Source organism: Macaca fascicularis, chromosome 19 (assembly GCF_037993035.2).
Source record: "Macaca fascicularis isolate 582-1 chromosome 19, T2T-MFA8v1.1".
Taxonomy (NCBI): domain Eukaryota; kingdom Metazoa; phylum Chordata; class Mammalia; order Primates; family Cercopithecidae; genus Macaca; species Macaca fascicularis.
Genome location: NC_088393.1, coordinates 44,420,901 through 44,706,844, shown reverse-complemented (window position 1 = coordinate 44,706,844; position 285,944 = coordinate 44,420,901). Strand labels below are relative to the sequence as shown.

Sequence of the window (285,944 nt, the reverse complement as noted above, 5' to 3'; positions counted from 1 at the left end):
CCAATGGTTTAAATATAGAATAGAAAATCATTTATGTGGAATATCTTGGACCAGATCCCTCTGGCTGTAATTATATATTTAGATTCTAGGCATTCTACCTTCAGAACATCGTAATGATAGTGAAAGAGGTATGATTCTGGCCCAGTATCATCCCAATTGATGCTGATTGTCTTTTCTTCTTTAGCTTTCTATGTATTAAGAATGGAATAAATTTTGTGGATGTAAAAGTATAACCCAACACCTTAAAATTACCTTCTCAAAATTAATAAAGACAGAGTTCTTATAAATGATTACATCAGTTGGACTTCAGTGATTTCACTGCGGTCATCCATTGTGAACTGTATTTGCTGCTATAATTGGGAAGCTATGATGTTCAGTGTATTACATCATTATATTCCATTTCTGAAATGGAATATGAAACTTGATAGCATTTGAAACCATTTCCCAGGAAACGCTAGTGCTTGATGGCATTTAAAAAAAAAAATCTTTCTGTGGTTAAATGAGCATATTAAAGTATTGCATATTAAAATTAATAATTGTTTTAGAAAATAAAACTATAAGCTTCTCCAAATGAAGTAATGAGAGTTTAATTGATTTTCTTTAACTTAATATATCTGAAGCACCTTTTACCGTGTAACTTTCACTCTCAATGCCTGTGAGTATGTTTGGGATACGAACCCATTTTAACAGATAACTTCTGTAACTGAAACAGGTGACGGCAAAGGTGGAAAGTTCAGACCTCATGCCAGGTGGTTAGTTGTGTTGGAAGGTGGATGTGAGGTATGTTTCCCTGGATGTGGCATCATGTTCTAAAGTCACCTTTTTGAATATTGAACTGTTGCTTTTCTGCAGAAATAAAATTTCTGAATCAACACTATACTGCAATGAAAATGAACAATCTATGACTACGTACAACAATACAGATAAATCTCAAAAGTATAATGCTGGGCAAAAGAAGCCAGACATAAAAGAGGACATACTATACGATTATATAGAACACAAAAATTGAGAACTTTTTAATGTAGTTAGAAGTCAGGATACCGGTGGGGGTTGAGGGGGTAGGTAGGGGTACATAGCAGGAGGGATAGTGATGGAAAGAGCAATGGGGGGTTTCTGTAGATGCTAGTAATGTTTTGTTGCTTGGTTTGGGTGCTGATTACTCTGATGTATTCAGTTTGTGAAAATTCATTGAGTTGTACATTTGTATACTTTTCTGTACATTTATTATAGTTCAATTAAAAGTTTTTTTAACTTAACAAAAATAAAAACTATGAGTTCATATTGATACTTTCAGTTCAAATGTAATACCACATTATTTTTAACTTTAATTTTCTTCTTGCATTTTCTGCTTTTCCCCGAAAGTCTTGTTGGATTTTAACAATGAGCTAAGTACGTGCTGTGATTTATAAGCAGTATAAAATACTTACAACAGAATATGAGCATTACCACCAAAAATAAATGCTGAATGAAGTTGAAGATTTCTTGGCATCACTCTCTGTCCTTCAGATCATTCACTAACAATGTAGAGTGAAAATGCTTACTTCTAACCAACGTAATTTGCAGCTAGATTCATTTGTTTCTATTTTCAGTGTTCAAGGACTGCCATTTTTCTGATTTAATTTTACTTTTAAAGACTATAACATTTTCATGATTTTAAAGTTAAAAACATATAACAAAATGCGTTCAGAGAAATTTTGCATCAGTTTGTGTCCCATACAATCTGTTACATCAATTCCCTCTTAAAAAACCATTTTATTATTCTTTGGTCTAACTTTCCAGTGGTTCTTGAGAAGGATTTAAGTGCTCTGATGATTGCTGTGTAACAAGCCACCCAAAACTTCGTGCCATATGACAACCATGTGATTATGCTCATAGGTTTTGTGGATCAAAAATCCAGACAGAACACAGCAGGGATGGTTTTTCTGTGCTTCGTGATGTCTGGAGTCTCAGCTGGGGTTATTTGAACGACTAGTCCAGGTAGGGCTGGAATATCCACTTCCAGGCTGCTTCTCTCTCATGCTTGAAATTTGGACTTGGAGGACTTGAATACCAATCTAAGCTAGAACTGTCAGCAGGAGCACCTACATGGTCACGGATTTTTCACAGAATGTTTGTTTATTTCAAGATGAACATCCCAAGAGGGAACATTCTAAGAGAACCAGGTGGAAGCTGGCCTTTTCTGACCTAGCTTTGGAAGTATTACAACATCACTTCTGCATTTTAATGGTTACTAGTGAGACTTAAATCCAGCCCAAATTCAAAGGAAGGGGAATTTGAGTTCACCTCTTGAAGGGAAAGTGCTAAGAACATACTGTGGAAGACCATGTGGGATGGGAAATATTGTTGCATCTATCTTTGAAAAATACAGTCTGCCACATTTTGCCTCCTGGCCACCATTTGCCTCCTGGCCACCATTCACATCCTGCCCTATGAAAATACCCTCATGCACTTCCTTCAGGCTTCCAGAGTCTCATTACAGCATCAATTTGAAGTCTAGGACCTTATATAAATCAAATCGAACTAGATAAAATGTGTGTGTGTGTGTATATATATATACACACACATATATATATACATGGAATACTACACAGCTATAAAAAAAATCATCATCCTTTGCAGCAACATGGATGGAGCTGGAGGCCATTATTCTAAGCAAGTTAAAACAGGAACAGAAAATCAAAACCAGCATGTTCTTACTTGTAAGTGGGAGCTAAACACTGAGTACACATGGACACAAGGCAGGGAACAACAGATACCAGGGACTACTTGAGGGTAGAGGATGGGAGGGTGAGAGTCAAAAAACTACCTCTTGGGTACTACACTTACTACCTGGGTGATGAAATAATCTGCACCAAACCCCCGCAACACACAATTTACCCACGTAACACACCTGCACATGTACCCCCTGCACCTAAAATTAAATTTGGAAAGAAAAAAATCAAGTGCAGGTGTGGATAAGCCTCCTTCAATACAGTTCCTGGGGCCGGGCGCGGTGGCTCAAGCCTGTAATCCCAGCACTTTGGGAGGCCGAGACGGGCGGATCACGAGGTCAGGAGATCGAGACCATGCTGGTTAACACGGTGAAACCCCGTCTCTACTAAAAAATACAAAAAAATAGCCGGGTGAGGTGGCGGGCGCCTGTAGTCCCAGCTACTCGGGAGGCTGAGGCAGGAGAATGGCGTGAACCTGGGAGGCGGAGCTTGCAGTGAGCTGGGATCCGGCCACTGCACTCCAGCCTGGGTGACAGCGCGAGACTCCGTCTCAAAAAAAAAAAAAAAAAAAAAATACAGTTCCTGGGATACACTCCTTGAGTATGAGCCCTCTCAGTCCACAATATTGAGAACTAACTTCAATCTACAGTTCCCTGACACACCCACATCAAGCGGTGGAACAGGTATAGAAAAGCATTCAGATTCAAAAAGTTGCTGGGTAAAACTGTTGAAGGAAATTGTTAATCCATAGCAATTCTGAATTCTGGCTGGGCACAGGATAACCAGCTCCTTGATTAGAGTTCCCTGGAAATGATTTTCTATGGCTCTTGCCCTGCCATCTGATCTTTTGGTTCCGCTTTCTGAGTCATGCTGAGTTTTTCTTTTTTTCTTCATAAAAAGTAGCCCATGTTTGTGACTGAGTACTAGTCTCATACTTTTTTCTTGCAGATATTTGCGAATCCAAAGATCCTTCTTCACTTTGTGCTGTTTCTGCCCCTGTAAGCTCAAGCTTGTAGTGCATCAAGTACTACAATTCTGTGGAAAATTCTGTGTATTCTGTGAATTTTATTAGGGTTCATTAAATGAAACAAAAGACACACCACAGGCTCTTCTCTTTATTGTGCTCGTTAAGAGGCCACTGTGGAAAAATGACAGATTCTTTTATTTATTTATTTATTTATTTATTTGGAGACAGAGTCTCGCTCTGTGGCCCAGGCTGGAGTGCAGTGACGCGATCTCGGCTCACTGCAAGCTCCACCTCCCGGGTTCACGCCATTCTCCTGCCTCAGCCTCCCAAGTAGCTGGGACTACAGGCGCCCGCCACCACACCTGGCTATTTTTTTTGTATTTTTAGTAGAGATGGGGTTTCACCATGTTGGCCAGGATGGTCTCGATTTCCTGACCTCGTGATCCACTCACTTCGGCCTCCCAAAGTGGTGGGATTACAGGCGTGAGCCACCGCGCCCGGATCTCCTGACCTCGTGATCTGCCCACCTCGGCCTTCCAAAGTGCTGGGATTACAGGTGTGAGCCACTGCCCCCGGCCCAAAAACGACAGATTCTTAGAAGCCCTGCTGTTTCACAGAAAGAATAAACGTTGGCTTCATCTTTTCCCTAAGGCTACATTTTCATGACAGCACCATAGATGTGTTTTTCCCCCCACTCGGGCCCTTTATAACTTTGAGAACACTCCCAATTGCTGAGAGAGAGGTATTAAAGTTCTCAACTATAATGAGTTTCCTGTTTCTCCTTCCCCTTCTGATAGCTTTTCCTTCATGTATTTTGAAACTTTGATATATGAGGCATAGCATTTAGGATTATTATGTTTTCTTGGTGAATTGATCTTTTTATAATTTTGGTTTTGTGTGTGTGTGTGTGTGTGTTTTTGAGGGCTCACTGCAATCTCTGCTGTCTGTGTTCAAGCAATTCTCCTGCCTCAGCCTCCCGAGTAGCTGGGATTATAGGTGTGTGCTACCACGCCCGGCTAATTTTTGTATTTTTAGTAGAGAGAGGGTTTTGCCATGTTGGCCAGGCTGGTCTCAAACTCCTGACCTCAGGTGATCGTCCACCTCAGTCTCCCAAAGTGCTGAGATTACAGGCATGAGCGACTGCACCAGGCTCTTTTTATAGTTTTATATAAGTTTATTATCTCTGTTCTGATTTTCTTTGAAACTGGCATTTTCTGATATTAGTAATGCCACTCAGCTTTCTTTTGGTTAGTATTTACATGGTGTATCTTTTTTCCTATTCTCTTTTAAGTTACCTATATCATTATATTTGAAATTAATTTATTTTAATTTTTAATTTTAATTTTTAGAGACCAGGCCTCAGTGTGTGGCACAGGCTGCAGTTCAGTGGCATGATCCTAGCTCACTGCAGCCTTGAGCGCTAATGGGGGCTCAAGTAGTCCTTCCATCTCAGCCTACTGCATAGCCAGGACTACTCACATGTGCCACCACATCCAGCTAATTACTTTGTGTTTTGTAGAGATGGAGTCTTGCTATGTTGCCCAGGCTGGTCTTGAACTCTTCCCATCTTGGCCGTTCAAAGTGCTGGGAATACAGGTGTGAGCTGCTGTCCCTGGCCAAGATCTTTTAAAATTGTGTCTATTTGGAGATCTCTGAGCTTCCTGAATCTGCATGTTCAAATCTCTCTTGCTAGACTTGGATGTTTTCATCTATTATTTAATTAAATAGGTTTTCCAACCCTTTTGTTTTCTCTTCACCTCCTGGAATATCTAAAATTCTAATACTTGTTCTTGTGATGGTGTCCCAATATGTCATGTAGGTTTTCTTCATTTTCAAATATTTTTTTTTCATCTGACAGGGTTCTTTCAAAAGACTTGTCTTCAAGTTCTGAGATTCTTTTTTCTGCTTGATCTAGTGTATTGCTGAAGCTTTTGAATCTATTTTATATTTTATTCAGTGAATTCTTCAGCTCCAGAATTTCTGCTTTTTAAAATTATATCTATTTGAAAATGTCTCATTAATATCCTGAATTTTTTTTCTGATTCCTTTGTTTTGTTTTTCATTATTATCTTATTTAAAATCAATATTTTTGGTTGGGTAGAGTGGCTTCTTTAAAATCAATATTTTTGGTTGGGTAGAGTGACTCACACCTGTAATCCCAGTACTTTGGGAGGCTGAGGGGAGAGAATCACTTGAGCCCAGGAATTCAAGACTGGCCTGGGGAACATAAGGATAACCTCATCTCTAATTAAAAAAAAAAAGTGGAATGTGGTGACGTGTGCCTGTAGTCGTAGCTATTCTGGAGGCTGAGGTGGGAGGACCACTTGAGGCTGGGAGTTCAAAGCTGCACTGAGCCATGATCACACCACTGCCTTCCAGCCTGGGTGACAGAATGAGACCCCATCTCAAAATAAATACATAAAAGTAAGATAAATATTTTGAATTATTTTTTCAGATGTTATAAATTTCTTTTTGATTGGGATCTTTGTTGGAGGATTAATGTGTTCCTTTGGTTATGTCATATTTCCTTGCTTTTTCATGTTTCTTGTGTTCTTACATTGAGATCTTCACATCTGGTGTAATAATCGCTTCTTCCAATGTTTTGAATTTGCTTTCATAGGGGAAGAATTTTTCTTGAAGATGTGTCTGTGGTGTTGGTTGGATGGGCACTTTGGCTTTGATTCTAGGTGCATGAAGTAGTGTAGTCTTTGGATGATTGCTTCAACTGCAAACAGCGTCAATGGTTTCTGTGATTTCCTCAGTGGCTCAGGGTGCTGTTGTCAGTGTAGGCTGTGGTGAAGTTTTACTTGGCACTGGGTTGCCAGCCACATGGACCAGTCTCCAGGCCCCAGTGTTGGCAGCAGTGGGCTAAGCATGCCTGTCTTTTGGTCCCAGGGTAGCATATGCTGGCAGTGGTGTTAGAGGGTCCAGGCAGATTGGTTCTTTTATTATTTAGACGAGATATCATTCTGACTCAAGCTGGAGTAGAGTGGTGCAATCACGGCTCACTGCAGCCTCAACTTCCCGGGCTCAAATAGTCCTCTCACCTCAGCCTCCTGAATAGCCATCACTACAGGCATGAGCCATCACACCCCGCTAATTAAAAATTATTTTTGTACAGATGGGGTCTTGCTGTGTTGCCTATGCTGGTCTTGAACTCCCGGGCTTAAGTGCTCCTCTCACCTCAGTCTTCCAAAGTGTTGGGATTATAGGCATTAGCCACTGTGGCCAATTCTTGGGCCTTCAGGTGGCTCGCTTGAGTTCCAAGAGTGGCAGCAATGGACTGGGTGGTTAGGTGGGTCCTTAACCTCCTGTGCAGCTGAATTGTGTGGCCTATGCCAGTAGCAGTGGTGGGACAACCTTCTGGAACCCATGCAGTCCATGCTGGTGTTGGTAGTGGCTACAATGGGCTGGGCAGACAAGTCCCCAGGTCTGCAGGTGGTGTGTGCAGGTGGATGCCAGCTGTGGTGGTAGTGGTAGTGGTAGGTTGTATGGGCCTGACCTCAGACCCTGGGAGGAGTGCTCAGGTGCCAACGGTTGTGGACTAGGCTGGGCGATCCCCAGACCCCTGGATGGCATTCTCAGGCCAGGGACTGTCCTTGAGCCATCTGGTGGTGCTTGCAGGTGCTGACTGTGGTAGGCAGGGATGGGGTTATCCCCAGGCCACCAGTGGAATGCACGGAGGGGCAGGGGGAGTAGCAGCTGTGCTACAACCATGCTACTGGGGACGTCACAGTTGCTTTCAAGTGGCAGCAGCCATAGGCAGCTGGGGGAAATGTGTTTTGCTCACCTCTTGGTCCTGCAGAAGCCTACAGTGGTGGCCAGTGCAGGCAGTGGATTTGTCCTTAGCACTTATGAAAATGTGCAGCCACCACTCTGCTTGTGGGAAGTGGGGTCACTGCCAGTGGCTCCTGCCTCATCCCTGCTGGGGCAGCTGTGGGTGGCAAATGCAATGGGGCTCCAGGGATGTGGAGATGCAGGGCCTGTGGGGCCCCAGGGCAGGATGCATTCTGGTGGGGATTGGGCTCGCAAAATGGTGCCATGCAGCAGCTGCTTCGGACTCGAGGGTTTGTAGGACCCAGCATGCACTCCCTCTCTGGAGCGATGCCCTTGTGCAGTCTTCAGGCAGGCACCTGTGTTAGTCTCAGGGCTCATGAGGGTAGAGTGGGTCTCCCTTGGGAAGATTAGCCATTGATGTGGACCACTGGGGGTCTCTCACTTACCCTTTCCCTGCATTAGGGAGCCTCTCCAGGCTCCCGGACTATCCTGGCTAAGCAGACTGCCTCTCCTTTCAGTTTTTCCCATCACTTCTCTGTTGCATTCCAGTGTTCTCCCTCAGATTTTCTATTTGAAATGTGATTATCTATATGCTAATTTGGTTCCTTTCTGTGGAAGAGGCTAGTACTACATGGATCTAGTCAGCCACCTTGAAGCCCTTCAAAAGTAGATTACTCTGGCCGAGTGTGATGGCTCATGCCTGTAATCCCAGCACTTTGAGAGGCTGAGGCTGGAGGATCACCTGAGGTCAGGAGTTTGAGACCAGCCTGGCCAACATGGCAAAACCCTGTCTACAAAAAATACAAAAATTAGCCGGGCGTGGTGGCGGGTTCCAGTAATCCCAGCTACTTGGGAGGCTGAGGCAGGAGAATCGCTTGAATCTGGGAGGCAGAGGTTGCAGTGAGTGGAGATCATACCACTACACTCCAGCCTGGAAGACAGAGTCTTGCTCTGTCTCAGAAAAAATAAAAATAAAAAGATTAATCTGGGCTGGGTGTGGTGGCTTATGCCTGTAATCCCAGCACTTTGGGAAGCCGAGGCAGGTGGATCACCTGAGGTCACAAGTTTGAGACCAGCCTGGCCAACATGGTGAAACCCTGACTCCACTAAAAAATACAAAAATTAGCTGGGTATGGTGGCACAGGCCTGTAATCCCAGCTACTCGGGAGGCTGAGGCAGGAGAATCACTTGAATGCAGGAGGCAGAGGTTTCAGTGAGCCAAGATTGCACCACTGCACTCCAGCCTGGGAAACAGAGTGAGACTCTGTCTCCAAAAAAAAAAAAAAAAAAAGTAGATAACCCTGGATTCTAAATTTTTCAAGAGTTGATTCTGTAAGTTTTTGCTTATTCATTGCTTTTGTGAAGGGATGAGTTGTTGGTTTCCTCCTCTGCCATTTTCTTATTTATAGTGTTTTGGGGTGGATCACTTGTATCAATTTTTTTAGCAGTTGCTCTAGCCAAGCTTATCTTGACTTGCAGCCCGTGGGCCTCATGCAGCCCAGCAAGGCTTTGAATGCGGTCCAAGACAAATTTGTGAACTTTCTTAAAACATTATGAGATTTTTTGTGTGTGATTTTTTTTTTTAAGCTCATCAGCTATTGTTACTGTTAGCATATTTTATGTGTGGCCCAAGACAATTCTTCCAGTGTGGTCCGGGGTGCCAAAAGATTGGACACTTTTGCTAGGCATTACATTATATATACATAACTTACAAAGTCTACTGGTTTGACATTTTTCCAGTTTGAATTAGGTGTAGAAACCTTCTTCCCTTACCAATCCCAAATTATAATCAAGTTAAATATTTCTTTTATATACATTGAAAACCACCTGAGACTGATAGACGATTTTTGCTTTAGTTGTCAAACATAATTCAGGAAACTCAAGGAAATTACTTATAATTTTGCTGTGTTTCTTTCTTCTACCTTCCTAATTTTCCAAGATTCCTTGTTTAATATTTAATTTCTGTTCTCAGATTTTCTTTAGCCTTTTCTTTTTTCTTTTTCTTCTTCTTTTTTTTTAAATACAGAGTCTCTGTCTGTCACCCAGGCTGGAGTGCAGTGGCACGATCTCGGCTCACTGCAATCTCCACCTCTGGGGTTCAAGCGATTCTCCTGCCTCAGCCCTCCCGAGTAGCTGGGACTACAGGTGTGTACCACCATGCCCAGCTAATTTTTGTATTTTTAGTAGAGATGGGGATTTCGCCATGTTGGCCAGGCTGGTCTCGAACTCCTGACCACAAGTGATCGGCCTGCCTTGGCCTCCCAAAGTGCTGGGATTATAGGCGTGAACCACCCCGGGCCCAGCTTAGCCTTTCCTTTAGGGTAGTTCTGGCAACAAATTCTCCTAGCTTTGTTTCCTCTGAGAATGTTCTTGATTTCTTCTTTCCTGAACATTATTTTCATTAGGTATGAAAGTCCAGGTTCTCCATTTAGTTGGCATTGACACCATATAGAAGGGGCTCATTACTGCCTGATGAAGATGAAAGACCCTGGTTTCACACTGGGCTTTTTCCAAGACTACTTGGTCAGGAAGTTTGGGTACCTTGTTAACAGCCTGTAAAGGTAAAAGTCTAGACTCTCCACTTGGCCTTTGGTGTTAAGGGTGGTGGGGGGGCCACAGATTTTTCTGTGGCATTTGGCCAGGGTAAAGGGGTTATTTAAAAGTTCCCTGTCTTGGTTGGGCGCGGTGGCTTATGCCTATAATCCCGGCACTTTGGGAGGCTAAGGTGGGCAGATCACTGGAGGCCAGGAGTTTGAGACCAGCCTGGCCAACATGGCAAAACCCCATCTCTGCTAAAAATACAAAAATTAGCCGGGCATGGTGATGCACGCCTGTTATCCCAGCTACTCGGGAGGCTGAGGCAGGAGAATTGCTTGAGCCCAGGAGGCAGAGTTTGTAGTGAGCTGAGATCATATGACTGTACTCCAGCCTGGGCAACAGAGGGAGACTCTGTCTCAAAAAATAAAATAAAAATAAAAATAAAATAAAATAATAGTTTCCTGTCTTGCTAGACTCCCTTTCCTCTTTCCATAGCTATAGAGAGTAGGCTTTTCTGTAGAAAATTTTTTTCCATCTCTGAATATTGTCATTTTAGGGTTGCCAGCTTCTTTAGCTCCAAGTCTGGGATATAAATAAAGTCCATGGAACTCACGACTATGTCATTTCTTGGGTCCTGTGGTCCCTAGCCAGTCTGCTCTCTTCTCTTCACCTTTCAGAGTCATCTTGTGTTTGTTTTATATCTAATGTTCAGAGTTTTGAGCTGTACTTAGTGGGAGGAACAGGGAAAAGGACATCTCTTCCATTTTCCCAGAAATGGAAGTCCCTCTGTTAAAGATTTTATTTCCACAAGGACATTTAAGTAATTTTTGTAATCTCTAGTTGATTTTGTTATATAGATTTGCTATTTCCCATCATATCATTTTGAGGATGCTGTTCATACTTACTCTTAATATTCGTACTTAAACAAAACTCCCGTTTCGTTTATTCTACTACTGCCTTTGTAGTATTTCCCATTGGATCAGCACTGTTTCTCTATTATATGGGAGTCAGCTTTTTTTGGAAATGTCTGGTAATTCTGATGTGTGTTTAGCTTCACAGTGGAGAGTACTTTGGATGTAGTCTGCTTCGGTGCGGGAATAGGATGTGCTACTCTGATGTGCATTCTGACTTGTTTTTAGAGAGACAGAGGAGTGGCAGCGTTTTTTGTGCTGCAGCATGCCTGGCCCGCTAGCCCCAGGCATCGGGATGCTCCTATTTCCCCTAGGACAATACCAGTCACTGGCCTCACCTCCTCCTCCTGGAAGGAGAGAATAGTGCTGCTAACTGGGTTAAGGCAAGGTGATGTGCCAGGTTAAATTACTTTACTTCCCCAAGCAACCAATCTCACTACTGTCACCATCCCCACTCTCGTCCCTTGTGACAAACCCTAGGCCCAGCCCCACCTTATTACATCACATTCACCTTTTAAAGTAGTGCACACTCTTGTGTTTTGTTTTCTGGTTCCCTTAGATGATCTAATACCAGTGCTTCCTCTATTTCAGGTGTTCTCCATTGTTCCTGATTCACCAAAAGTTGTTTATATTTTCAGGAGCTGTTTATATGTGTGTGTGTGTGTGGTATATGCATGTGTACGTAATAGTCCCACTACCATTTATAAAAATTTAGGGCCAACTGCAGTGGCTCACACCTGTAATCCCAGCACTTTGGGAGGCCAAGGCGGGTGGATCACGAGTTCAGGAGTTCAAGACCAGCCTGGCCAACATGGTGAAACGCCATCTCTACTAAAAACACAAAAATTAGTATGGATCACAAGTTCAGGAGTTCAAGACCAGCCTGGCCAACATGGTGAAACACCGTCTCTACTAAAAATACAAAAATTAGCCCGGCATGGTGGCAGGCACCTGTAATCCCAGCTACTAGGAGGATGAGGCAGGAGAATCGCTTGAAACCAGAAGGCAGAGGTTGCAGTGAGCCAAGATCGCACCAATGCACTCCAGCCTGGGTGAAAGAGCGAAACGCCATCTCAAAAAAAAAAGAAAAATTAAATGAAAACATTATTAAAATGCCTTTCCCTGACAGTTGTTTTCAGGAAATTCTTGTAAACATTAAATTCAAATAAGTCTTTGTGTCTGGTTTGTGTATATGCATGTGTGTATATATATATATACCATATCCCATCAAATATAAAATGCTTTGATGCTGGCACAAGGCTTATCTTACTAAAAATATCAATGCACGTTTTCTTTCTTTTTTTTTTGAGAGCGAGTCTCCCGCTGTCGCCCAAGCTGGAGTGCAGTGGCGTGATCTCAGCTCACTGCAACCTCCACCTCCCTGGTTCAAGCGATTCTCCTGTCTCGCCCTGCCGAAGTAGCTGAGACTACAGGCATGTGCCACCACACCTGGCTGATTTTTTTTTATTTTTAGTAGAGACGGGGTTTCACCACGTTAGCCAGTGTGGTCTCAATCTACTGAACTTGTGATCTGCCCGCCTCAGCCTCCCAAAGTGCTGGGATTATAGGCGTGAGCCACTGCGCCTGGCCAATGAACGTTTTCACAAGACATTGTATTAGTCCATTTTTACACTGCTATAAAGAACTACTTGAGACTGGATAATTATAAAGGAAAGAGGTTTAATTGACCCACAGTTCTACATTGCTGGGGAGGCCTCAGGAAACTTACAATCATAGCGGAAGGTGAAGGGGAAGCAAGGCATGTCTTACATGGTGGTAGGAGTTGGGGGGGTGGTGGTGAACTGCCAAACACTTTTAAACCATCAGATCTCCTGAGAACTTACTCACTATCATGAGAACAGCATGGGGGAACCACCCCCATGATCCAATCACCTCCCACAGGGTCCCTCCCCCAACACGTGGGAATTATAATTCAAGATGAGATTTGGGTGGTGCTTTTTAGCATTGATGAAATCAGGAGATATCAGTGATAGTAAGGCTAACATATATATATAAAAGCCACACACACACACATATATATATATATATATATATATATATATATATATATGAGATAACGAATCGATGAGAATAGAACTGGAGCAATTCTCTTTTTCCATAATTTAAGCTGCATATGTATAGAACCAGAATATTCCAGTGTCTGCACATTTCATATATATTTACTGAAAAATTATATAATTTTGCTGACATTTTATTTAGCATTTTGATTTTTCTCTTTAATTAGAACACATTTAAATTTTGGTTTTTAGTAACTATTCTCTCTAGTTTTATTGTTTGGATTATGTCAGCTATGTATCATGAGCCGGGAAAATTCTGGTAAGAATTTTATGCTTGAATTTTTTATCAAACTAAAACAGATTGTGCTAGCAGACTGTTGTTCTAGCTTGTTCTATAGCTTAAGCTGAATTTAAGTTTTCCATTTATTTACTAGTTCACTCAAGCATGATTATGTTGTATGAATTTTGGTGAAGTACATTTTCTAGAAAATACTTCATTAGCTCTGGAATTTTATATACATTGAAATGATAGTACTTTCTTATAATTTAAAAAGATGACATCAATTATCTCTGGTAATGTCCTTTTTAAATTCACGATGCTTTTAACTGTGTCATTTTTTTTTTTTTACTGGATTTGGAAAAATTGAATAAATCCATAATCTGCTTATTCTTATTACTTAATTTCTAATTTTAATTGCATTAATTAGTTCCTTCTTTTAGCATCTGCTTTATTTGGTACCTCTTTTTGTTTCTTGAGTTGAATACTTATTTTTTTCTCGAGTTTTATCAAGTGCCTACTATGCAAAAGGCATCACAGTAGTGTTGAGGATACAGAGAACAAAATGTTCTATCCCCAAATCGTCGTTTTCTGTATGCATTAAGGGATGTTAATTTACCACTGTGTAGAGCCTTGGCCACATCCTACAGATTTCAATATGCAGGCATTTCAATATCATTGTTTTCTGTTAAATCAATATTTAACTTTTGATTTCCAGTTTAATCCATGACTTGTATTATACATGTAGATGATTGTAAATTTGCAAAAGGAGGTGCAAATTATCACCCAATTACTTACTAATTGCAAAGAAAATAACATACCTTTACAATGGAGAGATCTGGCAGTCACTACCTTAACCAGTGGTCAAATGTAGCATCACAAATAAAAGAACAACCTGCCATTATATGCCTCCTGTGTGTACAGAACGTATTACATACCTAGGAAGTGTTCTTCCTAAAAATGTTTGACCAGAAGCAAATCAAGCTGCTATTTAAGTTTCAGTTTGGAGACAGAGGAAAAAGAGGAACAACATTATGCAGAAATAAAATAGACAAACCCAGAATCCAGGATATTCTAAGACAACTGTGAGGGACTCTTCTAAAAGCCAATAAAATGAAATAAAGATGAGGGGCTGTTCAGTTTAAAGTGACAGAACAGGCTGGGCACAGTGGCTCACACAAGTAATCCCAGCACTTTGGGAGGTCAAGGTGGGTGGATCATGAGGTCAAGAGATCGAGACCATCCTGGCCAACATGGTGAAACCCCGTCTCTACTAAAAATACAAAAATTAGCTGGATGTGGTGGTGTGCACCTGTAGTCTCAGCTACTTTGGAGGCTGAGGCAAGGTAATTGCTTGAACCCAGGAGGTGGAGGTTGCAGTGTGCCGAGGTCACGCCACTGCATTCCAGCCTGGCGACAGAGCAAGAGTCCGAAAGTCCCTCTCAAAAAAAAAAAAAAACAAAGTGACAGAACCACCAAAATGTTACAATGTGTGATCCTGAGAGTAAATCCTTGTTAAATATCCATGAAATATATTCTTGGAACAATTATGGAAATTTGAACATGGAATGGATATTATAAGATTCCATGGAATTGTTAATTTTTAGGGTGTGATTTGACTACTTTGGTTATATGCATTAACATTACTTTTAGGAGATACAAACTGATTTAGGGGCAAAATGATATGATGTTTGTAACTCTCAAATGGTATAGCAAAAAAATTTGATTTTATATAAAAACAAAGCAAAGTATACATTTTCAAATCTAGGTGGAGGGTAAAATGGGTGTTCATTATAGAATGCATTCTATGTTTCTGTGTCTCAGGGCATTTTCATAATAAAATTAGGAAAAAATTTCTAAATACACAGCTTTCTTTTTTCGATTTTTTTTTTTTTTTTTTTTTGAGACAAAGTCTCACTCTTGTCCCACAGGCTGGAGTGCAATGGCGCGATCTCAGCTCACTGCAACCTCCACCTCCCGGATTCAAGTGATTCTCTTAGCTCAGCCTCCTGAGTAGCTGGGATTACAGGTGCCTGCCACCATGCCTGGCTAATTTTTGTATTTTTAGTAGAGATGGGGTTTCTGTATGTTGGCCAGGCTGGTCTCGAACTCCTGACCTCAGGTAATCTGCCCACCTCAGCCTCCTAAAGTGCTGGGATTACAGGCGTGAGCCACGGTGCCCGGCCAGACAGCTTTCTTTTTTCCATCCATTTAATTTCTATATTATTGTGGGTAAATCCCCTCACACCTCTCTCTGATGCTTCAACAGCTATATTCTAAGGTTCTCCCACTCACTACATCCTTAGGGTTTCTCTTCATCTTTAATTTTCTGGTAGAACTTAAGCAATGAGGTCTGAATTCAGATGTTTACATTTTCTTTATATTCTAATGGAGTGCCTTCATTATTCTGGGCTGCATAACTAAACACCATAGACTCAGTGGCTTATAAACAACTGAAATTTATTTCTCACAGTTTTGGAGGCTGCAAGTCCAAGGTCAGGGTGCCAGCATGCTTGGGTTCTGGGAAAGGCCCTCCCTCTTTGGCACTGTAGACTGCTGACTTCCTGCTGTATCCTCATGCGGTTGAAAGAGCTAGCTGGCTCTTTGGCTTCCTCTAATAAAGGCAGCGATCCCATTCATGAAGGCTCCACCCTCATGACCTGATTTCCTCCTAAAGGCCCTACCTTCAAATACCATCACCTTGGGATTCATGTTTCAACATAGGAATTGTTACGGGAACACAAACATTCAGCTCATAACACAGATTTTATCAAAGAAGTCCTTCATGAAATATACGTGATGAGTGACTTTTCCAAATTTATCATCTCCACTGTGTCTTCCTGTTAAGAAATCCACTAACAATAATGTTGATGATAATAAAAACAGTAATATCCAATGTTAATCCAAAGCAGTATGGGCCAGATAGTTGTTGCTGTATTATACATGTTGGAAACAATTAACCACACTTTTAGGTGTGTTTCATTTTACAGCTGAGGTACCAAGAAGCAAATATTTTGTCTAATATCACACAGATAGTAGAGTAGTGGAAAGGCAATGATGATAAGTATATGCTGTTGCTAGAACACTTTTCCACAATTGTTACATTAACAGCTTTATTTTCTAGTGTGAATTTTCCTAAATTTAATGAGAACTAAGAGATATTTAAGACTCATACATTTATTAAGTTAATATGTCTAAAAAAAGATCAACACATTGACAGAACTTCTTTCTGGCCATAAATATTTTGATATTCTATAAATAGAGCATGACATGGAAACCCTTTCTTATATTAAATTACATTATGAGTTTTCTGATGTTGATAAAGATGTGAATATTGTCTAAAGGCCTTTCTACATACCTTACACTCATAGGGTTTCTCACCAGTGTGAATTCTCTGATGTTCAGTAAGGTGTGAATTAAGTCTAAAGGCCTTCCCACATTGTTTACACTCATAGGGTTTCTCACCAGTATGAATTCTTTGATGTATTCTAAGGTCTACACTACGACTAAAGGCCTTCCCACATTCTTTACATTTGTATGGTTTTACACCCGTATGAATTTTCTGATGTTCAGTGAACTGCCCACGCCGACTAAAGGACTTCCCACATTCTTTACAGTCATAGGGTTTTAAACCAGAATGAATTTTCAGATGTTCTTTAAGATTCCCTCTACGAATAAAGGCCTTTCCACATTCTTTACATTTATAGGGCTTTTCACCAGTGTGAATTCTCTGGTGTTCAGTAAGGTAGAAACCAAATCTAAAGGTCTTCCCACATCGTACACATTTGTAGGGCTTCACATCAGTATGAATTTTCTTATGCAGACTAATTTGAGAGCGCACTCTAAACGTCTTCCCACATTCCTTACATTCATAGGGCTTCACACCAGTATGAAGTCTCTGATGTTCAGTAAGGACTGAACGAAGCATAAAGGCTTTCCCGCATTCCTTACATTCATACGGTTTCTCTCCAGTATGAATTCTAGAATGTACTCTGAGGTCACCACTATAACTAAAAGCCTTCTCACACACCTTACATTCAAAAGGTTTTATACCAGTATGAATTGTTTTATGCCGATTAAGCGGTCCACGCATATTAAATGATTTCCCACACTCCTTACATTCATAAGGTTTCTTACCTGCATGAGTTCTTCTGTGTTCAGTAAGGTAAAAACTAAGTCCAAAGGTCTTTCCACATTCCTTACATTCGTAGGGTTTTACACCAGTATGAATTTTCTGATGACGGGTAAGTTGTCCACCTACACTAAAAGCTTTCCCACACTCCTTACATTCATAGGGTTTCTTACCTGTATGAATTCTCTCGTGTTCTTTAAGGTAGAAAACAAGTTGAAAAACTTTTCCACATTCTTTACATTCATAAGATTTCTCACCAGTATGAATTCTTTTATGTTGAGTAAGTTCTAATCTACTAAAAAAGCCCTTATCACATTTCTTACACATATAGGGTTTTTTACCAGTGTGAATTTTCTGATGTCGATTAAGTTGTGAGTAAAGAAGAAAGTTCTTCCCACATTCTTGACATTCATAGGGTTTCTCACCAGTATGAAATCTCTGATGCAGAGTAAGTTGATAGCTATGACTAAAAACTTTCCCACATTTCTCACATTTACAGGATTTTTCACCAGTATGAATTTTCTGATGGAGAGTAAGCTGGCAGACATTATTCAAGGTACTCCCACGTTCTTTACAATCACGTTTCACATCAGAATCTGTTTTCCCATGTTGAACCAAGTTTGAGTCACAACTTTTCTCACTATTATGAATTCTCTGATTCAGAGTAAAAGAGGGATGTTTTCTACCAGTTGACATTTTTTTAGAGACGATTTTCTTTTGACTGATAGATCTTTCTTCAAGTCCCTGCTGACCCTCAAACTCACTTTTGCTCTGCCACTCATTTCTCAAAATGGATCCTTTCAGACGAAGAGTTTTACTTTTTTCTATTATACTCCCTTTGGATAAACTGATTTCATGAATGTCCTTTTCTGAAGGTAATTTCTTGGTCTTATGCCTGGATAACAAACCTGAAAGAAAACATAAAAGCAAACAAAAATTATTTTCCTGTAGCCAGCATAACATAAAGTTTACATTTTCAAAATTGGAAACAAAGTGAAAACAGTTCTTACTGGAAGTCAATGGCTTAAAGAATATTTCAATAAAGTTATGTAATTTGAAATTAGGCAACATGAGCTTCGAAAATGAGAGATTATAGCCGGGCGCGGTGGCTCATGCCTGTAATCCCAGCACTTTGGAAGGCCGAGGCAGGTGGATCATCTGAGGTCAGGAGTTCAAGACTAGCCTGCCCAACACGGTGAAACCCCATCTCCACTAAAAAAATACAAAATTAGCCAATCGTTGTGGCAGGCGCCTGTAATCCCAGCTACTCAGGAGGCTGAGGCAGGAGAATTACTTGAACCCAGGAGGCGGAGGTTGCAGTAAGCTGAGATCACGCCATTGCACTCCAGCCTGGGCTAGAAGAGCTAAACTCCATCTCAAAAAAAAAAAAAAAAAAAAATAGAGATTATATAAGATTGTGGTGATATGGCAAATAGTTTATTTACATCAGTGGTTCTAAAATTTTATTGTGGATGAGAATCATCTGGGAATTTATCATAAATACTGCTATTTACTTACCACACAATTGAACCAAATCTATAGGAGTAATTTGGTATCTGAATTTTTAATAACTCCACTAGATGATTCTGATATAGATCAAAGTTTGAGAATCTCCACTTAACAATTTTAACAGTTTTTCTTTACTCTTAGAATAAAATCCAAACATGTTACCATATAATATAATACGGTCTTTGGTTACCTAAAGCCCTCTTTCAAAGACATTGTCCTCCTTACCCCCTCTTATTATGACATTTGCTTCTATTCAGCTCCTCGATTGTGTCATAGCATTTCCCATTTCATATAGTTTTCTATGGGATTTTTCATCTCCTAAAAATAATCTGTGCTGGGCTCTGTGAAAGGCCAACTCCTTCTCATTCTTAATGGTTGGTTAAATGTCTCTTACACAGAAAGGCTTGCCCTACTGACTGTAAGGCAGTCTATGTCCTTTATTCTCAATTCCAGCATCATGTTTCATTTCTTCATTTCACAATTTTCAAATGCATATCCACTGATTTTTCTTTTTGCTCTTTTGTTGATTTTCTGATCCCGAAACCTTCCCAAAGGAAGATGTAATCCTTATTTCATTCAACAGTGAATAACTACCCACTAGCATATAGCAGGCATTAAACAATTGACTGTACAATAAATTAATCATTGTCTTAAAGGAAATTATGATGATGAATGACAGATAAGCCACGTATAGGACAACTGAATATCAGGACAATCACTTAATTTTTATATTTTTGTTAACAATTACAAACTAGCTCTAATCTCTCTCACCTTATTACAGTGATTAAATGCACTCTTTCCTAGCTTACTTCCTTTACAGATCAGAACAAAAGTAACTCCAAGGTAGCTCAACCAAATGTATAAAATGAAAAGGTCCTTGTTTTGCCTACTTATCCTTTAAATGGCTATCCAATTAAACAGAGATGTTTCCAACCCTGTTGTTCACTGCCTCCTGTGCAAAGAGATGTGTGTTTACACAGCTGAGTTTTACTGTTATTCAGCCACCTACTGGATGCTCACTCTACTCTTTTTTTCTTTTCTTTTTTTTTTTTTTTTTTGAGATGGAGTCTCACTCTGTCACCCAGGATGGAGTGCAATGGCACGATCTCGGCTCACTGCAACCTCTGCCTCCCAGGTTTAGGTGATTCTCCTGCCTCAGCCTCCTGAGTATCTGGGATTACAGGTGCATGCTGCCAAACTCAGCTAATTTTTGTATTTTTAGTAGAGACGGGGTTTCACTATGTTGGCCAGGTTGGTCTCAACCTCCTGACCCCAGGTGATCCACCTGCCTCAGACTCCCAAAGAGCTGGGATTCCAGGCATGAGCCACCGCGCCCGGCCACTCTACTTTTTTTTTTTTTTCCCCGAGACAGAGTCTTACACTGTCACCCGGGCTGGAGTGCAGTGGCACCATGTCGGCTCACTGCAACCTCTGCCTCCCAGGTTCAAGTGATTCTCTTTGCCTCAGCCTCCCAAGTAGCTGGGATTACAGGCACCCACCACCACGCCCGGCTAATTTTTTGGTATTTTTAGTAGAGAAGGGGTTTCATTATATTGGCCAGGCTGGTCTCGAACCCCTGACCTTGTGATCCGCCCACCTCGGCCTCCCAAAGTGCTGGGATTACAGGCATTAGCCACCACGCCTGGCCCACTGTACTTTATAACCTTTCTCAGAGGATATCTCTTCTGTTCCCTTACATCTAAAACCAACCATTTCTATACTTAATAGAGAAGTATTTAAATGATTTTTTTAGATATTGTAACAGGTATGTGCCATGTTGAATGGTTTCTGGAAAAAATGAACAAAGAAACTCAACAATTTTAGGGAGAACACAGTAACTGAATAGTGTGAGGCGATGGCTGGGAGACTAGAAGTGTCAAGGAGTCTTATTAACACAGATAAGTTAAATGAAAGCTGGAGGGTGGCAATCTAAATAAGACAAGAGCCTAAAAAATCTAAATACCGCCAGGTGCGGTGGCTCACGCTTGTAATCCCAGTACTTTGGGAGGCCAAGGTGGGTGGATCACCTGAGGTTAGGAGTATTTTCTCTTCAAGTAGATAGATCATAACCTGCTGGGGTTTTATTAGAGCCTAATGACATAGAGGAAAGAAAATACCCAGCTCAGCCCTCTAAGCCATCCCGTCACACCTAGCGATGGGGAAAAAACTGGAAGCACTGGTTAAGTTCCGTCAAGTGGCACAGGTGCACCAAAAGACTGAGACCTAATTCTGGGACTAGGGAACACTCCTCTCCCCTTACACCTTATCACTACATTCCTAAAGGCCTATTTACTATGTTTCCCTTTACCCAGTACATCATGTTTACCTTCCAACAAAAAATTAGAAGGAAAACTAAAAGGCAAGAAACAGTTTGATGAGACTAAACAAGCATCAGAATTAGAGTCAGATATGGCAGGAATGCTGGAATTACCAGACCAGGAATTTTAAAAGACTATAAGAAATGTGTTAAGGGCTTTAATAGAAAAAATAGACAACATCCAGATGGATAATGAAAACAGAGAGATGAATATTCTAAGAAAGAATAAAAAATGCTAAAGATCAAAAACACTGTAATAGAAATGAAGAATGCCTTTGATGTGCTTATCAGTAAACTGGACACAGCTGAGGAATCTCTGCACTTGAGGCTGTGACAAGAGAAACTTCCAACACTGAAAAGAAAGAGAAAAAATACTAAAAGAAACAGAACAGATATCCAAGAACTCTGGGGTTAAGTATAAAAGGTGTAAATACACATGATGAAAATACCAGAAGGAGGAAAAAGAGAGAAAGGAAAATAAGCAATAAATGAAGCAACAGTGAATGAGAATTTCCCCAAATTAATGTCAGACACCAAACCAGAGATGAGGAATCTCAGAGAACTGCAAATTAAAACGAAGAGATACTACCTCACACCTGTTAGAATGGCCAAAATCTAAAACACTGGCAACACCAAATGCTGACAAGGATGTGGAGCAACAGGAACTCTCATTCATTGCTGGGGGAATGCAAAAATATTATAGCCACTTTGAAGAACATTCTGGCAGTTTCCTACAAAACTAAACATATTCTTATCATACTACTCAGAAATCATATTCCTTGGTGTTTACCCAAATAAAATGAAAGCTTATGTTCATACAAAAACCTGCACACAAATGCATATAGCAGCTTTATTCAAAACTTCCAATACTTAAAAAACAACCAAGATGTCCTTTAGTAGGTGAATGGATAACATGTGGTACATCCAGAAAATGGACTATTATTCAGTGCTAAAAGAATAAGCCATCACAAAAAGATGTTGAGGAAACTTAAATGCATATTACTAATTGAAAGACACCAATCTTAGAAGGCTACATACTATATGATTCCAACTACATGATAGTCTGAAAAAGGCAAAACTATAGAGACAGTAAAAGGCTCTGTGGTTTCTAAGGGTTAGGGTGGAATGAGGGATGACTAGGCCAAACAAATTTTAGAGCAGTGAAACTACTCTGTATGATACTACAGTTGTGGATACATGTCATTATATATTTTTCAAAGTTAACAGAATTTACAACACCAAGAGTGAACCTTAATACAGACTGTGAACTTTGGGTGATAATGATGTGTCAATGTAGGTTTATCAACTGTAACAAATGTACCACTGTAATATGGAATGTTGGTAGTTGGGGAGGGTGTGTATGTTTGAGGACAGAAAGTATATAGAAACTCTGTACTTTCTGTGAAATCTTCCTATAAACCTAAAACTGATTTTAAAAATAAAGTTTGTTAATTAATAGAAAGTTACTCCAGAAACTAGTAAAATATTGCAAAATATATATCTAGATCTAAACTAATAAAATACTGCAAAATATATATCTGACAAAGAGGTTGATTATAAGATATATAAAGAACTCTTACAAATCAAGAAGATAAACAAAATGGATAATACCAATGGGAATTTTTGTGTCCGTGTATGAGAAAAAGAGTTCTTAGATACAAAAGCACAATTCATAAAAGAAAAAATAGATACATTTGGCTTCATCAAAATGAAAAATGTTTGTACTGCAAAAGATAAGATTAAGAAAATGAAAAGATATGCCATCGCAGTCTAGGAGAAAATATTTGCAGATCATATATGTAAATAAAATGCTTCTGGCCGGGCGCGGTGGCTCAAGCCTGTAATCCCAGCACTTTGGGAGGCCGAGACGGGCGGATCACGAGGTCAGGAGATCAAGACCATCCTGGCTAACACGGTGAAACCCCGTCTCTACTAAAAAATACAAAAAACTAGGCAGGCGAGGTGGTGGGCACCTGTAGTCCCAGCTACTCGGGAGGCTGAGGCAGGAGAATGGTGTAAACCTGGGAGGCGGAGCTTGCAGTGAGCTGAGATCCGGCCACTGCACTCCAGCCTGGGTGACAGAGCAAGACTCCGTCTCAAAAAAAAAAAAAAATAAAATAAAATAAAATAAAATGCTTCTATTCAGAATATATTTTTACAACTCTTGCAACTCAATAATAACACAAACAACCCAATATTAAGAATGGGCAAAACACTGAACAGCCTTTCCACCAAAGAAGCTATGCCAGTAGCTAATAAGCAATTGCTCAACGTCAACCACAATTAGATACCACTACACACACACTGGAATGGCTGTTCTCAAAAAGACAGGTAATAGCACGTGTTGGTGAGAAGACAGAGAAACTGAAACCCTCATGCCTTGTTATTGGGAAGGTACAGCGATATAGGTAGTTTAGAACACATTTTGGCAGTTTCTTATAAAGTTAAAGTTATATTCATCATATAACCCAGCAGTTCCATGCCTATGAATCCAACTAAGATGAATTGAGACATATGTCCACACAATGATATGTATGCCCACGTTTATAGTAGCATTGTTGACAACAGTCCCAAACTATAAACAATCCAAAAGTCCATCACTGGTAAATAGATAAGTAAAATATGGTATATCCCTACAAAAGAACATATTTGGCAATAAAAAAGAATATATTACTAATACATGCTGCTTCATAAATGGACCTCCAGAACATTATGCTAAGTTAAGCCAGATTCAAAAGACTGTACATTGCATGATCCCATTTATATGAAATGTTCAGAAAAGGTAAATCGACAAACATGGAAGGTAGGTCAGGAGATGCCTAAAGCTGGAGGTAGAAGAAGGGATTAACTGCAAGGGGGCATAAGGAAACATTTGGGGGTGATGGAAATATTCTAAAACTGGATTGCCATGATGGCTGCCTAACTATAAATTGACTAAAAGTCACCAAGTGTGCACTTACAGTGAGTACATTTTATGTTATGTAAATTATACCTCAATAAAATTGCTAAAAAATTTAATGGATAAAAATTCTAAACAGACACTTTTTACTAAAGGAAATAAGGGAATGGCAAATAAACGAAAATATATTCAACATTAGTCATTAGTTAAATGCAAATTAAAATCACAATGAGATACACCTACATATCCACTAAAATGACTAAGATTAAAATGACAATACCACAGGCTGGCAAGAATGTGGAGCTATTGGACATCTACTGGGAATGCCAAAAAATATAGCCACGTTGGACAGTTTCTTTCTTTCTTTTTTTTTTGAGACAGAGTTTCGCTCTTGTTGCCCAGGCTGGAGTGCAGTGGCACGATCTTGGCTCACTGCAACCTCTGCCTTCCAGTTTCAAGCGATTCTCCTACCTCAGCCTCCTGGGTAGCTGGGATTACAGGCATGCGCCACCACGCCCAGCTAATTTTTGTATTTTTAGTAGAGATGGTTTCACCATGTTGGCCAGGCTGGTCTCGAACTCCTGACCTCGTGATCCACCCGCTTTGGCCTCCCAAAGTGCTGGGATTATAGGCGTGAGCCACCACACCCAGCCCAGTTTTTTTTTTAGATAAAGTTTTTACAGGTGTGTACCACCATCCTAGCTAATTTTTGTATTTTTAGTAGAGACAGGTTTGCCATGTTGCCCAGGCTGGTCTTGAACTCCTGGGCTCAAGCGATCCGCCTGCCTTAGCCTCCCAAAAAAGTGCTGGGATTACAGGCATGAGCCACTGTGCCCGGCCCAGTTTCTTATATATACTTATATAATCCATGAATCCCACCCTCAGGTGTTTAACCCAAAGTAACAAAGCATACATTTGAAGACTTGTAAATAAGCACTCATAATAAACAATTTAGATGTTCATAAACTGTTAACAAGTAGATATGAAATACTATTCAGCAAGAAAAAGGAATTAACTACTGAGACTTCTAACTACTTGGATGAATCTCATAAATATCAGAAGTGGAAGAAGTATGACACAAAATACTGCATACTCTGATTTATTTGATATGAAATTGTAGAAAAGACACAATTAGGGAAAGAAGGCAACTTAGTTGCCTGTCACGGGCTGTGCTGAAAATGGAGGAAGGGTACTGACTGTAAAGAAACATAATAGAAAGTGTTGACATGGTGGACATATTCTAGATCTTGACTGAAGTGGTGATGATTTTACAAGATTCATGCGTTTGTCCAAAATAACTAAATTAAACAGATACAATTAATGAATGAATGTATATAAATCATATCTCAATAAAGCTGATTTGAAAAAAAATAGTAAGGCTATTTTCCAAAGCTCTATGTAATGCTCTAAACAAAATAACCTGTATATTCCAGAATAAAAAATTTTAAGGAAACTATTAATTTCCTGTATTGACCACAGAAGAAATAAAAAGCCTAAGCAAATGAAATTCCATTGTGAAACACCTATCCTTGCAATTTCATAGACGTCTATAAAAGTTTTATAGAACAAATAATTTTAAAGTTAGTTTAGCTACTCAAGAAAAGAGCAAAAAGAAAAGTTATCTTATCCTTTATATAAAATCATGATAAGCAAAACAAGCAGAATTAAGAATTTTAGAGGTAAACATTTTTAAGGAAGAATGAAAAACTATCATGATTTGCAAATGATCTGATTATATACAACCCAAGAATTTCAACTAAAAAAACTGCAAAGAAAATACAAATCAGAATTTGGCTTGATATAGAAGAATCAATACACTGTATAGAACTTAATAGCCTTTTCTTCATATTTTAAAAAATACATTATTTTTTACATTGATAGATAAAATTATATGTATTTACTCTGTACAACATATTTTGAAGAATATATACATTGTGAAATGACTAAATCTGGTATACAGTAAATAATAAATGCTGTTATTATTATTAACTCCTGATTAATAGAAAATAAAAAGTGAATGAACTAGTGAGATGCAGGTAAACTGAACACCAGTATTCAAAATATATTTACATCTTTCACTTCAAACATAACTCTCCCTTCCCTCCTGCCAATTCTTAGCTGATGATCTCCCTTATTCTTCTAATAAAAATGAGGCATTGAAAAGAAATACATAATACCACATCAACCCACCTATATCCACTGTCGTATCTATAGTTCTCTAAATTTTTCTTGTGCACTGGATCCTACCTCTTTGTCCTCCAATTTCCATAATTATCCTTCCCTCTACTATAATTTTACCCCTTTCTATAGAATCATTTTCATCTTAAAAATCTCACATCTTGAAATAGATTCCTGGCCAGGCGCGGTGGCTCACGCCTGTAATGCCAGCACTTTGGGAGGCCAAGATGGGTGGATCACCTGAGGTCAGGAGTTCAAGACCACCCTAGCCAACATGGTGAGACCCCATTTCTACTAAAAATACAAAAATTAGCCAGGTGTGGTGGCAGGCGCCTGTAATACCAGCTACTCAGGAGGCTGAGGCAGGGGAATTGCTTGAACCCGGGGGGTGGAGGTTGCAGTGAGCCGAGATCGTGCCACTGCACTGCAGCCTGAGCGATAAGAGCAAAATTCCATCTCAAAAAAAAAAAAAAAAAAAAAAAACGACTCCTTACATCCCGTATCCTCTTCTAGCTACTAACCCCTTATCTAGTTCCCTCCTAACAGAATTCCCATTGGAAAAATTTTCTATCTCACTATCATCACTACCTCACCTCCCATTTTATTTCAGTCACATCTGGCAGGCTTTTTCACCTCCAGCTCCACTGAAACCTTGTCTGCTTAACACAAGGTCACCACCAGCTTCTTTCCTGCCATGTCCTACAGGCAATTTACAGTTCAGTGGACCTCACAGATAACTATTCCCTTCCACTTGAAACATTTTCTTCATTTGACTTTTTTGGTACCACTCTCCAGGCCTACTTGTTCTCAATCTGCTTGCTGCCTCCTCTTCCTTCTCTAAATAGAGTGCCCCAGGCCTCAGTCTTTTTCTTATCTGGCTCCCTTCATTCTGTCAAACTCATTCGCTAAAGGCAGGGAATCAGCAAACTGTCTGTAAAGGACCAGACAGTCGATATCTTATGCATTGCGAGCCATATGACTTCTGTCTCAACTACTCAACTCTGCCATAGACAATACATTAAATAATTAAGTGTGGCTACGTTTCAATAAAACTTTATTTACAAAAATAGGTAGTAGGTCAGATCAGCCCTAAGTGATCTCATTCAGTCAGTTCATTGGCTGGACACCCAAGTTAATATAACTTGTCCTACCATCTCTCTGACTGTTCAACATCTCAATTTTGATGACAAGTAGGCATTTTAAATATATATACCTAAATCAGGACTCTATTTCCCTCTTCCAAGCTATCTTTCCCATATGTCCATCTCAGCAAATTATATACACTTAGCTGCTGGTTCACCTATGATTTCTTGTTCACTCATACCCCATGGCATGTCTGTTAGCTCTACTTTCAAATTATAAGATGAATACAGCATCTTCTTACCACCCCTCACCACTACCATCCCAATCCAAGCTACTATCACTGCTAATCTAGACTTCTGAAATAGCCTGATAACTGATCTTTCTATTTCCAATCTTGCCCCTGTTTAGTATGTTCTTCACAGAGCATCTACAGCGATCATTTAAAAACATATTTTTGATTATGGCTTTCAATCACTCTTGGAAAAGAAAAATCCAAATTTCTTACTATGATAAACATAGTAAGATAGATAGATATGATAAGACCTGACCCCTGCTCAGCTCTAAATTCATATTTAGTTACTCTTCCCCACTCTGAATCTGCTCTGAGCTGCTTCAAGTTCTTCAAACACACAAAACTCACTTCTCCACTGTGCTTGGAATTATTTTCTTCCAGATTTTCACATAGCCTAAGCCTATACTGCACATCTCTGCACATATATTCACTCTTCGAAGAGCCTTCCCTGGGCAACCCACCTAAATTAAACCTGCCCAAACTCTATCTCCTTACCCTTCATAGGTTCCTTTCATAGCATGCATCATTATTTAATGTTATATATTCATTTGTTTACAGTTTACTATGTATCTCCCCTACTACAATGTTAATTCCATTAGTATAAGGAGGTTTTGGCCTTATTCACCAAGGTACTGATATATGCTGAATATGTGAAAGACTGAACTTTTAGACATTAGAAACAAGCACACATATCAATGGAGAAAAGATAGGAAGCAACTGATTGCACTGGGAAAGCGCATTCTCTTTACTGAAATGGAGAGTAATATGGGTGGAAACAAAAACAGACAGGTGGTAAGCAGGAGCCAAGATGAGGTTCTTTTGATAGTTCATGCTAAGATGATCTGTTTTCTTCACTGTCTTAGGCCTTTTCTCCAAAGGCCTGAGGCCTCTGAGAGGAACTACCTGCACAGCATGCAAAGCCTATGTATGCTCCCTCACCAGCTGGCCGCGACTGGCAATGAGGGCTTCCATCTGCCTGATGAACTCTCAACTCACCTGGGTACTGTCTTCCTGTCACATCCCTCACCGCCACGCAGGGCTCTTTCCCTTGCTCCAATAAGGTAATCACATCTGGCTTTGAGCCAGAATATCCTGCTTCCAAGAAAGAAATACAAGAATATATAGAAGTAAAACATTGCACATTCAGAAACATTTTGAGACTTGGTTAAATTCATATGGATCAATGTGATTTCGATAAAGACTTCAGAAAAAACTGACAGGATTAAAGAATATTCAACTTAGTGTAACCTCAGGATCCCAGAGAATAAAGAAACTTGATGGGCAGGGGAATTAAAATTCATCCAGGAGAATTTTAATTCATTTTAGAATTAAAACTCATACAGACTGGGTCTATTGAGAGGCAGTAGTTATTGAGGGCACAGACTCTGAAGCCAGACTACGTGGGTCCAAATTCTACTCTGCTACCTATTGACTAATGATTGTAAACAAACTGGTTAAATTCTTTGGGCCTCAGTTTTTTCATCTGTAAAATGAAAATAAAAGTAGTACCTTTTATTTTCTTTTTTTCTTTTGTATCTCATAGCTAATACTTAGAATGGTGCCTGGTATTCAGTAAGCACTCTATTAGCTATTATTATTTTTGTTGTTGTTAATTTACTTAGAGCAAAACAAGAAGCTTCCTAAGATATTTCTAGGTTCTTGCTAAGATATTCATTTAAAGTTAGATGCTAAGTTAGTAAATTTTATTTTACTCTAACTAATTTCAACTTTTATTTTAGATACAGGGCCAAATGTGCAGGTTTGTTACCTGGGGATATTGTGTGATGCTGAGGTTTGAGGTACATTTGATCCCACCACCCAGGTACTGAGCATAATGTCCAATAGGTAAAACTTTCAATCACAAATCAGTAAGAGAAAATGTTTGTTTTAGGAAGTAGAATGCATTCACTTTAAGTCAATTTTATTGGTCTGAACCATGGCATGTAAATTGTAGACCCTGGGTGGGGCTGTTATCCTCGCAGGCATGTTACTAAATAACAGAGCATCCATAGCAATTCTGAACTCAAATGCAATGTGAAACCTGATTTCATTGACATTGGCTTTGGAGTAAATGCCCCAAAATTCAAATCCAGTCTCTTAACTATTAAGGGAGAAGCAACTACAGGAATGGATTAAGGAACATTTCATGAGGCTCAGTGAGGTATGGTGAAAATGAAAGCATTTAGTGCAAGTGCCATTCACAAACCATCAAAGTTCAGTCCAGTCCTTGAGGAAGAGAGAAGAAATTCAGCTAGTTTCTTAATAATGACTCCTAAATTTGTGGAAGAGAAAGCTACTATTTCAGAAAACGGAGTCTACATTATTTGACATAGGTGACCTTACCCAGTGAGACCAAGTTACTATAATTCTCCAACATCACATCTCTGTACAATTTCCTCTGAGTAGTGTCCAGGCACTCCCATTCCTTCTGAGAGAAGTCTATAGCCACATCCCTGAACGTCACCAATGCCTGAAACCATAAACCAACATATTACTGGTGAAATTACACAACAAGTCTTTTAAAAAGAAGCAAAGGAGATAAAAGGTTTCATTGCAGCAGGGGGTACCATACTAAACTCTAGGCTGGGGCTGAAAGCTTATGATAAAGAGAGAAGAAAGGAACCAGGTGTTCTAAAGCAGAGTCACCTCATTTTCTTGAAGAATCCAGCCAATGTATACAAAATTTCCTGTATATTACGGGGTTCTTTACTCAAAACATTCCTGGGAACAAATAAATGTTTCCCAATTCAATTAAACAGTGGATACAAGCAAATAAACTATATTTCTACCTCAAAAATTCTCAATAAATTATTAATAATAAATCCTTTAAGAAAACCACTTAATAAATAACTTAAAGAAAAAAGAATCCTATATCTTCTTTTTCCTTTAAGTTTATCTATCTATCGATCAATCAATTGATCAATCGATATGGGGATCTCGCTGTATTGCCCAGGATGGAGTACAGTGGTGAACGCAGAAGTTCAAGGCCATAGTACCTCACTGCAAATCTGGGAGAATACAATTATCTAATATTTATGTATCTGGATGATTTTCTTATAAGTACTACACACCTTCTTTGTTCTTGAGATTAAGAATACTGATGTAATGAACCAGAATCATCCTGATGTCAAGACTAGCACATTTCGTTTAACCACAAAATGCATCTTACTATGGGTTTTCACCTCAGAGATTCTCAGGAAAGATCCCGTGACCTCTCTATAAGCAGGCCCCAACCACATACTGAAACTGAGGCCAATCAATATTAAACTGCGTTTTATCTACAGACACAGGATCTGTGGAAAACTGCAGTGCTTTCCTACGTGTAGTCAAATGAGTCCATTCTTGGTTTCATTACACCTCAGATCCGACAAAGGATGGTAAAGTACCTCCATCTAGGAACTTCATGTCTGTCCATCCCTGCTCTAGACAGAGACTGAGTACCCTGAATGATCTGGTCAATGTGCACATGGATACTGGTTAGAAAAGAGAGGGGGCATAAGGGAGGAGCTTGGGCATGTGGGGATTAAGAAAAAATTGTGTTAGGAAGTGTCAGCATAAAGAGCGAAAATGTTCACATGATCTTGAAAAACAAAAGAATCTAAAGAAAGAAAGAGAAACTGTAACTTACATGGGCCATGGTTTTAGACTCACAAGAACTGCTCAGTCTTCCACAGGATTATTCTGCTGGGGAAGCAAAGTTCGGAGAAGCCTGAATTAGAGAAGAAAAAAAAGAGTCAATGAGACTAGGTTTGCCTCAGAGGTAACAACATGATATAAATTAATAATCTTTTATTTTCCATTGTTGCTTCTAAACACCTCCCCTACACTTCCCTCACCTCCCTCCAACACACTCTTACCACACCAAGGGAACCTGGCTTACGAGGATGGACACAGTGCAGAGGTTCTCCTGCGTTAGAACACACAACAAATATTTCAGCAGGAGAGTTGTGGGCCAATCCCCACTATGAGGATACTGATCTAGACCCAAGGCTGGGATGTTCAGAACTGCCCAGAGTAGATTCTCTTCCCTCGATTCTCACCATCTAAAGGGGACAGACCACATTGTCCAAAGCAGACTGCCTTCATGGCCTTAGGAGCTTCCTGGCTTCCTCAGACTTAAAGACGAAAGATAGAACAGACTAGGAGTTTGCAACCTGTGGCCCATGGGCCAGATCTGGTCCGCCCACATGTTTTTGTAAATAAAGTTGGAATAGAACACAGCTGTGCTCATTTGTTTACTTCTGACTATGGCTACTTTCAGAAAGCTACAGTAGCCAAGTTGAGTAGTTGCAATGGAGACTGTATGGGCCACACAGCCTAAAATACTTCCTATTTGACCCTCTATAAAAACCATTTGCTGGCCGGGCATGGTGGCTCACATCTATAATCCCAGCACTTTGGGAGGCTGAGGCGGGCGGATCACCTGAGGTCGGGAGTTCAAGACCAGCCTGACCAACATGGAGAAACCCTGTCTCTACTAAAAATACAAAATTAGCTGGGTGTGGTGGTACACACCTGTAATCCCAGCTACTCAGGAGGCTGAGGCAGGAGAATCGCTTGAATCTGGGAGGCGGAGGCTGCGGTGAGCTGAGATCGTCCCATTGTACTCCAGCCTGCGCAACAAGAGCGAGACTCCGTCTAAAAAAAAAAAAAATAGTTGCTGATTCCTGGCATAGACAATCCATGATGGCCTTTATCATTGCAAAATTATACTTGCACACTGGGATCCCTTTTCCTAGCCTGAACTAGAACTCCCACAATCCTCAGCGCTCACCACTACCCATTTCCTTCAATCAGAAGAGTCCCCAGGGTCCCTGAAGGACATCATTCACCCTCCCTTCTCCCTCAGTACTCAGAGGGAGAAGTAAGTTTATGGCCCTGGAAGCAATTTAAAAAATCAACTTTTATGTGATGCATACCTTATATATAGATATTTAATCCTTAGAACATCTCTACAGTGTCATTATTATCTCCACTTCAACATCAGAAAAACAGAAACCTAAATCCACTGTTAATAAACAAGACATCTGAGTTCTGAATCCACAATTCTCCAACTACAAAGCCAGTTTTTTTTTCAACTGTGCTCTTGTCACTGATACCCAGATTTTCTTATTATGCCTAACAAAACCTGAGCGTGAATAATGACTCGGGTTTAATGACTAAAAGCTATTAAATGCTGCTACTCATTAAGATAGTATACGTTAGAGTGGCAAATAGCATTTTATATTTACAACACGGGAACATTGAAAAGACTGATAATAACATGTTGAACTGGAGTAAAATAGATGCCCTCACACCATGTTATATACTGGTGCCACCTTAAAGAGGGTAAATTACAAATTTATATTAGCAGAATTTAATAATGTGAGCCAGATGTTTCAGTAATCTCACTCCTATGACCCTGTCTAAGGAAAATAATTATATATGTTCACTAGGATATATGCAGACAGGTGCAGATAGACTAATTTTAAAATGGAAAAAGCTAGATACAAACATAAATTAGACTTCAATAAAGAACAGGTTAAATAAATTCTAGGGTATCCATATAATAGAAAATAAAGTAGCCATCAGAAATAATATAGATTGGGAGTCTGCAAACTTTTCCTGCAAAGAACCACATCATAAATATTTCAGGCTTTGTGGGCCACCTGGAGGATCCCTTGAACCCAGGAGTTCGAGATTGCAGTGAGCTATAACGGCACCACTGCACTCCAGCCTGGGTGAGACAGTGAGACCCTGTCTCTTTAAAACAAATACAGTATCTGCAAAGTGCAATAAAATGACGCACAATAAAATGATGTATGCCTACATTATCATTAATGTTGACACGAATATCTTCAAACAAGAGGGAAGAAAGTACATTTGTCTATAAAAGGGCAACACAACAGATCCTTGTGGTGAAGGAAATGATCTGTCTTGACTATCAATGTCAACATCCTGGTTGTCATATTATACTACAGTCCTGCAAGATGTTATCATTGGAGAAGACTAGGTTGAAGATAACACACAATGTCTCTATTATTTCTTACAACCTCATATGAATCTGCAATCATCTCAAATTGAAAAAATAATTTAAAGAAATTTTAAGAATTTCATTTTCAAATATTTGCTAGATGAATTAAGTTTTTACCCCCTTCAAATCCTGAAGGCAAATTAATGCTCCAGGTTGTACTGTTCAATAGGAAGACTGCTAGCCATATATAGCTGTTTACATTTAGATTTATTAAAATTGAACACAATTTTACAAATTCGTTCTTCAGTCAAACCAGCCATATTTCAAGTTCTCAGTAGCCATATGTAGCTAGTGGCTACTGTATTGGAGAGCACAGATATACAAAATGGAACCCAGTTTTGCAGAAATTTCTGTTAAAAAGCATTGTTCCAAAGTGTTACACGACTGATACCCTCACTTTGCAGGTGAGAAAACTGAAGCCAGGAGATATCTGTATAACACAGCGCTGCTCATTGTCACAATATTATGCTCACACACTTCTTCCCCCGCATCCACTGCCACAAGTGAATTCTCAGTGAATCATTCACTAAATTTATGTAATTTCATAGGAATGTATTTTAAATTCATGACCATGCAAAGAAAAATCAATTTCTTACAGGATATAAGATACTCAGTCGCAGGCTGAATCTGATTAAACAGACATCACCCTCAAAGCTATAATCAAACCATTCCCAAGACCCTTCCGCACACAATTCGAACGCGCCAATAATAGCCTCTCCACAGTCTCAAGCATAATCTGACGCACATCACACAGGCATGGCCACTATCCAGTCTGCCTCCACAGAGGACACTCGGACACGGACACGCGAGCGCACAGACACAGACACACACACACGGCCTTGAAGAATGCGTCACACTTCCGAACCCCGGTGAGCAGCAACCCGGTATCGTGGCCACTGCGTCACGGCCAGAGCTGTCAGAGAGAAATCCAGACCTTACCTGACAGCCTTTTGCAGCTCTTCTAGCCCGGGACGACATTCACCTGAAGGCACCACGGCAAGATTCAACCTCTTTGTGTGAGATTCTCTGGAATTTCTGGGGCGTTACTTGAGTATAATGGAATAGGGTAGGCTCAGACCATAGTAGGGTAAGTCCCACAGTTCGAGCAAGGGAGCCTCAGTGATCGCTGTGTTCTGGAGCGCTGGACCTGATCTTAGCCGCTGGGCCTGCGCAGAGACGACCCGGCCGGTTTCCAGTTGTAGACTACGTTTCCCGAAGGCCCCTGCGTCGCTGCGCCCCGTCGTACACCTACGCTGTTACGTCTTGACGCACGGAGCCTGTCTGCGTCGGCCAGGTGAGTGGGCGGCCTCACCGGGAACCGCTCGCTGATTTTGGTTTGGCGCATTGAAAAAGAAGCTCTTGTATGGTGCTGGGAATACCGGGGTCCTGGCTTGGGCTCGGTGCTGACAGGAAAGGGACGGTGCTCTAGGCTGATTACTTATGGAAGTCGGCCTTGCGGATGCGGAGAGGTGTCGGCACCGTCACTTTGGTTCTGGGAGCGGCGGGGGCGTGGTGCTGCTAGTTGTGTTCCTTCGCTTCGAATTTATGAGTGTGCGCCTGGAGCCCCTGTCCGGGAATAAAATCGGCACCATCACTTTGGGATAGGGAGCCTAGAGAGAGAGGCGGTTGTTACTAGTAGTCTTCCTCCGCCCTGGACGTGTGCGTGTGCGTGTGCGCTTGTGCGGCCGCGGGGTGGGCTCTCCTGCCGCCTGGTAATGCTCCCAGCCCTTGGCCCTCCCGTGCCGCAGTACTCCTCGTGTGACACGGACAGCGTTACGCCAGCTGAGAATCGTGCGGTTACAGCTGCTGTAGTTCCTTTGCGGAGTAAGAGGCTCTTTTTGAAGTTTCCCTGATGGTGAGGCTTTACTCCGGAAGTGTCTTAGGAAGAAGACCACTGTTAAAGATGTCCCATTCTAGCTTGAGAGCCCTGTGGGGAAGACTAATCCTTTTCTAGAGGTTAGTGTGATCCTAAATTGTTTTGTCTGCTCCGAGAGCTCTGATGTTCTATGATTCTTTTTTCTTTTCTCTGTTCTGTGTTTTCGAAGAGAGGCACCCAGAGGAAAAGAGTATCGCACTTCTGAAAGTCTTGTGTGAAGTTCCTATTTTCTTTCTAACCTCAAATTTCTTCCTTTCCGAAACGTTTTCTACTTCCAGCAACATCTTCCTAAGGAAGAACCAGCCATTCTAGTGACTGGTCCTTAGGCACCCCATAAATGATGCTCCGGGGATGGGATCATCAGCTTAGCTCTACTCCCCAGCCACACTACACTTCCCCTTTCCACCCAGTGATACAACACTCCTTTCTGGTCTAAGGTTTTTTTGTTTTGTTTTTGAGACGGAGTCTCGCTGTGTCGCCCAGGCTGGAGTGCAGTGGCGCGGTCTCGGCTCACTGCAAGCTCCGCCTCCCGGGTTCACACCATTCTCCTGCCCCAGCCTCCCAAGTAGCTGGGACTACAGGCGCCCGCCACCTCGCCCAGATAATTTTTTTTTTTTTTTTTTTGAGAGCCCAGGCTGGAGTGCAGTGGCCGGATCTCAGCTCACTGCAAGCTCCGCCTCCCGGGTTCCCGCCATTCTCCTGCCTCAGCCTCCCGAGTAGCTGGAACTACTGGCGCCCGCCACCTCGCCCGGCTAGTTTTTTTGTATTTTTTAGTAGAGACGGGGTTTCACCGTGTTAGCCAGGATGGTCTCGATCTCCTGACCTCGTGATCCACCCGTCTCGGCCTCCCAAAGTGCTGGGATTACAGGCTTGAGCCACCGCCCTGGCCATTTTTTTGTATTTTTAGTAGAGACGGGGTTTCACCGTGTTAGCCAGGATGGTCTCGATCTCCTGACCTCGTGATCCGCCCACCTCGGCCTCCCAAAGTGCTGGGATTACAGGCGTGAGCCACTGCGCCCGGCCTGGTCTAAGGTTTTGATGAAAAATAACTGTACTTTCTGGAGGGAAATTTGAAGACTTTTACAATTTTAACTTTATTGTGGATGTTTTCAAGCAGGATAGAGAATAATACAAACCCCAACATGTTCAACACCTAGCTGTAATTAAAAACATTTGTAAATACCTTTGTATCAGTCCTTCCCCCTTTTTTCCTGTAGTATTTCAAAATCATATTTTATCCTCCTATAAGCATATATGACCAAAAAGACGTTATATTTTAAAATAACTACGATGCTGTTATACCAACATAAAAAAAAAAACTAACAATAAGTTTAAAACAATAAGTTTGTTTCTTATGTTGGTGTAACAGCGTGGTGGTGATTTCATAATATGGTATACCGCCATATTTAAATTTTCCCAATTATTTCGAACACATATTTTTACAATAGGTGTGTTCAAATCTGGATCCAGAGAGAGTCCACACATTGCATTTGGTGGCCAAACCTCTTAAACTTATTTAATCCATGACAGTTTCCCTCCTGTGTTTTGTTTTGGTTTGTTTTAATTGGTGCTGTTGATTTGTAGAAAAACTAGATCATCTGCCCCGTAGAATATTTTGTATACTGCTTTTAGCTAATTGCTTCTTTGTACTGTCATATAATTTGTTTTCCGTTCCTTCATATTTCTGTAAACAGGCAGTTAGATCCAGAGGCTTGATTGGATTCGGATCAGGTTTTCCATAAATCACGTTTAATTCATAGTTGATGTTATTTCCTATGACATCACATCATGAGGCCCTTACAGTCTGGTGTCCTACTTTCAGTGATGTCATATTGATGTGTTTAAATGCTGCCCATGTAATCCTTTCCTTTTTTTTTACCTAAAGCATGCATTCTCAGGCCGGGCGCGGTGGCTCAAGCCTGTAATCCCAGCACTTTGGGAGGCCGAGGCGGGCGGATCACGAGGTCAGGAGATCGAGACCATCCTGGCTAACACGGTGAAACCCCGTCTCTACTAAAAAATACAAAAAACTAGCCGGGCGAGGTGGCAGGCGCCTGTAGTCCCAGCTACTCGGGTGGCTGAGGCGGGAGAATGGCGTAAACCCGGAGGCGGAGCTTGCAGTGAGCTGAGACCCGGCCACTGCACTCCAGCCTGGAGGACAGAGGGAGACTTCGTCTCAAAAAAAAAAAAAAAAAAAAAAAAAAAAGCATGCACTCTCAATGAGGGTGGAGGATATCACCTTCCAAGGGGGTGAAACTTGGTTTTTGAGAAATAAGACGACAAGAACTCTTAAGTATTACAATGATCTGTGGTCCTTTAAAGGGCCACAGTACATAAAGATGTATACAGTATATCTATGGTAATAAAATCTCATGAGAGTGGTGGCTTTTAGAGAAAAGTATCAAAAAGGCTCCTAGGGATATGACCATGAAAAATTTTAGAAGGGTTAAGCAGCACTGACCTAAAGGTTATAACGCCCAGGTACAATTGATACCAAGATCCATTCTTTTTTTTTTCCTAACTGTCGCCCAGGCTGGAGTGCAGTGGTACGATCTCGGCTCACTGCAGTCTCCACCTCCTGGGTTCAAACGCTTCTTCTGCCTCAGCCTCCTGAGTAGCTGGGATTACAGGCGTGTGCCACCACAGCTGGCTAATTTTTGTATTTTTAGTAGAGACAGGGTTTCACCATGTTGCCCAGGCTAGTCTTGAACTCCTGGCCTCAAGTGATCCACCCACCTCAGCTTCCCAAAGTGCTGGGATTACAGGTATGAGGCACCATGCCTGGCCTATTATTTCATTAACGGTTATATATGGTGATTTAAAAAAATTCTTTCAATTTCTTCTGTATTCATTAGTTATAGTTCTTCTATATATAAGAATTTTTCTTCGTCAAGTATTTGGTTATCTTAAAATACAGTCCATAGCCAGGCGCAGTGGCTCACGCCTGTAATCCCAACACTTTGGGAGGCTGAGGCAAGCGAATCATCTGAGGTGGGGAGTTCGAGGCCAGCGTGACCAACATGGAGAAACCCCATCTCTACTAAAAATACAAAATGAGCCGGGCATCGTGGCGCATGTCTGTAGTCCTAGCTACTCGGGAGGCTGAGGCAGGAGAATCACTTGAACCCGGGAGGCGGAGGTTGCAGTGAGCCGAGATGGTGTCATTGCACTCCAGCCTGGGCAACAAGAGTGAGACTCCATCTCTAAATAAACAAATAAATAAATAAATAAAGTTCATATGGAAAGGCAGAATAATTGATTTGATTCTTTCCCTTTATGTATTTTCAGAGAAATGAGTTGGTGCCCTTCAACCATCTAAGGAGTCCCAAAAGTGAGTGAGTTTGTTTTGAATACCGTATGTTTCAAACTGTTGTGATCATTATTCTGTTTTATATCAAACTGCTCTTTTTTAAGCCAGTGGTGGTCTTTTCCAGGCAGTTCTGTATCTTTCTGTCATGATTCTAGTAGAGTTGATAGCTGATTTGCTTTCTGGCAGAACAAATGATCCCAAGATCACCTTCTACATTTCCTGTGCCAGGCCTGAAATGAGCCATTTCTCTTAAGGAGTTCTGATTCCTCTTGTGGTATATAGTGTACAGTGACCACTGTCTGGGCATTAGAGTTTCTCATTGCCATAGGGCCGTCATTTAATCTAGGTCATTTCAGGGAACAAAGCTAATAACTTGTTTTTAAAGTGTAAATCATGAATCATGAATTTATAATAATAGTTCAGACAAATTACAGAGTATTTTCTTGTTTGATTTTTATACTTGTATCTCTGTTTTATGCTAACAATCTTAGTTGCTGAAACATTAATATAATTTATGTTCTTTATTCTAAAATATAATTGTTTGAAAACAACAGAACTGTCACTACTGTTAAGATAGAGAATGCATTTTAGATTTCTTTTGGTGTTTTTTTTTTTTTTTGCTATATTTAAGTTTCATGGATTACATTTGGTTATGCCTCTTTAGTCTTTTAATTAAAAATTAGAAATTTTTATTTTGATATAATATTACACTTACAGAGAAGTTGCAAAAATAGTAGAAAAAACTCTCCTATGCCCTTACATATTTATCAGTTTTTTAACATTTTGCTTTTTTGTTTGCTAATTCTCTCTACATATATACTTCTGAACTACTTGATAGTAGTTTTCAGACATCATTTTCCTTTATCTATAATTAGTGTATTTTCTGAGCACGGGGACTATAACTACAGTTCATTTATTAAAACAAAGAAGTGTAGCAGAGTTAAGTGATAACTATCTAATCCAGAGTTCATAGAAGAATTTCACCAATTGTTACGATTTTGTCCTTATAGCCTTTTTTTTTTGAAACAGAGTCGCACTCTGTCAAGGCTGGAGTGCAGTGTGGGGAGATCTTGGCTCACTGCAAGCTCCGCCTCCTGGGTTCTCGCCATTCTCCTGCCTCAGCCTCCCAAGTAGCTGGGACTGCAGGCACTTGCCACCATGCCCGGCTAATTTTTTGTTTTGTTTTTTTTTTTTGAGTAGAGACAGGGTTTCACTGTGTTAGCCAGGATGGTCTTGATCTCCTGACCTCGTGATCCGCTCGCCTTGTCCTCCCAAAGTGCTGGGATTACAGGCATGAGTCACTGCGCTCAGCCCCTTATAGCCTTTTTTGCCCCTTATCTGGTGTCCAATTCAAAATCATATCTAGGATCAAACATTTCATTTAATTAAAACATCTCTTTAGTCTCTTTTAATCGGAAACAGTTCCTGGACTTTTCTTTGATCCTTTGTGATCCTGACTTTTTTGAAAAGCACAGGCCAGTTACTTTGTAGATTGTTCTTCAGTTTGTATGTGTTTGATATTTCCTCATGATTCAATTCAAGTGTGCTTTTTTTTTTTGTTTTTTTTTTTGTTTTTTTTTTTTGAGACGGAGTCTCGCTCTGTCGCCCAGGCTGGAGTGCAGTGGCGCGATCTCGGCTCACTGCAAGCTCCGCCTCCCGGGTTCACGCCATTCTCCTGCCTCAGCCTCCCGAGTAGCTGGGACTACAGGCGCCCACAACCGCGCCCGGCTAATTTTTTGTATTTTTAGTAGAGACGGGGTTTCACCGTGGTCTCGATCTCCTGACCTTGTGATCCGCCCGCCTCGGCCTCCCAAAGTGCTGGGATTACAGGCGTGAGCCACCGCGCCCGGCCTCAAGTGTGCTTTTTTTAAAATTTTGAGACGGAGTCTCGCTCTGTTGCCCAGGCTGGAGGGCAGTGGCGTGATCTTGGCTCACTGTAACCTCCGACTCCCAGGTTCAAGCAATTCTTTGCCTCAGCCTCCCAAGTAGCTGGAATTACAGGTGCCCGCCACCACACCCAGCTAATTTTTGCATTTTTTTTTTTTTTGCAGGAATACTGCTTCAGTTTATTGGCCAGCACCTTCAGTTAGTTGCTTTTTGTGTTATGTCCAGATCTGATAGGTGTATCTTCAAGGAATTTAGTCCAATAGGATCTTAATGATATTGGATTCAGAAGTCTTCTCAATTTAGTTTCAATTTGAATTTCTCTTATTTAAATGAGGATGAACATATTTTAAATGTTGAATGGCCATTGACTTTTCTTTTTTTATGAATTATCTGTTGCCTGTTTTAAATAATGATTTTTTATTTTTCTCTTGTTTTCTCTTGTTTTTTAAAATACAGCTCTTTGGATTTTAGGACACTGTGTTTTTGATTTAAGTTGTGCATATTTTCTCCCATTTTGTAATTTGTCTGTGTTTGTATTCCTTTAGGCAATTTTTAAATATAGTAATATTTATTCATATGATTGTGAGACACAGAATTTTCCCCTCTTAACTGTGTCCGCAGTTAAGAAGGACACAGTCTATTTTTCCTTCTAGCATTTTTTTGATTTTTTTTTTTTTTTTTTTTTTTTTTGAGATGGGGTTTTGCTCTTGTCGCCCAGGCTGGAGTGCAGTAGCATGATCTCGGCTCACTGCAACCTCCACCTAGTGGGTTCAAACGATTCTCTTGCCTTAGCCTCCCAAGTAGCTGGGACTACAAGCACCTGCCACCACACCCAGCTAATTTTTGTATTTTTAGTAGAGACAGGGTTTTACCACGTTGGCCAGGCTGGCCGCGAACTGCTGACCTCAGGTGATCCACCTGCCTCAGCCTCCCAAAGTGCTGGGATTACAGGCATGAGCTACCACTCCCTGCCAATTTCATATTTTAATATTTAGATATCTTATATATTTGGAGTTAATTTTGGTATGTGGTATAAAATGAGGTTCCAATATTACCTTTCTCCAATAATATTTACTGAATAATCCACCTTTCCCCAGAGATCAGGGATTCTATTCTGTTACATTAATCTTTTCTTTCCATTCATATGCAGTATCCAACTTTTTAAAAATAAAATTTCAACTTTTATTTTAGATTCAGGGGGTACATGTGCAGGTTTGTTGTATGGTGTATTGTGTGATGCTGAGGTTTGGGGTATGATCCAGTCACCCGGTTAGTAAGCAGGATACCTGATAGGTAGGTAGGTTTCATCGTTTGCCGTCCTCTTCCTCTCCCTGCTCTAGTAGTTGCCAGTGTCAGTGTTCTCATCTTTATGTTCATGTGTACCCAGTGCTTAGCTTCCAGTTATACAGGATAACATGTGGTATTTGGTTTTGCTTCTGTGTTAATTCATTTAGGATAATGGCCTCTAGCCACATCTATGTTGCTGCAGAGGACATGATTTTGTTCTTTTTTTACAGTATCCAACATTTTAATGATAGGAGTGGTATTCTGAAATCTCTGCTGTCTTTATTATCAGGCATTTTCTTCCAATTCTTGCTTTTTAATATTCTTGCTTGTTGAATTTAAATTGAATATATCTGCTTTCATACTTGTATTTTTATTGGGGTCATAGTTAATTTGTATATCATGTATCAAATATCCTATTAACTTGCAGAGATTAACATCTTTATATCATTTTATATATATAATTTTAACCCATGGGATTTTTTTTTTTTTTTTTTTTTTTTTTGAGATGGAGTCTCATTCTGTCACCCAGGCTGGATTGCAGTGGTGTGATCTTGGCTCACTGCAACCTCCACCTCCTGGGTACAAGTGATTCTCCTGCTTTAGCCTCCCAAGTAGCTGGGACTACAGGCGTGCACCACCATGCCCGGCTAATTTTTGTATTTTTAGTAGCCATGTTGGCCAGGCTGGTCTCGAACTCCTGACCTCAAGTGATCCGCCTGCCTCGGCCTCCCTGGGATTACAGGCATGAGCCACCACACGCAGCCAACCCATGTATCCTTAATGAAGATGATATTGCCTCAACGGAGTTGAAAATTGGTTAGTGGGGGGCACAAAATCTTAGATAGTACAGTGGCTTTTGGCGCTTCAAAGCTCAACTATACCAAACAAAATCTTACTTAAATTATTTACCTGCTCTCTTACCGGGTTTTCTTGGTATCACACGAGCAACACTGATGTTAAGTTCATGGATTATACATGTACGCAAGATCAGTGCTACCAAAAAAAAAAAAAAAAGGATCAGTGCTACAAAACTATGGCAGGTAGATGGCTGTAGTTGGAGAATGCTCAATCTTGAAGTCATATTGCACAAGGCGGCGTGCTGCGCCCACATTGGCTGTCATGTGAATGTTGTTCATATTTGACCCTCAGTGCTTTTGTGTGTGCCATGGCTTGGAGAATTAGATTACAGTTAAAATAGTTTGTTTTGTTATTCGACAAAAGTTATTCAACCTGTGAAATAAACAAATCCAGACTTAGGTAAGGAATGACTATTTATTCATAGAAACATTGCAGTAAGGGAAGAGGTGTTGTAATTGGAAGAACACTACAACCGTAAGATCTGCAAGCATAGCAAAGGTCAGGCATAAAGGAATTTTCTTTTATAGGGAAGAGTAAACAGGCAAAAAAGAACTAGCTTCAGGGGAGTGGGATGAGACTGTTTTGGATCTGTTGACTCTGATGTGTCTGTCAAAATGTCTGTGAGTCTAGCTGATGTTCATGATGTCTGAAAGGAGGCCACATTTTGGTCTCTGAAGCGCCTTCCTAAGATTGGGAGCAAAGCACCTCACTTTGGGTCCAGGGGGATGGTGGGGGGCTCCCTGGGCATGCCCCTGTTCTACTGTGGAGGTGAAGATGCCATGGGAAAGTAACAGCACCTAGGGTCCTGTTCAACATGGACATTAAGGAAAGGTCTGGCCTGAACCCCTTCTGCAGTAGCTGGCTTCCACTGGGTTTGTGGAAGGACTGAGATTTTTTTCCAAATTCCCAAAAGAGGAGAAGTAAAGGTAGTTCTAAGTAGTTTTATTTTGTGGGCTGTGAGCCAACTCAATCTTGTGGCTTTTTTTCCTTCTCCAGCACTGGCTTCTCTGGACTTTGCACACCTCCAGGAAAGGAACCCAGAAAATCGATCAGTTCTGACAGTTCTAAAAAACCATGCCCCACGTGAGTTGCTGTTTCTTTCCTTCTTGAAGTACAATCATTTTGTTGTGTAATGTGAACACCAGATTTATTTATCCCAGAATTTCCTGCCTTGTTTGGTCCCTTAAGGGAACTGCTGCCAAAGTCTCCCATTCTAGTGAGTCATAGTAGCAAAGAGCCCAATTCTTCTCAGTGCTTTTCCCCTCTCGAAACAGTTTTTAGATGTTCATTCGGCAGATAATTCTGCATTGTCCACAGGCATAGTCTTCTTCCCAGAGCCCTGAGGGAACAGAAATACCTCCTTTTAAGAATGGTACACGTTAGTACCACGGTTTGGTGAGGTAGAGATGAGTGTTTGAATGTGACACATGACAAAGTTTGGTCTTCTCTACAAACTTGCGTTTTCCACTTGAAAGTGACAGCATTTTTTTGTTGGATGTTCCTAGTCTCAGTGTGTGGCAAGATTTTCCGTGAAACTTTGAGGATTGAATGGGAACAGGGTCCTGTGAAGGAAGGGCTCTTGTTCCTGATATAGTTTCCTGTTGCTGCTGTTACTAATAACCACCATACTTAGTGGCTTAAATCAGTATAATTATGATTTATACTTCTGCTGGTCAGAAGTCTGAAATCAGTCTGAAAGGGCTAATATCATAGTATTAGCAGAGCCATGTTCCTTCTGGAGGTTCTAGAAGACTGGAGAATCTGTTTCCTTGTCTTTTTCTGGTTCTAAAGGCGGTCCACGGTCCCTGGGGTGTGGCTTCCATCTGTTTTCAAAGCCAGCAATCACATTTCGACCTTTGCTTTCATCATCACATTTCCTTCTTTTACTCACCTGCCTCCCTCTATCACTTATAAATACATTGGGCCCAACCAGATAATCCAGGATAACCCCCTCTCAAGATCCTTAATTTAATTGCACTTCTAAAGTCCCCTTTGCCATGTAAGGTAAGGTATACATAGGTTTTGTAACCAAATTCAGGTCCAGACTACTTGCCACTTGAAAGCTCAAGAGATGAGCATTGGTGAAAGGAAGGTTAGCTTTATTCAGGAAGCCAGCAACCCAGGGGAGGCAGTGAACTAGTGTTCAAAGACCACTGAGTTCTGTCTCCATATCAGGGGATTTTAAGGGAAATTAGGAAAAATGATGATCAAAACATTCTTGTGAAATGTGCAGTCTCAGGTCATTGCTTTCTTGGTCATTGCTTTCTTGATCAGTGTTTTGTGGCCTTCTGTAGGTGCCGTCAGCCTATTCTTATCAGGCCGGTCAGCCCATTCCCAGAGTTGTTAGCCTGCGTATTTTAATTCTCTTATCTCTGTTGAAGGTCCTGTTTTCCTGAGACTGTTCTTACTGAATAATCTACAAAGTCAAGCAAAGTAATAATTATATTTAAGCAAGCAAGCTTTTCTTTAACATTGAGTCAGTACTGTTACTGTTTCAGGGATTAGGTTGTGGACATGTTTGGGGGGCCTTTATTCTGCCTTCCACAACCCTCTTGCCCAGGAACCAATGAGAGAGGATGATCATAGTCAAGTTCACCTTGGGATTTCCTGGAATGTACCGGTTCAGAGTGATGGCTCTGTGTGCCTGGACTGGCAGCCAGTACCTTGCTGTAGCCCAGGAACAGGGAAAATAGGAGCAAATAAAACATGCCAGACGCATACTCTCAAGAATTATAGATTCTAAGAGCTCAAAGACGTTAGAGAATTTGTCTAATTCAAATACTCCCAAATAAGCAGATCATTTTGTACATAAAATGGAAATATCGTATGTCCATTCTATTCTGTGATGTAATAACTTGATGAATCTGAGTCTTCAAAAAATTCTTAGGTTATATTCAAATTTTATTTTCTAACCTAGGGATTTGGTAAACATTGGAAAAAATTCGTCCTTTTAAAAGTCTTTAAAGGCAGAAGGGAGAGCAAGAACTTGTATTGATTGAGAGTATATTAGTTATTGAGGATTTGAAAGCCTAATCTGCTGTGCAGTTAAAATCTGCTGTGAAATAAATGCATGCAGTATTTTATTTAATCAAGAAACTGCATACATCTGGACATCTGGCGTTTTAAATTCTCAGACCTTTCTGGATAATGGAATTGTTCTGTTGTACAAAGGAAGTTTTATCTGTGGCAATAGGAATGATAGAGAATCATGTTAATACTATGGTTTAGGCAACCAATTTCCTGTTGAAAACAACACAAAAAAATAACACAAAAGTGTTACTTGCTTCCTTCAATTACCTCCTCCATTTTCTTCTCATTTCACTTCAGAATCATTGCTGTATTTTCACAAGTAATGGATTTGTTGTTTCAGTTGTTGGTGACTTTCAGGGATGTGGCCATTGACTTCTCTCAGGAGGAATGGGAATGCCTGGACCCTGCTCAGAGGGACTTGTACAGGGATGTGATGTTGGAGAACTACAGCAACCTGATCTCATTGGGTAAGATCATCCTACATAATATTCAGAATTTGTTCCCCATAATTTCTGCCTCATTCATTGTGAATTTCTGATCTCCATTCCCTGAGGAAAGGCTTACATTTGAGTAGAAGGAGAAATGGACAGCTCCACTGTGTACCTTTTATCTCTTATCCTTTAGACTGTCACATTTTTATGTCTCTTCCTGTCAGTGTCTCCCTTCTTTGATGGCCAGTGGACTAGATTTGAATCTGGGAATCCCCTAGCAAGACCATGTACCACTTCCCTTCTTTTAAGCTGGATGTGCAGTCCCTAAGCCAAATGTATTTTCCTTACTAGAGCAAGGAAAGGAGCCCTGGATGCTGATGAGAACCATGACAAGAAGACAGAGCTCAGGTGAATAAGGGCTGGTCAGTGTCAGCTATTGCTAATAATACAGCTGATCTGTAGGTGGCAGCACTTTGACATGTCTGCATGAAGCTCTCTTCAAAGGCCTGTGGAAAGAAGGCTCGAGACATAGGGAGAGCAGGAAGGTTATGTCTGTGAGTTCCCAGTGGAACCTCCCTCCCAACTCCCATTTGCCACTCTTCTGTTTTACATTCCATTTTTGTTTTAATAAGGGAGCTACCTTTGGTCTGGTCTCTTTTGGGGACAATGCTTTTATCTGTTTTTCCAATTATGTTTTTTCCCAGTTGCTCTTTTATAGTTAAACTTGGATAAGTATCTCTAGCGAGTACATACCTGCTGAGACTTTGCTATGTTCATAGGTTAGGATGACCAGGAATGATAGCTCTGGGGAGGTAACATTTGAATTGAGACCTGAATAAAGTTGGCTATAAATCAGGGAAATGTGTGTTCAGGCAGAGGGAAGAGAAGATCCTGAGAGAAACTGAGCTTCACTTGTTTGAGAATCAGCAAGAAGGCCAGTGTGGCTACTGAAAGTGGAAATTCAAGGTGAGGTCAGATAAATAGGCAGAGATCAAATCATGTAGGACCTTGTTGGTTGTTGCAAGCGGTGAGATTTTATTCTAAGTGCGATCAGGAGCCCCTGGCTGATTTTTTGCAGATAAGTAAAGGATCTTTGTTTAAAGGTCACTCTGAGTGCTATGTGGACAGTGAGGATAAGAATGAAAGCAGGAAGACTAATGAGAGGACTACTTCAGAAGTTCACACTAGAGATAACAGTGACTTGGAATTGGGTTTAATATGTGGAGGTGATGAAAACAGGTAATATTTTGAAGGTAGATTTAATACCTTCATAATGGAGTTGTTTTGAAGATTGGCAATAGAGGCCTCAGGGTTTGGAAGGCTGGAGAAGGAAGTCAAGAGTTATGTATTTGATATGCTCATTAGATATCCATGTGGTAAAGTTAGATAAGCATTTGGAAGCCTGTGGGTGGAGGGGATAGTCAGGACTGAAGAGATAAATACAGGATTAATCTCTGTACTGAGGAACTGAATGAGATTATGGAGCGAATTGGTTTAGCTGGAAGGCAAGGTACAGTTCAAGGACTGAACCATGGGGTGTTCCAACATTCAGTCAGGAACAATCTAGCAAAGGAAATTGAGGACTAACCCGAGTAACCTGTGACCTAGGAAGAAGGAATGCAGTGTATTGGAAGCCAGCTGACAAAAGGATGAAGCAGTTAACTCAGAGAGATAATGCTAAGAGTTCAAGTAAGAGGAAGGCTGAAAACTGGCTATTGGATTTGGCAAGGTGAAGGGTGTTGGTGACCCTGACAAGGTGGGTTTGGAAATGAGAGGAACAAAAACCTCATTGGAGAGTATTTAAGAGAGTGAGAAAGAAGTAAGTCAACAATAAAAACTAGAGTGGGACAGTGAATTAACTCACCAGGCACTGTTGAAGGCCCATTTGAGGAGCCCTCAAAGTTACAAATAGAGTTTACAAATATTTTAGAAGGTTTTAAGAACACTGTAATAATTAGGGGAAAGAAATGTGATTACAGTTTGTATATGCAGTATTAGTTCAACTACATAAAAATCCATGGAACAAATTTAGGAAGGAAATATGGCAAAATGTTAATTGTGGTGGTAGGAGAGAAAGAAAAGCAAAAGGTATAGACAGGAAGCGTGCATACCTCTTGAGAAGTGTTACCACTCTCCTGTCCACTGCAGCTCCTGTCCACTGCAGGGTGAACCACAGAATCAGGAGAGCTTTTTGTTTTGTTTTGTTTTGTTTTCAAAGGAGAATCTTTAAAATGGTGGTAGGCTGGGCATGATGGCTCAAGCCTGTAATCCCAGCACTTTGGGAGGCTGAGGTGGGTGAATTGCTTGAGCCCAGGAGTTCGGGACCAGCCTGGGCAACACAGCAAAACCCCATCTCTACTTAAAATAAAAATTAGCAGGGTATTATGGCATATGCCTGTGGTCCTAGCTACTTTGGAGACTGAGGTGGGAGGATCATTTGAGCCCTGAGGTCGAGGTTGCAGTGAACCATGATCACGCCACTGCATTTCAGCCTGGGCAACAGCAAGACCACGTCAAAAAAAAAAGAGAAAGAAAAGGAAAGGAAAAGGGAAAGGGAAAGGAAAGGAGAGAAAGGGAAAGAAAGAAAGAGAGAGAGAGGAAGGAAGGAAAGAAAGGAAGGAAAGGAAAGGAAGAAAGCTGGAGGGGTGGTATAAAGGTAAATGATCTGGTAACTTAAGTGGTGGTGGTCAAAAAGGACGGTTGCTTGAAATTGTGCTTTAAGAGGTGTTATTGGTAATAACATCCTTTGACATTATGTATTATGTTAGTACAAGTTGTGCTAATCATTGTTGAAAAGAGACTATTATGGATTTGGCAATTGGGGGTAGAAAACATGATGTTTGGGAATGAAATGTTTAGAATATAAATAAATGGTCCTAATGTTGTAGGAATAGTGAAAGATGTAAATAAATTTAGCTTGCCTTTTTCCCAAGGGGGTCTCATGTTTTAAGCCTTCAGTGTTCTTTGGTGATGGATTTTAAGAATAGGCATATTTCAAAAATTTTAATTGAAGTAAACAGTGCTAGAATTACTGAAAAAAGTTATGTGGATGTTTTTAGTTTTGGTATTTAAACATAAATGCTGATCACTTTTCCAAGTGTTATGGTAAAACTAATTCAAGTGTAATAGGCGTCTTAGTTCATATTGTGTTACTATCAAGGATACCCTAGGCTGGGTAATTTATAAAGACCAGAGGTTTATTTGGCTCGTGGTTCTGCAGGTTGTACAAGAAGCATGGCACCTCTTGTCTGTTTGGCTTCTGGTGAGGACCTCAGGCCACTTCCATTCATGATGGAAGGTGAAGGGGAGCCAGTGTGTGCAGAGATCACATGGTGAGAGAGGGGAAAGGTGACAGGCTTTTTTTTTTTTTAAACAGCTCTCTTGAGAACTAGTAGAGCGAGGGCTCAGTCATCCTTGAGGGAGGGCATTAATCTGTTCTCTGGGGACCAGCCCCCATGACCCAAGCACCTCCCACTAAACCCCATCTCCCAGGACGCCATACTGGGAACTAAATTTCAAGATGAGATTTGGTGGGTATAAACCACATCCAAACCATAGCAGATGATATTTCATGTTGTATATCCATCAATATAGTTAGAGTATTGTCATGGCATGTCTGATAAATCAAATGTTGTGGAAAGAAAGTCAGGCTAACACCTACAGATACAAAATGGATTTTGGCTGAGGTTGAGTGTATAACCTGAAAATATGGGAATCAGTGAATAAATCCTGTAATGGTGAAGACTGCACCTATCGATAGAACATGTTAGAAATGTGCTACAGCATACTATGTATCATGAGGATTGATGTCTGCTGATGAGTTTGAACAGTTCCTGTTAGGCCTCCAACTGTCAGCAGAAAAATAAAGCCTAAACCTCATAATATAGCTGGAGATCATTTAATATTACCTCCCTGTGGGGTTGCTAGTCAGTTAAATACTTTAACTCCTGTCGGAATAGCAATAATTATAGTAGCTAGTGTGAAATACATTCTGGTATCAATGTCTGTTCCTGCTGTAAATATATTGTAGTCTCATACGATAAAGCTTATGAGCTAAATTGATATTATGGGTCATATTTTTTTTTTTTTTTTTTTTGAGATGGAGTCTCGCTCTGTCACCCAGGCTGGAGTGCAGTGGCCAGATCTCAGCTCACTGCAAGCTCCGCCTCCCGGGTTTACGCCATTCTCCTGCCTCAGCTTCCCGAGTAGCTGGGACTACAGGCGCCCGCCACCTCGCCCGGCTAGTTTTTTGTATTTTTTAGTAGAGACGGGGTTTCACCGGGTTAGCCAGGATGGTCTCGATCTCCTGACCTCGTGATCCGCCCGTCTCGGCCTCCCAAAGTGCTGGGATTACAGGCTTGAGCCACCGCGCCCAGCCATGGGTCATATTATTTCTATATAATCAAATGGTTCTTTTTTTTCCAGAATAATAGGTAACAATATGTGAGATTATTCCAAAACCTGTAAAATAAGAATGTACACTTTTGGATAGACAAAAATATCAGAATAAATGTTGGTCTAAAAGTGGATCTCCTCCTCCAGCTAGATCAAAAAAAGTGTATTAAGGTTATGGTCTGTCAGCAGTATGGTGATGCTGGTTGCTAGTACTGGGAGAGAGAGTAATAAAAGCACAGCTGCAATTAATAGTGGTGTCTGGTATTAGATATGGCTGGTGGCTTTATATTTATAATTGTAATAAAATCAGTAGCTCTTAAAATTAGTGAAACACCTGCAAAATGTAATGAGAAAATGGTAAGATCTGCAGAGGCTTCTGCATGTACTAGATCAGACCATCTTGAGTTATTTTATATGGTGAAAGGTAGGGGTCCAGTTTCGTTCTTCTGCACATGGCTAGCCAGTTATCCCAGCACCATTTATTGAGTAGGGAATCCTTTCCCCATTGGTTAAGGCTCACCTGTTTTCCGGTGTCACAGTACTGCTGCTTCCTGTAGAAGGGGCCTCCTCCACAGGGCCTGTGTGATTGGGTGTTGCGCTGGTGTCAGCTGGTTGGGTTGGTCTGACCTCAGGCCCTGGGGGAAACGGTCAGATGCCAGCAGAGTTGGAATGGGGCAAGTAGTTCCCCAGTTACCAGGCCCCTAGCTGGCCCACTGGACAGCCTGTGAGACCTGAAGGGGCTGGACTGCAGTCGTGCTAGCCCAGAGTTCAGGTGCTGGCTTTGATGCAGGTAGGCGGGACAGGTTGGTTTCCAGGTCACTGGTCAAACTCTCATGCAGGGTCCTACAGAACGCTTAGGTGGTGGGAGCCCAAGGGAATATCAAGGTATGTGGGGTTTGGATTTTCAGAAGGGCTCTGGGCTGCAGGTGAAATGTCCAGGTGGGGGCAGGGCGGCTGTGCTGTGGGCCTTTCACTGAAGAGGGCAGGACTCCTGCAATAGAGACTGGCAGCTGCCGGGCACGTGGCGCGCTTGCATTTCCCTCCCTTCCAAACAATGCCGAACTTCACTGTTGAGGGCATGCAGAGGTGCGAGGTGTTATCTGTTACCTCTGGGAGTTTTGCCCCAGAGGAACACAGAACCGCAGACCACCGCAGAGTTTAGGCGGAGGTGCCGTTGCTGCAGAGGTGCGGTTGCTGCGCTGGAAGACGGAGCTGGTGAGCCTTAACCGCCTCAGAGGAGGTAGGGCAGGGGTTGCATGGTCTGCTATCTGGGAGGTTCCTGGGGAAATGCGGAGCCTGCCTGCAGAGTTCTTGTGGAGAGGGTCGCTATGCTGCAGAGCTCAGGCGGGAGCAGGGTGGAGCCGAGCCTTGCCTGGCGAGGAGGGACTGGGCAGTCTGACCGCCCCTCAGCACTGTGACTGCAGCTTCCGCTGGGGTTATGGCAGCTGGCACCGAGCTGCCCAGGGATCTGGGGCTTGTGGTGCTCCACATGGGCTTGAGCAGTGCCTCTGCAAAAACTCTCGGTGGCTTTCTGTGTTGGTCTCGTGGCCCAGGGGTGGGAGTTGGCAGGTCCTCCTGTGCCCAGGATTGCAAAGGGCCACGTAGGAAGTGTGGTTCCCCCAGGGACACTCACTCTCCCACCGTTTAACCATGTTAGGGAGCTTCACCCACTCCATGCCAGTCCCAGGAAGGTGGCTGCCTGGCTTCTCTCTTCTCTGTTCTCTGGGAGTCCCCTGGCGTCTGTGGTAAATCCTGACATGGTCTTTTAGACCAGCGCTACCCCAACCTTTTTGGCACCAGGGACCGGTTTCATGGGACACAGTATTACCGGCCGGGGGACGCGGGGCGAGAGGGGAAGGGCAGACTGGTTTTGGGATGAAACTGTTCTACCTCAAATCATCAGGCATTAGATTCTCATAAGGAGCCCGCAACCTAGATCCGTCCTATGCACAGTTTACTACAGGGTTCGAGCTCCCGTGAGAATCTCAAGCTGCCGCTGATCGGACCGCTGATCTGAGCTCAGGTGGTGATGCTCACCCACTGCTCACCTCCTGCCGTGCAGCTCGGTTCCTCAGAGGCTGCCAAACAATACGGGTCTGTGGCCCGGGGTTGGGGATCCGTGTCTTAGATGATCCACTTAAAGAGACAGTATTTACTTGCGACTTTGTTTCCTCTCCCTGAGAGTGGTGCATACTAGCTGCTTCTAGTCAGCCATCTTGAGTGCCCCCCTAGAGTTACATTTAAATTTACATTAAGGTTAAAATTTGAGTAAATTTAAAGTTGAACTGAAATTCTGTTCTGAATAGCCAGCTATCACCAGGTTTTCATCTCTACTCATGGATCTTCTCGCTATTTTGCTGCATATGAGTCAGTCTGTGGGTAGCTTGTCTAGTTTTGGGTTTTTTAGCTAAAGTTCTCTTTGTAAAATTGTTGTTCATTCGTTACATAAAAGGTATAAAGGATTAGTTTTGCTTTTTTCGTCCTTAAAATTATTCTTTAATCTTTGCAATATGGTACTTTTTCTGTAGCACCTGAAGAAATTCCTTTCTCCTATACCTTATGTTGTGAGTAAATGTTTTGGTCTAAATAAATATAATTGTTAGCTTCTGTTGATTTGGGGGTAGGTCTGGTTCAAAGTGGTCAAATCAATATGAAATCTTCCAGATGTAGGCTGAGTTTAATAAACACTTTGGTTTATTAAAGCATATAGTATGTTTACTTTGTTATGACTCACCTCCTCATATATAAATTTATATTAATTATAAATTTGGATATATTGAAATATTTGAGGAGGGTGATGGATGGGTGTGTGCGTGCTTCATGGCCCTATTCAATTAAGCTCTCTGGTCTTAATTTACTATGAAATTTTCCTTTCGCCTCAAATTTCATAAAGTTTGTTGTGGGTGGAATGTTCTTTAATTAGAAAATATAGCCCATTTCTTTGTGTCTTATAAGCTGCACCATGACCTAATGTTTTCATGTAAATACTTGGGTTTAATACCTTTTAAGGTTTTGCAGAAGATGACAGTGTATAGGCTGAATTAGCAAGACATAGTGAGGTTTATTGGGGTTTACTGATTACAAAAAAGGGATATAAGCACTGCCAAGTCCTTTGTGTTTTAAGCTGTTGCTGGTAGTACTCTGGTGAATAACTTTGTTAATTTAATTAAGTTTATGGCTATGCATAGTAGGATATTTCTTCTCAGTTTGGGTCTTAGCTATCATGTATTCAGAATATATTAAATCACTTTCATTGTTTATTTTTATATTAGCTGTAGCTTTTTATGACCTAGTTAAGGTATAACTTTGTTTATAATCTTAAACATGTTTTATGCTGAGTTTTATTAATTTGGGTTAGTCATATGACTGCAAGCATGAAATTTTACCAACCCTAAGGAAAATTAATATAACTTAGTCAACCTTTGGTTAACTGCTTAATTTTTATCATTGCTGTTTTCTGTGGCTGTATTGGTAGAGTAAGGTTTTATGAGCTGCTAATTAGTGTGCCTGAGGCCTGCTCTTTTTGGTTTTTGTTGATCTAGAGGACATTCTCACTAGAATGCAGATAGTTGCAAGAGTTACTAAAAATGAAGAGGTCAGGACTAAACCTATTTGTTTATAGAATTATATGAACTCATTTAGGCATTGTCAGTGCCTTGCGTTGCGAATTAAGCTACATTAGCTTATATGTAGGAAATTCCCTCTCAAGAAGAAATGGCCAAGTTTAAGTGCTGTGTCAGTATTGGTGGATGTTTTAGTAAATTTAGTAAAAAAACAAACTTTTAACCCAGAAAACCTAATTTTTAATTTACTTTTTGGATTTTGATAAATTCTTTAGGAGTTGGGCTAAAACTTAGTTCTAGATGAACTGTGTGTGTATGTATGTGTGTGTGTATGTGTATGTGTGTGTGTGTGTGTATGTATGCCTTACCTGTAGTTAATAAATATAAGATTTCCTGTTTTGAGGTTTGGCAAGAATAAAAGCCTTATATCCACAAGTAGTACAATAGCTTGAGATTGTGGAGTTAATTAACGTGAAATCGTGTGTACATGTTTGTGTCATGTTTTTTACTATGTCCACTGAACATGGAGTAATTAAACTTTATGGTTTCACTGTAGAGAAAGACTATTCAATTTCAGCTCAGCTACAGTTTGCTTTATTGTATCAAGTCCATGACAGCCATGTTGGATCGTAACATTCCCTAAATTAAAAAATACCAAGTGTGTGACACCACCACAGTGATGTGTGATCATGGACTGGTTAGCCATTAGTCCATCAAGATGTCTTATTAAAGAGGAATGAATGGGCAATCTTAAGTCCGTGACCGTGAAGTAAGAACCAGATGGCAGGCGTAGTTTCATCCAAGTTTCATGGGCCCAGAACGAGAAGTGGGACACGTCTCAAGCAAGTTGCTGGTTTCTTTTTTTTTTTTTTTTTTTTGAGACGGAGTCTCACGCTGTTGCCCAGGCTGGAGTGCAGTGGCGCGATCTCGGCTCACTGCAAGCTCCGCCTCCTGGGTTCACGCCATTCTCCTGCCTCAGCCTCCTGAGTAGCTAGGACTACAGGCGCCCGCCACCGCGCCCGGCTAATTTTTTGTATTTTTAGTAGAGACGGGGTTTCACTGTGGTCTCGATCTCCTGACCTTGTGATCCGCCCGCCTCGGCCTCCCAAAGTGCTGGGATTACAGGCTTGAGCCACCGCGCCCGGCCTACAAGTTGCTGGTTTCTTGAAGCTTGGTACTAAAGAAATCCTGTTGGCGGTAATAAGCTTGTTGTCAAGGATTGATTTGTCTGAATGTACTGTGAATAATCAATAATTTCATGTCTTGTGTAAAATAAAGGATTTAATATATCGAACAGTATTTGTATTGGTAAATCTGACATATGTGGGTATGCCATTCAATGTGTTAAGCACTGTTTGTAATTTCATGTATATGCTTATATGCATGGGGAGTGGATCTTAATGTGTGATTACACATGCATATACAATGTATAATCAAGCATAATAGTACTAGTACATTATTAGGAAAAGCACATAATGCATCCATAGTTAGGTTTTATGTTTATTTTCTCAGTACTGACATAGCATTTAACAGTAATTTTTCTCAAGTAGAAGAGTCAGGTTACAGTTTAAGTGGAATTTCAGCTTTAGAACCCTGAGACTTGAGGTTCTAGTTTTGTTATTTGAGGTGTTGTATTGTTAGGTTTGTTAATAGAGTAATTTATAATTATGTGAATAATGGGTTATGATGAAGTGGAGGTGATTTTTGATTTGAAAATTTAAAGGATTGGGTAATTTTTGAGGGTGAAGAGTTTGGACTTCTTCAGGAAATTTCTATAGGTATAACAGTATTATATAGTTATGAAGGCTGATTCATGGTTGTGGTCAGTTGATCTTTATTTGTTGGTATCTTTATTGTTCCTGAGATTACTCTGGGAAATTAGATAGCTAGGAGTGTAGCCAATAAAAGTGAGATAAGGAAGGAGAAGAAAATAATTAGGAGATGGTTATTGAAACTATCATTTAGAAGTGAGAAATGATTTTTAGAGTGACTTTTTCTAGTCAAATCTAGTAAAACTGGTGCTATGTTTTGGTTTGTTGAAAGGTTTAGGTATGGTGATAAACCGTGAACAACTGTTGGGAAGGAACCTAGAAGGTTGGAAAATTTGTATATGTATGAGGATTCAAATTTAAGATTTTATGTTATTAGTTGAGTTCTAATGTTATAATGAAACTTAAGGTAGTTAAAGCATGAGCTAAGAGTTTTAGGTAGAATGGCATAGTCATCTGAGGAATAGTTACGGGAATAATATTTTTGGAGATAAAAAAAATTCAGTGGGCCGGGCACGGTGGCTCACTCCTGTAATCCCAGCACTTTGGGAGGCCAAGGCAGGTGGATCACGAGTTCAGGAGATCGAGACCATACTGGCTAACATGGTGAAACCCTGTCTGTACTAAAAAAATTACAAAAAATTAGCCGGGCATGGTGGCGGGCGCCTATAGTCCCAGCTACTCGGGAGGCTGAGGCAGGAGAATGGCGTGAACGTGGGAGGTGGAGTTGGCAGTGAGCTGAGATAGCGCCACTGCACCCCAGCCGGGGTGACAGAGTGAGACTCTGTCTCAAAATAAATAAATAAATAAATTAGTGAAAATAATACTGATTGCAAGACATTTAATTGAACTAGCTAGGAGGGGGATTGTTTTTGTTGATTTGACTTAAAGTTGAAAAGCAGAGTTGTCCCAGGATTGTAAAGAAAATAATTTGAGTACTATAGACAGCTCTTAGGGAGATGACAATAAGCATGATTTAAAGGGCTCAGGTGTTGGCATACTGTGTTTGCTGTTTTAATAATTAAATCTTTGGAGCAGAAGCCTTTAAGGAAGGGCATACCTATTAAGTGTAGGCTTCTGAAAATGAGTAAGGACATGGTAAAGAGTATAGTTTTAAATAGGCCCCCTAGTTTTCTAGAATATTTTTCATCATTCAGGGTATGAATAATGGATCCAGAGCATAGAAAAAGTATGTTTCAGGAATACATGCATACAGATGTGAAGAAATGCTAAATGTGGTTGATTAATGCCACTAGTGACAATTAGGAGACCTAGGTTTGAGGTAGAAAAGGCAAATGATTTTTTTAAGTCTTATTTTGTGTTACGGCACAGATTGCTGTGAATGAAGTGGTAATACCACCTAAGCAGTTTTGTTATTTTCTTTTTTCTTTTTCTTTTTTTGAAACAGGATCTCATTCTGTTGCCCAGACTGGAGTGCAGTGGCAAAATCACGGCTCACTGCAGCCTCACGCTTTTGGGCTCAAGTGATCCTCCTACCTTAGCATCCTGAGTAGCTGGGACCACAGGTGTGCACCACCATGCATGGCTGATTTTATTTTATTTTATTTTATTTCTGTAGACACAAGGTCTGTGTCTACTGTGTTGCCCAGGCTGGTCTTGAACTCCTGGGTCCAAGCGATCCTCCTGACTCAGCCTCCCAAAGTCCTAGCATTACATTTGTGAACCACTGCACCCCACTGTGTTTTCTTTTCTATTAGTAAAGTGTATTAATAAGAAAATTCTTGTTACAACTATTGTGCTTGAATGAAGTAAGGCTAAAACTGGTGTCGAGCCCTCTGTCACTGATGGTAGTTATGGGTGAAAACCAAATTGGGCAGATTTACCAGTTGCTGCTGCCAGGAGAAGCCTAATTAATGAGAGAGTGTCAGGATTGGGGTTGAGTATGGACATTTTTTGGAATTCTTATGTGTTTGAGTGTAACAATCATGATGCTGATAATAGGAATCCAATATCTCCAATACTTGTATATAAAATTGCCTGGAGGCTGCTCTATTTGTGTCTGTTAGGCCATATCATCATCTAGTAAGTAAAAATGATATGATTTCTATTGTTTTTCATCCAATAAAGAGTTGGAAGAAAAAAAAAAGAGTTGGAAGAGGTTGGTGGCATTAGCTACTATTAGTATGGTTGTGAGGAATATAAGTATGGACTTAGGTAATTGATTAATATTTTGATCTGAAAGTATATATCACATTGAAGATTCTGTAATCAATCATGTGATGAAAGAAGTTACTGGTACAAATATTAGTCTAACTTGAAGCTGAATGTCAGTTTTAAAGTTTGAATAGTCATTCAATGTCAGTTTGAAATAATTATTTCTTGCCCTGAATGAATAAATATTGGGGTTGGAAATAGGCTGGTGGCAAATGAGTATTTTTTTTTAAATAGTTATAGTAATTGGTAAACATAAGTTGGTAAGTAAAATTATGATAGAAGAGAAGAAATTTATTTTATTCAAAGTTGCACCAATTTTTGGCTCCTAAGGTCAATAGATTACTTCTAACTTTTAAAAGTTCAGAAAGCCACATGGTTATATATGGAGGCATGAGTTAGCAGTTCTTGCATACTTTCTTAGTAAATCATCAGTTCCCCCTTATCTGCAGGGTATACATTCCAAGGCTCCCCCAGTGGATGCCTGAAACGAGAGCTAGTACTGAGCCATACATATAATGTGTTTTTTGAATCTGATAAAGGAGATAGCTACTGGGTGGTGACTAATAGGCAGATCCTTTTTGGATAATGGCAAAATTAGACAATATGCTCATCAAAGGGATGATTCATGTCTTGAGCAAGATGGAGTAGGATGGTGTGAGATTTCATCATGCTATTCAGAATGGCACAGTTTAAAACTTATGAATTGTTTATTTCTGGTATTTTCCATTTAATATTTTGGACCTCAGTTAACTATGAGTATCTGAAACCACACAAAGTAAAACCTTTGGAACTACTGTAAAGAGTTTTAAGTTTCTATATAAGATTCACAACTGAACATTTTATTTAAACTATATTTACAATATATGGGTCCTGGAATAATTTTGGAGTTAAGTGACAGGAGTAATAGAGGTAGAAGATGTATAAATATGAAAGTATTTTCTCATGTGAATAATGGTTTGATGTTATCAATGTGATATGTGAATTTTTCTCATTGTAATGTGATTGATAGAGGGACTATATGGCCATAATTAGTACATTAGTCCTATTTGGATAATGGCAAATTAGATCATAAAAATACTGATATAATTCCAAATAATTCTCCATTCAGGTTAATAGTTGCTAGTAAGGCTGTCAACTGCTAACTCAGGCCTCCATATAGAACAATGTGGCTTTCTGAACTTTTAAAGGTTAGAAGTAATCTGTTGGCCTTAGGAGCCAAAAAGTTGTTGCAAAAGGCTAGGTCAGTTAGGCTAGCCCATACTTATCATGTTTCTGTTAAAGGAAATAATGTCTGTAGTCTGCGAGCTAATAGTACAGATGCTTCTCAACATACGTTGGGGTTACTTCTGGATAATGTCAAAAATATTATAAGTCATTCTGTGTAACCCCGTTGGTAAGTCAAGAAGCATAATGAATGTGTATTGCTTTCTTACCATGGTAAATTTGAAAAATCGTAAGTCTAAGTATCATAAGTTGGGGAACCTTGTGTCTGGTTTGGCTATGGATTTGTTCATTGTTTGAATTTGGTTTTTGTTTGTTTGTTTTGAGATGAAGTCTCGCTCACCCAGGCTGGAGTGCAGTGGTGTGATCTCAGCTCTCTGCAACCTCCACTTTCTGAGTTCAAGCAATTCTTTTGCCTCAGCCTCCCAAGTAGCTGGGATTACAGGCACCTGCCACCATCCCCAGCTAATTTTTGTATTTTTAGCAGAGACGGAGTTTCACCATGTTGGCCAGGCTGGTCTCAAACCCCTGACCTGAGGTGATCCGCCCACCTCAGTCTCCCAAAGTGCTGGGATTACAGGCATGAGCCACCGTGCCAGAATCATAGTTTGAATTTGTAAGGCAAAATCATTTTGATGTTGTGTGGTCATGGGCAGTTATTAGGGCTGTGGCTCCTATAAAACTTCATGGCATTTGGATGAGAAACGCTATAATTAGTAATGCTGTATGAGCTACAGATGAATACTCAATGATTTTAAGTCTGTTTAGTATGAACAAATAGAATTTGTTATAATTATTCCTCACAGTGATATTAGAAATGGATAGGCTATATACTTTTAGATTTTAAATTAGGGTAATTTGTATTAGGCCACAGCCTATTAATTTTAGTAATGTGGCTACAAGAACTGTGGGTGCAGCATTCGGGGCTTCTACATATGCTTTTGGTAATCAAAGATGGAGGATATAAAGGGGTGAGTTTTTTTGGTTTTTTCTTTTTTTACTATGAATGCTATAATGCCTTCTATTTATACGAGACTATTCAGGAGTTTGGTAGTATTTGAATTCAATAGCAGGTTGATTGAATATTTAAATATTCATTAAAATATTTAATGAATCCATGGTGTTTTAGATATAGATTAATTCTATAAGTAGGGGTAAAGAGCCAATCAGTGTATAAAACAGGAAATGAAAGTCCTGTGTTTAATCATTCTGTTTGGCTTTCTCATTGGGTAATAACAATTAGAGTTTGAATTAGAGTTGCTTCAAGGAGACTATAGAATACAATTAGTTCTATGATGGTAAATGTCATGATTAGGAATATTTGTAGAAAAATTAACATTGAATTTTTTTTTGTATATCTGATTCCTTGGTGAGTTGGTGTTGACTTGCTATAATTATGTCTATCTTGGGAGAGGTTAGGTGAAGCAAGGCGGAGGGAAAGACATGAAGGAAAACATTGTTTCTGGCCAAGTAGCATGCTCAAAGTTTCAATAGGATCAAGAAGGTGAAGAAAATAATCAGAGTGGGGGCAGAAGTTGTAGAGGATTTTGTAGAAAGTACACGATGAATTCCAAAAGGCATAGTTTGGAGTGAAGTAGGACATGGATGGGATAAGTGAAGTAGGACATGGATGACCAAGGACCCAGGAAGCCAAGGCTTTTAAGAGTATTGAGATAAGTCAGAGATATCAGGCATTACAGGATTGGCCTCTAGTGGTCTTTTAGGGGAAGGTGGATGGTTATTCCTTTTATAAGTTAAGGATAGTAGGGCTATGACACTAAGAGCTTATGGAAATTGAGATCTCCATGGAGAAGCCAGCCTTAATAGCAGGATGTGGAGGTCTTACCAGCACCCAGAGCTGTGGAGGCTTTGCTTGTAAACTGCAGTGGGTGGAGTGGCTGTCTTAACAGAAGAGAGATTACTGGAACAGCATTGCTAGGAGCCTGGGATTGGGGACAGCTTCTCAGGAAGTGCAATGGTACATGAAGTTTCAGGTGAGCCCTGAAAGAATGAAAAGCAGGTAAGGAGACTGAGGGTGGAGAGAAGAGGGAAGAGCATTCCTAGCAGAAGTAACAGTGTACTGAAGACCATAGGAGGATGGAGCTTGGTGTATATGAGGTATTGAGAGAAGGCCTTCGCAGCTGGAGTCTAGTGAGGCAGAGGTGCCACAAGGGAGTTGGAGAGGCTGACAGGAGCCAGGCCAGGCAGAACCTGCTAGAGGTTGTGAATACGACCTAGAAGGTTATAAGCAGCACTTGTTGTTGTTTTTAATAAAACAGGAGATAAAATAACAAAATATGAATATATAATATAGCAAAGAGAATTTTATGACATCCTTGTTTTATGTTTGTGTGTGTACTCAGTCATAATATGTATTTCTTACTATGAGGTTGCAGTCAAAAGAAATTTGAAAAATACTGCAGAAGAGTTCAGATTTTATCCCCCAAATTTTTGCAGGCTGTTGAAGAATCTTAAGATGGTGACATAATGTGATTTTCATATTTACTATTCCATTCTGCTGCCAGATGGAGATTAGAACAAAGGATCTTGTAACATTACTGAGTAGGTTTTTGTTGTGGTTCAGGATGCTTTGGGGCCAGGCGCAGTGGCTCATACCTGTAATCCCAGCACTTTGGGAGGCCGAGGCAGGTGGATCACTTGAGACCAGGAATTTGAGACCAGCCTGGCCAATATAGTGAAGGCCCATCTCTACTAAAAATACAAAAATGAGCCAGGCATGGTGGTGCACACCTGTAATCCCAGCTACTCAGGAGGCTGAGGCAGAATTGCTTGAATCTGGAGGCGGAGGTTGCAGTGAGCTGAGATGGCGCCACTGCACTCCAGCCTGAATGATAGAGCGAGACTCTGTCTCGAAAAAAAAAAAAAAAAAAAAGATGCTTTGGGCTTCCTGAGTGTCAGCAGTGGTGTTGGTGATAAGGTAACAGATTCAACAGCTACTTAGGAGATACATTCAGTAGGACTTGATAGGGGCTAGAATAAAAGAAACTTCCTAAAATGAGGACTCCTTTTCAGACTCCATTTTGTTGTCTTCACTCATCACCCATTTTGCAGTTTTCCCTTTTTCCACCATATAGTTTTTCATTACTGACAATAAAAAGAGCTGCTAAATGTTAATTGAATACATTTTTATGTACTCCTCATTCTGGGTACAGTTCTGAGACTTTCGTATTCTAATCTTAACTTTTTCTTTATTTCTCTAGATTTCTGTGTAGCACCTTCCTGTGTTCTCATAGTACCTCCTACCCCAGAATCATATTAGATTTATATTTCTTCCCATTTTTATTAGGGCACCAGCACATAGGTAGCTGTTTTGGGTCCCAACTGAATTTATTTGATTCCTTATAGTGTTCGCTTAATCACCATAAGCCCATTGATTTATTTCAAAGTGTTTTATAAACCATATTGTTCTTCTATGAAAGAAACAAAATAAAAGCAGGGTCTTTTTCCATGATATGTTGCTGACATGAATTGGTGTTAAACTGAGCTGTGCTGTGCATATGGCAGGTGGGCGGGGGGTAGTTGCTTTTGTTTCTACAATTTCTTTTTGCTTTTCAGCAAAAGTGTGTTTTCTCAAGTTTCAGAGGCTTATTTCTAAAAGACTGTTTAAATTTGAACTTACTGATGTGTATTTATTTTTCTTCCCATTACCACCAGTCTCTGTTATTCTACAACCTATATACACAGTGGTCAGAGACCCTGTGCCTGCTGATCCAGTTACATCAGATAGGTTTCTCTGCATTTGAAAAGTACACTTGTTTCCCAACTTCTTTGTTCAGAATGATATAACACCTTTATTGTGTAAACTTTTCACTATTTACAGGACATTTTGAGGTACTTCTTTGGGAAATATAAGAACATTTGGCCTTAAGTAAGACATGGAAAGAAAGATGTGAAAAACTATTAAAGAAATAAAACATTGTATGTATACTGTGTTCTGGGGACTAGCTATATAATAAAACATTCATTTTCCCTCTACACATGTAGAGCTTGAGGAGTAGAAAGATCAACATAAATAAATGAAATTTTAGAATTGCAAAAATTCAAACAAGAATTAGGAATAAATTACAGGTATAGAAAATACATGGCATGGACCTAACTAAAGTGATCCAGGACAGTCTTTCTCAGCAGCTGACATTTAAGCTAGGACATTTCACACACAAAGGAGGTGGCCACTTTGACAGCATTCTTGGCAGATGGAACAGCATATGGAAAATCTAAAATGGGAAAGAATTTGACATGTTCTTGGAGCTTAAATCAGGCCAATAAGATTAGAACACTGTTCCTGAAGATAGCAGTGGCTCAAAATGAGGCTTAAAAGGTAATTTTGAAGAAGTTGGAGAAATTTAAGAAAGAATTGGATCATAAAAGGGGCTTATAGGCCATGAATAGTAATTTGGATTTTGTTCCAAGTACAAGGGTAAACCACTGAAAGATTATTAGCTCTATTCTCAAACTTTGTGTTGTATGAGAAGCATCTAAGGAGATTTATGAATAAAGGAACATTTACATTTTAAAAATTATTGACAAATATTGAATGCCAACAAATGTGTAAGTAATGATGTTAGGCACTAGAGATAAAGCAGTATATGAAATGAAGTCCCTGCTTTGATTAAGCATGGGACAGACAGACAGTAGTCAAACTTTAGAAATGGTACGTCCATTAGTGAAAAATGCAATATAGGTAAAATTGTGTGTTGGATATTTTGATAATGTGACAGCTGAGCAGAAAACTGAAATGAGGGAGCAAGCCATGCGTGTATCTAGAGGAAGGGCATTCTAAAAACAAAACTGTACACGGAGAGGCATATGCTTGACATTTTTTAACACCAAGGAAGCCATTATGACCAGAGCCAAATGAATAATTAGCGGAGTGGTAGGTGATGATATCAGAAAAGTGGCCAAGGGGGGAGATGACATAAGAGTGGTGGCCATGGGCAAGTTCGTGTAGGGTCTTGTGAGCCATATTAAGGACTTTGGATTTTATCCTGAGATGGCACACTATTAATGGGGAAGATTTTTAGCAGGGGAATCATAATATAAACCACATTTTGAAAGAATTCCTCTGGCTGCTGTATGAAGAATAGATCATAGAAGCAAGGATGAAAGCAGAGGAACCAGCTAAGAGGTTATGACAATGAGAGATGGGTGACTTGGCCTAGGATGGTGGTAGTGGAGGTGGTCAGATTCTTAATTTTGACAGGAGAGCTGATAGGATTTGTTGACAGATTGTATGTCCAGCTAGACATCTGTTTTCAAGAGGGTGTTTTTATTACTATTTTATAAGCCCCCTGGGTGTTTCTAAGCCACTCCAAAGTTTGAGAACCACTGACTTAACCTATTTTTCTAATTGCCTTCTTTCCTATAAGCTCTCCTTTTTCTTTATTCTCTCCTTGTGCCTTTAAAGAAAAATGGCACAAAATATTTCTGTACTGTTTAAGCCATTCTATTCTTATGAGAATTATTTTCATCTATCATTTTTACTATAGAATTTTTATTTCTCCTTGTAAACAAAAGCAGGAATTTGTTTTCTTGTTATTCTACAGACTTGGAATCTAGTCGTGCAACCAAAGAGTTATCTCCAGAAAAGGAAATTTATGAAATGGAATCACTCCAGTGGGAGAATATGGGGAAACTTATCAACCATCACCTTCAGTACAATGGTCTTGGAGACAATATGGAGTGCAAAGGCAACTTAGAGGGTCAAGAAGCAAGTCAGGAAGGGCTTTACATGTGTGTCAAAATTACCTGTGAAGAAAGGGCCACTGAAAGCCATTCAACCTCTTCTACTTTTCATCGGATAATTCCTACCAAGGAAAAATTGTACAAATGTAAGGAATGTAGACAAGGTTTCAGCTACCTGTCATGCCTTATTCAACATGAGAAAAATCATAATATAGAAAAATGCTCTGAAGTTAAGAAACATAGGAACACCTTTAGCAAAAAGCCAAACTATATGCAACATCAGAGAATTCAGACTGGTGAGAAACCTTATGAGTGTATGGAATGTGGAAAGGCCTTTAGTCGTAGTTCTGATCTCATTCAACATCAGAAAATTCATACTAATGAAAAACCTTATCAGTGTAACGCATGTGGGAAAGCTTTTATTCGTGGTTCACAGCTCACTGAACATCAGAGAGTTCATACAGGAGAGAAACCATATGAATGTAAGAAATGTGGAAAAGCCTTTAGTTATTGTTCACAATACACTCTTCATCAGAGAATTCATAGTGGTGAGAAACCCTATGAATGTAAGGATTGTGGGAAGGCCTTTATTCTTGGCTCTCAACTTACTTACCATCAGAGAATTCATAGTGGGGAGAAACCTTATGAGTGTAAGGAATGTGGAAAGGCCTTTATTCTTGGTTCACACCTTACATATCATCAGAGAGTTCATACTGGTGAAAAGCCTTACATATGTAAAGAATGTGGGAAAGCCTTTTTATGTGCCTCCCAACTGAATGAACATCAGAGAATTCATACAGGTGAGAAACCCTATGAATGTAAAGAATGTGGGAAGGCCTTTTTTCGTGGCTCACAACTTACTTACCACCTGAGAGTTCATTCAGGTGAGAGACCCTATAAATGCAAAGAATGTGGGAAAGCCTTTATTTCTAATTCGAATCTTACTCAACATCAAAGAATTCATACCGGAGAGAAGCCCTACAAATGTAAGGAATGTGGAAAGGCCTTTATTTGTGGCAAACAACTTAGTGAACATCAGAGAATTCATACAGGTGAGAAACCCTTTGAATGTAAGGAATGTGGAAAGGCCTTTATTCGTGTTGCCTATCTTACTCAACATGAGAAAATTCATGGTGAGAAACACTATGAATGTAAGGAATGTGGGAAGACTTTTGTTCGTGCTACACAACTTACATATCATCAAAGAATTCATACAGGTGAAAAGCCCTACAAATGTAAGGAATGTGACAAGGCCTTTATATATGGCTCACAACTCAGTGAACATCAGAGAATTCATAGAGGTGAAAAACCTTATGAATGTAAACAATGTGGGAAGGCTTTTATTCGTGGCTCACACCTTACTGAACATCTGAGAACTCATACTGGAGAGAAACCCTATGAATGTAAGGAATGTGGGAAGGGCTTTAGTCGTGGCTCAGAACTTACTCTGCATCAAAGGATCCATACTGGTGAGAAACCCTATACATGTGGCCAGTGTGATAAAGAGTTTAGACGTCCTTCACAACTTACTCAACATATAAGGCTTCATAATTGAGAAAGCCTTGAATGTGATTAAATATAAGAAAATCTTCATCATCTATTTCATATCTATACTGAATGTGGGACATCCTTTTGCTTCTGCTCAGAATCTACTCATTCTTAGAAGGCCTGTATTAACATGGATGCAGAATAATTTTAGAAACCCCTTATAAATAATTAACATCTCTATAAACCCTAGAATTTAATGCTGAATTATATCCTTTATTAAGCATCATCTCCATTTCACCATATCCTAACTGAAATCAGATATATTTGTGTGTTTTTTTCTATTTGTAAAATACTGTAATTGTATTACAATGACTAAATTATAATTAAATACATATAATTCCCTTTGGATGGTATCTGATGTTTATTTTTTAAATGATTGCCATTATCATCATTACATAGTGTTAGAGAACTCAAATGGTGGGAATAGTTTATGATTACAATTAAAAGATGCAACCATTCTCTTATCATGTATCCCTTTTAGAACAACAGATACTTTATTTTAGAACAAAACCTTTTGAGTATAGTAAAGGTATGAAGAACTTCAGAGCATATCAGTTTTGCAGCATCAGATAATGCCAAAAAGAAACTTGCAGAAATTGCTTTAGGGCTGCTGTTTTTATGTATTTGCCTTAAATGGAAATATAAACAAAATTTACCGACTACAGTTTTTCCTCATTTGAATCTCACCCATTTCTGATATACTGAATGGTAAATTTTTAGAGACCCAGATCTCAGAGCCTACATTCCATTTTTTTAGCTTTTTGGTTTTTTTTTTTTTTTTTTTTTTTGAGACAGGGTCTTGCTGTTCTTGTTCGGGCTGGAGTACAGTGGCACAATCACTGCTCACTGCAGCCTTGACTTCCTAGCTCAAGCAATCCTCCAACCTCAACCTGCCAAGTAGCTGTCACTATAGCTGTTTATCACCATGCCTGGCTCGGTTAAAAAAAATTTTTTTTAGAGATGGGGTCTCACTATGTTGCCTCATCTGGTCTTAAACTCCTAGGCTCAAGCAGTCTACCTACCTCAGCCTCGTGAAGTGTTGGGATTACAGATGTGAGCCATTATTTTATTTTTTATTTGTATTATTTTTATTTGGCCCCATTATTGTAAATAGGAAAAATAGTATGTTTTCAGTTCATTAAAAAATTCTAACCAATTTCAATTTGAATTCAACTTTTTTTTTTTTTTTTTTTTTTTTTTTTTTTTTTTTTTGAGACAGAGTCTTGCTTAGTCGCCCAGGCTGGAGTGCAGTGGCGCGATCTCGGCTCACTGCAAGCTCTGCCTCCCGGGTTTACGCCATTCTCCTGCCTCAGCCTCCCGAGTAGCTGGGACTACAGGCGCCCGCCGCCTCGCCCGGCTAATTTTTTGCATTTTTAGTAGAGACGGGGTTTCACAGTGTTAGCCAGGATGGTCTCGATCTCCTGACCTTGTGATCCGCCCGCCTCGGCCTCCCAAAGTGCTGGGATTACAGGCGTGAGCCACCGCGCCCGGCCTGAATTCAACTTAAACCACCTAAATGACTTCTATCAGGGATTTCTGAATAATGTAAAACACTCAAAAGCCAGTTAACAGTTAATTACCAGATATGTTTGTGCATGCAGTGATTTTGAAAACTATTAACGTATGAATTATGCTTTCTTTCTATGCTTTAAGGAACAGATACTATAGTGACAATAAATGTAATATATTAGTATATAATGGACACAAATGACAGATAACAGCTTTAAATAATTTGAACTTATTAATTAGAATGTTGTTGAATGAGGACTGATGGTCAGAAATTAATGATGGTCAGAAGAGGTTAATGGTGTTCAGTGAGTGAAGGTGAGTGAGAATAATATATTGGAGCAGCAATCAATGCCTACAGTTCTGTGATTCCAAGCATCTGGTGCACAGTATTCTCAGAACTCAAGACCTCAAAATTGAGTTACTGTGTACAAAGCTGTTCATAGAAAAACAAATGTTCCCAAGAAATACTTACCTTTTCTATATGCAGTGTTATCTGTTGTCTTCTAATACATTATCTTTTTTTATTTGTTTCAAACAAAAAAACGGAGTTTCACTCATGTTGCCCAGGCTGGAGTGCAGTGGTGCAATCTCGGCTCACCGCAATCTCCACCCCGCCAGGTTCAAGGAGTTCTCTGGCCTCAGCCTCCCAAGTAGCTGGGATTACAGGTGTGCCACCACACCTGGCTATTGTATTTTTAGTAGAGACAGGGTTTCTCCATGTTGGTCAGGCTGCTCTCAAACTCCTGATCTCAGGTGATCTGTCCGCCTCAGCCTCCCAAAGTGCAGGGATTATAATAGGCATGAGCCACTGCACCCGGCCTACATTATTTTTAATAAACACTGCAGCCCACTGAATTGTCATCACTCTGGAAACCACTGATTGTATATAGTGTATGATTATAATCTAAATGTTAATTCACTGTTTTAAAAACTGTCAAAAAAAAATTGGTAACTGAGAATCATTAGAACTCTGAATAATCTGTGTAACCACCATGATGCCACAACACTCATGCATTCTTCATCTCTAAAGTACATTTTGCTCAGACTGGATAAGTTATCCCCTCATTGCTCAGTCATTAACAATTGAGAGATTAACATAATTGCAAAATTATAAATTTAAAGGAAAAGTTAAATGTCAGTAGACTGTTAGGTGCCCTTCTACAATGAAACATACTTGTATATTAACTGCCATTTGCAGAGAATATCTTGAGCCAGACTTTTCAAAAATATGTTCAAGAAATAATTCCCAGGCCGGGCGCGGTGGCTCACGCCTGTAATCCCAGCACTTTGGGAGGCCGAGGCGGGCGGATCACAAGGTCAGGAGATCGAGACCACGGTGAAACCCCGTCTCTACTAAAAATACAAAAAATTAGCCGGGCGCGGTGGCGGGCGACTGTAGTCCCAGCTACTCAGTAGGCTGAGGCAGGAGAATGGCGTGAACCCAGGAGGCGGAGCTTGCAGTGAGCCGAGATCGCGCCACTGCACTCCAGCCTGGGTGACAGAGTGAGACTCTTGTCTCAAAAAAAAAAAAAAAGAAAGAAATAATTCCCAAAATACATAGAGAGGGTTCTACCTCATTGCGTATGATACAGTGCATAACCAAATTTCCTTACTGGCATTGTGAATTCCACTTTGAACAAACCAAATTAAAAGGTTGAGAAGACCTGCAGTAAAGAAAATACTATCTTTTGTTTAACCCATTGTTTCCCAGTCCTGACCATTAATCCTTTCTCTTCTGTATGCTTATTAATATCTTTGGCTTGTGAACACACTTTGAGAATTCCTTTTTAACCATAAAGAATGATGGTAAGGGGGAATTTTAGGCATTATGTCAGTTATTTAAATTTGATGGATGATATAGTGCTTTTCTGTTCTTCAATCATGGACTATGTGTTAGAGAGGAGCAGTTTCTGTAGCTCAGGTTTTTACAGTCCTCTACACTCCATCATTGTCCAGATCAATTTTATAAGGGTTTTGTCTTTTTTTGTTTAGAGGTGGGCTCTCTGTCACCCAGGCTGGAGTGCAGTGGCATGGCTCATTGCAGCATCAAGCTCCTGGGCTCAAGTGATCCTCCTGCTTCAGCCTTCCAAGTAGCTGGGACTACAGGTTTGCACCACCATACCTGGCTAATTTAAATTTTCTCTCTCTCTCTCTCTCTTTTTTTTTTTTTTTTTTTTGTAGAGACAAGGTCTTGTTTTGTTGCCCAGGCTGGTCTCAAATCCTGGGCTTCAAATGATCCTCCTGCCTTGGCCTCCTAAAGTACTGTAATTACAGACATGAGCCCCCATACCTGACCAAGGCTTTTTCTGTTGTTACAAGATTGTTTAAAAGGAGAAACTTGAATAACTGTTAACTCTTTCAGCACTTATGTTTATTTCATAAATCATGTTTTCAGACAAATTTTTCTCAAAATGGTTGGGAGCAGGTAGGAATGTACACTAATCAGAGAATTACTAAGACAGACAAAAGTAGTTGCAGCACTGCTTTAGTTGCTCCTTTGAGATCTGTTACCATCGTAACTGTTTAACATGAAACTTTACTTTCTTTACATCAATGTTTTTCTTTAAAAAAATAATTACATTCACGCCTGTAATCCCAGTACTTTGGGAGGCTGAGGCTGGCGGATCATGAGGTCAGGAGTTCAAGACCAGCCTGGCCAATATGGTGAAACCCCGTCTCTGCTAAAATTACAAAATTAGCCAAGTGTGGTGGTGGCATGCCTGCAATCTCAGCTACTCAGAAGGCTGAGGCAGGAGCATTGCTTGAACCCAGGAGGGAGAGGTTGCAGTAAGCCAAATCGCGCCATTGCACGCCAGCCTGGGCAACAGAACAAGACTCCATCTTAAAAAAATATCATTACATTTATCTTACAAAGTTACATATGAAGTTTATCCTATACCAAGGAAATAGTGTAAAATTTATTTTTATTTATATTTTTATTTTTTGATTTTGAGACAGAGCCTCACTCTGTCACCCAGGCTGGAGTGCAGTGGCACAATCTCAGCTCACTGCAATCTCTGCCTCCTGGGTTCAAGCAATTCTCCTGCCTAAGCCTCCTGAGTAGCTGGTATTCAGGTGCCTGCCACCATGCCCGGCTAATTTTTGTATTTTTCGGTAGAGACGAGGTTTTGTCATGTTGGCCAGGCTGGTCTCAAACTCCTGGCCTCAAGTGATCCACTCGCCTTAGCCTCCCAAAGTGCAGGGATTACAGGTGTGAGTCATCACGCCCAGCTAAAATTTTTTTTAAAAACCACCTTCATTGTATTGCACTCATCTGTTAAAACTTTAGTGTTTATTTTTTGATGTTTTCTTCTGTGCTCAAGTATGGGCCTCATTTCAGTCTGGTAACAGTATACTATAATAGGATAACTGCAAATATATCTGTCACTTTAATTTGTTTTAACTTTAGAAAATTTTAAATATAGGCAAAAATAAAATAGTACCATGTACCCATAACCTCTTTAATAATCACACTATTTTTTGCCTTTCTTGTTTTATCTCCCAATAAGTTTTCACTGGGATATATTAAAGACAACCAGTATGCTATATACTGGTTATATTTTCAGTATATATCTTGAACAGAGAAGTCAACCTTTCACAATAATAGTTGGTTTGAGTCCAGATATAAATAAGGTCTGTACATTACATTTTATTGGTATTTGTCTTGTGCACCTTGCTTTTCTTTTTCAAAATGTCTGCAGAATTACATGTAGCAACCTAGTAACAGCAATGCCATGAAAACTCTATCCATTCCCCGTAAGCTGAGTATTCAGGTTGAGTTTTCTGTTTCTGCAAACTAGTGCAATAATACCTTTATATGCTTATTCTTGGATTTTGTTTATATAGAATATATTACAACTGATTATACTGCCAAGTAAAAAGTATGTGTGCATTTTAAATTTTAATAGATTATGCCCAATTACTTTTGAAAATGTCAGTTTACATTCTCACCAGTAATGTGTGAGAGTTTCTTTCCAGTGACATCACCAGTGTCAAATAACATGAGCTTCTGTTGGAGCCATGATGGAATAATTGGTTTGTATAAGGACTGTGATCCCTGACAGAAGAGAATCATGTGGGCCAGGCGTGGTGGCTCATGCCTGTGTTCCCAGCATTTTGGGAGGCCAAGGCAATCACTGGAGCATGGAAGTTTGAGACCAGCCTTGGCAACTCATAGTGAAAACCCATTTCTACAAACAATACAAAAATTAGCCAGGTGTGGTGATGCATGCCTGTATTCTCAGCGACGTGGGAGACTGAGGTGGGAGAATCACCTGAGCTTAGGGAGGTGAAGGTTGCAGTGAGCTGTGATCATGCCACTGCATTACAGCCTGGGTGACAGAATGAAACTCTCTCTATATATAAAAGTGAAGTTGTGCAATAGTCACACAAACTTTCTACTTGGAGACACATTCTGGATAATGAGAAAGCTGATCCCAAACAACGTGAAGTTCTTACTGTGTTGAGAAGATAACAGAGAGACTATGCTAGCTGGTACAGGGCAGAGTTCCGCAGAGGAAGGAGATAAACAGAAAAGATTTTCAGAAATGTGCACAGGGATTTTTTCTGGCGTCTTTTGAAAATATTAAATAGTACATGTGTAGAGTGCAGTTCCTCCACCTGACTGGGCACTAAGTGCAGTCAGGGAGCTGCAAGTTGGAAACTGCCCACAGTTCACATGTGGCCAAGAAAGGTTCTAATTCTGACCAGTGATCACCCACACTATTCAGTGGAAATCCCAGAAAGGTCACACATTAGGAGCAGAGCTAAACTATCTCTGAAGTAAAGACTTCAGCTCTTCTGTAAACTGCTTTTTAAAGAATTCAGAAGGATCAAGCCACTTCACAAGTATTTGCCTACAGATGAAGTTCAACATTGTTAGAAAAGTGTAATAATATCTACCACTTAACTGTAAATTTTACAATGCCCCGTGTCTATATAAAGAAGCGGGAAAATGTGACCCAAATAGGAAAAAATGTCAGCCCAGATGCAAGTGGCAGGGGAGATGGTATTAGCATAACAATATTAAAGAAACTGCAGCATCCTGAAGGTTTTTTTTTTTTAAGCATGTACACAGTGAGAGAAATGGAAGAGAAAATAACAAAGTGAGACTTCTGGAAAAGAAAAATATCTGAAGAGAAAATTTATTGGAGATTAAACACCAATTTTTGGGAGAAAAAAATCAGTGAATTTGAGAACATACCAGGAAAAATGAAGCACAGAGGGAAAAACACTGTAAGAGAGTCTCAGTGATCTGTGGGAAAATATAAAGCAGTTTAAGATATATGTAAATGTGAGTCTTAGAAGTGGGGAGAAGGCAGAAAAAATATGAAAAAACAATGGTTGAAAATACTCCAAATTTCTTGGAACCTATCACCCATAGATCTAAGAAGCTCAAAGAATTCAAGGCTAAACACAACACAAATTGCTGAAAACTAGTGGTAAAGGAAAATCTTGAGAACAGCCTGATGGAAAAAAGATACATACATGGGGACAAAAGTAACAAGATTCATAAACTTCTTGTGAGAATCTATGCAAGCTAGCAGAGAAAGGAATAGAGGGGAAACTCTGGTATTTCTGCACTTGGTAATAATATGAAAAAAGTGAAAACTTTTGTAAACAAGTGAAAGCTAAAGCCTCAGGGAAAAAAGAAATTGTGTTATTTGCAGCAACATGGGCACAGCTGGAGGCCATTAAGTGAATTTATGCAGTATCAGAAACCCAAATACTGTATGTTCTCACTTACAAGTAGAAGCTAAACACTGAGTACACATGGACACAAAGATTGGAACAATAAACACCAGGGCCTGCTTGAGAGTGGAGGGCAGCAGGAATGTGAGGGTCAAAAAACTGTCAGCTACTATGCTCACTACCTGGGTGGCAAAATCGTTTGTACACCAAACCCCAGGGATATGCATTTTGCCAGTGTAACAAACCTGTATGTGTACTCCCCAAGCCTAAAATAATAGTTTCAAATGAAAAAAGAAATGAACTGTGAGAGAATTCATCACCAACAGATGCAGATGGAAACATGTTTTCATACGTAGGAATGGAAATTAACAGAAAAGTTAAATATGGGTAAATATTGTTTTCCTCATATTCTCTTGAAAAAGTAATTGAGTTTTTAATGCAAAAGAAATAATGTATTATAGGGATGGTAATATTTGTGGCAATTAAAATATGAAAACGGCTCAAAAGGTGAGAAGGTGGAATGGAAGTATTATTTGTGTAAGACCCCAACAAAATATACGATACGATATAATACATAAAACTAGACATTGAAAGTTAAAGATGAATGTTGAAAGGCTCTATAAAAAAAGCATGCAAAATTCTAAAAAGTGCTGTAATCAATGAGCCAGTAGAAGTAAAATAGAATATAATTTTTAAAACTACAAAAATAGGCAGAAAATTAGAAAAAGAATGAAGGATAGATAAACAGAATAAAGAGCAAGTTGATTATTACAAACCCAAATATATCAATAATTACAAACAATGGTAATGGTCTAAATACTTCAGTAAAAAACACAGAAGAAAGCCGGGCGCAGTGGCTCATGCCTGTAATCTCACCAGCACTTTGGGAGGCCAAGGTGGGCGGATCACCTGAAGTCAGGGGTTTGAGACCAGCCTGGCCAACATGGTGAAACCCCATCTCTACTAAAAATACAAAAATTAGCCAGGCGTGGTGGCGGGTGCCTGTAATCCCAGCTACCTGGGAGGCCGAGGCAGGAGAATCGCTTGAACCCGGGAAGCAGAGGTTGCAGTGAGCTGAGATCATGCCACTCCACTCCAGCCTGGGTGACAAGGGCAAGACTCTGTCTCAAAAAAAAAAAAGATGTTAGGTTATGTAAAAAAAGATTAAAATATGAAGACTCAGGTTAAAAAGTCAAAAGTATATACCAACTCAAATAGGTTAAAAGTTAAACAAAAACAAAAACAACCATGCAAACACTAATTATACCAAAATGGCTATGTGAATATAAAACAAATTGCCTTTTGTTTTTTTCCAGAGTCTTACCCTGTCGCCCAGGCTGGAGTGCAGTGGCGCCATCTTGGCTCACTGCAACCTCCACCTCTCGAGTTCAAGCGATTGTCCTAGGACTACAGACGATGCACGCCACCATACCCGGTTAATTTTGTATTTTGGGTAGAGATCGGGTTTCACCATATTGGCCAGACTCATCTCAAACTCCTGACGCCAAGTGATCCGACCAATTCAGCTTCCCAAAGTGCTAGGATTACAGGTGTGACCCACCGCACCCAGCCCTCACAACAAATTGTCTTTGAAACAAGGAATATTACCAGGGATTTTCTTCTAAAAAAGGCATATTTTACAATACTATAGAAGCGTATTGACAAGAAGACAAAGCAATCATACAAGTATTTGTGCCTAGTACCAGAACTAAACAATAAAAACTGCTAGAAATAAAAATAAATGGACAAACTCAAAATTATATTTTGAGATTTTAATACTATTCTCTCATTAATTTTTAAAAGTATAGAGAAAATCTGTAAATATATAAGATACTTGAACGGTGCTAATAACCAGCTTGTTGTAATTGATATTTATAGACAGTCCACCTAAGAGCAGCAGAAAGCAGTGTTTTCACTTATACAAAGAACATTTAGCAAGCTTGTTTATATTGTGAGCCATAAATTGTCAATATATTGAAAAGGATTGAAATCAGAAAATCTGTTTTCTAACCACAGTAGAATTAAGCCAGAAATTAATGTCAAAATTCAAAAATGTTTGCAAATTAAGCAACACACATTTAAGTAAACTATGGGACAAGTAAAAAAATACCTACTTGCAGTCAAAAATAAAAACAGCATATAAAATTTTGTGGAATGCAACTAAAGCAGCACTTTGAGGGAAACGTATGTTTTTAAATACATACCAATGATTTAAGTTCCTCCTTAAACAAAACAGGTGAGACTCAAAAAAGGAATTAAGCTTACAGCTGAAATCAATGACCCCCAAGAAAGCGAAAAACAAGGAAAGCACACCTGGAACCAACAAGAGGGCGCGTAAGAAAGTAGGCGGACTACAGAGAAACCGCGCTCCACTGCACGAGACACATTCCTTTCACCAGACACCACACACACTCACACAGAAAAACACACACAGAGACATGCAGCACTTGCGCAGAAACACACACAGCCAGGCAGCTCCTCCCAGGAGAGAGCAGCCCCAGGACACACAGGCAGGTGATACCTTGAAATCCCAGGTGGGACAGCATTCAAGGAGACGCGCCCCCAACACTGTCTGGGCAGGCCTGATGCATCGGGGAGATCCGATAGGGATCACGCGGTGCATCCTTGAAGCTCTGCTGGAGGTTTCTTTAGCCTGGTTTGGCTCTGCCGGACTCCTAGGACCGGGGGACCAAGGCGACGATCCCCCGGAGAGGAGGGGCCACAGCCCAGCGCCAACTTACTGCCACGGAGGGGTCCTGCTCCGCCAAGCTGCTGCGACCCGTCCCCAGGCAACGGTGGCGGTCACTGTGACGAAAGCACCGGCTCGGCGATCGCGCCTGGTGACGCGCCCATGGCGCATGCGCATTCGCGTGCCCGGCTGGCGCTGCAGCAGCGTCAGGGCTCTCTGGCTGCAGCCCTATAGGAAAATGATGGAGGCCGTGCAGGCGGCGGCCGGAGGAAGGAGTCTGAGTGAGACCAGCAGCGCAGGACCCCGACAATCCTGACCTCAGTGCCTACTTGAGCCCACTTTGTGTTCGGGTCTGGGTGGAGGAGGAGGCACTACAGACCGTGAGGTGGGCACTCAGGACTGCTCTCTAATTTGATTCCGGATTGGACGGTGTGGGCAGGAATCGGGTCCCATGGGGCTGGGGATCCAATCTGGTGAGGAGTGGAGGGGTCACTGGGGCAGCAAAACATATCTGAGACCCCAGTGGAGGGTGTGAGTAGGACATTCCCCCACCCCATGAGCTGACTGCCCCACTTCGACCTGGGCCTCTCAGGGCCCTGTCCTGGTCTCCAAGCCCAGGGCCTCCTGCTTCTCAGCACTGCTGTGGAGAAAAGGCGGAAACAAGAACAAAGGCAAGCCCAATGTGGAGCAGAGGTGGCAACACCTGAAACTGGCATCCCATGGGGGCAGATAAGGTGGAGAGAGTGTCTCAGAGGCCTTTTGGGGTGAATTCAAGCCTGAAAGGGATGTCCAGGCATGCAGCCGAGGACCACTGAGGATCGCCCAAGAAAGCGAAGCACAAACAAAGCACACCTGGAACCACAGGAGGGCCTATGCCAGAGTCCAAGCCTCGTCCAGGGATTCCTGCCAGAGGAGCCAAGAGGATCCTGCAAACTGCAAACCACCCCAACTCCCACACCGGGATCACAACCCACCACCGGGCCTGCACCCAGCAAACCCCCAGTCCCTTTTGCTCCGTGAAATCCGTGGCAACCAAAAGGTGCAGTGCTGAGAGGCAGTCCCAGCCAGGAACAGAGCAATGGAAGACCCCTCAACAATGAGAAAACACCAGCAGATGAGATGAAACATAGCCTTGATTGGAAGGCAAAGACCAGCTACGGCTGGCTACCTCTCATCCTATGTGAATCATGCAGCCAACTGATGCAACAGGGAGACCAAGAGTTTCCTTGTTGGCGGAAGCTACAGGCACCCACGGTTCCACGAGCGTCACAGCTATCCAGTCATTAAGAAATGCGAGTGTTGAGAAGGAAACACTCATCACGTACATCCCCGCCAAGGCGGTCCTGGACGAACTGGGAAACGTTTGCTGTGGAGGACATTCTGGAGGACTGTGAGCCAGACCAAGGAAAACCTGGGCCCACGAGCATCAGGGAAGGCAAGAAAAGAGGGAGGACAGAGTAGAGGCCGCAGCCCAGGCAGGATCAATCCATCCCACTCCCTTGTGGCTCGGGGAACCAGGGTCCAACAGGGGACCTGGCAAGAAAGGCCACAGTTTGCGGTCTAAAGGGTCTCTGAAATTCGTGTCTTCTGTCGCCAGCACAGCGCCATAGTGTGGACAAGGTTGTACACTGAAGAGGAAAAGGGGATGGTGTTGGAAGCAGTTTCTTTGACATCTTTCTGCACCTGTTCTGTAGGTGAAGGTGCCAGACCCCCTCCACAGCTCAGCGGATTGTATCCTCACCCCCATCTGACCTTTTTTCTGCACACATGCTTTAATCCAGAATGAAATCCGAAGAGGATGAAGGAGTGCCCGCCTCACGTCCTGAAGCTCCGGTTCCGCCAGTCACCGAATTAGAAGCGGGCTCAAGGGGGGGTCCTGAGGACAGGACGGCTAGGGTCCGTTCAGCCTTGGGTGCACCACAGGACCATGGACCCCCGGAGGAATTTGTTCTTGGGTGTGGTGTGCCCGTCTTCTTTCTGGAAGAGTGGCCCCCTTGGGGTGGGGAGGTGATTTGGACGCCTGCGGGTCTCAGCCAGCACCCCCACTTCACCGAGGCTTTAGGAACCAAGAGCAAAACAAAGAACGCTTGGCCCCGCAACCCAAGCCCGGCCAAAGAGAGGGGCGCATCAGAGAGTAGGCGCACTACAGAGAAACCGCGCTCCACTGCTCGAGCCACATTCCTTTCACGGGACACCACACACACTCACACGCAAACACACACACACACACACACGCACACAGACATCCAACACTCGCGCAGAAACACACACAGCCAAGCAGCTCCTGAGGCTGCGGGGTTCTGCTCCCTGCCAGGAAGCCCTTCCGGGAAGAGAACAGCCCTGGGAAACACAGGCCGTACCTCGAAATCCCCGCGGGACAGCTGTCAAGGAGACACACCCCCACACCATCTAGTCATGCCCGACGCATCCTGGGGATCCTTAGGGATCACGTGGTGCCTCCTTGAATCTCCGCTTGAGGTTTCTTCAGCCAGGTTCGGCCCTGCCCGACTACTAGGATCGCGGGGACCATGGCGACTATCCGGCGGAGAGCGGACGCACTGCCACAGACGGCTTCTGCCCCGCAAGCCGCTGGGGCCAGTCCCCCGGCAACGGCGGCGGTCACTGTGACGTGAGCTCCCCCCGGCCCCCGCCTCAGCGCTGGCGCCTGGAGATCGCGCCTGGCGCATGCGCTTTCGCGTTCCAGCTTTGTGGGCCGCCATTGTCAGGCCTCGCAGGCTGCAGCCCAATAGGAAGACAGTGGAGGCCGTGCAGGCGGCGGTTCGGGGAAGGAGACTGCATGCGACAAGCGGCGCAGGATCCTGACTGCCTGACTGTCCTGACCTCAGTGCCTCCTTGAGCCGACCTCGTGTTCGGGTCCGGGTGTAGGACGAGGTGCTTCAGACCGTGAGGCGGGCACTCGGGACTGCTCTTCTGATTTGGTTCCGGATTGGAGGGTGTAGGCCAGAATCGGGTCCCGCGGGGCTGGGGATCCGGTCTGGTGAGGTGTGGAGGGGTCGCTGGTGCCCAGAAACATACCGGATACCCTCGCGGCGGGGGGTGGTTCCAGCAGAACATTCCCCGGCTCCATGAGCTGACTGCCTCCCTTCGATCTGGGCCTCCCAGGGCTCAGGATTTCCTGCGTCTCCAGCTCAGGGGCTCCTGCTTCTCAGCACTGCTGTCTGGAAAAGGCGGGAACGAGGACTAACGCAAGCCCCGTGTGGGGCAGAGATGGCAACGCCTGGAACGAGCTTTTCATGGGGCAGATAACGTGGATAGAGGGTTCCAACTACATCTCCCTTTATTCTACCCCATACTACTAAACCCCACCAGCTATTTGCCTACAAATTGAGTGTATCAGTCAGGACATTAGGACATCAAGATAAAGGACTAGAGTTTGGTAATCAACTACTGGCTTCTCCAGCAGCTCAGAATGTGGCCTGTATACATCACTTAATTCATTCAAGAAATGCGGACTGAGTTCCTACTGTGTGCTGGACACTTTCCTAGAAGTGGGGCACACTGCAGTGTGTGGGACAAAGGCTGGGCCGCTTATAGCTTACGTTCTAGTTGAAGAGAGAGTCAATCAACAACAACATTCTACCTTCAGACATTGGTAAATGCTCCAATGAAAAGACAAGGAAAATGAAAAGGTAAGAAAAGGGATGGAGAGAGATGGGATGAGGGGTGCCTGGGCAAACAACGCAATGATCTGGGGAAAGAGTATGACAATCATGAGGCTGCATGTTTTCCAGTTTCTGCTGCTGAAAAACAGCATCAACACTTCACATCTTTACTTTTCTGTTACATACATACTATTTTTTAAATAAAAAATAGTACTAGTTAACTGTGAAAATTTCAATTAATAGGGCAGATTAAACAAATCCTTTACATTTAAACAAATATTTTATGGTTTTCTTTAATCCTCTGATACATTGTTTCAACTGAAAAAAAAAAAACCTTCTTTATTTGATATTTAAACTCTTTAGTCTATATTAATGTATATTCTTAAGATACACAAATTTAAGACTTTTTTTCGAGACAGGGTCCCATTCTGTCACACAGGCTGGAGTGCTGTGGCTCACTGCAGCCTCCACCTCTCCAGGCCCAGATAATCATCCTGCCCCAGACTCCCCAGTAGTTGGGACCACAGGTGTACATCACCACATCCAGGTAATTTTTTTGTCTTTTTTTGTTGGGATGGGGTTTTGCCATGTTGCCCAGGCTGGTCTCCAACTCCTGGGCTCAAGTGATCTGCCTGCCTTGGTGTCTTAAAGTGTTGGGATTGCAGGCGTGAACCACCACATCCAGCCTAATTTAATATTTTTAAAAAGCAGAATGTAAACATGGTCATGCATTGTGTAATGATGTGGATACTTTCTGAGTAATGCATGGTTAGGTGACTTCATCATTATGTGAACATTAGAGAGTGTACATACGCAAACCTAGGTGATGTAGCCTGGCACACACCTATGCTATATGGTACAGCCTATCACTTCCAGGCTACAAATCCAAGTTGCCTGGATACCGTAGGTGATTCTACTCAATGGTATTCATGTATCTAAATATGTCTAAACATAGAAAGGGTACAGTAAAAATATGGTATAAAAGATAAAAAATGGTATACCTGCATCTGGCACTTACCATGAATGGAGCTTGCAAGACTGGAAGCTATTCCGGGTGAGTCAGCGAGTGAATGTGAAGGCTAGTACAGTACTGTATACTACTGTAGACTTTATATGTACTGTATGCTTAGGCTACACTAAATTTATTTGAATTTTTTCTTTGGTAATAAATTAACCTTAGCTTACTATAACTTCTTTACTTTATAAACCTTTTTAATTTTTAAAAATGTTTTGACTCTCTTGTAAGAAATTACCTTCAAACACATTGTATAGCTGTACACAAATATTTTCTTTATATCATTATTCTATAATCTTCTACTTAAAATAATTTTTTTTAATTTTTAAAAATTTTTATTTTATTTTATTTTGAGACAGTCTTGCTCTCTCGCCCAGGCTGGAGTGCAGTGGTGTGATCTCAACTCACTGCAACCTCCGCTTCCTGGGTTCAAGCAATTCTCTTTCCTCAGCCTCCAGAAATTTTCTATTTCTTAAAAACTTTTTTGTTAAAAACAAAGACACAAACACATTGGCATAGGTACACGCAGTGCCAGGATCACCAAAATGTCATTAGGCCGTAGAAATTTTTCACCTCCGTAAGAGTTGGAAGAAAAAATAATAATAATACAATTTTATAAAAAGAAAATTTTCAGCTCTGCTATAATCTTATGGGACAACTACTGTATATGTGGTCCCTCACTGACCAAAACATCATTATGTGGCATATGATTATAACAAATGATGGATGGCGAGGTGGTGAAGAAACTGGAACCCTTGTGCATTGCTGGTTGGAATATAAAAAGGTACAGCCACTGTAAAAACAACAACAACAACAACAACAACAAAAAAAAACACAAAACAGTTTGGTTATTTCTTAATAAGTTAATCATAGAATTACCATATAACTCAGCAATTTCACTTCTAGGTATACACCCAAAATAACTGAATAAGGTGTTTAAACATAAACTTGTACAAGAATGTTCATAGCAGTACATTTCACAATACCCAAAAGGTGGCAACAACTCAAATGTCCACCAACTGATGGTATTACCCATGCAGTGGAATATTATTCAGCCATAAAAAGGAATGAAGTACTGAGGCATGCTACAACATGAAGGAACTTTGAGGACATTATGTTAATATGCTATATACTGTGTAATTCTATTTATAGGAAATATGCAGAATAGGCAAATCATTAGAGACTAGAGACAGTAAGCAGATTAGTGGATGCCAGGAGTTTGGGGAAGGGGTGGGAAGAATGGGAAGTGACTGCTTAATGGATACATGGTTTCTTTTTGGGGTGATGAAAATTTTCTGGAACTAGATTGTAGTGATGCTTGCACAGCATTGTAAATGTACTACATGTCACTGAATTACACACTTTAAAGTGGTTTAAATGGTAAATTTTATATTTGTGTATTTTACCATGATAAAAAAAGTCACCTATCACCAACACTTTAGATCCCTTATTGACTCCTTAGACTTCCCACATCCCATGTCCCAGAGACTGCCACTCTCCCAAATTCCAAGACCTCGGATACCTGACCCGCTGGGACACCCATACCAATCATAGCATTCTCTGGACTCCTGAATCATTGAAAACCAAGTATCTGCATCCAGTCATTCATTGGACTTCTTTATCACTACATCCCAGAACTGATTCTCCTCCCCCAACTCCTAAACCCGATTCCTGCCACCCACTTCCCGTTTTCAGTCAATTGCATCCAATTTCTAAACCCCATCTCTCCACAAGACCACACATTGCCATGGTTTCCTCAAAGGACATCTCTCCTGTGGCTGCAGGGCCGCTGCTACAAACCCTCTCCACCCCGCCCCAAGGCTGCCACACACGCTTAGGTGCGGCTTTCTGCTGTGTAGCCAAATGCCCAGGGCGCCCCATTAGAACATGAGATGCTGAGTAATTAATTGCATCTATGCGGTGAAACCAGGTAGCTGCACCCATTTAGCTGTTTCTCCCTGGGGACGACAATTTTCAAAGATGTGTCCTACAGTACCCACAAACTATCTTTTTCTGACTCCGAGGTTTTGGTTGTTCTAGATAGGGATTACACAGTTTACACTGACCTGCTACCATCCTTTCTGTGGGAACCCCACTCTGAGGCTGTCACTTCTGCAGGAAATCGCTGTCGGCATCTCCTCTCGATCAATACAGTGCTAGTTCTAAGAAAGACATTAGGCCGGGCACGGTGGCTCACGCCTATAATTCCAGCACTTTGGGAGGCCGAGGCAGGTGAATTGCTTGACGTCAGGAGTTCAAGACCAGCCTGACCAACATGGTGAAACCCTGTATCTACTAAGAATACAAAAATTAGCTGGGTGTGGTGGCTCATGCCTGTAATCCCAGCACTTTGGGAGGCCGGGGCAGGAGAATCGCTGAAACCCAGGAGGTGGAGGTTGCAGTGAGCTGAGATCGTGCCACTGCACTCCAGCCTGGGCTGGAGTGAGTGAGACTCTGTCTCAAAAAAAGAAAAGAAAGACAGTAGTGGTCTGCAACCTGCTGTCACTGGTGAATGGTAGGGTATACTGGGCGCCACTATTTTGGAGAAGGTGCTGAACAGCTTAGATTCCACTGCTGGGTGGAGGAACCCAGAAAGGCCATGGCAGAGGGGACTCCTTCCTTCCCATAAGCGCGAATGGCACTGGCCCTGCTGTGTGCCGGTCTGAGAAGAGATAGCTTGGACAAAGACTTGGGAAGGGCAGAGTGACAGGGAAGAAGCCACAGCTAAAGGGAGTGTGAATCCAATGGCACTTTCAAAATTCCTGACCCACAGACAGCGTGTGAGACGTTTATTGTCGTTTTAGGTCACTAAGTTTGGGGGACAATTTGTTATTCAACAAGAATACACCTTCCTTTCTGGTCTCCAACACTCCAGACACATTCCCTTAGGATGTTTGCATTTTTGCATTTCCTGTTCCCTCTGCCTAGAATACAATTTTCTAGACAGTTGCATTATTACATCTCTCATTTCCGTTAGGTCTTTATGCAGAGATCATTTTGAGGGCTTTCCTGGTTACTGCATATAAAATTTAACTCCCCTCCTATTTCATTTTGCTTCCTGACAATTATCAACATTTCTCTTTCTGTTTACCGCTTTATCCCCAGATCCTAGAACGGTGTCATAGTAGGCACGCAGTGTATTCTGTTTAGTGGAGAACTTCCAGCAAGCATATCTAGAATCTGTGCACTCATGGTGCCCAGCAGCAAGTATGTGGCTTACTTAAATTACTATTCCAACACAGTTGCCATCCTCACTCCTCCCTACTTTTTTTTTTTTTTTTTTTTTTTTTTTTGAGACGGAGTCTGGCTCTGTCGCCCAGGCTGGCGTGCAGTGGTCGGATCTCAGCTCACTGCAAGCTCCGCCTCCCGGGTTTACACCATTCTCCTGCCTCAGCCCCCCGAGTAGCTGGGACTACAGGCACCCGCCACCTCGCCGGGCTAGTTTTTTGTATTTTTTTAGTAGAGACGGGGTTTCACCGTGTTAGCCAGGATGGTCTTGATCTCCTGACTCGTGATCCGCCCGTCTCGGCCTCCCAAAGTGCTGGGATTACAGGCTTGAGCCACCGCGCCCGGCCTCCTCCCTACTTTCAAATAAGTGTTTCCCTGATGGGGTGGGTGGACTCCAAGATGGCCCCCAATGATCTCTGCTGCCTGGTCGTCTGGAGAGGGAAATTACTCTCATGTGTAATTCCTTCTCTTTGAGTATGGCTGGGACCTATGACTTGTTTCTAATAGAATGCAGCAAAGGTGACAAGACTTCATTTCCATAGCCCTAACTCAACCTTAGACCAAGCCAGGGTGCCGTCTTGTCAGAAAATGGAAACGTTTTCAAGGCTTCATTTGGTTTGAAATGTTTTCCCCCTTTATTTTATGTTTTTCAAATTACAAAAGCAATATATGTGAACAAGACAATGCAAAGGTATTTAGACAACTTATTACCCTTCTCCACCAAGGTAACCAATGAATGTTAACACCTTCGTGTGTATTTTTCTACATGTTTCTATGTTCATATAAACATCCACATGCATATATACACACACAGGAGTTTTCACTTTTTTAAAAAATAGAATTGTATACATTATTATGAAAATTTCCCTTTTCACTTAACAATATATACCATGAACATCCCCACAAATTAGCAAAATTCTAGCTCCCCCATCCCCAGCCAAATTTACTAACTCACACATTTGTGGTATCACAAACAATTTTTCTTTTTTGGTTTTCCTTTTCCCTACACCCCTGACTCCCCCATATCCTACCTGCATTACCCACCTCCCTCCAAGTCAATGCATACTCTTCTACACTTTTCTTCATGCACATAAAATCAAATAAACATATATAGATACCGCTTATTGCTGATAAACACCTAGAGACATTTTGTTAATGATTTACAAAAATGGAGTCATATTTAACACACTTAATATCTACCTTGCATTTTTCACTCAGGAGAACATTGTGGAATTCCACTCAAGTCCACTAGCATAGTTTTAATTTGTGGCTATATTAACATTCTATGGAATGGATATACTATAGTTCTTTCCTTTCTCCAATTTCCCAATTGATGGGTATTTACTTTGATTCTAGTGTTTGCTTTGGTTTTGGGTGTTTATTTTGCCATTAGAAACAACTTTACAATAAACGTCCATGTTCACATATTCATCTGTCTTTTATGTATTGGGGCTTTTATTTCTAAGGGAAGATTCCCCAAAGTGACATAAGTATTTTAATAATATTTAATAATATTAACAGATTTCTTTTTTTTGTTTGTTTGTTTTTGAGATGGAATCGTGTTCTGTTGCCCAGGTTGGAGTGCAATGGCACAATCTCGGCTCACTGCAACCTCTGCCTCCCGGGTTCAAGTGATTCTCCTGCCTCAGCCTCCCGAGTAGCTGGGATCACAGGCGCCTGCCATCATGCCCAGCTAATTTTTGTATTTTTAGTAGAGAAGGGTTTTCACCATGCTGGCCAGGCTGTTATTGAACTCCTAACCTCAGGCAATCTGCCTGCCTCGGCCTCTCAAAGTGCTAGGATTACAGGCTTGAGCCACCACGCCCAGCCTAAATATTACCAGATTTCTTTCCAAAAGAGTAACTTGCATTGTTTTTCAAAATTTATTTCTCCACCAGCAGTGTATAACATCTTTTGTTCTGATAGCTAAAAATGCTGTCACATAGTGTTATTTGATTTTAACTTTAAATCTGCATCCCCCAATGACTACTGAGGATAAACATTTTTGGACAGGTCCATCGGCCACTTAGATTTGCTCTTCTCACAATTGTTGCCTCATATTCTTTGCCACGTTTTGCTATTGGGATTTTCCCTGTCCATTTGGTGACTGCCTTCTCTCTGATCAGCTCTACAAATATTTCTCCACAATCTATTATCTCTTGAGTTTGTTGATGGCATCTTTTGTCACCCAAAAGATTGTATCTTTTACGTAGTCAAATGTTTATTTCCTTTTTTCTTTTGCTTTTTTTCTTTTTTTTTGAGATGGAGTCTTGCTCTGTTGCCCAGGCTGGAGTGCAGTGGCACAATCTTAGCTCACTTCAACCCCTGCCTTCTGGGTTCAAGTGATTCTCCTGCCTCAGCCTCCCACGTAGCTGGGACTACAGGCATGTGCCACCACACCCAGATAATTTTTGTATTTTTAGTGGAGATGGGGGTTTCACCATGTTCACAAGACTAGTCTTGAACTCCTAACCTCAGGTGATCCGCCTGCCTCAGCCTCCCAAAGTGTTGGGATTACAGGCATAAGCCACCACGCTCAGCCTTCTAATGCTTATTTCTAAATAGCTTCTGAGTGTCCTGTGTTGGTAATCTCTCCCAACTCCTAGATTGTACATGTAGGTTCTTTTGATTTTAAGAATTCTGTTGCTTTAAAATGTTATGTCTTAAATCCACCCAGAATTTATTTTTGTGCTGTTAATCCAAATTTTCTTCCTTTAATATTAAAAGGTTCTTGTTCCAGAATTCTTTTTAAGTAAACTACTCTTTTCCCCTATGGTTTGAGATTCTACCTTTTTCACATATGAGAAAGTTCATATATATCAAAGTCTATTTCTGAATTTTCTACTGTGTTCTAATGATGTATTTACCTGTTCCTTTGCCAATACAATATTAATTTCATTAGAATGACTTCCTGTTGTCTTCTGGTATCTAGCATGGCATTTAAAATTTTTTAAATTATTATGGATATATAATTGTTATATATATTTATTGGGTACATGAGATGTTTTGATACATGGTATGACTTTTTTCCTATTTTTTTCTCAATGATTCTCAAAAAAAAATCATTGAGATTTAGTCTAATTCCAAAAAAAGTACATATAAATTATTACGTGTTTCTTGTCAGTATGGAGAAAGGCTCTTGATTTTGGTATCCTGCCTTCTTAAAAAGTTAGCTCAAAAAATAATTAGAGTCTTTTCATTTATTGGTGTACAACCATATCACCAGTAAAAATGGTTAGTTTTACCTTCTGCTGTTTATACCAATTCATTTCTTTTTATTGCCTTCACTGGAATCTCTAAGACAATGTTGAATTCCTGATTTTTAAAGATGGCTTTGGCATAATACATGCTTTGGGGTTTGGGTGAATTTTTTTTTTTTTTTTTAAGAAAAACCTCTTTAAGTGGTTACCATCTATTACATATTGACACATTCCATGAAATGCCTTCTCAGTATCTGTTGAAAGTTCGTATGATTCTTCTTCTTTAAGTTGTTAATTTGATTGATGTGTTTCCTATTCCTGAACTGGCTTGACATTCTTGGGATGACTCTTACTATGTCATTCTTTGGGTATATGGCTGAATTCTATTTGCCAGTATTTTAATTATAATTTTTGTTTCTATATTCATGAGTAAGACTGGTCTGAAGTTTTCTTTTTTCTTTTTTTTTTTTTTTTTGACAGAGTTTTGCTCTTGTTGCCCAGGCTGGATGGCACGATTTTGGCTCACTGCAACCTCTGCCTCCTGGGTTCAAGCGATTCTCCTGCCTCAGCCTCCCAAGTAGCTGGGACTACAGGCGTGTGACACCACACCTGGCTAATTGTTGTATTTTTAGTAGAGACGGGGTTTCACCATCTTGGCCAGGCTGGTCTTGAACTCCTGACCTCACGATCCACCTGCCTCAGCCTCCCAAAGTGCTGGGGTTACAGGCATGAGCCACTGCACCTGGCAGAAGTTTTCTTTTTTTCAACTATCTGTATTTGATTTTGGTGTTAAAACTTATTCTGACTTAATAAAATAAATGAGGAGTATAGTTTATGGATTATATTATATCCATATAATAAATAACATTGGTATTACTCTTTCTTTAAAAGATAGATAGAACTAAGCATGAACTCTTCTGAGCCTGGAGCATTTTCCCATTATAGATCTTTAATAGCTTTTTTTGAGTTTTTCAATGGTAATTATTCTACCAAATTTTCTACTTCTTATTGCAGTTTTCATAATTTAAAGTTTATTAGAAAAGCATCCGCCTCCTCTGTTTAAAAAATATGTTGATTAGAATTGTATGAGTTATCTTTTTATCACTTAAAAAGTCATATTGATATCTGTGGTTATGTCTCCTTTCTCATTCTGGATCAGGCAGTCTTACATGGAGGCAAATCTTGAAAAATGTAGATTCCACATGGCCATTTATTTTCTTACATGGATGACATGGAAGCAGTCTTCTTTCCAAACATTGAAATAATGAAGACCTTGGGATTTAGTGTCCAGGACACTTGCAAGGAAATATAAATGAAAAAAAAAAGAATATTCTTGAATTAATTTGCAGAAGAATAGAGAGAAAAGAAATTCTCCTTCAGTGGTCTATGCATGAAACATTTCTGAGTTATACAAACTGCATATAGAATAGTGTTATCTATGCTACTAATTTGCTACAAGACAAGACATTTTAAGCAAGACTAAGAAAATATGAACAGTGTACTGTATACCAGGGTGACACTACATTTTGTCAAATAGTTTACAGTGTTTCATTTACCCAATATCAGGTTCTTAAACTGTTCCTTAGCTTGCATTTTTAACATAAATAACTACATTTTGGTAAAGTTTTTGGCCAAATTATCAAAATACATTTAAAAACACTGCAGAGGACAATAACAACCTCTATAGCCATTTACGTGTATTACAAAAAGTGGAAAAATGTAGCTGGTATAATAAAGTTCTTTTAAAGATAGTGGGCCATGTCGTTGTTGTTATTTTTTTTTTTGTATTGTTAAGACATTAAAAGACAATGATATTTAAAGTGGAAAAGTTTTCTGAATGGCATTCTATATATTGTGTGACATGTGTCTGCTATTCAGATTTTATGTTAATTTCACATTTACAACTCCAAAATACAAATAGTGCTGATTGTATGGCTCACTGTGGAATATACCAGAGTATGCCTTTAAGACTCTTCAGAGATATTTTGTTTTCTGTTGTTATTCCATTTAATACATTTTTAAACATTTACATGCCAGGGTGACCATGCTTATGTTTTATAAAGTATTTTCCAGAAAAGTTTGTATCACAATTACATCATGATTTCCATTATGATAAAACACTGTCAGTTGGGTGTGGTGGCTCACATCTGTAAGCCCAGCACTTTGGAAGGCCGAGGCAGGCGGATCACGAGGTCAGGAGTTTGAGACCAGCCTGGCCAACATGGTGAAACCCCATCTCTACTAAAAATACAAAAATCAGCCAGGTGTGGTGGCAGGTGCCTGTAATCCCAGCTACTTGGGAGACTGAGGCAGGAGAATTGCTTGAACCTGGGAGGCGGAGGTTGCAGTGAGCCGAGATAGTGCCATTGCACTCCAGCCTGGGAAACAGAGAGAGAATCCAACTCAAAAAAAAAAAAAAAGCAAACACACATATACACTGTCCAAATTCATTAAAATGAATTCATTAAGATTTCTCCTAAGGATAGATTCCCTACATACCATGAAACCAGATATTTTGCTCAAGTATTTCCCACAATTATTAAGTTTTCATTCCTGTAGGCATTCTTCCGAGCATGAATTTTCTGATGTCTGCTGAGGTTTGGCTTCTGGTAGAAAGCTTTCCCACATTCATTGCACCCATAGGGCTTCTCTCCTGTGTGAGTTCTCCAATGTTTATTGAGGCAGGACTTCTGGCTGAAGGATTTTCCACATTCTCTGCAACGATAGGGTCTTTCTCCCGTGTGCATTTTTCGATGTACATTGAGGTATGACTTCTCACCAAACGATTTCCCGCATTCACTGCAGACAAAGGGTCTCTCTCCTGTATGTGTTCTCTGATGTTCTGTGCGGTGTGACTTCTGGGTAAAGGCTTTCCCACAAAAGAAACATTCAAAGGGTCTTACCCCAGTGTGAATTCTCTGGTGTTTGATGAGGGTTGACTTATGTGAAAAGGCTTTCCCACAGTCAGTGCAGCCATAAGGCTTCTCCCCAGTGTGACTTCTCTGATGCCTAATGAATTCAGACTTGTAGCAGAAGGCTTTCCCACACTCACTACAGACGTGGGGTTTTTCTGTAGGTGGAACCCTCTTCCGTTTGTACACGAGAGAATCACTTACTGCTGGTTTATACGTAAGTGCCGGGTTCTGGGTGAAAGCTTTCTCACAGTGACTGCAACCCCAGGGCTTTTCTCCATTCGGTCGTCTACCATGGTGTATACGCTGAAGCAATTTCTCATAACCATAACACTCATCTTGCTTTTTTGCACAGTTTCTCTTAAAACCAATCAAGTCTAAATTATGGTTCAAATTCTTTCCACAAGGGTTCCAGTTGTTAGGGCTCTGGATTGAAGAAAAAAGGTCAGTGCTCAGAAGTGATATTTTCCCAAACTTACTATATTCACGGCTTTTTTCCTTGGGCAGTGTTTTCTTGCTTATGGCTGCGCCTTGCCTCAAAAGCATGTCTTGCCGTCTTTTCCTCTGGATATTAACTTGCCAGATGTCTTCTGGAGAAAGTACAGTGAATCATCCTTATGAAACTTCATACTACTTGAGAAATGCTCTCAAAATTTAAAGAGTGCACAGCACACAAATAGAGAACGTGAACCATAACCCAAAGCACAAATGCAGGGAAGAGTGTTCTATGAGGAAAGAGGATTCTGAACACTGGCACAAATGCAATACAATGTACCATAGAGTATAGAGACCAATAATTTCAAAGAAAACAGGATATTACAGAGCAGAGGGTGGCAAACTTATTCTTAAGGGGTCAGAAAGTAAAGGCTTTGTGGGCCATATGGTCTCCGTCGCAATGACTCAACTCTCCCACCATACCGTGAAAATATAGATGATACGTAAACATAAGAATGTGGCTGTGTTCTAACAAAACTTTATTCACAAAGCAGGTGGCCAATCAGCAGGCCATAGTTTGCTGATCGCTGTTATAGAAGAAAGAAGGTGAACTGTTATACAGTACCTTGCTGTCCGGCATGTGGGTTTTCAAGTGGCAATTTTGGCCTTACTTGGAGCTTGTTAGATGTGTAGAATCTGAGGCCCCACCCCAGACCTACTTAATCAGAATCTGCATTTTAACAAGATGCCCGGGTGATTCCAAACACCTTGGAGTTTAACAAGCACTGGTATAGCGGTCATCCAAGGGTGTATCATATTGGGCTAGTTAGTTACAATATAAATGGCAAAGCACTCTAAGGCGAACCAGATTAAAAAATAAAGTCAACAAAGCTAACTAAAACTTAAGCAAGAGTTCTTAACTTGGTAGGCAGAAATCAGCGGTCTTGTGAACTTTGATAGAAATTACATTTTTGTTTTCACTGAGTTCCAACTACAGTTGAACAATTCCTTTGACTATGAATGTAAGCAACAAAACACAGTAGTATCAGCACTTCCTGTGACTTGATACTAGTTTGTGAATATTGTTATTTTCAGGTCACATTATTATATTTATAATCATCTCTTCTTTGAGATCATGATAGTTATTAGACCTGATGTTAGGTCTCATTAAGGTATAAATAAAAAAGTACATGTACTATTATATTGCACATTTTGAAAACATTTTGAAGCCGGGCATGGTGGCTCACGCCTGTAATCCCAGCACTTTGGGAGGCCAAGGCAGGTGGATCATCTGAGGTCAGGAGTCAGAGAACAGCCTGACCAACATGGTGAAACCCAGTCTCTACTAAAAATACAAAATAAGCTGAGTGTAGTGGCACATGCCTATAGTCCCATCTACCCAGGAGGCTGAGGCAGGAGAATCGCTTGAACCCAGGAGGTGGAGGCTGCAGTGAGCTGAGATCACACCATCACACTCCGGCCTGGGTAACAGAGCGAAACTCCATCTAAAAAGAAAAAAGAAAATATTTTGATAACTATTTTCTATAATCTTATGAATTTTATTGTATTTTTATACATAAAAGTGAGGTCTACAGCCTTCAAAAGAATGCCTAAGAAGTCCATGGCACAAAAATAATTAGTAACCCCTCACTTAAAGATATTCAGTCATGAGATAATCTAGGTCTGATTTTAGGAGATATCAGTGGAAAATTAAAAGTGGGACCAGGCGCGATGGCTCACGCCAGTAATCCCAGCACTTTGGGAGGCTAAGGTGGGTGGATCATGAAGTCAGGAGATCAAGACCAGCCTGGCCAAGATGGTGAAACCCCATCTCTACTAAAAATACAAAAATTAGCCAGGCGTGGTGGCATGTGCCTGTAATCCCAGCTACTGGGGAGGCTGAGGGAGAACTGCTTAAACCCAGGAGGCGGAGGTTGCAGTTAGCTGAGATGGCGCCACTGCACTCCAGCCTGGGCGACAGAACGAAATTTCATCTGCAAAAAAAAAAAAAAGTGGAGAAGGACTGGGCATGGTGGCTCATGCCAGTATTTCCAGCACTTTGGGAGGCTGAAGCAGGTGAACTGCTTGAGCCCAAGAGTTTGAGACCAGCCTCAGCGGCATTGCAAAACCTCTTCTCTACAAAAAAATATGAAAACTAGCCAGGTGTGGTAGCGCGAATGTAATCCCAGTTATTCGAGAGGTTAAGAGGTGGAAGGATCGCTTGAGCCCAGGAGGTCGAGGCTGCAGTGAGCCATGATCATGCCACTGCACTCCAGCCTGGGTGACAGAGTGAGACCCTGTCTCAAAAAGAAAAAAAAAAAAAAAAGGCAGTGAGGAAGATTTAAAGCCATTTCTCAGAAGAAAAAAAAAATCAACAAAACCACACATATGAATGGAACAGTTAGAGTGAGTGGTAAAGGCAGAAGATTCAAAATGACCACAAGGTAGCAAAGCTCTGAAATAAAAAGCAAGATGAAGTGGTGTGTGTGTGTGCGTGTGTGTGTGTGAGGGTGAGTGTGTGGCAGGGGTACCAAGGACAAATGAAGATGATTTTCGTTTTTGACACACAAAGAACAGGGGAAGTGCACACCTGTAGTGTAGTCCACAGACTGGTTAAATGCGGGGCTGGGCAGAGCAAGGGGGAGAAAGGGGCCAACACGGCAAAGAGGCTAGTTGTGAGAATCATGTACTCTCAGAATTCTGGGTGAGTTCTTTGAGAGGGTTACACCACTGGAAAGAGAACCAAGTTATGGAAAACAGAAAATGCAATCGTTCCTTGGAAGGAAAATGCTGGGTTTGAGCCAGGGAAATAGATAATAACAGAGCAGTTGGAAAAACAGAGGCTGACTAGATACATTCTTGTGGAATTTGCAGTTATGAAATTTTCAGAAGAGGAGAAGAAAAGAAAAGCAGGGCAACTGATAACCAGGATACCACAGTCTCAGGACGGCTGAAGAGCACACTTTAATGGAGAAACACACACCAGAGAGCGCCAGAAGCAGAAGTTCCGAGGCATCCCTAAGAGTGGGCCATCTATCAACCCTCAGGGTACCATGGGCATTGCTGGAATGTCTCAGAGCTGAAGGGAGAGGGGCAGTGAGTCTGAGTGTTAATCAGCAGTGGTTAAGATGGGCCCAGCTCAGGCATTTCCTTCACACCTCCCCACCCCAACATGGAATTCACCGCTTCCTCTTCTCTGATCCCACAGTCATCTGTCTATGGGAGTGATTTAAATTTGAGTGCAGAAATTAGGGAAAGCAGGTAGCTCTGAAGCATTTCATCTGGGAAGTGTCAGAACGCAGAATAGGAAGCAGGAACAGGAGAATCATAGAAGCTTTTATTTGTAAGAATACCTGCATGTGAAAGATTCTGGAGAAAGAGAGATGGACCGAGCACATAAGGACAGAGGTGCAATCAAGTAGAGCTGAGAAAAACATTCAGATTCAGGTGTTGGGGTTGCATGGAGGTTAAAGAGGCATTAACGTGGCTGAAGTTCTCGGAGGAACGTCAAGGCTTTTAAGAGAAGAACGCTGAACAAAATTCCAAAGGTGCCAGCCTCCTTCAGTACCCCTTTTGCTAGATTTATTACACTTACCCCAACAGTGGCAGCCCGGGCATGCTGCCTCACCAATCCATGGTGCTTCTTCCTGCTCCAGCCTGAGGATCACATCTGGTTTGGTGCCTTCATAACCTGTTCCAGGGAAATGATCCAGGCCTTGGACTGAGCTCCTTGGTCTTCAGGGCCTCTCAGGCAGCTTTAAAGGCTGCACAACAGATGTTATACTTGGGAGGGGACTAAACACACACCTTGTCCAGAACCAAATGGAATTAGTAATCCAGTAATCCATTAGTAATTCCAGTAATCCACGGAAACTCAAGCCATACCCACTGAGGCAGCAGCACAGGGTAAGAATGCATTCTGTGCCTCCAGAACACTGAGGTTTAAATCCTGACTCTGTTATCTACTAGCTGGGTGACTCTGGGCAAGTTACTTCACCTTTCTGTACCTCAATTTCCTGTAAAAAAGTGGTACTAATAGTAACTACCTCATAAGGCTTTTATGAGGATGAAATGAGTTAATATTTTTAAAGTGGCTAAAACAGTTTCTGGCACATAGAAAGTGCTAGATAATTATTAAATAAATAATTATTTAATTATTTAATAATTCAGAGGTTCTAGGTACTTCAGTTGCTTTTTTTTTTTTTTTTTTGAGACAGAATTTCACTCTTGTTGCCCAGGCTGGAAGGCAATGGTGTGATCTCAGCTCACTGCAACCTCCGCCTCCCAGGTTCAAACGATTCTCCTGCCTCAGTCTCCCAAGTAGCTGGGATTACAGGCACCTGCTTCCACACCCAGCTAATTTTTGTATTTTTAGTAGAGACAGGGTTCACCATGTTGGCCAGGCTGGTTTCAAACTCCTGACATCAGGTGATCCCCCTGCCTTGGCCTCCCAAAGTACTCCAGTTGCTTTTAGCAACTGAGAAAGGAAAGGTGGTCATTTGAACATAATCTGCATTGTATGGTGAAGGTGTTCTTACCCACTGAGACGAGGTTGCTATAGGTTTCCAGCATCACATCCCGGTACAGGGCCCTTTGAGCAGGACTCAGCCTGTGCCACTCCTCTTGGGTGAAGCCCACAACTACATCTTTGAATGACACAGGTGTCTGTTGAAACAAAAATGACATTGAGTCATGTAGAAAAAAATGTTTGTGCATGGCCAGGCATGGTGGCTCATGCCTGTAATCCCAGCACTTTGGGAGGCCAAGGCAGGAGGATCAGGAGTTCAAGACCAGCCTGACAAACATGGTGAAACCCCGTCTATACTGAAAATACAAAAATTAGCCAGGCATGGTGATGCACACTTGTAATCCCAGCTACTTGGGAGGCTAAGGTGGGAGAATCACTTGAACCTAAGAGGCGGAGGTTGCAGTGAGCCGAGATCGCACCACTGTACTCTAGCTTGGGCTATAGAGCAAGACTCCATCTCAAAAAAGAAAAGAAAAAGAAAAAAAGTTTGTGCAAGAGATGGTGCTGATTTCCATAATGTTTATAAGTTAGAGCTTATTATCTATCTGGAAGGTCTTTTATATTCTTGGCTTTGTGTTATATATGGTGGGGAAAACGAAAATCACATTGGAAGCTATCTACTGTTGCCATTCATACTTTGAGTCAACAAAAATTGAAGACCCACTGTGTGTTGCTGGGATCACAATCATAGATGGGTCCTGACCTCAAGAAGCTCACTGTCTGGCACAGAGAGAGCAACATGTAAAGCCATCAGGGTAAAAGTGTCACAAGAGCTGTGATGGCAGGACATCTAGGCTATGGCATACAGAGAAGCGAATGGTCTGTTAAATTTTTTAGGGTCCGGTTAGGCTTCAGAGCCCAGGGATATGGAAAGCTGAGTCTCCCCAGGAAGACGGAAAACTGCATTCTATGCAGGGGAGCAGTGGGAACAAAGACTGGGGGGCAAAACGGCGATTTTAGGGGTGGCAAGTTACCTTGTAACAAGAGAAAAGCATGTAGAGGTCGGCCAGCAATGAAATGATGCGCTTTAGGGCCGGGCGTGGTGGCTTACCCCTGTAATCCCAGCACTTTAGGAGGCTGAGGTGGGTGGATCACCTGAGGTCAGGTGTTCAAGACAAGCCTGGCCAACATGGTGAAACCCCATCTCTACTAAAAATAGAAAAATTAGCCGGACATGGTGGCGGGTGCCTGTAGTCTCAGCTACTCAGGAGGCTAAGGCAGGAGAATCGCTAGAACCCGGGAAGCAGAGGTTGCAGTGAGCTGAGATTGTGCCATTGCACTCCAGCCTGGAGGCCAGGCCGAGACTCCGACTCAAAAAAAAAAAAAGAAAGAAATGATGGACTTTAGGACAATGGAAACCCTATCCAAGAAGAAGTGTACGCAGAAAGCATATTCTAGAAGGCATGAGGTGAGCTTCTTGCATTCTATGTGAAGTGGTATAATGATAACTCTAAATAAACTGTGAAAAGTTAAAGACATATATTGTATCCCTAGAGTAACCACTAAATCATAATGAGAGGTGTACCTGATATAAATAAACAGAATTCTGAAAACTGTTCCATTCATCCACAATAGCACAACAAAAGAGAGGAAAGAAGAAATAGAGGAACAAAAGAGTAGATGGGATAAATAGAAAACAGACACGAAAATGACAGATATAAATCCTACTATACCAATAATGTAATTTAATAAACATTAAATGTAATATAATTTAATATAAGACTGAACACTCCAGACCAGGCACGGTGGCTCATGACTGTAATCCAAGCACTTCAGGAGGCTGAGGCAGGAGAATCGCTTGAAGCTGGGAGGCAGAAGATTCAGTGAGCCCAGAAAGTGCCACTGCACTCTACCCTGGGTAATAAAATGAGACTCTGTCTCAAAAAAAAAAAAAAAAAAAAAAAAAGACTAAACACTCCAAAAAGGCAGAGATTGTCAGACTGAATAAAAAAAAAAATGCTGCCTACAAGAGATGCACTTTCAATGTAAACTCACAGGCAGTTTTAAAGCCAATGGATGGAAAGAGAAGTGTGGTGGGTGACCTGGAGGGAAGTGAGAGGAAAGACCCTATAGTAACCTGTGTGAAAGGTGATGTTCACAAGCAGGACAGTAACCATTAGAGAAAGATAGAACGCTGTAAAGAAGAGCAGACCCCATTCTGCATGGGGTGATTATTTCACGTTGCATGATGCCTGTACCAACACATGTTGCCATAAATACACACACCTACTATGTAGCCACAAAAATTTTTTAAAAATTAAAACAACAAAACAAAAAAAGGAGAGCAAAAAAAGGAGAGGTGGCGGGCGCCTGTAGTCCCAGCTGCTCAGGAGGCTGAGGCAGGAGAGTGGCGTGAATCCGGGAGGCAGAGCTTGCAGTGAGCCGAGATCACGCCACTGCACTCTAGCCTAGGTGACAGAGCGAGACTCCGTCTCAAAAAAAAAAAAAAAAAGAAAAAAAGAACTGATAGCCCTGGAGATCCCGGCATAAGTTGTGAAGGAGCAGGACAGTCACTGAGGGAGACCCATGGGTACCAGCCTAGGAAGGTCCTGGTGATCCTGTCTTTAAGTGACTGTGTATTAAAGAATTTGACCTTGCCAAAACAGAGGTGTGGCCTTTGCCCTCAGCTGCTGGGAAGTAATCTCTATACTCTTGGAATGTCCTCAGAGTGTCCTTGTTTACCTAGTGGCCTTGGGCCACACTAGATAGTCTAATGATGTGGTTTATAATGAGGGCTTTGGGTCACAGGCATCAGATCAATCTCTTGAAAGGGCTGCAAACTGAGGTCAGCAGTGGGAACAGTCAAGCCTTTCTACATGATCAACCACCAATAAAAAGTGGACACCAGGGCTTAGGTGCACTTTCCTTGTTGGCAAGGCTCCATGTGTATTGGCAAACGTTACTGCTGGGAGGATTTAGCACTGTTTTGGACTCCCTTAGGAAAAGACAGAAGTTCTATATGTGGAACTCTCCTAAACTCTGCTTCATGGGCCTCTTCACTTGGTTGATTTTACTTACGTACTTAATTAATTAATTTTGAGACGGAGTCTTGCTGTGTTGCCCAGGCTGGAGTGCAGTGGTACAATCTCGGCTCACTACAACCTCCATCTCCTGGGCTCAAGAGATTCTCCTGCCTCAGCCTCCCGAGTAGCTGGAAATACAGGCATGCGCCACCATGCCCAGCTAATTTTTGTATTTTTTTTAGTAGAGACAGGGTTTCACCGTGTTGGCCAGGCTGGTCTCAAACTCCTGACCTCAGGTGATCCAACTGCCTTGGCCTCCCAAAGTGCTGGGATTACAGGTGTGAGCTACCGCTAGCGGCCAGCTTAAAATCTTTCTGAGAATTATCCTTGGACAAAGGGTACTGTGCCATCCAAGGATATCTACCCTCCTTGAGGCAGCCTACAATCAATGATTAGTTGATTTCAGAATATAAAAGCCTCCTTGCCTCCATTCACAACAATGCTGAAGGCCATCCCAGCTCCAGAGTATAAGATTCCCTGAGGCCTCTGTTCAACAACTCCCTCAGCCCAATCCAGCTTCCCTCACTGCCTTACAGGGGTTCTAAGAGCCTGCCTAATAAACCTCCGGTGAGAAAAATCTCCATCTATGAGTCAGCTTCCCTGAGAACCCAGCCTGTATGTACAAACTGTACATACTTACAATGCATACTTTTTTTTTATCTAGGACAGTTTCCCCAGGAAGGAAAATTGGATTACTTAATGTGATACTCACCTGGTACTCGATCATTTTCTGCTGTTCTTGGAAAAAGATCTGACACCTGTAGACATGTGGGGGGAAGAAGATGGAGAAAGAGAACAGAGTGTAAGGGACTAGGCCTGTCTTAGAAATTGCAAATTTCCTTTGTAAATCTTGTACAAAAATCCATGCTTTTAGCTGGGTGTGGTGGCTCACACCTTATTTGAGGCCAGGAGCTAGAGACCAGCCTGGACAATATGGCAAAATGCTATCTCTACAAAAAAAGAGAAAAAATTAGCCAGGCATGGTGTTGCACACCTGTAGTCCCAGCTATCCAGGAGGCTGAGGTGGGGGATCACTTGAGCCTAGGAGGTCAAAGCTGCAGTGAGCCATGATCCTACTACTGCAATCTGGCCTGGGTAACAGAGTAAGACCCTGTCTCAAAAATTAAATAATAAATAAACAAATAAATATCCTTTATCTCTTACTTGTTTCAAATACTTTGAAATATTGTACAGGTCATAAAGCGTAGACCATAAAGCATGGTTGCCATAGTATCTAAATGCCCCACTCCCCAAGACATTTAATGATTATAAAAGGAAAAGAAGTAACTTTTTCTTGGAAAAACTTGGCAGTATCGCTTAGTCAAGTGATCAGTTAACATGACCAGTAATGAAATATAAGACATCATGTGCCTTCTGATATAATGCACTGTGAAGGGTACAACATCCCTTCTGTGGTATTCACACCCCAAATGCATACCTGAACCTAATCAATGAAGAGAGACATCAGACAAAACCATACTGAGTTACAATATAAAAAATAACCTACCTATACTCTTCAAAAATGTCGACTTCATGGAATATGAAGACCAAGAAACTGCTCCTGATTAAAGGAGACTAAAGGGATGTGTCACCTGAAGGCAGCATATGATCCTGGATTGGATCCTGGGATGGAAAAAGAAAAGTTGCTATAGGGCCAGGCACAGTGGCTCACGCCTGTAATCCCAGCACTTTGGGAGGCCGAGGTGCGTGGATCGCCTGAGGTCAGGAGTTTGAGACCAGCCTGGCCAAGGTGGTGAAACCCTGTCTCTACTAAAACTACACATATTAGCCAGGCATGGTGGCAGGCGCCTCTAATCCCAGCTACTCAGGAGCCTGAGGCAGGAGAATCATTTGAACCCAGAAGGCAGAGGTTGCAGTGAGCTGAGATCACGCCATTGCACTCCAGCCTGGGTGACAAGAGTGAGACTTGGTCTCAAAAAAAAAAAAAAAGAAAGAAAAGTTGCTATAAAGTGACAGTTGACATCTGGTTGTAGACTGGATTAGTCTAGTCTATATTCTGTATTAGTCTAGTTATCATGATTATTAAATCATTATAACACTGACTTAGTAATCAGTGTTAATTGCCTGGTTCTGAAAACTATCAGTTATATAAGAAAATGTTCTCATTCTTAGGAAATATACCCTGAAGTACTTATGGGTAAAGGAGCATCATATCCGCAAGTTAGTCTTAAGTAGTTAAAGAAAAGAAATAATAAGAATGATATATTTATGATATAACATAATCATCTATATACATATATATTTGTATATAGAAAGACAGCACATGTAAACATGGCTTTATATAGATGAACCTAGGTAAGGAATACATAGGAGACTACAGTAATATTCTTGCTTTTTTTTGGAAAAAAATTTCCAAATAAAATGTTTAGTTAAAAACAAAAGGCTGGGTGCGGTGGCTTACCCCTGTAATCCCAGCACTTTGGGAGGCTGAGGCAGGTGGATAACCTGAGGTCGGGAGTTTCAGACAAGCATGACCAACATAGTGAAACCCCATCTCTACTAAAAGTACAAAATTAGCCGAGTGTGGTGATGTGTGCCTATAATCCCAGCCACTCGGGAGGCTGAGGCAGGAGAATCCCTTGAACCCAGGAGGCGGAGGCTGCAGTGAGCTGCGATCGCACCATTGCACTCCAGCCTGGGCAACAAGAGTGAAACTCCATCTCAAAAAAAAAAAAAACTGGTCATGCACGGTGATTCAAGCCCGTAATCCCAGCACTTTGGGAGGCCGAGGTGGGCGGATCGCTTGAGGTCAGGAGTTCGAGAACAACCTGGTCAACATGGTGAAACTCTGTCTCTACTAAAAATACAAAAATTAACCGGGCATGGTGGTGCATGTCTGTAATTCAGAGATTGTGCCATTGTACTCCAGCCTGGGTGACAAGAGTGAAACTCCATCTCAAAAAAAAAAAACAAAACAAAATTATATACAGTAGGCCCATAAATTCTGCCACCACCACCGTTCTGAGAATCCAGGGCCTTTTCTGCCTCTGAGTCAGGATGGAATGAACTCATCACATTCCAAGAGGCCAGGTGAGGTACCAAAAATGACAGGAGAGCAAGTCTAGAAAGGTCCAGCAAGAATAAAGGAGCAGATGGGCCATACCCCATACCACAAGATAGCAGAATGCACTGGGCTAGATGGATGTCCCCTTCTCCTGAAAGAACGTACCTATCGCACCTGCAGCGAGACTCTGGCCTCTCTACCTCTCCCTTCACTCTGTCTCCCTGGATCTTGGGCTGACCCTCCTCCCTTCATGTAGCCATGGAGAGTCCCTGAAAAGAGTAACGTCTTCAGGTTGGTCAGCTTCTGGCTCAAGGATGAAGCTATTTCCTTTTATGTGGGAGTCTTTGCTCTGACAAGAGGTATGGGGTCTCAGTGATTCCTTCAGAAGGGAATTTTCATCCCAAGTTCCCTTCTCCTGGACAGAGGGTCTTTAACCTGGCCTGCCTAGGCGCTCACAGCTCCGTCTCTCAACAGTAACTCACACTCAGCTGCAGGGCCTTCTGTAGATGTTGTAACCAAGGTCCTGTGGCTCTAAGGGCTGGCAGGAGCTAGAGAACCCTAATGTCCAGCAAGGTGGCAGGATCCAAAGGTCTGCAGGGCACCCAGAGAACCTGAAGATAAGCAGATCCCATGGTGAGAGTCATCCACTCATCCCTCCCCAAACACTGCCTGGGGCCTCAGGGGGAAAAGCCTGCAGAGGCTGTGCAGGAGACATAGCTGAGTGATGGCTCTGCTCTGGGACTGCAGCACGGGAAAATGCCACAAAGACCCTTGTGTCTGAGCCACTCCCTGAGCCAAGGAATGACTCAGATACAAGTTTGAAGCCAAGCACTTCCTCTGACTAACTGAGAGAATCTGGGCTAGACACTTTACCTCTCTAGGCCTGTTTCCTCATCTGTGAAAACAGAAAGAGGCTGTCAAACAGACTTGAAAACCAGAAAACCTCGGTTCAAATGCAGGCGCTGCCATTTACTGATGTGTGATGTTGAGTGAGTTACTTAGTCTCTCTGTGTCTCAATATCCCCATCATTTATTTATTATTTTACCCTCCTTTGATTTTTAATGGAGAAAGACATTTTCCCCATCTATTTATTGGTCATTTGCATTTCTTTTGTAAACAATCTGTTTATGCACTTATGATTTTCCTGAGTTATTTGCAAAAATTAATTTATAAGTGCTCTTTATATATTGAGGCTATTAATCCTTTGTCATATTTGTTATAAACATGTTTTTATAGATAACATTTGTCCTTATTTGTCATTTGTCCTTAAACTTGGGTTTATTAGTTTCCAAATACCAAACAAGTTTTATTGGTTATTTTTAATAGTCAACTTGTTGATTGTTTTCCCCTTATAGTTTCTGCTTCTGGTAGTATTTTCGGTAAAAGTCTTTTCCACAAGATTATTAAAATGGTCTTTTTGGCTTACAAGATTGGTAAAGGGCCGGGCGCGGTGGCTCAAGCCTGTAATCCCAGCACTTTGGGAGGCCGAGACGGGCGGATCACGAGGTCAGGAGATGGAGACCATCCTGGCTAACTGGTGAAACCCCGTCTCTACTAAAAAATACAAAAAACTAGCCGGGCGAGGTGGCGGGCGCCTGTAGTCCCAGCTACTCGGGAGGCTGAGGCAGGAGAATGGCGTGAACCCGGGAGGCGGAGCTTGCAATGAGCTGAGATCTGGCCATTGCACTCCAGCCTGGGTGACAGAGCAAGACTCCGTCTCAAAAAAAAAAAAAAAAAAGATTGGTAAAGATGGAAATCATATCTCTTACACTGCTGGTAGGACGGTAGGATATTACAGCTTTCTGAAGGGAATTTATATCAGAATTTTTTTTTTTTTTCTCTGTCGCCCAGGCTGGAGTGCAGTGGTGAGATCTGGGATCACTGCAAGCTCCACCTTCTGGGTTCACACCATTCTCCTGCCTCAGCGTCCCCAGTAGCTGGGACTACAGGTGCCCGCCACCACGCCTGGCTAATTTTTTTGTATTTTTAGTAGAGACGGGGTTTCACCACGTTAGTCAGGATGGTCTCAATCTCCTGACCTCGTGATCTACCCACCTTGGCCTCCCAAAGTGCTGGGATTACAGGCGTGAGCCACCACGCCCGGCCCTATCAGAATTTTTAGAGTGCACACTCATTAAACCACTCTTCAACATCCAATAATGTGTCTCTAGGAACTAATTCGTCTCACTAAAAGAAAAGATAAAGGTACAAGGATGTTCATCTCACCTTTGCTTACAAAAGTAAAACAACTGGAAGCAATCAAAATGTACCAACAATAATTTATTTATTTTTTCATTTATCTATTTCTTTATTTGAGATAGCCTGGAGTACAGTGGCATGATCATGGCTTGCTGCAGCCTCAAACTCCTGGGCTTAGGTGATCCTCCCACCTCAGCATCCAAGTAGGAGGGACTATAGATGTGCACCAGCGCACCTGGCTAATTTTTTTTTTTTTTTCTTTTGTAGAGACAGCGTTTCGCCATGTTTCCCAGGCTGGTCTTGGACTCCTGGACTCAAGCAATCCACCCACCCTGGCCTCCCAAAGTGCTGGGATTATAGGTGTGAGCCTATAATCCTACACCCAGCCTGTCCCAGCAATTAAAAGATTGGCGGGCTGATATTGGTGAGCCACAGAATGGAACACAACGCAGGCATTAGTAATAGTAGTGGAGGCCGGGCGCGGTGGCTCACGCCTTGTAATCCCAGCACTTTGGGAGGCCAAGGCAGGCAGATCAACTGAGGTCAGGAATTCGAGACTAGCCTGGCCAACATAGCAAAACCCCATCTCTACTAAAAACAGAAAAAATTAGCTGGGCGTGGTGGGAGGCGCCTGTAATCCCAGCTACACGGGAGGCTGAGACGGAGAATCAGTTGAACCCAGGAGGCAGAGGTTGCAGTGAGCCGAGATTGCACCACTGCACTTCAGCCTGGGTGACAGAGTGACACTCCACCTCAGGAAAAAAAAAAAAAAAAAAAAAGAAATAGTAATGGAGTGGTGTACTCTGACTTGGAACTACATTTGTGATGTATTTTGAAGCAGGAAATACAAGTCATAACATACGATGTGAAGCATAATTCTATTTTTTTAATTATGTAAGTCCAAATCTATGAAAATATTAACAGTTGCTTTCTCTGAGTTGGGGATTGAAAGGAATTTACATTGCATTTTTGAAGTGTTCATTTTCTAACTTTTCCAATAGCCTCATAATTATATATTTATTTAGATAATAGCAATAATAACAATAACAAAATTTACAATAATGACCAATCAAAACAAGCATGGTCTTACATAGGAAGAACAAATAAAACTATGACACATCATAGAAACTGACAGAAATAGAAAAGAAAAAAAAAAAGCCTAGCTTGTATTTATTGAGCCCTGATCTCAACTTAGGCACTGTGCAGGTTATTTCCTCAAATTGACTCATTTATTCCTCACACTGCCCTCTAAACCGAGTCCTACTCCGTTTCTAGATAAAGACATAGTACCTGAGAGAGCTGAAGAACTAGCACACAGCAGCACTGAGATATACACCCGACTAGCCTGGCTGTGGTGCTTCGGTTTATAACTTCTTAGTCTTGCTGCCTCTCAGAGACAGATTTGCCTTCTAAAAGAGCAATGCAACATTTGATGTGCTTTTTTTTTTTTTTTTTCTAGACAGAGTTTCTCTCTTGTTGCCCACACTGGAGTGTAGTGGTGCGATCTCAGCCCACTGCAGCCTCCACCTCCTGCGTTCAAGGGATTCTCCTGCCTCAGCCTCCCAAGTAGCTGGGATTACTAAAATCACCTCCAGCTGTAGATACAGACTAAAATATTAAGGCAGGAAACAGTAACTGGATACATATGGTAAAACTATTATGAATGTTTTCTTCAATTTCCTTCAACAACAAGGAAAAATTAGTAATTTTCCTTTTTTATTTAAAAACGGATTTTTTCCTACTGGGGATGCCCATCTGAACACGGAGCCAAGTGTGGCAGACAAAAGCAGTGCCACCTATCCTGATTAATAAGGAAATGTGAAAAAGTTCCCTTCCTCCCTCAGCCCCAATTCCTCCCTAAAACTGAGCAACTATGGAGAGAATCCGCGTGAAGATGAAATCAATCATTATCTTTCTTGGTAAAGAGTTAATCTCAGGCAGGGCACAGTGGCTCATGCCTGTAATCCCAGCATATTGGGAGGCCGAGGTGGGCAGATTGCATGAGGCCAGGAGTTCAAGACCAACCTGGCCAACATGGTAAAACCCCATCTCTACTAAAAATACAAAAATGAGCTGGGTATGGTGGTGGGCGCCTGTAATCCCAGCTACACAGGAGGCTGAGGAAGGAAAATTGCTTGGACCTGGGAAGGAGAGGTTATAGTGAGCTGAGATCGCACCACTGTACTCCAATGTGGGTGACAGAGCAAGAATCCAAATTAAAGAAAAAAAAAAAAAGAGTCAATCTTGGAAAGCAGTATTGCCCTGCAGTCAGTCACTCTTCTAACAGCATGGCAGCCATCTGATGGGCACTATCTCAGCATTGTGACATGATTGTGACTTACACACCCTTATCATCAGTCCCTAACATTTGAACTCAAAAGTCATATTTTGCCATATAGATACCATCATCTAGATGCTCTCAGTCACAAACTTAAAACTAGATCATAGGCCGGGCACAGTGGCTCACGCCTGTAATCCCAGCACTTGGGAGGCCGGGGTGGGTGGATCACCTGAGGTCAGGAGTTTAAGACCAGCCTGACCAACGTGGTGAAAACCCATCTCTACTAAAAATGTAAAAATTAGCCGGGCGTGGTGGCATATGCCTCTAGTCCCAGCTACTCGGGAGGCTGAGGCAAGAGAATCACCTGAACGCGGGAGGCAGAGGTTGCAGTGAGCCAAGATCGCGCCATTGTACTCCAGCCTGGAGAAAAAGTGGGAAACTCTTGTCTCTAAAAAAAAAAATTTTTTTTAAACTAGATCATAGGTCTCTCATTGCCACCCATTGTGGTTTCACAAAAGCGAACTCAGTATCTTCTCCCTCAACTTATTCTTCCTCTTAGGTTGTAGCCTCTGTCTCCTGAAGCTGTATGTTTGAAAGCTTTGTTTAGCACATTACCTCTTATTACTTATTTTTCATAAATGTCCTAGATATTCTCAAATGTTTCATCTTCAACATAAACTGTAGAATTATTCTGTTATAATTTGGGGCAAAGAGATCCCTTCTTAAGATTTTGCTTAACATTTCACTGAATTTGTCCATTCATGTAAGAAAATACTGACAATTCTGAAAATTGTTGAGCCTTCCAATCCAAGAACAAGGCTTCAATATTTACTCAAGACTTTCTATATATCTCAAAATGTAATGTTTTATGCTTTCACATAGGTACTCCAATTTTCTTTTCATATCTGTTACTGGATAGTCGACTGTGTTTTCAGCAACCTCCACATCCCAAGTACAAATGATTATCCTGCCTCAGCCTCCTGAGTAGCTGGGACTACAGGCTCTCGTCACCATACCAGGCTAATTTTTGTATTTTTAGTAGAGATGGGGTTTCACTCTGTTGGCCAGGCTGGTCTCGAGCTCCTGATCCACCCGCTTCAGCCTCCCAAAGTGCTGGGATTACAGGCATGAGCCACCACACCCAGCCTTCAGTTTAGAATTTTGTCCTGGTGTTTGTGTGGTTTCAGAATTTCAAACAAAATTTCCTCATGGTATGAATGCCTTGGCTTCACATGTATATGATTCAAATGGAATCCTGTCAAATTCAATGAATATGAGTCAATCAAGTGGACTCATAGGGGATATATGAAATTCAGTTCAAATTCAAAAGCAGACAAAAGTAATCCACTATATTAAACCCTAGTTACCCCTGGGGTGGCAGTAGGTATTGACCAGTAAGGACACCTTCAAGGTGTTAGAAGCGATGAATATCTTGATCTAGGCTGTGGTTACAGGATTCTGTAATATAAAAATTCATTGAGTTGTACCTTAAAGATAAGCCCACTTGACTACATGTGTATTATGCCTCAATTTTTTTAAAGAATTCTTTTTTTTTGAAACAGGGTCTCACTCTGTCACCCAGGCTAGGGTGCAGTGGCACGATCATAGCTCACTGCAACCTTGAACTCCTGAGCTCAAGGAATTCTTTCACCTCAGCCTCTCCAGTAGCTAGGATCACAGGTGTGAGCCACCATACCCAGCTAATTTTTTTTTTTTTTGAGACAGAGTTTCACTCTTCTTGCCCAGGCTGGAGTGCAGTGGTGCAATCTCGGTTCACTATAAACTCTGCCTCCTGGGTTTAACTAATTCTCCTGCCTCAGCCTCCCAAGTAGCTGGGATTACAGGTACCCACCACCAAGCCCAGCTAATTTTTTTTTTTTTTTTTTTTTTGTATTTTTAGTAGAGACGGAGTTTCACCATGTTGGTCAGGCTGGTCTTGAACTCCTGACCTGAGGTGATCCACTCGCCTTGGCCTCCCAAAGTGCTGGGATTACAGGCGTGAGCCAACATGCCCAGACTACCCAGCTAATTTTTAAATTTTGTGTAATGATGGAGTTTCGCTATGTTGCGCAGGCTGGTCTCAAGCTTCTGGCCTCAAACAATCGTCCTACCTCAGCCTACCAAAGCACTGAGATTACGGACATAAGCCACTGTGCCTGGCCAAAAAGGGAATATTTAATGACCTGGAGAAATGTCTGTTATATAAATGAAATTATCTCCATTCAAACTTAGAAATTTTGTTCAAACACAGGCTGGGCACAGTGGCTCACTACTAAAAAATACAAATTAAAAATACACCTCTACTAAAAATACAAATTAGCTGGGCATGGTGGTGCGTGCCTGTAATTCCAGCTACTTGAGAGGCTGAGGCAGGAGAACCGCTTGAACCCGGGAGGTGGAGGTTGTGGTGAGCCGAGATCACCCCATTGCGCTCCAGCCTGGGCAACAAGAGTGAAACTCCGTCTCCAAAAAAAAAAAAAAAAAAGAAAGAAATTTTGTTCAAACACAGCCACATCTTGCCTCTCCCCATGGTGCTCCTCCCCTCAATGAATATCCCATTACATTAGGGATCAAAAACAGACAAAACTAATCTGTAAGGTTAGAAGCTAGGAGAATGGTTCCCTCTGGCAGAGTAGTAACTGGGAGGGGCATCATGAGGGCATGGTGCTAGAATGTTGTTTTCTGATCTGAGTGCAATACCCAGGGGTATTCCCTTGTGACAATTCATTGAGCTGCATATTTATATACATTTTTGCATATATCTTATATCACAATAAAAGGTTTATGTAAAACTTTTTTTTTTAAATTATTTGCTCTGAAACCTGGCACTGAGCACAGTATGGGTAGTGAAGGGAATCAACGTGGAGGAAAAAATACCCAAACTCCTTTCCCTGGCTTATTACTTCACCCATGCTAAGCAGCTATCTGTGTTTGATTCTGTGCAAATGAAAAATAGGGACTATCTGCTTTTAAAACTAAAACATGACCTATGTGGGTTCTGAAAGATGTTACCTGCCTTAGCATCCAGCTGCCTTTATTTCTTAAGATGCTACAGGCATTGTGCTTTTTCTGAAGGTTACATAAAGATCAAATGTAATAATTTTTTAAAGTTAAAATATTGTTTTGGCATTGTACCTTTTCATTAGAGTAATGGTCAAAATCTTATTTTCTGACTCAGAAACTGAAAGTCAAATACTGCATGTTCTCACTTATAAGATAATAATGTGTACATATGGGCCGGGCGCAGTGGCTCAAGCCTGTAATCCCAGCACTTTGGGAGGCCGAGACGGGCGGATCACGAGGTCAGGAGATCGAGACCATCCTGGCTAACACGGTGAAACCCTGTCTCTACTAAAAAATACAAAAAACTAGCTGGGGAGGTGGCGGGCGCCTGTAGTCCCAGCTACTTGGGAGGCTGAGGCAGGAGAATGGCGTAAACCCGGGAGGCGGAGCTTGCAGTGAGCTGAGATCCGGCCACTGCACTCCAGCCTGGGCGACAGAGCGAGACTCCGTCTCAAAAAAAAAAAATCATGTGTACATATGGACATAGAAAGCAGAATAATAGACATGAGTGACTCTGAATGGAGGGAGGCTAGGAAGCGGGTAGGGAATGAGAAATTACCAGATAGGTTCAATGTACATTATTCAAGTGATAGTTACACTAAAAGCCCAGGCTTCCCCACTATGAAATATATCCATGTAATCCCAGCACTTTGGGAGGCCGAGACGGGTGGATCACGAGGTCAGGAGATCGAGACCATCTTGGCTAACACAGTGAAACCCCGTCTCTACTAAAAAATACAAAAAACTAGCTGGGCGAGGTGGCGGGCGCCTGTAGTCCCAGGTACTCGGGAGGCTGAGGCAGGAGAATGGCGTGAACCCAGGAGGTGGAGCTTGCAGTGAGCTGAGATCCGGCCACTGCACTCTAGCCTAGGCAAGAGAGCCAGACTCCGCCTCAAAAAAAAAAAAAAAAAAAAAAGAAATATATCCATGTAACAAAACTGCACTTATATCCCCTACATCTATTATTTTAAATCTTATTTCCATTTTATTTGCAATCCCATCTCAGCCATTTTAATAACTATTAGTTCAATTTCAGTTTCAGTGATGAACAGTTTCTAAAAGTAGCTTTAAATTTTGTTTTGTGGTTGTTGTGGCTTTATCTGTCTCGAATTTTTTCTGCCAGGACTTTATAAGGAACTGATTAGTGAAGGTTAAATGTGGCTATGCGTAAAATATATAGGACAAGGCAAAAAGACTCTCAGAATACAATAAATTCCAAATCTAGTTTCTCTTCCTTTGATAATTTATTTTTAAGCTGAGCCTAGATGAAAGTATTTTCTAAACACTCTCAGTTTGCTCTTTCAGCCAAATCTTTTACATTATCATTTTATTTTATTTTGTTTATTTGTATTTATTTATTTATTTTGAGACAGAGTCTCATTCTGTCATCCAGGCTGGAGTGCAGTGGTACAATCTCGGTTCACTGCAATCTCCACCTCCAGGGTTCAAATGATTCTCCTGCCTCAGCCTCCAGAGTAGCTGGGACCTCAGGCGCCCGCCACCACGCCCAGCTAATTTTTGTGTTTTTAGTAGAGGCAGGGTTTCACCATGTTGACCAGGCTGGTAACTCCTGACTTCAAATGATCCACCCACCTTGGCCTCCCACAGTGCTGGGATTACAGGCATGAGCCACTGCACCCAGCCTATATTATCATTTTAGATACTTACTCAGTAAATTTGTTTTCTAACCACGGGCAAGGTCACATCCATCCCCGCTGTCACAGAGTCGGAATGGATTTCCAGAAACCAGGCTCACTCTTGGGATGCTGTCACAGATGCGTATGTCATTACTTTTACCAGAAAGAACCTTAAAGGAAACAGGAAAAAATATGCATTAGATCACTAACAAGAACAATAGAAGCCACATCTTTAATAACATGGTACTTCAGATAAGTTTAGCACGCGATCCTTTCAAATTATTTTCATTATTGTGGAGAACAATAAAAAGGGTGTGGGTTCAGAAAAGAGTTTTGAGATGGGCCTTGGTGGAGAGGAACTGGCTGCTATTCAGCTAGGGAGTGTCATTTGAGTGAAATGTGTTCCCACAGATTGAGGCTTTCAGCCTCAAATCTGTGATTTTCCCATCCCCAATCTCCACATTTCAGGACCCTCAACACCAACCCTTATAAGCCTCCTAATCAGACACACATAGTGTCCCCAGTCACCGGCCTCCAATCTCCAACCCTCAGAGGTTTTCATAGTCACTGATATTCCCGTATGTTTAAATCTGACCAGGAGAGACTACTGGTCAGTAACTACAAAGCACACTGATCCGATCTGATTGCCAGTGAATTTACACCGCCCCCAATCGTGAACCCACACTGTTCGCCAATGATATCCCAACGACTGAGGATTAATTGTTGATTCTCACAGTCCCACCCCCACCCACAAGTGACAGTCCGAATAACTGAGCCTCATTGAGGCGTACCTTTAAGATAAGCACACTTGACTCTATTCTCCATTCCCTGATCTACAAAAGTCCAATCGTTATTACTCTCCGATCCTCCACCGATGATATGAAGTAAGTCTCAATCACCGATGGCCCAAAACATTTCTCCAAATATTCATCACCACTGACCCCCCTCATAACTGAACCCCAAAGTTTCCACAATCACCAATTCCGGTACCCAAACTATTACTGCCCACAGAACTTAGAACCTCCGATCACTCATCCTCTCGGGCTCAGATCATTAACCTTAAAGCTCTCTAAACCAGTGTCTGAAAAATCCCAATTGACCCCAGACCCATGAAGACCACTATAACTGACCCCATGCACCCTGAAAATCAAGACATTTCACAGAACTCGCATTTATTGATTCCCACACACTCCCAATCCATCTTCTTCAGAGACTGTGCCATTGACTCCCGCCAACCTCTGCCTGCCACCACTGAGGCTCCGCGAGGCTCAGACGTCCAATCTCTTAACCCTTCAGTCCCCTTGTCGTTGACCCTCACGGGCACCCATAACTGACCCAGTCGGCCACCGTAGTCGGCAGCTCACTATCCTTCACCAGTCCCCAGGTTTGACCGTTTCTCAAACCGACCCTTCCCATTTATGCTGCATCCGCGCCCAGAATCTGAAATTGATCGTCCTGCCACACAGCCTTATCGCGGTATAAGGTCGTCCCATCCTGAATGGCCGGTGCGCAGACTCAATTGCGACTTTGAGGCTGTCAGCGGCCACCCGGCAACGTTCCAGAGAACAGGATTCTGGGTTTCTCAAAGCTGTAATGGGAGGTATGATGGCGACGCCCGCCTGACTCCTACCGGGGGCGGCCATGTTTAAAGCTGTGCCGTACAACGGATGGTTACGCCCTTTCTTTGCCCGACCAAAAGATAAGGCTATTTTAGGGAGAAGCAAGTGTCCCTGGATCCCTAAACAGAGATGTCGTCTCTGCTCTTAACTCAGCATCCCAGATGCCAAAACCTCCTGTGACTAACATGGGGGCGCCCAGACATCAATGCTGAGCTTTCTTTGTTTCCAGCAGCCTGATAAGATGGCCGCGAACATTTTTACCGCTTCTTACGTGCAATGGGTGCAGCCTCTCCTAGGAGGAGTTCCCCTATGGCAATGTGAAACTTTTTCTGAGCTAGCTCTGGGAGTTACAGAGCAACGAAGAGACTCGCTCTTCTTTTAGGGAGACAGAGACAGCCTAAGGAGGGGGCGTGACTTCGCGGAAAGGGCGGAGCCGCAAGGAAAGGGCGGGGCTGCCGCAGCGGGAAGAGATCTGAGTTCTTAGCGCATAATGGAAAGGAAATGTTGAAAGCAAGATTTTTACCTAAGGAGGCTTGCCCGATAAGCCGACCTGAGGGAAGAATATGAGTGCAAGAAGTTTATTTGGTAGGTAGGGGATGGAGAAGTGAGACGGGAGCGATGGGAACGACTATAGAGTGCGTCGGTGAGCCGGGTAGCTCTATGATCAATGAGGGCTCTGTCAGCTTGGGAACTCTGGGGGATTGTGTAGAAACAACTTCCAAGTTGTCACAACCCCCAGGCCGATGAAACTGACATATGTCTACACCATCTCTCTTCCCCATTGTTTTAGAGCCACTCCAGAGGTGTTAAAGCTCCAGCACTTCCAGCCTGCCTCATGGGAAGGTCTTAGGCTGAGTCTATAGGTGCCTGCAGTAAGAAGCCAGCGGTCTGCATATGATTGCCCGGGGGTAGTGGCTGGGTACCAACAGCATTCACTACAGGCCTGCCTTGGATACCGCCTAACGCAGTGCTCTGCATATCAAAGGTATTGGAACTTCTCTAGAAAAGATTGCCTTGTCTTATGAAAATTGCTTTTTAAAAAAATCCTAATTCCAACTGGTTATCCTAGCAACTGATACAATAACTGACCTCCAAAATGTTTCCCAATGATTCCTACCTCCTACTATTCACACTCTTATGTAGTTCCCTCCCACATTGTACCAGGGTTGGACTGTGAGACTAATAGAATATAGTACCAGTGATAGATGTCACTGCTGAGATTAAATATAATAATAAAAGGCACATTGACTTCTGTCTTAAAGGCTGCTGCCCCCACTTTGAGAGAAGTTAGTTGCCATGTCATGAGGATACCGAGACAGCCTATGGAGAGGCCCATGTAGCAAGGAACTAAGCCCTCCACTCAATAGCCTGGGAGGAGCTGGGGCCTTCCTATAACCAAGTGGGTCACCCTTGGAAGCACATCTCCCAGCCCCAGTCAAACCTTGAGATGACTGCAGCCCCTGCCAATTATTTGACTGCAACTGCATGAGAGACTCAGTCACAAGCACTCAGCTATAGCAGCTCCTGTATTCCTGACCCTCAGAAAGTATGTGAGATACTAAATTCTTGTTGTTTTAAGCTTCTGAGTTTAGGGTAATTTGCTATGCGTCAACAGATAATTTCAATGCTGTGTTAAATGCTACAGTTGACATTTCTTATTCTTTCTTTTTTTTTTCTTGAGACGGAGTTTCACTCTTGTTGCCCAGGCTGGAGTGCATTGGTGCAATTTCGGCTCACCGCAACCTCTGCCTCCTGGGTTCAAGCGATTCTCCTGCCTCAGACTCCTGAGTAGCTGGGATTACAGGTATGCGCCACCACGCCTGGCTAATTTTGTTATTTTTAGTAGAGATGGGGTTTCTGAATTCTTTAAGTACAGTTTCTAAACTTGTGAGATAATTCTGTCAGAGGGAGATTATTACCAGTTTCCTCTTTTTCCTTGTGATGGAAAAATTAAAAGCCTATGGCACTGCTAGATTTTTTAAATTTAACAAAGATGTCAAGAGTCCTTGCTTCATTTGATTTAATATTAATATAAGTGGTTTATATGACAACACTTTGAAGTGACTATAGTAATTAATTTAAAATCACCATTTAGGATGCGCATGGTGGCTCACACCTGTAATTCCAGCACTTTGAGTGTTGTAACCAAGTGAGTTGTAGAGAAACGCCACACTCTGAGACTAATTCAGGAGTCCTTTTATTGCCAGCGACCGAAACATGGCTAGAGCTCAAAATTCTCTCGGTCCCGAAGAAGGGGCTAGATTTCTTTTTATACCATGGTCTAAATAGGGGAGGGGGAGTATACCTGAAGCAATTTTTACAGAAGCAGAACAAGCAAACAAATTTAAAAAGATTAACTGCTTACAGTTACAGAAAAGTAAACAGTTCCAGGTGCAGGGGCTCAAACTATCACAAAGAGATAATGCAGAGGCTTTGGGTACCATCCCCCAAGCGCGTCCCCAGGAACTGCTGGTTCAGCTTGTCTCAATATCTCATCAGTAAGCACATTCCTGGATGAGCTTGGAGTCAGCTTGCACTAGTTATGTCCTTAAGGGTTGGGGGGATAAGGGGGATGCAAGTGAAGAAACAAAAATGGGGTCTGTCCAGCTCTCTCGGCTAAGAGAGACAATCAGGTTAAAACAAGGTAGAGTATCACATTCCCCACTCATGTTTTGGGGAATCAAATCATTGATTCCTCGGTTATAACAAGGGGGTTATATTGGGTCCTAAGATACATAAGTTTCACAGAAGCTATGCGCTGCTTTATAAAGTTAAGAAACCAATTTAATATACAAGACCCGAAAACTAAACCTAACAAGAGGAGGAGAAGGGATCCTGCCAATCCAGTAATTAGAGGATTCAGCTATGGATTCCAGTTAAACATGTTTTGGTACCAGGGGTGTTATTTTCCTGTTCTTGCTGGCGTCTGTCTAGATTTTTTCAAAATCTTTGGAGAGGATCCTTTATGACTCCAGACTGATTGGCATAGAAACGACAGCTCTCTCCTAGAGCTGCACATAACCCTTTTTGGGAGAGAAATAGCAGATCCAGGCCTCGGCGGTTTTGAAGGACTACTTCCGCTAGAGACTCTACCTGGGAATGCGGCATATTTATGGCTGATTGGAAATTGCTTAAATCAGCATCTACTTGTTGAGACAGGGACATTAGTCCAGCTTCTCTCTGAACCAGGGCAGCCATGCCAATGGCTGCTGATCCAGCTATGCTAAGGCTGGCCAGAAGGGGTACAAGGAGTGGGGCAGCTCGGCGAAACCTGGAATGTAATTCAGGGGGAGCGATGAGAAGTTGCCCTTCTGGCCCGCTGTACACACAGACCTAGGGGAGCACATGAACCAACACGCACAGGAGAGGCCCAGGTTCAGTCCCATTGATGCAGCGAGTGAGGCCTGAAGTATGGGCCAACCAGGTATTGTTAGGTGTCTGGTAGGAGACTGAGGTGTTTAAGGAAGTAAGTAGAGATTGATTACAGGTGGCCTGAAAGGGAGAAGCAGACAAGTTATACCTGGTGCTAATTAGACAGGAGGCGTTTCCTGACACGTATCCTAGTGTAAGGGCATAGGGGCGTGTACGACAAGGAAGAGAGTCAATTTTAGCCTGGCTTCTACTCCTAAACCAACATAATATGGGGGTTTTGCTTTTAGGCACAACCAACAATCTTGGGCTAGTTTAGGCTGGGTGAGATTAAGGAGGTAACGTACCCCGTCCAGAATGGACATTAGGCTGGGCTAGAGATGTGGTCATGGTAGCTGAGATTTAGGAACCTGGAGAGGCGGCGGGATGGTTAAATCGACCCTGTCTGGGTGTCTTTGGAACACAGGGTCACCTAAATCAGTTAAAGGACCAATTTGCTTAGGAGGGCTCCATGGGACCAGGATTTTTTTCTGGATGGTGAACATAGTTCCAACATCAAATCCCGAGATATAAAGCCTTAATCCCCATGACATGCCATAATACCATTGAGCTGAACCAGGGTTACGGACAGTTATAGTAAGAGGGTTACAATTTTCTATAATACACAGTCTAGGATGGGAAATGCGAGTTATGGAGAGGGTTGAGAACCGGGTTGATCCTCCAGGCTAAGTGGCTAGGGTTACACACAACCAGTGAGGGCAGAAAAACTGGTAAGAATCTCAACAACTAGAGTCAGGGTGATTTCCAGGACAGAGGTAAAAGTCAGCATTCTGGAGTCCTTTTTCTGCACCTTCAGAGCTTCCACATCCAGTCCGGCTTCCTGTGTGTCTGAACCCTGCAGCAAGGTCGATGTTCCCCACTCCCGTGACCGGCAGGTGGTGGTGTTCTTCCTGGGTACTGGCAGGCTCTGGGAACAAAGCACATAAATCGACTGCAAAAGAGACTTCCTTGGAGGTTCCTGCCTTCCAAGTGGTGTTTGCAAACATACGTCCTGTTGTGAAAGAAGTGAGAAAAGAGTAGAGGAGGCAGAAGGCATAATAGGCAGAAACAAACAAAAGAGGTAAATAAAGAGAATTAATCTGATGGCTTCCCTCGACTTAGGTGCAGTTTTAAGGGGCCTGGCCCAGGCTTGGGGACCCATGTTTCTTGCTGGGCTTTGTTGGCTTTTTTCATGCGAGAGTGATGAATCCAAGCAGAAATCCCATCCACTTTCAGAGCTGTTGGCGTGGTGAGGATGACAGTATGAGGTCCTTTCCAGGCAGGAGTGAGTCCTCCTTTCTGCAGCCTTTTAACATACACCAGGTCACCCGGCTGGAAAGAGTGGCAGGGCCCCATCTGGTCAGGAACTGGATTGGGGTGTGCTCCCTGGACAAGCAGCTAGATGATGTCCTGTACCTGTTGGAGAGACTGCAGGTACTGTAACAAATTAGCTTGTGAGATTTCTGCTAAATGGGTATCTCTTAGCTTAGGCAAGACAGGTGGAGCCCTTCCATACATGATTTCAAAAGGTAAAAACCCAGCCCGGTAAGCGGTGCATCTTACTCTAAGAAGGGCTAAAGGAAGGAACTTTACCCAATCCTCACCAGTCTCTAGGATTAATTTTGTAAGAGTACTTTTTAGGGTGCGGTTCATGCGTTCTACCTGTCCAGAGCTCTGAGGTCGATAGGCACGATGGAGTTTCCACTGAATGTTTAATGCCTTGCTGACCGACTGAGCTATGGACGAGGTGAGGGCTGGTCCATTATCAGACCCTATGGCAACAGGCAACCTGTGTCGAGGGATGATTTCATTTAGTAAAAGCTTATCTACCATGGTGGCAATTTCGTTTCTGGTGGCAAATGCCTCAGTCCATCCGGAAAAGGTGTCTACTAGCACCAGGAGGTATTTATACCCTGGTTTTTCTTCTGCAAAGTCAATTTCCCACTTTTCTCCTGGCGAGCCTCCCCGGAGGCGGTGGCCTGAGCTGGGCTTGGGACCTTGTTTGGCGTTTACCTGAGCACAAGCTGTGCACAGGAGAGCTGCTTGGTTAGTGAAGTCCTGAAGGTGAGGGATCTTGAAATGGCTCCTTAGAAGCTGGGCCAGTTTTACTCCGCCCAAATGGGTGGTAGAATGCAGACGATTGATTAAAGTTTCCTGAGGGCTCAGGGCATGAAAATTCTGGAATCAGGAAGAATCCACCAACGTTCTTGATTTTCACTGGCTTGAAGATCTGAATCTTGTATTTCTTCTTCTGGGGAGTATTCTGGGTGGTCTGGTAAGTCAGACTGCAGAAAGGACACAGCGGGCAGTAGGGTCAAAGGCGAGACTGGGAGCTGAGCTGCCCCTCGAGCTGCAGAGTCGGCTCTTTGGTTACCACGGGCAACGGCCATGTCTTCTCATTGATGTCCTTTGTAGTGAATTACAGCCACCTGCTGAGGAAGCCAAACAGAGATGCACCACGACGCCCGGCTAATTTTTGTATTTTTAGTAGAGATGGGGTTTTACCATATTAGCCAGGCTGTTCTCAAACTCCTGACCTCAAGTGATTCGCCTGCCTCAGCCTCCCAAAATGCTGGGATTACAGGCGTAAGCCACTGCGCCTGGCTGGGGCTATTGACTTCAAAGATAATTTAGGGGGTGAGGAAAATGTTCTATGTATTGTTTTAGGTGGTGGTTTCATGGGCCTATGTAATTGTCAAGACTCATCAAAGTGAACACTTATTTGTGTTATTATATGTAAATTATACCTTCATTTTTAAAAGAAAAAGCATACTGTTGAGAGTATTGAGTAGTGATGTGGGCCAGGGAACAGAGAGGGAGTAGAAAAGAAGTAACCGAACTTTATCATAGTCTGCAGAAAGATAGGACCCTGCCAAGGTCATCATCAGCATTTACGGCCTATGACAGGGCGATTCCTCTAGGCAGAGGAATTCGAGAAAGGAGCCTCTAGGCAGACTTAGCTCCAAGGCTCTGGGCTAACCCAACCTGCACTGACCATCAGTGCTCACTTGTTCCAGTGAGCTTATGCCTATAGGTCCAAGCCTTGAACTACATGTGGTGGCCCTGGACACTGTCATCATTTAAAAGGATACAGGCCCCAAATTTGGCCTAAAAGGAGGCACAGCGCTTCCTTGCTCTGGAGCAGAAAGGACCTTACCTGGGCCTGAGTGTTGTTTGTTTGTTGTAGGGGAAAGAAAGAGAGATCAGACTGTTACTGTGTTTATGTAGAAAAAGGAAGACATAAGAAACTTCATTTTGATCTGTAGTAAGAAAAATTCTTCTGCCTTGAGATGCTGTTAATCTGTAACCCTAGCCCCAACCCTGTGCTTGTAGAAACATGTGCTGTATTGACTCAAGGTTTAATGGATTTAGGCCTGTGCAGGATGTGCTTTGTGAAAAATGTGTTTGCAGGCAGTATGTTTGGTAAAAGTCATTGCCATTCTCCAGTCTCGAGTACCCAGGGACACAATGCACTGCGGAAGGCCACAGGGACCTCTGCCCAAGAAAGCCTGGGTGTTGTCCAAGGTTTCTCTCCACTGAGACAGTCTGAGATATGGCCTCGTGGGAAGGGAAAGACCTGACCGTCCCCCAGCCCAACACCTGTAAAGGGTCTATGCTGAGGAGGATTAGTGAAAGAGGAAGTCCTCTTTGCAGTTGAGATAAGAGGAAGGCATCTGTCTCCTGCTCATCCCTAGGAATGGAATGTCTTGGTATAAAACCCGATCGTACATTCTATTTACCGAGATAGGAGAAACCGCCTTGTGGCTGGAGGTGAGACGTGCTGGCGGCAATACTGCTCTTTACTGCACTGAGATGTTTGTGTAAAGTTAAACATAAATCTGGCCTATGTGCACATCGAGGCACAGCACCTTTCCTTAAACTTATTTATGACACACAGTCCTTTGCTCATATGTTTTCCTGCTGACCCTCTCCTTACCATTACCCTATAGTCCTGCCACATCCCCCTGAGATAGTAGAGATAGTGATCAATAAATACGGAGGGAACTCAGAGACTGGGGACGGTGCGGGTCCTCTGTATGCTGAGTGCCGGTCCCCTGGGCCCACTTTTCTTTCTCTATACTTTGTCTCTGTGTCTTTTTTTCTTTTTTCTTTTTTCTTTTTTTTTTTTTTGAGAAGGAGGAGTTTCACTCTTATCTCCCAGGCTTGAGTGCAATGGTGTAATCTCGGCTCACGACAACCTCTGCCTCCCGAGTTCAAGTGATTCTCCTGCCTCGGCCTCCCAAGTAGCTGGGATTACAAGCATGTGCCACCACGCCCATCTAATTTTGTATTTTTTAGTAGAGACAGGGTTTCGCCATGTTGGTCAGGCTGGTAAACTCCCAACCTCAGGTGATCTACCTGCCTTGGCCTCCCAAAGTGTTGGGATTACAGATGTGAGCCACCGCGCCTGGCGTCTCTGTGTCTTATTTCTTTTCTCAGTCTCTTGTCTCCATCTTGTGAGAAATACCCACAGGTGTGGAGGGGCAGGCCCCCTTCAGTTTGTTGTTTTTTTATTTTTATTTTTATTTTTTGGTGTTTTGTCTGGTTTAGTTTGACTTTTTGGGTTTTTTTTTTTTTTTAGAGACAGGATCTCACTCTGTTGTCCAGGCTAGAGTGCAGTGGCACCATCATGGCTCACGGCAACCTTGAACTCCTGGCCTCAAGTGATTCCCCTGCCTCAGCCTCCCAAGTAGCTGGAACTACTGGCACACACCACCATGCCCAGCTAATTTATTTTTATTTTTTTGTAGAGATGGGGTCTTGCCATCTTTCCCAGGCTGTGGCCTGAGTGTTAATAGAGATGTAGCTTGGCATGAGTGTAGGGTGCTCTGGATCTGGGTGGGATGTGGCCATCTCTGGATCAAGTTGATCATGGGAGTAGCCTGGGATGAGGAGAGGCCACAGCCCATCCTGTCCTGAGAGTATGTGGAGGCGGGGAGAGCACAGGGGCAAGGGTGAAACAAGTATCAAAGTATAATTTTCAAAAACTTGTAATTTTTAACTCTTTTACAGATATTCAAAGATTCATATCACTTATTAGCAAGGGAATTGGAAATTGATTTCCAAGTGAACAGGTATATACATTTTTTTCAGTGAAAAATAATAGAATATTTGAATAAGATTGCAAAGTTAGATATAAAAACTATTTAATATCACTACAGGGCAATAAAACCATACCTTTAAGGTTATTTCTTCTGCACAGAATCAATTTGTAGCTATACCAGATGAATATATGAAAATGCATCAATTGTCTGCAAGTTAACATCTATTTTTACACGACCTACATCCTAATCAATAACAGAGTCAATCAAATAAAGGTTCATTACACCAGAGCAATGAATTCTCAACCCGGGGCAGTTTTAAGCCCCAGGGGACATTTGGCAATGCCTGAAGATGATTTTGGTTGTCACAATGGTGGGGGTAGGATACTACTGGCATCTAGTAGAAAGAGGCCAAGAATGCTTCCAGTCACTCTGTGATGTAGAGAAGAATCCTCTGTAACAAAGGATTATCTGGCCCAAAATGTGAATGGTGCTGACTGTGGGAAAACCAGTCCCTAGAACAGTTTGTTAGACTGTGTTGTAGTATGACTTTGCAAGGATACACGGGATAACAAAATAATATATTTTCCTTATTTCCTAGTGTCATGTGGTGCAAGGTTAAAGATAACCAGGGGCACACATGCTTGTATCTTGCCACAATGTCAGCCTTTTATTGATGCTAGTTCAATCACAGCAACGTGAGCTACGTGGAGTTCCCAAGGAGGCATTCTCCTTAGTACTTCCCCTTCACTCCGGAGGCAGAGCAGCGGCACACAGGTTCAAGATACTCCAGAAGTCAGTCAATATTGCAAAGCATATATAATAGTGTACCTTTTTTTTGGTGGGGGGACAGAGTCTCACTCTGTTGTCCAAACTGAAGTGCAGTGGCGTGATCTCAGCTCACCACAACCTCTGCCTCCCGGGTTCAAGTGATTCTGCTGCCTCAGCCTCCCGAGTAGGTGGGACTACAGGTATGCACCACCATGCCCAGCTAATTTTTTTCTATTTTTAGTAGAGACAGGGTTTCACTGTGTTGGCCAGGCTGGTCTCGAACTCCTGACCTCGTGATCCACCTGCCTTAGCCTCCCTAAGTGCTGGGATTACAGGTGTGAGCCACCACACCCAGCCAATAGTGTACTTAATATATAAACGTTCTTGGTCAGACATTCTACAACAAACAAAGGAATATTTAATATCAAGAGGAAAAAGAGATAGGAGAAAGGGTTAAGGAACCAGTCCATGGGCAAAGACAAAAGAGGTCCTAGTCTGGACTTAGGCAGTCCATCAGTCTTGCAAGAAAGAATTTTTGATGTGGCACAGCCTTCCACAACAGATGCCAAGTTCTTATCACAAGTAACTGCAAGATAGTGTCAGTTAAGATGGCCTTTTCATGCTGCTGAAGGCCTAATCTTTATTGTCACAGAGTCCTCTGGAGAGAACTGATGGTGGAAGAATGTGCTTGTTCATGTGCTTAACTGGTTGGATGCAGTCTTTATTCTTTTTTAATTAAGCAAAATATCTTGTTGGCAAAGTGTTCTATGAAAAATGAAATGGAGCCGGGCGCGGTGGCTCAAGCCTGTAATCCCAGCACTTTGGGAGGCCGAGACGGGCGGATCACGAGGTCAGGAGATCGAGACCATCCTGGCTAACACGGTGAAACCCCGTCTCTACTAAAAAATACAAAAAACTAGCTGGGCGAGGTGGCTGGCGCCTGTAGTCCCAGCTACTCGGGAGGCTGAGGCAGGAGAATAGCGTAAACCCGGGAGGCGGAGCTTGCAGTGAGCTGAGATTCGGCCACTGCACTCCAGTCTGGGCGACAGAGCGAGACTCCGTCTCAAAAAAAAAAAAAAAAAAAGAAAAATGAAATGGAGTCTTTTTCTAAGATGGAGTTAGGTATGTCAAAGGTGCTCTATACACCTAGTTTCTGATAACTTATTATTTTTTTTTTGAGACGGAGTCTCACTCTGTTGTCCAGGCTGGAGTGCAGTGGTGCGATTTTGGCTCACTGCAGCCTCTGCCTTCCAGCTTCAAGTGATTCTCCTGCCTTAGCCTCCTGAGTAGCTGGGACTACAGGCGCACACCACCATGCCTGGCTAATTTTTGTATTTTTAGTAGAGACGGGATTTCACCATGTCGGCCAGGCTGGTTTCGAACTCCTGACCTCAGGTGATCTGCCCTCCTCAGTCTGCCAAAGTGCTGGGATTACAGGCGTGAGCCACCACGCCCAGCCTGGTTGTTCTCAATTCTAACTACATCTTAAAATCACCCAAAGAGATTTTTAAAATCCCAATTCTTGGGCTCCACCTCCAGAAGTTCTGGTTTGATTTTCCTGGGGTAAAGCCCTGTTTTTCTTTTTTTCCTTTTTATATTTCACCAGGTATGGGAAGCTGTGGATTCATAACCTGAGTAAATTAAGGAATTTCACATTATGAACTCAATTTGAGATGGGCTGGACTGGTGATACCTGGAAGGGGTAAATGACAATCCACTCTGGAGGCACCTTATGCCTTAGGGAGCATCCACAAATCATTTTTCAGGAACAGTGACCAGCAAGTTGTCACAGATATCCAGCATGCAAGGGGACAGAACCACATGAATAAGATCAAATAGAAACAACAGATAGTATAAGCAGATTCATCTAAACTGAGTAGCTTTGAACTAGGGATGTTGCTTTGGTTTGGGTTCAAGGCCCCCATTCAACATCTCTTAGCCCACAATGGTGAGTCTTCAAGACATATGAATATACATTACAGTGACAGCTAGCCCTTGGTATCTGCTGGCACGTAGATACCATTGCACCACTAATTTCCCATAGAACCTACCCCTCCTCCAAAGTCTTTATAGGAGCTGTAGTAGTTGCCTCTGTTTAGATCATGGGTTTTATTTCCCACTCTGTCCTCTATATGTGGTGCTAGATATTATTTCTTTTTTTTTTTTTTTTTTTTTTTTTTGAGACGGAGCCTCGCTCTGTCGCCCAAGCTGGAGTGCAGTGGTGCAATCTTGGCTTACTGCAAGCTCCGCCTCCTGGGCTCACACCATTCTCCCACCTCAGCCTCTTGAGTAGCTGGGACCACGGGCGCCCACCACCACGCCCGGCTAATTTTTGAAAACATTTTTAGTAGAGACGGGGTTTCACTGTGTTAGCCAGGATGGTCTCGATCTCCTGAACTCGTGATTCACCCACCTCAGCCTCCCAAAGTGCTGGGATTACAGGCGTGAGCCACTGCGCCAAGCCAATATTGTTTATTTCTAATCAGCACTAATTTCTACCTCTTTTTGTGCTCTTACCTTTGTTTCAGGGGCTGGAAACCTAACAATTTCACTTCCTAGACTACTTGCTAAAAGTCACCTAAACAGTCAAAAAAAAAAAAAAAAAAAAAAAGACACTGGGCTATAGCTCAGATTACACAAGTATCTCTAGCTAAAGGATATGAATGAGTGAATGAGGCAAAATAGGGAAGAGAAGAAGGGCTTTAATTTTTTTTTTTTTTTTTTTTTTTTTTGAGACAGAGTCTGGCTCTGTTGCCGAAGCTGGAGAGCAGTGGCGTGATTTCGGCTCACTGCTGCCTCTGCCTCCTGGGTCCGGGTTCAAGCAATTCTCCTGCCTCAGCCTCCCGAGTAGCTGGGATTACAGGCACACACCACCATGCCCAGCTAATTTTTGTATTTTTAGTAGAGACGGGGTTTCACCATGTTGGCCAGGCTGGTCTTGAACTCCTGACCTTGTGATCCACCCACCTCGACCTCCCAAAGTGCTGGGATTACAGGCATGAGCCGCTACGTCTGGCAGGGCTTTAATTTTTATCTACTGCTTTAACTTTCACTTCAGTGTGTTGGAGTGTGGTGGACAAGCACTCTCCCTCACTCTGCCATCCTGTTTCTTGTTGATATTTTCAACCATTCAGGTATGGATGTCTGAGGCCTCTCTTTGACAGTGATAGACAATTTCCTTGATATTCTTAATTGCTTATTTTTCCATTGACTTATAAATGAGAAAAATATAAAAATGTGAAGCTATCAACAAATTCTGCTGGATATTGATTATAATCACAGTGACTAAGTTAGGCATACATTTAAAAATCCAGAGTCTCTGTGTATTTGTTTCTGTATGCTGCCTATGTATCTGAAGTAAATTTGTCTCCACCGCCTGCTTCTACTTGTAACAGCCTCATGCCACTTGCCTTCCTGTTTCCTTTCACAGTATATTTTATAAAATAATAACTTTTACTAAATACTACTGTAAATTTAACATGTATTATGACAAATGCATGTAACAGTTCCAAAATAAAGATTTACCTCCCTTTAACATCTGAGAAAACTGAGTTCAGAAAGAATAGTAATTGGCCCAGAAAAATTCTGGACACTCAGATGGTACACAAAGGGAAATTAACAAATCATGGTGCATATACAATGGGGTCCTAAAAACAATAAGAATGATGATGGGAAAATTAGGCTTATAAAATCCTTAGCATAAAACGTCATTCTCAAACCAGTCACACATGGAAAGATAGTCTTAAAATTGTTAACAATGGTTGCCTCTGGAAATAGACCATAAATAAGCTTCTTTCTGAAGAAAATGGTGAATACAGGAATACCAGTGGCACGCCTGGGGAACAGTAAGAAAGTAACTGACAGGGCACAGTGGTTCACACCTGTAATCCCAGCACTTTGGGAGGTCGAGGCAGGCAGATCACCTGAGGTCAGGAGTTCAAGAGCAGCCTGGCCAACATAGCGAAACCCCATCTCTACTAAAAATACAAAAATTAGCTGGGCGTGGTGGTGCGTGCCTGTAATCCCAGCTATTTGGGAGGCTGAGGCAGGAGAATCGCTTGAACCTGGGAGACGGAGGTTGCAGTGAGCCAAGACCATGCCACGGCACTACAGCCTGGGCGACAGAGTGAGCCTCCATCTCAAAAAAGAAAAAAAAAAAAAAAAAAACCTGATAAAAGCAAACATCATTTAAATGTTCTTTATTTTTTTTGCATTACGAAATAGTTTAAATATACAGAAAGACACAGAGAGTAAGAACCGACTCATATACTCACAGTCAGCTTTATCAAATTTTAAGAATTGGCTATACAGTATTTGCTTATTTTTAAAATAAATAAATAATGAAAGATATTTTCATTTGCATCCTTTCCCCAATCTCATTTGTCTTTCTCCCTGCAGGTCATCACTGTTCTGAATCTGATGATTATTTTATTAATTCTTTTAGATTATTTTCATATAGTATTTAGCCATGAAAAATATACATAACACTAATTTGCATGTTTTGAAATTGTACATGTTATACTGTATTATACAAAATACTCTGTAGTTCAATTTCATTAATACTATTTTTGAGATTTACCCATGTTAACAGAAATATCTCTATCCATTTTAGTTTGCATTCTATCTTGTGTTTAACCTAATGGTTAGATTGCTTTCAACTTTTCATTCTCACAAACAGTGCTGCAATGGACCATCATATATATCTCCTTGAAACACGAGGAGAGACTATGTAGAGGTTTAAACGTGGAATTGCTGGGTCAAAGGTTATTCACATCTTCAACTTTACTAGACATTGCCAAATTGTGCTAAATACAACTACTTCCAATAGCACCGTATGAGTGTTCCTATTGCTCCACATCTTTCCAGTAACTGCCACTGTAATGCTTTTGCCAATGTGATGATTTTGAAATAGTTCATTGTGATTTTATTTTGCATTTCCCTTACTACTAGTGAATCCCCTTACTACTAGTAATACCCCCAAATCCAGTCTTTCTCTACTGGTATGAACCATCACCATACGCAGTTTCTACAAATAGAGTCGATAATTTTCTTGCTGCTCTTAAGAATTTATACCTCATAGATAAATTTCAGAACAAACTTGTGAAGCTAAAGGGCAAAAAAAAAAAAAAAAAATACACTGAAACATTTTGGCTGGAATTGCAGTGAATTTTTAATTAGGAAGAATTGCCAACTTTATCTCTGTAGTCTAGGCTATATAATGTTCCTTGATTTATTTTCTTGTTACTCTTCAGTTTTCTGGGTTTAGAAAATCTACTGTTTTATATTTAAGTATTAATTTACATATCTCCACCTCTGGAATTTTACTATGTGAGAATATGGCCTTTGTATTGCTGTCATTTCCTCATACCTAAAACAGTGTATCACAAATAGTAATTACTCAATATTAACAGAATGAATGCCTATATTAATATTTGTATATCTGTCTGTTGTTTTCTTCCCTTAATCCCCTTTTGATTTCAATTTTGCAACCACTGGATAAAAAATTTAAAAACTTTACATTTTTCTATAGTATGGAACCCTTTACATGCCTTCTAAATTACCAGAATTCAACCATACAATTACCTGGGTATGGTGCTTTTTTCTCTTTTTTGAGATGGAGTCCCGCTCTGTTGCCCAGGTTCAGGGGCAGTAGCACGATCTCGGCTCACTGCAACCTTTGTCTCCTGGGTTCAAGCAATTCTCTTGCCTCAGCCTCCTTAGTGGCTGGGATTACAGGTGTGTGCCACCACACTTGGCTGATTTTTGTATTTTTAGTAGAGACAGGGTTTCACCATGTTAGGCAGGATGGTCTCCAACTCCCGACCTCATGATCCACCCACCTCAGCCTCCTAAAGTGCTGGGATTACAGATGTGAGTCACTGCGCCCGGCAAGGGTGTGGTGCCTATTTAAGTGGACCACGTGAATTTCTATGTTTATTGATTTTTTTTTTTTTTTTTGTTAATTGTAACCATTTCTATTCCTTCCTTGATCTAAATATAGGTTCTGCATTCTTCCCAGTGAATTCTATTTTTCTTAATTGGCTTATCCAATTCATTATCTTTAGAAACTTCCTAAGACTGGCTATCAGTGTTGTAGTTCCACTACCTAAGTTTATATCCACTACTAAGCTACAGTACAAAGACTGCCATTTATGTTCTAAAATTTTTAGATTTTCCAAATTCCGAACTGGGGTTTTGCAGGAATGCTTTACTTTGTCCAATAAGGAATCCTGTTTTGATTGTGAGGAGTAAATGATATATGTAGAGTATGTAAGTTAATATATGTAGAGTATGTAAGACAGTGCCTGATGTGTAGTGGGCACTCAGTATATGTTAGCTATTATCCTTTATTGAATATCTGCTATATTTGACAGACTATATGAAATACTTTACATGCAAATTTCTCATTTAATATGCACCAGTCTACAACAGACACTATTTCACTTAATACTAACAACATTTCTACAGTACAGTATCCTGTATTATTCCTATTTTAAGATTTAAAGAAAACCCTGAGGTTTAGATAAGCAAATTGCTCAAAGTCACACAATGCCATAGTAGTGTTGGAGCTATGATTTTCCAGAATCTAAGCTCTTCGTCCTGGGAAGTGCCTAGTGCCCAAAGAAGAAGACTGGAATAAAATAAGGCTGAATGGTGTGTAAGAACCAAATAACAAAAAGCCTCGCAGACAATTTTAAAGGCTGTGAATATTAGTCTAAGAACAATAACAAGCAAAAAAAAAAAAAAAGTTTTAACTGGAGATAGTAATATGTGTTTTCTTTTCTGGTTTTTTTTTTTGAGATGGAGTTTGCTCTTGTTGCCCAGGTTGGAGTGCAATGGTGCCATCTCAGCTCACTGCAACCTCTGCCTCCCGGGTTCAAGTGAAGCTCCTGCCTCAGCCTCCAGAGTAGCTGGGATTACAAGTGTGCACCACCATGCCTGGCTAATTTTGTATTTTTAGTACAGATGGGCTTTCGCCATGTTAGTCTCAAACTCCTGACCTCGGGTGATCCGCCCACCTCGGCCTCCCAAAGTGTTGAGATTACAGGTGTGAGCCACCGTGCCCAGCCCATATGTTGTTTCTTATACTTTGAAAAGAACAGTTAAAGGCTGGGCGTGGTGGCTTATGCCTGTAATCCAGGCACTTTGGGAGGCCGAGACAGACAGATCGCTTGAGATCAGGAGTTCAAGACCAGCCTGGCCAACATGGCAAAACCCCATCTCTACTAAAAAATACAAAAATTAGCCAGGCATGGTGGTGCATGTCTGTAGTCCCAGCTACTGGGGAGGCTGAGGCACAAGAATTGCTTGAACCCTGGAGGTGGAGGCTGGGAGTCAGAGGTTGCAGTGAGCTGAGATCATCCCACTGCACTCCAGCCTGGGCAATAGAGCAAGACATTGTCTCAAAAATAAAAAAAAAAGTTTTAAAAAGAAAGAAAAAAAGATCAGTTTGAGTGCATTGTGGGAAATGGACTTAAAGGTAGCAAAAATAAATACAGGAAGACCTGTTTGAAAGCTATATTAGTAATCAGAGTAAGATGAATCGGACCAAGGTGACAACATTAAAGATAAAAAAGAGTACAAATTCTAGAAACATTTAGGACTCAGGATCTATAGGACTTGGTGATTGACTGGGTTGGGTGGTGACAGTGACTCCCCAATGTGAATTCTCTGGTGATGAGCAAGGTGTGCATGCTGCCTGAAGGTTTTTTTGCATTCCTTACATTCATAGGGTCTCTCTCCAGTATGAATTCTCTGATGTTGGGCAAGGGATCCACAGTAACTAAAAGCCTTTCCACAAACAGTACATTCGTAAGGTTTCTCTCCAGTATGAACTCGCTGATGTTGAGTAAGGGACGAGTCATTGCTAAAAGCCTTCCCACATTCGATACATTCATAGGGTTTCTCTCCAGTATGAACTCTTTGATGCTGAGCAAGGTAGGCAATCTGGCTGAATGCTTTTCTACATTCCTGACACTTATAAGGCTTTTCTCCAGTATGAATTCTCTGATGTTGAGCAAGGTGTGAATTCTGGCTGAAGGCCTTCCCACATTCCTTACATTCATAGGGTCTCTCTCCAGTATGTATTCTCTGATGTACTGTAAGGTATGCACGAAGGCTAAATGCTTTCCCACAGACGTTACATTCATAGGGTTTCTCTCCTGTATGAACTCTCTGGTGTTGAGCAATGGATGATCTGTTGCTAAAAGCTTTCCCACATTCGATACATTCGTAGGGTTTCTCTCCTGTATGAACTCTCTGGTGTTGAGCAAGGTAGGCAAACTGACTGAAGGCTTTTCGACATACCTTACATTCATAAGGTTTTTCTCCAGTATGAACTCGCAGATGTTGAACTAGATGTGCATTCTGACTGAAGGCTTTCCTACATTCCTTACATTCATAGGGTTTTTCTCCAGTGTGAATCCTCTGATGCTGAACAAGATTTGATCTCTGGCTGAAGGCTTTTCCACACTCTATACATTTATAGGGTTTCTCTCCAGTATGAATTCTTTGATGAAGAGTAAGGGATGAACTCTGGCTGAAGACTTTTTCGCAGTCATTACATTTCAAAAGTTTCTTCTCTGCACAGACACTCTTGGGCTTAATAGCCATTAAATTTTTTTTAAAGCTTCTCTTTTGTGTGTCATGTTTATGTACTTTCTCCTCTTTGGGGATTATCCTTTGTGTACAAAGCAGTGGGTTCTGATGAAAACTTCCCCAAGATTTATATTCTTGTTCTCTTTCATCAACAAGGGGTTCTTCATGAGTGATTATCTCTTCCTTGAAACACGCCTTCTGATTCCCTGGTTGCCTTTCAAAATAGCCCTCACATTTCCACTCTTCTTTCAAACTGGAGTATTCAAGGTTATAGCTTGTAAGTGTTTCTATTATCTTCTGGGATTGATGTTCTTCATAAAAGTCCTGCTTTGGGGTTAATTCTTCAGTCTCACATATAGGCTCCCAGCCTGAAAAGTAATAATAAGAAAAAATGTCTCCTCTTTGAGTATCAGAAAGTATATTTAAGAAAGTACATCTGTAAAGTAAAATATGTGAATTAAATAGCAAAACCCACAGGAACATTGGCTTTTGCAGTTCTGAAGTATACAAGAAGAGAAACTGAAAACAGGTCATACAGAAACCTAAGAAGAAATAATTAGAGTTATAAAAGAAAAATCAGTAAATCTCAGGGCAGGAAGAAATTAGAGATGTGGTCAGAGCTGGTTACAATTTTATGCCTGTGTTAATAAAATAGACACTGAAATAGTCTCCACTCTTTTAGCTGCTTCATTCAAGAACATTCATTGAACAAATATTTACCTTTTGCCAGATACTATTCTGATGCTTTTAATATCACAAAACAAAGATCATTACCTTCAAGGATGTTATTTTCTTAGAAGAGACAGAAAATAAGTGATAAATAAGTAAATTTCATTTTATGTTAGAAGATACTAAGTGCTTCAGAGGAAGAAAATCAGGGTAGGGGATGTCATGGGTACTGATGAAATTAGAGCTAGGAATCATTAATAAGTTAACATTTAAGCAAAGATTTGAAGAAAGTGAAGAAGTCAGTCATTCAAGTCTCTGGGGAAAAAGCATTCAGGGAAGAGGTAGCAGCTGGTTCAAAGGCCCAAAAGTAGAAGCATGTCTACTATGTCTGGGGAATATTAAGAAGGCCAGTGTGGCTATAGAGTGAGTAGCAGGATATAAAGTCAGCAGGTAAAAGGTAATGAGATTATTTAAGCTTCACAGGCCTTCGAAGGGAATTTGGCTTTTACTCTGAGAGGGAGAGTGTATTAGTTTGTTTTCACGTTGTTATAAAGACACTACCTGAGACTGGGTAATTTATAAACAAAAGAGGGTTAATCGACTCACAGTTCTGCATGGCTGAGAAGGCCTCGGGAAACTTACAATCATGGCAGAAGGTGAAGGGGAAGCAGGCACCTTCTTTACAAGGTGGCAGGAGAGAAGGAGAGAGAGAGAGAGGGAGAGGGAGAAAGAGAGAGAGGGAGAGGGGGAGAGAGAGAGAGACAGAGAGAGAGACAGAGAGAGCGAGCAGGAGAAACTGCCACTTTGAAACCATCAGGTCTCATGAGAACTTCCTCACTAGCATGAGAACAGCATGGGGTAAACTGCCCCCATCCAATCACTTCCCACCATGTCCCTTCCTCAACACATGGGGATTACAATTCAGGATGAGATTTGGATGGGGACACAGAGTCAAACCGTAACACATGGTAATATAGTTCCATCCAAATCTCATGTTGAAATGTAATCCTCAGTGTTGGAGGTGGGGCCTGGTGGGAGGTGACTGGATCATGGGGGTGGAGTCCTCATGAATGGTTTAGTATCATCCTGTTGGTACGGTCATGATAGTGAGGGAATTCTCATGAGATCTGGTCCTTTAAAAGTGTGTGGCACCTCCCCCCTCTCTCATACGCTCCTGGCTTTTGCCAAGTGATGTGCCTGCTCTCTGTTCACCTTCTGCCATAATTGGAAGCTTCCTGAGACCTCCTCGGAGGAAGATGCCACTATGCTTCCTGTACAGCCTACAGAACTGACAGCTAATTAAACCTCTTTACATAGAAATTACCCAGTCTCAGGTATTATATTTCTTTATAGCAGTGCAAGAACGGCCTAACACAGATGGAGACCCACTGAAATGGTTTGAGTAGAGCAGTAACAGCTGGTTGCTATTCCATGAAGTCAACACAAAATGTGGTATATACATACAATAGATTATTCAGCCTTAAACGAGGAGGAAATTCTGACATATGCTATAATACAGATATAATTTGAGGACATTACAGTAAGTGAAATAAGCCAGTCACAAAAGGACCAATATTGTATGATTCCACTTATATGAGGTACCTAAAGTAGTCCGGCAATATAGCAGACTAGTTTTATAATGACAAATCTTCCTGGTACAAAAAAGCTTATGATTTTGTAGAAATAGAAAAACTTTCTTTGAGCTGCATTACCAAGCTGGCAGGAAACTAAGGTAAACTCTCAAAGATCAAACAGACTCTAGAAGGCACTTTCAAGTAAGTAAGGTGGAACTGAAGCTGGGAGCATCAATTTATCCCTGGTGAGTTTGGTCTTAGGCGCATCTAACTGGAGTTTTAGGAAAAACAAACACAGAGAATGGGAAAGTGACAATATGTGAAGAGATAATAGCTGATAATTACCCAGAGTCCATTAATGGTCAGATAAAAAAAATCACAATAAATCCCAAGTATAGCAGCTGAAATTGACATCTAGATACATCACATTGAAAATGTAGAATAACCAGGGCAAGAAGAAAGTTCTTGAAAGTTGCAAGGAAGAATATATTAAGAAAACTGACTTTTCAAAAGCAAGAACACAAGCCAGAAAAGCATGGAATGGTATCTTTAAAGCACTCATAAAAATAATCTGTTGCCGGGCACAGTGGCTCACGTGTGTAATCCCAGCACTTTGGGAGGCTGAGGTGGGTGGATCACCAGGTCAGGAGTTTGAAACCATCCTGGCCAACATAGTGAAACCCCCATCTCTACTAAAAATACAAAAAATTAGATGGGCATGGTGGCGCGCGCCTGTAATCCCAGCTACTCGGGAGGCTGAGGCAGGAGAATTGCCTGAACCCGGTATGGGGAGGTTGCGGTAAGCCGAGATCATGCCACTGCACTCCAGCCCAGGCGACAGTGCAAGACTCCATCTCAAAAAAATTAAAAAATCTGTCAATCTATGACTGACAAGGAAAGGTTCTTGTATATATGACAGCAAAACTAACATATAAATGAACAAAACAATAACAACAATATAAGTTTATATGAATAGTATATCTCTAAAATATTTATAAGGAAACTACTTCAGGAAAAAGTTCTGGGATAGAATGGTGAACAAGGAAAATGACAAACGTGAAATTTTTTTTTTTTTTTTTTTGAGACAGAACCTTGCTTTGTCACCCAGATTGTAGTGCAGTGCCACGTTCTCAGCTCACTGCAGCCTTGAACTCCTGGGCTCAAGCAATCCTCCCACCTCAGCCTCCCAAGTAACTGGAACTACAGGCACACACCCCCATACCCAGCTAATTTGTGCATTTTGTAGAGACGGGGTTCTACCATGTTGCCCAGGCTGGTCTCAAACTCCTGGACTCAAGTGATCCACCTGCCTTGGCCTCCCAAAGTGCTGGGATTACAGCCATAAGCCACCGCACCTAGCCAAAAGTGGATAAATCTAAACAACACTAAATGTAATAATGGTCTATTATATAACTTCATAAAGCAAAATAATAGTTTATGGCATTGAAGAAAAACAAGGAATAACTGAAATGAGGGTAAGTTAAGACAGTCTAAGGTTCTTGTATTTTTTTTTTTTTGAGATGGAGTTTTGCTCTTGTTGCCCAGGCTGGAGTGCAGTGGCGCCATCTCAGCTCACTGCAACCTCCGCCTCCTGGGTTCAAGTGAATCTCCTGCCTCAGCCTCCGGAGTAGCTGGAACTGCAGGCGCACGCCACCATACCCAGCTAATTTTTGTATTTTTAGTAGAGATGGGGTTTCACCATGTCGGCCACGCTGGTCTCGATTTCTTGACCTCGTGATCCGCCCACCTCAGCCTCCCAAAGTGTTGGGATTACAGGCGTGAGCCACCACACCCAGCCATAAATGTTAGATTTTCTAAGGTAACCAGTACAGAATAGAAATAGATAGTATATCATTCAAATTAGGAGATGGAGAAAAACCAAGAAACAAGAAAAATTTGAAAAGGTACAATTTCTAAAAGAAAGTGAGACAGTGGAAAATAAATCCAAGTCTATTAACAGTACCAAAACATTTAATAAACCACCATCATTTGGTTAAAAGATAAAGGTTATCAGACTGGATTTAAAAAAATGTTTATCCAAATACTGCTTATCAGAGAAACACATGGCAAGGTCAGAGAATAAAGGAGTAGAAAAAAACTACATCAAGTAAATATTAACAAAAGGCAAATAAAGCTATAACAATATTAAGTGAACTTTTTTGCTTAATCAGATAATCACGAGATTTAAAGAGAGTAACAATAACATAAGAAAAAATTCACTAGAAAAAGAAAACATTCTAAAAACATATGACCAAATAAAATACCTTCAAAATACAAAAAATCTGCTGTTACAATTATGAGAAAAAAATTTATGTATTTACCACCAGAGTAGAAGTTTCTTTAACATGTCTCCCAGTAACTGATTGCTCAAAGACATTTTTTTAAAATCCATAAGGACACAGATTTGACCAGCACAGTTAATGAGCTTAATCTAATGAGCATATATCAAACACTGTATTCAATAACCAGAAAATACATATTATATTCAAGGACACATAGAATATTCACCAAAACTAGCCCTAAGAAATAAAGCAAGTCTCAAAATACTTTCAAAAAATGTATATTAAAGAGATCCCATTCTCTAACCATCATGCAATTAAACAAGTACCAAACAAAAGCCTTCAATTTCAGACTTATTTTTAATAATCAGAATTATTATTTCTAAATAATTCTATTTCTAAATTATTTCTAAATAATTCATGGATCAAGAGATCATTGAGAACTAGAAAAATAATGGACAACTTCATCTAATAAGTTTGGAAACTTACATCAAAACTAAAAATATTTAGAAAAAAATACCCTAATTGACTCCAGGAGAAATAGAAAATCTAGAATTTTAGAACATATCAAATTGAATGATTAGTTTAAATTCTTTTAACAATAAAAATTCCAGGCCAAGATGAACAAAGTTCTACCAAACATTCAAAAAACAAATAATTTTTATTTTTCACAAATGTTTCTAAAGAGGAAAAAGAGAATTTACGAGAATAATCAACCTTGATTCTAAAATCCGACAAGAAGGGAAAACTGAAGGCCAAATTCACTAATAAATACAGATGCAAAACACCCAAACAAAACATTGGCAAATAGCAACTAGCAAAAAATGGAAAAGATAAAAAGATGAGTTTATCTTGGGAATGCAATGTTGGTTTAACATTTGAAAATGTCTGTAAATTACCACATTAAGAGGTGAAAAACTAAAACCTGGTAAGAGGTAAAATCACCTACAGATGGAGAAAAACATTTGGTAAAACTCAAAAGCTTTCCACAATGAAACTCTAGCAAACAGGAATGAAAGGGTATGTACCAAAAACTTTTAAAAATCACAATTATCAAAAAACAAAATATTAAAGTATTCTTATTAAGACCAGAAGTGGACAAGAATGCCTGTTATCACTACTTCGATTCATATTATACTGAAGATAAAACAAAGGCAACAGAAAAAGAAATTAAGTTATAAGAATTAAAAATGAAAGCCGGGCACGGTGGCTCAAGCCTGTAATCCCAGCACTTTGGGAGGCTGAGACGGGCGGATCACAAGGTCAGGAGATCGAGACCATCCTGGCTAACACGGTGAAACCCCGTCTCTACTAAAAAATACAAAAAACTAGCCGGGCGAGGTGGCGGGCACCTGTGGTCCCAGCTACTCCGGAGGCTGAGGCAGGAGAATGGCGTAAACCCGGGAGGCGGAGCTTGCAGTGAGCTGAGATCCGGCCACTGCACTCCAGCCTGGGCGACAGAGCCAGACTCAGTCTCAAAAAAAAAAAAAAAAAAAAAAGAATTAAAAATGAAGAAATTGTCATTATTCACAAACATGTCTACTCATACATAAAATCCAAACATATCTAAAAATATTAGTATTAACAGGAGAGATTGGCAAGGTTGCTGGATATAAGATCAATGTATATAAAGTTAACTTCATTTCTATATATGTGCAACAAACAGAAAATATAGGTAACATTTAACACAGCAACGAAACTAGTATGTTTAATGTTTACAATTAATCTAACAGAAGATGTGCATAGCCTTTTTTGGAGAAAATTATAAAACATTGAAAAAAGCAAAAAAACCTAAATAAATGGAGAGCTATACCATGTTAATGAATTTTTTAAATTTCCAGAATTGATTACAGAATAAAATTTGAATCAAAACTTAAAATTGGAATCAAAACTTAACAGCATTGTGTTGTTTTCTGATCAAAATTTACAAGTTGACCCTAAATTTTATATTGATGGCCAAAAGGCAAACAAGAAATTCTAAAGAATTTAAACAAGCTGTAGAGATGTTCCCTAGCAGATAAGTATCCTTCTAATAAACTATTGTTATTAAGATAGTGTGATACTGGTATAAAGAAAAAGAGATCAATGAAATTGAATAAAGTTTAAAGTCACAACCATAAAAAGACTAAAACTTGATATATTAAGAAGTAACATTCAGGAACACAGGCAGAGGGAGCATTTATTTAAAAAATATCTGGGACATTTGGTTTTCCATAAGATACAGAAACTAAATTCTTATTTAAAATAATCCTCAAAAATAAGTTCCAATTGGATTATGGACCTAGATATAAAAGGACAATCTTTAAAAGACTATTTTCGGATATCTATATGAACTCAGAACATAGAAAGTTTCTTAAAGTATCAAAAACATAAGCTACAGGCTGGGTGCGGTGGCTCACGTCTGTAATCCCAGCACTCTGGAAGGCTGCGGCAGGTGGATCACCTGAGATCAGGAGTTTGAGACCAGCCTGGGCAACATGGTGAAAATCCGTCTCTACTAAAAATACAAAAAATTAGCCAGGCGTGGTGGTGGGTGCCTGTAGTTCTAGTTACTGGGAGGCTGAGGCAGGAGAATCACTTGAACCCAGGAGACAGAGGTTGCAGTAAGCCGAGATTGTGCCACTGCACTCCGGCCTGGGCGAGAGAGAGAAACTCTGTCTCAAAAAAAAAAAAAAAAAAAAAAAAAGCTACAAATACACATACACACACACACATACACACAAACACACACAGGACAACTTCCCCCAAAATGAGCACCTTAGGAGAAACGACACATGCAAACTCTTTTTCCTCTTCTCTCGTACCACAAAAATAAACACAGAAGGCTTCTGTGACTGAATGTGAGGATTTCTCTCCACCAACAAGCAAGCAATGAAATCTGCAGTGGGTGTCCTCTACCTCAGCTCTATCTACCTGGAGATAGCATCAGATGTGTCCCCAAGACTGCCTACACTTCTGATGCTCTGTAGAGCTCAAAAATTTGTAAGATGCTGGGCACAGTGGCTCATGCCTATAATCCCAGCACTTTGGAAGGCCGAGGCAGGCAGATCACGTGAGGTCAGGAGTTTGAGACCAGCCTAACACGGAGAAACCCTGTCTCTATTAAAAATACAAAAATAGCTGGGCATGGTGGTGTGTGCCTGTAATCCCAGCTCCTTGGGAGGCTGAGGCAGGAGAATCACTTGAACCTGGGAGGCAGAGGTTGTGGTGAGCCGAGATCACACCACTGCACTCCAGCTTGGGTGACAGAGTGAGACTCCATCTCAAAAAAAAAAAAAAGTTTATAAGACTAGTAAAAGATTTTTTAAAGACTGAGAGGCTTATGAAACTGAGAGGGAATGGGACTTACTAGAAAGGAGATAGGAAAGTGAGAGAAGTGAAATAATTAAAAATAAGAAATGTGGGAGAACATCCTAAATGGCCCCAAATTTTTATAAAGACCTAGAACATCTGAGAAGAATTTGGAAGCCTGAAGAGTGAAGAGGTGATACCTTTGAGTCAAGCTGAGCTGTCACGTGCAAAGATTTTTGCCAATTTCCTCTTCACTAACCTGAGCACAAGCCTTTTGTCAGCTCTCTCTTCACCATCCAGGGTGCTTTTCCTTGTTCCAACAATAATATCACACTTGGTTTGGAAAAGCAAAGTCCTGCAATATATGAAAAAAAAGTAGAATTTGGTCATGCTGTGGATATTCCAGCTCACATTCAATCCTTAGATCATCGGGGAAAAGGGAGTTTACAGTAAGCAAAAAAGAGAAATGTGTAAAGGACATGTATTAGAAGGATAAGGAAGATGAAGCTTCAGGCATAGGCCAAGAATATGTTCACTGCCAAATCCACAAACACTAACCCATTCGTTTGGCATCGGCAGCAGACATTCAGCCAAACTTTGCAGATGTTATCCAAAAATTCACAATAGTGGTAGCAAAGAGCCCCTTTTGAGCAGAAGCTGAATTTTGCAAGAAGATATCCTTACCCAGTGATACTAAGATCCTGTAGTTCTCCAGCATCACATTACTATACAGGTGTCTTTGAGAAGAATCCAGACAATCCCATTCTTCTTGGGAGAAGTCTACAGCCACATCTCTGAAGGTCACCAACTCCTGAAATGAAATAAATGAAAGAACCTTATCTCTTACCGTATTCACCTCATTTCCTCTGCCCTAGGCACACTGGGCCCTCTCTGATATTACATTCTCAAATATGTAACCATGTTACCATATTTGTACTCAGGGCCTTTGTATGTCTCAGATTATTCCAGTATAAAATAGTAATGCTTCAACCCCAATTCCCTAACCCTCCACAGCACTTAATTATTTTAATCATTGCCCGTTCTTCACCCTCCTCAACTAAAATTTAAGCTCCATGAGGGCAGATTATGTTTTGGCTTTGGTCACTGCTTTATCCCCAGGTACAGAATAGAATCTGGCACACCTGAAGTATTCAAATATTGACTAAGTTGAATTAATCAATGAGTGGCTTGAAGAAAATTTCAAGAAGCTAGAAAGGGATCAAAAATAATCCCAGAAAGTGTTCGCTGTATCTCTGACGACTGTACCAAACCAAGCAGAGCAGAGCATCAACTCCATTAAAATTCAAATACTTTAATGCAGAGTTCTCAAAATTTTGTGTAAAGAAATGGGTGTTCTACTCATAATATTGCTTCCGCCTATAGGGGTTAGAGAAAGTTCTTTAAAACTTGACACTGAGCTGGGCTCATGCCTGTAATCCCAGCACTTTGGGAGGGCGAGGTGGGTGGATCACCTGAGGTCAGGAGTTCGCGACCAGCCTGGCCAATATGGTGAAATGCTGTCTCTACTAAAAATACAAAAATTAGCCAGGCGTGGTGGTGCGTGCCTGTAGTCCCAGCTACTCCGGAGGCTGAGGCAGGAGAATCGCTTGAACCCAGGAGGCGGAGGTTGCAGTGAGCCGAGATTGTGCCACTGCACTCCAACCTGGGCAACAGGGCGAGACTCCATCTAAAACAAAACAAAACAAAACGTGCTGCTGTGATGCTGTTGGATTCCAGATTTCTATAATGTGACCACTTGCTGATGAAACAAACATTCATTATATGTGTATGTATTAATTTTTTACAAAATTAAAAGATGTGAACCTGGCAATGCAACTTTTTGCATTTGACACAATTTTGTTACAGTTAAAGAAACCGTCTCTAGGCTGGGTGAGGTGGCTCACACCTGTAATCCCAGCACTCGGGAGACCAAGGCGGGTGGATCACTTGAGGTCAGGAGTTCCAGAACAGCCTGGCCAACATGGTAAAACCCTGTCTCTATTAAAAATACAAAAATTAGCTATATTTTATATATATTTTATATTTTATAGGTGCTATATATTATAGCACCTATAATCCCCAGTACTCGGGAGGCTGAGGCAGGAGAATCACTTGAATCCGGGAGGAAGAGGTTGCGGTGAGCTGAGATTGTGCCACTGCACTCCAGCCTGGGCAACACAGCAAGACTTTGTCTCAAAAACAAAACAAAACAAAACAACTTATACAGAAGCAAAATTCTTCAACTTCAACACTCAGTAACCTTTTTTCTTAATTATAGGAAGTAGGCAAATCTCTCCCTCTCTGCTCCTGTTAACAATGCTTCCTGTTTAAAACTTACATAAATACATATAATAAATGTATAAATATCTATATACGACATACATACTTTCCACTGATTCTTTATAGTCAACAAAAATAATTTCTATGTCAATATAGGAGTTTACATTCTGATCTTAAAATATTTGACCCTAACAAATGATAATACTTGGTTTCAAAATCCATTCACAATTATCATCAAACCAGTCTGAAGCAAAACTACAGTTCCCACTTTTTCCTGTTTTCTTTTTGCCCTTAAAGAAACATGGCTTCCAGCTGAGAGGACGACTTCCCCTAACGCCCTGTCACTGATGAATGTTTTTTTCCCCACATTCCTTGTACCACAGCACTTGAAGGTGAGGCAGGTCACCTCTTCGCTCTTGTTTCCAAAATATTTCCTCCTCCCTAAAAGACATCTAGTTTTAAACCTCATGAAATTAGAATATGTCAATCACAATCCTTCCTTGTGATAGGTATCTACCAATTCCTGATAGATACCAGTTCTCTGTCATTCCTTAAATTCTTCAGCATCTGACTCACTGTCTCTCTCTTCAATGCCATTCCTGTCATTCTTTGGTCACTTTGATATCCACATAAATAATACTCCCTACAACCCGGCCTCTTAGTTCTCTGACCCCTCTCTCCTGGAATAGTCTTATCCTCTACGCTTCTACAGTCATTCATTTCCATGGTCATAACCCAGACCTTGTCAGTACCAGGCAGTACCAAACCCTTCATAATCTCAATTACCCCACTCTGTCTTCCACCTCCTATATCTCAACTGTTGCCCTGTGGTACCCCAAACTAGATAGTTTCTTGACTCCACCAGAAGTCAAATTCTGGAGAAGTACAATTCATTGTTCTTACCACTTTTTCACTGTTCCTCATCCCTGAGTACCCTCACTTCCCAGCACAACCATCTGTTATAATCACCCCCTGCATATGCCCTTGCCTTCCCTGCCCCTCTCTCACTTAACTGTACTCACTTGGTTAAACTGCAGCCATCTTTCTGCTTACTCTGTGCCTGTACCCTGCATAGCTGAACTCTGCTGGAGAAAATCATACCAACCATGCAAATTAGTATCACTTTAAATTCATGATCACTTAACCTCAAGTGGGCCGAAATGCTGCATGATACATTTCCCTAGTCCATTCATCCCTTCACTCTGCTAAATGACCATTTGATACTATCCCCTTTCTCCTCACACCTTCAAGATCTCCTTCCCCATGCTCACTCTCAGCTGACAATCTTACTTTTTCTCTGAGAAAACAAAACCCATTGAAAGATAATTCCCATAAACTCCCACCACATCTACACATCCACCTGCACCTGTGCTTCTACACCCTAACATGCCCTTATTCCTATAACTGAACAACCCACTTTCCTAGAAAAGGCCAAACACTTAGCTCCTCTTACCTACTTAAGCACATTGTTCCAGCAATTCCCTTTTCTCTATTCATCTTCAAATCTCCCTTTCTACTGAATCTTTAGTATCAGCCTGGCAACATATATCCATCTTTCTGAAACTTTGTCAATTATGACTTTCTCCTTCAGTTACCACCCATTTCTCTCCTTCTTTTTTTTTTTTTTTTTTTTTGAGACAGAGTTTTGCTCTTGTTGCCCAGGCTGGAGTGCAATGGCACAATCTCAGTTCATTGCAACCTCCACTTCCGAGGTTCAAGTGATTCTCCTGCCTCAGCCTCCCGAGTAGCTGGGATTACAGGCATGTGCCACCACTCCTGGCTAATTTTTTGTGTTTTTAGTAAAGATGGGGTTTCCGCATGTTGGTCTGACTGGTCTCGAACTCCCTCACCTCAGGTGATCCGCCCGCCTTGGCCTCCCAAAGTGCTGGGATTACAGGAGTGAGCCACCACATCCGGCTCTCTCCTCTTATAGCTAAACTTTTTTTTTTTTTTTTTTTTTGAGACGGAGTCTTGCTCTGTCGCCCAGGCTGGAGTGCAGTGGCCAGATCTCAGCTCACTGCAAGCTCCACCTCCTGGGTTGACGCCATTCTCCTGCCTCAGCCTCCCGAGTAGCTGGGATTACAGGCATGTGCCACCACTCCTGGCTAATTTTTTGTGTTTTTAGTAAAGATGGGGTTTCCGCATGTTGGTCTGACTGGTCTCGAACTCCCTCACCTCAGGTGATCCGCCCGCCTTGGCCTCCCAAAGTGCTGGGATTACAGGAGTGAGCCACCACGTCCGGCTCTCTCCTCTTATAGCTAAACTTTTTTTTTTTTTTTTTTGAGACGGAGTCTTGCTCTGTCGCCCAGGCTGGAGTGCAGTGGCCGGATCTCAGCTCACTGCAAGCTCCACCTCCTGGGTTGACGCCATTCTCCTGCCTTAGCCTCCCGAGTAGCTGGGACTACAGGCGCCCGCCACCTCACCTGGCTAGTTTTTTGTATTTTTTAGTAGAGACGGGGTTTCACCGTGTTAGCCAGGATGGTCTCGATCTCCTGACTTCGTGATCCGCCCGTCTCGGCCTCCCAAAGTGCTGGGATTACAGGCTTGAGCCACCGCGCCCGGCCATAGCTAAACTTTTTGAAAGAGTTGTCTATGCTCTCTGTCATTTCCACCCACCCTCTGCCTATAAATAATGAACTCATACAACTTATGTATTAACAGCATCACTTTGGCTGCTCCACTGAGAACAGACTAAAAGAGAACAAGAGTGGAGGTAGAGAGAGAAGTTAGGAGAGTACCACAGTAACACAGGTGAGAGATGATGGTTCAGAACATAATGGAAGCAGTGGTGATACTAAAAAGTACTCTGGGCTGGATGCCGTGGCTCACGCCTATAATCCCAGTCTTTGGGAGGCCAAGGCAGGTGGATCACAAGGTCAAGAGAGAGAGAGACCATCCTGGCCAACATGGTGAAACCCTGTTGCTACTAAAAATACAAAAATTAGCTGGGCGTCGTGGCGCATGCCTGTACTCAGGAGACTGAGGCAAGAGAATCGCTTGAACCAGGGAGAGGCGAGGGTTGCAGTGAGTCGAGATCATGCCACACTACACTCCAGCCTGGCTGACAGAGCGAGACTCCATCTCAAAAAAAAAGTAATCTGATTCTGGATGTATTTTGAAGTCTCTGATTTCCTGATGGAAGATTTTTAGCTTAATCAGTGGAGCTAGGAAAGTACCTAAGAGTTTCCTAGTTGAGTTCCCTAATTCTATCCTTGTCCCATTCAGTTTATTCTCAGTAGCAGCCAGAGTGATCCTACCAAATGAAAATCAGTTCATGTCACTCATGTTCCAAAACCGCCAGTGGTTCGTTTCACTCCATTTGTAAGATGTTTGCATTTGAGATATCTCTTATGCAACCAAATGAAGATGTTAAGTAGGCAGTCAGGTATACAACTCTAGAGTTCAAGAGAGAGGTCTGGGCTGTGTACAGTTTGGTAGTTGTTGGCATATACATGGTATTTGAGGCTATGAGACAGGATGAGATCACCAAGGTAGTAAGTGTAGATAGAGAACAGGATGAGGGACTAAGCACTGTGACACCCAGTGGTAATGCGTGCTTACTAAAAATTAGAATGAATGAATGTTGTTTGGTTAGAAACTAGAGTGAGGAAGTTGGTCTGTATCCGTATCTGAGGGAACAGTATCCCAGGCAGAGGGAATAGCAAGTGCAAGGCCATGCATTAAGAATGTACTTACTGGCAGCCAGCCACGGTGGCTGACGCCTGTAATCCCAGCACTTTGACAGGCTGAGGCGGGCGGATCACGAGGTCAGGAGAACAAGACCATCCTGGCTAACATGGTGAAACCCCATCTCTCCTAAAAATACAAAAAATTAGCTGGGCATGGTGGCGAGTGCCTGTATTCCCAGCTACTCGGGAGGCTGAGGCAGAAGAATGGTGTGAACCCGGGAGGCGGAGCTTGCAGTGAGCCGAGAACGTGCCACTGCACTCCAGCCTGGGGACAGAGAGAGATTCCGTCTCAAAACAAACAAACAAACAAACAAAAAGAATGTACTCACTGGCCAGGCCAAGTGTGGTAGCTCATGCCTGTAATCCCAGCACTTTGGGAGGCTGAGGCGGGCAGATCACCTGAGGTCTGGAGTTCGAGACCATCCTGGCCAACAAGGTGAAACCCTGTCTCTACTAAAAATACAAAAAATTAGCTGGGTCTGGTGGCACGTGCCTGTAGTCCCAGCTACTCGGGAGGCTGAGGCAGGAGAATTGTTTGAACTCGGGAGGCGGAGGTTGCAGTGAGCCCATATCGCGGCCGCTCCACTCCAGCCTGGTGACAGAGTGAGACTATGTCTCAAAAAAAAAAAAAAAGAATAAGAAAGAATGTACTCACCACATTACAAGGAAGCTAGTGTTGCTGGAACTGAGTGACTGAGTTAAAGACAGGGTGAGAAAAATTAGATGAAGTCAGAGGGACAGTCAGGGACCAGATTATGCAGGGCCCTGCAGGTCAAGACAAGGACTTAAGCATTTATCTTGAATAAGATGGGAATCCAGTGGAGAGTGTTGATAAGTGATATGACTGGTTACCCAGAAACGTTTCAGCAGAAGGAAAATTAGTATCTGCTTGTTCTGAAAAGCAGACAGGTATTCAGGAAATAGAGAAAACACCAACGCACCTGGTACATGGCTTTAAGAAGCCCAACAGCCATTCTTTCTCCCTCCTTGCTCTTCTCTTGGGAAATGGCAGTGGCCTCAGATAACTGAGATGGGGAAAAGAACATGAGAAACTAGACTTTTCTTGCAGCATCCAGAATCACCAGTCTAGACTTTTTAGGATTCTCTTTCCTCCTCTTGCAACCTTCCCTCCAATATAGAGAACATAATGGAGACCTAGGAGTTTGTTTGCATACAATTTAACTCATGCCTAAATCATTTTCCAATTCCTTAGCTTAACACCAGATGTTCTAGGTTTTACAAATACAGACTCAGAGGAATGTAAGCTTTCACATAAAGACACAGAACTAATAAATAAGAGCACCAAGATCAAATAAAAGAGGACCTGACTCCACAATCCTCCTCTCCAATAAATCAGTGATTCTGAAACTTGGTGGCACATTGATATGACTTGAGCCGGCTTTAAAAGCCTCTCGGTGGCACACAGTCTCTCATTCAATGCCCCACATAATCAGAGTCTGAAAAACTACAGTGCCAACCACCGTCTTACCCACGCCACAGTCAGAGGCCATGGGTATGGACTGTCTCACACGGGCACCCTTTCCCATACCGGCAAGGCTCAGACACCAGGGTATCTATCACAAGCGACAGTCTCACAACCCAGTTACAAAGAGGCCGCGGGTATCGGCCCAACAAGGGGCAGCGAACACTCGCCCGCTCCCCCCCCCCCAACTCACAGCCTCACACTCCACGGTGCCACTGACTCCCTCGCACCCAGTCACACAGGACGTGGACAGGCACACGCGGTGACAGCCTCGCACTACGGTACCAACCTCCACTTGCACCGGAGTCACACAGAGGGCCTGGGACGAGCTTCCGGAGAACCACACGCCACTCCTCAGCCCACTCCCTACCTGCAGAACAGAGCTGGGGGAAGAGCCCGTTCCCGCCCCAAAGGCTTGGGGAATCTTCGCTTGGATCACACCCCTACCCTGAGTTGGATGGAACCCAGCCCCTACGGGCCCGGAAAGAAGCGCCTCAGCTGCCTCGGCCCCCGGAGGACACAAAGGGGCCGCGGGCCCAGCTCCCGCGGGGGCAGCTGGGAAACGTAGTCCGGAGTAGAAAAGGTCGCGGCGCCGTAGGGTCTGGCAGCAACAGGGCAGCTCCGCGCAGGGTTTGTAACACTGCCCCCTCCCCACCAGGTCCTCCCACGCTGGCCTCTTCCCCTGCCTTCCAGAGAGCCCGAAAGTCCGGATTCCCTGCAGCTCCTAGCCTGGCTGGGTCACAGGGACGGGACCCAGCGTTACACTACAGTGGCTGGTATGGTAGGCACAAGCGCTCCGTGCACCCCACTTAGCAACCAGGGCGGGGAGTTGAGAACCGCGGGTTGGCCGCAGGGAAAAGGTTTGTGCGTGGGAACGCGCTAGTGGCGCGTCTACTCAAAATGGGTGGGAGGCGAATTCCTAGAATTGTGCTGGATACCCGAAAAAAGTTGGGGGGGGGGGCGAGGGTGCGAGGAGATAAACTGCGCAAGCGTACTACACTCCTGGCAGCCTCCCACTGGCTACCCTTGGCCAGGCGCGGTGGCTCACGCCTGAAATCCCAGCACTTTGGGAGGCCGAGGCGGGCAGATCACGAGGTCAGGAGTTCCAGACCAGCCTGACCAACATCGTGGAATCCCGTCTCTAATAAAAATACAAAAGAATTAGCCGGGCGTGGTGGCACGCGCCTGTAGTCCCAGCTACTCAGGAGGCTGAGGCAGGAAAACTGCCTGAACCCGGGAGGCGGAGAGGCGGAGGTTGCAGTGAGCCGACATCACGCCACTGCCCTCCAGCCTGAGCGACAGAGCAAAAGTCCGTCTAAAAAAAAGAAAAGAAAGAAAGAAAAAGAGAAAAAACCGCCAGACCTCAAATGATCCGTCCGCCTTGGCCACCCAAAGTGCTGGGATCACAGGCGTAAGCACCACGTCCGGCCTATTATCTCTTTATTAAAGGTATTAAGACCGGCCCTGTGCGGCTCTTGCCTGTAACCCCAGCACTTTGTGAGGCCCAGGCGGAGGATCGCTTGAGCTCAGAAGTTTGAGACCAGCCTGGGCAACATAGTGAGACCTCATCTCTAAGAATTAAAAAAAAAAAAAAAAAATCAGCCAGGTGGGGTGTCCCGTGATTGTAGTCCCAGTTACTCGGAAGGCTGAGGCAGAGAATCGCTTGAGCCCGGGAGTTCGAGGCAGCAGTGAGCCAGCATCGCGCCGCAGCACTCCAGCATGGGTTACAAAGTGAGGCTCTGTCTCAAAAAAAAAAAAAAAAAAAAAAAAGATATTAAGACTAAAGGCATGGAGAAATTAAGTACCTAGTCTGAGATGACACAGCTAGTAAGGCCAAGTCTGTTTAGAATCCAGGCGGATTGGCCACACTACTTTTCGCTCACGATCCCGGGTCATGAAATCCAGTAACACTGTCACTTCGAAGTCCAGAAAGAACAAATACATGCAAGGTCAGAATCAAACAGCCACGAGAATATAAAACGCGACCATGGTCACACAAAAGGTCGCATATTCGCACGACCTCAGATGTCACTGGACATGGTCTCTCGCCCGGGAAACCCCAAACTCCAAATTCCATGGCCGAAGTTTCACACATACAGTCACACAACGTCACTCCTCCCTGTTCTAGCCGCTGCCAGGACCTTAAGGCTCCAGCTGACCCGGCCTTCACGGGCACTTGAGCTCTCACCACCTTCACCACGCCGTATTCTAGTCTCAGGTAGAAACCCGAGAAGACGGAACTAAACAGACTGAGCCAGGCTTCCTTCACGGACCCTGCGAACCTGCAGCTCCAGCCCACTGTAAGAAGGAAATGCCTTTTTGCAGGGGGAGAGGGGGGAGTAGGGCCGCGAAGGCCTCTGGGAAATGTAGTTCGGGGCAGGAAGCAGCGGAACGACTCGATTTTTCTCAGTACCAAGTTGCGCTCCCCATCTGAGAGCTGGGCTGGCAGGAGGCCGCTCCGGCAAAACCGTAGGCTGAGCTCCCCTACGCGGAGCTGTGAGCCCTGGAACGCCGTGGACGGCTTCTCAGGACGCGCAAACGGGGAAGCCGGTCCCGCCCGGGTGAGCCGCGGGGGCCTCTGGGAAGCGTCTCCCCTGGTCTAACGGACCAAGGCTTGTGGCGCCCTCAGCCACCTACAGCCCCGGCCTCAGGGGCGCCTCTGTCCCAGCCCGCGCCGGCTGTGCCACTTCGGCAGCTTTACGTGTGGTTTCGGGGCCTGTGTCCGCGGGCTCGGTGGTGAGTCCTCCGGAAACCGCTAGCTCTGAGCGCCAGACTCTTTGTGCTGGGTGGGAGTGGGGGCCCGCGGACCCGGTGCCCCAATCTTTGGAAGAGGACGCCAGGCGGGGCGATGCCTGTGCCTGTGGTTACCTGAGGCAGTGGGAGTGGCGTGCGAAGGACTGTGAGAGTCTGGCGTGAAGTGACTGTCATTTGCCAGACGTTTGTCTGGCTGAGTGTGGCCCCGGGAGCGTGTCCGTAAGCGGATTTCGTGGAGGCGCTTTCCCTTTTATCTTTCAGTATGAACCTGCGTGCAAACATGCGTGACAGTGGGATCTTGAATGAATGAAAAACTGTTTTTGCAAGGTAGGGTGTGCTTGTGGGTGTAGATGTGTGACACTTGGCATTTCTGCCAGCGCTGCATGTCTTTGGCTATGGTCATTGGAAATAAGTTCTTTTTGTTTGTTTTCGTTTTGTTTTTGAGACGGAGTTTCGCTCTTGTTGCACAAGCTGCTGGAGTGCAATGGCGCGATCTCGGCTCACCACAACCTCTGCCACCCGGGTACAAGCGATTCTCCTGCCTCAGCCTCCCGAGTAGCTGGAATTACAGGCGCGTGCCACCACGCCTGGCTAATTTTGTATTTTTTGTAGAGAAAGGGTTTCTCCATGTGGGTCAGGCTGGTTTTGAACTCCTCACCTCAGGTGATCCACCCGCCTCGGCCTCCCAAAGTGCTGGGATTACAGACGTGAGCCACCGCGCCCGACCGGAAATATGTTTTTATATGAAACATCGATAGCCTCAACACTTCATTTTTAATTTTATTTTCGTGTATTAGCTACATTGTTTTGTGTACGTACTAAACTCATTCTCCTCGTCCCCTACTCCACCTCATTTGGGGAGTAGAGTGGGGTGGAGAAAAATACAGAAAAGCTCGAAGAACAAAAATCATTCATAGTTCTACCAGCCATGCAACTACTGTCAAAATTTACTTTCCATCTTTTCACCCCCGCCTTTGTGAATACATACGTATCCGTTCATATGTTCTATATATGTGCATGATGGCTTCAAAATTGCAGTCACACCATACATACAACTCTGTAACCAACCTTTCTTATTTAACAATATATGATTGGTATCTTTCCATTTAAACAATCACAAATTATGCCATCATTTTAAAGTATTTCATGGTATATGTTTACCCCTGCTGATGGGTGATTTGGTTCTCTCTAGCTTATTGAAATTATAAACTGTGTGTTTATCAGCAACTATTTGGCACATGTTTTAATGTACTTTTCTAAATTTTTTGGAGGGGGAGCAGGCTCCTAAAAGTAGAATTGATAGGTCAAAATGTATGCTCTTATTAAAGGTTCCCTGAGCCTATCCAATTATTCTTCTGTAAGTTCCAATAATCTGCAGTATTATTGGCATAAGATTGCCTGTATCCTCATACACCATTGATAACAATGGATATTCTAAATAGTAGTAATCTTTGTTCCTCATTGCTATAAATTAATTAATTTACTATAAAACAATTGTTTGACTACTTATTGAAGTCAAGCATTTAAAAAATCTTTTGTGAATTATACGTTTTCTAAAGTAGCGTTCTGTTTTCAAATTTCTTTTCCAGAGTTCTTCATATATTAAGGATTCATTCATTCATAGACTCATCATTTATTGAACGCTGTCTGTGTAACAGGCACGATCCTAGGTGCTTGGGATATAGCAGTGAACAAGAGGCAACCCCCCTACTATCATGGTACTTACATTTTTGTGGGCCAGATAATAAACAAGGTAAGTAAATTAAATATGAAGTATATTAAATGGTGAAAAATACTAAGAAAAAATGTGAAGTGAGAGGATATTTAGAATTAGAGATGGGAGTTTGAGTTTTAGATGGGCTCTTCAGGGAAGGCATCCTGAAAAGGTAGTAATAAAGATATGAAGGAAGTAAAGGATCTATTTATGCATAAGTGAGGAAAGTTATTCCAGGCAGAGGGAACAGCAGTTGTAAAGGCTTTGAAGTGGCAACATGCCTGTTAGTGAAGAGGCTGGTGTGGCTGAAATAGAGTAATTGAAGGGGAGAGTAGTGGGAGAGAAGAGAAGAAAGGTAAGTGGAGGGGAGGAGGGCAGATCAGATTGGGCTTTATGGCCCGTAGTACTAATTTTGGCTTCTCCTCTGAGTGAGATGGGAAGCTGCCGGACGGTTTTTGAGCATGGAAATGATACTATCTGCTTACAATTTAAGAAGATAGCTTTGGCAGCTCTGATGAGAATGGCCTATGGGAGGACAAATGAGGAAAAAGCGGGCAGGTCAAGGGAAGAAGCAGAGAGACCAATTAGGAAACTACAGTTGTGTTGCTTAATGATGGGTATCCATTCTGAAAAATACTTGGTTAGACAATTTTGTCCTTGTACGAACATCCTGGAGTGTACTTACACAACCTAGATGGTATAGCCTCCTGCAAACCTAGGCTGTATGGCATAGCCTATTCTCAGGCCACAAACCTGTACAGCATGTTACTGTACTGACTACCATAGGCAACTGTAACACAATGGTAAGACGTTGTGTATCTAAACATATCTAAACACAGAAAAGATACAGTGAAAATGCAGTCTAAAAGATTAAAAATGGGCCGGGCGTGGTGGCTCATGCCTGTAATCCCAGCAGTTTGGGAGGTCAAGGTGGGCGGATCACGAGGTCAGGAGATCGAGGCCATCCTGCCTAACAGGGTGAAACCCCATCTCTACTAAAAATACAAAAAATTAGCCAGGTGTGGTGGAACACTCCTGTAGTCCCAGCTACTCGGGAGGCTGAGGCAGGAAAATCACTTGAACCCGGGAGGCGGAGCTCACATTGAGCCGAGATTGTGCCACCGTACTCCATCCTGGGCAACAGAGTGAGACGCCATCTCAAAAATAAATAAATAAATAAATAAATAAATAAATAAATAAATAAGATTAAAACTGGTACAGCTATATATATATATATTTTTGTGTGTGTGTGGTGGTGAGTGAATACGAAGGGTTAGGACATTAGTGTACACTACTGTTGACTTTATAAAAACCCTACACTTAGGCTACACTAAATTTATAAAAACATTTTTCTTTTTTCAGTAATAAATTAACCTTAGCTTACTGTAACTCTTTTACTTTATACACTTTTAAATTTTTTAAACTTTTTTACTCTTTTATAATAATACTTAGCTTAAAACACAAACATATTGTATAGCTGTACAAAAATATTTTCTTTATATCTTTATAAGCTTTTTTCTATTAAAAACGTTTTAACTTTTGAAACTCCTTTGCTGAAAACTAAGACACAAACACATTAGCCTAGGCTTACACAGGGTCAGGATCATCAATATCACTGTCTTCCACCTTCACATCTTGTTCCGCTGGAAGGTCTTCAGGGGCAATAAATATGCATGGAACATGCAGGAAACAAAAAACATGCATTGTTATTGTTATCATCTCCTATGATAATAATGTCTTCTGGAATACCTCTGGAAGGACCTGCTTGAGGCTATTTTACAGTTCACTTTTTTTTTTAAGTAGGATTATACTTTAAAATAACAAAAAGTATAGTATAGTAAATACATAAAGCAGTAACAGTCATTTATTATTTTCAAGTATTATGTACTATACGCATGATCAATAATCAATAATATTATCAAATACTAATACCATACACAACTGTATGTGCTATACTTTTATACCACTGGCAGTGCAGTAGGGGTGTTTTGTTTACATTAGCATCACCACAAACATCATAGAGTGTACTTATATAAACCTAGGTTACATGTGTAATGCATTGTGCTATGACGTTATGATGGCTATGACGTCACTAGGTGATAGGAATTTTTTTTTTTTTTAAAGTTCAGCTTTTTATTGAACACATTATAAAAGAGATTTACTCAAAAAGACCAAAGCCCATGTCATCATCAGACTCCTCGGATTCTTCTTTCTTTGCTTCCACTTTCTTCTCCTCAGCTGGAGCAGCAGCAGTGGAGGGGGCAGGACCTCCTGCTGGTGCAGCACCAGCTGCTGGAGCAGGTCCACCAGCCCCTACATTGCAGATGAGGCTCCCATTGTTGACATTGGCCAGGGCCTTTGCAAACAAGCCAGGCCAAAAAGGTTCAACATTCACACCGGCTGCTTTAATGAGGGCATTGATCTTATCCTCCGTGACAGTCACCTCATCGTCGTGCAGAATGAGGGCCGAGTAGATGCAGGCGAGCTCGGAGACGGAGGCCATAGCGCAGGCAAGTGTGGGACTGGCGCTGCCGGACGTGGTGCTAGTCGCCGGATGAAGTGAGGCCCTCACTCCAGTGCAGCCTTAGCTTTCTCGGAAGGACCGAGCACCTTCGCGACAGCTGAGGAAAAAAGGCAGGAATTTTTTAGCTTCATTAAAATCTTATAGGACCACTGGTTGTATATGTGATCTGTTGTTGGCTGAAATGTTACGTAGCATATGATTGTATTGTAGTACTTTAGGGAAAAGATATTGGTGATCTGGACCAGAGTAGTAAAAATGGTGAGAAGTAGTCATGTACTAGATATAATTTAAAGGTAGAGCTGCCGTGATTTGCTGACAAACTGAGGCAGATTGTGAATGAGACAAGGTGACACAATATTGTTTTTATGAGTAACTTGAATGGAGGTGTCATTAACTGCGAAGGGGAACAATGTAGGAAAAACTGACTTGGAATGTAGGAAAATAGTGAGATTTCAGTTTGGAATATAGTATGTGAAATGTGAGGATGCCCATTAGACATTCAAGTGGAGATATCAAGGTGGCAACTGGATATACAAGTATGAAGTTCAAAAGGAGAGGCAAAAGAGAGATCTAAGGTCTAGGATGGAGACATATTTGGGAATTATCAGGATATAAATGATATTTAACACGAGACTGAATGAGATCACTTAGAGGTTAGGTAGATAGAGAAAGGTGGAGACAAAGGACTGATCTCTGAGTCACTCTAACATAACAAACTCTGGGAAGTAAGGAGGAATTAGCAAAAGAGACTGACGGGGACTAGCTTGAAATGTTGAAGGAACACTAGGTGAGTGTGATATTCTGGAAACCAAGGGAAGAATGTATTTTAACAAGAACTGTGTCGGGTGCTACCAATAGGCCACGTAAAATGAGGAGTGAGAAAGAAACATGGAATTTGGCAACATGAAATTCATTTATTAGGGACCCTGAAAGCAGTGTCCATGGAATTTTAGGCCAAAGAGAGAACTGGAAAAGAAAAAATTGGAGATATCAAGTCTAGACAATTCTTGAAGATTTTTTTTTTTTCTAAATGGAAGAAGTGAAATGGCATGGTAGCTGGAGTTAAGAGGTATACATTCTGTTTATATACTGATTGAAATGATCCAGTAGAGAGAGAAACTACAATACAGGAGAGAAAGCAGATAATATAAAAATGTCCTTAAGTAGCCAGAGCAAATTAGATCTCGTGGCAGAGTTTGGCTGAGCTTGGACCTTGACCATGGTAATAACAGGAGAGAAGGGAGAAGTACTCAGGCACAGATACAAGTAAATGGGCAGATGTGTTGGTGAGAACTTGTGAACCTTCTCTTATGATTGTTTTAACTTTATAGTGAAGTACCTAGAAAGAGACTCAGATGAGAGTGAGACTGGTGCTAGAGTTTGAGAAGAGCAGGGGAAAGAAAATCACAGAGATTGGGACAGAAAATAGAGAAATTATGATTTTTAGGCACCATTAAAGACCCACTTAATGTTAGTATTTATGAATTTAAAGTGAGCCTATTCTGTATAGCTGTGTGTTTTTTCTCCTGCAGTGTTCATCCGCTTTTTATCCTGCAGTGTTCATCCGCATAGTTTGCAGCCACAGACAGGTTAGGGGGAGATTTGGATTTAACCAGAATGTTGGTTTCATGAAGCAAAGAGGAATAATGTGAGAGAGAGGCAAAAGGAGTCTTAAGTTGGCAAAATAATTGATTGTTGTTTTGATTTTGGATTTTAGGCTACGTAAGTGGAAAAGTGAGGACAGGAAGAGGGTGAAGGACAGTAAAAAATTAGTAGAATCAAGGAATGGAAGGTCCTGACAGGGTTGAAGGACTGTTGGGTTGTAATATTAGAGGAAGTAAGGTGAGACATATTGAGGGATGGGCCGGGCACGGTGGCTTATGCCTGTAATCCCAGCACTTTGGGAGGCCGAAGTGGGCAGATCATGAGGTCAAGGGATCGAGACCATCCTGGCCAACGTGGTGAAACCCTGTCTCTACTGAAAATACAAAAATTCGCTGGGCATGGTGGTGCACACCTGTAGTACCAGCTACTCCGGAGCCTGAGGCAGGAGAATCGCTTGAACCTGGGAGGTGGAAGTTGCAGTGAGCCAAGATCACGCCATTGTACTCCAGCCTGGCCACAGAGCGAGACTCTGTCTCAAAAAAAAAGAATATTTTTCATATGTTTTAAAAATAGAACAGTTCTTCTTACCACTATACTGGTTTTAGAAAACATGGATGATTACTAACTAGACCCATTATTTCAGTAAGGGCTGCAAAATGGCAATATTCTAATTCTGTCATTCCTTCGTTTACTAGCTAGAATATTTTCCTAAAGAAAAAATTTTCCTCGTCAACTGTTTGTTCACCCTTAGGTATAGTTTGTACAGAAAAGGCAGAATAAATGGATTCTTTCCCTTTATATGATTTTGAGTTATTGAAGTGGTTCTCTGGCATCTCCTAGTGGGTTGTTTTTATTATTATCACCATTATATATTCATCATTTTTAGCATATTTGATGTGTCTTAAATTACTGCACTTATTTTCTTTTCCAAGCTTAAATGTTCTCATCTTTGGCTACTGTTTCAGGATAGCTTCTGAATCCTTTTAACACATCCCCAGTAGTGTTTGATGGTGTCCTACGTTTCTGATATGATAGGACATCCCCAGATCATTTTGAACATTTTCTGCCCTATGCATGAAATCAATATTTTCTGTATGGTGCCCTGATTGCTTTAAGTAGGAAATGGTATTTTGAGACCACAGTTATAGTGCTTGTTGCTGTTGGAATGGTTATTGTTGTTAGAGGGTTTTTTTGTGTGTGGACAGAGCTAGGATATATATGTATATATTTTAACAACTTGATTAAGATATAATTCATAACAATACATTTTACCCTTTTAAAATATACAGTTTAATATTTTTAAAAATATATATTCAGCCAGGTGCAGTGGCTCACGCCTGTAATCCCAACACTTTGGGAGGCCAAGGCGGGCGGGTCACAAGGTCAGGAGTTCGAGAATAGCCTGACCAACATGGTGAAACCCCAATTCTACTAAAAATACAAAAATTAGTCTGGCGTGGTGGTGCGCACCCGTAATCCCAGCTATTCAGGAGGCTGAGGCAAGAGAATCACTTGAACTCGGGAGGCAGAGGTTGCAGTGAGCCGAGATCACACCACTGCACTCCAGCCTGGGCGACAGAGTGAGACTCCGTCTCAAAATAATAATAATATTAATAATAATAATATATATAATTGTATATATATTTTTTCATGGGGTTATGAAACTACCACCACAATGGAATTTTAGAGCATTTCATCACTAAAGGAAACATGGTATTCATATGGGATTGATGGTACGCATCCCCTAGGTCCTGCCCAACCTAATCAACTACTGATCTTTCTGTCTCTATAAATTTGCCTATTCCACACATTTCATATAAATGAAATAATATATTATGTGACCTTTTTTGACTGACTTCTTTCACTTAGCATGTTTTCAAGGTTCATTCCTATTATAACAGGAAATATATTCTTAACAAAATGAGCATCATGAGTTCATACTGCTGTTTCCAATGTTAAAAATTTTAGCCAGGTGCGGTGGCTCACGCCTGTAATCCCACCACTTTGGAAGTCCAAGGCGGGTGAATCACGAGGTCAGGAGATCAAGACCATCCTGGCAAACACGGTGAAACCCCGTCTCTACTAAAAAAAAAATACAAAAAATTAGCCGGGCGTGGTGGCAGGCGCCAGTAGTCCCAGCTACTTGGGAGGTTGACGCAGGAGAATGGTGTGAACCCAGGAGGTGGAGCTTGCAGTGAGCTGAGATTGCACCATTGTACTCCAGCCTGGGCAACAGAGCGAGACTCCATCTAAAAAAAAAAAAAAAAAAAAAAAAAATTAAATTATATAGTTTTAACTTTGGTTTTATTTTTGTAGCTTTTATTTGCTCAATGATCCATCTGTATATCTATATATGTATGTATAAATAAAGACAATTTCAGAGCAACATTATTAGTCCTTACAATATTCCTACAGTAAATAATTTTAACATTTCTTTATAGATCTATTTGCTGCTAGGATATATCCCTCTAGAGAAGTACAGTCCAATTATTATTTTTTTTTTTTTTTTGAGACGGAGTCTCACTCTGTCGCCCAGGCTGGAGTGCAGTGGCCCAATCTCAGCTCACTGCAAGCTCCGCCTCCCGGGTTCACGCCATTCTCCTGCCTCAGCCTCCCGAGTAGCTGGGACTACAGGCGCCCGCCACCTCGCCCGGCTAGTTTTTTGTACTTTTTAGTAGAGACTGGGTTTCACCGTGTTAGCCAGGATGGTCTCGATCTCCCGACCTCGTGATCCACCCGTCTCGGCCTCCCAAAGTGCTGGGATTACAGGCTTGAGCCACCGCGCCCGGCCCAGTCCAATTATTGAGCTTTAAAGTAACTATAACTAATTTCCATGTGGTTAAGCTGAAAACTTGATACATGATTAGTTTCATTTGTTTTATTTTGCTTCTGGTTTTTTTTTTTTTTTTTTTTTTTTTTTGAAAGCAAGTTTATTGAGAAAGTAAAGGAAGGCCGGGCGCGGTGGCTCAAGCCTGTAATCCCTTTGGGAGGGCCGAGACGGGCGGATCACTAGGTCAGGAGATCGAGACCATCCTGGCCAACACGGTGAAACCCCGTCTCTACTAAAAAATACAAAAAACTAGGCGGGCGAGGTGGCGGGCGCCTGTAGTCCCAGCTACTCAGGAGGCTGAGACAGGAGAATGGCCCGAACCCGGGAGGCGGAGCTTGCAGTGAGCTGAGATCCGGCCACTGCACTCCAGCCTGGGCGACAGAGCAAGACTCCGTCTCAAAAAAAAAAAAAAAAAAAAAAAAAAAGAAAGTAAAGGAATAAAAGAATGGCTACTCCATAGGCAGAGCAGCCTGCTTCTGGTTTTTAGGTATAGCTTTTGTTTTAACATTTGATCCAATTTAATTTTGTCCTATAATTATGTAAAACACTTACATGGTTGGAAAGTCAGATATACAAAACAAGGTGTATTAAAGTGTACACAAAACAAATACAGAAAATAAAGAGAAGTCTTGTGTTTATTCTATTTGTGTCTCTACCACCTTTTAGTAACCGTTTTTAAATTGTTAAATTTTTTGGTTTTCCTTCTACTTTTTAATGTAAGCAAATATGCATAAAATGCTAGTTTACTATCCATAATTTTTTTTGTTTTACTTATCCAGCTTTTTCATCGTAAATAAATTTGAGGATTTGGCTTGATAAGCTGAGTGAAAAACTTTTTGGTAATTATAATTGAAATTATATAAATTTTATAGATACTATTGGGAAAATAGGCATCTTTACCACGCTGACTTTTTCTGTCTTTAACTATGGTATTTATTTAAGGTTACTTTTGTGAACCTTAATACATTTTCTTGACTATGCTCTTACACAGCTTTTGTTTGAATTATTCCTATTGTCTTGGAGTTTTTGTCACTTTTGTAAATTGTGAATAAGTTAGTTAAAATGCCACATAGACCTGCTACCACATTTAACACACCTTTCTCCTGGTTAAGTGTTTGCTTGGGTGCAACCTTTAATTATTTCCCAGAGTTTCTGAAAGTCTGGTTCTGACAGGTTTTGCCTGTTTGTTTTTTTCATTTCTAGGGAAGGATAGGCCACCAGTCTCATCCCTTGACTTTTTTTCTTTTTTTTTTTTTTTGAGACAGAGTCTCACTGTGCTGCCCAGGCTAGAGTGCAGTGACTATTCACAGATGCAGTCATGGCACACTGCAGCTTTGAACTCCTATGTTCAAGCAACCTTCCTGCCTCAGCCCCCGCAAATAGCTTGGACTGCAGGTGCATGCCACCATGCGTAGCTTCATCTCTTTACTCGTAACCTGAATGTTAAAGTGGGTTTCTTGTAGACATATATAGTTGGTTGTTTTGTTTGTTTGTTTGTTTGTTTTTTAAATGCACTCTGACAATCTGTCTTCTAATTGCTGTGTTTGGACCATTTATACTTGGTGTGATTATTTTTGTAGTTGGATTAACATCTACCATTGGCTGGGCATGGTGGCTCATGCCTGTAATCCCAGCACTTTGGGAGGCCGAGGCAGGCAGATCACCTGAGGTCCAGAGTTTAAGACCAACCTGGCGAAACCTCGTCTCTACTGAAAATACAAAAATTAGCCAGGCGTGGTGGCACATGCCTGTAATCCCAGCTGAGGCTGAGGCAGGAGAATCGCTTGAACCCAGGAGGCGGAGACTGCAGTGAGCCAAGATTGTTCCACTGCACTCCAGCCTGGGCAACAGAGTGAGACTCCGTCTCAAAAAAATAAAAAATAAAAAAATAAAAAAACCTGCCATCTTCCTAGCTGTTTTCCATTTGCTTCCTATGCAAATAGAAACTTTTTTTATTTCTTTGTTTGGTTTCTTCTCTTCCCTCCTCCTTTGTCTGATTACTACAGTTTTCATTGAGCATTTTATATTATTTCATTTTATCTCCTGTTTACTTTATCATTTATACTTCTTTTAAAAATTTTTAGTGTCACCCTAAAGTTTTCAATATGTATTTTTAACTAATCTAAATTCACTTTTGAAAAATGCTGTACTGCTTCATATGTAGTGCAGGAACCTTACAACAGTATTCCCAGTTCCCCCTTCTTCTCCGTTGTTGTGTCACTTGTGATGTCTCTTTCATTCATTTCACTTATCCGTGAGCTATAATCACCTAATAACACTGTTATCATTATAGCCTTTAACAAAAAACATTTATCTTTTAGATCAATTGCTAATAAAAGAACCGAAAGATTTTATCTTACCCTTCATGATTTCGTCTCTGAGGCACTTCCTTTCTTTATGTAAATCCATGTTTCTGACATATATTGTTTTTCTTCTGACTAAATAACTTTTTAACATTTCTTACAGGGTAGGTCTGCTGGTGATGAATTCCCTTACCTTTTGTTTTGAGAAAGTCTTCATTTCTCCTTCAATTTTGAAGGATAATTTCCCTGAATAGAAAATTCTAGGTTGGTGACTCTTTTTCATTTAATGCTTTAGATATTTCACACCACTTTTTTCTTGCTTATTTGGTTTCTGACAAGAAGTCTGCTGTAATTTTTATCAATGTCATTTTATAGGTAAGGTGTTACTTTTTTCTGGGTTCCTTGAATACCTTTTCTTTTTCTTTTTTTCAGTTTCAATATGATATACACTTTTTTTTGTTTTGTTTTGTTTTGTTTTGGTATTTATCCTGCTTAGTGTTCTTTGCGCTTCCTCAATCTGTGGTTTGATGTGTGTCGTTAATTTGAAACATTCATGGACATTATTACTTACAATATTTCATCTGTGTTCTCTTTTTTTCTCCTTTTGGTTTTCTAATTGGGAAAATAGATGTCTATTTAATAGATACATGTTTTGATATTGTCCCATGGTTTGGATGTTCTCGTTTTTCATTCTTTTTCCTCTGTGCACTTTCTTTTGAAGTTTCTATTTTCAGGTTCACTGATTGTTTCCTCTACTGCGTTGAGTTTGTTGATGAGTCCATTGAAGGCATTCTTTCTTTTTGTTAATATGTTTTTTATTTCTAGCATTTCTTTTGATTCTTTCTTATAGCTTGCATTTCTCTGCTTACAGTACCCATCTCTTTTTCTAACTTTGTCATAGAGCACTCAAAATATTAATCATAGTTATTTTAAATTCATTGCACAAACTTTTACTGCACATCTTTTCTTATATAGGTTGTGCTGGGCAATGAAACATCAAACCATATGACCAGTCCCTGCCATAAGTGGTTCACAGTCCTGCTTAGACAGATAAATCAGTGGGTGCATTGGCAGAGCGATAAATGCCACAAGATGGTTAAGCTCATGAGATACAGGAGTACAAATAGATCCACATAGAGGGATATCCCAATCAAATGATAAAGTCATTCTTAATCTGATCTCTTTAAGAACAAGAAGGCATTGGTCAAAAGCAAGAAGGAACTGATGATCAGCAATCAAGAGATAGTTTCTAGGCATGGGAACGTAATATAGAGTAACTTTTAAGGAGCTTTGTATATTTTAAGAAAGCATGTAATTATGTATGGCTGGAGTTTACTTTCAGGGAGTGAAAGATGAAGCTAATGAGGTATTCAGAAACAAAATTATAAAAGTTGTCATTGAAGTAATTTAAGGTAATACCCATGTAACTAATAAGCACAGGTAGCCCTTGAATCTAAAATAAAATACATTTTTTAAAAAGGACTCCATAAAGAATATAAAAATATCAGCCTGGGCATAGTAGCTCATGTTTATAAGCCTAGCACTTTGGGAGGCCGAGGCGGGCAGATCATTTGAGCCCAAGTGTTCAAGACCAGCCTGGGCAACATGGCAAAACCCCGTCTTTACCAAAAATATATAAATTAGCCAGGCATGGTGGTGCATGCCTGTGGTCCCAGCTACTTGGGAGGCTGAGATGGGAGAATCACTTGAACTTCAGAGATCAAGGCTGTAGCGAGCCATGCGCTTCTCCAGCTTGGGCAACAGAGTGAGACCCTGTTTCCAAAACAAAACAAAAAAAAAGAATATAAACATATCTAAGATTTTCCAGTTTTATTTTGTTGATTCTTAAACATTATACACCAATTCCACACTCTCTTTTCCTTTCCTATTTCCACATACCTCAGTTTCTCTGTTACCATAAGCCAATAAATTTTGGGCAAGGGGAGAAAAAATAAATTTAAACAGAGGAGTATTACTTAAGATGCATTTTATAAGGATAGAATTCTCGATTAAATCCTGAATTTATTTTAAAATTGGTTTTAAAGGATATTGTTGCGACAACTAGGGAAGTATGAATAGAAATAATATATTTTATTGTACTAATGTTTAATATCTTTGCTGTGATAATGGCACTGTGTTTATGTAGGAGACTTCTTAGTTTTTGGAGGTCATTCTGAAAGAGTTAAGTGTGAAGTTTGTGTACATGTTTTTAGAGAAGGAAAGAGAGGTAGAAAAATGTGGCAATTGCTGAATATAGGTTAAGGGTTTTAGAAGTATTCTTTGTACTAATCTTTCAACGTTTTTGTAGTTCGAGTTTTGTGTTGTTTTTGTTTTTGTTTGAGACAGTCTTGCTGTGTTGCCCAGGCTGGAGTGCACTGGCGCGATCTAGGCTCACTGCAACCTCCGCCTCCCGGGTTCAAGCGATTCTCCTGCCTCAGCCTCCCAAGTAACTACAGGATTACAGGCGCCTGCCACCACACCTGACTAATTTTTTGTATTTTTAGTAGAGGTGGAGTTTCACTGTGTTGGCCAGGCCAGTCTTGAACTCCTGACCTTGCGATCCGCCTACCTCGGCCTCCCAAAGTGCTGGAATTACAGGTGTGAGTCACTGTGCCCGGCCTCGAGTTTTTAAAAGCAATAAATTTGGGAGGAAAATTTTTAGAATATATACATACAAGTATGTTTAGAGTGAACTAGAGGAAAGGAAAGTAGGAGGCAGTTAAACTGTTTCATGAAGCGTCAACTCCCTGTCTAAAGAAAAAGTTTTCTTAATGGAGAGCTCTGTGACTTAATGTTTAACTAACATGAATGGGAGCTTCCTTCTCAAACATATGGGCCCTAAGAGAGAAGTAGAAATTTTAAGAGATAAAATATAAGACACTTAGATGGTCAGTTTAAGGGATAGATCACCCTATTCTTAGGAATTATACATAAGAGAAAGTAGAGAAAATGACAACAAAAAGGTGCAAGAAAATTTCCTAGAAGAGAACAATAAATATACGGATTGCAGTGACCATATGTCCATGATATACATTGACCAAAAGCTCAGTGCGATTAATGAGAAAAACCCACACCAACTATCAGAAACTAACACGAGAAGAAAGGCCAAAAACTTTCTACAGAGGAAAAAAAAAGTTGGAATGATCTAGAAGTAGAATGTCAATATACAGCAACACTAGAAGTCACTGGAGCCGCAAAGTGAAGTCACATTGCTTTAAATTTCTGAGGAAAAATTGTTTTTCTGAGAAGCCTACAGTTAGCCAAATTATTATTTGAGTATGAGAGTAGAATAAAAATATTTTCAAACATGCCAGCCAAATTAAAGAGAGAACAAAGTAAAGAAGCTTTTGAGAAATTAAATTTTTGATTTCTGTAGGTTGCAACTGTCTTTGGCAACTTTAGATCCCAGATAGAGCGGTACCCACAGAGTTTAATGCTGTTCTTCCAGCCATCAGTGGGTGCTAATGTCCAGCCCTTATATCCTTCTTTCATGTGTCATTTGCCCTTTTCCCTTGTGATTTAAACATGTGTTGCAAAGTGGTGTGGTAGGACCTAGAATCCGGGAACCCATGGGAATAGTGGAGAGAAGACTAGGAAAGAGTTGGGGGTGGGGGAGAAAATAGTGTTGTTGTCCACCACAGAGCCATATCCCCAGTCTGTGAGTTAGTTCATGCTAACTAGAGAATTTCTGCCTTGAGAAACGCTGCCAGGTGTACAGCTTTCAATGAGTTTTAGGTTTTTGGCAAAATGTGGATTCAAGCAAGAGGACTGTTAAAAATATATATATTATTATGTAGATATGCAAGTTGCTGTAAGCATTTTAACTGTATCAGAGCTCATTTCAGGAGGGAATTATGCATGATAGTCCAAAAACTAAACAAATTGATATGCCTGGAAGTAAGTTCTCTGCAGAGGAAAGAAAAATAACATTTATTACGAATATAACATTTAGTTTGTGAATTTGTTTCTAAAGTATTTCCTCAATTAGCTTAAAGTTGAGTTCCTCCAGTATACTGAATTCTGTCTTTTCTGAGGCCTTACCAATTGCTACTGCTTTGCTTGTAATGCTATCCCACCCCAACTCCATCCTAGCTAATTTACTCGACTTTAAACTGTTATCCTAATCCTAACTTTATTTGCAAGGTATTTTTGAGCCCCATGACAAAATAAACTGAAGGACTTCTCAAAAGTTTATTGTAATGAGGGGACTTTGGGTTTCTCCTTAGGGATGTAAACAGCTGGAAGGAGCTTTGCTTCAATCATTACAACAAGGAAACTACAAACTTCTACCCTACAACAAGGAAATGGACAGACTACAAAATAACTTTTCTAGAACCCATCAGAGAACTGAGGTCACAGGGCAACCAAGTAATCTTAAATCTGGGGAAAGAAAGATGCCAGCTGAGAGAAACAGGACTCAAGCTTTACTTACCTGGGATGGACTCTGCCAGACACCATATAAGCCAGTAAGAAAATACAGCTATCAAGTTTTTAAACAGATTTTTAAAGTGTGAATGTCAGCTAATGAAAGTGTAAAACTACTGGGGGATTTGCAAAATTAGAGAGGTGGGGGTTCAATCTCTTGTAGGCTTTTCCTCTTGGAATCCCAGCGGCACTCATAGGGAAGATGGGGGTGAATCCTGAGAAGCCTTTCCTTGTGGTGCTAGCTGGGGGAGGGCAACAGCAACCCAAACCCATCTTCCCTATCACTGCATAATGAAAAGCAGCAAAAACAGTTGCCTTAGGAGACTTGTAGAAAGCTACTGCAGTATAGGAAAGGGACCTGAAAAAAAGTACTATCTCTGAGAATAGGGGAGGAATATGCTCTAGGCCTAGCACTACAGCTGGCAGAGTGGCAAAAGCACTTGTGAAAGCCACATCCCCAAGACTTAGGGATATGGTGTCTGCCTAAGACTGAGACTTAGTGAGATCATAAGAGAATGCTTTCCCTCCATCTACTCAACCCCCACCAAAATAACAAGAATCAAATAGAAGCAATAGTAGAATACAGCTAGGAAGCTTGCAAGAGAGATTCTCTCTGAGGAGCAGCACAAATGGAACACCCAAAACTAAGGGAGAAAAGTGCATTGAGAAAACAACCATGGGAAATCAACCGTTACCTTAAACACAGATATTATTAGAGGATATTATTGAAGCCTGTGGTACACTCAGTGTAACCATAGCAATGACAAACCTCAAACTCTGTCCAGCTATTGAATAGATCAGCATAACCCCCCACGTTAAAAACCTAGCAGAAGGGAAGGCATACTCATGTAAACTTCTTAATCGTCGTATCTACTGTACTACCCAAGATGTACAGCCTTCACCGAAGATTATGAGGCATGTAAAAAGGCAAGAAGAAAAAGAAAAAACATACTTCAAAGAGACAAAGCAATAATCATAATTGACTTAGTTATGACATAGATATTGCAACAACCCAACAGGAATTTAAGATAACTATGACTAATATGAAATGGACCTGATGGGTAATTGCAGCAGAGATGGAAGAAAAGTATTTAAATAAATCATGGCTGAGAATTTTTCCAAGTTAGTGACAGCAAACCATAGGTCCAAGAAGCTCAGAGATAAATACCAAAACAAAAATTTAAAACACATCTAAACATATTTAAACTGCTGGAAACTAAGAATAAGAGGAAAATCTTGAAGATAACAAGAAAAAAAAAATTGTCTATTGAGGAACAAGAATAAGAATTACGTATAGCAGATCTATTATCAGAGTCCATGAAAGCAAGAAGACAAGGGAGAATCATTTTTAAAGTGCAGAAAAAAAGCTGTCAATCCAGGATTTCACACCAAGCAAAAATATCCCTTCAAAATGAAGGCGGGCGGGTGGTGGTGGCATCATCAAGATGGTGGTATAGGAAGATTTGGACCCTTTCTCACCTTCCCAAAATACTAATTCAGCAACAATTCACAGACAAATTCTGTTTGTGAGAAATCAGAAACTAATCGTAAAGGCTGTTGTATCCTGGAAGAACATGAAACAAGACTAGGGAAGCTAGTACGAAGATTCAGGATACCCTGTTGCTAGAGATACTGCCCCTGGTACAGTACCATACAGTCAGGAAGAGATGCCCTAACTCATCCAGGGGAGAGAAGGAGTTGGTTTGTGCAACCAGTACTCCATCTTTTCTTAATGAGCTCCCCAGAGAATTGGCTGAAAAATTCACTAGAAGGATTCAACATCAGACTAAAAAAGCAGAAGAAAGGATTAGCAAACTGAAAGACAAGCCATTAGAAATAATTCAGTCAGGGGAGTGATAATAAAAAATAATGAAAAAGAGTGAAGAAGGCTTAAGTTGGTTGTAGAATACCATCAAGCAGACTAATATATACATTATGGGAATCTCAGGAGAAAATAGAGAAAAAGGACCGGAAAGCTTGTTTTAAAAATAATGGCTGAAAACTCCCCAAAGCTGGGGAAGGAAATAAACATCCAGATTCAGGAAGCACAAAGGACATAAAATAAAATGAAACAAACCCATACCAAGATGCATTATAGCAAATTGTCAAAAGTCAAAGACAGAATTTTGAAAGCAGCAAGAGAAAAGCAGCTTATCACATACAAGGGAACATCCATAGGACTATTAAGGGATATTTTTCAGCAGAAACTTTGCAGGCCAGAACAGAGTAGAATGATATATTCAAAGAGCTGAAAGATCAAACAGACAAAACAAAACAAACAACAATAGCGAAAAATCCCTGCCAACCAGGAATACTATACTTGGCAAAACTATCCTTTAAAAATGATGATGAGAGAAAGACTTTCCCAAACCAAAGCTGAGGAAATTCATCACCACTAGACCTGCCTTATAAAGAATGCCAAAGGGAGTTTTCAAATAGAAATGAAAAAACACCAAACAGCAAAAAGACAGTATGGAAAAGTATGAAGCTCATTGATAAAGGTAAATATATATGTAAACACAGAATACTGCATTACCATAATTGTAGTGGGTAAATAACTTTTAATTCTACTATAAAAGTTAAAAGACGAAAGTATTAAAAATAGATATGAAATACGTTAAAAGATACACTGTGAATAGATGTGAATTGTGACAATTATAACAAAATTTGGGCAGAAGAATTTAAAATGCAGAGTTTTTGTATGTGATTGAAGTTTGTTATCAGCTTTAAAAAGACTATTATATCTATATTTTATGTAAGCCCCACACTAACCACATATGCCAGAAAGTACCCATAGAGGCTACACAAAAGAGAAAGAAGTCAAAGCATATCAATACAAAAAACTAACAAAACACAAAGGGAGACTGCAACAGTGGAAAAGATGAAGGAAGAAGACTAACATAAAGCAACTAACAAAATAGCAATAGTAAGTTCTTCCCTAGCAATAATTGTAGTAAATGCACATTAAACTCCCCAATCAACAAACATAGAGTCGCTGAATGGATATATAAACAAGACCCAACTATATGCTGTCTACAAGAAGCTCACTTCAGATCTTAAGGGTACACATAGGCTGAAGGTGCGGGATGGAAAAAGATTATCCATGCAAATGGTAACCAAAAGAGAGCAGAGTAGCTATACGTATATCAGATAAAATAGGATTTAAGTAAAAAACTGTCACAAGAGACAAGGAAGCACATTTTATAATGATAATAGGGTCAACCCACTGGGACCATAGAATGATTATAAATGTATATGCACCCAACACCAGGATATCTAATATGTAAAAGAAACATTGGCAAAATTGAAGGGAGAAATATACAGCAATGCAATATAATAGGAGACTTTAGTATCCCACTTTCTGTCGATTAATAATGGACAGAACTTCCTGACAGATCAGTAAGGAAACATTTGACTTGAATAACACTGTAGACCTGATGGATCTAATAGACATATACAGAACTTTTTTTTTTTTTTTTTTAAGATGGGTCTTGCTCTGTCACTCAGGCTGGAGTGCAGTGGCATTGATCTCGGCTCACTGCAACCTCTGCCTCCTGGGTTCAAGTGATTATCCTACCTCAGCCTCCCGAGTAGCTGAGATTACAGGCATCCACCACCATGCCTGGCTAATTTTTGTATTTTTAGTAGAGACAGGGTTTCAACATGTTATCCAGGCTGGTCTCAAACTCCTGACCTCAGGTGATCCGCCTGCCTCGGCCTCCCAAAGTGCTGGGATTACAGGCATGAGCCACCATGCCTGGCCATATATAGAACTTTCTACCCAACAGCTGTAGAATATATATTATTTTTCTCTACACATGGAGGTTTCTCCATAATGCATCACATATTAGATCACAAAACAAATGTTAAAAATTTTAAAAATATCTAAGTCATACCAAATATCTTTTCTGACCCCAGTAGAATGAAACCAGAAATAAATATAACAAGGAAAACCAAGAAATCCACAAACATATTGAAACGAACAGAATCTTGAATAACCATTGGGTCAAAAGAGAAATAAAAAATGAATTAGAAAATATCTTGAGGCAAACAAAAACATAACATACCAAAACTTATAAATTGCAGCAAAAGCAGTACTGAGAGGTAAATTCGTATGGATAAGCTCTTACATTGATAAAAGAAGAAAGATCTCAAATAAACAACTAACTTTACATCTCAAGGAACTAGAATCAGAAGAGCAAACTAAGTCCAAAGTTAGCAGAAGGAAGGAAATAAAGGAAATGAAAGCATAAATTAAATAGAAAAGTGATAGAAACTAATAGCTGGTATTTTGGGCTGGGTGCGGTGGCTCGCGCCTGTAATCCCAGCACTTTGGGAGGCCAAGGCAGGTGGATCACGAGGTCAGGAGATTGAGACCATCCTGGCTAACACGGTGAAACCCCGTCTCTACTAAAAATATTTTTAAAAAATTAGGCGTGGTGGCGGGCGCCTGTAGTCCCAGCTACTTGGAAGGCTGGGGCAGGAGAATGGTGTGAACCCGGGAGGCAGAGCTTGCAGTGAGCCAAGATGGCGCCACTGCACTCCAGCCTGGGCAGCAGAGCGAGACTCTGACTCAAAAAAAAAAAAAAAAGAAAGAAAGAAAAGAAACTAACAGTTGGTATTTTGAAAAGATAAATTGACAAACCCTTACCTAAACTATGAAAAAAATAGAGAAGACTCAAATAAATAACATCAGAATTGAAAGAAGAGACAATATAATTGATGCCACAGAAATAAAAAGGATCTTAAGAAAAAACTATGTACAGCTGATGCCACAGAAGTAAAAAGGATCTTAAGAAAAAACTGTGAAGAATTATATGTCAACAAACTGGATAACCTAGAATAAATAAATAAATTCCTAGAAACATACAAACTACCAAGATTAGATCACGAAGAAATATTATAAAAAGTCTGAACAGACCTATAACTAGTGTGAATCAGGAATCAAAAACCTGCTAACGGCAGAGGCCTGGACCACACAGCTTCACTGGTGAATTCAACCAAACATTTAAAGATGAATTAATAGAAATCCTTCTCAAAATCTTTCAGAATATTGAAGAGGAGGGACCAGTTCCATACTCATCTTACGAGGCCAGCATTATCCTGATACCAAAGCAAGACAGAGACACAGGAAAACTGCAGGGCAATATTCCTGGTGAGTACAGATGCAAAAGTCCCCAACAAAATACTAGAAAACCATATCCAACAGTACGTTAAAAGGACATACACAATGACTAAGTGGGAGATAAAATGGAATAATAAAAAATGTGCAATTAAACGAAACCAAAGGAGAAAAGTGGGGGAAGGAGAGCGAAAAAGAACAAAGGAGCAAATAGAAAACAGCTAAGAAGATGATACATCTTAATCCAGCTGTATCAGTAATCAATTTTAATATCATTCTGAATGCACCAGTTACAGATAGAGCTTATCACATTGAATAAAAGAGCAAGATTCATCTAAATGCTGTTTTACAAGAAACCCATTTTAACTACCAGACTACAAGGTGGAGTAGCCTAAGATACCCATTTTAAATATAAAGATAAATAAGTGTATTAAAAGCAAATGACATAGGAAAAACTACCACAAAATACTAACCAAAAAAAAAAAAAAAACCAGGAAACAACTTTAATATTAGACAAAGTTTAGAACAAGGGATTTAATCAGGGATGAAGAAACGTAATGCTCTAGGAGTTAGTAAGAAGACACAACAATCATAAATGTGTATGCAGCTAACAACACAGCTTCAAGATACATGAGGCAAAAACTGACAGAACTGAAAGGAGAAATAGACACATGCACAATTATAGTTGGGGACTTAAAACTCCTCTTTCAGGAATCAATAGAACATGAAAGCAGAATATCAGAAAGGTTACAGAAGACTCCAAAACAACATTATCAACCAACATTCAAGTATTGAATGTCAACTTTTTCAGTGTTCAAATGTCAATGACGTGTATAGAACACTCTAAACAACAGCAGAATACATGTCTTCCTCAAGTGCACATAGACATTCACCAACATAGATCATATTTGGGGCCATAATAGAAATCTCAAGAATTTTAAAGACATAAAAGTCATTCAAGGTCTATTCTCAGAACATAGCAGAATAAAACTAGAAGTGAAGAACAAAAAGGTATCTGGAAAATCTCCAGATATTTCAAAATTAAACACACTTCTAAATAGTCCATGAGTCAAAGAAGAAACATTATAGGAAATTAAAAAATAATTTGAAAGAAAATGGAAATACAGCACACCAAAATATGTGGGAAGCAGCTAAATTAGTGCTTAGAGGGAAGTTTGTTGCATTAAATTATATAAATAATTAGAAAAATCATTACTACACTTCTGCCTTAACAAACTAGAGGGAAAAAAAGCAAACTAAACTCAAAACAAACAAGGAAGGGGATATTAAAGATTACAGCATAATTCAGTACAATTTGAAACCAAAAATAATGGAGAAAAATCAGTGAACTAAAAGCTCGTTCTTTGAAAAGCTCAATAAAAGTTGAAAAAAAGAAACAAATTGCTAATATCAGGAATGAAAGATAGGGTGTCACACTCACCCCCACAGATTTGAAAAGGATAATAAAAGAATACTGCAAACAACTCCATACCTGTGAATTTGACAACTTGGATGAATGAGCAAATTTTTTGAAAGACATAAACTACCAAAATTCAGACAAGAAATAACTTGAATAGTTATATATCTATTCATGAAATTGAATTTGTGATTTAAAAACTTCCAAAATGGAAACTCCACAACCAGATAATTTCCCAGGTGAAATACTAAACATCTACGGAAGAAATTCTAATGATTCCATACAAACTTTTCCAGAATGCAGAAGAGGAGGAACACTTTTCAACTCATTTTATGAGGCCAGCTTTGCCCAGATACCAAAGCCAAAGATATTACAAGAAAACTACAGACTAGTATTCCTCATGGAGTTAGAAACAAAAATCCTCAACAGTATTTGGGTGAATTGAATCTAGCAATATAAAAAAAGTATATCACAATAGGGTTCACCTTGGGAATATGAGATGAATTTCCAGCTCATCCTTTGAAAATCAATTACTATAGTTGACTGTAATAAGAGAATAAACATATGACTGTTATCTCAGTAGATGCAGAAAAGCACTTGACAAAAGTCAACATTCATTCATGTTAACAACAAAAAACAAAGCAACTCCTCAGCAAACTAGGAATTGAAGGGAACAACCTTTACTAAAGGGCATCTTCAGAAAACCTAGAACTACATTACAGTTAATGGTGAGATACTGAATGCTTTATCTCTAAGACTGGGAACAATGCAAGAATGTCCTCTCTTACTACTATTATAATAGTCACTATTGTACTGGAAGTTCTAGCCAGTGCAATAAGGGAAAAGAAGTACATAAAAGACATAAAGATTGAAAAGGAAGGAATATAACTGTTTCTATTTGCAGACAACATAATTAAGTAGAAAATGCCAAAGAATCTACAATAAACCTCTTATGTAGTACAGTTAAATTAATGTGTCATATTCTACATTCTATTTTAGATTCCACCTCCCAGAATTCACATCCTGGTTGAATTCTATTTGTATACAGTAAAATTCACTGTTTTTATGCCAATATTTTGTTCCATTAGACTGGTTCCATATTTTTGGAATTGCAAATCATGCTGCTATAAACATGCATGTGCAAGTATATTTTTCCTATAATGACTTCTTTTCCTTTGGGTAAATACCAGGAGTGGGATTGCTGGATGAAATGGTAGATATACTTTTAGTTCTTTAAGGAATCGCCACACTGTTTTCCATAGTGGTTGTACTAGTTTACATTCCTACCAACAGTATGAAAGTGTTCCCTTTTCACCACATCCATGCCAACATTTATTATTTTTTGATTTTTTGATTATGGCCATTCTTCCAGGAGTAAAATATCATATGGTGGTATGGTTTGCATTTCCCTGATAATCAGTGATGTTGAGTATTTTTTCATATGTTCGTTGGCCATTCGTATATCTTCTTTTGAGAATTGTCTATTCATGTCCTAGCCCACTTTTTGATGGGATTGTTTTTTTCTTGCTGATTTGTTTGAGTTCCTTGTAGATTCTGAGTATTAATCCTTTGTTGGATGTATAGACTGCAAAGATTTTCTCCCATTCTGTGGGTTACTTTGCTGATTATTTTGCTGTGCAGACGCTTTTTAGTTTAATTAAGTCCCATCTGTTTATCTTTGTTTTTGTTGTGTTTGCTTTTGGGTTCTTGGTCATAAAGTCTTTGCCTAAGCCAATGTCTATGAGGGTTTTTTGAATGTTATCTTCTAGAAATTTTATGGTTTCAGGTCTTAGATTTAAGTCTTTGATCCATCTTGAGTTGATTTTTGTATAAGGTGAGAGATGAGGATCCAGAGGATCCAGTTTCATTCTTCCTTTTTTTTTTTTTTTTTTTTGAGATGGAGTCTCTGTTGCCCAGGCTGGAGTGCAGTGGCGTGATCTTGGCTCACTGCAACCTCTGCCTCTCAGGTTCACGCCATTCTTCTGCCTCAGCCTCCCAAGTAGCTGGGACTACAGGTGCCCGTCACCACGCCTGGCTAATTTTTTTGTATTTTTAGTAGAGACGGGGTTTTACCTTGTTAGCCAGGATGGTCTCTATCTCCTGACCTCGTGATCCACCTGCCTTGCCCTCCCAAAGTACTGGGATTGTAGGAGTGAGCCACCGTGCCCGGCCCCAGTTTTATTCTTCTACATATGGCTTGCCAATTATCCTGAAACCATTTGTTAAATAGGGTTTCCTTTTCTCACTTTATGTCTTTGTTTGTTTGGTCGAAGATATGTTGACTGTAAGTATTTGGCTTTATTTCTGGGTTTTCTATTCGGTTCCATTCGTCTGTATGCCTGTTTTTATACCACTACCATGCTGTTTTGGTGACTATGGTCTTATAGTTCGAAGTCAAATAATGTAATGCCTCCAGATTTGTTCTTTTTGCTTAGTCTTGCTTTGGCTGTAGGCTCTTTTTTGGTTCCATATGAATTTTAGGATTGTGTTTTCTAGTTCTGCCTAGATTGATGGTGGTATCTTGATGGGAATTGTGTCAAATTTGTAGATTGCTTTTGGCAGTATGGTCATTTTCACAATATTGATTCTACCCATCCATGAGCACAGGATGTGTTTCCATTTGTTTGTGTTATCTGATTTCTTTCAGCAGTGTTTTGTAGTTTCCTTACAGAGGTCTTTTACCTCCTTGGTTAAGTACATTCCTAAGTATTTTATTTTTTTGGCAGCTATTGTAAAAGGGGTTGAGTTCTTGATTTGATTCTCAGCTTAGTTGCTGTTGGCATATAGCAGGGCTACTGATTTGTGTACATTAATTTTGTGTCCTGAAACTGCTGAATTCAATTGCCAGTTCTAGGAGCTTTGGGGATGAATCTTTAGGGTTTTCTAGGTATACAATCATGTCAGCAGCAGCAACAGTGTGACTTCCTGTTTACCAATTTGGATGCCCTTTATTTCTTTCTCTTGTCTGATTGCTGTGGCTAGGGAAAAGTATGGATTTAACTCTCTTACCATCAGTACCTCTGATACACATTACTCACACATACAAACTTTTTATTTGTTCCTCAAGATATAATTATATCACCTTTTAAATTCTTTTAAATTGCTACTTAATTCTTTCTTAATTGCTAATTATTACTGTCTTAAATGTCTCAATACATTAAAATACTTTAGGTGTTTTGTCAGTTTCATAATTTTCCTGGATATATGCCTTCATAATGCTACATGTATTCTCTGATACAGAGCTCCCACATATGCACCCGTTTCTATCCACTCTATGCCCAAACTCTGCATGATTATTCCAACCATCCTCACACCTATTAAGAACATTTGTGGTGTGAATATTCTTGGCATTTCTGATAGATTTAATTATCATTCCACTACAGGGTGACCTTTAATCCACTCTGTGTGTGCATATTTCTGAAACTACAAGCCAGGCCTATTTTAATGAGTTTTATTCTCTTCCCCAGCTCGACTTCTGCAGGCCCCATCCCTTCCCAGAAAGAAGAGGAAATGACTGAGTCCCAGGTAAATATTAAATAGTGTATTTGTTTCTTGCCTTACTCTCTAATGCAATTTAAGGGGATTACAGTAATTCATACAGTAAATTATAAAGGCCTATATACATAAAACATATTTTCAGGGGAAATAGAGTTGAACGATTAAAACTAGGGAAGAGTTAAAATGTGGGTATTTTATGAAATTCATTCAGAGAGATTAAAGTTGGGCATCAAATTTAAATTTCCTTTTCATAGGTAAAGAAAACCAGAGCAAAAATTTGTTACATCATTTTCATTGTATGTAACAATAAAAAAATCAACATTTTCTAACAGAAATAAGCTTTTCATTGATACCTAGAAGTCAATGAAAACATTTTAGTGTTACCTCTTGTAGTTGATAAACCTAGCTCTTTTGATGTTCTCTTTTGATCAAGGACAAAATAAAGTGTAACTATCAAAATAGCCCAGCATTAGAAAGAATGCAAGTGAACATTAACAGAAAAAGGAATAAATTACAGTATTTCACACAGTGGAATACTACTTAACAATAACAAAGAACAGATGACTGCCACACACAACAACCAACATGGATAGATTACACAAACATAGAATGAAAGAAGGCAGAAACAAAAAAGTATATATCGTAGGGTTCCATTCATATGAAGTTGAAAATGGGCAAAACTAATCTATTGTGATAGAAGTCAGAATACTGGTTACCTCTGAGAGGGTATTTACTGTGAAACAGCATGAAGAAATTTGGAGGGCTGAAAATGTTCTGTGTTTGACTTGTAGGTACCCATGTCTACAAATGTATACAAATTTATCAGATTGTATGCTTAAGACTAGTCCATTTTACCACATTACTCTATGCATGTCGTATATAAATTTATTTATTTACTTATATTTATTTAGTTTTTGAGATGGAGTCTTGCTCTGTTGCCCAAGCTGGAGTGCAGTGGCACAATCTCAGCTCACTGCAGCCTCCGCCTCCCGGGTTCAAGTGATTCTCTTGCCTCAGCCTCTGTTGTACCTGGGATTATAGGCACCCCCCAGCACTCCTGGCTAATTTTTGTGGGGTTTTTTTTTTGTATTTTTAGTACAGATGGGGTTTCACCATGTTGGCCAGGCTGGTCTCAAACTCTTGACCTCAAGTGATCTACCTGCCTTGGCCTCCCAAGTGCTGGGATTATAGATGTGAGCCACTGTGCCTGGCCCATAAATTTAAAGAGAGAAAACTAGACTATCTTGAGAAAGAGGTGGGATGTGTGTCTTTCAAATGACCCTATGTAACTATCTTTTTCAATGGGCATTTGCTGCTGATTGAGCCACACTGTAATCATTTCTGGTAAATTCTTAAAATTTTAACCACTAGAATGAGCAGAGAGTGTGTTTTACTTTGTTTACTGCTGTATCTCCAGTACCTAGAACACCACCTAGTACACTTGATATTCTGTGAATACTTGTGATTTCCTTTCAGATTTATCCTACCCTCTCAGATACTGAACATATTTTACTTTTTACCCTCAGCTCAAAGCTTTGCTCTTCTGAGATATACCTTTCTTTTACCGTGTTGTTGTTGTTGTTGTTGTTGTTGTTGTTGTTGTTTTTGAGTCTCACTTTGTTGCCCAGGGTAGAGTACAGTGATGTCATCTCGGCTCACTGCAACCTCTGCCTCCCAGGTTCAAGCAATTCCCCTGCCTCAGCCTCCTGAATAGTGGGATTACAGGTGTGCACCACCATGCCCGGCTAATTTTATATTTTTAGTAGAGATGGGGTTTCACCATGTTGGTCAGGCTGGTCTCCAACTCCTGACCTCAGGTGATCCGCCCGCCTCGCAAAGGCTGGGATTACAGGCGTGAGCCTCCACGCCTGGCCGACCATGTATTTTTATCTACCAGTTTCTGTATATCTCTGGTTTCTTCCTCAGGCACACACAGTTAATTTTCAAAATGAACACACCTGTGTAACACAGTGCACACACTCAACGAAGAAATACAGAATTACCCTAGCACTCTAGGATAGCTTTTCTATACCTACCTAGTTATCACCCGCACCCCAGGAGTGTTCAGTGTTTATCACCATAAATTGTTTCTCCCTGTCTTTTAACTTTATATATTCTATGCATTCTGTATCTGGCTTCTTTTGTTTAATACTATGTTTGTGAGATTCATCCATGTTAAATTGTTGCATCTAGTTGTAGTTCAGTTAATCTCATTGCTGAATGTTATTATATTCTCTGATCAACATTTCCATGGATCTTATAATGCATGTCCCTTCATTTCTTACCTGGAACTACTCTGGCAACTGCCTACTAATCTCCCTGTATCCACTCCTGACCATCTATAGTCCATTCTCCATAGAACAACCAAAGTGATAATTTAAACCTCAGGTTTTATTATGACTTATCTGCTTAATACCATCTAGTGGCTTTCCTTTACATGTGGAATAATGTCCCTTACAAAGCCCTTCTTGGTATGCCTTCTGTCCATGTCTTCACCATTATCTTGTGCTACATTCTCCCCCATTCACTATGTTTCAGCCTCACTAACCTTTCCCCGCTTTGAACAGACCAAGTTTATCCTGCCTCAGGAACTCTGAACATGCTTTTAAATGTTCCTACCCTAGATATTTATATGACTGGTTCTTTCTCATTCAGGTTTCTGCTGAAATGTCATCCTCCTCAAGGTCGTCTTTGGTTACTAAATTCAAAGTAGAGTATCTGATTCATTCCATAACCCATTACCTTTATTGCATTTCTTAACTTATCAATATCATATTTTATCTCACTTATTCACTTGCTTATGTTTTCATTTCCGTGTCCCCTAAGTAGAAGCCCCAAGAAGCCCAGAGTGTTTATAAACTCGCTCTGCTATCCCCTCTGAGTTCTGATTGATAAAATGAAAAAACTAATCTTAATGCAGTCTGATTCAAAACTTAGTTCAATCAGCAAATTGTTCTCTTGGCAATTATTTAGTCATTTAGATTCTCTTCTGTATCCCTGTTCTCTGTTAAGGTGGTGTTTGAGATAACAGGGAAGATCTTCATAGCTTGGGTATGTGCTAGATGATTTAGCTAGCTCCTTTTTTATGTGCTAGATGATTTAGCTAGCTCCTTTTTCTGTACATTCAGTGGCTGATGAATTTATGGTGTATTTCACAGCTCAATGATGGTCCAAGGACCTCTCCTTATCAACTGGCCTCCTTTGGTTCTTGCTGTCTCTGTAGATCTTTCTGAATCTCTGTCATGCTCTTGATGCTTCCTGAGTCCCCTAAACCCCACCACATGCATGTAGGATCATTCTGCCTTTTTTTTTTTTGAAACAGGGTCTTACTCTGTCACCCAGGCTGGAGTGCAGTGGCGCAATCTCAGCTCACTGCAACCTCTGCCTGCTTGGCTCAAGCAGTCCTCCCACCTTCAGCCCAAGTAGCTGGGAGTACAGGCACATGCCCCCATGCCTGGTTAATTTGAAAAAAAAAAAATTTGTAGAGACAAGGTCCCACTATGTTGCCCAGGCTGATCTCGAACTCCTGGGCTCAAGCAATCTTCTTGCCTCTTGGCCTCCCAAAGTGTTGGGATTACAGACATGAGCCACTATGCCCAGCCTCATCTTATCTTCTGAAATGACCCTATTTCATCCTACTCAGGGTCTGTGCTATATGGGAACTGAAAGCTACTTAGAAGTTATTCTCTCAGTTTGATATGACACTCTTCCCACTTAACTCACTGCCTCTCTCCCATTTCACACTCATGCCTTGGAGTGTGGGGAGTTCTAGGCACATATTTAACTGCTTACCTCCCTACCTTCAAAGCCTTTTTTCCCTCTATTCCAGGCCTGTAAGAAGAAGGAGAGGATTTTCCCCTTTCATCTTCTCCTCTGTCTTTCCTTTTTCAATAAAGTTAAAAGGAGAAAAGGTAGAAGGCATAAGGAAACATACATTACTATGTACTTCAAAACTAGTATACTGGTTAAACATGTTTGGAGCCGGTGAGTGCTGAGTAGAGGCCAAGGTAGTATAAAATAAGGCCATGGAAGGTCTTGAGATATTCTTGGTGATAAAGCGCATTGATAAAGAAGAAAATTAGCCCATAGAGAAGAATATCACATTTATTTGTTCTTTCGTTACCATTAAGTCTTCATCTGCAAGTAAAAGGTTCACTTCTCCAGCAATGCAGGGCAGAGTACCTAAGAAAATTAAACTAGTTCAGCTGATATATACTTACGGAGCCTACTGTGTGCTCTGCATTCTGCTTAGTGCTTTATTGGAGCTCTTCATTTTTTCATGTGGATTTTAATTGTTTTTTGCTACTTCCTTTCAGTCTGAATAACTTCCTTCCGGGTTTCTTATGAGGCCAGTCTGCTAGCATTGAATTCTTTGTTTTTATTTCACCTTATTTTTTTTTACCTGAAATTCACATACATATTTAAAATTATTCTACAATTCAGTGGCCTTTAGTACATTCACAGTGTTGTACAGCCACCACCTCTATCTGGTTCTGTAACATTTTTATCACCTCAAAATAAAACCCCATGCCCATTAAGCATCTGTTCCCCTATCCCTCTCTTCCTCCTAGCCCCTGGCAAACACCAATCTGTATTCTGTCTCTGTGGATTTAACCTATTCTGGCTATATTATCTGTCCCATCCCGCGAGATCGTCAATGTAGGCCCTAGAAGAGGGAGTGGGAACTCCGGGGGACAAGAGACATGAGAAATGGAGACAAGACAGTATCCTGATCAAGTCTCGTTTATTGCTGGCAGTGTAATGCCTTATATAGACCGGCAGGGGCAGAGGTTGGGCCAGGGCGATGATGGTGGCCCTGCGGTGGGCGTGGCCAGGTAGGTCTCGGTTTCTTCGGTTGGACGTCATGTTGCGCCTGCGCCGTTGGTTGGTAATTTTCCCGGGCGCGGGATGGCGCCTGCGCTGTAAGTTGATCATTTTCCCGGGCACGGGAAAATTGGTGATGAAGAACCAGGAACAGCGCCATTTTGTACTGGCATATGAGACAGCAGAACAGGGAAGAAAGTAAATCTAGGGAGGAGGCATAAAGTGGAAATGTATAGAGCTCAGGCGTCAGTCGTCAGTTATAATTGCTATGGCCCGGCCACGCAGCTCCGGACAGGTCCCCCTTTTTTATTATTTCATGATGAGAGAGATAGCCCCTCGGGAACTGCGCCTGTCTTAGGTTGGGTCAACTCATCCCCACCTTTTAAGCCCGTCATGGGATTAGGCAGCAGCAAGGGTGGCCCTCCTGTCTTAGGCTCAATTGGGGGTGGTGTCCTCTTACCCGTCATTGACTGTCCAGTTCAGCTCACAGGGGAGGTGGTCTTATAAGGGCAGATAAGACTCACCATGTTCAGACATCTCAAGGCGATGATAATGGACCTGTATAGGCTTGGCCTGGAAGGCCTCGATTTGTCATCTGACGAATGCCATAAGCTTATTAAGGATTATAGGCCCAAGAGTGAGAAAGAGTAGAAGGGTAAGTAAAGGACCCAAAAATGGTAGGAGATAAGGGAGAAGTCCGTGGAGTCCAGTCCAAAGCGGATTGGCGGCCAGGTCTTTTCTGCGTTTTTCTAGCTCTTCTTGTAAGGTCTTTATTTTATCTCTAACGATCCCGCATTTGTTAGCATAAAAACAGCATCATTCCTGTAGAGCCAAACAGATCCCTCCCTGTTCTGCTGTTAGTAAGTCTAGACCTCTTCTATTTTGGAGAACTACTTCAGCTAATGAGTCTACCTGATCTTGTAGATCTTGTATAGTACTGGATAAGGTTTGTACATCTGAAATTAATTGATTGGATAATTTAGTATATTGGGTTAGTGAGACTCCTAGGCCTGTAGCTCCTGTTGTAAATGCAGTGGTGATTCCCAGTCCAGCCAACAAGGGAATAAATTGTATGGCCCGTTTTGGTCTATATATAAAATGCTCAATAGCGGGGATGGGGACAGGTTCATCTCCAGGGATGATATCAATGTCGGGGAGAAGAGTGGCTAGAACACAAAGCCCTGTCCAATTTGTGGGTAGATAAGTATATGCCATGTTGTTTCCACAGAGGAAAACCGAGCCATTTATAGCACACAAGGGGCTGGTGACATTGATTATGGAGGTACAGTTGTTGAATACAACGTAGCCTAGATCGATTTCTTCAGTGCTATTGTAAGAGGGTGAAAAGAGGCAAGAGGAGTTAGAAAACTTCATTGGTTGAACTAAGAGGGGAGAAATAATTGGACAAGAGTTACTGACCAAGGATTCACCTGTGCAATTGACATAGGATAATGAAAAGTTAGGTATAGCGAGAGGAGTAGGGGGACCCATTTTTAGACAAAGCCAACAATCGTGGGCAAGGCTTGTATTGGACATTTGGAGTAAGTTTTAAGTGGCATTAAGGATATCAAAAGTTTGAGCATCGATCATAAGGTTATCTCTAACCTTAGGCAGGGCCAAAGGGTGATATTGAATTTCAGGATACAGGGCTTTATGAATTTCTTCTAGTTTTTTTCTGAACAGTTTTAATTCTTGTGGTGTCTAATGGACCTCCCCCATCAGAGATGTGGATAGGGGCTGTAGTGCTCCAGCAAACAGGCTGTCCTTTTTGGCCGTTACAAGGAGATTGTACAAGTTGATTGGTGGATCCTAATACTTGTACGTCACTGGTACTTCCAGTTTGTGTTTTTAGTAACGTAGCCGTATAGTATGTTTTATTGCCTGATTTGCATTGTTGATATGAGGTGTAGCAAGAACTATGTACAGAGGACTGGAAAGAACTACAGGGGCATTCTTGGAGCGGCCCGCTAGGGGAGGTGTCTCTTGGGGTTGACTTACATTTCCATAGCTGGTTTGGCATTAAGTAAGCTGTCTTGGCCGAGCAAGTCACTTGGAAGATTCTGTCTGACGGAGGTTCAGATACTTGTCCCCCGCTGCAGTCACAAGGCTGGCCGTGTTGCTTTCGTATTAGTTCTATTGCTTTACGAGGGTCATCAAAACCTGCATAGACTGTCACTATGTTATATAAAATGATTATTTTCCAAAAGAATCTCATGTTGGGCTTCATTTTCTGAAAAACAAAAGGGAAGAAACTTCTCAGGGAGGATTGTTTTCCCTGGATTGACAATGGTTATGATTCATTTGTCTTACCAATCTTTCGGGCAGCCATCTGGCTGCATCATTTTTTTGTGAGAAAATACATACTGAGCCTCTTCCCCAAATTAAAACTGGGTCAGGGCCATGCCATGAATTATCGAGTGGATCTTTCCATTTTACCATTGCGAACTGTTTTTGAGATTCAGGATGCCAGAAACGGTCGGCAGCAGATTTTCCGTGACTGTCCAAATTTAAAAAATTAAGGATAAAGAGGGCATGATTAAGTATGTTTCTGGGGGTACCCTTCACGGGGTACCAGCTCCCCCCTTTTATTTTTTCGATAGTAGTTTTTAATGACAGATGGGCCCTTTCTACTATACCTTGTCCTTGGGGATTGTAGGGAATGCCTGTGATATGTTTAATTTGTAGGGTGTTGCAGAATTGTAAGAAAGTTTTGGCTATGTAACCAGGACCGTTATCTGTCTTAATTTGTTTGGGTATACCTAAGATGGAAAAGCAATGTAATAAATGAGTTATGACATGTTTGGTGCCCTCTTCTGTCTGGAGAGTTGCAATAATGAACCCACTATAGGTGTCTATGCATACATGAATATATTTTAGTTGGCCAAATTCTGAGTGATGTGTAACGTCCATTTGCCAAATTTCGTTGGGGATGAGTCCTCGAGGGTTAACTCCTAGATGAGGAACGGGTAAATAAGTTATGCAGTTGGCACATTGTTTAACTATTTGTCGGGCTTGTTCTCTAGTAATTTTAAACATAAGTCTTAAGGTCTGGGCGTTTAAATGATGTAGGGCATGTGCTTTTTGTGCTTGTTGTAAATTGTCTGTAGTGACTGTGGCTATGGTTTTTGTTGCCATGTCAGCTGTTGAATTACCTTGTGCTAAAGGTCCCGGTAATCCTGAATGTGCTCTAATATGTCCAAGGAAAAAGGGAGTAGTCCTTTTTTGAATAAGTTGTTGACATTGTAGAAATAGGTTAGCTGTGTCTGAAATATGTTTAATTTGCGGCACGGTCTCTAAGAGGGGTATTGAATGAGTCAGGTAGACGCTGTCTGTGTAAATATTAAGTGGCTGACAAGGGAAAGCTGATAATGCTGCAATTATGGCTTGTAATTCGACTAGCTGAGCTGATGTATAAGTGGTTTGGAATTTGACAATTGTATTATTGTAGGTGTAAGCAGCGAGTCCTGTGGAAGATCCATCAGTGAAAATTAGTAATGCGTCATTGAGAGGTTCCTTACTGGTAATATGAGGAAATACAAACGCATGAAGTTTGCAAAATTGAATGACTTTGTTAGGTGGGTAATGGTTGTCAATTGTGCCAGTGTAAGAAGCGCAAGCAATTGGCCAGGCTTCTGTATTTTGTAACAGCCAATGGATGTGTGATTGAGTGTAGGGCTGTATAATGGTAGAGGGTTCTATTCCAAAGTATTTTCTACTGTTTTCTCTTCCCAAGATAATTAGATCAGCTATGGCATCATAATAAGGCAACAAAACCTTTTTGGGGGAGGAGGGCAGGTGTACCCACATAATGGGATTGTTTTGCCAGAATAAACCAGTAGGGGTCATTGCTGTGTTAAAAATGATGAATATTAATGGCTGAGAATAATCAATACTGGTAACAAATTGTGTTGTAATGGTATTTTCTACCCGTTGGAGTGCCGTTAATGCTTCTTTTGAAATGGACCTGGGGGATTTCAGATTAGAGTCTCCTTTTAATATATCGAAAAGAGGTTTTAACTCTCCTGTGGTAAGTTTTAAGTATGGTCGAAGCCAATTTATGTCTCCCAGTAATTTTTGGAAATCATTTAAAGTTTTTAGATGGTCACGACGTATAACGGCCTTTTGATTAATGATTTTGGGTCCATTAATTTGAAAACCAAGATAGGTATATGGATTTTGTAGTTGTATTTTTTCTGGGGCTATTTGCAGTCCGGCTGTTGTCAACTCTTGTTTGAGTTGGGCAAAGCACTGTAAGACTTGGTCACCAATTTGTCCTGCTATTAAAATATCATCCATATAATGTATAATATACATTTGTGTCCATATTTTTCTGACTGGTTCTATGGCAGCGGCTACATATTTTTGACATAAGGTAGGACTATTGGCCATACCCTGAGGTAAGACTCTCCATTGGTAACGTTTCATTGGCTGCCTAAAATTTGTAGATGGAAGACTAAAGGCAAACCTTTTCTGATCAGCAGGATGAAGGGGGATTGTGAAGAAGCAATCTTTAAGGTCAATAATGATTTTAAAATATTTTTGAGGAATCGCAACTGGTGAGGGCAGTCCCGGTTGTAAGGCACCCATAAGGACCATAGTGATATTTACTGCTCTTAAATCTTATAAGAGTCTCCATTTGCCAGATTTTTTCTTAATGACAAAGATAGGTGTACTCCAAGGGGAATTACTTTCTGTAATATGTCCTGCTAGCAGTTGTTCCTGCACTAACTGTTGGGCAGCACTTAGCTTATCATTAAGTAAAGGCCACTGATCAACCCAAACGGGCTCATCTGACTTCCAAGTAATGGGGTCAGCGCACTTTTGGGGTGCAGGTATGTCAATGGCCTGGGCTAAAAATTTCCAAACCCTTTTTTATCAAGTTGTCCTGAGACCGGTATAGGCTGTGGAATACCGTTTTCCTTTTTTCCAAGACCTTTACCAGGGGTGTATCCCTGAGTTCGCATTTGTGCAGTAACTATATCATTTGGGCTGCACATTATAATTTTCATTTGGGAGAGCAGGTCTCGTCCCCAAAGATTAACAGGTAAGTGAGGGATGATAAATGGCTTAATGAGGCCGGAATTTTTTTCTTTATCTGTCCATGTTAGGTATTTAGAACTTTGTTTAGGATTACTGCTTTGTCCAATTCCTCTCAGGTGAGTTAAAGTCTCTGTGGTAGGCCAATGAGAGGGCCAATCTTCTTGTTTAATGATGGTTACATCGGCCCCTGTGTCTATTAGCCCAGTAAATGCCTTACCATCTAACCATAAGGTTAGAGAGGGTTTTCGATTTGTAATTGGTTGCACCCAATATATATTTGACGATCCAAAACCTTTTGTATTCCTGTTAGAGTGTTGTATATTATTATCTGTTTTAACTAAGGGTAGCAAAACTAACTGTGCTATTCTAACCCCTTGAGGGACAGTAATAATGTTGTTAATAGCTCTGGCCATGATTTTAATTTCTCCTTCATAATCATTATCGATAACTCCAGGGAGGACTTGTAAACCTTTCATGGTGACACTACTTCTTCCCAAGAGTAGCCCAAAAGTGTCAGGTGGTAAAGGCCCATATATTCCTGTATTTAAGGTTTGTGGTCCCATCTCAGGTGTTAATACTGTGTGGGAGGTGGAACTGAGGTCCAGTCCTGCACTTCCTGGAGTTGCTCTACTAAGTTTTGAAATGGATTGTTGCTGCTGGCTGGAACAAAGCTGACCGCCCCATATGCTTGTTTTGGGGCCTGGGGCTGGCCCCTCACCCCATTTCCCTGCTGAGACGATAAAGGATTTCCTTGACTATCAGTTTTAGATTTACATTCGTTGGCTCAGTGCCTTCCTCTTTTACACCTTGGGCAAAGGCCTGGAATTTTTGTTTCTGGATTTTTATTTTGGTTTTCATGGCAACCTTTTGCAAAGTGTCCTTTTTTACCACATTTAAAGCATCCCCCTTTATCTTTACCTTTGTTATTGAGGAAGTCTCTTACTGTTTGACTGCTAAAGGCGGCGGCCATTGCTAGACCCTGTTGATATGAGGGCCCAATATCTGAACAAAGGCGAATATATCCTGTTAAATCTGTTTTCTTTTGATAAGGTCTGATTGCCGCTTGGCAGGCGGGGTTGGCGTTTTCATATGCCAACTGTTTAACATAATCTACACCCGTTTCTGCATTTCCAAAAATTCTACCTGCCGTAGTCATGAGTCTATGTACAAAATCTGAGAACAGCTCATCTGGTCCTTGTTTGACTGCCGTGAGTGAGGCCCCTGGGTCTCCTTTAACAGGGAGTTTCCTCCAGGCTTTTGTAGCGGCTGCCTGGATTTGTGAAAGCAAGCCAGGATCATATTGCATTTGGGCCTGAGTGTCTGCATAGTTACCTGAACCAGTTAACATATCAAAATCCCAGCCGTTTCCTGCCTGTTGGTTTCTTTTAGCTGTGTCCCTACAATTTTCAAAAAACTCTGACTTCCAAATTAAATGATCTCCCCCAGAAAGAACTGCCCTAAGGTATTCCAATCTGTAGGGGTGAGCCAGTTATCGGCTACAGATTCCACTATTGCGAGAGTATATGGAGCAGTAGCCCCATATTGAGAAGCAGCAGTTTTTAACTCTTTTATGATAGTGAAATCAAACCCAGTATGATGTCTCCAAGCTTGTCCTTGCCCATCTGTGGTTTCAGTAACTGGGAAGATGTCTTTGGGGGAGGAGTCTTCTCTATGTCGGCTAGCAACTAACCCCCCTCTTGGAACATGCTGTCCAGGCCGCTGAGGTGGGCGCAGGGAACCCTCCATAACATCCGGGTTAGGTATCTTTTCATTTCCTGTTTTTAATTTTTGGAGCCTAATTATCAATGATTGATGCAACTCCTCAAGTTTAATTTGTTCTTCTAGTTGAGCAATTTTTTGTTTTAATTCTTCTTTCGGATGTACTACTGCCATAACAATGGGCGCAGAAGCCCCATTACATGTCCCATTACATGGGGGCGGGCGTGGAGTAAAGGGAGGCCAGTCGGGGTTATGATATTTAGCCGCCTCTTCCTCTAAATCATCCCAATTTATGTCTGATTGATCAGGCTTATTAGTTTCTTCCTTTTTTTGAGGTGTTTGTAAAACTGGATATTTTTTCTGTTTGTTTTTGTGTAACATTTCTTTATCTGTTACAGAAGGAGACTTGACTTCCTCATCATCGCTCTCAAGGGAAATGAGATCCTCCTCCGTATCTTGCGGAGGCTTTGTGAGGTTAGAGCAGGAACTAACCTTTAGAATATGTTCTGTTTGAGCGACCGCGGCCATGACTTGTGGATCGACCTCCTTTTTATCTATCAAATCTTTAATGAGATTCCAATAAGAGAAGGCGGTCACAGGAATTTTTTCTGGCCCAAAAGTATTATAATAATCTTGAAAACAATCTCCTACTCTACACCATCTTTTAATATCAATAGTTCCTTCCTGTGGGAACCAAGGGCAAGTGTCTTTTACAAAATCAAAAAATTTAAACAAATCATTACCTTTAACCTTTACTCCTCGTATCTTTAAAGCCTCTTTTAATTGTCCTACATAGATTTGATGTTGACTTAATTCTTGTCCCATTTCGGACACGTCACTTACCTTCGATTCTGACGCGGCAGGTTCCCGTGGTGATCGGAGGAGTTTAGTTTCAGCTTGACGGTCGACCATTCTTTCGCGTCCTCTTCCTCACGGAATCCCTCGTTTCCAGGCTCCACGTTGAGGCGCCACGTGTCCTGTCCCGTGGGATCGTCAATGTAGGCCCTAGAAGAGGGAGTGGGAACTCGGGGGGACAAGAGACACGAGAAATGGAGACAAGACAGTATCCTGATCAAGTCTCGTTTATTGGTGGCAGTGTAATGCCTTATATAGACCGGCAGGGGTGGAGGTTGGGCCAGGGCGATGATGGTGGCCCTGCGGTGGGCGTGGCCAGGTAGGTCTCGGTTTCTTCGGTCGGATGTCATGTTGCGCCTGCGCCGTCGGTTGGTAATTTTCCCGGGCACGGGATGGCGCCTACACTGTAAGTTGATCATTTTCCCGGGCGCGGGAAAATTGGTGATGAAGAACCAGGAAGAGCGCCATTTTGTACTGGCGTATGAGACAGCAGAACAGGGAAGAAAGTATATCTAGGGAGGAGGCATAAAGTGGAAATGTATAGAGCTCAGGCGTCAGTCGTCAGTTATAATCGCTATGGCCGGGCCACGCAGCTCCGGACAATTATCTATTCTGAATATTTCATATGTATACAATAATAAAATATGTGACCTTTTCTGTCTGGCTTCTTTCACCTAACATAATCACCTTCATGTTTGAAAGATAACTTTCTGGCCAGGCGTGGTAGCTCATGCCTATAATCCCAGTACTTTGGGAGGCCGAGGCATGTGGATCACCAGGTCAGGAGATCCAGACCATCCTGGCTAACACGATGAAACCCCGTCTCTACTAAAAATACAAAAAATTAGCCAGGCGTGGTGGTGGGCGCCTGTAGTCCCAGCTACTTGGGAGGCTGAGGCAGGGGAATGGCGTGAACCTGGGAGGCGGAGCTTGCAGTCAGCCGACATTGTGCCACTGCACTCCAGCCTGTGTAGCACAGCAAGACTCCATCTCAAAAAAAGAAAAAAGAAAGATAAGTCTCCTACATATAGGATTCTTTGTTGATAGTTTTTTTTTGTTTTTAATTTTTAGCTTTTGTAGAAACAGTAGGTGTATACTGTATGAGGTATACATTTATGAGGTACACATTTATGAGGTACATAAGATGTTTTGTTTTGTTTTGAGATGGATTCTCGCTCTGCCGCCCAGGCTGGAGTGCAGTGGTGCGATCTCAGCTCACTGCAAGCTCTGCCTCCTGGGCTCACGCCATTATCCTGCCTTAGCCTCCGGAATAGCTGGGATTACAGGCACCCGCCACCACCCCCAGCTAATTTTTTTTTTTGTATTTTTTTTTTTTTTAGTAGAGACAGGGTTTCACCATGTTAGCCAGGATGGTCTCGATCTCCTGACCTCGTGATCCGCCTATCTCGGCCTCCCAGAGTGCTGGCATTACAGGCGTGAGCCACCACGCCTGGCGAGATATTTTGATATAGGCATACAATGAGTAATCAGGGTAAATAGGGTGTCTATCCAAGCATTTATCCTTTGTGTTACAATTTACTCTTTTGGTTATTTTTAAACGTACAAATAAATTATTGTTGACTATAGTTGTCCTGTTGCACTATGAAATGTTAGATCTTATTCATTCTAACTGTGTTTGTACCTATTAACCATCCCCATTTCCCCCACCCACTATCCTTGCTAGCTGCTGGTAACCATTATTCTGTGCTCTATTTCCATGAGTTCCGTTGTTTTAATTTTTAGCTCTCATAAATAAGTGAGAATATGTGAGGTTTGTCGTTCTCTGCCTGGCTTATTTCACTTAACATAATGATCTCCAGTTGCATCCATGTTGTTGCAAATGACAGGATCTTGTTCTTTTTTATGGCTGAATAGTACTCCAAGGTGTGTATGTATCACATTTTCTTTATCCATCCGTTTCTTGATGAGCACTTAGCTTGATTCCAAATCTTGGCTATTGTGAATAAACAAGGAAGCAATAAATAAGGGAGTGCAGATATCTCTTTAATACACTGATTTCCTTTCTTTTGGGTATATACTTAGCAGTGGGATTGCTGGGTTATATGATAGTTGTATTTTACTTTTTTGATGAACCTCCAAACGGTTCTCCATCTGGTTGTACTAATTTACATTCCCACCAACAATATATGAGGGTTCCTTTTTCTCCACATCCTGGCCAGCATTTATTATTACCTGTCTTTTGGATAAAAGCCAATTTAAGGCCAGGCACGGTCGCTAATGCCTGTAATCCCAGCACTTTGGGAGGCCAAGGCGGGTGGATCATCTGAGGTCAGGAGTTCAAGACCAGTCTGGTCAACATGGTGAAACCCCGTCTCTACTAAGAATACAAAAATGAGCCAGGCGTCGTGGTGCACACCTGTAATCCCAGCTACTCGGGAGGCTGAGGTAAGAGAATCGCTTGAACCCAGGAGGCGGAGGTTTCAGTGAGCCAAGATCGCGCCGCTGCACTCCAGCTTGGGCAACAAGAGTGAAACTCCATTACAAACAAACAAAAAAAACCATTTTAATTGGAGTGAGATGATACCTCACTGTAGTTTTGATTTGCATTTATCTGATGATCAGTGATGTTGAACACCTTTTCATATGCCTGTTTGCCATTTGTATGTCCTTTGAGAAATGTCTTCAGATCTTTCCCCCTTTTTAAATCATATTATTATTTTTTTCATAGAGTTGTTTGAGCTCCTTATATTATCTAGTTATTAATCCCCTGTTTGATGGATAGTTCACATATATTTTCTCCCATTTTGTGGGTTGCCTCTTCACTTTGCTAATTGTTTCCCTTGATGTGCAGAAGCTTTTTAACTTGATATGATCCCATTTGTCCATTTTCGCTTTGGCTACCTGTGCTTATGGGGGTATTACTCAAGGAACCTTTGTCCAGTCCATTATCCTGAGTTTCCTCAGTGTTTTAGTCATTTCATAGTTTGAGGTCTTATATTTAAGTCTTTAATCCATTTTGATTTTATTTTTGTGTATGGCAAGATATAAGGGATCTAGTTTCATTCTTCTGCGTATGGATATCCAGTTATTGAAGATACTGTTCTCTCCCCAGTGTATTTCTTGGCATCATTGTTGAAAATTAGTTCATTGGAGATGTATGGATTTGCTTCTGGGTTCTCTATTCTGTTCCATTGGTCTGTGTGTCTGCTTGTTGTTATTCTTTGTTGCCGCTGCTTCTGACAGGATCTTGCTCTCTTGCTGTCTTGCTCAGGCTGGAGTGCAGAGGTGTGAACATGGCTTGCTGCAGCCTTGACCTCCCCGGCTTAGGTAATCCTCTTGCCTCAGCTTCCCGAGTACCACAGGTGCACACCACCATGCCTAATTTTTTATTTTTTTGTAGAGACAAGGTCTAACTATGTTGCCCAGGACTCAAACTCTCAGGCTCAAGCACTTCTCCCCCTCAGCCTCCCAAAGTGCTGGGATTACAGGCACAAGCTACCCTTCCTAGCCTATGTGTCTGTTTTTACATCAGTACCATGCTGTTTTGGTTATTGTAGTTTTGTAGTATAATCTGAAGTCAGGCTCCTCCAGTTTTTTTTCTGTTTGCTCAGGGTGGTTTTGCCTGTTCTGGGTCTTTTGTGGTTCCATATAAATTTTAGCATATTTTTCTATTTCTGTGAAGAATGTCATTGGTATTTTGATAATAATTGCATTGAATCTGTAGATTGCTTTAGGTAGTATGAACATTTTAATAATATTGATTCTTCTAACCCATGAGCATGGACTATCTTTCCATTTTTTTGTGTCCTCTTCAATTTTTTTCATCAGTGTTTTATAATTGTCATTGTAGAGATCTTTCAATTCTTTGGTTAACTCTTAGGGATTTTATTTTTAGCTACTATAAATGGGATTAATTTCTTGATTTCTTTTTTCAGATTGTTTGCTGTTGGCATATAGAAATGCTGTTGATTTTTCTATGTTGATTTTGTATCCCACAACTTTACTGAATTTGTTTATCAGTTCTGATAGTTTTTTTGCTAGAGTCTTCAGGTTTTTTTCAAATAGAAGATCATATCATATGCAAACAGGATAATTTGACTTCTTCGGATGCCTTTTACTTCTCTTATCTGATTTCTCTTGCTAGGATTTCCAGTACTATGTTGAATAACAGTGGTGAAAGTAGGCAGCCTTGTCATATTCCAGATCTTAGAGGAAAGGCTTTCTGTTTTTCTCCATTCAGTATACTAGCTGTGAGTCTGTCATATATGGCTTTTATCGTATTGAGGTATGTTCCTTCTGTACTCAGTTTTTGAGAGTTTTATCATGGAAGGGATGTTGAATTTTATTGAATGCTTTTTCAGCACCAGTTGAAATGATCATATGGTTTTTGTCCTTCATTCTGTTGATGTGATATATCACATTGATTGATTTGCACGTTTAACCATCCTTGCATTTCTAAGATAAATCCCACTTAGTCATGATGTATTATCTTTTTAATGTGTTGCTGAATTCGGTTGGCTAGTATTTTGAGGATTTTTGCATCAATGTTCAGCAAGGATATTGGCCTATAGTCTTATTTTTTGATTTTTTTATTTTCTGATGTGTCTTGGTCTGGTTTTCATATCAGGGTAATATTGCCCTCCTGGAATGAGTTTGGAAGTATTCCCTCTTCCTCTATTATTTGGAATAGTTTAATTAGGATTGGTATTATTTCTTCTTTAATTGTTCAGTAAAATTCGGCAGGGAAGCCATTGGGTTCTGAGCTTTTCTTTGCTTGACGACTTTTTATTACAGCTTCAATCTCATTACTTGTTATTAGTCTTTTCAGGTTTTGGATTTCTTCATGGTTCAATCTTGGTAGGTTGTATTTTCTAGGAATTCATTTCTTCTAGGTTTTCTAATTTATTGGCATATAGTTGCTCATAGTAACTTCTAATGATCCTTTGGATTTCTCCAGTATTGGTTATGTCTCTTTTTTCATCTCTGATTTTACTTATTTGGGCCTTCTCTTCTTTTCTTAGTCTGGCTAAAAGTTTGCTGATTTTATTTTTTCAAAAAACTGATTTTTTATTTTGTTAATCTTTTGTATCTTTTCTTCATTTCATTTATTTCTGCTCTGATCTTTATTTCTTTTCTTCTAATAATTTTGAGTTTGGTTTGCTCTTTTCTAGTTCTTTTAAGATGCATCATTAAATTGTTTATTTGAAGTTTTTCTTCTTGTTTGATGTAGGTCCTTATAGCTATAAACTGTCCTTTTAGTGCTGCTTTTGCCGTATCCTATGGGCTTTGATGTGTTGTGTTTCCGTTATCATTTATTTCAAGAAATTTTTAAATTTTTTTCTTAATTTCTTCATTGACCCAGTGATCATTCAGGAGCATATTGTTTAATTTCCGTGTGTTCGTATAGTTTCCACAATTACTCCTTGATTTCTAGTTTTATTCCACTGTGGTTAGAGAAGATATCTTATATAATTTTAATTTTTTGAGTGTTTTAAGACTTGTTTATGGCCTAACATGGTCTATCCTTGAGAGTGATCCATGTGCTGAGGAGAAGAATGTGCATTCTGCAGCCACTGGATGAAATGTTCTGTATATATCTATTATGTCCATTTGGTCTGTAGTGCAGATTAAGTCTGATAGTTCTTTGTTGATTTTCTATCTGGATAATCTGTCCAGTGCTGAAAGTAGAATGTTGAAGTCTCCAGCAATTATTCTATTGGGTCTCTCTCTCTCTTTTACTGTAATATTTGCTTTATATATCTGAGTGCTCCAACGTCGGGTGCATACATGTTGACAGTTATATCCTCTTGCTGAACTGACCCCTTTATCATCATGTAATGACCTTATTTGTCTCTTTTTATAGTTTTGGTCTTGAAGTATATTTTGTCTGAGTATAGCTAGTCCAGCTCTTTTTTGGTTTCATTTGCATGTAATGTATTTTTCTATCTTTTTTCAGTCTCTGTGTGTCTTCATAGGTGAAGTGTGTTTCTTGTAGGCAACGGATTTTTAGATCTTGTTTTTTGTTTGTTTGTTTTTTTAAATAATACATTCAGCCACTCTGTCTTTTGATTGGAGAGCTTTACATTCAAATGTTAGTCCATTTACATTCAATGTTATTATTGATAAGTAAGGACTTAGTCCTGCTATTTTGTTATTTCCAGGTTGTTTTGTGGTCTTCCTTTCCTCCTTTCCTGTCTTCCTTTTTGGGAAGGTGGTTGTCTCCAGTGGTATGTTTTAATTTCTTGCATTTTACTTTTTGTGTATCTGTTGTATGTTTTTTGATTTGAGGTTGTCATGAGGCTTGCAAATAATATAACCTGTTATTTTAAACTGATGACAAATTAACACTGATTGCATAAACAGCCCAAGAGAAAATTAGTAAAAACTCTACACTTTGTCTCCCTGCTTTTTTAGCCTTTTGCTGTTTTTACTTTTTATTTATTTTATTTATTTATTTTTGAGATGGAGTCTTGCTGTTACCAGGCTGGAGTGCAGTGGCGCTATCTCGGGCGCGCTGCAACCTCTGCCTCCCAGGTTCAAGCAATTCTCCTGCCTCAGCTTCCTGAGTATCTGGGACTACAGGCGTGCGCCACCCCACACCCAGCTAATTTTTTTGTATTTTTAGTAGAGACAGGGTTTCACCATGTTGGTCAGGATGGTCTCGATCTCCTGACCTTGTGATCCACTCACCTCAGCCTCCCAAGGGTTTGGGATTACAGGTGTGAGTGACCGCGCCCGGCTTGCTGTTTTTATTTATATTTTATTGTACTGTGTCTTGAAATATAGTTTTAGTTACTGATTTATTTATATTGATTAATCTTCTCATCTTTCTTTTTTTTTTTTTTTTTTGAGATGGAGTCTCACTCGGTCACCACACTGGAGTGCAGTGGTGTGATCTCAGCTCACTGCATCCTCCGCCTTCCGGGTTCAAGTGATCCTTCTTCCTCAGCCTCCTGAGTAGCTGAGACTACAGGCATGTGCCACCATGCCCAGCTCATTTTTGTATTTTTAGTAGAGATGGCGTTTCACAATGTTGGCCAGAATGGTCTCAGTCTGTTGACCTCGTGATCTGCCTGCCTCAGCTTCCCAAAGTGCTAGGATTACAGGTGTGAGCCACTGCGCCCAGCCCGTTCTTCTCATCTTGCTATTCAAGATATGAGTAGTTTACACACCACAATTACAGTGTTATAACATTCTGCATTTTCTGTGTACTTTCTATTACCAGTGAGTTTTATACTTTCACATGATTTCTTATTGTTCATTAATGTCATTTTTTCAGGTTGAAGGACTCTCTAGCATTTTTTTGTAGGACAGGTCTGGTGTTGATGAAATCTCTCAGCTGTTCTTTGTCTGGGAAAGCCTTTATTTCTCCTTCACGTTTGAAGGTTATTCTCACCAGATATACTATCCTAACATAAAAGTTTTTTTCCTTCAGGACTGTAAATATGTCGTGTCGCTCTTTCCTGGTGTGTAAAATTTCCACTGAAAAGTCTGCTGCCAGACATATTGGAGCTTCCATTGGTATGTTGTTTCTTTTCTCTTGCTGTGTTTAAATGGATCCTTCTTTATCATTGACCTTTTAGGAGTCTGATTATTAAGTGTCTTGAAGTAGTCTTATTTGGTTTAAATCTACTTGGTGTTCTATAACCTTCTTGTACTTGAATATCAATATCTTTCTTCTAGGTTTGGAAAGTTCTCTGTTGTTATCCCATCGAATAAACTTTCTACCCCTGTCTCTCTACCTCCTCTTTAAGGCCAATAAGTCTTAGATTTGCCCATTTGAAGCTATTTTCTAGATCTTACAGGCTTCATTCTTTCTTACTTATTTTTCTTTTGTCTCCTCTGACTGTGTATTTTCAAATAGCCTATCTTCAAGCTCACTAATTCTTCCCTCTGCTTCATCAATTCTGCTGTTCAGTGACTGATGTGGGTGAGGGTGGTGGCTCATGCCTATAATCCTAGCATTTTGGGAGGCCAAGGCGTGAGGATCACTTGAGCCCAGGAGTTTGAGACAAGCTTGGGCAACATAGTGAGACTACCATCTCTACAAAAACATTAAAAACTTAGTTGGGTATGTGGCATGCACCTGTGGTCCCTGCTCTTTGGGAGGCTGAGGTAGGAGGATCACTTGAGCCTGGCAGGTTGAGGCTGCAGTGAGCCATGATCACACCACTGCATTCCAGCCTGGATGACAGAGACTCTGTCTCAAAAAAAAAAAAAAAAAAGAAAAAAAGACAGATGCATTCTTCAGTTTGTCCATTGCATTTTTCAGCTCCAGAATTTCAGCTCTATTCTTTTTAATTATTTCAGTCTCTTTGTTAAATTTATCTGATAGCATTCTAAATTCTTTCTCTGTGTTATCTAGAATTTCATTGAGTTTCCTGAAAACAGCTATTTTGAATTCTCTATCTGAAAGGTCAGAGATTTCTGTGTCTCCAGGATTGGTCCCTGGTATCTTATTGAGTTCAATTTGGTGAGGTCATGTTTTCCTAGATGGTCTTAATGCCTATGGATGTTTGTTGATGTCTGGGCAGTGAAGAGTTAGATATTTATTGCAGTCTTTGCAGTCTGAGCTTGTTATACCTGCCCTTTTTGGCAAGGCTTTCCAGGTATTTGAAGGGACTTGGGTGTTTTGATCTAAGTTTTTGGTCACTGCAGCCATATCTGCATCAGGGGGGCATGCCAAGCCCAGTAACACTGTGGCTCTTAGACTCATACAGGTACCACCTTGATGGTCCTAGATAAGATCCAGAAGAATTCTCTGGAAGAATTATCTGGATTACCAGGTAGAGACTCTTGTTGTCTTACTTTCTCCCAAACAGACTCTGTGCTGAGCTGCCTGGAGCTGGGGGAGGGGTGACACAAGCACCCCTGTGGCCACCACCACTGGGACTACGCTCAGTCAGATGAAGCCAGCACAGCACTGAGTCTCACCAAAGGCCCACAGTGTTCACTGAAGGCCCTATCGCTCTACAATCAGCAGGTGGCAAAGCCAGCCAGTTTTATATCCTTACCTTTAGAGTGGCAAGTTCTGCCCAGCCACGGGCAGGTCCAGAGATGCCGTCCAGCAGCCAGGGCCTGGAGTCAGAAACCTTAGGAATCTACTTGGTGCTCTATTCTATGGTGGCTGGACTGGCACCCAAGCCACATGGCAAAGTCCTTCCCACTCTTCCCTCGCCTTTCCACAAGCAGAGGAATTTCTCCCCATGGCTACCACTGACCCAGGCCCATGGCAGGTATGGCCTGGCTACCACCAATGTTCACTCCAGGCCCAAGGCCTTTTCAGTCAGCTTGTGGTGAATGTTGCCAGGCCTGGGATTCCCCCTTCAGGGCAGCAAGCTCCCCTTCGGCCCAGGGCAGGTCCAGAAATGCTATCCAAGAGGCAAGGCCTGGAACTGGGGACCCCAAGAACCCAGTTGGTGCTGTACCCCACTGTGGCCAAGTTGGTACCTAAGCTGCAAGACAAAGTTCCCTGTACTTTTCCCTCTCCTTTTCTCAAGCAGGAGTCTCTCCCTGTAGCCACCATACGGGAAATGTGCTGGGTCACACCTGAAGCCAGCACATCTCTGAGTCTCACCCAAGGCCCATGGTGAGTAGTACCTGGCTACCACTGCTGGCTGTTCAGGGCTCAAGGGCTCTTTAGTCAGTAGGTGATGAATGCTGCCAAGATTGAGTTCTTCCTCTCAAGGCAACGGGTTACCTTTTGGTCCAGGGTGTGTCTAGAAGTTTCATCCAGGAGCTGGTGCATGGAATGGGGGCCTCTGCCTGGTGTCCTATCATACTGTAGCTAAGCTGGTATCCAAAGTGCAAGACAAAGTCCTCTTTACTCTTCCCTCTACTCTTCTCAAGTGAAAAGAAGGGGTCTCTCCTGGAGTTGCGAGCTGCACTACTTCAGGTTAGGGAAAGAGTGGCACAAGCACTCCCTTGGCTACCCTGGCTGGTGTCTCACCAGGTCCCATGCCCCTCTAGTCCACTGGCTCCAAGCCCAGCACAGCACCAGGACTTGCCCAGGAATTGCAATTCCTGTGGCCTAGACTGCCTTTCAAGGTCACTTAGGACCCTAGAGCTCTTTAGCCCATGGTGGTGAGGCTTGCCGGAATTCAGGTTCCTACTGCTACAATGGACAATTCCCCCAGACTGGCTAGGGATGGTCTAAATACTTCTGATGTCGGCACCAACTGAGTTCTCCCCAGTGTTGCCTTCTGCTGTGACGGGGCACCACTGAGTTCCAGTGCAAAGTCCTACAATCACTCTTGGTCTCCCTCCTCCAGGAGCATAGATTCTTTCTTACCACCATATGACCACTGCTGGAGGATAGGGATGGAATGGCATCAGCAATTCAAGACTGTCTTTCCTATCCTCCTTAGTGCCACTTTCAGTGATGTGAAGTTAAAACCAGATACTGTGATTGCTGACCTGATTTTTGGTTTTGATGAAGATGCTTTTTTGTGTGGATAGTTGTTCAGTTTGGTGTTCCTGTGGGGAGGATGATCAGTGGAGTCTTCTATTGGGCCTTCTTTCCCTGCTTCCTCTCTGATAGTTTTTTTGTTCTTTCAGAACATCTAATATGTTGTCCCATTGCTATTTGTCCTCCATTGTGTTTGATGAGAAGTCAGCTATTAGTTTTATTGTGGTTGATGAAGATGATAAATTGTTTTCCCTTGCTGTTTTCAAGATGTTCTCTTTATATTTATTTTCAACATTTTGACTATGATGTGTTTAGGTGTGTATCTTGTTGCATTTATCCTACTTGAAATTCATTGAGCTTGAATATGTACATTAATGTTTTTCATGAAATGTGGGAAGTTTTCAGTCATTATGTCTTTGAATATTTTTCTGTCCTTTTCTCTCTCCTCTCTAACTTACACTAAATTATGCATATGTTGATGCACTTATTGCTCTAACATTTCTGAGTCTACATTCTTTTTTTTTTTTTTTTTTTTGAGATAGGGTCTCACTCTGTCACCCAGGCTAGATGCAGTGGCACAATTATAGCTCACTGTAACCTTGAACTCTTGGGCTAAATCAGTCTTCCCACCTCTGTCTCCTGAGTGGCTAGGACTATAGGCATGTGTCAGCACACCTGGCTGATTTCTTAAATTTTTTGGTAGAGATAGGGTCTCACCGTCTTGACCAGGCTGGTCTTGAACTCCTAGCCTCAAGTGATCCTCCCACCTTGGCCTCCCAAAGCACTGGGATTACAGGCATGAGCCACTGTGTCCAGCCTGTATTCATTTTTCTTTGTCCTTTTTTCTGTCTTTTCTTCAAATTGCATCATTTTTGTTGATCTGTCTTCAAGTTTACTAATACTTTTTTCTGCCAACTCAGACCACCCTGAAGCTGTGAGAAAGTCTCAGCCAGGCCAAAGGGGAGTTGCTGACCAAAGCTTTCCCACTGGAGGAAAACCATATCAGGTGTAATAGTCCAGACTTTAATAGCCTCACTATGCTGAGCCTGTGGCTGGAAGCAGTGTTGGGGTATCATGACTTCAGCATGGCTGTTTGCCAACTATGCTTCTCACAGTGGATTCCCTTAAAAAGGATTTGAGCACCACGCCTTCATAGCTGCCAAAGGATGGCCAGATCTGGCATGAACATATTAATCTGTTAGTATTACACTTGACTGCCTGTGATAGAAAGCCCAGATAACCTTTGCTTAAACAAGATAGAAGTTTATTTATCTCTCATATTGAAGTTCAGCACTGATCCTGTAGCTCCAACGGGCAGAAAACAAAACGCTTTCTCCTTCATTGCTCTACCATTCTCAGTTGTTGACTTCTGCCTCATCTCAAATGGCTGTATTTGCTCTAACCATCACATTGACTTACCATTCTACAAGAAGGTAGAAGCTTGGGAGAAATGGTATACCTCGTGCTTTTATGCTCACTTATCAGCAGTTGCATGCAGTACTTTCATCTCACTCTCCAGAACTTTATAATATAAACATATTAATACTTATTTCAGCAGACCATGTGCCTGGCCAGAAATTGGGAAGACAGAATAAATAATGGAATAGAAGAATAACAGGGGTTGCTACAGTATTGCACTGTTGGGATTTTCTTCTTAGGCTTATGTTTCCCTTTAGCTTATTCATTTCGTTATGAATTTTAAAATTTCAGGCTGGTTATGGTGGCTCACACCTGTAATCCCAGCACTTTGGGAGGCGGAGGCAGGCAGATCATTTGAGGTCAGGAGTTAAGAGACCAACTTGGCCAACATGGGGACACCCCGTCTCTACTGAAAATACAAAATTTAGCTGGGTGTGGTGGTGTACGCCTGTAGTCCCAGCTACTTGGGAGGCTGAGGGAGGAGAATCATTTGAATCCAGGAGACGGAGGTTGTAGAGAGCCAAAATCACGCCACACTGCACTCCAGCCTGGGTGACAGGGAGAGCCTCTATCTAAAAAAAAAAACAAACCACAGATATGTACTACTTTAAATATTGATTAGTTTTAATGGTTTTTCCTAGTTTGGGATGTTTATTTTTCTTCATTAAACTTACTAAATATTTGGCTAATTCACTCTTCTTAAACTATCAACTTTTTTTTCTTTTAAGAGACAGGGTTTTGCTCTATTGCTCAGGCTGCTGGAGTGCAGTGGTGAGATCATGGCTCACTGCAGCCTCAAACTCCCAGGCTTAAGCAGTCTTCCCGCCTCAGCCTCCCAGGTAACTGGGACTATAGCCACGTACCACCATACACGGCTTTGATTGATTGATTAATTGATTGATTGTAGAGATGGGGTTCTGCTGTGTTGCCCAGACTGGCCTTGAACTGGCCTCGAGCAGTTCTCCTACCTCGGCTTCCCAAAGTCATAGAATTACAGGCGGGAGCCACCGCGCCTAGCTCCAGCTTTTAAATATGGAGATTTATGTAGATACAAGTTCTAAATTTTTCACTTTAAATTGTTTCTATTTTTGCATTTACTAAATTATTTTTCTCAAGTATTTTCTTCAAATGTATTTTAATGACTTCTTTTTTTTTTTTTTTTTTTTTTTTTTTTGAGACGGAGTCTTGCTCTGTCACCCAGGCTGGAGTGCAGTGGCCGGATCTCAGCTCACTGCAAGCTCCGCCTCCCGGGTTCACGCCATTCTCCTGCCTCAGCCTCCCAAGTAGCTGGGACTACAGGCGCCCGCCACCTCGCCCGGCTAGTTTTTTGTATTTTTTAGTAGAGACGGGGTTTCACTGTGTTAGCCAGGACGGTCTCGATCTCCTGACCTCGTGATCCGCCCGTCTCAGCCTCCCAAAGTGCTGGGATTACAGACTTGAGCCACCACGCCCGGCCTTTAATGACTTCTTTTGGGATTCTTTTACTCTTGAGCTAGGGGCAATTAGGATTTTCTTGTAAAATCTTTGGTGCTGATTTTTAAAATTTATTTACTAGTTTAATGATCTGATCTCTTGAAGAAAATACAACTTCCTGAGGAAAAAGTCTGCAGCTGAGGTAGTCCCAGCAAGAGTGTGTCTTATGTGCTCATGTCCTTCCCTGTAATTGGTGAAACTATTATACCAGCGCCAGATTTTCACATCATGCTTTCTCCTCAGTCCCACTTCCTCACTAAGTGCTTTATCCAAGCTTATTTGGATCTTCCTGCCAGATAAGAGGAAATATTAAAAGCCCCTGGATTTCAGGTTATTTTTCCCCTGACAAATTGTTACCAGGGCATATTTTTTTCATGGTTGTCTCTGAGATTCTATCTGTGGTCCCTTTTCCAGTATATGTAAACTCTTTAAGCAATCAGATCCCATTTGCATGGCTGCAGACACATACTACAGGCTGATGACCAATAAGTCTTCATTTCCAATGTGGATTTCTCCTGATCTCATGAACAATATGTCCAACTGCTAAATCAGTGGCTATCTACAATTGCATGTCCCACCATACCACAGATTTCACCTATCATTCTGTCCCCTGCTTCTGCTTCCATCTAAGCCTTGCTTTCATTTTTTCCTGCCTTTGGTATCTTTTGAGATCTCAAACCACTTAACTTGGTTAAAGTTTTATTTTTCCATTTCTTTCACACTCAGGATAAATTGGTACCTAACATCTCCCCTTTAACTCACGGTAGATAATAAAAACATGTGCTTGCTAAATCAGTGAATGAACATAAACTGACAGCAGGCTGCTAATATGATGGGCTTTTAAAATAACCTCTGATTAATACCAGAACAAGGTTCAATATATTTTGTTTACAATCACCTAAGATGGATACTTCAGATTGAGTGGGAGTGTGTTGTTACAGGGAACAGTGACATTCAAAGATGTGGCTATTGACTTCACCCAGGAGGAGTGGAAGAGATTGGATCCTGCTCAGAGAAACCTGTACCGGAACGTGATGCTAGAAAACTATAACAACTTAATCACAGTGGGTAAGAGTAATTCACTATATAATTCCAACTCTGGTAAGAAAGTACCTTCTCCCCTACCCCCCTAGTGTTTCTGAAATATGTGGACCTTTTAAATATTAGAGTGAGCTTGCCCCTGGGATGCTTTTGCTCATGTGAATGTCCATGCTGCAGTTTTCAGAACAAAAGGAGACAGCATCCCTAGAAGCCACATTTTCTTGTCCTTTAGAAAGCCTGGTTTTCCTGGGCCAGCCTCAATTTTTGGGTGGTTCTTTGTTCCTAGTAGTATGTATGCACAGATCTATGTAACTTCCCTTTGACAGGCTATCCATTCACAAAACCTGATGTGATTTTCAAATTGGAGCAAGAAGAAGAACCATGGGTGATGGAGGAAGAAGTATTAAGGAGACACTGGAAAGGTAAGTGGAAGGGAACCAGACAGGTGAGGAGAGGTCAGGGCCCTATTAATGATTAATCAGTGAATGGTTGATCCCTCTAAAATATTCTTCAAAGATATTTTCAGAGCTTGGCACGATAGTTCATACCGATAGTCCCAGCACTTTGGGAAGCCAAGGTGGAAGGATTGCTTGAGTCCAGGAGTTTGGGACCAGCCTGGGCAACATAGTGAGATCTCATCTCTAAAAAAAAAAAAAAAAAAGAAAAATTAGGCATGGCGCCGTGGCTCGCACCTGTAATCTCTGCACTTTGGGAGGCCGAGGTGGGCAGATCATGAGGTCAGGAGATCAAGACCATCCCGGTTAACACAGTGAAACCCCGTCTCTACTAAAAATACAAAAACTTAACTAGGTGTGGTGGCGGGAGCCTGTAGTCCCAGCTACTCGGGAGGCTGAGGCAGGAGAATTGCTTGAACCCGGGAGGCGGAGGTTGCAACGAGCCAAGATCACACCACTGCACTCCAGTCTTGGAGACAGAGTGCGACTATGTAAAAAAAAAAAAAAAAGCCAGGTGTGGTGGCACACGCTTGTGATCCCAGCTGCTTGGGAGGCTGAGGTGGGAGGATCACTTGAGCCTAGGAGGTTGAGGCTGCAGTAAGCCATGATCACAGCACTGCATTCTAGCCTGGGCAACGGAATGAGACCCCATCTCAAAAAATATATATATATTTTTTTTTTCAGAAAGCTGTAGACCTTTTGTGTGTGTGTGTGTGTGTGTGTGACAGAGTCTCACTCTGTCACCAGGCTGGAGTACAGCCACGTGATCTCGGCTCACTGCAACCCCCGCCTCCCGGGCTCAAGGGATTCTCCTGCCTCAACCTCCTGAGTAGCTGGGACTACAGGCCCCTGCCACCATGCCCTACTAATTTTTTGTATTTTTAGTAGAGACAGGGTTTCACCATGTTAGCCAGGATGGTTTTGATCTCCTGATCTCGAGATCTGCCCAACTTAGCCTCCCAAAGTGCTGGGATTACAGGCGTGAGCTACCGGGCCCGGCTTTTTTTCTTTTTTTCCTTTGAGACAGAGTCTCACTCTGTCACCAAGGCTGGAGTGCAGTGGAGCGATCTTGGCGCACTGCAACCTCTGGCCCCTGGGTTCAAACGATTCTCGTGCCTCAGCCTCCTGAGTAGCTGGGACTATAGGCATGCACCACCACACCCAACTAATTTTTTGGTATTTTTGGTAGGGATGGGGTTTCACTGTGTTGGCCAGGCTGGTCTTGAACTCTTGACCTCAAGTGATCCACCTGCCTCGACTTCCCAAAGTGCAGAGATTACAGGCGTGAACCACTGCGCCTGGTCTGATGTATACTTTTGTAATACAAAAGTGACCATTGATGCAAACTCTTTTATAAACCTAAGATGTCATTTCTAGATACCATTCTTAATTTCTTTCCTCAGAACTTAGAGATCTGGTTGGCTTTCTTACCTGTGTGCTAGATACCAACCTTTCCTAATAAGTTTCCAGCCTTACTTTGATAATCATTCTGTTATTAACATCTTCGGGAGTACCGTCCACCCTCATATACAGGATCCTTTCTTTTTGCATACATTCACTAATTTGCAGTCATTAAATTAAACCTACTGACATTTATAGGCCCTTACTTTCTCTTCTTTTTTCTGTTCTAAATGTCTGAAATATACAGTCATACTTCTCACTGTATTTTTAGGTTTTGCTCTCATACTTCAATAATCACTACCATACTTTTATTTCAATAAAAGTTTTAAGTCAGTGCAGATTTATTGGTAGCTCCCATTTTCTGATACATTTGTCATGTGTATATGTAAGTGTATATAATGTATGTGTGCATATGTATACACACACATATACATATATACACATACATATATATGTCCATATACACATATTTTGAATTTTATAAAGTCATTTTTGCCCTCCAAAGAGACTGTAATAATTTATATTTCTACCAGTAACTTCAATGTAGTCTGTTAGCATTTTAAAATATCATTGCCGGCCAGGCGTGGTGGCTCACGACTGTAATCCCAGCACTTTGGGAGGCCAAGGAGGGCGGATCACAAGGTCAGGAGATCGACAATCCTGGCTAACACAGTGAAACCCTGTCTTTACTAAAAATATAAAAATTAGCTGGATGGGCCAGGCGCGGTGGCTCAAGCCTGTAATCCCAGCACTTTGGGAGGCCGAGACGGGCAGATCACGAGGTCAGGAGATCGAGACCATCCTGGCTAACACGGTGAAACCCCGTCTCCACTGATAGCCGGGCGAGGTGGCGGTCGCCTGTAGTCCCAGCTACTCGGGAGGCTGAGGCAGGAGAATGGCGTAAACCCGGGAGGCGGAGCTTGCAGTGAGCTGCGATCCGGTCACTGCACTGCAGCCTGGGTGACAGAGCGAGACTCCGTCTCAAAAAAAAAAAAGAAAAAAAAAAAACAAAAATTAGCTAGATGTAGTGGTGCATGCCTGTAGTCCCAGCTACTTGGGAGGCTGAGACGAGAGGATCGCTTGAGTCTAGGAGATGGAGGTTGCAGTGAGCTGAGATCACACCACTGTATTCCAGCCTGGGTGACAGAGGAAGACCTTGTCTCTAAAAAAGAAAAAAAACAGTGCCACTACAGTATACACACAAATGATAAGAAAGCAAAATAGCCTTATTGCTGATATGGAGGAAGTTTTAGTTGTCTGGGTAGAAGATTAAACCAGCCACAGCATTCCATTAAGCCAAAGCATAATCCAGGACAAGCCCCTAATTATCTTCAAGCCTTAGAGGTGAGGAAGCTGCAGAAGAAAAGTTTGAAGCTAGCAGAGGTTGGTTCATAAGGATTAAGGAAAGAGGCCATTTCCACAACATAAAAATACAAGGTAAAGCAGTAAGAGCCAATGGAAGCTGCAGTAAATTATTCAGAAGATCCAGCTAAGATTATTGATGAAGGTGGCTAACTAAACAATAGAGTTTCGATATAGATGCAACAGCCTTCTATTGGAAGAACATGCCATCTAGGACTTTCACAGCTAGAGAGGTGAAGTCAGTGGCTCACTTCAAAGGTTCAAAGGACAGACTGACCCTCCTATTAGGGGCTAATGCAGGTGGTGACTTTAAGTTGGAGCCAATATTCATTCCCCATTCTGAAAATCCTAGGGCCCTTAAGAATTATACTACATACACCCTGCTTGTGCTCTATAAATGGAATAACAATGCCTGCATGGTAGCACATCTGTTTACAGCATTGATTTGCTAAATATTTTAAGCCCACTGTTGATACCTACTGCTCAGGGTAAAAAAAAAAAGTTCCTTTGAAAATATTGCTCATTGACAGTGCACTTGGTCACCCAAGAGCTCTAATGGAGATGTACAAGGAGATCAGTGTTGGTTCTCATGCCTGCTAATACAGCATCCATTCTGCAGCTCGTGGATCAAGTGTAATTTTGACTTTCAAGTCTTATTATTTAAGAAATACATTCTGGGGGGCGGAGCAACATGGCCGAATAGGAACAGCTCCAGTCTCCAGCTCCCAGCGCGAGCGACACAGAGGACAGGTGATTTCTGCATTTTCAACTGAGGTACTGGGTTCATCTCACTAGGGAGTGCCAGACAATCAGTGCTGGTCAGCTGCTGCAGCCCGACCAGCAAGAGCTGAAGCAGGGCGAGGCATCACCTCACCTGGGAAGTGCAAGGGGGAAGGGAATCCCTTTTCCTAGCCAGGGGAACTGAGACACACAGCACCTGGAAAATCGGGTAACTCCCACCCCAATACTGCGCTTTACCAAGGGTCTTAGCAAACAGGCACACCAGGAGATTATATCCCACACCTGGCCGGGAGGGTCCCACACCCAGAGCCTCCCTCATTGCTAGCACAGCAGTCTGCGATCTAACGGCAAGGCAGCAGCGAGGCTGGGGGAGGGGCATCCGCCATTGCTGAGGCTTAAGTAGGTAAACCAAGCCGCTGGGAAGCTCGAACTGGGTGGAGCTCACAGCAGCTCAAGGAGGCCTGCCTGTCTCTGTAGACTCCACCTCTGGGGACAGGACACAGCTAAACAACAACAACAACAAAAAGCAGCAGAAACCTCTGCAGACGCAAACGACTCTGTCTGACAGCTTTGAAGAAAGCAGTGGATCTCCCAAAACGGAGGTTGAGATCTGAGAATGGAAAGACTGCCTGCTCAAGTGGGTCTCTGACCCCTGAGTAGCCTAACTGGGAGACATCCCCCACTAGGGGCAGACCGACACCCCACACCTCACACGGTGGAGTACACCCCTGAGAGGAAGCTTCCAAAGCAAGAATCAGACAGGTACACTCGCTGTTCAGCAGTATTCTATCTTCTGCAGCCTCTCCTGCTGATACCCAGGCAAACAGGGTCTGGAGTGGACCTCAAGCAATCTCCAACAGACCTACAGCTGAGGGTCCCGACTGTTAGAAGGAAAATTAACAAACAGGAAGGACACCCACACCAAAACCTCATCAGTACATCACCATCATCAAAGACCAGAGGCAGATAAAAACCACAAAGATGGGGAAAAAGCAGGGCAGAAAAGCTGGAAATTCAAAAAATAAGAGCGCATCTCCCCCTGCAAAGGAACGCAGCTCATCGCCAGCAACAGATCAAAGCTGGACGGAGAATGACTTTGATGAGATGAGAGAAGACAGCTTCAGTCCATCAAACTTCTCACAGCTAAAGGAAGAATTACGTACCCAGCACAAAGAAACTAAAAATCTTGAAAAAAAGAGTGGAAGAATGGATAACTAGAATAATTAATGCAGAGAAGGCCATAAACAAACTGACAGAGATGAAAACCATGACACGAGAAATACGTGACAAATGCACAAGCTTCAGTAACCGACTCAATCAACTGGAAGAAAGAGTATCAGCAACTGAGGATCAAATGAATGAAATGAAGCGAGAAGAGAAATCTAAAGAAAAAAGAAGAAAAAGAAATGAACAAAGACTGCAAGAAGTATGGGATTATGTAAAAAGACCAAATCTACATCTGATTGGGGTGCCTAAAAGTGAGGGGGAAAATGGAACCAAGTTGGAAAACACTCTTCAGGATATCATCCAGGAGAACTTCCCCAGCCTAGTAGGGCAGGCCAACATTCAAATTCAGGAAATACAGAGAATGCCACAAAGATACTCCTCGAGAAGAGCAACTCCAAGACACATAATTGCCAGATTTACCAAAGTTGAAATGAAGAAAAAAATCTTAAGGGCAGCCAGAGAGAAAGGTCGGGTTACCCACAAAGGGAAGCCCATCAGACTAACAGCAGATCTCTCTGCAGAAACTCTACAAGCCAGAAGAGAGTGGGGGCCAATATTCAACATTCTTAAAGAAAAGAATTTTCAACCCAGAATTTCATATCCAGCTAAACTAAGTTTCATAAGTGAAGGAGAAATAAAATCCTTTACAGATAAGCAAATGCTTAGAGATTTTGTCACCACCAGGCCTGCCTTACAAGAGACCGTGAAGGAAGCACTAAACATGGAAAGGAACAACTGGTACCAGCCATTGCAAAAACATGCCAAAATATAAAGACCATCGAGGCTAGGAAGAAACTGCATCAACTAATGAGTAAAATAACCAGTTAATATCATAATGGCAGGATCAAGTTCACACATAACAATATTAACCTTAAATGTAAATGGACTAAATGGTCCAATTAAAACAGACAGACTGACAAACTGGATAAAGAGTGAAGACCCATCAATTTGCTGTATTCAGGAGACCCATCTCACATGCAGAGACATACATAGGCTCAAAATAAAGGGATGGAGGAAGATCTACCAAGCAAATGGAAAACAAAAAAAAAAGCAGGGGGCCGGGCGCGGTGGCTCAAGCCTGTAATCCCAGCACTTTGGGAGGCCGAGACGGACGGATCACCAGGTCAGGAGTTTGAGACCAGCCTGGCTAACATGGTGAAACCCCGTCTCTACAAAAAAATACAAAAAACTAGCCGGGCGAGGTGGCGGGCGCCTGTAGTCCCAGCTACTTGGGAGGCTGAGGCAGGAGAATGGTGTAAACCCAGGAGGCGGAGCTTGCAGTGAGCTGAGATCCGGCCACTGCACTCCAGCCTGGGCGACAGAGCGAGACTCCGTCTCAAAAAAAAAAAAAAAAAAAAAAAACACAGGGGTTGCAATACTAGTCTCAGATAAAACAGACTTTAAACCATCAAAGATCAAAAGAGACAAGGCCATTACATAATGGTAAAGGGATCAATTCAACAGGAAGAGCTAACTATCCTAAATATATATGCACCCAATACAGGAGCACCCAGATTCATCAAGCAAGTCCTTAGAGACTTACAAAGAGACTTAGACTCCCATACAATAATAATAGGAGACTTCAACACCCCACTGTCAACATTAGACAGATCAACGAGACAGAAAGTTAACAAGGATATCCAGGAATTGAACTCATCTCTGCAGCAAGCAGACCTAATAGACATCTACAGAACTCTCCGCCCCAAATCAACAGAATATACATTCTTCTCAGCACCACATCACACTTATTCCAAAATTGACCACATAATTGGAAGTAAAGCACTCCTCAGCAAATGTACAAGAACAGAAATTATAACAAACTGTCTCTCAGACCACAGTGCAATCAAACTAGAACTCTGGACTAAGAAACTCAATCAAAACTGCTCAACTACATGGAAACTGAATAACCTGCTCCTGAATGACTACTGGGTACGTAACGAAATGAAGGCAGAAATAAAGATGTTCTTTGAAACCAATGAGAACAAAGATACAACATACCAGAATCTCTGGGACACATTTAAAGCAGTGTGTAGAGGGAAATTTATAGCACTAAATGCCCACAAGAGAAAGCTGGAAAGATCTAAAATTGACACGCTAACATCACAATTAAAAGAACTAGGGAAGCAAGAGCAAACACATTCAAAAGCTAGCAGAAGGCAAGAAATAACTAAGATCAGATCAGAACTGAAGGAGATAGAGACACAAAAAACTCTCCAAAAAATCAATGAATCCAGGAGTTGGTTTTTTGAAAAGATCAACAAAACTGAAAGACCGCTAGCAAGACTAATAAAGAAGAAAAGAGAGAAGAATCAAATAGACGCAATAAAAAATGATAAAGGGGATATCACCACCGACCCCACAGAAATACAAACTACCATCAGAGAATACTGTAAACACCTCTACGCAAATAAACTAGAAAATCTAGAAGAAATGGATAATTTCCTAGACACTTACACTCTCCCAAGACTAAACCAGGAAGAAGCTGAATCCCTGAATAGACCAATAGCAGGCTCGGAAATTGAGGCAATAATTAATAGCCTACCAACCAAAAAAAGTCCAGGACCAGATGGATTCACAGCTGAATTCTACCAGAGGTACAAGGAGGAGCTGATACCATTCCTTCTGAAACTATTCCAATCAATAGAAAAAGAGGGAATCCTCCCTAACTCATTTTATGAGGCCAACATCATCCTGATACCAAAGCCTGGCAGAGACACAACAAAAAAAGAGAATTTTAGACCAATATCCCTGATGAACATCGATGCAAAAATCCTCAATAAAATACTGGCAAACTGGATCCAGCAGCACATCAAAAAGCTTATCCACCATGATCAAGTAGGCTTCATCTCTGGGATGCAAGGCTGGTTCAACATACGCAAATCAATAAATGTAATCCAGCATATAAACAGAACGAAAGACAAAAACCACATGATTATCTTAATAGATGCAGAAAAGGCCTTTGACAAAATTCAACAGCCCTTTATGCTAAAAACGCTCAATAAATTCGGTATTGATGGAACGTATCTCAAAATCATAAGAGCTATTTATGACAAACCCACAGCCAATATCATACTGAATGGGCAAAAACTGGAAAAATTCCCTTTGAAAACTGGCACAAGACAGGGATGCCCTCTCTCACCACTCCTATTCAACATAGTGTTGGAAGTTCTGGCTAGGGCAATCAGGCAAGAGAAAGAAATAAAGGGTATTCAGTTAGGAAAAGAAGAAGTCAAATTGTCCCTGTTTGCAGATGACATGATTGTATATTTAGAAAACCCCATCGTCTCAGCCCCAAATCTCCTTAAGCTGATAAGAAACTTCAGCAAAGTCTCAGGATACAAAATAAATGTGCAAAAATTACAAGCATTCTTATACACCAGTCACAGACAGACAGCCAAATCATGAGTGAACTTCCATTCACAATTGCTTCAAAGAGAATAAAATACCTAGGAATCCAACTTACAAGGGATGTAAAGGACCTCTTCAAGGAGAACTACAAACCACTGCTCAGTGAAATAAAAGAGGACACAAACAAATGGAAGAACATACCATGCTCATGGATAGGAAGAATCAATATCGTGAAAATGGCCATACTGCCCAAGGTAATTTATAGATTCAATGCCATCCCCATCAAGATACCAATGAGTTTCTTCACAGAATTGGAAAAAACTGCTTTAAAGTTCATATGGAACCAAAAAAGAGCCCACACTGCCAAAACAATCCTAAGTCAAAAGAACAAAGCTGGAGGCATCATGCTACCTGACTTCAAACTATACTACAAGGCTACAGTAACCAAAACAGCATGGTACCAGTACCAAAACAGAGATATAGACCAATGGAACAGAACAGAGTCCTCAGAAATAATACCACACATCTACAGCCATCTGATCTTTGACAAACCTGAGAAAAACAAGAAATGGGGAAAGGATTCCTTATTTAATAAATGGTGCTGGGAAAATTGGCTAGCCATAAGTAGAAAGCTGAAACTGGATCCTTTCCTTACTCCTTATACGAAAATTAATTCAAGATGGATTAGAGACTTAAATGTTAGACCTAATACCATAAAAACCCTAGAAGAAAACCTAGGTAATACCATTCAGGACATAGGCATGGGCAAGGACTTCATGTCTAAAACACTAAAAGCAATGGCAACAAAAGCCAAAATTGACAAATGGGATCTAATTAAACTAAAGAGCTTCCGCACAGCAAAAGAATCTACCATCAGAGTGAACAGGCAACCTACAGAATGGGAGAAAATTTTTGCAATCTACTCATCTGATAAAGGGCTAGTATCCAGAACCTACAAAGAACTCAAACAGATTTACAAGAAAAAAACAAACAACCCCATCAAAAAGTGGGCAAAGGATATGAACAGACATTTCTCAAAAGAAGACATGCATACAGCCAACAGACACATGAAAAAATGCTCATCATCACTGGCCATCAGAGAAATGCAAATCAAAACCACAATGAGATACCATCTCACACCAGTTAGAATGGCGATCATTAAAAAGTCAGGAAACAACAGGTGCTGGAGAGGATGTGGAGAAATACAACACTTTTACACTGTTAGTGAGATTGTAAACTAGTTCAACCATTATGGAAAACAGTATGGCGATTCCTCAAGGATCTAGAACTAGAAGTACCATATGACCCAGCCATCCCATTACTGGGTATATACCCAAAGGATTATAAATCATGCTGCTATAAAGACACATGCACACGTATGTTTATTGCAGCACTATTCACAATAGCAAAGACTTGGAATCAACCCAAATGTCCATCAGTGACAGACTGGATTAAGAAAATGTGGCACATATACACCGTGGAATACTATGCAGCCTTAAAAAAGGATGAGTTTGTGTCCTTTGTAGGGACATGGATGCAGGTGGAAACCATCATTCTCAGCAAACTATCGCAAGAACAGAAAACCAAACGCCGCATGTTCTCACTCATAGGTGGGAACTGAACAATGAGATCACTTGGACTCGGGAAGTGGAACATCACACACCGGGGCCTATCATGGGGAGGGGGGAGGGGTTGCATTGGGAGTTATACCTGATGTAAATGACGAGTTGATGGGTGCAGCACACCAACATGGCACAAGTATACATATGTAACAAACCTGCATGTTATGCACATGTACCCTAGAACTTAAAGTATAATAATAATTTTTAAAAAAGAAAAAAAAAAAGAAATACATTCTGTAACGTAGTAGCTTCCATAGGTAATGATTCCTCTGATGGATCTGGGTAAAGTAAATTAAAGTGTAAAAACTGGCTGGAAAGGATTCATGATTCTAGGTGCTATTATGAATATTCAGGACTCATGAGAGGAGATCAGAATATCAACAGGAGTTTGAAAGAGGTTGATTTGACCCTCATGGATGACTTTGAAGGGTTCAAGGCTTCAGTGGAGGAAGTTATTGTAGATGTGCCCCTAGCAAGAGAAGTAGAAATAGAAGTAGAGCCGGAAGATGTGACTGAATTGCTGTAGTCTCGTGATAGCAGGGATAAGGATTACTTCTTATGGATGAACAAAGAAAGTCATTTCTTCAGGATCTACTCCTGGTGAAGATGCTGTGCACATTGTGGAAATCAATGATTTAGAATATTCCATAAATATAATTGATAAGGCAGTGGCAGGATTTGAGAGGAGTGACTACACTTTTGAAAGAAGTTCTACTGCGGGTAAAGTACTATCAAACATCATCACATGCTACAGATAAACTTTTTGTGAAAGAAAAGTCAATCAATGTGACTCTTCATTGTTATCTTAAGCAATTGCGGCCGGGCGCAGTGGCCCATGTCTGTAATCCCAGCACTTTGGGAGGCTGAGGCGGGTGGATCACGAGGTCAGGAGTTTGAGAGTAGCTTGGCCAACATTAGTGAAACTCCATCACTACTAAAAATAATAATAATAAAAATTAGCCTGGCATGGTGGTGCACACCTGTAATCCCAGCTACTCAGGAGGCTGAGGCAGGAGAATCGCTTGAACCCAGGAGGCAGAAGTTGCAGTGAGCAGAGATTGAGCCACTGCACTCCAGCCTGGGCAACAGAGGGAGATTCCATCTCAAAAAAAAAAAAAAAAAAAACAAGAAAAGAAAAGAAAAAAGAAATTGCTACAGCCACCCCAACTTTCTGCAATCCCTCCTTGATTAGTCAGCAGCCATCAACATTGAGGAAGACCCCCTATCAGCAAAAAGATTACTCACGGAAGGTTCAGATGATTGTTAGCTTTTTTTTAGCAATATTTTTAAATTAAGGTGTAGTACATTTTTTAGACATGATGCTATTGTATACATAATAGACTAGAGTATATAGTATTAACTTGTTTTTTGGGGTTTTTTTTGAGATGGAGTCTCTCTTAGACACCCAGGTTGGAGTGCTGTGGTGCGATCTCGGCTCACTGCAACCTCTACCTCCTGGGTTCAAATGATTCTCCTGCCTCAGCCTCCCAGTAGCTGGGTGTGTACAGGCGCCTGCCACCACGCCCAGCTAATTTTTTAAAATTTTTAGTAGAGACCACCATATTGGCCAGGCTGGTCTTGAACCCCTGACCTCAAATGATTCACCTACCTCGGCCTCCCAAAGTGCCGGGATTACAGTCGTGAGCCACCGCACCCGGCCAACATAACTTTTATATGCAGTGGGGAACCAAAAAAGTTGTGTAACATGCTTTATTGTAGTGGTGTGGAACTGAACCCACAGTATCTCTGAAGTATGCCTATGTTTCTATTTTGAATTATTGATTTATAGATTTTATTTTATTATCTTTTTGTATATTTGTTGTAATACATTTAGTTAAGATTATTTATGTAAACTATCAGTAAACAGACAACCTACAGAATGGGAGAAAATATTTGCAAACTATGCATCTGACACAGGCCTAATACCCAGCATCTATAAGGAACTTAAATTTACAAGAAAAAAACAACCCTATTGAAAGGACATGAACAGATACTTTTCAAGACATAAATATGGCCAAGAAGCTTATGAAAGAAAGTTCAACATCACTGATTGTTAGAGAAATGCAAATCACCATAATGAGATACCACCTCACACCAGTCATAATGGCCATTATTAAAAAGGCAAAAAATAACAGATGCCGGCAGAGAGGAGAAAAATTTCCATTTTCCTATTGGAAGTAAGCAGCAATACGGAACTGAGTATCTCAGCCTTATTAAGTATGTAAACTTTCACTTATTCTCCTTGTTTGAGCCAGTTTATTTTCCCTGTATTCTTCTGCCTGGTGTCCCTGACTCTAGAGTCTGTCTGGTTCCATTTCTCCAGAAGCAGAGAGTAGTCTCCCATCTTCTCTAGGGAGTGATAGGCATCTCATAGCACAATGCAGGCAATTGTTTGCCTTATAGACTTCCATTCAGTTCTCTTGTTTTTTAGGGCCCCTGTTCATTCCCACTTTTCGTGGTACATGATTTCTCAGCCTTTCTTTAGTTATATAGTAGGAACTTGCTTTTTGACATCTTCGTCTGCAGGCACATGGGTTTCAGTGTTCTCAGTTCTTCTGTTAGGTAACAGTCCTTTCATCTTCTTCCATCTGCTAAAATTATGTTTAAATCTATCATCCATTGTTGTCTGTTATGGCCTTTGTCTTCGTTGGTTTATGCCTTTTACATGATACTGTAATATTAGTGCACTTTTGGATAGAATCCAAGCTAAACTCATGTATTTATTATACCATATTTAACCTCAACTTCTTATTATTTTTTTTCCCTCTGCTCACTATATTTGCCCCTATACAAGTAACCTAGGTGGGCCTCTCCAGTTTTATGTTCCAATTCTGTCATCCAGTTTTTAACCTTCCTATTGGTTCTTCTCATTTTATTGATTATTGCAGTGTTCAGAACAATTTTATTTGTTTACACTGGATATATAATACATACTCATGGAGCAGAACTTTTTATTTTTATTTTTTGATGATTATTATTTTTTTTGAGATGGAGTCTCACTCTGTTACCCAGGTTGGAGTATAGTGGCACGATCTTGGTTCATTGCAATCTCCGCCTCCCGGTTCAAGTGATTCTCCTGCCTCAGCTTCCCATGTAGCTGGGACTACAGGCACGCGCCACCACGCCCGGCTAATTTTTGTATTTTTAGTAGAGATGGGGTTTCACTATGTTGGCCAGGCTAGTCTTGAACTCCTGACCTCATGATCCATCCGCCTCGACCTGCTGGGATTACAGGCATGTGCCATCGCACCCAGCCAGAACAGACCTTCTAAAGTAGAAAAGGATGTATTTTGAAAAGTAATTATTCTCTTACACATTTTTCCTGTCTATGGTGGCACCCCCAGTATCATTTTCCTTTGAGCTATTCTATTTTCAAACATTTTTATTGAAACTCCTTTAAACTGATATATTAACTTGTGAATGTCATCTTTATGCTGTTGAATTTTCTCATGTAAAATCCTTTAATGCCTTTTGTCTTAGTTTCCTAGGGCTGCTGAAACAAAATACCACAAACTTGGTAACAGAAATAACAGGAATTGGCCAGGCATGGGCCACCACTTTGAGAGGCCGAGGTGGGTGGATCACCTGAGCTCAGGAGTTCGAGACCACCCAGGGCAACATGGTGAAAACCCATATCTACTAAAAATACAAAAAAATTAACTGGGTGTGGTGGTGCACGCCCCTAGTCCCAGCTACTCGGGAGGCTGAGGCAGGAGAATCGCTTGAGCCCCAGAGTTGAAGGTTGCAGTGAGCCGAGATTGCACCACTACGCTCCAACTTGGGCTACAGAGTGAGAATCTGTCTCTAAAAAATAAAAAATAAAAAAAAATGTTCTCACAGTTCTGGAGGCCAGAAATCTAAAATCAAGGTGTCAGTAGGGCCATACTCCCTCTGAAACCTGTAGGGAAGGATTCTTCCTTGCCTCTTTCAGCTTCTGGTATTCCCAGACATTCCTTGGTTTGTGGCAGCAAAACTCTACTCTGTCTCTCCATCTTTGCATGGCATTTCTTCTGTGTCTCTTGTCTCTTTGTGTAGCATTCTTTTTGTAAGAACACAAGTCATATTGCATTGGGGCTTCTCTTATTCCAGTTTGACCTCATCTTAACCTAATTTCATCTTCAGTGACCCTATATCTAAATAAGGCCTCATTCTGAGGCACGAGGAGTTAGGACTTCAATTCAATTCAATTCAGTCCATAACACCATTCCATTTCTTCAAGTCTATGTGTTCATTTTAAAGTTTTCTTCGTATGGTTTTTGGACATTTTAAATTTTTGTATATTTTTCATACTTTTTGTTGTCATTATAAATGTAGTTTTTAATTCTATAATTTCTGAATATAGTCAGCCCTTTCTATCCATGCTTTCTGCAATTACAGATTGAAAATATTCAGGGGAAAAAAGCAACAAAAAATAACAATACAACAATAAAAAAATACAAATTTAAAATTATAGTATAACGATTTACATAGCATTTATATTGTATTAAGTATTATAAGTAATCTGGAGATTAAAGTATATGGAAAGATACGTATAGGTTATATGAAAATGCTTTATCATTTTATGCAAGGCATTGAGCATCCATGGATTTTGGTATCCATGGGAGGTCCTGGAACCAGTCCCCAGTAGATAATGAGGGATGACTGTAGTTGTTTGTATATGAAGGTTTTTAAAAATGAATATTGATTGATATGTAGTGAATTTCTTACTTTTCATAATTGTTCAGATGACTTGATTTTTCAGGTAAACAGTTTTGTTTCTGACAAATAATGTTAATTTTCATTTTCTTTTCCTTTTTTTTTTGTTTTGTTTTGTTTTTTGAGACACAGTCTTATTCTTTCTCCCAGGCTAGACAGCAGCGGTGATCTCTGCTCACTGCAACCTTGACCTCCCAGGTGATCCTCCCATCTCAGCCTCCCTAGTAGCTGGCACTACAGGGGTGCACCACTACGCCAAGATAATTTTTGTATCTTTGGTAGAGATGGGGTTTTGCCATGTGGCTCAGTCTGGTTTTGAACTCGTGGGCTCAAGAGATCTGTTTGCCTCAGCCTCCCAAAGTGCTAGGATTACAGGCATGAGCCACTGCACTCACGCCTTTTAATTAAGAGGGGCAAACTCTTTTCTTAATTTTCATACCTCTGATTTATTTCTCTTATTTAATTGTACTACCTAGTACTGCAATGAGTGGTGACAACAACTCATCTTTTCTTATTTCTGACTTTAATGTGAATGCTTCTGAATGTTTTCCATTAAGTAAAGGGCTGGTGTTTGGGCTGTACTGTAGTTTATTCTCAAATTAAATGTTATTTGTTCCTATTTTATATAAAGGATTTTTTAATGAAAAATAGATAGAGTTTTATGATCTTAATATCTACAGAATTGATTACTTGACTTTTCCATTTTTTTAAATGTCATTACTTGACATTTTCATTAATGTATTTACTTTTAGTAATATACTTTCTATTATTGAAACATATCCCTGGAAAAAATGGACTCAAATATGATATATCTTATATTTAATGTACTTCTGGGTCACTTTTTTCCTTTTGGGTCATTTTGATGTTTTACATAGAATTTTTACATTGGTTTTCATAAATGAAATTGGATAGTTTCCTTTTTTGGTGTGTCATCTTTGTCAGGTTTTTGTATTAATATATTTTTTTCATATACAAAAACATTGGGAATTTTTCTATTTTTTCTTTCAGAACATTTTAGACAGCACAGGAGTTGTTCTTTAAATCTGTTAGAATTTTCATGTGAATCTCTGGGTTTTTCCTTTTTGTTTTGTTTTAGGGTATTACTTTTCATATTTCTTTTCATTTTATGAAAACTGATTTAGATAAGTTTTCTGAATCTTGTAGAGTCAGTTTTGGTAATTTACAATCCAGAAACGTTTAGATTATAAAAATGTATTTTAATAGAGTCCTGCAAAATGATCTTATAGGTTTTAGCTTCCTGTTTTTGTTTTTTCTCTGTAATTATTTCTTCTTACTTTATTTGTACATTCTGCATCTCCTATTTATTTACCAATTTGTTTTCTATCAAATCCTTTTTTAAAGCAATCAAAGCTATTTGTATTTATAAATACATGCCTCCACTCATATTTCCTTTCCTGAATTTCCTTCTCAAAACTTCAGAGATAAGAGATATATGCACTTGAAAATTTTTTAGTAGTGGGAGACTGGGGCTTAAACCAATAATCAGTCCCATAATTGCAATTTTTTTTTTTTTTTTTTTTTTTTTTTGACGCGGAGTCTTGCTCTGTGCCCCAGGCTGGAGTGCAGTGGCGCGATCTCGGCTCACAATTGCATATTTTTCAAAATGTTCTTCATATTACGATATTGGAAAAAAAATTGTAAGTGATATTTATTTTCAATCTGTTTTAGGAGAAATATGGGGAGTTGATGAGCATCAGAAAAACCAGGACAGACTTTTGAGACAAGTTGAAGTTAAATTCCAGAAAACACTGACTGAAGAAAAAGGCAATGAATGTCAAAAGAAATTTGCAAATGTATTTCCTCTGAACTCTGATTTTTTCCCTTCCAGACACAATCTCTATGAGTATGACTTATTTGGAAAGTGTTTAGAACATAATTTTGACTGTCATAATAATGCTAAATGCCTTATAAGAAAGGAACATTGTGAATATAATGAACCTGTGAAATCATATGCTAACAGCTCATCCCATTTTGTCATTACTCCCTTTAAGTGTAATCATTGTGGAAAAGGCTTCAATCAAACTTTGGACCTCATCAGACATCTGAGAATTCATAGTGGAGAAAAGCCCTATGAATGTAGTAACTGTAAAAAAGCCTTCAGTCACAAGGAAAAACTTATTAAACATTATAAAATTCACAGTAGGGAGCAGTCTTACAAATGTAATGAATGTGGTAAAGCTTTCATTAAAATGTCAAATCTCATTAGACATCAAAGAATTCATACTGGAGAGAAGCCCTATGCATGTAAGGAATGTGAGAAGTCCTTCAGCCAGAAATCAAATCTTATTGATCATGAAAAAATTCACACTGGAGAGAAACCTTATGAATGTAATGAGTGTGGAAAAGCATTCAGCCAGAAGCAAAGCCTCATTGCACATCAGAAAGTTCATACTGGGGAGAAACCTTATGCATGTAATGAATGTGGTAAAGCCTTCCCTCGAATTGCATCTCTTGCTCTTCATATGAGAAGTCATACAGGAGAAAAACCTTATAAATGTGATAAATGTGGTAAAGCCTTCTCTCAGTTTTCCATGCTTATTATACATGTTAGAATTCATACAGGTGAAAAACCCTATGAATGTAATGAGTGTGGAAAAGCCTTCTCTCAAAGCTCAGCCCTTACTGTACATATGAGAAGTCACACTGGTGAGAAACCCTATGAATGTAAGGAATGCAGAAAAGCCTTCAGCCACAAGAAAAACTTCATTACACACCAGAAAATCCATACTAGAGAGAAACCTTATGAGTGTAATGAATGTGGGAAAGCTTTTATACAGATGTCAAATCTTGTTAGACACCAGAGAATTCATACTGGGGAAAAACCCTATATATGTAAGGAATGTGGGAAAGCCTTTAGCCAGAAATCCAATCTCATTGCTCATGAAAAAATTCATTCTGGAGAGAAACCCTATGAATGCAATGAATGTGGTAAAGCCTTCAGCCAAAAGCAAAACTTTATTACACATCAAAAAGTTCATACTGGAGAGAAACCTTACGATTGTAATGAATGTGGTAAAGCCTTCTCTCAAATTGCATCCCTTACCCTTCATTTGAGAAGTCATACAGGGGAAAAGCCTTATGAATGTGACAAATGTGGTAAAGCCTTCTCTCAGTGCTCACTGCTTAATTTACATATGAGAAGTCACACAGGTGAGAAGCCCTATGTATGTAATGAATGTGGGAAAGCCTTCTCTCAAAGAACTTCCCTTATTGTGCACATGAGAGGTCATACAGGTGAAAAACCCTATGAATGTAATAAATGTGGAAAAGCTTTCTCCCAAAGTTCATCCCTTACTATACATATACGAGGACATACAGGTGAGAAACCCTTCGACTGCAGTAAATGTGGAAAAGCCTTCTCTCAAATCTCATCTCTTACCCTTCATATGAGAAAACATACAGGTGAGAAGCCCTATCACTGTATTGAGTGTGGCAAGGCTTTCAGCCAAAAGTCACACCTTGTTAGACACCAGAGAATTCATACTCATTAGAAACCCTATGAATACTGTGAATATGGCAAAGCCTTCTGAAGGAATTAACACCTCATTGCACGTTACATGATCACTTCCAGAGTAGAAAACTATGAATGTGGGATAGCCTTCTGAAAAAGCCACAAATTTATGAAACATTAGAGAATTCTTCCAAGGTGACAAATTATATAATGAAAAAGCTGATTATCAGAAACTTTCAGCAGACATCTTACTGATAATATTTAATCAGAATTCTCATTGAAATCTGAAACAAGGTATCTGCCATCAGCATAACACAATACTTGAGCTCCTAGCCAATGTATTAAGTAAGAAAAACAAGATTGGGAAAACCAAGTATCAATGAAGAACTATAAAAATAACTTATACAAAAAATAGTTAATTAGAAAACATGTTGATAGAAAAATCTAAGAATAAACACAACAATGAATTGAGGTCTTCATCAAGTTATAAAACATGTTGAAAGGCACCTGAAAAATGATATTTTGTCTGAAAAGACTTGACATTGTAAAAATAAAATTTCTCTCCCAAATCGCTAAGTTTAATATACTTCCACTTGAAGTTTACATCAGTTTTATTTTAAGGAACTTCACAAACTTATCCAAAAATTTTATGTGGAAAAGTAAAGAAACACAAATAGCTGAAACAAACTTGACAAAGCAAATAGAGACGACACACTCTATTATTAGATATATACTTATTTAAAGCTGTTGTCATTTAAACAATGTATTACTGAGTGAATAAATCAAGCAGTAGTAAGATAGCATCGATACAAAAATCCAAGAAGATACAGGAATTCTGTGTATGACAGTGCTATTGAAATCATTGGAGAATGAATGGCTTATTTAATAAATGGAAGGTTCACGGGAGAAAACTTTTAGCTTTCTACTTTATCTCATATACAAAAATAAAATCCAACTAAAGACCAGAATATAAAAAGCAAAATTCTAAAACTATGATGAAAGTAGAACCTATTACTTTAGGGTAACAAGATTTCTTTAAAAACACATAAACGGCCGGGCGCGGTGGCTCAAGCCTGTAATCCCAGCACTTTGGGAGGCCGAGACGGGCGGATCACGAGGTCAGGAGATCGAAACCATCCTGGCTAACACAGTGAAACCCCGTCTCTACTAAAAAATACAAAAAACTAGCCGGGCGCGGTGGCGGGCGCCTGTAGTCCCAGCTACTTGGGAGGCTGAGGCAGGAGAATGGCGTGAACCCGGGAGGCGGAGCTTGCAGTGAGCGGAGATCCGGCCATTGCACTCCAGCCTGGGCGGCAGAGCGAGACTCCGTCTCAAAAAAAAAAAAAAAACAAAAAAAAAAAAACACACATAAACATGGAATAGTCCATTGAATTTTGGTGTGTTGGCTCACAGGCACCCACAAATGTACACAAAGAGATATCACTGTGTTCCTGAATCATGGTTTGTATTGCCCAAAATTGGATATAACAAATTTTTATCAATTGTGGAATAGATAAGTGTGATCATTTCTGTGACAAAATACTGAATTTAGAGAGAAACAAAACCTACTTATAGTTATATGGATAGATTACACTATATAATATTGAGAGAAAAAAATTTAAATACACAACGGAACACAGTATAACATTTGTATAATTTAATAAGATCTTGCAAAGAACAGTACTATGTATTGGTCATGGATCCATATACGACTTGGTTGCCTTTTGTGATGTGGGAAAGGTTTGATGGGAGTTCTTATATTTATCTGTAATATTTCTTTAATAAAAGAGTGAAAGCAGGCCGGGCGCGGTGGCTCAATCCTGTAATCCCAGTACTTTGGGAGGCCGAGACGGGCGGATCACGAAGTCAGGAGATCGAGACCATCCTGGCTAACATGGTGAAACCCCGTCTCTACTAAAAATACAAAAAACTAGCCGGGCGTGGTGGCGGGCGCCTGTAGTCCCAGCTACTCGGAGGCTGAGGCAGGAGAATGGCGTAAACCCGGGAGGCGGAGCTTGCAGTGAGCCGAGATCGCGCCACTGCACTCCAGCCTGGGTGACACAGCGAGACTCCGTCTCAAAAAAAAAAAAAAAAGAGTGAAAGCAATTTTGACAGTGGTGATAAATCTGGTTGTCCAAATTAATGTTACGGGTTTTTCATTTTTTTTCTTGCCTTTATTTTCCTAATTTCCCTAAAATAAGAATCAAATGGGTGGGGGAAACCTGGGCCTGGAGAAATAATTTTAAAATGGAATTTTATTCTTGATCAGATACTAACATTTATAGAAGATTCTCTTTACACAAAACATACCTAACAAGATATTATTTTGTTTACTGTCTCTTCATGTTAATTGGAATAATAAAATCAGCAGTATTTTAGCATTTATTTGAGGCCAATTTTTAATTTTAAACAAATTTTTTTCTAGTTGAAAGGAGTATAGAAACAAAACAATTGGCCGGGCGCAGTGGCTCAAGCCTGTAATCCCAGCACTTTGGGAGGCCGAGACGGGCGAATCACGAGGTCAGGAGATCGAGACCATCCTGGCTAACATGGTGAAACCCCGTCTCTACTAAAAAAATACAAAAAACTAGCCAGGTGAGGTGGCGGGCGCCTGTAGTCCCAGCTACTCGGGAGGCTGAGGCAGGAGAATGGCGTGAACCCGGGAGGCGGAGCTTGCAGTGAGCTGAGATCCGGCCACTGCACTCCCGCCTGGATGACAGAGCCAGACTCCGTCTCAAAAAAAAAAAAAAAAAAAAAAAAAAAAAAAAAAAAAAGAAACAAAACAATTATTATTGGGATAATTGGCTATCCATTTGGGGGGGAAAATCCACCTTCATTTGGGTTGGTTTTGGAGTGAGGGAAAGAGACCATTCATGCATACTGTAAAATATAGTTTACATTCTAATATGTCAAGCCAAGAATAGTTACCAGTGTTGGAGTAGGAGCAATATCTATAGATCTCAACAAAGCTTTCTTTGTTTCTGGATCAATAAATGGGGATGCAGATGCTGGTGATTTTATGTATGCCAGGTAAGGCCCAGTGGAGGTGAAAAATTCACTTCATTCTGTTCCACAGATGTTTTATATTCAGGCCTTTCAAATATTTGTGTTGCTGCCAGGTACAGTGGTGGCTCACGCCTGTAATCCCAGCACTTTGGGAGGCCGAGGTGGGCAGATCACTTGAGGTCAGGAGTTCATGACCAGCCTGGCCAACATGGTGGAACCCTGTCTTAACTGAAAATACAAAAATTAGCGGCCGGGCACGGTGGCTCAAGTCTGTAATCCCAGCACTTTGGGAGGCCGAGACGGGCGGATCACGAGGTCAGGAGATCGAGACCATCCTGGCTAACACGGTGAAACCCCGTCTCTATTAAGAAATACAAAAAACTAGCCGGGCGAAGTGGCGGGCGCCTGTAGTCCCAGCTACTCGGGAGGCTGAGGCCGGAGAATGGCGTAAACCCGGGAGGCGGAGCTTGCAGTGAGCTGAGATCCGGCCACTGCACTCCAGCCTGGGTGACACAGCGCGAGACTCCGTCACAAAAAAAAAAAAAAAAAAAAAAATTAGCTGGGTGTGGTGGCACGCGCCTGTAATCTCAGCTATTTGGGAGGCTGAGGTACAAGAATCACTTGAACTCAGGAGGCAGAGGTTGTAGTAAGCCGAGATCGCGCCACTGCATTGCAGCCTGGGCAACAGAGTGAGACTCCATCTCAAAAAACAAAAAAACAAATATGTTGCCTCCAATTTCATTTTCTGTGAATAGTCTATTCATATATTAAGTCTGCTTTTTTCTACTGGAACTTTAAAAAGTTTTTCTTAGAAATAATTATAGATTTGTAGGAAGTTATACAAATAATACCCTATATAGTACTATTTAGTTCTTGTACCCCACACCTCATTTCTTCTAATGGTAACACCTTATATAACAGTACAATATCAAATTTGACATTAGTACAGTCCACAAACATTACCAGTTTTATGTGCACTTGTGTATGTGTCTGTACAGTTCTATACAATTTTATCTCATGTACAGATTAGTGTAACTACCACTCCCAATAGTCAATATATAAAACTTTTAATACCCCAAAGATCCCTTGTTCTATCCATTTATAGTCATACCCATCTTCCTGTCCTCTCCTCACTCCCCATCCCTAACCCCTGGCAATTACTAATCTATTCTCTATCTCTCTAGTTTTTTTAATGGATTTTTTTCTTAATTTTTGTGTTGTAATATATTCTGGACACAAATCCTTTGTCAGTTATTTGCATTCTAAAAATACTGTTTTGTTTTCAGTTTATTTCAGACACAAAAATTTTTAAGCTGAATGTGAAAATTAGTCTATGATACATTTTGAGTTAACTTTTCATGAGGAATAAAATTTAGGTCAAGATTCATTTTTTGGATGTCTACTTGTTACAATGCTATTTGCTGGAAAAAAAAATAGTGTTTCTCCATTGAATTGTTTGGCCTACTTGTGTGTTTCTGAATGCTCTTTTCCAAAAATCTATGCATCTATCCCTCTATCAATGCCACACTGTCTTGATTACTGTAGCTGTATACTGATTGCTCTCACTTTATTATTCTTTCTCTTTTCTTTTTTTTTTTTTTTTTTTTTTTTTTTGAGGCAGGGTCTCACTCCTGTTGCCCAGGCTGGAGTGCAACAGTTCAGTCATAGCTCACTGCAGCCTCAACTTCCCAGAATCAGATGATTCTCCTAACCAAGTAGCTGAGACTACAGGTGTGTGTCACCACACTCAGCTAATTTTTGTATTTTTAGTAGAGATGGTTTTGCCATGTTGCCCAGGCTGGTCTCAAACTCTTGAGTTCAAGGAATCCTCTGGCCTTGGTCTCCCAGAATGCTAGAATTACAGGCGTGAGCCACCACACCTGACATATTTTCAAAATTTATTTATCTATTCTACTTTCTTTACTTTTCCATATAAATTTTGGATCAGCCTGTCTATGTTTTCAAAAGCCCTGCTTAAATTTTGATAGAAATTGCATTAAGCCTTTATTTCACTGTGGCAGAATGGAAGTCTTTACTATACTGAGCCTTCCACTCCATAAACACAATATGTGTCTTATGTAAGTCTTCTTTGATTTCATCAGTTTTAATCATTATTTTGTAATTTTTAGCTCTTGTAAACGTATTAGATTTAAACTTAACTGCTTCACTGGATGTGTGTGTTGTGATATTCTTGTTTGTAAATTCCTTTAGATTTTCTACGTAGAAAATAATATCATCTATAAATGGGGCCGGTTATATTTTGTTCTTTCAAATCTATATGCTTTCTTTTTACTTTTCTGGTGTTATAAATTGTCAGCAAGCTTCTGGAATGGGATTTTAAAGCTGACTTATGGGAGAAAATCAGTTAGCAATCATCAAAGGCCAAAACATAAAAGGCAATAAAACATAAAAGGGGCACCCGGGAGACAGTACATGGGTGACAGGGTCATTTGTACCCCAAACCTCAGCATCACACAATATGCCCAGGTAACCTGCACATGTACCCCCAACTCTAAAATTTTTTTAAGAGATGATATTTAAAGGAGAAATGAGATTGCCCTATACTACAGTAACAGTCACTTGTACAGATAGAATTCCATTGTTTTTATCCCTAAAGTGGGCTGAGTTTCAAAGAACCTAATTGAGATAGGTAATCTGGGTGGAGCTTTGCTCCCATCAGCCAACAACAGGAAGGATCAGTTGTGAATACTGTGGCATCTAACCAGAGATTCCTTCCTGGAATCCCAGTTGAAAAAACAGTGACCAGGTAATTAAGGTCTCTATCAGTTCTGGAACTCCCGACCTCAAGTGATTAACCCGCCTCCGCCTCCCAAAGTGCTGGGATCACAGGCATGAGCCATGTTCTAACAGTTCTATCCATTCTATCAGTTCTAATCATTTTCTCTTGAGCCATGTACACGAATCCAAGAAAGTCTCTTTCTCATGTGTAAGCTCCACAACACAATAAGGGTACCACAGGGGTACACATGGACATAAAGTTGGGAACAACAGACAATGGGGACTACTGGAGGGAGGGATGGAGTGGGATATGGGCTAAAAAACTACCTACTGGGTACCATGCTCACCACCTGGCTGACAGAATCATTTGTACCCCAAACCTCAGCATCATGCAATATATCCATGTAACAAACCTGTACATGTACTCCCCGAATCTAAAATAAAAGTTAAAAAAAAAAAAAGTTAAGGTACAACAGCAAAGATCAAAACTGATTCCTGAAGTCAACCTTGTGATTTTTGCAGGTGTGGTCCATTGTATGTTCAGGGAAACAGGAATTAAAGCAGCAGTAGGGGGTGAAGTGGGAATCAATTTTAGGTCTAATATATGGCACGAAAAGAACATAGGTAATTTTAATAAAATTCTAACTAGAATAGGGTGGTAGAATCCATGTGCTTTTATAAAATTAAATGAGACCCAGCACGGTGGCTCACACTCATATTCCCAGCACTCTGAGAGGCCAAGGTGGGAAGATTGCTTGAGCCCAGGAGTCCCAGACCAGCCTGGACAACAAGTCAAAACCCTGTCTCTACAAATTAAAAAAAAAAAAAAAATAGCTGGACATGGTGGTGCACAACTGTAGTCCCAGCTACTTGGGAGGCTGAGGTGGAAGGATCAGTAGAGGCTGGGAGTTCGGTGAGTTCGAGGCTGCAGTGAGCTATGGTCATGTCACTGCACTCCAGCCTGGACAAGAGAGTGAGACCCTATCTCTAACAGAGAGAATATAAAAATTAAATTAAATGACGAGAGCCACAACCAGGCTGACTTGTGTTTAGGGTTTGAATCTCTTCAACAGACTCAGAGACCTGTGTCTCCTTTGACTAAAAGATTGGAAATCATACTGTAGAGCAAGTAGTGAGTCTCATCATGAATTCACCCTGCATAATTTTGTGTACGTGAAAGTACAATTTGGGGAAAGGATTATCTTTTTTTTTTCTTTTTTGAGACGGAGTCTCGCTCTGTCGCCCAGGCTGGAGTGCAGTGGCCGGATCTCAGCTCACTGCCAGCTCTGCCTCCCAGGTTCACGCCATTCTCCTGCCTCAGCCTCCCGAGTAGCTGGGACTACAGGCGCCCGCCACCCCGCCCAGCTAGTTTTTTGTATTTTGTTAGTAGAGACGGGGTTTCACTGCGTTAGCCAGGATGGTCTCGATCTCCTGACCTCGTGATCCGCCCGTCTCGGCTTCCCAAAGTGCTGGGATTACAGGCTTGAGCCACCGCGCCCAGCCAGGATTATCTTAAAAACACTGAGTGACAGCGATTATGACAGGTTCAGTTTTTCTTCCCTCACCCACTCCACCCTTGTGGTTCACCCCAGGGAGCATGTCAAAACTTCTATGCTATGGGTTTATGCTCATTAAGCCCATCTCATTGACGCCAACAATTAATGATTATAATTTGCATCTGGAACAAAAGTGGCACTCTTCTGTGGAAGTGTCCCAGTCTCTTCTTGTAGACAATGTCATTGTTCTTCTTACAGGTGACATGGTAATGACATCTCCACAGGGAGGGGGCCGGGTGCAGTGGCACACGTCTGTAATCCCAGCACTTTGAGAGGCCAAGGAGGGTGGATCACCTGAGGTCAGGAGTTCGCAGCCAGCCTTACTAACATGGTGAAACCCTGTCTCTACTAAACACAAAAAAATTAGCCAGGCCTGGTGGCACATGCCTGTAATCCCAGCTACTTGGGAGGGTGAGACAGGAGAATCACTTTTACCTGGGAGGCCAAGGTTGCAGTGAGCCTAGATCGCACCATTGCACTCCAGCCTGGGCAAGAAGAGTGAAACTCCTTCTCAAAAAAAAAAAAAAAAAAAAAAGAGAGACATCTCCACAGGGAGAGGAGATCCATAAATATACAGTACCTTTGCCTGTGCTATAAGATACCCCATGCACAACCCGGTAACACATCCCTGCCTACAGTTATAAACTGCAGAGGCTCATCCAGAGACACTCATTTTGAAAGTAAAACATAAGAGGGGTCTCCCCTGGCAACAAGTTTGGATTAGGGCTATATTTTTGGAGCAACAGATGTTTTCCTCTGCCTTACTTCTAGAATCCTCCACAGCCCAGAACCAATTTACCTGGAATAAATTGGACTGTGTTGTAGGATCCACATAGTGGCCAACAGGAGCCCACATCAGACTAGAATATATGACATGGCTTCACAGATTTGTGCCCTGTTTATATTTATTCCAAATTCATCATGGGATGAAACTGTCTCTCCTTAGTATAATCCCAGCCATGAAAGGCAAAAGCCACTGAGCCTTTACCAGCACCACCATCTCCTTTTTAATAAAAAACCTCAGTGGGGTGCAGTGGCTCACACCTGTAATCCTGGCACTTTGGGAGGCCAAGTCGGACGGATCATGAGGTCAGGAGTTCCTGACCAGCCTGGGGAATATAGTGAAACCCCATCTCTACTAAAACTACAAAAAATTAGCTGGGCATGATGGTGCGCGCCTGTAATCCCAGCTACTTGGGAGGCTGAGGCAGGAGAATAGCTTGAACCCAGGAGATAAGGTTGCAGTGGGCCAACATCGTGCCATTGAACTCCAGCCCAGGCAACGGTGTGAGACTCTGTCTCAAAAAAAAAAAAAAAATCTGGACAAGGGCGGTGACTCACACGTGTAATCCCCATGCTCTGGGAGGCCGAGGCAAGCGGATCACAAGGTCAGGAGATCAAGACCATCCTGGCTAACAGAGTGAAACTCCGTCTCTACTAAAAATACAAAAAAAAATTGTATTACAAAATACAAAAAATTAGCCAGGCATGGCGGCACATGCTTGTAGTCCCAGCTGCTCAGGAGGCTGAGGCAGGAGAATCACTTGAACCCAGGAGACAGAGGTTGCAGTGAGCCAAGATCGTGCCACTGCACTCCAGCCTGGGCGACAGAGCAAGACTCCGTCTCAAAAAACAAAACAAAACAAAACAAAACAAAACTGCTCATTATGTCAGAACTAAGAGAACTGGTCTTATGGTGAAAACATGATTTGGTATTCAAAGATTAGGACCTAAAAAAACATTTCAAGGATTAGCATCTATGAACGCATACACTCAGAGACACACAGACCTACATGTATACATATGCACATGACCCTTGTGTAAGCAACACACTTGTTTCCTGCCCTTTGGTAGGATATTTTGTAATGGCTGGGTTACTCCCACCGGGAAGTACTGGCTCAACTTTTTGAGTATCTGTGCGGTTACAGATATGTGTGGTTCATACTTGTGGCTTTGTAAATGAATTGGAATGGGCCTCTCCTCTGCTACTCTTCAACAGGAAAGTGGAGAAAGATAAATGACTTTGTATCCAGACAGTCTCCAGTTCATAAGTCAGACAGGTAAATAGAACCAATGCTAATTTGGGAGATTTGTACAACCCTTCTCCAATTTCCACACTTTTAGAGGAATATGGATAATGAATGACAAGTTAAGAGTATTAAATATTATTCTTGCTAATATTTATATTATTAATCAATTTATAAAAGCCACAAATAATTGTAAGATGGACTGTTTTCTGCAAGATCTCAGGAGTAATTACCAGGAAAAAGATGGATAGACATAGGGAACAAGTGTCTCCTCAATTTTCTGGATATCTAAACCTAACCTTACCTCCCTGGCACCCTCTCCCTCTTCTCTAATCTTGTCTCAAAAACATATAATACAGATCCTGCGGTTTTGTCTTCCATGAATGTCATCTTGCTTTTTAAAAAAGTATGTTTCCAGCCACGCACAGTGGCTCACACCTGTAATCCCAGCAATTTGGGAGGCCGAGTCGGGTAGATCACCTGAGGTCAGGAGTTTGAGACCAGCCTGGCCAACATGCTGAAACCCCGTCTCTATTAAAATACAAAAATTAGCCAGGCGTGGCGGTGCATGCCTGTAATCCCAGCTACTGGGGAGGCTGAGACAGGAGAATCACTTGAACCCAGTAGCCGAAGGTTGCAGTGAGCCAAGACCACGCCATTGTATTCCAGCCTGGGCAAGAAGAGCAAAACTCTGTCTCAAAAAAAAAAGTATGTTTCCTTAAAACCCTATCCCTCTTTGTGTCTCTAGGTATATGGTGGGGACCAGCCTCAACACTACCCGTAAGGTACCCAAAGTCCGGTGGCGACGAAGGAATGAGAAGAGACAGGTTAAAAGAGCATAAAGAGTGGGGGCCAGGGGGCCAATTGCAAAATGGAGGCTGCAAAGGCGCCGAGCTCTGGTCTCCACACTATTTACTGAGTACAGTCACTTAGATCTAAGAAGCAGACGTTCAGGGCGAACGGTGGAAGGGAGGCAGTGCATCATACTATAGCAGTGGTGGTTTAAATGAATCTCCTTTATCCTCAAACAGCACAAATTTAACTTATCAGAGAGTAGCTAGTGGGAGTGGGCTGAACTAGGAGGCTGCACGGCTGGCCACATTCCAACACTTCAAAGGAGTGTCTTTCTCCCTGAGCACAGTGTTTATGGATAAGAGAGCAGGTCTCGCTCAGAGCATGGGAACATAATGGCGATAAGAGGCTTTCCTCCTCAGAGGCCTCTTGTGGCTTTCCACAACTTCCTGTCCCATCTTGTTATGGCCAGTTTATACAGGCACCCTATAAGCCTTTCCCCGCAACAGGTATAGACTCTGTCTTTGAATGCCCTAACATATGTTCCACCCTGTTCCAAATGTACTAGATACCAACGTGCTAGAGAAAAAAAGAAATCCATCAGATAATTTGAGTTTTATTATTTACACTATCACCCTCCACGTCCTGAGTTCAAAGAATGAAGCTGATTATGTCTAACATTTGCTAGGGCTTAGAATAAGGCCTAAATTGAGGATTTAATTTCAAGGTCATTTAGTAGTATTTGTAAGGGTGTTTGGAATATAAGATTTTTTGGAAATTTTTTCAAGAAGTCTCTCTTTATAATTTAACCAAAATGAGTTTGTGGTTAATGCTCTCTGGCCCCACCACCCTAGACAGAATATTCTACCCCTCTCTGAATTCACAGCATTGTCTTCATACACTATTACAGCACCTATCAAACTTATGTGCAATCACAGGTAGGCAGTATAATCCAAAATCTTCTGCACTACAGTCTACATGCATGTATTCTCAATTTTTGGTTCATGATACATGTCATTAGGCAACTTTGACAATATAGCAAACCTCTCTGAACCCCAATTTTCACATTAATTATATTACCTTATGAATCAGAATTATATTACTCACCTTATGAATTTGGGAGATGCATTGTACAAAGTGATAACTTATAAATACTGGGTTGTGGAAGAATCAGCACAAGAATGTGCTCCTGTGCTATTCACTTTGTGCATATTTGTATGTATGTGTGACATGTGATGTGTCAGTGTTTGTATCAGTGAGAGTTCTCCACAGAAACAGAACTGACAGAATATATACAGATACATGTGTGCATGTATATGTGTTTTGTTTATTTACTTACTTACAGTTGATCCTTGAACAATGTGAGGGTTGGGGACACTGCCACCACACAATGAAATCTCTATATAACTTTTGATTTCCCCAAAACTTAACTACTGATAGCCTACTGTTGACTGGAAACCTGGCTGAAAATATAAACAAGTCAATTAACACATTTTGTATATGTATTATATATTGTATTTTCACAATAAAATAAGCTAGAGAAAAGAAAATGTTAAGAAAATCGGCCGGGCGCGGTGGCTCACACCTGTAATCCCAGCACTTTGGGAGGCCGAGATGGGCGGATCACGAGGTCAGGAGATCGAGGCCATCCTGGCTAACACAGTGAAACCCCATCTCTACTAAAAATACAAAAAATAAGCCAGTTGTGGTGGCGGGCGCCTGTAGTCCCAGCTACTCGCGGAGGCTGAGGCAGGAGAATGGCGGGAACCCGGGAGGCAGAGCTTGCAGTGAGCCGAGATCGTGCCACTGCACTCCAGCCTGGGCGACAGAGTGAGACTCTGTCTCAAAAAAAAAAAAAAAAAAGAAAAAGAAAATCATAAGGGAGGGAAGACACTATTCATTAAATGGAAGTGAATTATCATACAGGTTTTCATCCTCATCATCTTCACATGGAGCAGGCTGAGGGGAAGGAGGAAAAGGAGGGGTTAGTCTTGCTCAGAGGAGGCAGAAATGGAAGAGGTGGAGGAGGTAGAAGTGGAGGATGGAGAGGCAGTCACCTGTGGTGTAACTTTATGGAAATATATCATAAGTTGTCTGACTTTTCTGCTTTTTTGTTTCTCTAAGAATGTTTCTATATGGCATCAAACTTCTACCATTTGCTTTAGTTTCACAGTGCCTGTACCATAAGGGTCCATGTTAAAAGGAAATCAAAAGCAGTTTTGAAGAATGGGAACCCTTCTACCAGTTTGTCTAATGTCAATTTGTTTTCGGGCACTGCTTCTGCTTGTCTTTGTCTCATTGTCCGGCACTGGTTCAGAAGCGTTCATCTCCAGCAAGTCATCTGCTGTTAATTCCTCTGGTGTGGCATCTGCTAGCTCCTTAATTTTTTCCCTCACCCCTCACCTCATTTTCCTATTCACAGTTTCTTTCTCTTTCATGATGTCCTTGACTGGCTCTGTCGTAAATCCTGTGAAGTCATGCACAACATCCAGACAGTTTCTCCAGCAGGAATTTATTGTTTTGGCTTGATGGCTTTCACAGCTTTTTCTGTAACAATGATGGCATCTTCAGTGGTGTCATCCTTCCATAAGACTTCCATAATGTTCTATCAGGGTTCTCTTCTATAATGTTGACAATCCTTTCTATAGAGTACCATGTGTAATGAGCCTTGAAGGCCCTTATGACCCCCAATTGAGAGGCTGAATTAGAGAGGTTGTGTTGGGAGGCAAGTAAACCATTTTGACATCTTCAGTGTTAAACTCATGCGGTTCTGGGTGGCCAGAAGCACTGTCCAATATCAAAAGAATTTTAAAGGATAGTGTCTTACTGGCAAGATACTTCCTGACCTCAGGGACAAGGCATCAATGGAACCAATCCAGGAAAAGGGTTCCAGTTGTCAGACCTTCCTGTTGTACAGCCAAAAGACTGAGAGCTGGTGTTATCTTTTCCCTTCAAGGCTCAGGGGTTAGCAGCTTTATAGATAAGGTCAGTCCTGATCACTAAACCTGCTTTTGCACAAAACAGTAGTTATCCTATCTATTCCTGCCTTAAATCCTGCTGCTCACTTCTCTTCCTTACTAATGAAGGTCCTCTGTGGCTTTTTTCCCCCCAGAATAGGGCACTTTTGTCTGCATTAAAAGCCTATTCAGAGGGTCAGGCATGATGACTTACGCCTGTAATCCCAGCACTTTCAGAGGCCAAGGTGGGTAGATCATCTGAGCTCAGGAGTTGGAGACCAGCCTGAGCAACATGGTGAAACCCCAACTCTAGCAAAAATACAAAAAAATAGCTGGGTGTGGTGGCAATGTGCCTGTGGTCCCAGCTTCTTGGGAGACTGAGGTGGGAGGATCTCTTGAGCCTGGGAGGTGGAGGCTGCAATGAGCTGATATCACACCACTGCACTCCAACCTGGGTGACAGAATGAGACCCTGTCTTCCAAAAAAAAAAAAAAAAAAAAAAGCGCATTCAGGCAGATATCCTTTCTCCTCAATGATTTTCTTAATGGTGTCATGGAACTCATCTGCTAACTCTTGATTGGCAGAAGCTCCTTCTCCTTTTATCTTGACCTTTTCTTTTTTTTTTTTAGATGGAGTTTCACTCTTGTTGCTGAGGCTGGAGTGCAATGGCATGATCTTGGCTCACCACAACCTCCACCTCCCAACTTCAAGTGATTCTCCTGCCTCAGCCTCCCAAGTAGCTAGGATTACAGGTATGCACCACCATGCCCGGCCAATTTTGTATTTTTAGTAGAGATGGGGTTTCTCCATGTCGGTCAGGCTAGTCTCGAACTCCCAACCTCAGGTGATCCGCCTGCCTCAGCCTCCCAAAGTGCTGGGATTACAGTCGTGAGCCACTGCACCCAGCCTGTCTTGACATTTTTAAAGTTAACCTCTTTCTAAAATTATCAAACCATCCTTTTTTGGCATTAAATTCTTCAACTTTAGATCTTTCAGTTTTGTCATATAATGACTTAGTTTTTCCTTGAATCATGACAGTCTTCTTATAGCAATCCTGCACCCACCTAAAAACTGCATTTTCAATGAGATAAAATAGTATTTCACAAGAAGTGCAATATTTTCACACCTGCTAGTGTAGCTGCAGCAATGGCTTCATGAATTTCCTTTTTTTTTTTTTTTTTTTTCTGAGACGAAGTCTTGCTCTGTCGCCCAGGCTGGAGTGCAGTGGTGCAATCTTGGCTTACTGAAAGCTCTGCCTCCCAGGTTCACGCCATTCTCCTGCCTCAGCCTTCTGAGTAGCTTGGACTACAGGTGCGTGCCAGCACACCTGGCTAATTTTTTGTATTTTTAGTAGAGATGGGGTTTCACTGTGTTAGCCAGGATAGTCTCGATTTCCTGACCTCATGATCCGCCCGCATCGACCTCCCAAAGTGCTGGGATTACAGGCATGAGCCACCACGCCCGCCCCCCCCCTCCTTTTTTTTTTTTTTTTTTTTTTACAATGATCCTTACACTGGATTCATTTATCTTCAAATAGCAGGCAGCCACAGCTGCTGACCTCAACATATGGCACATATCAAGCAATTATCTTTTTCTTGTAATATCATGACTCTTCTCTGTTTCTTGGAAGCACTTACAGCATTACTAGTGGCACTTCATATGGGTTCTATGGTGTTATTCAAAATGTATGGTATCACACCAAACATGATGAAAAATACTTGAGAACCACAAGAGATCACTTTTTACTGCAATATGCAATTTACTGGAGACTAAGTGCCCACATAGAGATGATTCACATCACATGGCTTTAAGGTGGCTGCTTGCAACACTTAAGCTTACCACAGTACCAACAGTAGGTGGTATGAAATTATTATAGGAGACAGACTTTGTATGATACCATAATGGTGAATACATGTCATGACATATTTGTCAAAATCTACGGACTGTACAATACCAACAGTGAACCCTATGGACTTTAAGTGATAACCATGTATCAATGTAGATTCGTTGGTTATAACAAAAAATACCACACTGATGGGAGGTGTTGAGAATGGGGGAGGCCATCCAGGTTTTGGAGGAAGGCATATGGAAAATCTCTGTACTTTCTGCCTAATTTTGTTGTGAACCTAAAACCGCCCTAAAAAGTTAGTCTTTGGAAAAACACCTGACAATAGGGATTGGTGAGAGAAAAAATCAAATGGAAAAAGGAACTCATACATTAATAGTGGGAATGTTAACTAACAGTATAGGTGAGGCTATACCACCAAGTCCCAAAAAATTCACTTCTAGGTATGAACCAATAAAACTTCTTTCACAGGGCCGGGCGCGGTGGCTCAAGCCTGTAATCCCAGCACTTTGGGAGGCCGAGACGGGTGGATCACAAGGTCAGGAGATCGAGACCATCCTGGCTAACACAGTGAAACCCCGTCTCTACTAAAAAATACAAAAAACTAGCCGGGCGCGCTGGCGGGCGCCTGTGGTCCCAGCTACTCGGGAGGCTGAGGCAGGAGAATGGCGTGAACCCGGGAGGCGGAGCTTGCAGTGAGCTGAGATCAGGCCACTGCACTCCAGCCTGGGCGACAGAGCGAGACTCCGTCTCAAAAAAAAAAAAAAAACCTCTTTCACACATTAACAGCACTGTTACAGCAACACTGTAGCATCTACCAACAGGAGAATGAAAATAGATTGTTTATAGTAATTGTTTTATAAACAAAGCTACAAATATCAAGCACAAATAAATTGCATAAATATGTTGAAGGTAAAAAGCAAGCTGTAGAATAATATATAGTATATAATACTTAAATACATTTCAAAATCAGGCAAAACAGTCAATTATTGACAAACATTTCATTTGCAAGTACAAAATACATCATTAAAATATGACACATTATCAACCATAAGATGTATTCTGATGTCAAAATGTTAAAATGTACACTTTAGCATTAATGAAATCCAGAAAATATTGTTTAGGGATATATGCACTAAAATTCTAAGGAAATATATGGGAATGATACTTTTCTAATCCATTATAGTGGTTACGTCTGCAGGAAGAGAGGAACAGAGGGAGCAATGATATGAGGGTGAGGTTAAAAATAATACAAGGTGGCCTGTTATAAAAAAAAACAATACTTATGTGTTACTTATATACAAATTATCTCCAAAAAGGTAGCTGAGACATGTGATCCAGCAAAAGTAATACCACATCCCTTGTTGGAAGACGTTACCTTTTTTTTTTTTTCTTCTTTTTTTCCGAGACAGAGTGTTGCTCTGTCGCCCAGGCTGGAGTGCAGTGGCGCGATCTCGGCTCACTGCAACCTCCACCTCCTGGGTTCAAGCGATTCTCCTGCCTCAGCCTCCCGAGTAGCTGGGATTGTTACAGGCACGCGCCACCAAGCCAGTCTAATTTTTGTATTCTTAGTAGAGACGGGGTTTCACCATGTTGGCCAGGCTGCTCTCAAACTCTTGACCTCATGATCCGCCCACCTCGGCCTCCTAAAGTGCTGAGATTACAGGCGTGAGCCACCACGCCGGGCCCAGACGTTACCCTTTTAATCCATGACCCTGTGCAAGCAGTGCTTTATACTACTTTGTCACAATTTAACAGCCGGGCGTGGCTGGCCAAAGGGCCTCCCAGGCACGGAAGCTGACCAAAGACTATCACAGGCTGAATGCCAAGATCTCATCCTTGGCCCCTGCGGTGTTAGCCATTACCACCATTACCAAGATGGTGGAGGAACACACAGGAGACGGATACGCAGCACGCGGTCACGCCATCTCACCAACCTGATGATGGCGTCACAGTCACACGGCCCGTCACAATCCTGCCTGAGGCACACACGGTAACGCACACACTGGTCACGCGCGGGCCCCCACAAACAAGCTATTCCAGCCACACAGATGCAAACCTCATAGCAACACAAGACAGAAGACACACGCTCTCCTGAGCAGGCTCGGAAGGCGCACCGGCAGACGCACGCGAACACACCCATAGGCAGCCCCAGACACAGACCGTCCTACAGCTCCCGGTTGGCACAGGCTGGCTTCTATGAAGCATGCAGCCCCCTACCTGGTTCTCCCGCATACAAGCAGCACCGCCTCGCACGTCCTCCTTCACCCTGAGAACACGGGGGTCGCAGCTCCATGGCCAGGCAGGACCAGCCCGCAGTGGCCTCTGGGTAATGACCCGATACAGGGGAAAGGCGGGAAACGCCTGGCGCGAAGAGCTCTGGGGCTCGTAGTTCGGAGGGCGAGGCCTCTGCAGTGATGCAAATCGCGTGCAGGCCCAGATACTTCCCAGAGCCACAGCCCGGCACTATCCCAGGGTCCAGCTGGAAGAACTAAGGCTGAGGCCCCAACCGCTGCCCCTGCACAGGGAAGGGGCGATGCGGGGAGAGGAGGAACGGAGGGCACGGAAGTCAGAGGTGGAAAGGAGCAAGCTCTTCAGATGGAGGAAGGGAGGGTTCAAGGAGCTCCTGCTCACCACCTCAGCTCGAAAGTGTTACTGTGAGGAAGCCCCAGGGGTGGGAGGCTCCTCCTGGGAGAGGAGCGCCCTGAGGATGCATGTCCAAGGGGACGGACAAGCCAAGTCAGATCTGCAGTGCACCTTAATTTGGGCAGCTCACTGCATCATAACGGTGCTCAGAGGCTGGAAGATAAAGTGGGAGGTTCAGTTTGTCCCAAGCCAGCCAGAGCAGGAGAAAGAGACCATGAGGACTTGAGGGAACAACAATGAATGTCTCTTTGGAGGAGGTGGAACTCCTGACTCCCAGCTAGGATGGGAGAGGGAATTCTGTGTTAGGACAACCCATGATGCAAGTACAGTCTTTCATGGGTGTTGGGCCCCTGGGAGGGGCCATATTTGGGGATTTTGAGCACCAGGGCTCACCAACCTTTATCCCAGGTGCTACCCAAGGCAAGGCAATGGCTTCCTGTGGCCAACATATGCTCAAATTTTCTGCAAGAGTTGGGGTATTCAACCTTTATCTTTGGGACCAGAATAAGCTAACTACCTGGATGGTGTGGAGGAAAGGATTGCCCTCTTGATGGCAGTGAGAAGGAAGGGTCAGCAAAAGGGACCAAGAACAAACGGTCCAGGTCATAGTGCTTCCCAGCCTTCATCATGGCACAACCAGAAAATGGTAGTATTTGTATGGCACACTGGAGCTGTAAAATTAGAGTATAGGTTAAGCTGACCCCAAAATACATATTCAGTGACCTGAATATCATATATTTATTTATACCTCGTGTAAAAATCTAGGGCTGAGCAGTCCAGGGCTGGTAGGATAGCTCTGCCTTCCAGAGTGAGTAGTATCCATCTTTGGGACAAAGGGGGATGTTAAAACTCTCAGCATCTCCCAGCCAGTAGGCAGAGGAAGCAGGCACAGTGCTTTCTAGGGTTGCAGATCAGAAATTACACTCATCCCTTTTGCTCACATCTCATTTGTTAAACTGCACTTCATAAAAATTAGAAACTGTTGTGCATCACAGGACATTATGAAGACAGTAAAAAGATAGCCTAAAAAATGAAGGAAAATATTTGCAAATCAGGTATAGGATAAAGGTCTATTATCTAATACACAGTAAGATCTTTTTATGACTCAACAACAAAAGACAACAAAATTAGACTTTGGGTAAAAGACATGAGTAGACATCTAGCCAAAGAAGATATACAAATGATCAATAAGCATATGAAAAGATGTTTGACCTCATTAGTCATTAGTGAAATGTAAATGAAAACCACAATAACGTACCACTTCACATCTACTAGAATGGCAATAATCAAAAAAAGGAAACTGAGTGTTAGTGAGGATGTGAAGATATTGGAAAACTGATACATTGCTGGTGGGAATGTAAAATAGTTTAGCCACTGTAGAAAACGATTTGGCAGTTCCTCAGAAAGTTAAACGTTGAATTAACATATGACTTAATGATTCTACCCCTAGGTATATACCCAAAAGAACTGAATACAAGAACATGCACACACATGTTCATAGCAGCACTATTTACAATAGCCAAAAGGTGGAAATAGCCCAGATGTCCTTCAAGAGATGAATAAAGTTACCAGATTACCAAACAGATGAAAGTTCCCAAATAGACAAAATTACCAGTTGTGGTAATTCATGCAATGGAATATTATTCAGCCATAAAAAAAGAATGGAGTGTGTGTAACGCCACAACATGGATGAAGCTGCAAAATAAAGAAGGTAGATACAAAAGGTTACATATTGCATGATTCAATTTATATGAAATACCTAAAATAGGCCAGGCGCGGTGGCTCAAGCCTGTAATCCCAGCACTTTGGGAGGCCAAGACGGGCGGATCACGAGGTCAGGAGATCGAGACCATCCTGGCTAACACAATGAAACCCCGTCTCCACTAAAAATACAAAAAAATTAGCCGGGCGTGGTGGCGGCGCCTGTAGTCCCAGCTACTCGGGAGGCTGAGGCAGGAGAATGGCGGGAACCCGGGAGGCGGAGCTTGCAGTGAGCCGAGATCGCGCCACTGCACTCCAGCCTGGGCGACAGAGCGAGACTCCGCCTCAAAAAAAAAAAAAAAAAAAAAACCTAAAATAAGTAAGTCCATAGAGATAGAACACAGATTAGTGGTCACTAGGGGAATAGAGGAAGGGGAGAATGGGGGAGAAAGTGCTTAATTGGTAAGAGGTTTTCCTTTGGAATGATGGAAATGTTTTGGAATTAGAAGTGGCTGTTGTGCAACACTGTGAATGTACTAAATGCCACTGAACTGTTCACTTTAAAATGATTACTTTCATATTATGTGATTTTTACTCAATAAATTATTTAAAAATGTAAATAGTCTAAACATCCCAATTAAGCAGAGATTTTCAGGCTGAATTAAAAAAAAACACCCAACTAGATGATGCCTATGAGAAGCCCATTTTAAATACAAAGGTCATATTTAAATTACAAAGGTCATATTTAAATTATAATAAATAAGGTTATAATTATATTAAAAATATAAATACGTTAAAAGTAAAGAAAAATAGAAAAAGATATAACAATGCTAATGCTAATTTTAAAAAGATGAAGTAGACCAGCTTATGCCTGTAAATCTAACGCTTTGGGAGGCCGAGGCAGGAAGATCCCTTGAGCCCAGTTTAAGACCAGCCTGGGCAACACAGGCAGACCTCGTCTTTATAAAAAACCAAAAAATTAGCCAGGCATGGTAGCATGTGCCTGTGGTTCCAGCTACTCAAAAAGGTGAGGTGAGAGGATCACTCAAGCCCAGGGGTCAAGGCTGCAGTGAGCTGTGATCACGCCACTGCACTCCAGCCTGGGTGACAGAGCGAGACCTTGTCTGAAAAAAAATAAAATTACTAAGCTGGAGTAGACATACTACTACCAAAGTAGATTTGAGAACTAAGAATATTAACGGACAAAGAACGTCATTTTGTAATAAAGGCATCAGTTAACAGTACAGAATAATCCCAAACGTTTATGCGTTTAGTAAAAAAAACTCCAAAACACATGAAGCAAAAACTGATGGAACAAAAAAAAAGGAATGGACAAATTCACAATTATAGCAGAGATTTCAAAACTATTCTCTCAAGAAACAGGCAAACAGTAGACTTGAATAAATTATTGCAACAGAATAGGAAATACATGAATGTACCCAAATATATCTAGTGATTAGGTATATGTTAAAGGTGACATTTCAAATATGTGGCAAATGTTGAATTATTTGTAAATGATCATTGAAAACTAGGTAACTGTATAGGGGTAAAGTTGGATTTGCACACACAAAAAAAATTAAAGAAAAAAATGAAAGCAAAAACATAACAGGAGGAAATCATGGGAAAATTTAAAAATTATCTCAGGGATATGGTCTGAATGTCTGTGTTCCCTCCAAAATTTCTAGGTTAAAACCTAATCCCTAATGTGACAATATTAAGAGGTGAGGCCATGTATGGGATTAGGGCCCTTATAAAAGGACTTGAGGTTGGCCAGGCACGGTGGCTCACGCCTGTAATCCCAGCACTTTGAGAGGCCGAGGCAGGTGGATCACGAGGTCAGGAGTTCGAGACCAGCCTGGCCAACATGGCGAAACCCTGTCTCTACTGAAAATACAAAAATTAGCCGGGCGTGGTGATGGGTGCCTGTAATCCCAGCTACTCAGGAAGCTGAGTCAGGAGAATTGCTGGAACCCACGAAGCAGAAGTTGCAGTGAGCCAAGATCGTGCCATTGCACTCCAACCTGGATGCCAAGAGCAAGACTCCATCTCAAAAAAAAAAAAAAAAAAAAAAAAGACGAGGTTAAAGGAAGCTCTCTCTTGCTTTCTTACCCCTTTTGCCTTCTGCCATGTGAGGATGGAGCAAGAAGGCTCTCACTAGATGCCAGCACCTTGATCTTGAATTTCCCAGACTCCAGAACTATAAGAAATAAATTTCTGTTCTTTATTATTTACCTAGTCTGTGGTATTCTGTTAAAGAGGCAAAAAAGACTAAAATAAAGAAGCGGAGTGTGCTATTAAAAATCCCTAAAAATGTGGAAGGGGCGTTGGAATTGAGTAATGGGCAAACGCTGGAAGAATCTGGAGGAGCAGGCTAGGAAAAGCCTATATTGCCATAAATGAAGCATTAAGAGTGATACTGGTGAGGGCTCAGAAGACAAGAGCTATAGAGAGAGCCTACATCTTAGAGATTATTTAAGTGGTCATGAACAGAATGTCGGTAGAAATATGGACCATAAAGGCTATTCTGATGAGGTATCAGATGGAAATGAGGAATATCTTATCGGAAATTGGAGGAAAGGCCATCGTTGTTATAAAATGGCAAAAGACTTGGCTGAATTCTGTCCATCCCTGAGGGCTCTATCAAGGAAGAAGTTAATAGCAATGAACTAGGTAGGATATTTGACAGAAAAAAAAAATATTGAAGGAGCTGCATGGCTTCTCTTAATTGCTCTTAGTAAAATGTGAGAAAAGAGAAAAAAATCGAAGACATAATTTATAATTAAAAGTGAAGCAGAATATAAAGATGTGAAAAATGTTCAGCTTGGTCATGTAAAGAATAAAAAAGGATATTTAGATGAAAACCAAGGGTGTGGCCAATTGGCTATTCAGTAAGATTAGTATGGCTAGAAGGAAGCCAGGTTCTGTTCATCAAAATAGTGGGAGGATGACCCCAAAGACATTTTAGAGATCTCTGAGGTTGCCATGCCCACCAAAGGCCCAGAGTAGCAGGGCTTTGAGGGCAGAAAGGTTTTGAGAAAAAGGCCAGTGTGCCCATGGTACCCTGAGGCTCACTGTCCAGGGCTGCCTCGGGTCTCTGCTCCCTGCATTCCAGCACAGCACTCCGCTGCCTCTGCTGTGGCTCAAGCTGGCCCAGGATGTCATTCAGGTTGCTGCTCCAGAGGGCACAAGTGGTGAGCTTTGGTAATGGCCACATGGTGCTAATTCTGCAGGTGTGCAGTGCAAGAGCTGTGGAGGCGTGGCTTCCTCCACTTAGATTCCAGCCTGGGAAAGTTGCAAGCATGCAACTTCAACATGTGACAGCTGAAGAATGGGCTGCACCCAGCAAAGCTGTGGGGGTGGGGCTGCTCAGGGATTTGGGGGCCCAACTGCTTCCCTAGTGTGTAGAAAGTAGGACATGAAGTCAAAGATTATTCTCAAGACTAAAAATTTAATACTGTTTGCCCTTTTGTGTTTTGGACTTCGTTGAGACCTGTTACATCTTTCTTCTTTCCTATTTCTCCTTTGGAATCAAAATGTCTGCTCTATGCCATTGTATTTTGAAAGCACAAAACTTGTTTGATTTCATAGGCTTACAGCTGGAGGTAGATTTGCCTCAGAATGAATTGTGCCTTGAGTCTCACCTAGATCTGATCTGGATGAGACTCTGGACTTTAGACTTTTGAGATGATGCTGGAATGAGATTTAGGGGCTATTAAGAGAGAATTAATATATTTTTCATGTGAGAAAAACAAAATTTCTGGGGGAGGGGGTGCTACAGGTAGAATGCTATGGTTTGAATGTGTATGTCCCCTTCAAAATTCATAGGTTAAAATCTTATCTCCAATGCTATAGTATTAAGAGGTGGGGACTTTAAGAGGTAATTAAGTCATGAGGGCAAAGTCCTCATGGATGGGATTAGGGCCCTCATAAGAGGGATTGAGGTTGAAGGGAGCTCTCTCTTGCTATCTTGCCCCTTCTGCCTTCTACCATGTGAGGATGCAACAAGAAGGCCCTCATCAGATGCCAGCATCCTGATCTTGGACGTCCCAGACTTCAGAATTATGCGAAAATAAATTTATATTCCTTTTAAATTACTCATCTCAGGTATTCTGTTATAGCAGCACTAAACGAACTAACACACCCAAGATGCAGAGGGCCTTTTAAACGTGAATCAAAACTAAGAAGCCTTAAAGGAACAAATTGGCAAATTAGATAATATAAAAGTCAATTTTTCATGGCAAAAGGACCATAAACAAATTCAAAAGACAAACAGCAAACTGGGAGAAAATAGTTGCAAGTCACACAAAGTGCTCATTTCCCTGCTATATGAGAAAAACCCTAGAGTCCAGTTGAAAATTGGGCAAAAATATCATGAGAGTTCACAGAAAAGAAGTGCAAACTCATTCAGAATAAGAAAAAAGCCCCAAATTAAAACTACATTGGGAAATTGTGTTCTACCTATCAAATTGATAAAAATCCAATAGTTGGTTGGCTTGAGCTAACAGACAAGGACTGAGAATACCTTTTCTTTTTATTTTTTTCTTTTTTTCTTTCTTTCAAGACAGAGTCTCGCTCTGTTGCCCAGGCTGGAGTGCAGTGGCGTGATCTTGGCTCACTGCAATTTCCACCTCCCAGGTTCAAGCGATTCTCCTGCCTCAGCCTCCCAAGTAGCTTGGACTACAGGTGCACGCCACCATACCCAGCTAATTTTTGTACTCTTGGTAGAGACAGGGTTTCACTATGTTGGCCAGGATGGTCTCGATCTCTTAACCTCGTGATCCGCCAGCCTCGGTCTCCCAAAGTGCTGAGATTACAGGTGTGAGCCACCACGCCTGGCCTCCATATACTTTTTTTTTTTTTTTGAGACGGAGTCTCGCTCTGTCACCCAGGCTGGAGTGCAGTGGCGCAATCTTGGTTCACTGCAATCTCCACCTCTCAGGTTCACGCCATTCTCCTGCCTCAGCCTCCCGAGTAGCTGAGACTACAGGGGCCCGCCACTATGCCAGGCTAATTTTTTGTATTTTAGTAGACATGGGGTTTCACCGTGTTAGCCAGGATGGTCTTGATCTCCTGATGTCATGATCCACCCATCTCGGCCTCCCAAAGTGCTGGGATTATAGGCATGGGCCACCAAGCCTGGCCTGGCCTCCATATGCTTTAAAAATAAACATGACAGTTATGAAAATTGATCACATATGAGGCAGTAAACGAAGCCTCATTCAGTTCCAAAGAATAAATGTAAACATCGGACTATCCAGCAATAGCATTAGAAAAAGATAGCCAAGCCTTTTAAATTAAAAAAAATACATAAATTACAAAACATGAAAATGAATAACAATGAAAACATTAAATGCCAAAATTGTGGGACATAGCTTATGTAGTACTTAGAGGAAAATTATAGCTTTAAATACATTTATCAAGAAAAATAAAAACCAAATTCTCAGTTTACAAGTATGGAATACGAGGAATAGAGCACACTAAAAGAAACAAAAAAGAAATTATAAAGATAAAGAAATCAATAAAATAGAGAATTAGAAAAAAATAAGAGAAAAGGATAACAAAACTGATACAGGGTTTTGAAAAGATCAATGATCAATAAGTTACATAAACCTCTGTTAAGGCTGATATTCAAAAAATGAGCAAAGATTCAAATAAGAAAATGAAAAAGATACAAATAAGAAATGAAGTTAAAATAATAAAAATATTATAAAGGACTATTTGTAAGAAAAGTTGATAACCTAACAAAATGAATATATTTGAATTAACCTAATAAACTGAAGTCATATATAGAGACATTCCCTCCGGGAAAAAGAAAAAAAGTCTCAAGGCCAGATGGATTTATAACTAAATCTTAACTTTTATGAATGGAGTTGATAAATTATTTGATAAGGGATAAACAGGGTAAGAATAAACACTTCATAGAAAGTGTCCAAATGAGTGACAAGTATACAGAGATGTGCTCTAATTCACCAGTAGTCCATAATAATGCAAACTAACACATTCAAGAACGAGTGTTTGCAAGGATGTAGAAAGAGGTGCTGCTGGTGAGAATGTAAACAGTTGCAGCCATTCTAGGAAGCAATCTAGTTGTTCCTGGTAACATTGAGTGTACAAAAAAACTCTTTATCCCACTAGCCAATTGCCAGGCAAATAGTCTAATCTAGTTCCAGTCTGCAAGAATATTCTCTGTGGTGGCCAGGAGTTGTATCCATCACTACAGGAATAGATAAGTAAAATGTAGTAAATATAGACAGTGAATTACTACACAAATGTTAGAAGGGATGAACAGTATTAGAGCACTGTGCACAGAGAAACACGAAAAATCTAAAAATCAGTTCTCACTAGGAAAACATGAATTTGTAGCATAGTACCATTCGTACTATGGGAATACACATTCATTTAAGAATGCATATCAAACATACCTGTGTGTTTGCCTATGAAGAACAGGAACTGGGAATGATGGAGGGAGGAACCAAGAAATTGGTGTGACAGTAAATTATTTTGATAATGTACTATGAATTGAAGTCTTAAAAAAAAAAATCAATGCAAAATGAAAAAAAAACAAAACAAAACCAAGACCTCTGCCTATCTTTTTCTTTTTTTTTTTTTTTTTTTTTTTGAGACGGAGTCTCACGCTGTTGCCCAGGCTGGAGTGCAGTGGCGCGATCTCGGCTCACTGCAAGCTCCGCCTCCTGGGTTCACGCCATTCTCCTGCCTCAGCCTCCTGTCCTATCTTTTTCTTTTCCTGGTCTCTGTTAATAAAAGTCAGCATCTTGGCTGGGTGCCTGTAATCCCAGCCCTTTGGGAGGCTGAGGCAGGTGGATCAACCGAGGTCAGGAGTTTGAGACCAACCTGGACAACATAGTGAAACCTGGACTCTGCTAAAAATATAAAAATTAGCCGGGCATGGTGGCAGTGATTGTAATCCCAGCTATTCAGGAGGCTGAGGCAGGAGAATCGCTTGAACCCAGGAGGTGGAGGTTGCAGTGAGCCGAGATCGCACCACTGCACTCCAGCCTGGGAGACAGAGCGAGACTCTGACTCAAAAAAAAAAAAAAAAAGAGTCCTAACAGTCTCAAATATCAAGGCTGGGTGTGGTGGCTCACACCTATAATCCCAGCACTTTGGGAGGCCGAGGCTGGCGAATCACCTGAGGTCAGGAGTTCAAGACCAGCCTGGCCAACATGGCGAAAACTTGTCTCTACTAAAAACACACAGACAAAAAATTAGCCGGGTGTGGTAGCAGGTGCCTATAATCCCAGCTACTCGGGAGGCTGAGGCAGGAAAATCACTTGAACCCAGGAGGCAGAGGTTACAGTGAGCCGAGATTGTGCCATTACACTCCAGCCTGGGCAACAAGAGCAAAACTCCATCTTGAAAAAAAAAAAAAACATATATATCCAGAGGGAGCTCTTAAGAGACTCTGGAGCTGCAGCTACCACTCCAGGATCAGAAAGATGGGCTGGGGCCACTGCTGTTTGGGACTCAACCCATGTATGTAGAGGCAGGACATGGGCTGAATTCACAATTCCGTCCCCTATGAGTAGCTGGCTTTCGGGGACACAGTCCAACTCTTGTGATTGATTTTATCATTAATAATAACCCCATTGTTAACTGTTTACAAATTACATTCTTTCAATTAATCCTCACAAAAAATCAAAAGGCTAGAATTATTATTCCAGTATTACAGATGACTAAACTGAGCCTGAATCACTTATTCGAGATCTCCTGACAAAGAGTTGACATCCATATGTAGGTCTAACTCCAAAGTCCCTACTTGTCCCAATATCCAAAGAGCTGATCCTTTCACTACTCTTTCTCGAAGAATATGTGAGGAATTACTGTGTAAATGCCTAAGAAAGCTGTCCAGGAAGGTGACTTATTCCTCTGTTAGTGAAGTATCGCCACCTCATGGCTTCCAGCAATCTACTTTTCTCCACCAGCCAATCTATTACCTCCCTGTCTTGAGTTTTGTGAATAAAGTTGAAAATCTTAGTAGTGTATAACAAAATATATTGAGACAGAACTAGAAATTAGCATGAAACCATGTTCTAAAAAGGAAACATTTTTTTCCCCAGTGATCTCTAAAAGGGGCTCAATCATAATGGCAGCAATTTTATCCAAAATTCAAGTACTGGAGGGAGCAAGGGGTTTTCTTAAAGTAATCCCCAGTGGCTAAATTCTGACAATTAAGCATCAACATTAAATACACTATAATTAAGTGAAATTTGTTTAGATCTTAAAAGGCCATAAATTCATCTGAGTCAAGTGTTAAAATGTAACACATAAATATGTAGACATGATAAAATGAGAATAAATTAGTAAGTATAAAGTATAAATGTATATATACTACTAAAGATTTCCTTCCCATTAGTTATAAAGGCATATAAATGTGTCTATAGGTGGGCATATATATGTAGTTTGGATAGATGGATGGATGAGTAGGTAGGTAGGTAGATAGATAGATAGATAGATAGATAGATAGATAGATAGATAGATAGATACATAGATACATAGATACATAGATACATAGATACATAGATCTCTCTCTCTTCACTCAAAAGTTAACTTCAGAAGAGGCCTTCCCTGGCTCCCCATCCCTTCCTTCACCTCTTTCACCTTGGAATTTACTTTCTTACCTATTATATATTTTACTTACATATCTTTTTCTTTGTCTTCCTCATTAGAAATTAGCTCTCTGAAGGCAGGAATTTTTGTCTGTTTGGTTCACTGCTGTATCTCCGTTGCTTAGATTAGAACAAAGCCTGGCACACAGTAGGCACTTAATACAAAAAATTTAAATAAAATACACATCTTCAGATGCACATACACACACATAAACAGAAACCTCTAGATGATCCCAGTAATAATCAAATATTAATAAAGCATAAATTTTCACTAATCCTAAGAGATCAGGTCAATATATCACAAGACAATGGGTTGTACAGTTGAACAGAAACAAAATTTAGTACCTCATTGTGAGGAGAAACATCAGATTGTAAAATACAAACACTTATGCTAAAGACATGGGTATAAAAGATTTTATCAACATTACAAGTGAAGTTTAACTGTATAAACAGAGAATGAACCAGTGGCTTAGGTTTACATCACTCTGGAGGATGAAATCAGGTGCCAAACTTAGATCAAATATCAATTAGTAGCTGTGCACAGTGGCTCATCCCTATATTCTCAGCACTTTGGGAGGCTGAGATGGGCAAATCACTTCAGGCCAGGAGTTCGAGACCAGCCTGGGCAACTGGTGAAACCCCATCTGTACAAAAAAATGCAAAACTTAGCCAGGTGTGGTAGAGCACACCTCTAGTCCCAGCTACTCAGGAGGCTGAGGTGGGAGGGTCGCTTGAACCCAGGAAGTTGAGGCTGCAGTGAGCCATGATTTTGTCACCGCATTCCAGCCTGGGTAACAGAGTGAGAACTTGTCTCAAAAAAAAAAAAAAAATCAATTAGTGAGTAACTCAGACTCTTCTTACTGGTCTGAGTCATTCTTCAAGCTTGTTAAGTTTACTGTAACCTTGTGAAACTTTCTGAAATAAATTCTTACTCAGTGCTTGGAAATTATAAAAATAAATATCCCTATATCTCCAGGAAATAGTTTAAAAAAATAAAGAAATGATGACATGAATTAAGCCTATTAATATATTTCAGATTAGATGTAACATAAGTTTGGAAATTTTTTTTTTTTTTTTTTTTGTGACGGAGTCTCGCGCTGTGTCTCCCAGGCTGGAGTGCAGTGGCGCGATCTCGGCTCACTGCAAGCTCCGCCTCCCGGGTTCACGCCAATTCTCCTGCCTCAGCCTCCCGAGGAGCTGGGACTACAGGCGCCCGCCACCACGCCCGGCTAGTTTTTTGTATTTTTAGTAGAGACGGGGTTTCACCATGTTAGCCAGGATGGTCTCGATCTCCTGACCTCGTGATCCACCCGCCTCAGCCTCCCAAAGTGCTGGGATTACAGGCCTTGAGCCACCGCGCCCAGCGGAAATATTTTATAATCATATTTGTTTCTGTTCAAGGTTTGAAGTATTGAGTCACGAAATCTGTATTATAATCTGTTAAAGGGAATTTGAATATTTATGAAAAATAATTTTCAGATTGTATTAGATATAAGTATAAACTGAATATTAAACAAATTATGAGAGTAGTAGTCACTGTTTCACTGTTTAACATATAAATCCTTCATTCTTTCCTCTTTCATTTGTTCTGTTTTTATAGATGCTCTTCAGGCAATGCCCAGTATTCTTACTGGTTCTGACTGTTCAAATGGCCCAGCTGCCAAAGCACCAGTTTATTTCCCTACATCCATTCAGATAAAAAAGAAATGTATTGCCCCACACTTTCATCTTCCTCATTACTCCCAATAATGGAAATGATTTAGTCTCTAAAAATTTTAGGCATTAACTGCTTTAGTTTTACCATTTGTTAAAAATGACTCATTCTTTCTGCCAGCCATATCTTTGTCTGATATCTCTAGCTGCAAAGAAGTTATCCATAAACTTCTTTTTTTTTTTTTTTTTTTTTTGAGGCGGAGTCTCGCTCTGTCGCCCAGGCTGGAGTGCAGTGGCGCGATCTCGGCTCACTGCAAGCTCCGCCTCCCGGGTTCCCGCCATTCTCCTGCCTCAGCCTCCCGAGTAGCTGGGACTACAGGCGCCGCCACCACGCCCGGCTAATTTTTTTGTATTTTTAGTGGAGACGGGGTTTCATTGTGTTAGCCAGGATGGTCTCGATCTCCTGACCTCGTGATCCGCCCGTCTCGGCCTCCCAAAGTGCTGGGATTACAGGCTTGAGCCACCGCGCCCGGCCATAAACTTCTTAAACCAAATTTATTTACTTATTTATTTAGAGAAGGAGTTTTGCTCTTGTTGCCCAGGCTGGAGTACAATGGCACGCTCTTGGCTTACTACAACCTCCACCTCCCGAGTTCAAGCGATTCTCCTGCCTCACCCTCCCAAGTAGCTGGGATTACAGGCATGCGCCACCATACCCGGCTAATTTTGTATTTTTAGTAGAGACGGGATTTCTCCATGTTGGTCAGGCTGGTCTCAAATTTCCAACTCAGGTGATCTACCCGCCTCGGCCTCCTAAAGTGCCAGGATTACAGGCGTGAGCCACCGCACCCAGCCTTAAACCAAATTTACAGCCCACCCTCAAAAGACCTCATTTACAATTTTTTTTTATTATATTCTGCCACAGAATATGTTTAGACCCATACTGAAAGAAGAAAATCAAGTAATTCCTTGAAGATGAAGAGTCATTCATTAAACAAATGAAACCAGGCCGGGCGCGGTGGCTCAAGCCTGTAATCCCAGCACTTTGGGAGGCCGAGACGGGCGGATCACGAGGTCAGGAGATCGAGACCATCCTGGCTGACACAGTGAAACCCCGTCTCTACTAAAAAATACAAAAAAACTAGCTGGGCGAGGTGGCGGGCGCCTGTAGTCCCAGCTACTCGGGAGGCTGAGGCAGGAGAATGGCGTGAACCCGGGAGGCGGAGCTTGCAGTGAGCCAAGATCACGCCACTGCACTCCAGCCTGGGCGGCAGAGCGAGACTCTGTCTCAAAAAAAAAAAAAAAAAAAAAAACAAATGAAATCATTATTCCCTTAGGTTTCCATTCTCTCTTTACAGGTACATGGTGAGTCACTGTGACAAATGATTTCAACTCCTTAAGGGGAAGCCTGTTAAAGAATTTTACTTGGGCCGGGCGCGGTGGCTCAAGCCTGTAATCCCAGCACTTTGGGAGGCCGAGACGGGCGAATCACGAGTTCAGGAGATCGAGACCATCCTGGCTAACACAATGAAACCCCGTCTCTACTAAAATACAAAAAAAAAATTAGCCGGGCGAGGTGGCGGGCGCCTGTACTCCCAGCTATTCGGGAGGCTGAGGCAGGAGAATGGCGTGAACCTGGGAGGCGGGGCTTGTAGTGAGCTGAGATCCGGCCACTGCACTCCAGCCTGGGCAACAGAGCCAGACTCCGTCTCAAAAAAAAAAAAAAAAAAAAAAAAGAATTTTACTTGGTGAATTTTAAAATATTCATATTGTGAAAAAAACTAAGAAACACTAAAATAATTTTATCGACAAATAAAATGTAACAATTATCTCAGTTTTATAAAGGCTGTGTATTCAATTTTGAAAAACTTGTTATATCATAAGGTTTCTCCTCAGTATAAATAATTATGTCACGAAAAAAATTAAGGCTTTCTCTTATGTATAGCAAACATAGAATGTGTGAATCAGCACTCTAATTCCATGAGGCAAAAATCTAATCCAAATTAAGAAAAAATAAATAAAAGGAAATTTATTGGATCACAAAAAATGAAAAAGGATGGTGTAGCTGTCAGGAATGACTGGATCCAGGAGATCAAACAATATCATCAGATTTCTGTCTCTCGTCTCCATTTTCCTCTGTTAGATTTCTCTTTGGGAAAGCTTTCCTCATGAGTGGCAAAAAGGCTCCTGGTGAGTTTTTAATCTTATTAAATCCTTGAAACTTGCAATTCCAGAAAAAAATCTCTTACTACCCATAGGAATACGCGCAAAGGACTTCATTGATCCAGACAGGGCCATTTGCCAATCCCTTATCACTAGGTTGGGGGAAATAATTGGCCAGCCTGTGACCAATCCACTACTGTCCCTGATTAACAGTTTCACCAGAATCATATGCATTGAGGGTGGGGTAAGCCAGGTACAGAACAGATCAAAAAGTAACAGATGTGGCCGGGCATGGTGGCTCACACCTATAATCCCAGCACTTTGGGAGGCGGATCACCTGAAGTCAGGAGTTCGAGACCAGCCTGACCAATATGGTGAAACCCTGTCTCTACTAAAAATACAAAAATTAGCCAAGCATGGTCACAGGCACCTGTAATCCCAGCTACTCAGGAGGCTGAGGCAGGAGGATTGCTTGAGCCCAGGAGGCAGAGGCTGCAGTGAGCCAAGATTGCACCACTGCACTCCAGCCTGGGCAACAGAGCGAGGCTCTGTCTAAAAAAAAAAAAAAAAAGTAACAGATGTCTACTACTGAGCTACTTCAAATAATGGATACTCATGAACTGAAATATGAACTACATTCAAAGAATTACTAACCAAGAAGAACTCACTAATATTCAATAAGGACTGAGTGGTAACCAAATGTTTTCTTTCCTATACTTGTTATAATCAGAGCGTTTCTCTATTATGAATTCTTTGATGTCGTCTAAGGGCTGAGACACAGCTAAAATTATTCCCACATTCATTACATTTATAAGGTTTTTCTCCAGAGTGAATTCTCTGGTGTAGTCTTAGGGACAAGATCTGATGAAAAGCCTTCCCACATTCATTACATTCATAGGGTTTCTCTCCAGTATGAATTCTTTGATGTTGATTAAGATATGAGCCACAACTGAAGGCCTTCCCACATTTGTTACATTCATAGGGTTTCTCTCCTGCATGACTTCTCTTATGGTGAATTAGAACTAAAGCATCACTGAAGGCTTTCCCACATTTACTGCATTCAAATGGTCTCTCTCCAGTGTGAATTCTATGATGTCGATTAAGTTGTGAGTCAGTCCTAAAAAACTTCCCACATTTGATGCACTCATAGGGCTTTTCTCCGGTATGAATTCTCTGATGTTGATTCAGGTGTGAGCGATAGCCAAAGGTCTTCCCACATTCACTACATTTGAAGGGTTTCTCTCCTGTGTGAATTCTTTGATGCAGAGTAAGGGCTATGCGTCTGCTGAAGGCTTTTCCACACTGATTACATTCGTAGGGTTTCTCTCCCGTGTGAATCCTCTGATGTTGATTAAGGTGAGCACTCTGTCTGAAGGCTTTGTTACATTCTTTACATTCATATGGTTTCTCACCTGTGTGAATTCTCTGATGTTCAACAAGGAAGGCATAACGGCTAAAGGCCTTCCCACATTCATTGCATGCAAACGGTTTCTCTCCAGTGTGGATCCTCTGGTGTTGAGCAAGGTGAGCACTCTGTCTGAAGGCTTTGTTACATTCCTTACATTCATAAGGCTTCTCCCCAATATGAGTCCTTTGATGTTCACTGAGAAAGAAGCCATGGCTAAAGGCTTTTCCACAGTCATTGCATGCGTATGGTTTCTCTCCACTGTGAATTCTCTGAGGTTGAGTAAAGAATGAGTAACAGCTAAAGGCATCACCACATTCACTGTATCCATGGGGTAATTTTCCAAAATGAGTTGTCTGATGTTGAGCAAGTAATGAGTGGAAACTTAAGAGATTTGAAAAATCATTACTTTCATAAGATTTCTCACCAAGAGGAATTCCTGTATCTTTACTAAAGTATGTACTCTGGTTCAATTCTTCACATTCATTACCTATCAAAGATTCCTTCTCAGCACGGAGTCTTTTATATTCAATTATGACTGAATTTTGGGGGAAGAGTTTATCATAAATATCAAATTTATGTACTTGCTCTATGGTAGGAACTTTCTGTTGCGTTAAAAATACTGATTTCCGGGGTATGCTTCTCCCAAAATTACTAAATTCATTGTGTCTTTTCCCAGTAGAGATTTTCTTAACAGCTGTCACTTGCATGAAATGCCTCTCCGCATTTCCCTCATGTAGCTCAAATTCACCCTTACATTTCCAGGCTTCTCTGAAACTGGAGCATTCAAGGCCATGACTTGTTAGCCTTTCCATTATCATCTCCTGGGATATTTCATCTTCATCAATGAACCATTTTGGAGATAATTCCTTGATTTCACACCAAGACTCCCAGTCTGAAAAATATCAAGAAAGGAAATGTCTCCTTTGTTCCTTTGCTATGAGGAAGAAAATTGTTATAGAAGAAATGGAAGAATTTAACTGGGGGGAAGGAGGGTAGAAAGTATGTGATTCTAATAGCCCAAATATGGCCATGCGATATGATCAAAAGACAATGGAAGCACAAAGAATAAAGAGAGCTGAGAAGGGAAGGTATATGTGTTGATGGTAGTAGAAGGTGGTAGTTGGGGAAACAGGTAAAACGCAGGTCATCAAAAGGTAGGCAAAGCTAAATGCTAACAAGATAAAGAATTGAGGATGTCTGATTAGATCACAGCCAGTTTCCCTGCCTCTAGTCTTTAAAGCCTCCAGTTCATCCTGCACTGGTATTCATAAGACTGAAAACTTCATGAGGGCAGGGACTGATGTTCACTCCTTTTTCTTCTACTGTTGCACCCAATGCCTTGGACAGTGTCAGCATGTTGTTAAATGGATGACTGCTGCCAGATTAATCTCATGGCATCTTTTCCCACTAATGCTGTTCAACAACTTCTAAGATTTTTATCAGGGTCCAGGGAAAATTTACATATATTTTTTCTCAGTGACTAAAATAAACCTATCCTTTGTTAGGTCCATCAGCTTTTCTCATCATTCAGGGAAAATGATGCCTATTGAGAAGATACGTGATACTTTCAGGAGAGGATATTGGTTGGAGTAAGGTAGAAAGAAAACTATTTTTTAGAAGATGATCTCAAAAAATGAGAAAGTCCTTTTCACACCACAATAATCAGCCAATATGTTCAAATACATAGAACCTATTAGTAGGTCCAAAGTACCTACTGAAGGCGGGAAAGCCTGACACAAGGTCTTTCTACCTTTTGTAAATTCTGAGAGCTCAAGCCTGTGCAGATGATAATTCCATGTGGCACACAATGAAGGATAAGCTAATATGATATAGATTATTACAGGTATAAGTGTCAGGAAAAAAGAGATCAAAACTCACTAGCTTACTTAAGGAATAATTCTTGGAGAATATGAGCTTGGTGTTCAAGGCTATAATCAGGATTCCAAAATATAGTGGCTATTCAGCGACAGAGACTTTTTCATGTTTAGATGTGGTTAGGGATTATTTTAGAACCACATATTTTGGCATTTGGAGGTTAAATGGATACAGTCTTTGCCATAACAGTTTCTCATTTGTTGAAAAGTAAAGCTATCTCCAGTATAGGTCAGAACGAAATTGAAAAGGAAGTATTATTCATCTGTATCTTTCTTCTTTCCAATACACCCTTCACCCAAGGAAAGCCTCATCCCTATCAGTCTGTCCTAAGCACCGCCTTGGATTTTCTTACCTGTCTTTACCCAGGCCTGAGAGGCCTTATTCGCCTATCCTTTGTTAGGTCCATACCATTCATTCTTTCCCTAGAAATACAACTACTTCTGTTCCCTCACTTGCCTGGATCTCATCTCTCGTAGGCATCACCTGAAGCCACTATACTCCATCTTACCAAAAATAAGTCTTTACTCCAGGCAAATAGCAGATTTATACAATAACTAACTTAATGCTGAATAAAAGAAGCCTGATGGGAGAAGACTAGATATTTTCCAACATGGGAGACTCTGAGGTGCCTGAAGCTCCAACCACTATCTTTACACATAGACTTACAGATTGGATCCCCTTGATTAAAAGACTGTATGCTATCCAATATGGTAGCCACTAAGTATATGCAGCAATTTAAATTTAAATAACATTTTTAAAAGTCAGTTCCTTAGTCACACTAGCCACATTTTATGTACCCAAAGCCAAATGTGGGTAGTGGCTGCTGTATTAGAAAGCACACATATAGATTATTTCCATCATCACAGAAAGTTCTACTAGAGGCTGAGCATGGGGGTTCCTGCCTGTAATCCCAACACTTTGGGAGGCCGAGGCTGGTGGATCACTTGAGGCCAGGAGTTCAAGGCCAGCCTGGCCAACATGGTGAAACCCCGTCTCTACTGAAAATACAAAAATTAGCTGGGCACGGTGGCTCACATCTATAATCCCAGCTACTCAGGTGGCTGAGGCACGAGAATCCCTTGAACAAGGAGGCGGAGGTTGCAGTGAGCTGAGATCATGCCACAGCACTCAGCCTGGGCGACAGAGCGAGACTGTCTCAAAAAAAAAAAAAAAAGTAAGTTCTACTAGACAGAACTGGACAGAGATCCACATTAATATGACAAAGATCTTATGGTAAATGAGGAAACAACAGAAAAACAGGGGAAAGAGTCCGTTAAAGGGAGAGAACAGAGTTTTGAAAAGAGAAAATGGATAGTGGTAAGAACTATCTTATACATCTCAATAAGCTGAGGAATATGAAAATGAAAAAGGGTACCTGCATTTAGCTAAACTAGAGGGGTAGAAGCCAGATTGCAAGTGATAAGACAGTGGAAGAGAACCTAAGGTGAAGGCAGTGAGTTGAGATGACAACTGCTATGTAAGTAATTGGAAGAGAGAAGGGAGTATGGTTGGCAAGAACACAAAAAAAGTCCTATAAAATGCTATGAAATTCTTCTAAGCAAGATTTAAATGAATCAATGTAATATATAATTGCAAGAAAACAAAAAAAATAATATATGCATACATTTTTACCACAGGTTAATTTATATCAGGTCAGTTTCAACCAGAATTCCATAAGGATTTTATTTCCAAACTTAAGAAAATTATTTTAAAGAAACTTGGACAAAAGTAATCAATAATATAAAAGAAAATTATGAACAAAAAAAGAACATTCCAAAACCAATAATAGGACCTAAGCTCTTGCATTTTATACCTTTCTTCCATCAAAATCTCCGTGAAAGAACTCAACCAGGGTTGACTTGTAAAATTATTTATCATTGTGGAAAAGGTCAAGAAAAAATATCCAGAGAAACACACTTAGAGCATTAAAACCTGCAAGACACAGAGAACACAGTGAAGGGGAGCACGGCCTCCTCACTACCATCCTGACCACATCTGGTTGAAGGGAATGAATTTGACATCAACCTTGAAAACTTGCGTGTGGGAGAAAACACCACAAAGTCAAAAGGCAAGGGACAATCTGAGAAAAAACAACTAAAACATGTATTATAGAAAAATGAATAATGTCCAGAAAAAGACACATTCTCCAAAATGCAAGTATGCCAGCAATCCCAACAGTTTGGGAGGCCGAGAAGGGAGGATCGTTTGAGCCCAGGAGTTCTATACCAACCTGGGCAACACAGTGAGACCTCATCTCTACAAGAAAAATAAACAAAAAATCTAACCAGGTGCAGTGGTGCACACGCTGAGGTGGGAAGATTACTTGAGTTCAGGAGGTAGAGGCTGCAGTGAGCCAAGATCATGCCACTGCGCTCCAGCCTGGGCAACAGAGTGAGAACCTGTCTCAAAAAACAAAACAAAAAAATGTATGAGCAGGTAATTCACAGAAGAGAAAAACTTTATAGACAATGCATTCCTGGACAGATGCTCAGTAATATCACTAGTAAATTAAAACCATAAGAGCATTTCCCTTCCTCGTGTCAGCAGAAATTTCAGTTAGACAATATTAAGGACAATATCAAAAACTTAAGTTGAAGAATATCAAGAGAGGAAGGAAAAGCCATTCTCAGACACTGTCATTGTTAGTACGAGCATAAACTGATACAATCACTTCCCAGAACAAGTTGAGTATCTTGTAAATTAAAACATGCACTTCCATGTTCCAGCAATTTTACTTCAAGGTACACATTGTGTTGTTTGTTTTGTTTTGTTTTGAGACAGGGTCTTGCTCTGTCACCTTGCCTAGGCTGGAGTCCAGTGGCACTATCATAGCTCATTGCAGCCTTGAACTCCCAGGCTTAAGTGGCCCTCCTACCTCAGTCTCCTGAGTAGCTGGAACAATAAGCACACGGCACCATGACAGGCTCATTTTTTTATTTTTATTTTTTTATTTATTTTATTTTTTTATTTTTTTCCGAGATGGAGTCTTGCTCTGTCGCCCAGGCTGGAGTGCTGTGGCACAATCTCGGTTCACTGCTACCTCCGCCTCCTGAGTTCAAGCAATTTTCCTACCTCAGTCTCCCGAGTAGCTGGGATTACAGGCACACACCACCACGCCTGGCTAATTTTTGTATTTTTAGTAGAGACAGGGTTTCACCATGTTGGCCAGGCTGGTCTCGAACTCCTGGCCTCGTAATCCACCTACTTCAGCCTCCCAGAGTGCTGGGATTACAGGCATGAGCCACCACACCCAGCCTGAAAGTGCTTTTTAAAAACTATAAAACCCAGAAAATATAACATAAGACAATATATAGGATAGGCCAGGCGTGGTGGCTCAAGCCTGTAATCCCAGCACTTTGGGAGGCCGAGACGGGCGGATCACGAGGTCAGGAGATCGAGACCATCCTGGCTAACACAATGAAACCCCGTCTCCACTAAAAATACAAAAAAATTAGCCGGGCGTGGTGGCGGCGCCTGTAGTCCCAGCTACTCGGGAGGCTGAGGCAGGAGAATGGCGGGAACCCGGGAGGCGGAGCTTGCAGTGAGCCGAGATCGCGCCACTGCACTCCAGCCTGGGCGACAGAGCGAGACTCCGCCTCAAAAAAAAAAAAAAAAAAAAAAAGACAATATATAGGATTAAGCCCAAATTTATCAGAAATGTAATTAGACTTTCACCTATTAAAATGAAAAGATAATCAGACTGGTTTATAAAGTAAAACTCAAATCTGTATTGCATATAAGCCCTATACTTAAAGTTATCTTAAAAAGTTGAAAATAAGGCCGGGCGCGGTGGCTCAAGCCTGTAATCCCAGCACTTTGGGAGGCCGAGACGGGCGGATCACGAGGTCAGGAGATCGAGACCATCCTGGCTAACACGGTGAAACCCTGTCTCTACTAAAAAATACAAAAAACTAGCCGGGCGAGGTGGCGGGCGCCTGTAGTCCCAGCTACTTGGGAGGCTGAGGCAGGAGAATGGTGTAAACCCGGGAGGCGGAGCTTGCAGTGAGGCGAGATCTGGCCACCGCACTCCAGCCTGGGTGACAGAGCGAGACTCCATCTCAAAAAAAAAAAAAAAAAAAAAGTTGAAAATAGGCCAGGCACGGTAGCTCACGCCTGTAATCCCAGCACTTTGGGAGGCCAAGGCAGGTGGATCACAAGGTCAGGAGTTCAAGACCAGCCTGGCCAATATGGTGAAACCCCGTCTGTACTAAAAATACAAAAATTTTGTATTTTTATACAGTGTACAAAAGTGTACAGGCACACACCTGTAGTCCCAGCTACTTGGGAGGCTGAGGCAGGAGAATCACTTGAACCCAGGAGGTGGAGGTTGTAGTGAGCTGAGACCACAAAAACTGCACTCCAGCCTGGATGACAACAGCAAAACTCTGTCTCAAAAAAAAAAAAAAAAAATCAGTCAGGCGTGGTAGCTCACACCTGTATAATCCCAGCACAGTGGCAGGCCAAGGAGGGTGGCTCACCTGAGGTCAGGAGTTTGAGATCAGTCTGGCCAACATGGCGAAACCCTGTCTCTACTAAAAATACAAAAATTATCTGGGCATAGTGTTGAGCACCTGTAATCCCAGCTACTCGGGAGGCTGAGGCAGGAGAATCACTTGAACCCAGAAGGCGGAGGTTGCAGTGAGGCAAGATCACACCATTGCACTCCAGCCTGGGCGACAGAGCACAACTCCATCTAAAAAAAAAAAAAAAAAAAAAAAAAAGGATGAAAACTCAAGGAAACACATTCTCCCATAGAGCCTTAGGAAGGAATGTACACTGCTGACATCTTGATTTTAGCTCTGTAAGACCTAGTTTTTACTTCTGACCTCCAGAGCTATAATAAATTTGTGTTGTATTAAGTCACTAAATGTGTGCTAATTTATTACAGCAGAAAAAAAAAACTAAGCAGACAACTTTTCTGGAGGGGAATGTAGCAATTCCTTATAAAACTACATATGTATGGCCAGGTGTGGCTGCTCATGCCTGTAATCCCAGCACTCTGGGAGGCTGAAGTGGGTGGATCACAAAGTCAGGAGTTCGAGACCAGCCTGGCCAATATGGTGAAACCCCATCTCTACTAAAAATACAAAAATTAGCCAGGCGTGGTGGTGCAAACCTGTAGTTCCAGCTGTTCAGGAGGCTGAGGCAGGAGACTCACTTGAACCCAGGAGGAGGAGGTTGCAGTGAGCCGCGATTGGGTCACTACACTCCAGCCTGGTGACAGAGCGAGACTGTTGTCTAAAAAAAAAAAAAAAAAAAAAAAAAGTGTATATGCACTCACTCAGCAATTCCACATCTACGAATCCATGCTGAAGATACAGCCTCAACAATAAAAAATATATATAAGTTCAAGGTTATTCATCACATCTTTTGCAACTGTAAAATATTGCGAACACTAAATGACCATACATTAGTGTAGTTGAATAAATTATGATAACGGGTACATAATGAAGTATTATGAAGCAGTCAAAAAATGAAGAAGGGCAGGGCATGGTGGCTCACTCCTGTAATCACAGCACTTTGGGAGGCTGAGGCAGGCATATCACTCGAGATCAGAAGTTCAAGACCATCCTGACCAACATGGTGAAATGTTTTCTCTACTAAAAATACAAAAATTAGCTGGGCATGGTGGTGCACACCTGTAGTCCCAGCTACTCAGGAGGCTGAGGCAGGAGAATTGCTTGAACACAGGAGGCAGAAGTTGCAGTGAGCCAAGATCCTGTCACTGTACTCCAGCCTGGGTAAGAGTGAGACTCTGTCTCAAAAAAAAAAAAAAAAAAAAAAAAAATGAGGAAGATCTTCACAAACTAATATAAAGTGATCTCCTTTTAAGTGATAAAAACAAAATGTATCTACAGCACACTATTTGTCATATAAAGAAGATACAAGAAACTACACATGTAACTGTAATTTGTGCAAGAGAAACATTTATTTCAAGGATAAACTTGAAACTAAGGAAATTGGTAACATACAAGGGGTGGGTGGGAAATGGGTAGGAAGAAGCAGGGAAAAAGAATAAAGTAGGAGGAACAAGGAGGGCACAATACTTTTTGGAGATCTACTTTATACTATTTTATATAGCTCTGATCTTAGAGGCATAGTAATGTTTTAGATATCAAAAAAAAAAAAAAATTAAAACTAAGCAAGACTTAGTAGGAATGCAAAATAGAACATTTGTTATAAACAGTAACAAATGGGCTGGGCAGGGTGGCTCACACCTGTAATCCCAGCACTTTGGGAGGCCAAGGCTGGCACGGATCATGAGGTCAAGAGATTGAGACCATCCTGGCCAACATGGTGAAACCATGTCTCTACTAAAAATACAAAAATTAGCTGGGGGTGGTGGCACACGCCTGTAGTCGCAGCTACTCAGGAGCCTGAGGCAGGAGAATCGCTTGAACCTGGGAGGCGGAGGTTGCAGTGAGCTGAGATTGCGCCACTGCATTCCAGCCTGGGGACAGAGGGAGACTCCATCTCAAAAAAAAAACCGTAACAAATGGACCTAAAATAACTAACCTAAGTAATTTTGGAAATAGTATTTTTGACTGGACAATATAAGACTGAAACAAAAAGTACTATACACGAATACCTAAATCTAGTTGTTAAATTTGTTTCTCACAGAGAAATAGGTTAGAAATTCTGAAAGTACTTTATGTGTATACTAAAATTGAACAAATAGGTAAATATATTTTTTCTCATTATGAGAAAAAGAAATTACAAATAAGTAAAGGAGGAAGGCTACAATAAACCCTGTAAAGCAGGACTATAAATCAAGTTATTCATATAAACTGATAGTTTTAATAGATAAAAAGATAGAGGTAATAAAAAATGGAAAAAAAAGAGGCAGAAATAAATATAGGGGTGTGTATGTAAATATCTATCCATCTATCTATCCATCTATTTCCTAGCTCTATCTATCTATCTATCTATCTATCTATCTATCTATCTATCTATCTATCTGTTTCCTAGCTTTAGCTGCTGTCAGGGCCAGTAGCCTAGTGACATCCCAGTAGCCTAGAGCATACCTAGCTTGGTTTCTAAACACCATTTCCCAATAAAGCAATGAGGGCTCCTTGGAGAAGTGGTTGATTCAAGCCTGGGGCAAGGAAAATAAGAGAACCTGGAATACCTTGTGCCAGAAGGAAGGATGTGCTCAAAAAATGTACGGGGGCATGTCAGAAGGTCAAAGGAACCAAAGTGAAGGAGATTCCAACATTCAAAGCTGGAATGATTTGAGAAACAAAATAATGATTCATTGGATTTACTTCATAGAAATAAAAATCCATAAATCTAAAAATAAATCCATTTAAATTTTATGAAGTCATTACATTTTATGGGGTAAATTAGGTTTACCTCATAGAAAAAAATCTGTAAAGGCCGGGCGCGGTGGCTCAAGCCTGTAATCCCAGCACTTTGGGAGGCCGAGACGGGCGGATCACGAGGTCAGGAGATCGAGACCATCCTGGCTAATACGGTGAAACCCCGTCTCTACTAAAAATACAAAAAACTAGCCGGGCGAGGTGGTGGGCGCCTGTAGTCCCAGCTACTTGGGAGGCTGAGGCAGGAGAATGGCGTAAACCCGGGAGGCGGAGCTTGCAGTGAGCTGAGATCCGGCCACTGCACTCCAGCCTGGGCGACAAAGCGAGACTCCATCTCAAAAAAAAAAAAAAAAAAAAAAAAGAAAAAAATCTGTAAATATAATTGAATATATAAGTAAATGGATTGGAAGGAGCAGCTCTTCCTACAGAACAATCGCAATTAATATACATAAAGAAAAGAGGGAAATGGAAAAAAATCAACATTAGGTTAATAACACAGTAATAACAGTTGAAGAGATCCAGCAATAAGTGCTAAAATAAATGGGTAAAAATTACAGAAGAAACTGAATAATCTCAAAGTATCTCCCCCAAGATATTTCTTAATTACAAAGAGAAAAATAAGAAATTTATAATGGAGAAACCAAGCAGACACTACCTTCACTAAGTGTTCAAACTTAACATCACCAATACTAAGACATTATCGATATTATGCATCCTTTGGAATGATGCACTGAGAGAGAAACAACATTATTTCTGTGACATTTTTTGCAAAAATGCATTACCTCAATCTAATTATAAGAAAATATCAGATAAATCAGATAGATCCAAATTGAGTGCATGCAAATATAATGAGCCATTTGTGCAGAGTGAAGCATATCTGAGGGTTCCAGGAGAGATTACTCCAAGAAGATGAAGTCATAGATCACCTAATATATCCAAGTATCTTGAAAGATTCAGACAATTGATGATAAGTCGGGAATTGGATTAGGGATATGTACATATAAACTAAGCAAAAAAAAAAAAAAAGGACAAAATTCCCAAGTCATTATTAACTCCATGGAAAACAAAAAGGTGTAGAGAAAAAGTAACTTGGCATATGCACAGCACAGCTATGACTAGCACTAAATGGCCATAATAAAATAAATGCTGAATAGTGACTTAATCAAAATTATGACATTGAGATGATGGGGGATGGGAAATGTGTGTATTTGTGTGTGTGTACATGTGTTGAATTCAGGAGAAGAAAGTGCTAACTCCTTCTTTTATTTTCTTTTTTTTTTTTGAGACACAGTCTCAAAAGGCTGGAGTGCAGTGGCACGATCTCGGCTCACTGCAAGCTCCGCCTCCCGGGTTCACGCCATTCTCCTGCCTCAGCCTCCCAAGTAGCTGGGACTACAGGCGCCCGCCAGCATGTCTGGCTAATTTTTTGCACTTTTAGTAGAGACAGGGTTTCACCGTGTTAGCCAGGATGGTCTCAATCTCCTGACCTTGTGATCCGCCTGCCTCAGCCTTCCAAAGTGCTGGGATTACAGGCGTGAGCCACCACGCCCGGCCTCCTTACTTTCTTATAAGAAGATATCGAATAAAGGCTCACCCTGAAAAAACAATCAAGAGTAGCAACATTAACATATTTTTGGAGATATGAAGGGAACACCAAAAGAACTACAAAAGAAAAGAAAGTGGATCGCTCTAGGAAGAGGGAAACTGGGAAGCCAGGAACAAGAATTCTTTTTTTAAGGGAAAAAGCCTTGTATAGGCTTTTTGGTGTGAAGGTAATTGTGTTTTTTGGCAAAACGGCAATTATTTTTGCACCAACCTAATGATACTACTTGATTTTTTAAACAATGTGCATACACATCTTTCATAATTCTGATAAAAATAAAAACTCCGAAAAAGAAATCTGGAAATGAAATATAATTCTAACTGTAAAGGGAAAAGAAGAGCTGAGAAGGATTGAGATTCAAGGTATAGGTGGAAGACTAGAGAGCATAATTTGATAGAAAGAAAAAGAAAAAACCCCAGGGTGTGGTGAGGTTTCTAGGGAAGCACATACTAGGGAGATTTCAGTTCTCATCCCACCTGAAGCCCAAAAGAGTTTCCTACTTACTACGTGGTCGAGTACCTTACAATAGTCCTCCCTGCCTGGTGATCTGTCACTCACCTGCACAGTGACCCTGTGACATCTTTCTCTCCACCATCCACGGCTCCTTCCCTTGCTCCAGTAAGGAGATCATGTTGGGCTTAGAAATGGAGAGTCCTGTTCACAGGGAAAGAAAATGAGAGCAAGAGACAGACAGACATACAGACAAACAAATCAACATGCCACAGCTGTTCTAGGACACAGACCCAATCTCTCGATCATCAGGCAAGAATGGACATTAGAGGAAGGGCTAGAGAATGGAATGATGCTTGTGTGGATGAGGAGGAGGATGAAGCTTCTGCCATGGCAGTGGTTCTCAAAGTGCTACAGCAGCTGCAGCCATCACCTAGGAACTAATTAGAAATGCACATTCTCAGGCCCCAACCCAGAAGTATTGCGTTAGAAACTACAGTGGCTCTCGAACTTTAATAGACATCAGGGTCATTTGCAGAGCTTATTAAAACCCAGACTACTGAGCCTACTCCCAGAGTTTCTGATTTTGTAGGTCTAGAATGGGGCCTCATAATTTGCATTTTAACACATTCCCAGGACATGTTGATGTTGCTGTTCCAAACCACCATTCTATGGCAAAGGGAACTACCCATTTCCAACTCTATGAAATTACTTAATACACCAGGCGCAGGGGCTCACGCCTGTAATCCCAGCACTTTGGAAGGTCGAGGTGGGCGGATCATCTGAGGTCAGGAGTTCAAGACCAGCTTGGCCAACATGGAGAAACCCCATCTCTACTAAAAGTACAAAAATTAGCCGGGCATGGTGGCGGGTGCCTGTAATCCCAGCTACTCAGAAGGCTGAGGCAGGAGAATCGCTTGAACCTGGGAGGCAGAGGTTGCAGTGAGCCAAGATCGCGCCACTGCACTCCAGCTTGGGCGACAAGAGCAAGACTCTGTCTCAGAAAAAAAAAAAAAGAAATTACTTAATGTGTTCAGAATGTCTGCCAAAAGTAAATTAATTAATTAATTAAAATTTAAGAAACTTAAAAAGTTAAAAATATATACATATTTCTAATCATTTCCTGGGGACAGGAAGTAGAAAGGCAAGAAAGTGCTTTTAATATGTCTTAAGATGTCCTAGATATTCTCAACAGAGGAAGCAAAAACACTCCAGAGGAAGATTGTTAAATGATGGGGGAGAAACATCCTTACCAAGCCATACCAAGTTCCTGTAGTTCTCCAACATGACATCTCTGTATAAATCCTTCTGAGATGGCTTCAGCCATTCCCACTCTTCTTGGGAAAAGTCTAGCGCCACATCTCTGAAGGTCACCAACCCCTGAAATAAAAAAATTCTTGTTCACCAGGTGCCCAGACACCCATATGGTCCTAGCCAAAAAGATGCATTTGGCCAAAGTTCAAAGCTCTAAGTGACGCAAAGAAAATAATTATTGGAGAACAATTACATGCTGAGGTTTGTCAAATACCTTAAGGGAAGAGAAATATTAGAAACAGACTCACCGTTTGATAATTTTACATTTTTGTAAAAAAGACATATATACACAAAATTAGCTTATAACAAGAAACAGCAAAGACTAAGTTGTATGTTACATATACTAACTATAAAGAAAATCTTATATGGGGGATTCCTTTATATTCCCCAAATTGAGACATCAGATGGGGCACAATAGGAGAAAGGCCTTGAAAAGGGTATGGCCTGAAAGTTAGACTTTATATGTAGTCTGTGACTTAGTATATGTGAAGTATATGTGAAGTGACTTAGATAGAATTTTCATTGGAAGGTTATGCAAAAAATCTGGAAAAAACTTACATGTTCAAAAACAGAATTCAGGCTATAGCACTGAACTGAAGGCTAAATGAAGGGAGAGATATTTGTTTTATAAGCTGATATATATCCAGTGTCTATTACAAAACTGATCACATTGTAAACTCTCAGTAAACATTTGCTACTCAGGGAATAAATGGTGATGTTTCCTATAAAATGTCCATACGAAGAAAGAGTATTCAGTGCTTAAAAATGATAGGGTTTATGGCCGGGCGCGGTGGCTCAAGCCTGTAATCCCAGCACTTTGGGAGGCCGAGGCGGGCGGATCATGAGGTCAGGAGATCGAGACCATCCTGGCTAACACAGTGAAACCCCGTCTCTACTAAAAAAAAATACAAAAAACTAGCCAGGCGAGGTGGTGGGCGCCTGTAGTCCCAGCTACTCAGGAGGCTGAGGCAGGAGAATGGCGTGAATCTGGGAGGCGGAGCTTGCAGTGAGCTGAGATCTGGCCACTGCACTCCAGCCTGGGCAAGAGAGCCAGACTCCGCCTCAAAAAAAAAAAAAAAAGATAGGGTTCCAGTCTGCACAATATGTTCTCTTTTTCTTATCAAAAATAATGAAATATCAGGCCAGGCATGGTGGTTCATGCCTGTAATCCCAGTACTTTGGGAGGCCAAGGCAGGCAGATCACCTGAGGTCAGGAGTTAGAGACCAGCCTGGCCAAAATGGTGACACCCTGTCTCTACTAAAAATACAGAAATTAGCTGGATGTGGTGGTATGTGCCTGTAGTCCCAACTACTTGGGAGGCTGAGGCAGGAGAATTGCTTGAAATCGGGAGGAGAAGGCTGCAGTGAGCCGAGATCGTGCCACTGCACTTCCAGCCTGGGTGACAGAGCAAGACTCCATCTCAAAAAAAAAAAAAAAAAAGAAATATCAAATATGGTTATTCTACATAGTGGAAATAGGGCTGAATGTGTCTAGGGAAAAAATTACACAACTCCATAGTGTTGTATAACTTCCATGTGCTCCTCTACTCTTTTCTGAGTCCTAGGAGGCTGACTGCATCAATAAACTCCCTTGTCCCATCCCATATTCTGTTGGGTTCAGCCACAAGCAAGAGATGAAAGGAAGGTAAGTAAGGCAGAATACTTAGTCCCCTGGCTCCCTCCCTGGGTGGGAGCGCCACCCTGGGTGGTCTCTGTCTTTCAATCAAAATTCAGAGCACCTGTCAGGGGCCTCCTCCACCCAGCTCTCTGTCTCTGGATTCAAAGATCTAGGGTTAGAAGTAAGAGAGTTATGCTGTTATGAGCCCTGGAGTACAGCACGATCCTTCATAGTTTCTCTATGTCCTGATAATATCTTGTAAATAGTCACCTTTTGATTGCCTTGCTAGAACCCTGATTGATAAAACATGTTGACACAAAGTACTTCTCACATATGGCCAGAGAGTCCTCAAAAGCACTGCAAAACTGGGCCGGGCGCGGTGGCTCACGCCTGTAATCCCAGCACTTTGGGAGGCCGAGACGGGCGGATCACAAGGTCAGGAGATCGAGACTATCCTGGCTAACACGGTGAAACCCCGTCTCTACTAAAAGTACAAAAAAAACTAGCCGGGCGAGGTGGCGGGCGCCTGTAGTCCCAGCTACTCGGGAGGCTGAGGTTGGAGAATGGCGTAAACCCAGGAGGCGGAGCTTGTAGTGAGCCGAGTTCGCACCACTGCACCCCAGCCTGGGTGACAGAGCAAAGACTCCGTCTCAAAAAAAAAAAAAAAAAAAAAAAAAAAAAAAGCACTGCAAAACCACTCTACTATGCTTCCCTAATAAATTCACTCTCCCCATCTCCTGATAACTATTTCATTACTCTGTCATCAACTCATCTCGTTCTCACTTTGAACTTCCTCATCCTCCAGCCACCATATGTACTTACCCTTCTGTATCTGTACTGATAGCTGTATATTCTGTCTGCCCTCTGTGACTATGGATAAAACTCTAGGCTTCGAAGACCAGTCCCTCCACTTGCCCACACAAAGACATTTTCACCTCTCTCCCTTGTACTACCAACTATTCTTGCTTTACTGGATCATTCCAATCAGCAAAAAAACTGATGTAATGTCTTCCATCTTGTAAATAAATACATAGATAAATAAATAAATAAGTTCCTTTTCCGTGATCTCACTCTAGCTATTTCCCCATTTCTCTACTCCTCTTAATAACAAAACTCTTCCGATGAGTTGTCTAGACCAGTGTTATCTACCGGAAATATTTGAGTCACATATGTAATTTGAAATTTTCCAGTAGTCACAGGAAAAAAATAAATAGAAAAAAATATCATTTTTATTTAACCCAATATGTTGAAAACGTTATCATTTCAGCATGTAATAATATAAAAAAATTAATGAGATTTCTTACACTTTTTTGTACTGAATCTTCAAAATCTGGTATATACTTTGCACTTACAGCGTATCACAATTTAGAGTACCTCATATGTGCCTGCTGGCTACACTATTGTAAGTCTAAATTCACTGTCTTTGTTCTCACCTTCCTCATTTTCCATTCTCTTTTTTCTGCTTTTTTTTTTTTTTTTTTGGAGATGGAGTTTCACTCGTGTCACCCAGGCTGGAGTGCAATGGCATGATCTCAGCTCACTGCAACCTCCACCTCCTGGGTTCAAGTGATTCTCCTGCCTCAGACTCCAGAGTGGCTGGGATTACAGGCATGTGCTACTACGCCTGGCTAATTTTTGTATTATTAGTAGAGATGGGGTTTCACCATGTTGGCCAGGCTGGTCTTGAATTTCTGACCTCAGGTGATCTGCCCGCCTCAGCCTCCCAAAGTGCTGGGATTATAGGCATGAGCATGAGCCACTGCACCAGCCTTTTTTTTTTTTTTTTTTTGAGACAGGGTCTCACTCTGTTTCTGTTGCACAGGCTGGAATGTATACCACATGAATCATAGCTCCTTGTGCTTCAAACTCCTGGACTCAAGTGATACTCCCACCTCAGTCTCCCAAGCAGCTGGGACTATAGGCATCTGCCACCATGCCTATGTTTTTGGATTTTAGTATCAAATATTTTTTTAGAGACGGAGTCTCCCTATGTTGCCCTGCATACATAGTGGGTCTTGAACTCCTAGGCTCAGGTGATGGTCCTGCCATCTTGGCCTCCCAAAGTACTGGGAGTACAGACATAAGCCACTGCACCCAGCCTCCATTCTCTCTTAAACCCACCACAATGATGTCTTCATCCCAGTCATTCAATGAAGTAGCTCTTGTCCAGAATATTTCTTTTTTTTTTTTTTTTTTTTTTTTTTTTGAGACGGAGTCTCACGCTGTTGCCCAGGCTGGAGTGTAGTGGCGCGATCTCGGCTCACTGCAAGCTCCGCCTCCCGGGTTCCCGCCATTCTCCTGCCTCAGCCTCCTGAGTAGCTGGGACTACAGGCGCCCGCCACCGCGCCCGGCTAATTTTTTGTATTTTTAGTAGAGACGGGGTTTCACTGTGGTCTCGATCTCCTGACCTTGTGATCCGCCCGCCTCGGCCTCCCAAAGTGCTGGGATTACAGGCTTGAGCCACCGCGCCCGGCCTCAGAATATTTCTGTTACCAAATCCAACGGTGAGTTCTCAGTCTTCATCTTCTTCAGTCCCTCTCAGAGGAACTTGGCTCAGTTGATCATCCCATCCTTGAAATACTTTCTCCTCTTGGCTTCCAGAACCCACACTCTTCTGGTTTTCCTTCTACATCAGCTCTTCTCAGTCTGTTTTGCTGGTTCCTCCTCTTCTTGTGTGGCTCTAAATGTTGAACATCCCAAACTCAGTCCTACGACCTATTTCCTACCTACATTCACCACAACCTTGCCCTCAAGATAATCTCACCCTGTCTCATGCTTTAAATACACTAAGGATGGCCGGGCGCAGTGGCTCGCACCTGCAATCCCAGCATTTTGGGAGGCCTAGGCAGGTGGACCACAAGGTCAGGAGATCCAAACCATCTTGGCCAACATAGTGAAATCCATCTCTACTAAAAATACAAAAATTAGCTGGGCATGGTGGCATGTGCCTATAGTCCCAGCTACTCAGGAGGCTGAGGCAGGAGAATCACTTGAACCCAGGAGGAAGAGGCTGCAGTGAGCCGAGACTGCGCCATTGCACTCCAGCCTGGGCGACAGAGCAACACTCCGTCTAAAAAAGAAAGGAAGGAAAGAAAAGAAAGAAAAAGAAAGAAAGAAAGAAAGGAAAGGAAGAAAAAATACACTAAGGACTCCCAAATTCACATCTATAGTCCTGAACTCCAGATGTATAATCAGCACTCCATTTGGATATCCAAAAGGTCTCTAAATATATCCAGAACTCAATTCTCTTTTTTTTTTTTTGAGACGGAGTCTTGCTCTGTCACCCAGGCTGGAGTGCAATGGCGCAGTCTCAGCTCACTGCAAGCTCCACCTCCTGGGTTCACGACATTCTCCTGCCTCAGTCTCCCAAGTAGCTGGGATTACAGGCTCCTGCCACCGCACCTGGCTAATTTTTTGTATTTTTAGTAGAGACCGGGTTTCACCGTGTTAGCCAGGATGGTCTTGATCTCCTGACCTCGCGATCCACCCGCCTCAGCCTCCCAAAGTGCTGGGATTATAGGCGTGAGCCACCGTGCCCAGCCTTCAGAACTCAATTCTTGATGTCCAGCCCACTTCACATTGTCTTTCCAGCTCAGTAAATGGCATGCCTATTCATGTAGCTGCCTAGCCAAAAATCTCTGTAGGCATCCTGACTTCTTCCTCTCACACACCACAACTAATCCTTGATCAAATCGCATTTTCTATCTCCAATGTATACACAGAATCTCACTAGCTCCAACGCCACCACCATGGCCCAGGCTGCTATCACCTCCTGTCTGGATTACTAAAACAGTCTCCTGACTGGCCTCCCTGCTTCCACCTTTACTCCCCTGCTATCTGTTTTCACTTTAAGGCATAAATCAAATCAGATCACAAACGCTCCAATGAACTTAACTCTCCTTCACTTAGAACCAAATTCAAAGTTCAGATCATGACTTGAAAGGGCCTACATAATTTGGTCCCCAGCATTCCTCTGACATCATAGTGATCATTTCTCTTCAAGGACAGACTCATTGCTATCCCTGGAACACACCAAACACGCTCCCACCATAATAACTTTGTACTCCTTCTTTTAAAGCTCTTCCCCAGATCTCCACAAAACTTACTTGCTACTTTCACTGAAGTTTTGCTTTGCTAAATGTCACTTTCTCAGAGAGGCCATCCTTGACCTCCCTATTTAATAGATGAGTCAGTAATCAACCTCTATCCCTTATTTCACTTGCACCTCATCACCAACTCAAGAAATCATCATCCATCTAAAGAGGACAGCTCTGCTCCATCACACAGGTGAGCATAACGCTGAGTAAAAAAGATATTAAATGTTTTGTAGAAGGATTATATGAACAAAAGGTGGAGAGAGAAAAGTGGAGGGGTGCTCATTGGGCTATTTGTGACTTTCCCTGCGGTTCCAAAGTCCTGAAAAATGAGGTCAAATGTCTGAAAACAAAGCAAAAGAGCATGCTTACCTGGGACATGGCTTTACAAAGCCCCACAGCCATTCCTCCTTCTTCAGTTTTCTCTTCTGAAGAAGAACAAAGTCCTGAGAAGGGAGAGTTAAGGAAGAAATGATGGTGTGTCAGCCCTATGTTTTTGGTCCAAGACCCACAAAATGGAACTATTGCCCCTTTCTTCTCCCTACATGGGCCAGTCTCACCTTTTCCAAGATCTGGCAGGGGGTGGCGCGGGGGAATCCAAAGCTGAACTTAACTCTCAAAGTCTTGACTTATATTAAGCGTCGCCTGAACTCAACAAAATCCAAAGTCTGTCCTACGGCCAACAAGGTGGTTCATGATCCAGCCCCTGGCTGTACCTCTGACCTAATTTCCTACCCTTTTGCCCCTTGCTCACCACACTCCAGGCACACGTGTCTTTCTGCTGTTACTCAAACACTGCGTACACCCCTCCTTCAGGGTTGTGACCTTTTCCTTCTGCCTGGAACCTTCTCCCAGACACCAGTATGGGCCACTCCTCTTTATTCCTATATGCATTCAGGTGTCCCTTCATCAGAGGGACTTCCCTGAAAATTCTACCTAAAAGGAACCCCTGTTCCAGGTACTCAATTTTTCTTTACGCTGAATTATTTTTCGTCTTAGCGTTTATCACCACTGGACATGTTACATATAGCTTTGTTTCATTGTTTCTCTTCCCATACAAGATTATAAGATCCAAGAGAACTAGGTTTTGTTTGGTTCACTGGTGTATTCTAATGACAGAACACCACCAAACCATGGTAGTTTCTCAAAAGTATTAGATAAATGAAGAAATTTTACTATGCCTCATGTAATATAAAGATACCATGTTAACTCATGCTGTGTTAGGCAAGTAATTTTAATTTTCCTGTGCCTTACTATCAGACTAGATCCCACATAATTAATCCCATGATCTCACATACACATAAAATTCTCACCCAATCACAAACATACACACATTTACACAATCATAGGCATAATCTCTCTCACACACACAGCCATATTAGCACAAAGACAGAGACTGTCACACATAGGTATCTATGTCACACATAGGTATCATTGTGTCATTATCTCATTTAATCCTCAGAGCTACTACTCCACAAAACTATAAAGATAGGTATTAATATCTCCACTTTACTGGTAGTAAAAGGGAGGTTCCAGAAGCTTAAACAACCAACTCAAAGTCAGGGGTCCAACTGAAATGTGACCCCAAAACCAGTCCTCTTTTGAAAGGGCACGATGTCTGAATGGGGAATATTCAACACAACCTGAGTAATCAATGCCATATATTCCTCAGAGAGGCATCTTTAGAGATGGCAGATGTTACCTTTATTTCCCTACGGAAATGCAGCCTGAGGGAAACATTGCCAAATTTTAATACTACAGGAACTACAAACTGGGCAGTCTGAAGTAAGTTCCTTGTCCTCTTAGGGTCAACATTTCTTCATCGTCAAAATAGGGACAGGCTGGGCACGGTGGTTCACACCTGTAATCCCAGCACTTTGGGAGGTCAAGGTGGGCAAATCACTTGAGCCTAGGAATTCAAGACCAGCCTGGGCAACGTGGCAAAACCCTATCTCCTCAAAAAGTAGAAGAATTAATCGGGCGTGGTGGCATGTGTCTGTAGTCCCAGCTACTCGGGAGGCTGAGGTGGGAGGCTTGCTTGAACCCGGGAGGTAGAGGGTGCCGAGAGCCGAGATTGCACCATTGCACTCTAGCCTACAGCACAGAGCAAGACTCTGTCTTAAAAAGAAAGAAAGAGAGAAAGAAAGAGAGAAAGAAAAAAAAAAAAAAAAAGAAAGAGAGAAAGAAAGAGAGGAAGGAAGGAAGGAAGGAAGGAAGGAAGGGAGGGAGGGAGGGAGGGAGGGAGGGAGGGAGGGAGGGACAATTGTGGTTGACCTAGAATTCAGTATACATCACCCCCTAATTTCACCCCCTAATTCTGGACTACTTTGCACTAGACAACTCAGTCCCTAGCAGTTATTTCCTTAGTGTAATGCAGCTTGAAATTGTCCATACAAGCTTCTGCAGCAGGGCGCGGCGGCTCACGCCTGTAATCTCAGCACTGTGGGATTCTCAAAAAAAAAAAAAAGCTTTTGCAACCTGAGAAGAGAATCAATGTAGTCTTCTTAGAATCTGGGAGCAGAAGCCTTAAGTAGCGCCTGCATAAAAGAAACTTCAGTTTGTTTGTTTTGTTCTGATAGCTGTGTATCTCTTGGGCAATCAATCAATCAATCAATCAATATGTTTTTTGTTTGTTTGTTTTTTGAGATGGAGTGTCACTCTTGTTGCCCAGGCTGGAATGCAGTGGTGTGATCTCAGCTCACTGCAGCTTCCACCTCCCGGGTTCAAGTGATTTTCCTGCCTCAGCCTCCCAAGTAGCTGGGATTACAGGTGCGTGCCACCACGCCCAGCTAATTTTTGTATTTTTAGTAGATATGGGGTTTCTCCATGTTGGCCAGGCTGGACTCAAACTCCTGACCTAGTGATCCACCCACCTCGGCTTCCCAAAGTGCTGGGATTACAGACGTGAGCCACCATGCCCAGCCTGGGCAATATAAAAGTTTGGAATGAGCCATTAGTCTCCAAAAAGAAGGTATGATGAAAAAAAAAAAAAAAACTTTGTTTTTATGTAGCACCCAGACCCAGGTTGACTTTCCACTCCTTCCCTCATTGGCTACATGACCTCAGGCAAGTTAATCCATCTCTCAGAAACTTTCTTTTCCACTGTGAAGATTGCATGAATGAACACCTAGGGCAGAAAGGTGCCACCCTTGTTCCTGCTTGGATTCTACACACATTTGGAAATGAAATAATATTTTTCTTTATCAACTGAGAAGGTCAAAATAAAAAACTCAGCACACTTGGTACATCAGAAAAAGAGCCATGGGTCCAGACTCTCAGCACCAAATATGGAAGAGTTTTGAGAAGGATAAAGCTAAAATCTCAAACTCAATAACCTAAGGAGAGGAAGACTGGGCTTTCAGATTAGGCTTCCCTCCCCCAGAAGCAGCTGAGGATAGCCTCACTAGAATGTTTTTAGACTGAGTCCTGTCACTCACAAGGGGACAGAAGGAAGAGACCCATATATAAGTTCCCATGTTCTGAAGGTTCCTATTCCAAGACCAGGCCATCTTTTCCAAAACCCTCAAAACCCAGGGCTACCATTTTTCACACTCTCAATGTGGGAAAGAACAAGGGAATTTAGTAATTAAAGGGGGGAACTTGACTGGACACAGTGGTTCAGGCCTATAATCTCAACACTTTGGGAGGCCAAGGTGGGAGGACTGCTTGAGCTCAAGTTTCAGACCAGCCTGGACAACATGGCATGAAGTCTCTACAAAAAATAAAAATAAAAACAATTAGCCAGGCATGGCGGCACGTGCCTATGGTCCCAGTTTCTTGGGAGGCTGAGGCAGGTGGTTTGCTTGAGCCCAGGAGGTCAAGGCTGCAGTGAGCTGTGATCACACCATTGCATTCCAGTCTGGGTGACAGTAAGATCCTACCTTGGGAAAAAAAAAACAAAAGACCTGGCGTGGTGGCTTACGCCTGTAATCCCAGCAGTTTGGGAGGCCGAGGCAGGTGGATCACTTGAACCTGGGAGGCAGAGGTTGCAGTGAGCCGAGATCACACCATTGCACTCCAGCCTGGGCAATAGAGTGAGACTCCAACTCAAGAAAAAAAAAAAAAAAAAAAAAAAAAAAGCGAGACCGCTAGAGCTAAACTGCTTGGGTTTGAGTTCTGTTGCTGTCACTTGTTAACTGTGTGAACTTGGGCAATTTTAATATTCCTGTGCTTCCTAAGTCAATCCCACAATCTCATATACACACACAAACTCTCACTCAATCACAAACATATACAGAGTCACACAAACACACCCATAATCTCACACAATACACAGCCACATAAGCACAAAGATAGATGGTCACATACAATTACACCAACAGAGATAAACAATCACACACAATCGCACACATAGCAACATACCACACAAGTCACACATCTTGTCGCAATTACCCGTACAAAACTATACCTACAGAGGCAGATGGTCATAGTCGCACAATCACACTTGCTGTCACACACATTCAAACGCAGTTGTATCCGCAGAAACAGGTGGTCACATAACCACACACATGCATTTACACACACAATGTCACACCGCAGCCTCTCATAAACACACCTGCAGCTACACCTGCAGAGACAGTCACACACAAACGCACATATTCACAGTTTCACCCCCAGACACAAATGGTTACAGTCACACACAACCGGGCGCACGCGCACAAACACACACACTGACACAAGATCACATTCTGTCACACCCGCAGCCTGTCACATAGTTGGTAACACAGTGAAACACACACGGCCTCCCCAGCGACTCCTGCCGGGTTCCCATCCCTGCCGCGTCCGGTCCACCCGGAGCCTGCCCTTGACCTCCCGCTCTCGCTCGGGGCCCGGCCCCACTCACCTCCCGGCGCCGCGGGCTCTGCAAACGGGCCCCGCGACCAAGACCCGCGACGTCACCTCCCAGAATCCTCCGCGAGGAGGAGCGAGGCGAGGACTGAGGCGTGCAGGACTCTGAGCTCTGCGAAATCTGCCAGCGACACCGCGTTCCCCATGGACCCCGCGAACCACGAGCCCCAGAACGCTTTGCGCCACGGCCGTCATCGTTGAACTACACCTCCCAGAGAACGCCGCGGCCCCCTCCTCTGCGCGCCTGCGCCGCGGGGGCTGGCACCGGAGAGGGCTGTGTGAGGTCCCAGGCGCTCAAGTTAGCGTGAGCTGCTGTGTAGGGAAGAGCGGCCAGGCTGCGCGCTGGGCTGATTGGTTGAATGCTTGGGTGTGGTGGTTCGTGTGTGACTGTTGCTGCACACCTTTATGCTTGCTTACGAAAGGAGCGGCGGATTTTGTCAGTGCAGGGAGCTTCTGTATTTTAAATCACGTCCCGTGATTGTGGGTAGCTGAATGTGAAAGTGATTGTGGATGAAAGAGACTATGGCTGACATTGGGGGTGACCGTTTCTGTTACTGTGAGGATACCACTGATCCGATGTGTGTATCTCTGACTGTCTCCCGGTCTCACTGTTCCTTCACCCCCATCTCCTGCCATGGGCCGGGTTTGTGGTTTTGTTGTTGTTGTTGTTGTTGTTGTTGTTGTTGTTGTTGTTTTGAGGCTATCTTGGCGCTCACTGCAACCTCCGCCTCCCAGGTTCAAGCGATTCTAGTGCCTCAGCCTCCCCAGTAGCTGGGACTACAGGCGCCCGCCACCATACCCGGCTAATTTTTGCATTTTTAATAGAAAAGGGGTTTCTCCATGTTGGCCAGGATGGTCTGGAACTCCTGGCCTCAAACCATCCGCCCACCTCGGCCTCCCACAGTGAGGGGACCATAGGCGTGAGCTACCACGCCAGGCCTGTTATCCTCATTTTTATGCCCCATCTCTGCCTGTACCTAATGTGATGCCAGTCACAGAAGGGTGATTAGATTTCATTAGTCTGAGGTTGCTTGTTTGCACCAGAGCCGTAAGTAGTTTGGTAGCTGATAGCCCTGGTGTTCCTCCTGCTGTTGTTTCCATCTTTTCACACTACAACTCTAGGACCCAGCTTTAAGAAAACTGCCCACAGTCAGGACAAGAATGTGAGCCCCTGAGTGAAAAAGTTCCAGACTAAAGCAGCATTCTTCCCCATCCCCAGTCCCTGAAAGATCTGAAAGGTGCATCCATGTCAAGATCTTAGTAAGTCGGGCGCGGTGGCTCAAGCCTGTAATCCCAGCACTTTGGGAGGCCGAGACGGGCGGATCACGAGGTCAGGAGATCGAGACCATCCTGGCTAACACAGTGAAACCCCGTCTCTACTAAAAATACAAAAAACTTAGCCGGGCGAGGTGGCAGGCGCCTGTAGTCCCAGCTACTCGGGAGGCGGAGGCAGGAGAATGGCGTAAACCCGGGAGGCGGAGCTTGCGGTGAGCTGAGATCTGGCCACTGCACTCCAGCCTGGGTGACAGAGCGAGACTCCGTCTCAAAAAAAAAAAAAAAAAAAGATCCTAGTAAGTCAAGATTCTTATGTGGAGCAAGGGAAAGTTCTTGAGAATGCCTCCTTGGAGAATACGTCCTCCAATCCCCTGCCACAGAGAGCCCTCTAATTGCTAAGGCTAGAGAATCTTCTACAAAAGGAATATGGGTATTAGAACTGATTGCTGTTTACTCTGTGAAATTATTACTTTCAGAAGAAATCAGATTTTTTTTTTAAGGCTCTACAAACATGTAATGGTTGGGTTGCTTTAATGGGGAAATTTACAAATTCAGTGTTTTTTTGGATGATAATTGTGGTCTGGTACTTGACAATTAGATTAAACAGTTCTTCTCTGGACTTCATTATCAGGAAAGTTAGAGATCATCTTGGATGTTTCATACCAAGGTGCTGAAATTTAAGATTCTCCATTCTTTTTGTAGAGACAGGGTCTCTGTCACCCAGGAGTACGGTGGGGCCATTTTGGTTCACTGCAGCCTTGACTTCCTGAGCTCAAGCAATCCTCCCGCCTCAGCCATCCAAGTAGCTGGTACCACAGATGCATGCCACTACGCCTGGCGAAGTTTTTAATTTTTTGTTGGGGTGTATATGACTATCTCCTTATATGTCAGTGATTATTGGAAGGACTTTTGTCCTTTATTTTTCTTATATCACCAAGTCCAACACTAGTTTGAGTTCGGTCATTTCCACAGATTAGGCAGTGGTTCTGAAAGTATGCCAACCATGTGGCTGCACTGCTAAAACAAATAATGGTAGTGCTCTGTTCATCATGGTCTAGTCAAGAAAGCACAACCACAGGGGAATTTAATTACAGGAAACTGATGACATAATGTTGAAGGGCTGAAAGCACAAAGGGAGAAATTTGTAACTTAAGGAAACAGCTAACACTCTAGAGCTTGGAGAACAAAAAGGAAGAGATGGATTTGCCACAACCTAAGAGCTCTGAGGAGGGGATCTCAGCCCGGCAGTAACTGGTTTTGGCAGTCTAGTGCCTAGGGAAAGATAAAGCATAATTTTCTTTGGCCTTTCTTATTAAGATCTTTTAAATGAATCCATACTGTAGTATTAATGCCAGTGAAGAACCTCTCTACACAATAATTCATGAATTTCAAATCCATATAAATAAAAAATCCGGCCAAGCGTGATGGCTCACGCCTGTAATCCCAGCACTTTGGGAGGCCAAGATGGGTGGATGACGAGGTCAGGAGATCGAGACCATTCTGATTAACACAGTGAAACCCCGTCTCTACTAAAAATACAAAAAAATTAGCTGTGCATGGTAGCAGGCACCTGTAGTCCCAGCTACTCGGGAGGCTAAGGCAGGAGAATGGCGTGAACCCGGGAGGCGGAGGTTGCAGTGAGCTGAGATCACGCCATTGCACTCCAGCCTTGGCAACAGAGCGAGACTCAGTCTCAAAAAAAAAAAATTCTGGAGAAGATAATTTGCATTTAATGGGTGACTTCTAAGATCCAAGAACTGTGTAATTTCCTTTGTAAATGTTCTCATTTGTTACAATACTAAAAAATTAATATTTTTATCCAATCTTACAGTTGGGGGAATTGGGGTACAGAGGTGTGACAACTTAAAAAAGTCCAGATATGCTGGTATGGGACAGGAAGCAGCACTATTTACTTCTCTTTGGCATACATGCCCATGAAGGTAATAAGGCTGATCTTCCTTTATCAGAGCAGTGGTCTTTAAAATGTTTTGCTCTATTCCTCTTGAAACAATTTCAAAAAATAATAAAGCCTTTTTACATTGTTAAATAATGCAAAGATATCATTTTTAGCATTTTGTGTGTGTGTGTGAGATGGAGTTTCACTCTGTCGCCCAGGCTGGAGTGCAATGGCACAGTCTCGGCTCACTGCAACCTCCACCTCCTGAGTTCAAGTGATTCTCCTGCCTCAGCCTCCCAAGTAGCTGGGACTACAGACACGTGGCACCACACCTGGCTAATTTTTGTATTTTTAGTAGAGATGGGGTTTAGCCCCGTTGGCCAGGCTTGTGTCGAACACCTGACCTCATGATCCGCCCGCCTTGCCCTCCCAAAGTGCTGGGATTATAGGCATGAGCCACGGTGCCCAGCCTCTAGCATATTTTTAATACTGATATTTTAAAATAAGATTTTTAGGCTGGGCACTGTGGCCCATGCCTGTAACCCCAGCACTATGGGAGGCCTAGGCGGACGTATCACTTAAGGTCAGGATTCAAGACCAGCCTGGCCAACATGGTGAAATCCCCTCTGCACTAAAAATACAAAAATATGCCGGGCGTGGTGGCGGGTGCCTGTAATCCCAGCTGCTCAGGAGGCTGAGGCAGGAGAATCGCTTGAACCCAGGAGGCAGAGGTTACAGTGAGCCGAGATCATGCCACTGCACTCCAGCTTGGGCAACAGAGTGAGACTCTTATCTCAAAAAACAGTAATAATAGGACGGGCGTGGTGGCTCACGCCTGTAATCCCAGCACTTTGGGAGGCCAAGGTGGGCGGATCATGAGGTCAGGAGACCGAGATCATCCTGGCTAACACAGTGAAACCCCGTCTCTACTAAAAATACAGAAACAAAATTAGCCAGGCATGGTGGCGGGCGCCTGTAGTCCCAGCTACTCAGGAGGCTGAGGCACGAGAATGGCGTGAACCCGGGAGGCGGAGCTTGCAGTGAGCTGAGATCGCACCACGGCACTCCAACCTGGGGAACAGAGTGAGACTCCATCTCAAAAAAAAAAAAAAAAAACCAAAGTAATAATAAATAAATAAAAAATAAAATAAGATTTTTATATCATTCTTTAAAACCCATGCAGTGGAATCTAAATATCATTGCAATTTTATAACCACCATCATTCATTAAACATACATGAGCCAGCTCTTTTTTAACATTTATAGGTGCATGCACTGTATCTTTTTCTTATAATCATTTCCATTCCACTTTTGCCACTGAAATTTTATCTTAATATAATAATTGATAGGTCAGGTGTGGTGCCTCAGGCCTGTAATCCCAGCACTTTGGGAGGCCAAGGCGGGTGTATCACTTGAGGTCAGAAGTTTGAGATCAGCCTGACCAACATGGTGAAACCCAGTCTCTACTAAAAATACAAAAATTAGCCAGGCTTGGTGGGAGGCACCTGTAATCTCAGGTATTCAGGAGCCTGAGGCACAAGAATTGCTTGAACCCTGGAGGTGGAGGTTGCAGTGAGCCTAGGTCTCACCACTGCACTCCAGCCTGGGTGATGGAGTGAGAATCCATCTCAAGACAAAACAAAAATAATAATAATAATTGCTTACCCTTAAAAGTCTTAAACTAATTACCGTTTTATTTCGCTGTAACAAAAATGAAATTGTACTTTTTTTCTTCCTACCAAAGGTTCTGTCAAAAAATTATAAAGATTCATTTTATTATTATTATTGTTTTTTTAGATAAAGTCTCCCTCTGTCAACAGTGTCTCACTGCAACCTCCACCTCCTGGGTTCAAGCGATTCTCCTGCCTCAGCCTCCCAAGTAGCTGGGATTACAGGCACCCACCAGACGCCTAGCTAATTTTTTTTTTTTTTTGAGATGGAGTCTTGCTCTGTCACCCAGGCTGGAATGCAGTGGTGAGGTCTAGGCTCACTGCAAGCTCCGCCTCCTGGGTTCACACCATTCTCTTGCCTCCACCTCCCGAGTAGCTGGGACTACAGGTGCCCGCCACCACGCCCGGCTAATTTGCCCAGCTAATTTTTGTATTTTTAGTAGATACAAGGTTTCACCATGTTGGCCAGGATGGTCTTCATCTCCTGACCTTGTGATCTGCCCGCCTTGGCCTCCCCAAGTGCCGGGGTTACAGGCATGAGCCAGCGCTCCCGGCCTATTTTATTATTATAATTATTATTTCTCAATTGGTCAAAATAATATATTTAACATTTTAATATTATTAAACATACAAAAGGCCACACTTTGGCCCTCCTCTAGTCAAGCAGTTCCCTTCCTGGTGAAAGTCCATAGGCAGAAACATGCCTGTGAAGATCTCACCTTCTTTTCAGACCATGCTCTGGGTATCCAAATCCCTTGGATTTCCTGTTCAAATGGACTCCAGCCTGCTTCCAGAGCCTGTATCTCTTGTGTCCAAAGCCCCTTCCCGCGATCTGTCTTCCAAAGATGCAATGTGCTGCCTATCCACAAAATGTGGCCAAATGAGAGCAATTTGGTAAGGCTGGACGGAGCTTAGATATGCAAACTGGAGTGTCCACATGTGGGAACAGACTTCTTATGATGTGGGACAAGGATGGCGGTGGGAACAGAAGGGGACTGGCTGGGGACCTCCATCTGTACTGTTGACCCAGGTCTCTACATGTCAGTGGCAGGCTTGTTTATGTATAAACTATTTTGGAGACCACTGGTCTTATGATGGTGGTGGTTTGAATTAGGGTCATCACTGGAAGAGGCAATGAGAAATTGTCAGATTGGGATACAGTTTGAGTGTAGAACTAACAGAAGTTGCTGATGCTTGGTTGTGAATATAGGGAAAGAGAGAAGTTCAATATAATGCCTAAATGTCTTGAGCCCCTTGATAAATGGTAGTGTTGTTTACTAAGATAGGGGAAAATGAGTATGTGGCAGGTATCTAGGGGGGGGTGGGTGATGAGGTATCATGTTAAGTCGCAGATGCTTGTTGGATATCAAAAGAGTAATATCAAGTAGGCATTTAGATATATGTGTGTGGAGCTCAGTGAAATATTGGTACTAGAGATATGAATTTGGGAATTTCAATTAAGATGCTTTTAATAGGAAGTTATACAATGCTTAACTGAAAGTAGCTTATACAGTAAATATATTTATTTCCCCACTTAGCAAGAAGTTCAGTCGACTTAGCAGGTGACCAATTGTAGCAAGAATCCTTCTTCCTGCTCTGCAATCCTCAATGTATTGGCAGTGTTGCTTTATGTGGTTGCAAGGCGGCTGCAACAGCTCAGGTACTCACACAATGTCTTCATTCTGTGTCTAGTTCCGGAATGAAATACTTTTGTTTTGTTTTTCATTCTTTCTGGTCTTTTTTTTTTTTGAGATGGAGTCTTGCTCTGTTGCCCAGGCTGAAGTGCAGTGGTGCAATCTTGGCTCACCACAACCTCTACCTCCTCAGTTCAAGTGATTCTCCTGCCTCAGCCTCCCAAGTAGCTGGGGTTACAGGTGCGCCACCATGCCAGGCTAATTTTTGTATTTTTAGTAGAGATGAGGTTTTGCCATGTTGGCCGGACTGGTCTCAAACTCCTGACCTCAAGTGATCCGCCTGCCTCAGCCTCCCAAAGTGCTGGGATTACAGGCATGAGCCACTGCGCCTGACCCGCAAACATTATCTGACTATACTTAGATAACCACTGTTACATAATAATTAGAACTAAATGAAATAGCTATTTTAAAACTTACTAAGAGCCGGGCGCGGTGGCTCAAGCCTGTAATCCCAGCACTTTGGGAGGCCGAGATGGGCGGATCACGAGGTCAGGAGATCGAGACCATCCTGGCTAACACGGTGAAACCCCGTCTCTACTAAGAAATACAAAAAATAGCCGGGCGAGGTGGCAGCGCCTGTAGTCCCAGCTACTCGGGAGGCTGAGGCCGGAGAATGGCGTGAACCCGGGAGGCGGAGCTTGCAGTGAGCTGAGATCCGGCCACTGCACTCCAGCCTGGGCTACAGAGCGAGACTCCGTCTCAAAAAAAAAAAAAAAAAAAAAAAAAAAAAAAAACTTACTAAGATCAGGCATAGTGGCTCATGCCTGTAATCCCAGCACTCTGGGAGGCCGAGGCGGGTGGATCACCTAAGGTCAGGAATTCAAGACCACCCTGGCCAACATGGGGAAACTCTGTCTCTACTAAAAATACAAAAATTAGCTGGGCATGGTGGTATACACCTGCAATTCTAGCTACTCAGGAGGCTGAGACAGGAGAATCAGTTGAATCCCGGAGGCGGAAGTTGCGGTGAGCCAAGATCGCACCACTGCACTCCAGCCTGGGTGACAGAGTGCAACTCTGTCTCAAAATAAATAAATAAATAAAAATTTAAAAATAAATAAAATAAATAAATAAGTAAAAACTTACTATGACCCCTTTTAAAATTGAACATTTTAATGGTCACCATAACAGACTTGTGGATTTGAGGTGATATTGTCTCATACTGTTTACCATCTGTTCTTCAAAATTTTCTTTGTGCAGTGTAGTCTACTACTTACCGTGAGAATGGTAGGATGGACAGTGGTTACTCTGGGACAGATTTCTGTTTGTTTTAAACATTTAGAGCTGTCATCTCAGATGGGAAAGATAAGACAATAGTGAATGGCTTTCTAGACACAGACTGGAAAATCATCAAAACAGCAGACTCCGAAGAAACCACATAACTGAATACTTTGTGATGCTTGCCTCCTAATCAACTTCCAAGTTTGCACGCAGATTTTAGTACCAGGCCAGGTCCAGGTGGACAGCTCAGGTTATCTGCCTCAGTTTTCTCTCCTGAGAGGTTCTGAACAGAGGGCCTAATGTCAACAGGGTTGGGGCTGGGGCTGGGCCAAAGGATAGAATGTAGCTTTCTACCCCTTTCTTAGAATTCCTGTTCTCTTTGTGTGGCTCCATGGAAACCGTATTCCAGGGTTTGTATGGAACATGGTTGGTATCTTTTTAAATCTATTTGAGTCTTCAGGTAGCATTTGTTCTATTTTTTGCTAGCAGTTTTTAACAATTTAATACAAAATCTTAGTTATATGTATGAATTAAATTGAAAGCTGTGTACTATCACACTGGCCTTTATTATTATTTTTGAGACAGTCTCACTCTGTCGCCCAGGCTGGAGCGCAGTGGGCAATCTCAGCTCACTGCAATCTCCGCTTCCTGGGCTCAAGCAGTTCTCCTGAGTAGCTGGTATTACAGCCATGCACCATCACGGCCTGGCTAATTTCTGTATTTTTAGTAGAGATGGGGTTTCACCGTGTTGTCCAGGCTGGTCTTGAACTCCTGGCCTCAAGTGATCCACCCGCCTCAGTCTCCCAAAATGTTGGGATTATAGGGGTGATCTACCACACCCAGTCACACTGGTCTTTAAAAAAAATAAAAAGTTGAAAGCTGTGATATTCTTTCTAAAAGTTAAACACTAAAAGAACATGTTTACCTTTGAAATCATTTTGTGACATGATTTTATGGAAGAGAATAATTAAATTCTAAGACTCTAGGGAAATAAAACTCAATAGTTTTAAAACTATTATAAAATAGTTTATCTCAAAGTATTTTTCTTTTTCTTTTTTTTTTGAGATAGAGTATCGCTCTGTTACCCAGGCTGGAGTGCAGTGGTGCGATATCAGCTCACTGCAACCCCCGCCTCCCAGGTTCAAGTGATTCTCCTGCCTCAGCCTCCTGAGTAGCTGGGACTACAGGTGCCCACCACCACACCTGGCTAATTTTTGTATTTTTTTTTTTTTTTTTTGAGACGGAGTCTCGCTGTGTCTCCCAGGCTGGAGTGCAGTGGCATGATCTCGGCTCACTGCAAGCTCCGCCTCCCGGGTTCACGCCATTCTCCCGCCTCAGCCTCCCAAGTAGCTGAGACTACAGGCGCCCGCCACCACGCCCGGCTAGTTTTTTGTATTTTTAATAGAGACGGGGTTTCACTGTGTTAGCCAGGATAGTCTCGATCTCCTGACCTCGTGATCCACCCGCCTCGGCCTCCCAAAGTGCTGGGATTACAGGCTTGAGCCACCGCACCCGGCCTAATTTTTGTATTTTTAGTAGAGATGGGGTTTCACCATATTGGCCAGGCTGGCCTCGAACTCCTGACCTTGTGATCCACCCACCTCGGCCTCCCAAAGTGCTGGGATTACAGGCGTGAGGCATGACACCTGGCCTCAAAGTATTTTTCTGTTGAGAAGTATGAAAGCCAGCCCATGAATTGCCATGGGGGAGGGCTGGGAAAAGCAGGTCATGCCAAGTACTCCACCTAGGATAACACTTCATAATTTTTTACCAGATCTTCTCACTCTACTCACTCAGATGTTGAACAAAAATTAAGACCCTAACATCTCGTATCATTTTGGACAGTGATGCCCTAACTTTAACTCCTATGGATACTGCAACTTTGGGATATACATTTTTTTCCCTAAATTGATAGCCAACAACACAAACACTGAATCTTGTGATTGCCATTTTCACATCAATTTGAAATCCTGCTTTATCACTTTCAAAATGCTCATATATGGATGGGTTTGTTTTTCTATGTTTTTAAATATGGTTCTAAAGAGCTATTCTAAAAACCTGTATGTGAACCAAGACATGTTACTATATAGTTTCTATATTTTCCTACTGATTCTTGGTAATTTAATTATCTGAATAAAATTCAGAATCATTCAGTCTAGTTCCATAAAAACAAAACAAAACTGGGACCTAACCTAGTATTTTAAGTTAATTTGTTGAACACTGCCATTAAAAAACATGTATGTTCCCAACCAGAAGAATGGTACATTTTACAATGGTTGAAAATATTTAAACTCAAGAATTACCTGTAGGATGTTGTTTGGTAATTCAAAGGAGAATAGAAAGTAATTTCATTTTCTATTTCTGCATATTGTGTTTTTATAAAGAAAACACACAATACACTTCTAGTCTAAATACGTCAGCCAATAAAAATATCTTCAATGTGGATTCAACCCAGAAACCAGAGAAAACCCCAGAAGACTTAAGCAAAGGTAAGGTATTTTTTGTTTTTGTTTTTTTTTTTTTGAGACGGAGTCTCGCTCTGTCGCCCAGGCTGGAGTGTAGTGGCCGGATCTCAGCTCACTGCAAGCTCCGCCTCCCGGGTTCACGCCATTCTCCTGCCTCAGCCTCCCGAGTAGCTGGAACTACAGGCGCCCGCCACCTTGCCTGGCTAGTTTTTTGTATTTTTTAGTAGAGACGGGGTTTCACCGTGTTAGCCAGGATGGTCTCGATCTCCTGACCTCGTGATCCGCCCGTCTCAGCCTCCCAAAGTGCTGGGATTACAGGCTTGAGCCACCGCGCCTGGCCAGGTAAGGTATTTTTAAAAATGGACCTCTTCCTAAAACCTAGAGCTAGGATACTTGCAGTCACCTAGATATTATATAATAAAACAATCTTCTACCCATGGACTATGCCTGTCTCCATGAATTAACTAATCCCCAAACTCTCCCGAGGCCGACTCTGTGGGGTCACGGTCTGGGGAACACAGAGTAAATCAGCCACAGTGTCTTCCAAGTCTCTTGTTCCCAGTTAGGACAGACAGACATCAAAAGACAAGCTCTAGTGTTGTGGTTTTGAGGCAGAAATGAGACAAAGAAGAAAATAAAATTTAAAAAGAGAAAAACAAGCTTTCTGTATTAGGCTGACTCACCCTAAAGGCGGCAGCAGGCAAAGCCTGGACCCAGGCAAAGTCTTGATAACATTATCAAAGAAGCAAAGGCTCGAAGGAATATGCTGTGGAGACTCTCCCAGCACTC

At 41.6% G+C, this 285,944-nt stretch overlaps 7 protein-coding genes, 4 long non-coding RNA genes and 1 pseudogene across 89 annotated transcripts; 5 read left to right on the top strand and 7 right to left on the bottom strand.

The window, feature by feature from the left end:
* Window positions 1-15,638: 15,638 nt before the first annotated feature.
* On the bottom strand, window positions 15,639-34,781 carry ZNF540 (zinc finger protein 540). 6 transcript variants are annotated; one of them, XM_065535469.2, is made up of 6 exons: window positions 34,562-34,781; window positions 32,125-32,247; window positions 31,238-31,318; window positions 29,953-30,079; window positions 28,606-28,704; window positions 15,639-18,239 (listed from the first exon to the last, which is right to left on the bottom strand). In XM_065535469.2, the coding sequence occupies exons 3-6, from the start codon at window positions 31,244-31,246 to the stop codon at window positions 16,489-16,491; spliced, it is 1,986 nt and encodes a 661-aa protein (XP_065391541.1). In that variant the 5' UTR covers window positions 31,247-31,318; window positions 32,125-32,247; window positions 34,562-34,781; the 3' UTR covers window positions 15,639-16,488. The 6 variants fall into 6 exon arrangements, with proteins under 6 accessions (XP_065391541.1, XP_005589122.2, XP_065391542.1 ...); XM_005589065.5 differs by having other exon boundaries at window positions 28,606-28,701; XM_065535470.2 differs by lacking the exon at window positions 28,606-28,704.
* A 96-nt stretch (window positions 34,782-34,877) lies between these two features.
* On the top strand, window positions 34,878-67,021 carry ZNF571 (zinc finger protein 571). 3 transcript variants are annotated; one of them, XM_015441217.3, is made up of 5 exons: window positions 34,878-34,916; window positions 38,787-38,829; window positions 43,837-43,923; window positions 46,211-46,337; window positions 64,989-67,021. In XM_015441217.3, the coding sequence occupies exons 3-5, from the start codon at window positions 43,915-43,917 to the stop codon at window positions 66,680-66,682; spliced, it is 1,830 nt and encodes a 609-aa protein (XP_015296703.3). In that variant the 5' UTR covers window positions 34,878-34,916; window positions 38,787-38,829; window positions 43,837-43,914; the 3' UTR covers window positions 66,683-67,021. The 3 variants fall into 3 exon arrangements, with proteins under 3 accessions (XP_015296703.3, XP_005589095.3, XP_005589094.3); XM_005589038.4 differs by having other exon boundaries at window positions 34,895-35,446; XM_005589037.4 differs by having other exon boundaries at window positions 34,895-35,578.
* A 9,718-nt stretch (window positions 67,022-76,739) lies between these two features.
* LOC141409091 (uncharacterized) lies at window positions 76,740-79,859 on the top strand. The gene is given in 3 exon segments (XM_074023426.1): window positions 76,740-79,087; window positions 79,089-79,208; window positions 79,211-79,859. Coding segments are annotated over 3 exon segments (1,038 nt in total). The 5' UTR covers window positions 76,740-78,346; the 3' UTR covers window positions 79,388-79,859.
* A 26-nt stretch (window positions 79,860-79,885) lies between these two features.
* Window positions 79,886-94,347, top strand: LOC141409093 (uncharacterized). Its single transcript, XR_012427551.1, has 2 exons — window positions 79,886-80,214; window positions 93,852-94,347. It is a non-coding gene; the product is annotated as an uncharacterized lncRNA (long non-coding RNA).
* On the bottom strand, window positions 80,309-112,752 carry ZNF793 (zinc finger protein 793). Of its 23 annotated transcripts, none has more exons than XM_074023423.1 (8): window positions 111,526-112,234; window positions 110,766-110,904; window positions 100,036-100,151; window positions 99,241-99,286; window positions 95,516-95,642; window positions 94,573-94,668; window positions 91,022-91,132; window positions 85,042-88,925 (listed from the first exon to the last, which is right to left on the bottom strand). In XM_074023423.1, exons 4-8 carry the CDS (start codon window positions 99,253-99,255, stop codon window positions 88,849-88,851), a joined length of 426 nt encoding a protein of 141 aa, XP_073879524.1. In that variant the 5' UTR covers window positions 99,256-99,286; window positions 100,036-100,151; window positions 110,766-110,904; window positions 111,526-112,234; the 3' UTR covers window positions 85,042-88,848. The 23 variants fall into 23 exon arrangements, 21 of the variants coding, with proteins under 21 accessions (XP_073879524.1, XP_065391552.1, XP_073879526.1 ...); XM_065535480.1 differs by adding an exon at window positions 102,036-102,164 and having other exon boundaries at window positions 85,042-91,132; window positions 112,070-112,234; XM_074023425.1 differs by lacking the exon at window positions 91,022-91,132 and adding an exon at window positions 102,036-102,164 and having other exon boundaries at window positions 85,042-90,968; window positions 112,070-112,234.
* Window positions 112,753-112,788: 36 nt separating this feature from the next.
* Window positions 112,789-130,207, top strand: LOC107128228 (uncharacterized). The gene is made up of 4 exons (XR_006694583.2): window positions 112,789-112,938; window positions 113,144-113,338; window positions 114,035-114,157; window positions 129,979-130,207. It is a non-coding gene; the product is annotated as an uncharacterized lncRNA (long non-coding RNA).
* Window positions 126,720-145,958, bottom strand: ZNF570 (zinc finger protein 570). 11 transcript variants are annotated; one of them, XM_015441219.4, is made up of 5 exons: window positions 145,631-145,958; window positions 144,896-144,979; window positions 138,670-138,796; window positions 138,245-138,340; window positions 126,720-130,540 (listed from the first exon to the last, which is right to left on the bottom strand). In XM_015441219.4, exons 2-5 carry the CDS (start codon window positions 144,926-144,928, stop codon window positions 129,186-129,188), a joined length of 1,611 nt encoding a protein of 536 aa, XP_015296705.1. In that variant the 5' UTR covers window positions 144,929-144,979; window positions 145,631-145,958; the 3' UTR covers window positions 126,720-129,185. The 11 variants fall into 11 exon arrangements, with proteins under 11 accessions (XP_015296705.1, XP_065391547.1, XP_015296704.1 ...); XM_065535475.2 differs by having other exon boundaries at window positions 138,186-138,340; window positions 145,727-145,958; XM_015441218.4 differs by having other exon boundaries at window positions 145,727-145,958.
* A 53-nt stretch (window positions 145,959-146,011) lies between these two features.
* On the top strand, window positions 146,012-249,658 carry ZNF569 (zinc finger protein 569). 35 transcript variants are annotated; one of them, XM_074023380.1, is made up of 9 exons: window positions 147,846-148,173; window positions 149,781-149,944; window positions 163,394-163,633; window positions 168,642-168,747; window positions 173,599-173,656; window positions 193,464-193,549; window positions 200,270-200,396; window positions 200,696-200,791; window positions 216,910-220,491. In XM_074023380.1, exons 7-9 carry the CDS (start codon window positions 200,363-200,365, stop codon window positions 218,730-218,732), a joined length of 1,953 nt encoding a protein of 650 aa, XP_073879481.1. In that variant the 5' UTR covers window positions 147,846-148,173; window positions 149,781-149,944; window positions 163,394-163,633; window positions 168,642-168,747; window positions 173,599-173,656; window positions 193,464-193,549; window positions 200,270-200,362; the 3' UTR covers window positions 218,733-220,491. The 35 variants fall into 35 exon arrangements, with proteins under 35 accessions (XP_073879472.1, XP_065391534.1, XP_015296694.2 ...); XM_074023371.1 differs by lacking the exons at window positions 147,846-148,173; window positions 163,394-163,633; window positions 193,464-193,549 and adding exons at window positions 146,012-146,213; window positions 147,566-147,737; XM_065535462.2 differs by lacking the exons at window positions 147,846-148,173; window positions 168,642-168,747; window positions 193,464-193,549 and adding exons at window positions 146,012-146,213; window positions 147,566-147,737.
* Window positions 152,012-152,537, bottom strand: LOC102129928 (large ribosomal subunit protein P1 pseudogene; annotated as a pseudogene). Its single transcript, XR_012427545.1, has one exon. The product of XR_012427545.1 is annotated as a large ribosomal subunit protein P1 pseudogene (transcript).
* Window positions 178,360-186,183, bottom strand: LOC135968486 (uncharacterized). The gene is made up of 3 exons (XR_010583345.1): window positions 186,056-186,183; window positions 180,452-180,683; window positions 178,360-178,657 (listed from the first exon to the last, which is right to left on the bottom strand). It is a non-coding gene; the product is annotated as an uncharacterized lncRNA (long non-coding RNA).
* On the bottom strand, window positions 186,453-239,768 carry LOC135968485 (uncharacterized). Of its 3 annotated transcripts, XR_010583344.1 has the most exons (4): window positions 238,333-239,768; window positions 235,836-238,020; window positions 200,918-201,010; window positions 186,541-186,579 (listed from the first exon to the last, which is right to left on the bottom strand). It is a non-coding gene; the product is annotated as an uncharacterized lncRNA (long non-coding RNA). The 3 variants fall into 3 exon arrangements; XR_012427548.1 differs by lacking the exon at window positions 200,918-201,010 and having other exon boundaries at window positions 186,453-186,579; XR_012427549.1 differs by lacking the exons at window positions 186,541-186,579; window positions 200,918-201,010 and adding an exon at window positions 203,361-203,387.
* Window positions 249,659-250,076: 418 nt separating the features above from the next.
* On the bottom strand, window positions 250,077-274,997 carry ZNF527 (zinc finger protein 527). Of its 3 annotated transcripts, none has more exons than XM_065535472.2 (5): window positions 274,930-274,997; window positions 270,459-270,532; window positions 264,314-264,440; window positions 263,169-263,264; window positions 250,077-252,705 (listed from the first exon to the last, which is right to left on the bottom strand). In XM_065535472.2, exons 2-5 carry the CDS (start codon window positions 270,489-270,491, stop codon window positions 251,132-251,134), a joined length of 1,830 nt encoding a protein of 609 aa, XP_065391544.1. In that variant the 5' UTR covers window positions 270,492-270,532; window positions 274,930-274,997; the 3' UTR covers window positions 250,077-251,131. The 3 variants fall into 3 exon arrangements, with proteins under 3 accessions (XP_065391544.1, XP_065391545.1, XP_065391546.1); XM_065535473.2 differs by having other exon boundaries at window positions 264,324-264,440; XM_065535474.2 differs by lacking the exon at window positions 263,169-263,264.
* Window positions 274,998-285,944: the final 10,947 nt, after the last annotated feature.

Bases quoted from the DNA above. Each gene is read 5' to 3' on its own strand.
- ZNF540 (XM_065535469.2), bottom strand. The intron at 28,705-29,952 runs GTAAGGTCACCT...CTTTCTTGGAAG, and splicing joins TAGTAACTTGGTCTCACTGG to CAGGATATTCTGGCTCAAAG. The intron at 18,240-28,605 runs GTGAGTTGAGAG...GTTTTCTTTCAG, and splicing joins GACAGGAAGACAGTACCCAG to GTTTGTTATCCAGGCATAAG.
- ZNF571 (XM_015441217.3), top strand. The intron at 46,338-64,988 runs GTAAGATCATCC...GTTATTCTACAG, and splicing joins CAGCAACCTGATCTCATTGG to ACTTGGAATCTAGTCGTGCA.
- ZNF793 (XM_065535481.1), bottom strand. The intron at 94,669-95,515 runs GTAAGAACACCT...TCCCTGGAACAG, and splicing joins TAGCAACCTCGTCTCAGTGG to GTTATGAAGGCACCAAACCA. The intron at 91,133-94,572 runs GTAAGTGTAATA...TACTTTCTCCAG, and splicing joins CCCGGGCTGCCACTGTTGGG to AAGACATCTGGCAAGTTAAT.
- ZNF570 (XM_015441219.4), bottom strand. From the start codon at position 144,928: ATGGCTGTTGGGCTTCTTAAAGCCATGTACCAG. The intron at 138,341-138,669 runs GTAAGGATATCT...CATATATTGCAG, and splicing joins CAGGATCTTAGTATCACTGG to GACTTTGCTTTTCCAAACCA. The intron at 130,541-138,244 runs GTTAGTGAAGAG...ATTACTTTTCAG, and splicing joins GACAAAAGGCTTGTGCTCAG to GCTGGGAGCCTATATGTGAG.
- ZNF569 (XM_045381332.3), top strand. From the start codon at position 163,605: ATGGACTCTGCCAGACACCATATAAGCCA. The intron at 173,657-200,269 runs GTAAATATTAAA...GTGTTGTTACAG, and splicing joins AGGAAATGACTGAGTCCCAG to GGAACAGTGACATTCAAAGA. The intron at 200,397-200,695 runs GTAAGAGTAATT...TCCCTTTGACAG, and splicing joins TAACAACTTAATCACAGTGG to GCTATCCATTCACAAAACCT.
- ZNF527 (XM_065535472.2), bottom strand. From the start codon at position 270,491: ATGGCTGTGGGGCTTTGTAAAGCCATGTCCCAG. The intron at 264,441-270,458 runs GTAAGCATGCTC...TTTTTATTTCAG, and splicing joins TTTGTAAAGCCATGTCCCAG to GGGTTGGTGACCTTCAGAGA. The intron at 252,706-263,168 runs GTGAGTGACAGA...GATATTTTTCAG, and splicing joins GTCACAGGGTCACTGTGCAG to ACTGGGAGTCTTGGTGTGAA.